Raw genomic sequence first — 243,879 nt, 5'->3', positions numbered from 1 at the left:
ATCCTGTCCAGCTGTGCCCATCAGGGTGCAGTCTGGATGGAAAGGGGATCAAAGGCTGCATTCATTTCTGTCCGTGCTCTAATTTGAATTTAACTCCAGTGTGCTTTACTTTGAGCTGCAGTCTTTCTAGGTAATGACATTTGCTGATTAACTGTTGAAATTACTAATGAATTAAAGGCAGTGGTCTGTCTTCAGGTTGCAAAAGCTGTAACAACAAGATACTAAAAATAATTTAGAACTCTATTTAAACCCACAAAAGCAAAGAAATGCAGAGTTACCCTGACAGTATTGTCCTTTGCCACCTCCAGCCCTTTAAAACATTGCAGTAAAATGTGTTATTGGCTTTCAGAATGGAGCCCATCAGCAAAATGTTTCACCTTCCCGTGCTGGTGCCTCTTCTGGTGCAGCTGCTGGTGGCATTTAACGTTTACCTGGCACATCAGCAGGTCCATGGTTAACTGCTGACTTCAGTCAGGTCATAGGAGAAAGCCTGACTTAGTGCTGATAGGCAAAAAAAAAAAAAAGTCAGCATGTGCTTTCCTTGGTATTTCATCCCGTTTTAAAATAACTGGGGATTTTGCAGGGGGTTTTTTTGTTGTTTTGGGTTTTTTTGTGTGTTTGTTTTTTTGTTTGTTTCATTTGGGGTTTTGTTTTGTTTGGGGTTTTTTTGTTTGTTTTAGTGGGATTTTGTTGGGGTTTTTTTTTGGTTTTTTTTTTATAGTTTTATTTTAGTAATATTTGGGTTTCAGATATTACAGGGCTGTTATTTAAAGGAGATTTTTTTTGAAGCGAGAACCTGTTTGTGTTAGCATAAAAATCTAGATGGGGCTATTCTTAACTTGCAAAAAGAAAGGGGTGTAAAAGCAAAGGATGCTCTGCCAACATGAAAATAATTGCGGGACCAGCTCCCATTCTCCTTATTTATGAGGTTTATTTGTTTAATAGCACAGCTCACACAAGGGAGAAGGCAAAGATGTGGTTTTTGATCCCTGCTCCCAGAGCTTTGCTGGGAAGGGAGGCAGAGGCAGGTGTGGAAGCAGGAACAGCGTCCGGAAGGATGTGATGGTGCTGCACAGGATGTGTTGGTTTAATCCTGAGCACGTCACATGTGCCAGTCTGCTGTCACAGAAGTACTTGGGATACACTTCCTTTGCAGGATCAAGAACTTCCCAGGGTGGCCTGGGAGAGACCACTTTCTCACTCAAGCACAAAGAACTCTCATGGCACAGCTACCAAAATCTGAGAGGTTTATTCATTTCAATAAATGTATTTATTGTAAAATGCCTGGAAGGTAAAATGATTTTGTTTAGCTTGTTTAATAGCCTGGACACATGTACATGGTTTAAAAACCTGAGACATACCAGGCTGGCCCCTGTTCCTCTCACAGACTCCCATGGGATGAGTTATCCGTGAGTCCCCCTTCCAGACCCCCAAGCAAAGGTTTGAGAAAGCAGATGGGCCTTCCACTGTGCCCTGAAGGTCAGTGGACGTCGGCTCTGCGAGGCCACTGGGAGAAGTAAATTCCTGAGCTGAGGATGTTTCATGGAGAAAGCAGAGCTTACACTCTCCAGATGTTCCAGTTGAGGGTGTGTCAGCAAGAGCTCTCTGGCTGGACTCAGCTGTCAAGATAGTGCTTAGAGGAGAGGAAATTCCTCAGGCAGCCTCAGTCTGCGCTGTGCTGTTACACTGGTCCAGACTGGTGGGCTTGGACTCACAGTGTCAGAATCTACGGGGGAACCACCCACCCTCCTGGAATGCACTGGCTGTGCATTTCATAGGGAGCCTCTCTGTCAACAGTGCACCTCATACACCATATTCTTGGCTAATTCTTTTGTAAATTACCTCAAAGTTTCCTACAGGATGAATTGATTTTTCACTCTGTACTGGCTTTGTTTTCCTTCCCAAAGCTTGGGGATGCACTGTGCAAAGCCTTCCTCCCACAGCTCCTTTGTTTCCCACTGTGTTTCAGTCCACAACAGAATCTCTCACCATTGTACAGTTCCCCTTCCAAAGTGCTACACCCTCAAATCCCTGCTCCTGCCTTGGGTGCTGAGCAGCAACTCCAGAAGCTGCCCTCTACTCCCTCCCCAAGCTCCCTTGGGATACTTGGCCCAAACCAGACTAGCTCAGCAATACTTGCTGCATGCTCAAAGGGATGTTTGCTCTCATTTATTTTCTGTTTCTTTCCAGGTTATTCGTCTTTCTTGCTTATTTTTCAGTCTCAGAAATATTATCAACAAGCTCAAGTCCCCTATCACATTGGTTCAAAGAGCACAAAGGAGGAGGAGCTCTGGGAGAAGTGATGGTTTAGACCATTTGCCCTTGACTCCAACTTGGAAAGGAAAGGAAAGGAAAAGGAAAAGGAAAAGGAAAAGGAAAAGGAAAAGGAGAAGGAAGAGGAAGAGGAAGAGGAAGAGGAAGAGGAAGAGGAAGAGGAAGAGGAAGAGGAAGAGGAAGAGGAAGAGGAAGAGGAAGAGGAAGAAAAGGAAAGGAGAGGAGAGGAGAGGAGAGGAGAGGAGAGGAGAGGAGAGGAGAGGAGAGGAGAGGAGAAAAAAGAAAAAAGAAAAAAGAAAAAAGAAAAAAGAAAAAAGAAAAAAGAAAAAAGAAAAAAGAAAAAAGAAAGAAAAAAGAAAAGAAAAGAAAAGAAAAGAAAAGAAAAGAAAAGAAAAGAAAAGAAAAGAAAAGAAAAGAAAAGAAAAGAAAAGAAAAGAAAAGAAAAGAAAAGAAAAGAGAAAAGAAAAAAGAAAAGAAAAAAGAAAAGAAAAAAGAAAAGAAAAAAGAGGTTGGTGAGATACTGTTTTCCACAAGATTTTGTTGCTCTTTCTCTTACTGGTGCCCTCCATACAGAGATGGATTTGTTGCCCCCAGGTCCCACTGTGGGCCCTGGTCCTAGTGATGCCAGGGGAGGATTTGCTTCAAACACTCAGGGAGAGAGAGGTTCCAGTCAATACATCCTTGTAAATCCTTCGGTGGAAAACTGGAAGACAGTTCCTGCTGGATCCAAATACAGTTTTTAAATATTTCAGTGGTAGACTTTCTAGAGAAATGGAGCAAAAAAAGGAGAAGAAAAAACCACCCAGCTAAAAATCTAGTTCTGGATTTGCATATTTACATGATTACAGAATCACTCAAAGACGTGTTTGAATATCAGGTTGATTACTACAAAACCCAGTAGGTTATTTATTTCTGCACCTGTTTCTGTAGCAAACACATACTTTCTCCCTTGAATCAGCACTGATCCACCTGGCTGATGAACACTAAGTACTGTGAAATATTTGGCAGGGATGAGGAATTACTCATGAAAACTCTGGCTTTGACAGCACTTTCAGACCCTGCTACTCCCTGTCTGCTCTGAAATGGCCAAAAGAGATAACATGAGTCAGGCACTGGGCGGGGATTTCTGTCTATCAAAAATAACATCTTAGTCCATTTAAAACAGGGCCCACATGAAGGAAAAGCAAGGAGCCCTGAAGAAAAAAGCTGCTAAACAATCGGAGTATTCCTCACTCCTGTAACCCTGGCTGCAAAACTGCACCTCCCCAGTTCAAGGAGTAAGTTGGGAAAATGAAGAAAGTTCAGAAAAGAGCTATGAGGGTTAAGAAAGACCTAAATAATACACTTTATAGTGGAGGAACTTGGTCCTTTAAAGCCTAGCAAAGGGAGGGGGGCGGCTGCTCCCATTCTGTGTGTCTGAGTATGAACATAGGCTTGCAGACAAGGCTATAATGAGATCCAGGGGTTGGGAGCTGAATCCAGACAAATTCAAGCTATAAAATACAACACATATTTTTAACAGTGAGGGTAATTAACCAGCACAGCAACCCAGCAAGGCATTATGGCAAAGTCTCCTTCTTTGGAATTCTCTAAATCAAAGTCAGATGTTTTTTCTAGAGGCCACTGTATTCCAGGCAGGAAGAAGCTTGGAGCTGGGTGTCAGGCAGGAAGGCGAGCCAGAGCATCACAGTGGCCCATCTGGCAGCACAAGCCACCAACTTGAATTATTGCCCTGTAACGAGCCAGATTCTCCTGGGAGAATCCAGAGAAAGTTTTGCTGTTGGAATTGCCCGTTTACTATCCCTAAGGTTTTTATTTCACATGGGTTTCTCACCTTTGGTGGCACATAAGGGCCCATCACACCAGTCTTCGCCCGCACTTTTATTTTCTGTCCTTGAGCATTTTTCTGCTTTCAGCAGGTGAGGACGAGCTCTTGGCACTTGGGACCTGTTTCTATCAATATTCCCTTCGGACACGCTCCCCAGTCCCAAACACAGTAGTTCAGTGGAGGCAGTGTCAGAGGGGAAAGCAGGGAGGAGAAGGCTGGTTGAAAATGGTCGTATCACCAACTGCAGCTGGCACTAATTCCTGCATATTAATTTCATATCTGGAGAAAGGGTCATGCAAATTGCTGATGGTGGTTGGTCGCATAGCAACGGCAGCACGAGTGCAGAAACCCAAGTATTGCCAGGCCAGAGAGCCACAGCCAGCTCTAAGAAGGCAAGAGAGGACATATATCATGGGTGTGCAGGGGAGCAGGAGAACCTAGAGACATGCTGCTCTGGGTAACAGGAAATTAAAACTTAAAACCCTGAAAAAGCCAAATGGCTTCTCCGCTTCCATGAATTGTGGGAATGTGGCACTGCTGAGGCACCTCGGGGGCAGTTCTGGGCCCTTCCCAACCAGAAGGACATTGAGGGGCTGATGCGTGTGCAGGGAAGGAAACAGAGCTGGGGATGAGGCTGGAGCACCAGGAGCAGCTGAGGGAGCTGGGGGGGCTCAGCCTGGAGAAAAGGAGGCTCAGGGGGGACCTTCTGGCTCTGCAAGTCCCTGTGAGGAGGTTGTAGTGAGGTGGGAATCATCAGCCTATTCTCCCAGGTAACAAGTGACAGGACAAGAGGAAACTGCCTCAAGTTTAGTCAGGGGAGTTTTAGTTGGATATCAGGGAGAATTTCTTCCCCAAAAGGGTTGTTCAGTGACTGAGCTTCAGCAACCATCAAACCATGTTCCTAACTAGACTCTTGTCTCAGCAAAGTACCTTGGCTGAATTTCAGCCACAGCAAGAGGACACCTTGGTGTGCCCTGTGACATACTGGCAGGAATTTAGGCTTTAACCAACCAGTCTGCTGCTTTTCTGCAGGAAAACACAGAGCTTCCATCTGCAGGGCTGACTGACCAGCAGCTGCATGAGCCAGCACTGACTCCACACCCACCACTGGATTTGGGGGTTGGTGTGGTGTAAGTTAAAACAACCTACAACCTGTTGATGTTCCATGTCCTCTTGTTCTGCAATGGGCTGATTAAAATCCCTTACCTGTTTCATAAACACAAATCCCCCTGGACCTCGGGGTGGGCAGTGACTTCTCCAGAGTGGTGCCACCCACCCCATCTTACAGGGGGGTTGCCATGGCCAGGCAGCAATGCCAGGATGCTGTAGGATGGCTACAAAAAGCAGCCAGGTATCTGGACTTACAGTTACACTCATATCTCAGGCTCTTGCAACACCCCTCTCTTTGTGGTACTCAAGTGTTTTATAGCAGCACGTGAAACGTACCCATCACACAACTCATTTTCTCTAAGTAAGAGAAGATTCGCAAAGGCACAGTAATGTTTATTTTGGCAGGGTCTGTTTTGCTAAATATTTATATTTGAAATGATGGTATCTGTACCTTGCAAAAAAAAATAAATAAATGAAAAACCAGACCCCAAAAAAATCCACACCACCCCCCCCCCAAGGCAAAACAAAACAAAGCAAAAAAACACAAAAAACCCCCAACAATCCCGAACCAGTGAGTTTGCAAATGAAGCATTTAACAGTTGGGTTTCATGGTCAAAGAAGGCAGAGCACTACTCGTGCTTTTAGGAGCAGCCACACTGCCAGGAGCTGCCTGAAGCCCATGACCCCTGCAGTCAGAACAGCAGCAGAAGACTTGCATCTCACTGCCAAGCACCTACAGCCGTCCAAAGAACTCCTGAGCCCTGGTTTCCACACAACCCAAAATTCAGTGAGAGCATGCACTCTGGATAACCACAGCTGAGAGCCTGTTCTGGACCATGAGCAGGGCACTGCACCCCTACGGCCCCCTCGGACACAGCCAGTCCTTCCTTAGCTCTCCTTTCACAGCTCGGGGTCTTCCATCTCCTGCCAGTGGTCAAGTGTTTGATGTTGGCATACAACTGACACTGGAGGTGTTTTCCAACTGCTTTCCCTTCACAGATAGTTGGGTCCACTGTTCACATTTCACAAGGCCTAGGAGCCCTTTGGATTTCTTAGGAACTCAGCGTTAGGGACTTTCCTTCCAGGACCTGAGGGGAGCCCACAAGAAGGATGGAGAGAGACTATTTACAAGGGCCTGGAGTGACAGGGAAGGGGGAATGGCTTCAAACTAAAGAGGGCAGAGTTTGATTGGATATTGGGAAGAAATTCTTCCCTGTGAGAGTGGTGAGGGGCTGCCAAAAGGTGCCCGGAGAAGCTGTGGCTACCCCATCCCTGGAAGTGTCCAAGGCCCGACAGGACAGTGCTTGGAAAACCTGGGATAGTGGAAGGTGTCCCTGCCCATGGTATGGGAGTAGAACCCAATGATTCTAAAGGTCCCTTTCAACCCAAGCCGTTCTATGATTTGGATGAGACTCTTCAGAGATTGGCCTGGGGTTTAATAAGTGTTAATTTGATCTTGAATCACAAAAATGATCATCAGATCCAGGGAATGAACTATCCTCTGCAAGAATCCTCCTGCATGGAATGTAGAAAATAATCTGGTTCATAGCCATGGTGCAATATGCATGTATGGGGGTGTGTAAATATATATATATATATATATATATGTCTGTACGAATAAATAATGATTTTTTTTACTAAGAAAATGAAACACGTTTTCATGTTGTTCTCACAGTTGGTTTTCTGACTGAAACAGAAATTTTGGATTCAAGCTGGCACTCTCCACTACAAGGCTTGCTGCTTTTATTGAGATCAAAGCAAAAGGTCTGAAAGTAAATCCTGAGAACAAATCAGTGATAATAAATGGTGGTGGAAAGATGTCTGTGGGCAATGGCAGGTGAAAAGGGCAGAAGGTCACAACGGGTCAGTGACTGTGGCTGTTGGTGTAAGGGACTGACACATCATCAAACCCCTGGCATACCTTGAGAAAAGGTTTATTCAAGGAGCAGGGCTATAGGGAGGGGGGATCCTGACCCTGTGAGAGCTCCACAGGCACCAGTCCAGGGATTTTCAGCAGCACTACCCCATGCCCAGCAGGCCAGACAAGCCACTCTAGTTCCTTCTCTGGTTCAGATGGGCACCGTGACCTGCACAAAAATACACTGTCAGCCTTGGGAAATAGCTGAGGGGAATTGCTGCCACCTTATCTTCTCCTCCCACAGTCTCTTAAAAGCAATGTTCAGAGCTCCACCCCTTTGGATCTGGCTACAGAGAGGAGATGTATTGTTGCAACAAGACTAGTTTAGAGTAATGTCCTTGATGTGTGACAAAATTATACAGGAAAGGTTCACATTGGGATGGCTTTTCACAAATGGGCATGGAAAGTTAGTTACACTGGAGAACAGAACAGCTCAGTCTCCATGAAGGGTATAAATACCATCATTTGGGGAGGAAGGGCAAGTAGAAGCAACGAAAAGCATAGGTGATAATGCCTTTTTCAGTGGAAAATGTCTTTACACCAGGCCTCAACATCTCAGCTGGAACAGGAAAAAAAGTGCTAGAAACTGCCTTTTAGACTATTCTCGTTTAAAAAACAAACAAACGCCGCCAACACACAGGGGTTTTGTTTGATGAATTCAGGGGCACGTCAGATCCCTCTTACTGAGTAAGGAAACAGAGTTCTTTTGTAGTACAACAAGTTCCTGGACTTTGTTCTTGAATCTGTGCCCCTCATGTGCTACGAGATCAAAGTGATCTTTTATCCTGTGAGTTCTCATTCGCCCAAGATATTTACTGACGTTACTCAAACTCACTTTCAGCGAAGACAAATCGCGTTTGCCTCGTTTGCCCCTCTTAGTGCGGACATAAGGGCCATCTCCTGGCCACAGCAGGGACTGTAAGAGGACTGATGAAAAAAAAAAGGCTTTAAATCTCAAGAGTAAAGCCTGACAGGAATTATTTGCTCCACGATACCTGGAAAGCTAAATAGAAGCCACAAGTAAGGATTTGTGCCACCAGTCCCTCTCAAGAGTACCAAGGTTTATCAATTTAGGCCTAAGAACTGTCCCTTGCACAGGATTTCCTTCACCTCCCTCAAGTATAATGCAACTAGAATTTTTTTACTGATGTATTGCAAAACCAAAAATGCTCACAAGTTAATTAGTTACATATTCCTTCTCAGGCTTAAATACTTTGTGGTTACATCTGATAGGACCCAGAATTTTATTGCCCCCTAGGACACTTAACTGCCTTAAACCCTGTCTTCTGAAGTAGTGACTGCAGGATGACTATGTGATGTTAAAAAACCAAATTAAAATCTAACTTTCTCAACAGCGGAGGAAGAAACACCAAGAAAAACCGATTTCTGAAAGTTAGGAAGCAAAAATTGCAAAACACATCTATGGTTTTTGGCAATTTTTAAGTCTCACACATTACTGGGGAAGAAAAAAGGACTGAACATGGCTTTAGAATGCCTGACGTAGGCAACATAAAATAAGGCACTTGAACACAGGTTCAACAGAACTGTAATGACAGATTATAGAATACACTGCAAACTGATTATACACACTTAGAAATCACCTCACAAACCAGAACCTGGATAATGTGGGGAGGGAAGGAAAGAGTTTGGGGCCTAAAGTGAGCTAAAGCTGAAAGCTGCTTTCACAAAGACAGCATTTTCTGCTCCTGCTGACCGGATAATCCGAGTTTTCTTCTCCTAAACAAACAAGCAAACAGAAAACAAGAAACAGAATTCCTGTCCAGTTGGACACAAACAATTTTTTGCTTCTTCTCACCTTGCTTACGGAATGGAAAAAACCCTTTGAAGTCAAATTTCCTCATGTCCAAAATGAAATACTTTGTTTTAAAATACCTAAGAAGGAAGGGGATGAAGAACTAGAACCACAAAGTTACCAGGAGGTTGTACAGGTGGTTGTACAGGTGGGGAACAGTTTCACATCTCGAATATTTTTATTGCTGTTGGCTCACACACCTAGAACTGCACTGGCACTCAGAATGGTGGTTGCCTGAGAACTGCAAATATCTACACTACAAATGTAATTTGCAATTCCTAATTGGAAAAAAAAAACCCAAACAACAACTTGCTTCCTACTGTGCAGGCTTCCTAAAGCGCTGAATAATTAATTCTGATTATGTTAATTTTAATGTTGTTAATTAATTTTAGTTGTTCTTATAAGCCCCACCAGGGTTAGATATCCATCCACAGCAGGTTTAGATGTTTACTTGTCAACAGGAGAAAAAAAAAAACAAGTATTTTTTAATGCTAAAGCCAAATCTTCAGTAGTAACAGTATAGCAGAGCCTAAAAACCTAAATGCTCCCAACAGACGAAATCACAAACTTCCCCTGCACCAATTTCCCTCAGGAAGAAGTTCCAGAGTAACCCCCTGTCCAGAAGGAAGTATTTTACAGGCTCCAGTCTTAGTGTTCATGGAGAATACAAGAGAGAGCTCCACAGCTTGGATTTCTCACAGCTCCAGCTGCACCAGAAGGCAGCTGCAGAACCACCTTGGTTTACTTTGGTCACTTGTATCACTGGATGCCAGGAAATTCTAAAAAAAATTAAAAAAAAAAAAGAAAAAGTTGCCCTGTAAGTTAATTACAGATTGACTGAATGAGTCAGAGAGGCAGACACAGATCATCAAAGAATGAGGAACACGACATTTTTATGGGTGATCACTGTCAATCACTTCCTTTGTCAAAAATGATACACAAAGTTAATAATAATGTAGGAGACAGAGCGAAATTTAGGGTTCTTAACATCTTCAAGGATCAAGACAATGTTATTGCAAGAAAAAAAGCGACAGACACATCATTCTGTGAAACTCCTTAAATGCTTGATCTAAATGAAATTCAGCTAAACTTGTGTCTCATTAAGTGTAAAATGACAAGGACTCTGCTGAATTCAAAAATATTTCAGATTTCAACCAGCCTGAGTAAGATTTGCACGTATCTTTCATCAGCTGGTACAAAGATAAAAAGAATCACTACATGCAGGGACCATAATTTGTTCCCAACAGCAATCCAGTTATCACAGAAACGTGGAATATGTTCTTCCTTTGTTGTTCCTGTTTCTCAGGTGGCAGAACAAGCCACTCTTTGAGAATTTTTGGGCAGTGACACAAACAAGATTAGTAGTGCAAGCTACACAAGAAGTTAATTTATCGTATTGAGACTGGCAAAACCCACAAAAAGCCAAGACACTGACACTGGGTAGGCAATATTATTTATTATTATTATTATTTTCCACCACTCCTCTGTAGCTTGGTAGCTTTCTTTAAAAGACCTACGAAAGCTGAAGCGATTTTTTTGAATTCCGATTCCAGCACAAGTTGGCTCATTGCTCGGAGCTGCACCGGGGGGCACACACCGGGTGCCCTCATGATCATTGATTAGCTGCAGGAATTGATTAATGATCAGCACCGGGGCACAACACTTTGCGTGGGGAGCCGCCTTCCAGTCCTGCTCCTATTTATACTTGTGCCTTGAAGAAGCATCGCCTTTTGAGTGTTTAACTTGTGGCAGGGGACCAGAAAAACACCGATTTTTGAGTGTTTAGCGTGGGATCAGAAGAACAGCGATTTTTTGAGTGTTTAACGAGGAGCTGAGAATCAGAAAGAAACATCGGTGTTTGAGCGTATAACGTGGAGCGGGAGATCAGGGAATGAGAAAAAACACCGATTTTTGAGTCTTTAGCCTGGGGAAGGGGATGAGGGAATGAGAAAAAACACCGATTTCTGAATGTTTAACGGGGGGGGGGGTCGTATCGAGGAATGAGAAAAAACACCGATTTTTGAGTGTTTAACGTGGAGCTGAGAATCAGAAAAAATACCGTGTTTAGAGTGTTTAGTGTGGGGGCACGGAATCAGAAAAGAATCGATTTTTGAGTGTTTAACGTGGGGCGGGCGCCGCTTTCACCCCGGGGCTCCGTCAGGGAACGGAGCCGAATCCAGCCGAACACTCCCGGATGGAAACGAAGAGAGCCGAGATCAGCCGAACACTCCCGGATCGAACCGAACGGAACCGAGTGTAGCCGAACACTCCCGGATCGAGCCGAAAGGAGCGAGTCCAACCGAACACTCCCGAATCGAGCCGAACGGAGCCGAGTCCAGCCGAACTGACCCGACCTGAGCCGAACTCAGCCGAGCGCAACCGAATCCAGCCGAGCCGAGCCCAGCCGCCCGCGACAGCACTAGAGCAGCCGTGAGGGGCCGAAGCGCGGTGGCGACGCGGCGGTCGCGAGCAGAGGCAGTGGCAGTGTCCGGGGGCAGTGACAGCGGCAGTGCGGTGTCAGTACACGCTCCACGCCGCCATTTCCCCCCCCCCCCCGCCCTTCCCCCGGAAGGCGGGGCCAGCGCTGACATGGCGCCGGCGCGCGCGCGCCGAGTCACGTGCCCCCGGCGGCTCTCGCGCGGGCCGCGAGCGGGGCCCGTGCGCTCCCGGCGTGCCCCGCGCTCCCCCTGCTCCCCCCCGGCCCGTCGCGCGGTCGGGCCGGGCCGCGCGCGCTGCCCGCGAGCCCCGCCATGGCCGCCGCCATCATGGCCGCGCCCTGAGGGCACCCGCCGGCACCGCCGCCCGCAGCGACAGCACCGCCCGCAGCGCCGCCCGCCTGCCCGCCCGCCAGCGCCGACATGGAGGCCGTCAACGCCTTCAACCAGGAGGTGGGAGCGCGGGGCGGGGGACACACACACACACGGCACACACGGCGGCCGCCATCGCGCACCGCCCCCCCCCTTCGGCCCCGCGCTTCCGGCAGGGCCCTGCCCGGCTCCGCCGCCTGTGAGGGGCCCGGCTCGGCCCGGCGGGGAGCGGCGCTCCGGGGGAAAATGGAGGCGAGCGCGGCCGGGCCCCGCGGCCCTGCAGGGGCCGCCCCGCGCGGGCCCGGCCCGGGGGGGAAGCGGCGTTGGAGGGATCTGTGCGGGGATCTCTGTGTCCCCTCGCTGCCCCCGCGCCTTCACTGCCACCGCCTCGCTGTCCCCCCGCTCCCGGGCTCCTCCTCGCACCGCCGGCAGCGGGAACCCTGTTCCGATCCCTGTTCCGGGATCGCTGCCGGGAGTCGTTCCCGGCCGTGCGTGTGGTTGAGGAGCTGGGGGGAAGCCGCGTTTCGGGGCTGGTGTTCCCTCGTAGTGCCTTGGCCGGTGTGACACTGGAGCGGGAGGGGGGATCCCTGGGAGCCTAGGATGTGACTGAGGGATCGACGCCAGCACTGGGCTCAGGGGAGGCTGGAAATCATTTACTCTTCTTTCGTGCCACGGTCCCTGCCTTCTGATTTTTTTTTTTCTTTTTTTTTTTTTTTTTTTTTTTTTGGTTCCTTGTTCAGCCGGTGGGAGTTGGAATCAAAGCAGAGCGTGGTGGTTTTTCGTGCAATAAACAGCAATGTAATTTAGCCCTTCCTCTATAAAGTTTTTTGACACGTGACTTAAAAACGATGGTTAGTTGTTGGTCGTACATCCCCCTCAGCTGGGTACTGAGGCTTTGCGGGTCCTCCCTAGACAGAAAAGCAGTTAAAGCTCAGCCAGAGGCTGTTCCCAAATATGCGTTGGAAGGTTGGGAGTCTGTGCATTCCTGCAGGACAGGAACGGGAGAAATGGCAGCTGCTCTTCCGTGATGGAGTCAGGGTGCAAAAAGTTCACTCTGCAGTTTCCTGGGATCCCGTGACTAATCCCTGCCTTGGAAACTGGTGTGTTTTGTTCCCTGCCTCTTCCTGTAGGAAAGGTGGGATGCTCTGGCTTGATGCAAACAGGAACGCCGAGTGAAATCCTGGTGTCTGAAAGAGAGCAAAGCATCAGATTTTTTGCTTGGATATCAGTTATGGGGGAGAAAAGTGTCCTTGCTGAAGTTCCTGTTGTGCAGTCACTGGTGTGTGTGACGGGTTCCTGGGACTGCACGTGTGTGGAGCAGCCTGGGAATGAGCTCAGGGTCTGTGTGGTTCCTGCCCTGTCCTCTCCCAGGAGGGGTGTTTGTGGTGTTGGCAGAGCACATGAAGTCCAGTTCTCAGATGGGTCTCTTTGCTTGCTGCCTGGAGCAGCACAAACCGAAATGGTCTGTGGGGGGTAAGATTTAGGGAGAGATACTGTTCTCTTTCACTGAGAAAGCCCAGAAATCTCCGTTTTACAGAGGTCTGAGTGTTGTTCCAACAGTGGTGGGAACAGCCCAGGCTGGGGAGGCTGTGAGGGCTGGTTTTGTCTGTACAGCTCGGTGTTGTGAGGCCTTCAGAGGTGCCAGTCCCAATCACTGAAGGGTTAATTATTTTATTGGGAGTGGAGTGGCTCCAGCAGTGAAGATGGGGGCAGCTACAAAGTACCCCGTAGGCGAAGAATTCCTGGACTTGCTGGCTCTACAGTACCAGGGAATTGTGGGTTTATCATGGAACTCCCAAGTGCAGCAGCCCCGGGATTGGAGCTGCACTTCCCGTTCGTGCTGGAGGTGATTCTCTCCTGGCTCTGCTTCCATGTCAGCTCTGCCTGAAGGAGGAGATGCCACTTACTGCAGGTGATCCCACCATTTGGGATTTTTTTGGGGTGGGTTTGGTGTTTGCAGCAGTTCTTTGAATGGTGGGAGGCCCAAGTTCAAAGCAGGGCTGTAAATTAGGCATGCTCGAAGCTGCTGGGTTGGTGTCTCCTCTTGGATAAAAGAGCTTGGGGAGGGAGAGGAGTGAGTTTGGCTCTGGCAGTGGGTGGGAACTCGCTGGGGTTGTGTAATTTGATCCTGTTTGATTGTGGTGCCGTTCCCTCAGTCCCGGTCTTTGAGCCTCTCTTTTGAATGCAAGTTTGCCAATAAATGTCCTCTTCAAAATCCTCCTGTTTCTACAGGAGCAAGCCCAGGTTTTGTGTTTGCTGCTCCATCTTTATCCAGCTGTAGTTTGAGCAGATTCCTCCAGCTGAACAGGAGGGATTGGACAGGGCTGTGGTGCGTTTCCTCTGAGGAATTCAGTTCCAACTGGATCCTGCACTGTTAGGTGCATATATTATGTTACATTAGTGACACAGTATAAATAAATCACCAAAGGTAACTGGATAATGGACAGAACTTTGTTATGCTTTTAGGAAAACAAGCAAACATTTTTCTAAAAACAAAACAAAAAAACCCCAAACAGAAAAAATCCCACCCCCAAAACAGAAGCAAACAAAACCCCTCACCAAAACAGCTGCCACGGTTTATAAATCCTTGGCATGTTTCAGTTTAGGGGATGTGTGTTTCCTTTTCTTTAATCTGAAAAACTTGAGGCATAGTTAAAAAAGTTAGAAAAAGAGATTTTTTTTTTTTTTTGCACAGTCTTGCTGCTGGAAATAGGAAAAAAGCGCCAACTTTCTTGTTTTGTAATCTTTTATTTGTGTTGAGTAATGCATCCTATTCCTTTAATGGTGTGTCTCAGGTTGACAGTAGTTAATCTGTACCACTGAAACATTTGATATCCCACCTAAAGGTGCCCAGAGACAATGAGGTGGCAGATCTTGTGGGCTGTTTGTTCCAAGCTGGAGCTGCAGGTTCCTTCTTTGCTGTTGGCCCTTATTCAGGGCACTGGGCAGTTGGGGTTTTGATCCAGCCTGGCTGGTTTATGCCAATGGCAAGGCTTTATTTTGCCTGTTCTATTACAGTCTTCCCCTCCCTCCCCAGGTGCTATAAATAGAGGTTGGCAGGATATCCTTCCCAGTGGTTCTCCAGCAGTTGCTGGAGCTCAGGATCCCCGGTGAGAGTCTGGATGTGCAGGGAAAAGCAGCAAGGACACAACTACCAGCATCTGGCTGGAGTCTCTTGCCTCTGCACTGAACTTGTTTCCAGGAATATTGGAAGCTGTGACATTCCAGTAGGGATTCCTGGTAAGAGAAGTGAGACAAGCAGTATTTCCAGGAGATGTGTTGGACATGAGAGCCCTGCCCTGGCCCCGAGAGCTGCATTTCCAAACCATTTCTGCAGGAAACAAAACTCTCTTCTGTGTGTACTTCCATGATGTCATTTTCAGATGAGGATCCCTTGTGAAGATGTTTCTCCCCAGTGTTTCAGGATTTGTGGAAGGCCTTTCTAGGCCACAGAAGTGGCTGAGTTGATGAAGTGCTGTTTGGCTTCATTGCCTGGGGGTCATATCTGGTCAAATCTAAATGTCACTTTATTTTCCCAAGAATACAGCCTGACAGCTGTGGGTGTTATGGTGATCTCTTACCTCCAGCAGCACCTGATGCTAGTGGTCGAGCATTTAAAACTTGCTGATCATCTGAGATAGGGAATGATCTGTTGCTAAGCTCTTTCTCCTTTCCTTAGCTGGAGGAAGAACCTGAGTAGGACAGGAAGCAGCAAGTTCTTTAGGGGAAGGAAAATGTACAGGGCCAGCAGAATTCCTTTGGATTTTCTAAAACATCTGCCCTTTTAAAGTTTTGTTAACAAAATAGTGTGGTGTCTGTGCTTGTTGGTCGTGTCTTCCATCATCCTTTTGCTTCTGTAGGCACACAAACAAGTAACTACAATTATATACCCATAAGTGTCCGGTGATTTGCCGTGTCTCGTGTTTTCTAAATGCATAAATAAAACACATTCCAAAAGCTGGTGAATGAATGCACTGACTGTGGCTGAAGCTTGCTTTGGGAAGTGTTTTTGGACACCTAAGGCTCGACTGAATCATTGAGGGCGTGTTAGACTGCTCTGGAAATTGGAGAAGGGGAGGTTGAATGAGGTGTCCTGACAGTGACCTGAGTGCTTGATACCCACTAATCACTAAACACTGTGTTTGTTTTAGTAGGTGCTTCTCTCCGTGCTGCTGCTGTGCTGGGGGGTTGATTTAATGAGTGTATAAAACAGACCCGTAGCTCTTTATTTGCAAATAAAGAGACCTTTTTATGGCAGAGGCACTTCAGCAAGAGAGCAAAGCCAGGGAAGCCAGTTCAAGCCCTAAAAGGTGTTTTTACCTTCCTACTGGGTTATCTCATGCTTAAAACAGATAAATAGACTTAAGATGGTACATCAAGCTCGGTAAATTTTAAAATAGTGGTTCTCAGGTTCCTATGTAAAATAGACCAGCAAAGGGCATTAACTGTAGAATGGCAGGAGTTAATAATCTGCTGCTCAAAAGGCTGAGAACTAAAGGCCATCATCATCCTTGTCCTGTTTCCCACCCCTCCTGGCACCTTCTGAGCTGGAGCAGGGGCACAGTTGTAGTTGAAAGGTGTCTTGGTTCACTTCTTCCATGTGTTTTCTGTGGTGCTTCTGTACTTCACATAAAGTTTTAATTTCGGGGCTCACTATGTTAGTTAGTCTCCCTTTTGCTGTCCTGCCATGGTTTAATGAGTAGCTCCCCTTTGTTATTAAATAGCATTTATCAGCCTGAAAACGAGCAGGTGAATTTTCTGCCTTTTAAGCTCTTTGCTTTACAGATACTTTAGAGTTTCCTTCCGTGCTGCTGTGAGAAGTACCCAGAAATACTCTTAAATCAATATTGTGTATGGTGGCTGGAGTTTAGTGGTCTCTTGAATACCTCCCCTTCTTTTGTGTCAACATCCTCCGATCCTGCAGTTATGGTCAGTGAAAGCAGAAGGTCAGAGCATTCCAGGGACAGGCTCTTGTTGTGAGGCAGGACATTGGAAATGCTCTCAAGCCACGGATTTTCATTGCCTGTGTTGCATCCATCACAATGATTTTTTAAATAGTGTAAACTTTTGTGTCCAGGTTGTTCCTTGGGCTGATCATGATGCCCTCTGAGGAACTGGATTTATTATTGTGAGAACAATCCTCTGAAAATAGGGGTGGTTTTTTTGGTGTATTGCTTTGGGCAATGTGTGTGGAGGAAGATCCCAGTCTAATTGAACATATGGGAATGTAAATTCATGGGTGGCTTACTGAGCAGCTCCCCCTTCTACCAGTGGAAAACCATGAGGGACTTGTAAGGGTGTTAAATTTTAGATTTACCTGTGTTTAAAACGTGGTGTAGGCACATTTAACCAATACTGAGAATTAAATAAAAATCAGCATTAAAGTAGTCATTTGATATTTGAAGATTTCAGGAAACTTGAAAAAAGTAGGAAAGTTTTGTTGTAAAATTCCAAGAGATGGTGATGGGGAGGGTGAAGAGAGGGCAAATAGATTTATTTTATATATATACACACACATGCACATGCATATATGTACTGTAGGTGTGTTTATATATGTATGTGTGCCTTTGTCCTCCCTGGCAGTTTTTCTCCTTGGACTTTTATTTTTTCCATGTTTCCCCCAATTGCAGTGTCAAACTTGGGATACTTTAAAGATACTTCTCTTTATATTTTTGCTGCCCCTTGTTTCTTGTTACCTTGGGCCCTGCTCTGAGCCCTCCCAGTTTCCTGGGGGGTCTCTCCTTGTGTTCCTGAAATACAAAGTGCTGCTTTCACACCAGCTCCTTTGTTCTTACTATATGGGACTGGATCCTGTTGCTGGAGGACCAGTTGCTTCTCCATGTGCAAAGGAAAGGATATGGAATGCCTGTCTTAATGTTGGCTGCTTTTTTCCTCCTCCGTCTGTTTTTGAGCCTTCTGGTGCTTCGTTGTGGGTGTTGGGCTTTCGATTTCTCTTCCCCTTTCATTACAGCTTAAAACAGATTTTCCTGAGTTTTAATAATATTACTGACTTAGTTCACTGAGAGTCTTTGCACTTATTTTAAAGCAATTAAGTCCCAATTTAAAACAAGATTTGTTTTTAAAACCAAGTCAGCTCACAGACCCTTCTCTCCATCTTTTATCTGACAGTTTTTATTTGTCCATGCTGTGATTTCTCATCAAGCTGAAATATGTTTAACAGTTAAAATGGCTTTAAAAGTCCAACATTCTGGCATTGGAACTGGCATTTTATGGAGATGAATAATGAGAATTCATGGTCTTGTGTTGGTGCTGGAAAAGGCATCTGGCTACCACTGTCTTGAACGACAGTTTTTCTTCTGTCACATCTCCTGGAATAGGAATTGAATTAAGAAAGTAAATACCTTGTTGCCAGCTCTCTGTGTTTTATAGGCATAAGGCCTCCCTTTGTCCTGCTGAAAGCCTTGTTAGCAAATTACTTGCCTTATTTGGCCAAATTTTTTTGTCTTCTTCATTGATTTTTTTTCCTCGACCGAGACAGTGAATAAATCTGTGGAACTTGGTCACTTCACCAGTATTTTGGAACTTAAATCAATTAAAATTAGAAGTAGAAGAAATTTTTAAATGACATCTTACTTTCCATTACAGTGACAAATGAAGACACTTGTATTCTCTTATTTTGCTTTGTGGTACATAATTGATGACACTTTTGACTAGTGTTCAAGGGCTCAATTTTTTCTTTATTGTAAAGGGCAAAATGAAATTATGTAACACAAAGCAATTTTTTTTCCTTATGATTTGTGAGGAATATTTCAAGGTAAAAACAACTGTGTGTGTAGAAGCCTTGCACATCTCAGTGTTGTTTTGCCATAAGAACACAGTGCAGTGCACGGGGTGGTTTTGGCAGCTGGTTATTTTGCAGCGAGAATTTCCAAGAGCAGCTTGTGGAGCTGATAGAATTCACTGCAGATCCAGAGAGGGATCCCAAGGGATCTGGAGAGCGGTGGAATCTGGGGTCTCTGGTGTGTGTACATGTGAGTGCCAGGCTGTTACTGACAACAAATCTCCCCAAATCCCGCAGTTCCCTGTTCTTTTAAAACATTCCACATGGATGGACTGTCATGTCACAGTGTTCAGGTGGTGCTGGGATCCTGGGGAAAGTGTATCCAGGTGTCTTCATGGATGATTCCCCAACTCTGTGTGCCAGTTTTAGTTTCCCTCATCTCTGAAATGTAAAGCTAATGCTTATTTTCAGTTATGATGTGTGTGTGTATATATATATATATATATATATATATATATATATACTCACACACATACATGTCTTCTATAAAGACCAGTAACTCCTGAAAACGTCCTTGAGGAATGAACTTTCCCCTGGGTGACCTATGAAGAATAAGGCAGCAGTTTGTAAAAGAGCAAAATAGGTTTGTAAAATAGCAAGTTCTCTCAGGGCCAGCCAGCAATGTGGCCAGCACAGAGTGTGGGATATCAAAAATCCCTCACCCACCTGAAATGTCTTTTTTTGGTGAATTCCTTAAGCTTCAGAACACATTTCTAATGTTTGTTTTCTCTGTTCAGCTCTTTTCACTGATGGAGATGAAACCTCCTATTTCCCGAGCAAAGATGATTCTCATCACAAAAGCTGCCATTAAAGCTATTAAGGTAAAGTACAACAGGCACGAACACCAAACTGTAAACAGCAGCAATGTTTTATTATTTCACTTCTGAAGTAAATATTCAGGATTTCCCAGTCTCAGGGATGGTTTATTCTGGTTGGCGTTAAGGCTGTTGTGTAGAAACAAGTGGGTGGTGAACATCATCTCTTGGTTTTGGACTGGGAGCATGATGCCAGATTGGTTTTTTGGTTTTTTTTTGGGTCATTGCTTTTTAATGCTACACCCGCTAGGGTGTTGTGATTCTTGTGAAATAAAATTTTAACTGTTGCAGGGTGCAACTGCACTTTATTAGCACGTGGAAACGCTGGTCCTGCGTAGAAAGTAACTCCAGAAAGCTTTCACTTACTCACTGACACCACACTGCTGGCAGAAAGGATGCCTTGAGTCTGGGTCTCCCCCGTGAAATCCTTTTCTCTGTGCTTTAATTAATGAATTTAGCTTGATAACATCCTGCCTTTTAGAATGTGACTGCCATATTCTGTACTTTTTCCGAAGTGGTAATAAGCACAAAGAGTAAAAAAACTTCCAGAATGATGTGCCAGTGTTCAAGTAGCTGATATGCTAATGTATGTTATTTATTTTCCAGCTCTACAAGCATGTTGTCCAGATTGTGGAGAAGTTTATCAAAAAGGTAAACAAAAATAATAAAAAAATCTATTGATAAAGTTATTGTCTGCATCCTTTATTAGATATTGCTAATAAATAACCAGAAAGGCTTATGTTACTCAAGGATTGAGGGGGGAAATCCTGGTTTGTTAGGATTTTATACATTTTGGTATCACTTTTGTATATATAACCTCATTTTAGTTTTCCATCATACATTAATGGGAGGGGAAGCAAATTGTGAAATTTTTCTCTACCCAGCAGCTGGGGAGGAAACTGGAGGTACTGAACTTAAAATTAATTGTCACTAAGTTTCAGAAATGGCAGTTTTCATGCTTGCCTGGGCATGTAGAGCAACAGGCTGGAATGCAGTGCTCCCTTTCTCCCCAAGAGCAGATTTCCTGGGAATATCCCTGCCTGATGGACAATTCTTGTTGTGTTTCAGTGCAAACCAGAGTACAAAGTCCCTGGGCTGTACGTGATTGACTCCATTGTTCGTCAGTCCCGGCACCAGTTTGGAACAGACAAAGATGTTTTTGGGCCAAGATTCTCTAAAAATATTACTGCCACATTCCAGTATTTGTATCTGTGTCCATCTGAAGACAAGGTATGACTGTCACTCCTCAAGTGTTGCTGTGCATTGGTCATGGTGTTTGCTCTCCTGGGACAGTGAACTGGGTGATTCTCTCTGTCCCTGGGAGGGACTGTTGCTGTAGGAAAGGGAAAAACAGACTGAGGAAGATGATCAAAGGTGATAGTTGAATGCAAGTTGGAGTTAAAAGATATATTTTGCCTACCCTCATCAGCTTTGCCTGTGCAGACAGTTCAGCACTGTGTGGTTACTGTGCCAAAAGCTTTTCCTCTTGAGGTTGCTTCAGGAAAACTTCCTCTGGAAGGCAGTGTCTCCCACAAAAAGGAGGTGTTGCTGTGGTTTTGTAGGCAGTGACGGTTCTGCTCACAAAAGTTTTCTAAGAAAATCATTGTGATGGTTTCATCAGTCTTTCCCAGTCCTGTACTTGAGGGTTTCATTGCTGTTCTCCATTGCCAACACTGGTTTAAGGCCTTGTTTTTCTTAGTTCTGCTGTACTTGTTGATAGAACAGAGGCTCAGAAAGTGTCCTGAATTTCTGATGGTCCTGGTTGTTACCAGCAGAAAATGACTTTTGTTCCCTGGCAGGAAAATCCAAGATAAGTATGTTTCAGAAGTTGCCAATTGGTTTCCAGAAAAACACCTCTTCGCTTTTTCTCTGTAAAATACTCCTTTTCTACCTGACTTCTTCCCCAACTTTCTAAATAAGCTTTTTGTAAAGCTTTGATGTTCATAGTTCTCTAATGTGGTACATTTAGACCTTCAGGCTTTGAATCTGATATCCTGGAGCTCCTGGGTTAATACCTTGGTGAAAAAGAGCAGTCCCTTCTCCTTTCTGTTTCTGTGCTTACCATTTTGTTTACATAAATGAATTAGGCTGTCCATCTCCTTCATGGGGCTACTTGATATAGGGAATAATATTATTTATAACATGCTTGCTTTGATGGATTTCCAGTTTCTAAACCAAAAAGCCTGATCTGCAGATACACGACAACCGTGGTTGATGTCTGAAGATAATGCTACTTTTTTTTTTTTAAACAGCCTTTCTGTAAGATTAATGTGACTGAAAACAGGACTATTAAATTTACTCATTCTTTGCCCTTCATTCTATTTTCAGGTCTTCTGGAGAGATAGCATTTTATTGCTTTGATATTCTGCTGTTTTCAAGTTTAACTGTTTTTTCAGACCAAAATCTTATTTAAAAATAGACTATTTCAGGTTTCTCTCTAACTGATGTTATTTTAGCAAACATTTTGTAAAATTCTTGAATCACTTAGCTAATGAAGGTAGAGGTGGATTTGCATGGGTGTGGATAACTGAGTCACTGTGAGACATTTGATTGTTGAAGCAAGAAGGGACAGAATCAATTCATTCCAAGTAAAAAGTATTTGAAGCTTATATGTCTGCAGGTGAGATGACTAAACCTACAAAAGGACAGCAATACAACATGTATTCTGACTTCTACCTGCCTGAATATTCCAACTGAAGCAACACAACTAGTGAGACATTGTTTTAGTGCTGGGCTAAAGAAGGAAAGGCTAATTTCCAGCTTGTTCCTGAAAGCTGCGTTGTTCTTCATGTCAAAAGAAAAAAAAGAAAAAAAAGAAATGAGCTTAAAATAACAGCTGACAATCAGAGATTCTAAATTAATCCTTCTGCAGTGATCTGTGAGGATGTTTCCCACTTGCTTTCCTGATCTTTTGAGCAATGATGGAGATGGTTTCTGGAGTCAACACAGAATTGGTTGGGTTAGGGATAAAATCAAGGAAGCAATCCTCAGCCTGGCTTTGAAGTGCTGTTCTGGTGTTTCCTGGTGTAATTGCCCCTCTCTTCCTTAGGGCTTTCCAGCTTGTCTTCCTTTTCTCTTTCTGGTCACATTGGTTGGTTGGTTCAACCCTTGGTGACCATCTGTGAAGAAATGGGGCTGAAGTGATGTCCTCGATTATTCATCAGACCTGGATTTCTGACTGGCCAGAACAGTTTTAGGAAAGTGTCACAAATTGCTTTTTATTAAAGCAGACAGTAAAATAAGTTGGCAGTTTTAATTTTAACCATGTAAAAGGTGTTGCTGCCCTGTGTCACGGCACAAGGTTTGTTAAATTGGTGTGCCTGGTTATGTTGTGTGCTGTTCAAACCTTTCTTCTCCACATACAGAAGATAAACTGGGACTTTGTGAATAAGGAGAGCTGGATTCAGCATTGGTGCTTACTTTTGTTTCAACAGAGTAAAATAGTCCGTGTCCTGAACCTTTGGCAGAAAAACGGAGTATTTAAAATTGAAATAATTCAGCCTCTTCTGGATATGGCAGCAGGAACTAGTGCCACTGCCCCAATGGCAGAGAATGCTACTAACAATGAAGGTAGGAATGAACATTTTAACTTCTGCCTTCAAAGGGCAAATGGCAATAGCTTGTTTGCTTTCACAGGAAAGCACCTGCTCTTAGTTCCAGCAGCAACATGTCCATAAACTTACCTTTGTTGTGAAAATTAAGTGAAACAGCTGAACTTATTTTGAATAAATGCTGATACTGTGCCTGGTGAGCACTTAATTGGAAAACACCTGAAATGTCTATCACAGATATTCATGTGCACATACATATGTGGACACTTACAGATGACTTCTGTGTCCCCTCTTAAACAAGTACTTTTTCTTTTGCTTTGAAATATTTGCCTGTTGTATCTCAGTTTTCCAATTCTGATGTAATTTTTTAATGTTAGAATCCAGATGAGTAAAGTGGGATCTTACATGTTAAGAGCTCTGTCTTTCTTTGGATCAGTTTAGTACCTGAAAGCAGCAGCTGTCGGTGTCTCAGTGTGAGCCCCGGGACACTTGAACTGGTGTTTCACATCCAGATTCTCGAACAGTGCAGTTCTGTCTGGGCCTTTGCACGGGCTGGAAAGCACTGACCCACAGAGCAGAGCAGGGAGGGCCTGCCCACAGTGCTGCACTGACCTATTTTGTGCCCCATGAAAAGCTGGCAGTGAGGTTATGGAGCAGTGGAGGAGAATACACATTCCACAATTCCCTCTTTCTCCAGAGGGCCTGTTTTTTGGCTCTGCGCTCTGTGTTTCACGCTGAGCTCTGGTAACCTCCTTGTTCATTGTGTACCTTGGAGTAGGACTGGGAAAAGTGGAATGGAGTGAGGGAGGGGTGGTGACAGACAACAAAACAGTGATGCACAGCAGCACAAGTGGGAGCCTCTCCAGCTGTGTTTAGGGAAGTGTATCCCATGAAATGTGGTGGCTGTGCAGTTTCATTCTGCTGGGACAGGTGAGGGGCAGTACCCTTCCAGCTGTGTGTCCTCACTGGTGGCAAACAGGTTGGCTGCCTTCTGCAGAGATTTTCAGTGAGATTATTCACATGCACCAGAGGGGATAATTTGGCCCTGAAATAAATATGCTAATGAATAATAATAAATATATTAATGCGTTATGTGAGATACAATCTGTTTAGCCCATAGAGAGAAAAATCTGAATTTTCTCCCTTGAGCAAGAAAATATCCTTCTGAATATATACAGGAAATAAGTGGGGAGTTACTTCATGCTTAAGAACAACCACATACCTTTTTGCAGTATTTTTATATTGCATTTCACTTCTGGGAAAATATTAAACACGTTTGTCTCTGCTTGCTGCTTGTCAACACTGGAGTTATTTGAAGTACAAACAGAGGAATGGCTTTAAAGGAGATGGTATTGCAAGGCAAACATGTTTGCTTAGTATTTCAAACTAAATATTTTTATCTGTGGAGTTTCTTTAACTGTCACTCCTTGTACAGCTCTATTATGTCCATTAAAACAAATTTGCTAAAGAATAGTGACTTGCTCACAGTGTGGAGGAATTGATGGTATTATTGCTAATTTACCCTGTACTGGCAAAATGTTTATTAAAATAGGCATTTTAATGTAAAGCAAAGAGAATGAGAAAGCTGCATATGTAGCCAAAGCTGTCAGCGTGTCCTAAAGTGTGATCTCAATTTCAGTAAAGCTTCTGGAAATGGGAGTATTTTCCTGGTAGAATGAGTAAAAGTAATTTTTCTGGTGGGAGGATTTCTCCATCAGCTGCAGGTGTGGCTTGTGCCTGTGCAAAAGGGGCACGTGAACAGACCTTACCAAAGAAAATGAGCTGCCTGTGAAATAACCTCTAATTATTACCAGAATTCTCAGAAAAAGTTCAGTTCCTGCTAGAAAATAGAAAATGTTAAGAGGAACTCAGTTGCTCTTCAGATGAGCCATGAGCCCAGAACCATCACACAGTGATGCTCATTGCCTCACGCTGTTGGAGTCAGAGCTGTTCTTAACTTGCACACTTACAGACAAAGGGCCATGCTCTAAAATTCCATGTGGGACCAGCTTCCAGATGGGCCTTTTTTCTTTCCTGGTGCATACAGTGTGCAGGTGTGGGCAGTGGCTGGGGCAGTTCATGGCAAAGCAAATGGAATGTGCAGTTGGGGTGGTGTAAATAAGGAATTTTGGGTTAAAGAGGGGCTTGTGGCCAGGCCCTTGTTTTGAGGAGGCAGGTGAAGAGCAGGGTGAGCGTTCTGGAGTGACACAGCCCTTCCTCTGCTCCTGTGGATCCCTCAGGTTCGCCGCCCCCTCCGGCAAAGGTCCCCTCGGAGCCCCCTCAGGTGACTGCGAACTCAGTGCCCACCGTGCCACAGCTGCCCAGCTCCGATGCCTTCGCAGCTGTAGCTCAGCTGTTCCAGACAACACAAGGACAACAGGTAACCTGCTTGTTGGTTCCCTTCTAACCCCAGCTTTTACGTGAAACGAGGGGAGAAAATGATGGAATTAATATCCCCTGTTTGAAGCAAAGCGAAGAGCCTCCTTAAGGTCTTCAGTGGAGTCAAAGAGTACTTGAATTATCTGTGACCCTTCCATCCAGTAATCGTGGTATTTGGGGAAAATGCAGTTAAATATCCCGTATTGTTAGTTGTGAATTGATGCAGTTACGAAGTTTCCAGGACAGGTGGAATATAAGAAAGAAAATGTGGAGTGCTGTTGTTCAGTCCACTAAGCACTTGCAGTGCTGAAGGGCCTGAGTCCTACAATGTTGGGATCTGCTGAATTTTGCCACTGAAGTATTTAAAAAGTGACTCTTGATCTTGCTAGAGTTCTCCCTAGTTCAGTCAAGTTATTGGTATTCATCCTGTGCCATAGTCTGGTTTGACATAAAAGTTATATCCTACAACTCTTTTGATTCTTTGTGTTAATATAAGAACATATTCTTAATACTACCTTGTGTTTTTGTAGCTTCAGCAAATCCTGCAGACTTTCCAGCAGCCTCAGAAGCCCCAGTCACCGGTCATAGACAACACTGTGATGGCTCAGGTTCAAGCTATTACTGCTCAGCTGAAAACCACAGCAGCTCAGGCACCAGAGCAAAAAGCTGCTTTCCCAGCACCTGAGCAGAAAACATCGTTTGACAAAGTAAGCCTTGGTTTGTTCTGTGTTGAACCTCCTCAGAACACAACTGTGGCATGGTACCTCAGTGTCCTCTGTTAGTTTTTAATTTTGTTTCTTCTCTTTTTCCATTTGGAGGTTGGCTTCCTGCTTTTATGGCCTGTGCATTTTCTGAAGCTGAAGAAAACTAGTTTTGGACAGTTTTTATTTTGTATTAGAACATAGGTTTTTATTTTTCCCCCATTCTAACCTTGTCTTGAATTCCAGAGCTGTTAGATATGCAGTAAAACCATGATAACAAAGATATTTTGGCTGCCAATTCTGTCAGATACAAAAAAAATAGTGGGCACAATGTGATTTCTTTCAGAAACTTCTAGATCGGTTTGACTATGATGATGAACCAGAAGCAGCGGAAGATGCAAAGAAAGAAGATTCAGCTCCTTCCCCTTCAGTGTCTCAGCCGGCTTTGTAAGTTGTGTGTCATAACAAAACTAAGACATCTTTGTTCTAAAAGATTTTTAGGTTAGAAAGTGGATTAAAATTCGAAGTTACTTCAGTGCTTAACTGTTACAGCCCAAATTTAAAACATTGTTAACAATTTCTGTTAACAATTTTTGGCGGGGTGGTTTTTATGTCTCTTCACTTTGATGATGTGGTGTGGGTTTATGTAACATCACTGATTGAGGACTGTGTTCTGTAGAGAAAAGCTTAGCTTGGATTTCAAGATGTGTTTATTGCACAACTGAGTGTGTCAGGGCATTGTTAGTGATCGGCTGGATTGCTTTGCTGGCTGGGAAAAGATGCTATTCCAAACATTTTGATGGTTTTAACTACTTAAGAAATGAAGATTGGCTTAAGGTTCTTGAACATTCAGTCCCCCCACAAACGAGCTCAGAGTCCTGTTTCCCTTTTGCTGTGCGTTATGATAAAGTCTGGAATGCCATGACCACATCCCAGTTTTCTCCACAGGACCCCTCTCTCATTCAGTGCACAGGCTGGATGGTGCTCAATGCCGGGGTTAGTCCATATTTCTTTTTTCCCTGCTTCAGTCCGTGGCCCTATGTCTTACTTTCTGTATCTGCATCCAAACCCTGCTCTCAAAACCAGAACCACTAACACTCTCATCAGCTTTCTTACTGTGTCTCTCACCTCCAGCACTTTTATGTTTCACAAGTACTAGTTAATTAAAATGCCTTTGAAGGAAATTGGTGGTATTTTCCCTAGAGTACAGGTGAACTCTGGAGTACAGAGAGATGAGGTAGGTCACACATAAGCACTGCTTGTGCCTGCCCAGCCAGAGGCTTTTGGGCATGTTTATGTTGTGTTGGCAGCACTTCAGAGCCTCTGTCTTTAGCACCTGACACTTGTGCAAGATGTCCCTGAAGGTGGAATTCCAGTATTCCCAGTATGGGCACACAAACTCAGTCATTCTCTCTATGAAAAACAGATCTGTCCAGAACTTCTGCAGAATTTTGTGGCACCCGTGTCTTCAAATAGTGCAGAGCTCCATTTCCCATCACCGTGAAATTCCTGTATCCTCCTGAAATCCGATTCAGTTTCCTGCAGGCAGGTCCTGTTACCTGCAGAGCCCTCCTGAGTTCCCTGAGCACTGTCCATGCTGTGTGTTGAATCAGGAAGGGATTGGCATTGCTGTAATCCTGCTGTGATACACATCCTGTGCCCCTCTGCCCTATTTCCTCCCAAACCAAGGTGGTTGTTAACAGCAAAAGTACAGCCAGTTTATTTTCCTTGAGGAAAAAGGTTGCTTCTTTTGTTCCCAGAAGAGGAACTGGAGAGGAAGAAGTTTAGCCTAAGGCAGACAACCTTCCTGAAACATTTCCATAGGCTGAGATCTTTGTAAGCTGGGGGGAGAGGGAGGCTCTAACCTTTGTGTAGCATTGCTTTAAGTGATAAAGGACTACTCTTAGAGTGGAAAAAAGATAAGGAGGCCACTCTTTCTCCTTTTTTTTTTTTTTGTTGGAAATGGGATCATAGTAGAGATATTTGTTCCGTTTAAAATTACAGCAAGGCTGTGTAAATGTGTATAGAAATCTGGAAAATAAAGAGATCTGTGTATGTACTGACTTGTCTCACTAAAATATTCCTGGTTTCAGTGGGTTTCCAGCAGAAGGCATGCAACAGCCAGTATTTCCTCAGCTCCCAAATATGGATCCTTTCCAGCAGCGGATGATGGGAATACAGCAGGATCCAATGCGTCACCAGGTAACTTCAGGTTCTCCCTTGTCCCTCTCTGGTGTTTTCTATCTTTTGCTTGTTTTCTTTGGTGGAGAAATAAGGAAGTGGTTTTACTATTGTGAAGAGTGAATGTGGCTTAGCCCTCAATTTTTCTAAAGAAACATATCTTTGTTCTCTGTCCCAGTCAGGCTTTGAAGAACAAGATTGTTTTCTACATCTAAATGCTTGACCTACTTCATCTTTCCCCTGTCTTTTATTGTGACTTTGGAGCACAGATACAACTTAACTTGAGCAAACTGGGAAAGCCAATGTAATTTCTTTTCCTGTCTGAATTTTTTTTTTTTTTTTTTTATTCTCTAAAGGTCCCACTTCCTCCTAATGGGCAAATGCCAGGTTTTGGTCTCCTGCCTACCCCCCAGTTCCCACCCATGGCTCAGCCTGTGATTCCACCAGCAGCACCTGTGCAGCCAACTTTCCAGTCTCCTTTTCCAGTCCAGACTGAGTCACACATGCAGAAACCCCATCAGCAGGTGAGGAGCCTTTGCAGTAAACAAAGTAACTTAAATGCTCTCAGATGTGTGTTTTTCAAATGTATATGGATTGTGCAGGAGCAGAAGTGTCAGGATATCCAGGACAAGAGCTGGCTGTGAGGGTGGCTCCACTGGGACATGGTTGGATTAAGCTGGGGGGCTCCAGGACAAGTCTGGCAAAACCAGCATGTGTGTGCTTTCTGCTTCCTCATCTTCCCTTTCCTGTCTCCATCATATTTCAGGAATATTTTGTGCCATGGAATTCTGACAATGCAATCTTCTTGTGTGAAGAAACCGTCTGGAAAAGTTAATTTGTAAGGGCCTGGTAGAATGTGAATGTAGTGGAAATGGACTCAAAATCTGTAACAACTTAAGAAAATCCAAGTAAATGCTTTGGTTCCTAAGGGTTTTCAGGATATGTAGGTTGAATAACTGGCTGTTATTAAGAAGAAATCAAAGAGCAAGTCTATTCATGAGCCTATATATGTGTGTATATATATATATATTTTAAAAAGTTTATTTGCCTCTTTTGTTCCAAGAAAAGGAAATCCTGAACTGAGAAATAGAGATGGTACCAAGCTGTGACATCACAGATTGTAGAAATCAGTTCTTGCTTTGACTTGGAATAAAAGGACAGTTCTCAAGAGTGTCTTTGTAATTAGTTTTTTTAGTGTAGAATTCTGTTGAATCAGTACATTTCGAGAGAGGGCTTTTTTAGGTGTTCCCTGCTGGGGTCATATAATGAAAACTTCAATTTATTTTAAAATTTAAATTAAAATTTAAAGTCTAGGCAGGATGCATTTATGTTTTGGAATGGGAAGCTGTGGAAGATTTGGGGTAGGAAGGAAGAGCTGTGTTGGAATTAGTTGTTTTTTTTTTTTAAGCAAGTTCTTGCATTTTATGTATTGCTTTGACTTTCTGCTTCATTTTTCAAATTTCTTACAGTGTGCTTACATACAGGGCTTAAAGTAGTTTTTAGTAATGTCTTGGAGAAGAGCTGTAGTAAACCTCACTTTGCCTGTAACTTTGACACAGCAGGATCCACCGACTGACTTTAAGGAGAATAATCGTATTCTGTGGAGATGGACTGAAATATGGAAAAAAGATAATATGCAAATTGAAAACAAGAGTTGTTCAGATTATTTCTATGCTGTGTTTTCAGTGGTTGTGTTAAGTACATGTAATACTGGACCCTCTCCCTGTCAGTGACACAGAGCAGAGGTGAGGCTTCTGAGGGAGAGCCACGTTACTCTTTAATTTCACACATTTGAATATTCAGTGTAATTTTAGTGCTGTTACATAATTTAGTCTTGGCATAAAAAGAAATAAAATACTTGTGCTGCTCACCCATAACACCAGTCAACTTCATATTTTAGGATATGGAAGTGGAGCAGCCACCTGTTCAGGAGGGCAAACGGCATGTTTCTGACAGCAGGAAGTCGAGATCTAGATCTGCATCAAGGTAAATCAGTGAAAGCTCTTTTAGTGCAGGAATGAGAGCTGGATTAGTGACTTAAGAATTATGAACCCCTGGAAGTCATCTCCCCTCTGAGGGAAGTTGGCTATCTCTGCACTTCTCTTACTGGGAGAGAGTAACTTCAAACCTGTCAATAAACTCCCATTTCAGTGGCAGAATTCACTGGAAATCTCTTTTTTAGCCATTTTTTTTTTTTGAAGAAGCAATAAACATTTCGCTCCCCAATGTGACACACGTGGCTTTGGTTCACACCAGGTCCCCTAAGAGGAAACGCTCCAGGTCTGGCTCCCGGTCCCGGCGTTCCCGTCACCGGCGCTCCCGGTCGCGCTCCCGGGACCGGCGCCGACACTCCCCAAAGTCACGCTCCCAGGAAAGGCGGGAACGGGAGCGGGAGAGGGAGCGCAGGTCCAAGGGCCTCCCCCAGATCAAGTCAGAAACTGTCAGTGGTAAGTTCATTCTTCCTTTTATTGTGGATGCAACTTTGCAAATACCAGTAACTACCACTTCTTTGAGCAATATTCTTTAAATTGTTGTGTTCCTCTTCCTTGAGTCTCCAAGATTCATCCAGACAGAAGAAAAGTAAACTGCACTGTGACTTGTTTTCTGAGCTGTAAAGCTGGTAGGACTTAAATTCACATCCCTGCACTTCCTTTACTCATATAAGACAGTTTGGCATTTTTGGAATATCTCCAAGTTGGAAATACTTTGGCTATAAATGAGAAGAAAAAGTTGCAGCTCCATGTTTTTATTTTCCTTCCTTTGAGACCTGCAAGCTAAAGCAGATTAAATAACAAGTTGAGTTAGTTGTAAATTATAACAATTTTTCTAATTATTCAGTGTTGTGTGTCTCTCAGACCTGGAGGGGGGCTTTGACCTGGAAAACACAGGCTGAAATAATCTGAAGTAATCTTGGCTTTGCCTGTGTTTATAGACCAAACATAGTAGTTGTCTTCTGAATATTTCTTTGGAATGTGGAATCTTCTCCGGGGTCAGCAAGTAAAATGAAAGCATTCTCTTATGTAAGAGACACACAAACTTGAAGAGTTTTAACAAGCCAAAACCTGGTGAGTGACAATTCCAGTAGTGTAAAAGGACTGCAGGGCCTTGGCAGCTGTTCACTGAAAGCTCCCTGGCAGTGGTGTGAGATGTGCCTCTGCCAGCACCTCTCCCAGATTGTCACTTAGTGCTGTCACAGTTTGCACTTTTGTATCACTTACTGGGCAAAACGTGGCTGAGTATTAAATGTTGCTGTGCTAAAGTGCAGCCAGTGTGATACTTTGAGCTCGGTTGCTGGTTTATTACCCTGAATTCAGCATGAAGTGAGATAAATGGGCTGCTTACTCTGTCCTGTAAGAGGAGCTTGTGTCAATAATGGCTCTCCCAACCTGAGTTAACTCTCTGTTGCAGTTTGTAGTACCACACTTTGGGTAGGACAGCTCGACAAGAGGACAACTCAGCAGGATGTTGGAAGTCTTTTGGAAGAGTTTGGCCCCATTGAGTCGATCAATGTGAGTAATAAATGCTGCAGTGTGAGTTACTTTGATAGGCTTGGTTACAAAAAGTGTTTCCAGGCTGCTCTAAGACAGCTTTATTTTTATAAATTCCAAAGAGTTGAGCTCTCACTTCCTGCATGTTGTGCTTTTTAATGTGTAGACTCAAATTAATTTGGCTGAGTTGTAGACAAAGAACAGAGTTGCTTTGGGTTTTTGCAATTTAAAAATGCAAATAAACCAGAGAAGATTATGCCATTTTCATAAAAATCCTGCCTTCTCTGGAGAATGAGGAAGAGCTAGATGCCTGCAGAATTACATCCTGTGCTGCTGAGTTCATCTGCTCCATTTTGTTTGAATACAGAAATGTGGACCCTCAGCTGGTGTTATTTTAGCCATAAACACAGAACTGTTGTTTTGTTTAGCTGTATTTAAGGATATTTTATATGTATAAATATATAAATACATACATATAAATATATAAATAATAGCTGTTAAAATTTCATTAAAACAAACAAAAAGAAGCGACTGCAATTTTCTTCCTACTCCAAATTTTGTAAAACAACGTAGGAGATTTTTCTCAAATTCATTATAAATAATAAAAATGATTCCAAAGACCCGAGTGTGGAGGTGCAGCTGCCAGCTCATGGTATATGGAATGAAGGGGGGTATTGGTGTGTCTTCCAACGAGGTAATTAATTGCCAGACCACAGCATTTAAGTGTTTAGCAGTTTGAAAAGATTAAATATACAAGAGTCAGCCATATTTTAGAGTTTAAAGCTTTCCACTTTAGAAGTTGTGGAATTTTTAGTTTATTAGAAATGTGTACTTCCTGAAGATACTGACTTTCTTGGCCTCTTAAATTACATTCCCTTCCATACTTCCATAGCCCCTTTTGGAACACCCTCTGATGTCCCAGCTTGCTGTAACTGAACACTTGTGTGTTGTTCATGGCTTTTTTATTTGCAAAACCAATTTTGTTCCTTAAACCCCAAACAGATGATCCCCCCCAGAGGATGTGCCTACATTGTCATGGTGCACAGACAAGATGCCAACAGAGCCCTCCAGAAACTGAGCCGAGGGAACTTCAAAGTCAACCAGAAATCCATCAAGGTACTGCTTGGAAAATGTCAGGATTTCTAAAGCTGCTGGAATTACTGTCATCCTTTCTCATCTGCTGTTGGATATTTGTCTCATAAGAGTTTCATTACATACGATAATCCTACAAAGATACTAATAAATAAGGAAGGATGCATTAAATTAGTGAAGTTCTTCCTTCTGTAGAACATCATATTAGAGTCCTCCAAAGGGAACTGGAATTAATCTCAGTGGCTGGGAAACATGGGAAGAAACTGGCTTTATACATTTTTACAAATAGTGAGCAAAATTCAAGCCAAGGAAAAAGAACTAAGTCTGCTTTAAGAAAAAAAACCTTACTTCAGTGTTGTAACTGTTTTAGTTACTGTCTTTGCCTTTTAGCCCCAAATGGTAGTGCTGTTTTGTGAGAAAGAAATATGAAATGCATTAAAATGGAAACATTTGCCTGACTTACATGTATTTTCTCCCCCTCCAAGATTGCATGGGCTCTGAATAAAGGAATAAAGCCAGACTACAAGCAGTACTGGGATGTGGAATTAGGTGTGACTTATATACCGTGGGACAAAGTCAAACCTGAAGATCTTGAAAGCTTCTGTGAAGGGGGAATGCTGGACAATGAAACTCTTAGTCCAGGTACAGCAGTGCTGCATGATCAGCTGTGTGCAGTTAGTGAAGCTTTTATTTCAGGGTTGGGTCATTCTGTCCAATTTTTTAAATTGTTTCTTTTTATTATTGTCAGAAATATGTATAAATGCTTCTTATCTGAGTAGTTTCAATTAGGTCCTTTTCTAAACATCAGCAAACATGTTTCACCTCTCTGCTCCCTCTGAGCTGATCCTTGTCTGTTGGGATTTTGTGTTGTACAGAGTGGAAGGGAATCCCCAAGAAGTCTGAAAATGAAGTAGCTCAGAACGGAGGCGCAGAAGCTGCACACAATGAACCAGTGTCACCTATACCCAAAGCTTTACCTGTCCCCATCCCTGTCCCCATGCCTGCACCAATAACAGTACCTCCTCCACAGGTGAGAGTTGTTCCTCATTAACTTGGGATAAAGAAACAAAAACTTACTTTAAATAATAATTCAGGGAGGAGATGCCATGAATGGTAACTGTGTTCTCTCAGTCACAGAGAAATTACTGCAGTAGAGTTTTTTTTATTGATGGGCTGAATTGCATCTTCAGTTTGGTGATTGGCTTTTTTTTGTTTGTTTTCCTAATAATTTTCCCCTAAGAAAAAGCTTTTCTATTGATAGATACACAGTTACTTTAATATCAGTCGTTTCTCGTTGCTTTTAAAATAGTAGTATCCCTTCTCCCAGATGGGAGGGAGTATGAATAAAACTGTCTTGCATCTTGAGAAAGTGTGATTTATGAACTACAATGTGGCAGGCACTCACAGAAGATCAAGAACTCAAATGATTTGAAGACATGTATAATTTAGCCAGTTATGGGATTTGAGAACATAATATGTTGAATTATGGGTTGTTTTGACACACGATTCTTGATGTGCTATAAACTATTATTTAGTAAATGAACAGTAAGTCAAACTTATAATTTCAGAAATTTTAGTAGCCATTAACTGTATTAAATAGCAGTGATTTTGTTTATTTTCCTTAAATCCATGCTGAAAAAGGAAGTGTCAAGAACGAGCTTCTGCTGCAGGATTCCCACAGCTGATTCTTTTCTCACTTCCCGACCTTCCCTTCCCTTGTGCTTTCTCCTCCCTTTCTCCATTCCAGTCTCCTCCTTAGTAAACAATTCTCCCTCTAGTTATTTTTTCCATGTTGATCCCAGTTTGCTGCATCCCTCCCCAGATTTGCTATTTCTGATATCATCATTTTGATTATCAAACTGTATTAGCACAGATTTAGTGTGCCTGGGCTGAGTAACGCTGATAAGGAACCCAAAACAGGTTCTTTCAGTCCTGAGAATAAAACAGCAAAAGCTTGTCCTTCTTTCCTCTAGAAATAAAAAGTGATGAGGGGTCTTGGTGTTCTGAAATGTTGCTGGTCATGGAGGTGGTCAGTTATGGTCACTTGGGCACACAGCTCTTCTTTGCTTTATTAAATCCATTCTAAGTGCAGAGCATGTTTTTGATTGGATTTTTTCCTTTTGATTCCCACACATTTAGTGTAGTTTCTGTAATAAGCTCATAAATATGAGACTAAGGACCAACTTAATTTAAATCAGAGCTAATTTAAATTCAGAGCTTGATATAAATCAGAATTAAAGAGAAAAAAAAAAGGAAAAAATCACTATATTATAGTGTATAAACTCAGGTAGTAAGAAGGAAACAAGCAAAGGTTTTTAGTTGCTCCAAAGTCATGTGCATTGCATTGGATCCTCCTGGATGGAAATGAATCCCAGCCACTGTGTGAAAGGTGTGTGGAGGTGAGCCACCAACATACATTAAAACCCATTTACCACAGAGAAGAATTTTTCTCTAATTATAAAGGCAAACAAGATTGGTGTTGATCTTGTGAGTGGTAGGAGTTCTTTGAGTGCTAATTAGGTCTCTTACACAAGCCTCACTTGCTGCAGAGCAATTTTAGGTTGTTTAAATGTTCCTGTTGTGCTGGGCAAAGCAGAGATCCCAGTGGGACCCGTTCAGTCTTGGGGTAACACGTTTTTCCCCTTCCTTTTTCCTTAGGTTCCACCACATCCCTCGGGGCCTCCTGTGGTTGGTGCACTCCAACCACCTGCTTTCACAGCCCCTTTAGGAATCCCCCCTCCTGGATTTGCTCCCGGGGTGCCGCCCCCGCCACCGCCCCCGTTCTTACGGCCTGGATTCAACCCTCTGCATTTACCCCCAGGTACGTGGGGGGTGGTTCATTCACCCTGTGCTCTGCTGACCCCAGAGCACAGACCCAGCTGCACTGGGGTGTTGTGCCAAAGGGGCACTCAGGGGGCATCTGTATTTTGTAGGCTTCCTTCCTCCTGGGCCGCCACCACCGATAACCCCTCCGGTGTCTGTCCCGCACACTCCGGCAGTGAACATCCCAAACTGTAAGTGTTGGAGCCCTGTGGGAGGCAGGGGTCGTGCAGCAGGAATTGCTGCTGGTGGTTAATGTGTCCATGCCTTGTTCCTCAGCTACAGCAACGGGTGGGAGTGAGGACACTACAAAGGAGTCATCTGTAGGAAATCCCATCCCAGTAGTTTCTGGAGGCAGAGGGAATGCTGAAACCACCGATAGTTCCAAAATCTATGGGACTGTTCCACCTCCTGTAGCACCTACTAATGTCCCTGCTCCTGTCACCCAGGCTGTCCCACTCCTTGGTAAGTGCTCTCTTGTGTAAGTTCTGCACTTCGTTTTTCCCTAAATTTAAAATACCATTTTGATTTAGCTGCTGACTTAGACTCCAGGGGAAAGGAAGCACGTTTTTCTCAACTTCTTGAAACTTCTGCCCTTCTGTTGGCTTTGAAATCACTTTTAGAGGCTTGATTTTGCACAGAAGAAGCAGTTTCATTTGTTATTGAAGATATTTTCTGAAGAAACAAAGCTGTAATGTTTAAGTTACAAATTAAAATGCTGTCTACTTTTAGCAAGTGGATGTTTATATAGGATAGAAAATGAACTTTAAACAACACATCTGACATATGAACCAGGTTTTAGACTCAACTATTACATGTATAAAATTAACTTCTTAATGTATTTTTTTAAATCTGTGAGGATGTGGCACATACTTTTTTTTATATATGGAATAAATTGTTTTAATAAAACAGAAAACGTAAAGCTTTTATTCAGCCCTGCAGTATTACAGGTTTGGAAACTTTTGTAGGAATATATTATTAAATTGCCAAATGGTATTTTGATTACAAAACCAAAGTAGCTTGGGTATGTTGCATAAATTACTTTTCCCTGGTCAGATTTTGAAAGGGAGTGTGAACTGTTTAATGGTACAGAGCTCTGCTAAATGTTTACTTTAGGATGGCCTTTGATGGACCAGTGTCAAGAACTGCCTCAGAAGACTTGTTACCTATGTATTTTAGTGAGATTATTGCATTTATGGGATTTCAGACCTCTAAATGACAGCTTAACAAATGAATGAAAAAGTTAGTTTTGTGTCAGTGGGTTTCTGCCCAGAACTTTACAATGTACACAGAAACTCACACCTTCATGGTGAATTGCACTTTTTGTGATGGCAGCACAGCACTACCAGAATTTTGGAGTTTTATGGGACTGTGTCTTGTACAGCAGAACCTGAATTTCTTATTCCAAGGCTGTGGAATGTATGAAGTTCCTCTGCCCTTTGCTGTAGTGGTGCTGCACATGTAATAAAAAGGTTTTACAACCTGAAGATTGAATTAAATTAGACACCCACATCGGTTCCTTGGGCAGCAGCTGCTTTTTATTCTTACAAATCCCAGGAAGCTGAATTTGAGAAATCTGGAAGTCAAGAACTTGCCTTTGTTTTTTTTGTGAACTTGTTCTCTGAGTGGTTGAGGCAAGTAAAGTGCACGTGATCAGAGTGACTTCTCTCAGTGTTCAGGCTCAGGTTTTCTGAGCTCACAGAGCAGTGCTGGAGTAGTGGCTGAGATCTGTGTGTTTGCTTAAGCAGTAGCATTGGATGTTGATGGGTGTCTTATTTCAAGAAGTTATTTATAATCAAGGGGTTACATAAAACCCTTCCATCCTGATGTTCTGGAGTTGTGGGGACTGCTCACAGTCTGATACAAGATACAAGGAAACCAGAAGAAACATTATAATGTGATGTGATTTAAGAGAAAAGATTAACATCAGCTATCTTGGCTTTTTTGAACCACTCAGTAAGTTGGCACAAATTAAACTCTCCTTAAAAGCACTTTGATTCCTCCTGCATTGAATGGATGCATGGATGACCTGCAGCAGGCCAAGCTCAAGGGATGGAGGTGGCTGGGAAGAGACTGTCAGAGAGATCTAAACTTCTCCTTGCTTGGGATCACCTTCTGTAACCTGTACAGCACACAGGAGCTCTTTAATAACTTTTGTAACTCCAGAATGCTTCTTTCTGTTCAGTTTTTATATGGAAGACATGTTACAAAGTAATTCTAAATGGATTAACATTTCATACAGTTTCTCTTATAAGTTCTGTCTCATCTCCACTGATTTCCTTTGTGCCTTCAATGTAATTCCTTCATCACTTCCAGCAAGGACATGGTTGTGCTTCAGGGGAGTGATCCCTTGTGGACATTGGGTCTGGATTTTTTGTGCCTTTTTCTAAAAAGCACCCTCAGGTTGTTGTAATTTAGTTTGTCCTTGATCACACTCGCTGCTGTTACACCTCCCTGTTGTTCATCAGAACAACACACTCCAGGCTGTGATGGCTCAGGGAGTGAGCACTCAGGGAGTTTTCAACGACCTGCAGAGCAGGTATTTTTAGGCTCCTTTTACGTGTGCCTGTTGCAGGAAACAACAGCTTTTAAATCCTTTTGGAGTGGACAACGTGTTCTTAGTGCTGAGCAAATATTTTAACTTGGGCCAGTAACAAACTGTAGATGCAGTGTTTGGAATATTCAGATTCTGTGATCCGGGAGAAATACAACCTATTGCAGTTTGTAGGGTCTTTTTACCCAAATTCCTACCAGGATAATGACATGTAATCAAAGCTTAGTTATCCTGAACTTAGTTCCCACTGAACTTGGCATTCATTTCCTGATAGTGCAAGCTCAGTCATTAAATCTTTGTTCCCTTGCTGGCTTGTTCTCAAGTGTTTTTTGTAATCTGCATTAAATCATAAAACAAATACAACATTCTCTGAGCCCCTCTGAGTGTGGCTGTTACAAAGTGTTGGGATTGATGGTGAGTTATTTCAGCTGTGACTCTGCAACCACGCTCCGGTTTGGGATGGGTTTTCCTACCTCAGTCCTGCCCCCTCCTGAGCAAACCCAGTGCAAGGCCTGAGGGCCTGTAACTGGGCAGCACCAGTGACAGTTATAAATAACGTGAGTTGTGAAGGCAGTGTGTGGTTTTACACATCCAAAACAACACAGAAGAGCAGGTAAAAGGGATGAGGTTTCTGTCTTGACTACGAGAAGCTGGTCAGTAAATCACCTCAGGGTCTGTCTCAGGGCTCAAGGAGTTCTTACCCAGTGTGGGAAACCAGTGTTATTTACTGCCTTTCTCTGCATGACACAACAAAGGGCTTTAAATCTTCTCAGACCTGTCACCATGTGTGTCTGTACCATGAATTTTCCTGAGCATTTTCAGTAAACAAGGGTGTGTTTCTGGACAGTTCTGCAAGTTTTTATTTGGTGAGGAAACTCTGGTCGTGCTTCTACAGCTGATTTAGCCTTGACATTGAAGGGGGCTGATATTTAAAGAGTGTTCAGAGTGAAAGAGGGGGAGTTCCAGGTACCATTATGCTGCTTCAGCGCTGCAGTTTGTGGAGAAATTAAATTACTTATTAAATGTGAAACTTTTCTCGCCTCATGTTCATGCTGTTGTAGCCCATGTCTGCTCTGCTGCTTCTAAGCAGAAGCATAGGCTTGTCCTCTTCAGCTCAGTAGTTCTCAGTTATTCTGTTCTGCCTTATTTTTAATCCTCTGTGGCAGATCAAAAGATTTTTTTTTTTTCAACAAGAACATCCCCAAACCTCAGAATTCCTGGGAGACATCATTAGCCCTGTGTCTTGGCTTGTCAGATCCACAGTTCTGTCATGGGAGGAGTTTCAGCTCAGTGATTACAGACCTGGTGACGAATGGGAGGAGGGAGGACTCTGCATTTTAGAGTTAAAAAGGAAGGGGGGAAAGTGCAGTTTTCACTGCTGGCACTGCCAAGTCTCTAATTCCAGCATTACTTTCCACAGCTATTCCACATTCTGGTTCTACCAGGGCAGGAGCTACAAAAGTTGGCGTAACATCTGTTTTTAACTTTCATTTTTATTCATATATGTGACAACATTACAGTCCCAACAGATTGATACAGGAACACCACACGCCCCAGGCAGGGACCGTGTTTGCAGGGCAGGAGCACATGGAGCAGGAAGGTGCAGTGTGAGGGCTCATGGGACAGTGTGTTCCTGGCTCAGCCTCAAGGAGGCTCCTGTCCACCCTGGGAAGGCCTCAGGTAGAGCTCAGAATTCCTCCCTCCTCCTCCATTCTGGCTCCTGTTGGTGTCAGTGAGCTTTGGGCTGAGCTTTCTCCAACAAGATGTCTGGAGAGGGTAATTTTTTTTTCATCTTGCGAAGAACGTGCTAAAAACAAAAGAGTCCAGGAATTAAAACAGAAAACAGTTGGTGTTGGATATGTGCTGTAAAGGATGAAGGATTGTATTTAAAAAAAAAGAATCTAGAAATTAATTACCTGCTGCATTTCCTTTTATATATTATAATATTTTGTACCAGGAAGGGGCTCTGGCTGCAGTCAGAGGAGGTGAGAGGCTGAGCTGGGGCTGAGGGGGGGCTCTGACCTGCAGCAGGGCAAAGGAGGCCTTTGGGATCAGGGATGAGTTCCTGCCATTGCCACATCTTCCCTTCAGCAGCACACAGAGGTGTGTTTGCACCTGGGCGGCGCAGGAAGCTCCGCTCCAAGTTCTCGTGCGCTCTTTTCCTGGGATAACTGCAGAGTGGGTTTGGAGCTATGGAAATGCCTTGCGTTCCCTGCTGCCAGGCTCTGACTGTCCCTTGTGTGTTCCTTGCAGGCACCCAGGGCGTGGCACCGCCCCCTCCAGCCCCCGTGGTCGGGCTCCAGACTCCATCCACTGGGCTCCTGGGCGCCCGGCCCGGGCTGATCCCGCTCCAGCGGCCGCCGGGAATGCCGCCCCCGCCACTGCCGCGCTTCCCGCTGATGCCACCGCGCCACATGCCCCCCCACATGATGCACAGGGGGCCTCCGCCGGGGCCGGGGGGCTTTGGGATGCCTCCCCCCCACGGAATGAAAACCCCCTTCCCCCCGCCGGGGCACTTTGTGAGGCCCGGGGGGGTCCCGGGCAGCGGGGGCCCGGGCGGACCCGAGGAGAACAGGGACGGGCGCCAGTTCAGGAATGACAGGCAGACGTTCACCCCCAACAGAGACCAGGAGAGGTTCGGAAGGAGGTCGTTTGGGAACCGGGTAGATAACGAGCGCGAGCGCTACGGGAACCGTGGGGACGACCGGGAGCACGAGCGCCTCGGGAACCGCGAGCGGCGCGACTGGGGCCGGCGCAGCCCCGAGCGAGACAGGCACAGGGACTCGGAGGACAGGAACAGGCGCTCCAGCGGCCACCGAGACAGGGAGAGGGATTCCAGAGACCGGGAGTCGCGCAGAGACAAGGAAGAAGGCCGCGGCAAGGAAAAGCCGGAGGTGACAGACAGGGCGGAGGGCGACAAAAACCACGAGTCCCACGGCGGCAAAGCGGCCGACGCAGACATTGTTTCAGAACTCGCGGCGGGAGAGTCCGAACCTGCGGGTGCGAAACCTGCGGAAGAGTCGGCACCCGAGGCTACCTCATCCCTGGAACAGGCGGACAAGGACACGGGCTCCGTGGCGGAGGCTCCGCGCTGAGCCCGGGCCCTGCCGAGCCTGGGTCGGAGTGTCGAGCTTTAGTTGTACAGTGCTGTAAATCCGCTGCCGCCCCCGGCCCTGCCCAGCGCAGGGGCCCCGCCAGCAATTTGATTGCTTCCCCTCCTATTTAAAAATAGCCACAGCATAACATAAATACTGAAGAGATGATTAAATATTACCCGTTTTTGCTGTAACTTTTTTAAAGTTTTGACTTTAAAAAGTTTACGAATCAGAAGTAGAAGTGCTTTCTATTTTGTTTTTAATTTAAGAAAAAGGTAACGGTGAAAGCTCCTCAAAAACAATAGGGATGTGTTTTTAATAAACTCTATTTTCGTAACAAACTTTTAACGTGTGCTATTCTTCCTACGCTGCACTGAAGTGGAAAAGGAGTGTTCAACAGCCTAAAGTTGGAACTGTTCATGCTGTACTGGAGTCTAAATTAGACTGGTTTGGTTCTGTTTGTGAAAGGAAATCCACCTGATTGTGTAGCGATTCACAGAAGCAAGTTTTTATTTGTAACAGTCCTCTGGAGTTTTAGATTGCTGCATTTTAATGAGATACTTGACCACCCTGGGTAAAAGTTAGTTTTGAGATGTTAATTGCAGAGTTAACCGTTTAGTGTTTGTTTGCAATGCAGTCCATTCTTTGCTTTATTTTTTATTTCCTCCCCCTCGATTGGTTCTGTGGTTCCTGCTGCCCTTGATTTGCCTTTTTTTAAGAAGTGACACCTTCAGGCACATCTGCTCTGCTGTTCCAAAGTGTGTGCTGGGCTTTTCTACCTGTCAGCCACTGATGCTGCTGGAAAGTGAGACCTCAGAGGCACCACAACCTGCTGTAAATTGCCAACCTGATTCTTGAAGTGGAGCTGGGACAAGGATTCTGCCGCTTCCTCTGGGATCGGGGCTCCTCGGGTGGGAACGCCGGCCCCTCCTTACCCTGCCAGAGGTAGGTTGTGCCCCCCCTGGTGCTGTGCCTCTGGGCTGGGTGTTTCCTGGTATTTCTGGAGTTCTGCCACCTCGTCTTCATAGCACTTCCATGGTTGTGTCAGATTGGATGAGGGCAGTGTCCCCGTGGCCGATCCCTTGGGCACAGACAGTTTGGGAAGTCCTGCCCCTCCAGAAGCACCATAGGAAATGTGTTTGAATCCTGTGCATATTTAATGGATTTTTTTTTTTCCTTTCTATAGGTGTGTTCTACCTTTAAAGTTGGGTTTTTCCCCAAGGAAAGGGCAGCTGCTTCCTTAGTCCTTTTTCTCAGCTGCCCTGTGGAATTGTCTCTGGGGGAGGGAGGGATGGGAGAGCCAGTGTGGAGCTCTGGATGGGGGAGAGGACATCTATTTTTATGTTCTTGCAATAGCAGAATAAAAAGAGAAAGAACCTGTTTACACATTGCAGTGAACTCAACTTCCATGTGTTAAAACTCGTGTCCTCACTGGTTGTTTCCTGCCGGGCCTGTGGGACATTCCTGTGTCCAGAGAACACCAGACACTGAGGTCTGAGCCTTGGAAAAAGCTGCCTCAGCTCTGTAAGGAGGGAGGGTTTGTCTCACTGAGTTGAAGAGCTGGAGACAAGAATGAAAGGGGCAGAGGCTGCTCTGTTCACACAAACCCCACCTCACCTTCTCTCCCTTTCCCTCAGTAGGGAGCTGAAAGCAGAGCCTAGGAAACCTGTGGAGCAATTCCTTACTGCCTTCTGCAGCAGTGCCTGTGGAATAACCTCACAGTGACCCTCTGGAAGAGGCACAGGCAGGTGAAGACTCACACAATTGTCTGGCACCAGCAGGCAATGTAAGTTTAAAGTATTTTTACAGTATTCCTGCTCTACTCCCAAGTTCCTTTTGTAACATTCCTCAGTGGAATGGGGTTATCTAGAACTGCAACCTGCTACTTCCATCAACATCCTTATGTACAAGATAAAGGCACACTGATACAAGTCCTCATTAAAATGATTCATTTTCTCTGTTAAGAGAGACTGAAACGTTTCAGAGGGACACCCAGAAATGTGATGGAAGCTGGCACTGGCACACAGTGGTTACTCCTGGCTGGTCCTGGGATACCACCTGGAAGCAACTTGCTGGGTGCACTTAAACCACCCAGGCCCCCTTTCTTTTCCAAGCAGGTGCAGGTTTGGGGGTGTTCCCTGTTTACAGACAGCCAGACCCAGGTGTATCTGCCCAGAACATTTATTACACAGGCTGAAGATCTACAAATGCTGCACCTCCACCAGGAAGCAGCCCTGACACCCCCCGGGCTGCTGCTCTTTGCCAGGGTCTGGGATGTGAGCACTGCCCCCATCCTCCCTGGCACACAGCAGGGATTTGCTCCAGTGAGGGATGCGACAGGGAATGGTGCAGGTGTGTGAGCAGAGACCACAGAGCTGTTCCATGAGGGACACTTTAATTGCCATGTACATCATACAAAACGCCGTCAGTCTCAGCAGTTTAAGCGCTGCTCGGGATGCAGAGGAGCAGGAGATTAGTGACAAATCTTGGGCTTGCACGAGGAAGGGCAAGAGCAGCAATGGAGCAGCACTGCAGGTGCCACACTTAGCTCTTGGCGATCCCAATCACTCCACAGGCCAGACGGGGCCCCGCGTTCCCCGTCAGCTTGCTCTCGTTGTCCCCCCCTCTGCCCAGGTCGTCCCGCTTCTCGTGGACCTAAAAGAGAACTTGTGTTACTGCAGATCCCAATCCCCACATTCCAGTGCTCCCAGCAGGGTCTCACACCACACACTAATTGCACAATGTCAAACCCATATCCCTGCTAAAAACTCCCAACTGGACTTTCCTTCCAGTGTCCTCAGGTGCCTGTTTCCACACCTGCCAGTGACAGCATTTGTGCCAATTCCCTCCACAGACCAGTTCCTTCAATCACCCACAGCTGGAAGGGGCAAAGCTAAAGGGAGAGGGACATCCCTGGAAGGCCAGCAGGAAACTGGGATCTCATTAACCCCCAGAGAGCCCCCTGTGCCCCTCGAGCAGCACCAGTCCCCCCACACTCACCACCATGGTGCGGCCGATGATGCAGTGAGGGCCGCTGAGGGAAATGACGGAATCCTGGATCTCCACCTCGGCCACTCCTCCCTTGGCAGTCACATTGCCCAGGTCTCCCACATGCCTGCACAAGAACACACACAGACTCAGGAAAGGGGCTTGGATTGAAAGCTCTTCCAAGGGAAGGCTGGGACTTTATATTGTTACTACACTCAGGCCACATGTGTCCAGAATCCTCCCCCTCCATGCCAATGGCATCACCCTCTGTCCACAGGCTCTCAAATTCCACAGATTAACCTTTCCTGCACAGACCAGGTTTGGTGGAACACTGCCACTGTTCCTAAGAGCTCTTAATGCCCATCACAGATCAGCTATTCCACAGGCTTTAGGTTTAAATAGGATTAGGAAGAGCAGTTTGTCAGGAAACAGGTCAAAGGGGACACAGGAGGTGCTCAGTTCCAGCCAGAAGTAGGGATGATGAATCCAGTTTGGCATTGCCCCATCACTTGGCATCCTGCTCTCCCACACAGCTTCTATCACAGCTACATCTCCGCCCGGGCTTCCTAGAGAACTGTGCCTCGAGCAGTGGAGTTTTCACAAGACTTCGGGGCATTCCAGGATGCTGTTATGTCCTGCACACCTGCCCCAAACAAAACACTCACTCAAAATAGAGCTGATCATGTTCTGCCAGACTCAGAACCTGGAATACCAACACATTCCTGAAACATTCCGTGCAGCTCAGCCAGGCAAGTGCTGAGCACCAGCTTCTTACACAGGACAAACTCCACATTTTTAACCAAGTCCTATAAAATCAGGTCAAGGGCAGCTTTCCCTTTAGGAATTTGCTTGATTTAGGCTTCCAGGAAGCTTCAGTCCAATTGTTTCAACTGGACACTGATAGAAGTCCTTGCACCCTCCTAAGGGATCCTGCCACCCACAGCTGCCCTGGTGGGAGCAGGCAGGGCACAGCAGGAGCAGGATTTGCCAAAACCAAGCCTGCCAAAGCCTCAATGTCCATGCAGTCCCAACCTTTAGCCCCGAGCAGTGGCTGCCAGGCCCTGACACACCATTTCATGCTGTGTCATGCAGGAGCTGGCCCACAGCCAGCTCCCAGCTCCGCCTGGCCGGCAGCAATCCATCGCCCAGGTGGGATTCATCAGCCACACAGGGAGCACTCACGGACAGAACCCAGGCTGGTCCCGATGCCCAGCTGGTTCTAATGCTATCCCAGACCCTCTCTGTGCAAGGCCAGGCTTTAGGTTTAACCCTGCTCCCAGCTCTGCTCCCCTGCAGCTCCTGTGCTGCCCCAGCAAGCACAGTCACACCAGCTCCTCAGGTGTCCAAGGGCTCCCAAGGGGAACTGGACTGTTGGAACTGCTCCCAGGGGAGGAACAAGGTCTTCCATCCCACTGAAGCACAGAGATACCCAGCAGGAGCACAGGCCCTCACCGTCCCCTCCTCCCAAGCCACGACAAAAAACACTGGCACATCCCGAAGATGATATCCCACGCTCAGGGAGCCCACGTGTCAAACAAACTGCTGTACAGTGAGCATAGCCCTGGTGAGGTGACCTTACACATCCTGCCGGATTGCCAGGGTGTCCCTGGGCTGTCCCCGCCCAGCCCTGCACTCACCTCTCGGCGTCGCTGGGGGCCCCGTGCTGTTTGCGCTCCGGGTTGAAGTGAGGGCCGGCACTGGTGCACCCTGGAACACAGCACGGGGATCCGTCAGGGCAAACCTGCTCCCAGGGACCCATCAGGAAGCAGCTGCTCTCCTGTTGCATGTCCCGCTAATCCTCTGGGAGTAAATCACCCACTGCAGACTTAGAAGTCCAATTAAGTACAACTGCTCATTCCAGAGCTCCCTGAGCTCACCCGGCAGCTTTCTTATTTCTTAACATCGGGGTATCCAACCCTCCAGGCTTGGGATGGCAGACCTTGACCACCAGCCTCAACACGTTCAGAGTATTACACAGGGAGCACTTCCTTGGGAAACGCCATACATTTCTTAACACAGATTTGCAGCTGCCAGACCCAAGTCCTGCTCCAACACTGCAGGAAGCTCTCTGAAGCTGAGCACCCACAGTCCAGCCGTGCATGGACACCTTACCGTTTGTGTTGTCCCCGAATTCATGGACGTGGAAGCCGTGCTCTCCATCAGCCAATCCAGTGATTTTTCCAGTAACTTTCACCGGTCCATCACCCTTGAAAGGAAAGGATTTATCGTCACCACAAGGACTTTGGCATTACACGGCTCTGTGTCAAGCCAAGGTGACAGGAAGCCCTGCAGGCTCCTCCACAAGCCCAGCACCGCCTTGCACAGAGCGTTTGAATTTGTTTATCCACCTCTAATGCATCCTTCCCGTTATTTATCACCGAGCACAAGCGGCGCCCGTTATCTGGCCGTGCCTTCCAGAACGATCCCGTGCTTCCACTGGGAAGGGCAGATGACCCCGCAGCCGCTCCCCCGCCTCCCAGAGGCGACGGCGCAGCTCCCAAGGGCCGCGGCCATTTGGAACCGCAGCTCCCGCCGGCCCACGGGGGGCGCACAGAGGCGCAGGCAGTGGCTCAGCCTCCCGGGGGGAGGCTCGGTGCCCGCGCCGTCCCTCACCTGCTGCTCGAAGTGGATGACGCCCTGCACGGGCCCCTCTCCGCGCATCACGCACACGGCCCGCGCCGCCGCCATCTTGGTCCGCTCAGCCCCCGCCCGCAGCGCCCGCGGACTGCGGGCACGCCCCCCCGCGCTCCCCTTATATAGGCTGGGCCGGCGGCGGGCGGCCAATCGCGCCGCGCGCCTCGTGCGGCCCGGCCAATCGCGGCAGGGGAACGGCGGGGGCTCGCGGCGGCGCGCGCGGGGGACGGCGGCGCCCCCTGTTGGCGAGAGGGGGAAGGTGCGGGACCGGGATCGGGACTAGGGTCGGGATCGGGAGGGACGGGGCCGAGCTGGGTGGGATGCGGAGCTCCCGTCCCAAACTGGAATTAATACGGTTGTGAAGTTGCCCCCGAACAGCTCCGTGTCTCAGAACAGCCGCCCTGCCCAGAGGATGTTTTCAACTTAAATCAGAAGCACAGAAGATTAGAGAGCATGTGGGGCTTTAGGTAATCATGGAATGGTTTGGGTAGGAACAGACCTTAAAGATCATCCACTTCCAACCCCTGCCATGGGCAGGAACACCTTCCACTAGCCCGGGTTGCTCCAACCTGGCCATGGACACTTCCAGGAACGGAGTAGCCACAGCTTTTCTGGGCAACCCCCTTGTCCTGGCACTCCAGGCCCTTGGAAATAGTCTCTCTCCATCTTTCTTGCCTTGGCTCCCTTCAGGTCCTGGAAGGCCACAATCAGGTCACCCCAAAGCTTCCCTTCTCCAGGCTGAAAACCCCAATCTCCCAGCCTTTCCTTCCAGCAGAGCTGCTCCATCCTTGGTGCCTCCTCTGGACTCTCTCCAGCAGCTCCATGTCCTCCCTGTGCTGAGCCCCCAGGGCTGGAGGCAGCTCTGCAAGGGGGTCTCACCTGAGCAGGGCAGAACCTACTCCTCCCCTCCTGCCCACGGTGCTTTTATAATTAATTAATTATTAACAATTAATTTCTTACATGACCGAGGTATAAATTACTTAAAGCCCAGGTGGTTTTAAGCCACACCTCTGGGGCCTTGTTAAGGTCAGGGGAGGATGAGCGAGGGCTGTTTCTCACCTCAGACTCACACAAAACACCTGAGTCATGGCCCAGGCGACAGTAATGAAGCAGAGATCTGTTTTCTTGAGAACACCGGTGAAAACTCCACATAAATACATGGGGATCGTTTGTCTGAGAGACAGATGTGGATTTGTAGTTTAACCCTGGAAAGATGCTACAGAAGGGTAGGAGGGCCAGGCAGCTCCCTACCTAAGAGGCACCTTGGCACTGTGGGCTAAACTCCTTGGAGTTTTATTCCCGATGTGCCTGGAGAGAAGATACTCTGCAAATGATTCGTGAGCAAACAGGTCTGTGCTCGTGGCACAACATGCAGCACTTGTTCCATCAGGAGGAGAGATTCCAGTGCCCTCCAGGTGGCTCTGGTTTGATTTAAATATTTTGTAAACTTCTTTTAAATAGCAGTGTCTCATTTTACTTCCAGTCACCCTTGGCTTCGCTTATCACTCCCTCACTTTGTCAGGGCCCTCTCACAAATGGCACAGGCCTTTCTCTTCCAGTCCCATTCCCAAAACTGCCCGTGTTTTTATCAGGCAGGTTAGTTCCTTCCTTCCTGGAATAATTTCAAGATGTGCCCTTGTTCATGCCTGGACATGAATGTAGGGCACACAGGTGGATAAGAGCCAGACGTGTCAGGTTTCTTCATAAGTGCAACAATCAAAGTAATGATTTTAATGATTGTGTTAATCATCGGTGTCAGAGGGCCTGTGAAGGTGCCCTGGGCTGCCCAAGTTGGGCAGAACTCAGCTGAGGGGCACCCAGCTGGAGAGACCAGTAACCTCACACCCTGAGAGTGTTCCCTGGGATTCTTTTCTTTCACGAGTACAACAGGAACACAAATGTGTTAATTACACGTGTGCTCCTTCACATCAAGAAGCCAGGGAAAGGTTTTTGTTCTGTTTTCTCCCACAAACTTCCTTTTAACTCACTGATTTTCTTAGATCTTGCCAGCAGGCGAGAAAACCCATCCCCAAAGCAGCTCAACGGGGTGTCTGACAGTACAAAAATCATCACTGGACCCTGTCAGGTCACATGGTGACGTGATTATTTTGTTACTTGGAGTATCAGAGTCAATTCAGGGAGGAAAGAAGAGGAAGTGCATCCTGATTATTTCCTAACTTGCCAGCTTAAAGGGCAGATGAAATAACTCCTGTGTGATGCAGGTAAATAGCAGCCTAAGCTGTGTAGACAGAGGCTAATAAACTTCCCAGCATAATGTGCAAAAGTAACAAAAAAAACCCCAAAATGTGGCCTGGATCGAGCACAGGGCCCCTGCAGCAGCAACTTCTGAGCAAAATTTACACGGATTAAAAAATTAAGAGGGAATTTTGAGGGTTCTGACTCCCTTGGCAACCATACCCCTGGTGCAAATACGTGGTGCTTTCTGCTTGTGGTGGTTCCTTGGGAAAAATACGGAGTTAGGGTGAGACTGGAGTGCACACATCGCTCGGGATTGCCGGAGTAACCCCTCCCTGAGGTGATGAGCAGTCCTTTCCCAGTGTGGTGATCCAGTTGCCGCCTGGAGCTGCTCTGTGGAAAGGTGGAAGCCGCATTTCCACGTCGGCCCCGGAGAAGAGTGCCTGGATTTGGGAGCCCCCCGAGGGCCAGGGAGGCGGCACACACGTGTTTGTTCAGGTCGCACCACGTGTGCGTTACAATGCCGTGTTTTGAGCAGTCTGGGAGGGGCTTTGGGGGGTGGATTGTTTGTTTTTCTTCCTTTAGGATCCCGCTTTCCAGAAGCTGGAATTTCCCGCTGTCTAATGCTTTGTCACTGCACTCGGTTGCCAACACAGTCTGGGACACTCCAGGCTGTCTCCTCTGGCCTTTTGCTGCTGCAGGAGGTGTCAGGGACCTGCTGTCCCCTCCCTGCCAGACCCCTGGGCATCCCCAAAGGCACTCGAAGACCACTAAATAAAAAAAACAGACCCCAAGGCTTTGTGTTGTCCTGAGCAAGGACACTGTGTGTCATGAACGTCTTCCCCTGGGATTGCAGGTGGGTAAGGACACTCTTCCCCCTCCTAGGGATGCTGGGAGAGGTAATTCCCCGAGTTTATGTTTGTGTGGCATTCTGAAGATGAAAAGTGCTGTGGAAATGATTGTTTTTTTCATTAGGACTCTGTGCTGGTGTCTCCCTGGTGGAAATCCTGCTGCTGAAATGAAGGGCAGTGCTGCTGATAACCAAGGGCTCCCTGTAATTAAAGGAGTGTCAGCTGGAAAGCCTTTGCAAGATTAGAAACAACATTCACTTTTAACAGCTCAACTGAGCTAATCTTTGTGCTGCAAGTCCCTCACCCTCCACTGCCCCACGAGCTTGAAACATGAGGCTCAGAGGAGAGGTTGTGTAAATGTGGATTAAGAACTTTGTACCCAGCACGGGGCGTGAGCTGCACCTCAGCACAGCCTGCCGGGGCACTGGGGCTGCTCAAGGTCTGCCCACTGCTTTTTTTTAATTTTAATTTTGTTTAATTTTGGTTGGTGGGTTGGGTTTTTTCCTTGTTCACATTCGCCAAGGGCTGGAATTTAGGTATTTCAAGCAGTACCAAAGTCTGGGCACGTTTCCCCATGGAAACAAACAGCCCGACAGGCTGAAACTTGGAGGACAAAGCAGCTACCAGTGACCAGCAGGACAGCCAGGATGGATGGAAATATGGATTTTGGGGATTCTGGTGTTTGCAAGGACAACAATCTGCTGAGGGCTTTATGGGAGCTGCTGCTGTGGCACAGAGGGATGAGTGCAGTCAAACCCAGCTGAAGTTTTAAATGGCTTTTGAGCTGTTAATAGAGGGTGAAAACGCCTCTGAAACTGGTCAAGGACAGAACATTGTCCAGAAAGCTCATCTGAGACATTTTATTTTTTTTAGTAAGTGGGAGACTCTCAAAATGTTTATGCTCTCAGGGATGTTATTTTGGCCACTGGAAGGCACCTAAAGGAATGCGACCAAAACAGTGTGTCTGTGTATAAGTATATATTTCCTAATATATATTGGGAAAACATATTTAAAATGTCAACTAGGCTAAAAATCAATGAAGTCTGAAGAAAGCCTGTGGCTTTTCATACTTTATCTATGTTATGTATAACAACTGAATAAAGATTTCATTCACAGTGGTGAAAAACAAAACCTTGCTTTGGATTTTTTGCTACATTTTTATTTGTAGAAGTCCTCACAGTGGTAACTAAACTAAAAACTTTGCAAATCCCAGGCTATATAAGCAAGTACCAGAGACAACTTCCATGGGGTTTCATTTGGATATCCTTTGGATTTATTTTTTCTTTGCTTAACTCAGCTGTCTCGGGTAATCCTGGAGATGCAAAGTACAAAACTACAGAGAGAAATTAGAAAATAAACTATACAACAGGGTAAACTATCCCGTTTCTGCAGTGGCAAATCAAGGAGGACTAAAGGAATATAAGTAGGCAGGCCTCCAGAGTAAGAGATGAGGTTTTATTGGGAGTTTTCACGTGGTTTCTTCCCTGGGAGCACTGGATGGTCGGGGAGTTCCTTCCCAAGCACCAGGCTGGGTTTGTACAGCTGTCAGTAAAACCGAGGCTTCGGGGTGCTGGTTTCATACAAGCAATTAATGAGGGGGAATGCAGCTGGAAAATGCATCAGCCACGTGTTTTCATACAATTTCCACAGTGCCTTGTCATTAATATTTATGTGACTGCTCTGCATCTGTTTGGAATTTTTTCCCTAGGCAGCGACGTCTCCAGCCCTGCCAAAGGGACGAAGGGCACCGCGGGGGAGCCTGCAGACCTTGCACCCAGGGCTCTTGGCTGGAGTGCTCCCTGTGAAAGGGCAGGAGAGCTGATTGTATCACCGAGAAAGGGCAGATACAAACTCAGGATCTCAGAATCCCAGGATCACTGAGGTTGGAAAAGCCCTCCCAGCCCATGGAGTCCCCCCTGTGCCTGATCCCCACCTTGTCCCCCAGCCCAGAGCACTGAGTGCCATGGCCAGGCCTTCCTGGGACACCTCCAGGGATGGGGACTCCAAACCTCCCTGGGCAGCCCCTTCCAGTGCCTGACCGCCCTTTCCAAGAAGAAACTCCTCCTGATGTCCAACATGAATCTCCCCTGGCACAGCTGGAGGCCGTTTCCCCTTGTCCTGTCCCTTGTTCCCTGGGAGCAGAGCCCGACCCCCCCCAGCTCCCCCCTCCTGTCAGGGAGTTGCAGAGAGTGAGAAGGTCCCCCCTAAACATTTTTGGGTAATACTTCACAGAGACTGTGCTGTAGGAGATACTTTCTAAAGAAAACAGAAGCAGGAAAGGAAAAAACCCGTGCTTAACACAAGCTACACAACCACAACGTGCGTGGTCTCTTATATTTGTCAGATGGGTGCAGAAAAGCTCCGTGTGAATGGCTGTAAACAGTGTGGGGGGAGAGTTTAGAGTTAGCTTGTTGAAGTTAATTCAGTTTATTAGCGCTGGCAGGTGCCCAGTGTGTGCCACTGGGTGGCATTAGTGGTCCAGGTTTGTTTGACAGACTCTTCCTTCCACGGTGCTTCTCTTCTTTTACAAAAATGCCAGAAAACTTGAAGTAGCAACAAAAAAAAAAAAAAAAAAAAAAGAAAAAGTAAGATACTTGTGTGAGTGAGGGGTTTGAGGAAGCAAAGGGAAGAAATGATTCAGGTTTATCAGCCCCACAAAAATAATTCTGTCTTTTTTCAATAAGGCTTATAATTTGGTACCTTGATGAACCTTGGGCAGTGTGACAAAATATCAATGTAAAAAGAAAAAAAACCCTCCTCCTCCCACAGGATGGCTGATAGTTTTGTGGAAGAGAGAATCTGTCCTGCAAGGGTTGAAAAGAACTAGACTGAAAAATGATCTGAAAGCCTTCAAGTTGGTACAAATGGTTGCTCTGATTCCTCTGGGGACACGGAGTGGATCTTTGCATGGCATCTTGCATAGACCGTGACAACAACGAGGGCATAAGGACTTGTTTGTGGGGGAAAAAACCCCGTCCATGAACATGGAACCAGTCTGTTGTGTTCACGTCTGGGGAAAAAGGATTTTAAAGGGAATGGCACAGAGATACTTGGTGAGTTTCTGATACTGCAATCATAGAATCATAAAATGGTTTGGGACCTTAAAGCTCATCTCGTTCCACCCTCCTGCCATTGCATGGGAATTGCAGGGGGAGGGGGGGGCCAGAGCATCTATGGCTGCCCCATCCTTGGAAGTGTCCCAGGCCAGGTTGGATGGGGCTTGGAGCAACCTGAGCTAGTGGAAGGTGTCCCTGCCCATGGCAGGGGGGTGGGATGAGATGAGTTTTAAGGTCCCTTCCCCCCCAAACCATTCTGGGACTCTATGAAATTAGCAATGACATTGAGAGAAAGACTTTATAATAATAACCTGACAACAAACAGGGACTGGAAGCCCAGGCTCCTGCCTGCCTCACGTGTGTCCCTCTGACAGGAGCAATCATATCCCTAGGAAAGCTCAGACCGTGCCATTATCCAAAGAACTCTGATTTCACAGATCACTTCCCTTGCAGCGGCAGCGAACACAGATAACAGCATTTTTCAAAAGAGAGGCTGAGGTGGACAATAATTCATCAAATGCATTTCCTCTTTTGCATAATCCTAGAGGCACGAGGGTGTGATCCCACTCTTAGCCTCGCTGCAGCCTCACAGAGAAATGCCTGCTGAAAAAAAACTGGGAAAGCATTATTGTGGTTTTTGAAGCATGTAAACGCCTGGGAGAGGCTTTTCCAAGGGATTATAATGGATACCTGCACTTAGGGAAGTGCAGACCATCCTCACTAAAATTCCTACTAAGCAGAAATACTTATTTTCTGTGTATGGAGTTCAGTGTCTGGAAAACCAGCCTGAGTTAATTTTACTTGAAAGCCAGAAAGAAACCTTCATTATTACATTGCTGCCCCTGTTTTCGAAGAAAAAAAGAAGGCAACGGTTGTGGTGAACATCTTATTTTAGCTACAGGCAAAACCCACAGGAAAATAAGTATCAGGGATGAAGTTCACCAGTACAGAACAATTCCCCAGTTCAGACCAGTTTGGACTGTGGTGGTGAGAAATCCTGCTGCTGCAGGCAGGACATAAAACATCAGCGGCACCACCTTGAAAGGGTGTGCTGGTAACATTCTACAACGATTTTTCAAAGAACAGTTTCCCTGATTTTTTTTTTTTGTTGTTTTTTTTAATCCCTTTTTCAATTTTCCCACTTGGAATGTCCCCTGCAGTTCCTGTCTCTCAGGTACAGGCGTGCACTGCTCGGGAGTGAGAGCATTCTTTTGTGTGGAGGAGAAATATCACACCGTGCATTGCAAAGAGAAAAATGCTCTGTTTACACATAATTAGTTTTACAAACGGAGGGGGAATGTCTGGAGTGCAGACAGAGCTTGGCTTTTGAGCCTTCCTCATCCATACGGATTCTTCCATGACGAATGCTGTGTTTTCAATCACGGAATTACCGCCCTTGCAGCAAGTTTCACTCTGTTCATTGAGAACTGCCAGGCTGTTTTTTTTCTGACTGAGCTACTCCTGCGTGCCCCTGTCAGAAACAACTCTGTTTTGTGCAGCTCAATAATTCAAAAACTCAGGGTCTTCACAGGAAGGTGTTTTAGTCCTGTGACATTCCCTGAAAACAAGGTTTGCTGCTGTTTGGGCAGTCGGTGTTGAGCAGGGGGAGTTTTCAGCTCAGGCCCGTGTTCTGCTTCCTTTTAAGAATTTTTTGAGGAAACGGAACTTTTTATGCACACAATCCGTGCCAGCCAAAAATAACAACTCTTAAATTAGCACAGAGTAGGTGGAGGGGGGTACAACCAGCACACCGGCTTGGCACAACAGTCTGGGTATGTAAATGAAGAGATGGGACTTGACATGCGGAATAACTGGAACTGTCAGATGACTAATGAATTTCACCCACTGAGGCCCTGGAAAAGTGGCAAATGAGGCGGGATTACTTAAAAATATGCCCATATTAGCTGCCATAAGCCCCAGGTCTGCTGGGATGCAGATACCTGCCTGTGTGTGCCCGACAGTGGGAGCAGAGGGGCTGCAGCAGGGGAGGGGGTGGCAGCACTGGGGGACACACACGGGGGTCTCCTGGGCTGCAGTTTGGTGTGTGCCACGGTAGGGAAAAGCAGACCCTGCAGGGGCTTCAGCCTTTGGCTCCTCTTTCCACTGCTGGTGCTGGCATGCTCCCAGGGCTGGAGCCCTCTGCTCTGGGACAGGCTGGGAGAGCTGGGGGGGTTCACCTGGAGAAGAGAAGGCTCCAGGGAGACCTGAGGGCCCCTTGCAGGGCCTAAAGGGGGATTAAAAAAAGGAGGGAGAGTGACTTTTTATACTGGGATATAGTGCCAGGACAAGGGGCAGTGGTTTTAAACTGCCAGAGAGCAGGGTTAGGTGGGATATTGGGAAGGAATTCTTCCCTGTGAGGGTGGTGAAGCCCTGGCACGGGTTGCCCAGAGAAGCTGTGGCTGCCCCATCCCTGGAAATTGGAGCAGCCTGGGCTAGTGGAAGGTGTCCCTGTCTATGACATAGGTTGGAACTGGATGGGCTTTAAGGTCCCTTCCAACCCAAACCATTCCATGATTCTGTGGCTTCCCTTCGTGGCCCCAGTCGTGACTGAAGGGCTGAGGAGGCCGAAGGGGACCAGGATATCCCTGGGATGCAGGGAGATTTTGACATGCCACCCACAGGCTGGGGAGAAACATGTGCTTATGTCACACCCTGAAGTCCTGGTGTGAAGTAAACTACAAACCAAAGGGGTGTGACCTGTCACTCGCTTGGGTTCATGTGATTGCTCCAAGGGGCCACCTGACTCGCTGAACCTTCTTAATCCAGGGCTGGAGCAAACCATTAAATTTTAATAAAACCTCCTGGCTGAATCAATGGGGAATTTTACCTGAAAATCAAAGCCAGGAGAGGCCCTGCATTTAATCTTGCTGATTAAAGGCTCTGACTAAAGTGCTTGGTGCGGTAATGCCATTTAAAACCTGCCATTAATTAATCAATGGCTTGATGAGGAAAACTGACATTTAATATTTGGATTTGATTTGCAAGCAACATAGTGATTAACAAATAGACAGTTGAGATTTTGCATTTCATTTTTTAACAGTAGAGCAAATACACCATATTGGAAAATAAATATTCTTTATTAGATACACATTGGGATAATTTGGATTTCCCCCATTCTGACTTTCAGAGGTGATGGGGAAGTACTTCCACCTTTTTTTTGTGTCAAAAAACACTTTGAGTTCAGACATGGCTCATGTTTATTTATTAGTGCATTATAAAATCTACTTATCCAGGCTGGAGCTGAGTCATGGCTCAACAAAACCTAAGTGTATTGGCAGCAGGGGCACTGCGACCACCAAGACTTTTCACCGTTTATACATTTCATCAAACAAAGGTGTTAATGTTCATTGGCTACAAGTTACATAGTTCTCTTATTAAGTAGCATTGTGTTCTGTTGGTTAATGATTCGTTCGTGCTAATTAGTCCCCCTTTCTCTTCCTTTGGGTTGGTGGTTCCAATTGGTGGTCCACGGGTTGATGTGTCCCTGCCGGAATCCCCTTTTCCCAGCCAGAGCTGATTTTGGTGCAGTTGCTGAGTTGTCTTTATCAGTTTCTTCCTTATCTCGGGGGTTCTGACAGATGTCCTCGTGGCCCATAAATTCTGCATTCCTTGTGTCAGTGGTACATCCCTCTAACTGAGCTTTATTAAACCTCCCTTAAGTCTGAGATCATCCGGAACACGTCGAGCCCTGAACCTTAGCACGGAATTTGCCATTCCAAAACCTGGGCATCGTTTAGGGCTTGTTTGTTCCACACTCTTTGTTCCACGGCTTAAACCTCCTTTCTCACTGATTAGTATACAAAGATCAAATATTAAGAGAACATACTTTCTTAAGGGAATTTCTGCATATTCTAGAGGCAGGGGAAAGCTCAGCACTGATCCTGGCGGCTTCGAGGCGGTCTGGGGCCGTGCGGGGACGGTGTGGCTGCATCGAACGGCGCTGCGGGACACGGAGGGGCTGGAGCCGTGAGGGGAGCACGGTGCCTCAGGCGCTCGGGCACCTTCCCCTCATCGCTCCCGGCCCTTCGCGGGGGTCGGGGACCTTCTTTCTCGGGGCGTGGGACACGGAGGGGGGTGGTGGAAGGCTGTGAAGGGACATGAGGAGCCGTGAGGGGCCACGAGGAGACACGACGGGACGTGAGGGGCGGCGAGCACAGCGAATGTCCCGCCGCCTCAGGGGCCAAAGCGGCCCCGCGGCCCCGCCCGCCCCCGCCGCGCGCCAGCCCCGCGCACCGCGCCGCGATTGGCCGGGCCCCGGCGCGCGCCGGCGCCCCCTCGCCCCGCCATTGGCTGCCCGCTGTCCGCGCGCGCGGCCGCGTGCGCCCCCATTGTCACGCGCGGGGCGCTCTCCGAACGCTCCCGCCGCGCGCGCCCGCCGCCGCCGCCTCATTGGCTCCCCGGACGGTGATTGACGGGCGCCGCGGCCAATGGGCGGCGCCCGCCCCCCCCCCGGCGGTCTCAATATGGCAGCGGCGCCTCCCGGCGGCGGCGGCGTGCGCTGAGCCGCGGGTGTCCCGCGGGCTCCGGACCCGCCACCCCCGGACACCCATCGCACACCCACCGCACACCGCCCGTCGCACGCCGCCCTGCAGGTGAGCGCCCGCCCTCTCGCTCGCGTCCCCCCCGCACGCCGGAGCCGTCGGGAGCATCTCCATGATCACCGCTCCGCCGCCGCCCCGCACCGCACGGCGGGGCGCGGGGGGTGGGAGAGCGGCGGTGCTCGGTCCCCAGCCGGCCCTGCGGCAGCGCCGGTTTGCGCTTCACGTGTCACCGCCGGCGGCTGCGGGACCCGCCGGGACCCCCGCGGTCCGGGCGTGCTGCGGGGGAGCGGCGGGGGGCGCTTGGGGGGAGCAGCGAGGGGCAGGGGAGGGTGCCCGCCGTGGGCAGCGGTCACTGGGGACAGGGCACAGCCGGGAGCTGCGGGCTCCCGAGGGATGCCCGCAGCCCTAGTGTCTATGGGAAGCGCTGCCCTGGCTGGAGATGCGGGCTGCCGAGGGATGCCCGCAGCACTGGGATCCATGGAAGCGCTGCCCTGGCTGGAGGTGCGGGCTCCCGAGGGATGCCCGCAGCCCCGTGATCCATGGGGAGCGCTGGCACCAACGCGGTCGTAACAGAGTTGCGGGAGCGAGCGCGTAATTCCCAACCGCGTTGGGTTGGGAAGCGCTGGGAGAAACTGACCTGCTGTTCCTCGGCATTGGTCATTCATTCCCACTTTGCCCGCGGCATCCAGAGGATTCTGGGCTGGTGAAAGCTGGCTGGGATTGGGGTAGCGCTTGTGACTTGTTAATCATTTTGCCGTGTATGAAATTCTGATTAAAAAATGCATCGGCATAAATTAGGGGAGGCTGAGATCCATGGAGTGATTACTCGGGTGCCTGTCATTAGAGCATCTTTCCCCCTTCCTGTGTTATTAAAATGCTCCCGCCGTTTTCAATGACACTTCAGTGCTTGTGATGTAAATTTTTGAACAAGTGCGAACGGGGACCTCCTTCACCTGTGCTGGAAGGGCCTGATCCCACAGGGAGCAACTTCTTGGCTCGGCAGTTTTCAGGACCCCTCTCCCGAGTCCTTGCTCTTGTCCCTGCCTGCCCTTCCCCGGCAAACCCACCTGGGTCAGGCAGAGTTGGATTGCACATAATTGTCCTTGCTGCTTCCTGATGATCCCCCATGGATGGGGCAGTCCTGTGGGATTCCAAAGCTGTGGCTGACCTTGGAAAGCACTGTGGTTTTCTCTCTCATCTTTTGCCTGAGTTGCCCTTGTAGGCTGTGATCTGGGGACTGATACGTGTCCGGGTCCTGGGAAGTGTCTTAGACTGGGATCATCACCCCGTGGGAGTTATTGTAACTGTTGGGTCCTGGCAGTGAATGTGCTACACTTGCACCTTGGTCCTACTTGGGGGAAAACAGGATTGAGGAGTGGCTGGGAAATGAATGGGACTGTTTCTTCCCTTCTGGGCCCTGGGAGGGGGAGGTGGAAGAGGAATGTGGCTCACCTCTGCTTTGGGTACAGGCAGATCACTGCTGCTCCCTCTTTGGCTGTGGGATTTGCCCCAGAATCATGATTCCCATGGAGGGAAAAGCTGTTTCCTTCTTCAACAGCAGAGCAACTTGAAAATGCATGTTTTTAAGGGGATTCTGCCAGCAAGAATTTAATCTGCAGCCTTGTTGTTGTTGTTATTCTTGCATTAATGATCCAGTTATGCTTCCTGGGATATTAAAGGCAATATTCTGGAGTCCTTAAACAAATGCTCGTCATCTTTAATGATAACTGACTTTGGGATCTGGCCCTACACAATCTCAGGTGGTGCTGACTGTAATTTACCTTAAGGGAGACAAGATAAACTGCTGTTTGAAATGACCTTTTCAGTGCCTCTGGTTGCTCTTGACCGAAGCAGAATCCAGTGATTTGTCTGGTCTTGCTTAGAAGAGGCAAGATAGTGGTAGTGGGGTTTTTTCCGTGAGAGGTGATTGTGCCATGTAGTCACTCAGTGGCCAGGAACACTGGAGAAGCCTTGTGAGGCCTTGTTTGAAGGGATCAGTGTGTGTAACAAGGGGGGAAAAAGCCATGTTTGCAAGTAGCAGAGCTGTGTTTCTGAGGAGAAGTTCTCGTGCTGTAGTGAGGAGCGTGGTATAAATAGCAGCGCTGGGTTTTAGGCACTGAATTCGAAGTTATGGTTTCCACAGCAACCAGCACTCAGCCTGTCGTTTGTGTATGGAATATTTCCCCCTTTTTTTAAAAAACCCCACGTGTCTGCCTTCTGGTGTTGTGCTGTGTCCATCCCTCCTCCACCGACACCTCGCGCTTGTTCCTCCTACACTGCTTTTGAGCGTCCCTCTCTCACCTTCCTTCTCTCCCAGTGGTTGTTGTCTTGCTCCATTCCCATCTCCAGGCTTCCCACTGCCTTCTCCTGGGCCAGGAGATCCTGGCCACCATGTTGCTTTGTCTTCCAAGCCTTCCTTTCAGTACTGTTTGCTTCCAGCTGTGCCTGGGACACGAGGGCAGAGCCCTGCTTGGAATCCCATATCCCTCAAATACCAACAGGTGTTTCCCATCTCTCCCTTACCCAGAGGGTTGTTATCTCAGTGGTAGGTCCACATGCCCTCCTGGCTCTTCCTCAGCCATTTCTCTTGCAGCCCAAAGGAAATGAGAGCTGTGCACTGTGTGAAGGACCTGGGGACGTGCCCTTCCCATAGGAAGATCAGGATGCAGTGCTTGTTTTTATGAATGTTTGTCATACAAATGTGCAGCGTTGCTAAAGTGGTTTCATTTATAGCCAGGGGGTTGATGTATCTGCATGGTTGTGTCCAAGTTACAGTTTCCAGAGCAACTAGAGCAGCTTTGTGTCTTGGAAGACTGTTAACTAAAGCATGAAACATCACATCGAATTTGCCTTCCTTAAATTCTGTGATTTCAGCTACTGTTAAGAACGCAGCTGTGCTTATCCAAGAGCATGTTTAAAAGCCTCGAATGACCAAGCAGATCATCTTCAGATACCTACCTCTGCCATGAGAGCAGGAACGGGATTGTCAGCCCCCAAAGTAATTATCCTTAAAGTTATAGCATGAGGCACCTTAATAGAAAAAGGAAACAAAATAACCCACAAAAAAAGCTACCAAAGGAAAAAGCCAAAAAAGAATGAAACAGGCCACCTCAAGTACGGGGGGCAGTTTTGAGCACCACAATATAAGAAGGTTATAAAGCTCTTGGAGAGCATCTAGAGGAGGAACACAGATGGTGAAGGGTTGGGAGGGGCCATACGAGGAGCAGCTGAGGGCACTTGGAATGTTCAGATGGAGGAGACTGAGGGCAGAGCTCACTGGGGGCTGCAGCTCCTCCTGAGGGGCAGCTCTGATCTCTGCTCTATGTGAGTAGGGACAGGACCAGAGGCAACAGCTGGAATTGTGTTACGAGAGGTTTAGGTTGGATCTCAGGAAAAGGTTCTTCCCCCAGAGGGTGGTTGGGCACTGAACAGGCTCCCCAGGGCAGTGGGCACGGCCCCAAGGCCCCCAGAGCTCAAGGAGTGTTAGGACAGTGCTCTGAGGGACAGGGCGGGACTCTTGGGGTGTCCTGGGCAGGGCCAGGAGTTGGACTGGATGATCCTTGTGGGTCCCTTCCAGCTCAGGATATTCTGAGGCTCTGTGATCTCGTCTCTATCTCCAACCAGAACTAATGACAGAAGTACAGTCTGGCAGGGCAGTGTAGAAAGGCTGATGTCAGCTGAAAGCAAACATCAAGTGAAGGATTCCCACTGCTGGAATATTGATCTGAAGAAGGAAGGGGAGTCGGGATCCCCTGTACCTGAGAGCAGTTGGGCAGGCTGGGGTGCCAAAGGCTGGTCTGTTACCAATATTTTTTTTTAATCTCCTTCTCTTTCCCCTCTCCTTTGGCTGCTGCTCCTTGTGAAACTGGGTCCCTCTTGCAGTGTCTCACTGGGCAGTGGCGCCAAGGACTCGGGAATCACGACAGGTCATTTTCCCATTGTAATTCAATTTGAGCCAGTGTTAATTTCAAAACAGTGGATGTATCTGCCTGGTTGGTGTCTCCTTGCTCTGTGAAGGGTTTTGTCGATAACAGGTGTGTCATTCCCTTAGAAATGGCCCTGCTGGGTCATTCCCTTAGAAATGGCCCTGCTGGGTCCTCGCACTAGTTGGAGCGATGATGCTGTAAAACGCTTGGTAGGTTACTCGGGGAATCTCAGCCAGGAGACTTTTAAATGTTGGCTTGTGTAAAAAGGAATTGCAAAGAGAACGTCTCGGGGGTTTTCCTCTCTCTTTTTGTTAGTAACCTTCCAGCTCGATGTTTTCCTTTTTATATCTTTAATATGTATGTAATGTTCCATTGATGCTGCCGCCTGTAACAGCGCTGTCAGCAGCCTATGGCTTTTGCTTAATAAAATGGAGGAATGATTCTTCTCCTGCGAGATGTTTTTGAAATGAAACTTAAACCCAAACCTTGTGATCTTTGGTGTGCTGCCCAGATTATAGAAACAAAATGATTGAAACAGCAGCTGGCAGTGGCTCGAAGTGAGCTGGAATACCTTGAACTTCTCCCCGGGTCGCTTTAGAGCCAAGGTGGGGATTTTGTTTGCTCTGTGCTCAGCCCAACCTTTGTGATTTTAGTGTGGAGGGAGTTCAGCTTGTTCCCATGGGAGCAAGGCTGCAGTGGGCTGGAGTATCTTCCAGCCTGGAGGTTTCCCATCCAGCTTGGGGAGACCCTTGGCTTTGACAAGTGAGGTAGAGGAGAAGGCTAAGACCAAGGAAGGTTACACAGAAGGTTATTTTTCATGTGTAAGTGATGAGGAGGGATGGACTGGTCCTCAGCACTGGATGTCACTTCTCAAAATACTCTGTTTTCCCCCAGACACTGGTTTTTGGGTTTGGAAAAAAAACAATTTAAAAGTTCTGCTCTTTCAAACTAGGGAAAGTACCAACTTTTGACAAGGGCTTTGTGGTTGTTGAAAACAATAATTTTTGAGGAAACATTTCTCCTGGTAGCAGCAAACCTCTGTATTTTGAGTTTTGCAGCCCAGGCTGCAAAAACAAATGCTTAGAACACCCATGGTCACAAGTTACCTTGTGTGAGGGGTGTCTCTACTGCATCACATTATTCAGTGTCTGCCTTTCCCCTTCATATGCTCTGTTCCTAAGATTAGTACAGGTTTCCTGCTCATGGATAAATAATTTAAACACCTGGACTGATTAAATGCATGCACAGGAGCTCAGAGCAGTCGTGGCTTTTCTTTTCTTTTGATTCCAAGACTGACTTTTCTGAGGAAGATTCAAAGCAACTGAAAATAGCTTCATCATAGAAACATCAAGCGCAACTTGAGCATTGTCGTGGATTCAGGCAGTGAACGTTTGCCTTCCCATTAGCGACGTCTCATTGAACACTCAAGGGCTTATTGACAACTCGTTTGCTTTGCCTAATTGTGTGCCTTGCTGGAGGGCAGGACTGTCCTTCCCTTGGCAGGGCTGGTGTGAGGGAGGTTTAGGAGCCAAGCTCGGCTCATCCGAGGGCTCCTGTGAACCCCGAGTTCTGCTGGGGGTGGAGGAGCTGCAGCGGTGCTTGCCTCTCTGAAAAAAAAAAAAATAGTCCTTCCTGCTAATTTTCTTTCCAAAATGCCGTTTCCAAGAGGAACAGTTCTCCTGCTTTCCCCAAGAGAACTGCAGCCCAAACCAACCACCTAAGGAGAGAAGTGTTTTTCCTCTCTTGTCCTGCATCAGTCAGTGCTCAGACTGGCTGACAAAAGCACTCTCAGATGACTGGAGTTTCCTCTCCTTTTGTTGTAAAAAAAAAAAAAAAATGCTCTTAGGAACTACCTTTATAGAGCAGCTGCATGTGTCTAGGCTGGAGTTAAACCACAGCTGGAAAACATCTCTCATCTCTCACTCAAAACATCTTATATCTAGAGATTTAAAACCTCGTGCCAGAAAGTTGTGGTGGAATTCTTTGCCCAAGATTTTTCCTGCTGCACCAGCACTACTCTACAAGGACATGAATACCTCGATTGCCTGTGTCTTGTCTGTCTTATTTGCAGAGAGAAATGTGCAGAAAACGGGGTAGTGGGAGGAAAGTTTCACTTGGCACTTGGATTTTTTGATTATCCCCCCTTTTTTTTTTTGAAAAAAATTTTTTTTAATATTTTACAGTAACCTGGAAGATTTGTCATGGCTTCAGTCCTCTCTCTGGCTTTCCACCCTCCTTTAGAAGCAATGCTGAGCCAGACACCAGGCTTTTTGCAAGCCAGGGCAATTCCTGCTTGGATCCAGTTCCTGCTTGTCAGTGGGATCCATCCATTACTGTAGCAGCGGGTGGGTTTTGTTGTTTCAGATGATCCCTTGCCCTAAGCCCATCACACTTTGCTTCTTCTAAGGCCAATCCTATGCCTACTTTTCCCCCTTGGCATGGTTTGGGGAAGATTGGCCTCTCCAGCTCCTCCACGTGGTCCCTTCTCTCCTCTCTGCCTGCACTTCCCTGTAACTTGCTGCTGTTCCTTGCCAGTGGAGCCTTGGGCAAAAGGCATCTCCCTCCGTGTCCCAGTGCTCCAGCACGGCTCTGTTTGGTTGCATCAGCTCCTCAGCTCAGTTTGCTTATGGAAAGCATGTCTTAAACCTTCAGAGTGCTGCTTCCTGACCACCCAGAGAGCTCCTGCGGAGTTTCAGTGCTGTCTGGAACTTGGATGAAAGCCTTAATTCATACCCTGTCTGCATTTCTGCATTCCTACCTGCAGGGCTTGCAGGAGGCCTCCATCTGTAGCTTGTTCCTTCATCATGGGCCTTTGTTGGAGTTTGGGCAGGTGCCTGTGCAACACAAGTTTAAGTGTGTTCTCCACTGACTGTGTGAAAGGTTATCTGTAGCTTCCATTTAGGTTTGGGATGATGGGATGATGCATTTTTATAGTGTTTCCACACCAGGACCTGCTGGAGCAAGTCCAGAGGAGGCACCAAGATGATCAGAGGGATGGAGCACCTCTGCTGTGAAGAAAGGCTGGGAGAATTGGGATTGTTCAGCCTGGAGAAAGAGAAGCTTTGGGGTGACCTAACTGTGGCCTTTCAGGACCTGAAGGGAGCTACAGGAAAGATGGAGAGGGAAATATTTACAAGGGCCTTGAGTGACAGAACAAGGGGGAATGGTTTCACACTGATAGAGAGTAGGTTTAGGTTGGATATTAAGAGGAAATTGTTTCTGTGAATGTGGTGAGGCCCTGGCACAGGTTGCCCAGAGAAGCTGTGGCTGCCCCTGGATCCCTGGAAGTGTCCAAGGCCAGGTTGGACAGGGCTTGGAGCAACCTGGACTAGTGAAAGGTGTCCCTGCCCATGGCAAGGGGTGGGACTGGATGGGTTTTTAAGGTTCCTTCCAACCCAAACCCTTCTGTGATTCTGTGAACATAAATCTTGCTGCCTCCGCTTGTTGCTAATGAAAGACATTTCCTGGCTTGGTCTTCAGTGTCTCCTGGGAAAGTCACACCAGTTGAGTGAGCAGATCTGCTGATGAAGTCAGCATGTTTGGGATATTGCCCCATGCCTTGGAAACCTTTGTTTGTTCTGTTTATGTGGGTTATAACAAGGGGGTTGCTCCGTGCTGTCCCTTTGCCGTGGGGGAGTTGTGAGGAAGGAAAGTGGAGCTGACAGAATTACCTGCCAGCATAATTAAATGCATAGCTAAATGGATATAAAAAGACCAGACAAGTAAATTGCTTTTCGTACAAATAGCCTTTTGTCTTCTGTTTTTTATTGAGGCTTGCCAAAGTGCGAAGATCCCTCTGTGAAAATAAGGTGAGCAATTAGTATTAATTGATTTGGGTTTTAATCCGGGTTGGGCTGAGCTTGCTGAGGCTCAGTGTGGCAATGTATGAAATTGCAGGAGGAATTGATTGCATTTTGTCTCTTCCATGTGCAGCTTTCCCTTAAACTGCTAATGAAATTCCATCACTAATGAACAGCGTGTTCCATTAAATGTGAGTTCATCTTGGAATTGTTAACAAGTGTCTTTTGGGGATCCTTTTTCCTTGCTAGGCCCCTCCTTTGCTGGGTGTACAGTCTTGAATTTCACTCTTGGTTTCTTAAAGATGTGCATGGAGATAGCAACACTTCTGTGTCCGTTCCTATATTTCTCTTTGGAGAGTATTTTTCATGGAATGGTTAGTTTGGTTTTTTTTGGTTTGCCTTTGGTAGCAATTACTGCTGCTTGCATTTGTGGCTTCCAGTCCAGAACAAAGCTGGTTTGTGTGTCTGGCCAGTGGTAATTGTTGACAGTTGATAATGTTGGAGACCCCTCATTGTGGCTGGGACCTGAATTGTACCAACTGCTGCTGAACCCAAATTATAGAGGTTTAATTTTGGCTTCAGGGCTCCTGTGCTGGAATATTTTCTTTCCCCTGGTAATAAACCAAAGAAAAAGTCAGTGTTTAAGATCTTTCCTAAACATGCCAAGTGGGACAAAGAAGCCAGTGTCTCAAAAGCTGCCTAAATTTCTATTCTTACCCTTGTCTGCTCTCAGACTTTCCTGGTGACACTGAGTTATCACATCCCATGGGGCAATTAAACTCATTCCCTGCCTGTTTAAATGTGCACTGTGTATGTTAGGTGGCATATCAACGTTGAGTAAGAGGGGAGTTCAGGGAATGAGTGGATGTGGCACTCAGTGCTCTGGACTGGTTGACAAGGTGTGGATTGGCCCCGAGTTGGAACTTGATGATCTCAGAGGTCTCGTCCAACCTTAATGATTCCATGATTTACAAATGTCTGAGAAGTGTTGTTTGCTCCTAAGTGATTAGGAGATTAAGTAGTGGATTAATTGTAGTTATTGCATTGGAACCCCCCTAATGTGTGTAGATACAAGGCCTGTGTCCTCTCTGAAAGGGTCGAGTCTTGCTCACCTGTGAGAGGGGGTGGGTGTTTGATTTTGGGGAATTATTTTGTTGGCAATTCATGTTTTCATCCTTGTTTCTCAAATGAAAACTGTTTAGCTTTCAACTTCGGTCTGAAATGTTTACTTTTCTTCTACATGTGGAGATTGTTGGTAACACATGATTTCAGGGGAATGTTCTGTTTTGCATCACAGGAAGGCTTCAGAAAGCTGCGAGATTGGCAAAACCCAGTTTTCCTTTGGCCATTTGTGCGTGTTTGGAGGTACCTGCTGGGGCATGAGGTGAAGTTGAGCTCAGCCTGGGTGAGTAACTCAGTTCTTTGTGCAGCCTCCTCTTCCCGTGGGGACTTGTGAACACATTCTCACGTCATATTTGATTTTTTCCCTACTGTGAAATACATCTGTGGAAGGCAACTAATTAGTGCCAGATCCTTCTGTCCTAGGGATGAGTGTAAGACCAGGGCAGGTGCTACTGACACTTGTCCAAAATGCTCTCCCAGCAATGTGCATTTGGGGGATTTTGCAGCCTGTTTGTATTTAGCAGCTTTTTTTTTCTTTCAGAGTAAGCCTCTCTCACTTGATTTCTGACAGTCTGCACCAGTTTTTGTGATGACTGTATGCATTTCTCTCTGGGTAATATGAACTTGAAAATCAGCAGTGTTATCATGTTTATCATCTGTCGGGTGTAAGGCTTGTGATGGGTCAAGAAAAGGCTTGGATGGTATTGACCAGCAGTCACCAATTTAGCTGATGGCCAAATCCATGCTGTGGGTGGTTTGTTTTGTGTGTGGGTTTTTTATTTGTTTGTTTGTTTGTTGTTGTTGTTGTTGCTGTTGTTGTATTTTCATTTGTTTTGCGTTTTTGGTTGTGTTTTTTTGTTTTGTTTTGTTCTTTTGGCTGTGGTTTTTTTCTCGTGCCTCAGGTGAAGGATGAATTAATGTCAGTGTTAAAAGCTCTGGCATGGCTGCAGTGGGGCATTCACAGCTCTGTGAAGACACTCACTGGAGCATGTGACTGTGGAGGTACTTAGTGGTTCACTAATTGCATTACTCACTGCAGCTTGTCTGGGCCATCTGGGGGGAACACAGAGCTGCAGGCTCTGGAGTGCAGGTTCAGGTCTGAGGGCTGCAGACAGTTCTTTACCCTGTTCATAGAATCCCAGAATGGTTTGGCTGGGAAGGGACCTTAAAGATCATCCATTTCCACCCTCTGCGATGGGCAGGGACACCTTCCACTAGCCCAGGTTGCTCCAACCTGGCCTTGGACACTTCCAGGGATGAGGCAGCCACAGCTTCTCTGGGCAACTTTGCCAGGGCCTCCCCACCCTCACAGCCAGGAATTCCTTCCCAATATCCCATCTAACCCTGTGCTTTGTCCATGTGAAGCCATTCCCCCTTGTCCTGTGCTTCCATCCCTTGTCCCCAGTCCCTCTCCAGCTCTCCTGGAGCCCCTTTAGGCCCTGCAAGGGACTCTCAGGTCTCCCTGGAGCCTTCTCTTCTCCAGGTGAACCCCCCCAGCTCTCCCAGCCTGGCTCCAGAGCAGAGGGGCTCCAGCCCTGGCAGCATCTCCGGGGCCTCCTCTGGACTCTCTCCAGCAGCTCCAGGTCCTTGTGCTGTTGTTCCCAGGGCTGGAGGCAGCTCTGCAGGGGGGTCTCACCTGAGGGGCAGAATCCCCCCTCCCTTGCTCTGGGATCAGCCCAGGACACCGGGGGGTTCTGGGCCAGGGCATGTCCAGCTTCTCATCCCCCAACACCCCCAAGTCCTTCTCCCCAGGGCTGCTCTCCATCCATTCTCCTTCCAGCCTGTGTTTGTGCCTGGGATCGCCCTGACCCAGGTGCAGGACTTCAGACACAGACTGGTCATTTACTGAGGCAACTCAATATCTTCCCTGTGTTTGTCTGCTGGCAGACAGTCACTGTCTTGTGTGCACGTGTGCCTGGACCCTGCCAGCTGTGGAAAAGCTGGGGGACTGAAGGACGGGGAACAAAATCCAGCAAAGAAACATGGGAAAGCTGCTGTGGGAGCCCTCTGGTAAAAAATGGGACTGAGCAAGTGCCATTAGTGGCAACTGGGGTGTGCATTTTGGAAGCTGTGGATGTGTCACATATAAGTGAGGGAAACATGCCTTGCTGTACCTTGGTTTCTGCCTGTGTTAAATCTGAAAACACTGCTTATAACACAGTAGACCTTGTTAAAACTAAACCTGTGAGTGTGAGTGCCCTGGATTTAAACCAAGGAGAAAAATGTACCTGTTTAGTGCTTGGATGTAGTGGTGAAGTCAAATGCTTGACTTAATGAAGAATCCCACATGTCATTCCTTTTCATTGCCTTTTCTCCCCATTGAGGGGTGGAATCTGCACTGATGTCCTTCCACCTCTGGCATTGTCAGGGGATAAAAGAGGCCAGGTGACAGCAAGGAGGCACCTGGAGGGGGCAGTGGAAGAAGTGCTTGTAGGTTTGGCCAACAGAAAGTAAGTCTCTGTATTTCTTAACTAACAATGCCTAAAGACACTCCCCTCTCCTTTCCCTTCCTGGAAAAGGAGGAAAAACATCCCCCAGAAGGCACCCCTGGGGTCTGATAGATAAGCTGTCTGCATTTTTGTGGCAGGGAGTCATCTCTTCCCCTTAGCCCCTGCCCCAGGTAGGCTTTATCTGTCCCACATCTGGCCCCCAGGACTCTCTGGTTTTACGGACTTTTGGAGAACTAAATTGTTGGTCAAGTCCCAGGAGCCTCCTGGGTTGGATGGATGTGACTGTGGCTGCTGCTGCTGGGGGGCTTCTCCTGTTCCCCCTGGCAACAGGGACTCTCTGGTTGCCCAGGATTGTTCCATCCCAGTGGAGCAGGTTACAAGTTTAGTGCCTTTTTATTTTTTTTTTGTTGGCACTTTGCCTTTTGCCTCCTGCCCTGCAGTGGGAGCAGGAGAGGCAGCAGAAAGGGGGCTGAACCTTGTGCTTAAAATCAAACTCGCAGCTTGGTGTGGCTATGGAAGCAAATCCATAATTTTTTTACGGAGAACCCAAGTTTTCTTGAAATGTGGGAGGAGAGGAAGAGAGAAATGAGGCTTCAGGTTGCTCCTTGTGCTGGGAATGTGGAAGGACATCCTTCGGCCTGGGGACAGAAAAAAAAAAAGGGATATAGATGGAGCTCTGCACAAGAAAGAGGGAAGAACATTTTTCTAGAAGGATTGGAGGTTGCTGGAAGGGTTGGCAGCAGCAGTGCAGGCACAGTTTTGCTGAGAGCCCTTAGGATCCATGCCAGCTGAAATCCTGTGGGGGAGGCAGGGGCACCCTAATGGGAATTGTAGTGTGGCGAGTTGGGAATGGCAGGACATGAAATGCCTCGGGAGATTTGCCTGCTGCAGATGCTCAGGCTCTCTGGAATCGGTGAACAACCAGTCTCAGTCCACAGGAGGGGGATTTATCTCCTGTTTTGATGGACAGGAGAGAGAAGAGCTGGTGCGTGGTGGGAGTGAGGAGGGAGCCACAGGATAATGTGAGGCTTGGGCTGGGAATCCTGCTCAGCAACTGGCATGGCCAAGGGCTGTGTCTGTGACGGCCAGGGAAAACAGCAGCCCCCGGGGGCTGCTCCTCTGTGGTGCCAGGTAGGGACCAGCACCTGCCCAGGTGGGTGGTGGGGAAGGAGGTGCTTGAGGAAGTGCACAGACCTGACCTGGGATGGGATGTCCTGATCCTGCCAGCCAGGCAGATGAAAGGGACTGACAGCCAGCTGGGGCTGCTGGTGTGGGGTCAGGGGGTGGGTGTCCCTGGGCTGTGCAGCCCCCGGGCCACCAGCAGCATGTTTGTGTCAGCAGGGTCCCACACGTCTGCAGGGGCTTTCTCTCCAGGCTGACAGGAGCAAGCATTGCTCTCTTGGATCATCCCAAATCCTTGCTGACAGGAGGAATGTGCGGGTTTCTTGCCTGGTGGCTCCTCTGCTCCAGCACACCCTGCACGCACAGGCACACGGGCACCCCGTTGTCCTGTTGGGTTTCAGTGCCTCTCTTAGACAGGGAACGCTCATTTGAAGAGGTTTGTTAGCACCCAAACCTGGGTCACTGCTGGGAGGGGGTCCTGGGAAGGCATCTGTATTCTGTGACCCTGTTTGTACACAGCCTGCAAGGATCCTACCTGCTGAGGGCACACCCGTGTTGGAACGAGGGGAAAACAATGGCAAGGATGAGGATTTAACAAAATGTCTGCGACAGACAGCAGTCTCTCCTTAGGCAGTCCTAGAAAGGAGGTATCCCTTCTCTCAAGCAGAAGCTGGAAATTGTTTTATTTTTTTGTACTTTTGAAAGTTATCCAAGGGAGCAGTAAGGGTTGTCAAGCATTTTGAGAATAACCTGAGAATGTTGCCCTAAACAGACTTGTTCTGGTTCTAGGCCTGCATTAGTCTTTGTGGAAAGGAAGAATTTAATCCCCATCACCTTCATGTTGTGAGTCAGGTTTTCAGGTGTTAAGACAACCTTGGTTTGGTGAGCCCTGCTCTGTACTTTCACTCCTACCTGCTGCTCAGTCACCTCTTTAACAAACGTGGGCACATGGAGGTGTTTGTACCATCAAAGTGCCTGATGCAAATGTACAATCTTCTCTCAACACATCCTTCCTTCCTTAGTGCTGGAGGTGGTGGGAGGAATTGGATGTGAAACACTCTTTATCTCAGTAAGAGAAGGTGTCTGAACCTGTTTGCACTTCAGAGGCAGGTACTACACCTCCTTTTATCCCTGTGAAAGATCAGCTTTTCTTCTTTTGTTTGCAGGGTGCTTTGGGCTTTCCTTTTGCTTGGTGGCTCCACAAGCCACATGGAGTAGGAAGATGCCAGAAATATGGGAAAGGAGAGGCAGCTGTGTGCATGGTGTTGTTTTCTGCTTCCCTGCAGTTGACTGTGGCAAGTAAATGAACCTCTGATCCGTAGCAGTTCTGGCCACTGAACACTTGCCTGGTGAATTTTAACCAGCAGGAAGTTTGCAGAAAACATGTTGAGAATTGTCACTTTAACAGGCTGGCACTGTGATAAGAAAGCACCAGCACACAGGGCAGGTTTTATTCACAGGGGGATGTTTTTGCTGTATTTCATCAAGCCATTCCCAATCCTGTCTTTTTCATTGGAGTCACTCTCTTCCCTCCTGAGTGTACCCCATTGGCTAATTGCTCTCCTTCCAGGGGTTCTGGGTGCATGTGCCCATCCCTCCCGATCTTTACACACCTGTTGAAGAGAACTGGTAACCTTTCTCTTCTTTCTCACAAAATGCAGAGAGCCAAATGCTGCTGGAACAGCCTCTTTTTTTAGCTATTGAAGGTGACTGTTTCTGAAGGAACTGAGAAGTGCTGGGATCTGATCTGTCTCCCAGATCAATTGGAGCATGTTTCAAGACTGGGATGGTAATTGCTGCAGGTTTGACTTGGTGGCATATTGGGATGGAAAGTCTGGAGGAGTCCACAGACTTCAGTGCCTCTGGGACAGGCTGTTCCTTGCTAATACAAGCTCAAAACTGAGGTCACTTTGTGTGGTGCCATAAAACACATCCTGGCTTTGCCTAAGTGGGTAGGACAGTTGGTATCAATGGAGTTCCTCTGGCTTGCCAACAGAACTTAATCCAGCCTTAAATCTTGTCTTTCCAGTTAGGTATGGCAGTGTCACTCCTCATGGATGTTTTCCTTTAAAATTGCCTCTGTTGTGCTCGGTGGAAGAAGATCATTTCTACCCTCCCAAGATTTGGAAAGAGGTTGAACCAATTTGTCTTTTGCTAACCTGTGCCAGTGTTTTCTGTATTTGAAATGCTGTTTCTCCTAGCTGAGATTAAAATGTTGGATTCCCCATTCTCATTTAACTTAAAAGTGTTCTGAAATTCAGGGGCTGAAAGTGTGCCAAGGTAGAGTTGTTTTGTGTCACTTCTTTTTGCAGAATAAGATGTAACTTGTAGAAATCCTCAAGAGAATTTAAACACTGATGGCTATCTGCCCACCTATACAGCTAAAGCTGCAGTGATGTCAGTGATTGTCAGAGCCTGGGTTTTTCCTTTCAGATTCATCCAAGGTTTGGTCTGGTGTTTGGGTCTGTTTTAATCTCCCTGTCTCATTATCAGAGTCCTGCTGCCCTCTCTGTACTTGGGTTGCAATGCCTGCTCCCACTCCAGAGGCCTAAAGTAAACATGCTGCTACTTTGGTTCAAGTGGTGTTTTGAGTTTTATTTGGAGGTGATTCTAACCCAGTGCAGCCCTCCATGTTTATTTGTGTTAAAGTGGTGTCCGGATACTGACCTGAAGGCTCGGTGTGCTTAAGCATTTCAATAGTGTCTGTCTCATAAAGAAAACACTAATAAAGAAAATAAATCCAAGGATCACAGGGTGCTCTGCCCCATGGCCCAGTTGCAATGATCCTGCCAGGGGCTGCAAGCTCACTGTGTAGTGTGAATAAGGAGTCACCTGCTTACGCTGGTACTTGTGTTATCTGCCAGGGTGAGCGAAACTTCTCCTGGCTCCTGGAGTGGGGCTGCTGCTCCAGGTGTGGAGCCAGTCCCAGCTAGGGCACAGGAGCCTCACCTGCAGCTGATGGGGTTTGCACAGCTCCAGGGCTGCTGAAGGGTTTTGGTGCAGATGAGAGTCTGTGTCCTGTGGTGTCCATGGGGGCTCTGCTACCGAAGGAAATGGGCTTGGGATTTTTTCCTGTGCTGTCTGTTGGAATTGCAGCTGGTGGTCCTTTCAGTTCTGGAAAGCTGGTCCTAGAAAGAGACTACTGAGCTTTCTTAAAGTAGCTAATTAATTATGCATTTAAGCTTGTCTGAGTGAGACACTGGCCAGCCGGGGTGTAATAGGATTGTTCCGGCTCGTTTTAATTGGGCTGATCTGGCTTGAGTGGATGCTTCAATGTGGGGCAGTGTTTGGGAGCAGACTACTCTGGGAAACCTGCAGCCAAACCAACCCCTTCCCAGAGTCACCCAGAATGGGTCAGGCTGGAAGGGCCCACAGTGGGGCATCTGGTCCCACCTCCCAGCCTCCAGCAGGGCCATCTCAGAGCACATGGCACAGGAGTGTGTCCAGAGGGTTCTGGAATATCTCCAGTGAGGGAGACTTCACACCCTCTCTAGGCAATCTGTTCCAGTGCTTGGTCACTGCACAGCAAAGAAGTTCTTCATGTCCAGGTGGAACTTCCTGGGCATCAGTTCCTGCCCGTTCCTCTTGTGCCATTGCTGGGCCCCCTGAGCAGAACCTGGTCTGTCCTCTGCCCCCTCCCTGCAGCCCCTGACACACACTGGGGAGGGCCCCTCTCAGGGTCTGCTCTGGAGGCTGAACAGCTCCCTCAGCCTTTCCTGCTCCCAGAGATGCTCCATCCCTTCAGCATCTCTGCAGCCTGTGCTGGCCCCACTCCAGGAGCTCCTTCTTGTCCTGAGCAGCCCAGAGCTGGGCCCAGCCCTGCAGATCCCTCCCTGACCTGCTGGGAATGTCCTTCCCAATGCACCCCAGGATCCTCCTGGTCCCCACAGCTGCTTGGTGTTGCTGTCTGACCCTGTGGCTGTGTGAACCCACCAGCAGCTCTGAGTGACCCAGGTGGCAAAGAACATTCCTGATGCTCATCCTCACTAGTCCTTGCTGCCCGTGCTGTGGTTCTGGATGTCTTTGTGCTGTGGATATGGTGGCCTTGGCACTGGGGGTGACCCACATTGGGGGTAATGATAATAGTCTTCCATAAATATTTGAAGTCAGGAGTTACTCATGCATACCTTATTCAATTTGATTTATTTATCTGAGCCAGTGTTGAGAGCAGAGGAGTTGAACACTCGGAAGGGCAGGGGAAGCCCTGCCTCCAGACTGCTTGTGTGCATGCAGCACAGAGCTCCTGAGTCAGTGGTCTGCAATTGTGTCAGGAGTTTATTTGGATTTCTTCCTAGGGCTTTCGCTCAGGATGTTTCCTTTTAACAAAGAATTAGTAGGGTTTTAGTTTTTTAAACATCCCTTATGACCTCCAGAGTATATTTTAAGCAGCAGTTTGCTTTTTTTTTTCCTCTTCTTTTTTTTTTTTTTTTACAGAAGTTGTCTATGCAGAAATAGCAGGATGTGTCTTTGATGGGTGGTTGTTGCTCTGTTTTGCACCTCTTGTGGCTTTATGGAATTGCTGTTGCTCTCCCTTCCTTGACTGTGGGAATTCCCTTTGGAAACCATTTAGATGCTGGGGGAATTTGGGCTGTGCTTTGTTGGGCCTGAGAGAAGGTTGTCCTTCCATTGATTAAATTTCTTCTCTGTAGGCAAGGAGATCAGGACTAACCCCTCGTTAAAGCAAGGAGAGTTGGTGTGAGCATCTCACTGGCAGGACTAGCTCTCAGCTTCTTCCCTGGGAAAGCAGCTTGGCTCTGTGGCTGCTGCCTGAGGGAGGGTCCAAAAATCTCCTCCTACTGCCTAAACAGTATATAAAAATACAGTAAACTAGTATTTCCCCCTTTGGGGTTTAGATCAAGCTTTAGATATAACGGTGACACAAACTAGGGAGGAAAAAAATAATGAATAAATATGTAAAAACTCCCAAAAAGCCTGCTACCTCTGAATGCTTCACTGCAAAAGTATTTGACTTTACTGGCTTTTTTCAAGCCTTGGCTTCTGAGCACCTTTCAAATCAGATATATTGCTGAAACCAGTTTGCAATAATTGTAGTGTTGCTACCAAATTTGCTGTGTGTGAGAGGGAATCCCTTTTTTTTTTTTTTTTTTTTTCCCCCACTGCAAATGAATTGCTGTCAGGTCAGTTCTCCTTTTTATAGAAGAAGGTTTGCTTCAAAAGACTAAAAGTATGAATTTTCCATCTGATATTTGACTTGAATGGGTAGCACTGCTAAAAAATTAATGGAGTGGAATAGCCTGGATGATGATTTCTCCTCTGATGTGAAGAAATTCGATGATGTTCTTTCCTTTTTAATTGCCTGGCCTGCTTTCTTCTTAACTATCCGTATATGCATCTCGTTTTTTTTCTTTTTTTCCTGTGCATCCAATTCCCTGGGATCCTGGTGCTGGTTGGCAGGTTGGCAATTTACTCTGGCGTTGCTCGTGGAGCTGTGACTGGGGCAGCTGCTGACACGCCTAATGCGGCTCCGCACGTTTGATGTTTATGCTGATAACCCCGGGTGGCTTGGGATGCTTCAGCTGTACAGAAATGGAGCTGAAATAAAAAGTTTTCATACTTGAAGACAGTTTCCTGCACTGGGGGTAGCTGTGGTTTCTGGTGGTGACCTTTGGCTGCCATGCCACGACCAGCTGTGTTGGCTTTGCTGCCGGTCCTGGTGGGAAGGGGCAGCAGAGCTGTGCTGGGTGTCCAAAGCCATCCAGAGCAGCCCTGGGTACCTCTGGGACAGGTGGCAGGGGCTGGACTGACCACTGGTTCCCAGCCACTCCCTGGGTGCCCTGGCAGTGAGGGGTGGAGAGGTGGTGCCCAGGCTGGGAAGGGGAGAAGGGGCAGCCCCTCTGCCTTCATGAGCTCACCCGCTCGTCTCCGTTCACGTGCACATGCAGATTTTTCCAGGGAGAAATGAGGACAGGGCAGAGACAGATTTTACTCTGGAACAGTGTTTTATGTCACTTTGCAGCACTGTTTAATTCCCGTGGGCAAAACCAAGTGGTGAATACCTTGTAGATTGCAAGGAAGCGTTAATTACCGTGCAATCTTCTTCTCCTTGGCTCGACTCGTGCCATTTTAAAAGCCAAGGTATGGCATTTTCCATAGCTGGATTTGTTTGTGTGGGAAGTCAGAGTTACATAATTAAAACAAATCCTATTCTACAGTTCTGTGTTTTCCAGCAAAATGTTTTGCCTCAAATAAGTACTGTCTGTAGCTGGGTAAAAATGAGGAGTGTCTTTGTTGAAGTTGTTTTTCTCTTTTGAAACGTTGTTCATATACTCTCCCTAATTGGCATTTTCAGATATTATTCTTTGTGATTGTTTTGTGGTCATTGTCTGCTATGGTTTGAAAAAGCTCATTAGGAAGAAAAGCCCTTGATGGCCAGCTGAGGGGTGGTATTTATGATGTGTGATGTGTGCTGGGTTCGGTGGGGGTGGTTTGCAGAAGGTGTCTGTGCTGCTCCAGGTCCTGCCCTTAACAAAAATGGTCCTGCTGAGGAAATTGCTGTTTTCCTGTCTGTCGTGCTCGAGGGTCTGTGTGTGTGCTGCTGGATAGTGGGGCATTGCTACCACAGCTCTTGGGAGACAGGCTGGGGTCTGCGTTTGTGCCATGTGGGCACCTGGGATGTGGCTGCAACTCTTGAGGTCTTCAGGGAGAGGTCTGAACGTAAATCATAGCAGAGCTGCCTTTGGAGGGGCCTTTTGCTCCCCTCAGCGTGGCAGGGATGTTGAAATGCAGTATGCGGTGTGAGGGGCACCTCAGCTTGCTTCTCACATGGGTCTTCTTCTTTCATAGCACCTTGATGCTGCCATCACATACATGCCATCATTTCCAACATAGGTTGGAAAAGACCTCTGGGATCAAATCCAACCTGTGACCCATCACCACCTTGTCAACTAGGCCAGAGCACTGAGTGCCACATCCAGTTGTTCCTTGGACACCTCCAGAGGTGGGGACTCCCCCACCTCCCTGGGCAGCCCCTTCCAATGTTTAACAACCTTTTCCATGGAGAAATTCCTCCTGATGTCCAACCTGAACCTTGGGTATGTCCCTGAAATACCAACTGCGCTTTGGGCATCTGCTTAACTCTTATGCTGTGTAAATAAAGGCCTTGGGTAGACAGGTAAAGCCAAGCACATGCCTGGGCCTCTGGGGGACTGAAACCATCAGCAGCAGCGTGGAAAAGTGGAAAAGCCTGAATTGAAAGGGAAAGCATCAGTTTCTAAAGGACATATTGCAAGGAACAAACCGTGGGGTTTCAAAACTGGCTGTTCCACAGCGGCTGCGTTTCTTGCGGCGCCCGGTTCCGTACCTCTGCCCGTGTGTCTGCAGGCGCTCTGGAAGTGCCAGCCTCGGAGCTGTGTGGAGCAGCTCCCCGTCAGGAACTGACCCGGGGCGCTCTGGAGCCGAAGGCAGGAGTTCTGACAGCCTGTGAGACACGGATCCCTAATTGAGGCCTCGCATCCTTTGTGCGTCAGCGGCAGAAGGGGAATTACCAGTTGGTTGGATTCACAGAGACAGCGGGTTCGTGGCGATGGGTGAGCGGGGAAGGGAGACCAGACGGAGCAGTTCTTCTTGTTCCTGCTATCCACATTCTCCATCTCTTCAGAGCCTGCTTTCTCAGCAACAAAACATGCCTGTGCTGTTCCTTGGCTTGGTGGGGTTTGTCTTGCCAAGTGAAGGGCTGATCCTGAAAGGCTCCTGAGGGGTGCTGTGAGGAGCCTCCCCCTGTTCCCTCTGTCAGGAAAACTTGTGCATGCTGTTAGCACAGCCTTCCCTGACTTCACTGAGGGCTCTGGGGGCTTGGGGGGAATCTGGTCCTGAAACTTCCCTGTAATTGGTGTGTTGTTACTTTTGGCTGTGTGGAAACCAGAAAGGTCACTTATATGAACCTTTTCTTCTTTGAATTTCAACATGGCCATTAGCCTTCCTGCAATCTGCCTGCCTGGCTGAGCATGGGAATGTCTGGGACACATCTGTTTCCTGGTCTCCTTGAGTAATTGTGTACAGACCATCTCCTTGCCATCTTCTTACCCTAAAAATCCCTTGGCAACTGGGCAAACCAGTAGCTGAATATAAGGAAAAAAGATCGTGTTACTCCTGTATTAGATTCTGATACTGAGTGCATCCATGGGCTATCAGGGATGGGAGAGAGTTGCCTTTGAAACTTGTCGTGGAATCATCCCTGTCATTGATTCTGATGCTCCTTTGCCACTGAAATGAGAAGCAAAGTAACTTTTCAGTCTTTCCCTTCTGAGTTAAGGAGAAAACGTCCGTGGCTGTGGTATTTGTTACAGCAGAGCCCTGCTGTGCCTGTATGGCTGAATTCCGTGGTGGTGTTGATCCTCAGCCTGCTCATCCCATCTCCCTCCCGGCCCCTCGAGTGAATTATGCCTCGTGTTCAGCGCAGGGCCATCTGTTTTCCTGTATGTTCTCTCTGGCAGCCTGATTCGAATGGAAAGGTGAGGCTAAATACACGTGAGGAGAAGCAGCTCTTTTGTTCTCCCAGCAGCTTGTTTTCCAGCGGAGGAGCCAGGCAACAGAAGGAATGCTGGGTCTTTAGCTGTCCTCAAAATGTGCTCCTAGTGCAAGAGTCCAGGGGATTATTAACAGCAGAGTCAAGGGGGAACCTGAGTTTTGGGGTTAATTTGGCACCTCTGACTTAAAGGTCTCTTGTGACTGGGCCTGAGCAGCTTTTCAAAGATGCTGTAATCTGTGTTTTGACCTAGTACAGATTTCACTGTGTGACTCCACAACACTGCCAGATAGTCCCCACCCCCCATGTCCTCCTGATCCATGCAGAGCTATTGCTGCTATCCAGGTTTTCCTGTGCCATCTCCTTTTGCTCTGTAAATGGTAATTTAATTTCCACATTTAGAGACCTTAATTAATTATGAATAAAATCATTTGTATGAATTTTAGAGCTGAAGGGTGACGGATTAATGGCTCTTTGGGAACGTGAGGCAGCTTTATGAGAAGGGATTCAGCACAGGAGTGGCTGTGTCAGCTCTGCCCTGTGTGCATCCCTGAGATGTGGGATGGGAGAAGAAGGAGGAGGGCTTCCATCCCCTGGCATCCTGGGGAGGTGTTTGTTTCTCTAGAGCTGAGTAGGTTGAGGCTCCCCTTGATGGTTTAATAGGTCTGATGAAGTAAGAATTTGGCTCCAAATGCGTGTTGTCATGTTTTATGCATGGTCAGCTTTTGTTCCTGTCCAGTGGAGTGGAGCACTGTGCAGTCTAGTGCTGGGTGTCTTTCTATGCCTTTTTATCATTTTTTTTTTTCTTTCTTCAGGGATCATGGAGTTCATTGAAACTTTTAGGCTTGTCCTCAGGTCTCTGCAGTGGCCAGACCTGCAGTGATCTCAGCAGTCACCTCTGCTTTTGGCGTGAGGCCGGTTGCCCGATGCCTGCAGGCATCAAACATTTAACAACTGCAACATCTGTCGGGTGCTACTCATGGCTCTCTTCCTCCAAGAAGTGTTTTGAATTTTGAAGCTCTTCAGAGTTCCTTTTTTCTTTTGTTATCCTTCTGTAGAGGCCAGTGGGTCCAAAATTACTTCTGCTGTCCGTCTCCTGACGCAGCATCGCCTGTTTGATGTCTCTGTGCACACACATTGCACTGTCCTTCTGCTCTGACCACGGATCCTTCTGATTCTTGGGGAAGGCAGAGAACAGAGCCGAGTCCAGGTTTTGTACTCCAGGCGCTTCTCGGACCAAAAGGGGTTTGTTTTCTTTTCCTGGAAGCTTTGCTCGCAGAAGGGAACACTGAGCAATCCAGCTCCCAGCAGTTTTGTTTGGCAGAGTTTCCTACTCTGCGTTGTCTCTCGCTCTTCCTCTGCAGAGCCGGTGGAAACGTCGTTGTTAATCCCAGCAGCCTTCCCGAAGCCCCTGGTTTTGTGTTCCTGGCTCATCCCCTTCCCCTGTGCTGTGGGTGTTTGTCTCCGGTCTGAATCCTGCGGGACGGTGCCTTGGCTTGGGATGCAGGTCGGGAGTTGCGCAAGGCCCGTCTGTCTGGAGGGCAGATTGCCATCAGCCATCTCCAGGATTTTTTCATGGAACAATACTTAACTCCAGGGGTCAGCTGGAGGTGATGGGATTGTGTTGCCTGCAGTGACTGACAGGGCAGGGACAGAACTTTGTGCTGCACAACTTGGTTTGGTCTCAGCACGTGGGACAAACCCACTTGGCTGCAGCAGCAGCAGTGAAGGCAAGATGGGTGAAGGTTTTCACTCCTTTAGAACAAACTACCAAAACCCAGTCCAAACAGAAATGGTCAAATTACTCAGGGGGCCCCCTGGTTTTGTATGACTTGTTCATGCTTAATCATTTCTCTTCCAAGCTAATCATTTCAGAGCAGCCTCTTGATCCTTATGCCTCTCTGCATTTTGTTTGCATATGTTGTCCCTGGCAATCATCTGGTTGTCCAAATCTTCCTCTCCCTCTTTACAATATATAGCCTACATTGTGCTTTAAGCCATGCCTGGTACTCTTAAAACATTGGTGGTGTAGCCTGGCCTGACTTTGAGGAGATTCCTGACAGGAAAAGAGAGGCACAAGCTGGAAGTCTTTGTCTGGGTGTTTTTACCCCAGTACTTTGTAGAATCAGGCAATCCCAGAATGGTTTGTGTTTGAAGGGACCTTAAAGCTCATCCAGTTCCAACTCCCTGCCATGGGCAGGGACAGCTTCCATTAGACCAAGCCCTGTCCAACCTGGCCTCAAACAAGTTAGGCTTTACTCAAAGTTTTCTTGAAGGTTTAGAGGAAAACCAAAAGAAAAGGAGATGTGTTTGCATCAATGTATTGACCTGATAACAGTTCTGAAAACAAGAAAGCATGTTCAGCTACTGGAGTTCCCACTCTGGCACAAGGCCACAGCCTCCTACTGAAGTGCTCAGCTGCTTTGGGAACCTGATCACAAATGTCTAATTTACACTGGTTGCACCAGTAACTACAGCTGGGACTGTTTAGGTCATATTTAAAAGAAGAAAAGGCAGGAAAAGCAGAACTTTGAAGTTTTCCTGCCTGCCTCGTGAATCCTGCAGCAATTGATGTGACTGCTCAGTCTTGCTTCTGTGGAACTGTAGCATTTTAACAAGTGGTTTCTATAGGACGAAAATCAAGTTTCTTTGGCTAAAAACGACATACTACAGTGGTTGTTAATGGGATGGTGATACAGGAGTGAAATAGCAAGAGAAGGAAACATTTGTCTAAGATTTATATAGGGAGTGCTGCCCTTATTTTTTACAGTGTTTTCAAAACAAAAAGAGAGGGGGAAAGTAGAGATAAATGGCACAGGGAGGACTGTGAATGCTGCCCTGTGTCCCCACGCAAGTTTGCCAGAAGGATAAAAGTCCTGGAGTTCTGAGGTCCCTTCCCACAAATCCAAAGGATCCTGGTGGGCAGGAGAGCCTCAGCCTGTTTAAGGGAGCAGCAGAAGGAATTTGGCTGCTCCAAGTGCCGCTTGCCAGGCCCACAGTTCACAGCGAAACATGGGCTTGGATAACTTCTACCCTCTACTTGATTAGGTCTACCTGATTATTTTTAACCTAGAAAATCCCTGCCCTCCCGGCTGGGAGAGGATATTCCCATTAGCTCTGGGAGAGCAGCCTGGTTTTCCCCGGGAGATGTGTGAGCTATGGGGCTGGTCTGAGGGGGTTTCAAGGTGGCACTGGGTGTTACTGCACTTTGGGCAGAGGTGTCCGTGGGTCTCACTCACTTCCCACCTCGTATCTGTCCACAATAATCTCAATCCTCACTTCGTTGACTTTTGGCCACTTCTTAACCAGAGTTTAAAAAGTATCTGGAGCAAAAACGGGTCGCTTAGCAACGTGCTGGAGCCGAGGGCGACCAGAGAATGGGTCAGTGATTAACAATTATGTATAATCAAGGTTAAAAATGCAGGGCAGTCTGAACGTCCCTGCTCTGACAGCCAGAATATTTCAGTGTTACCATGCTGGGATTTATGGTGGTGGTAAGTAAATTTATACCAACTGTAGTCTTGACCTCGTGAACGCGATGATTTGAGACTTGAACCCAGACTGAAGTCTCTTTTCTTTACTGGTGTATCACAAAAAACATGAAGTAACTTTTGGGTGTGTAACACAGGCATGGTCTACGTTTGATATGTATTTTTTTCCCCAAGGCTCAGGGCCTTCCCCATGCCGTGTGACTTCCCAACCAAACAGAAATAGATCTGCACAGGAGAGTGGAAAATGCAGTCTTGCTATGGAGCAGAAATGTGGAAGGAATATGGGTTCTGGTTTTGGTCACTGTGTGAATGTTGGTGCACTGTTCCTCCAAGCAAGAAAACAGCCAATTCCACGTGAGCTTGATGAGTATATTTTTCTGAGCCTTATTTTGGCAATGTGATCATTTTCCTAAGTCCTTGGTGGTGCTTTGGTTTCTGGATGAAGAGATCCTTGGCAGCTCTTTCTTCTCGCACAGAGTAGAAAAGGACATGGCTTGGTTATGATTTCATTTGCCCCAATAAATGTCCCACACTCCCCATTGCTGCAGGAAAATACAGTGAGAATATCAATCACTAGCACAGCTCTGCATCTCCTGGATGTTTTTATAACTCTGGCAGTGAGATCAGGGTTATTTTGCCAAGTCATTTACTTCCATTGCCATATCAATTCCTAAAGGCTCTTGCCTATTTGCCTCTTTGTTTAATTAACCCTTCTTTTCAGCCATATCCCCCCCAGTTGTCATCCCAAACTTGAGAATCAGGGATCAGCTGACAGTACCTCTTCAGCAGCCACAGGAAGTGCTGAATTCCAGGAGTCCTGACAGGAGGTGATTTATATTCCTCAGGATGAATCTTCATCGGTGTCCGAAGCTGACGATGTCACAGGCGAGCAGGCAGCTCTTTTCCTTCACTCCCCTGACCCTTTTTCCCCCACCCTTCTTTCACTGAATAGGCTTATTCCCTGCCAACTTAAATAATGCATGTTTTAAGGATCCCTTTCAGACTAATATTACTCATCACCTTCCTCACCTGCCACTGCTGGTCCAGGAGAAAAATCATCTTAATGCCCCTTTCCACAAGAGTAAGAGGATGTCTTAATGAATGCTTTCCTGGTTTTGGTCATTAAACATGCTCTGCCACTGTGGGCTCTTTATAGCTTCGCACTAAGTGGTAAAATCCATATGTGAGACTTTGCAGAGGCTTTTAGGTGTCATTAGGGATCATTAATATGCAGAGCAATGCCACGCAACAGAGGCTGCTGGGGTAGGAAATGAGATCCATCATCTGTTGTTAGAGCTGCAGGATAACTTCAGGGTCAGCAGAAATCAGGCACAGGGGCTGGACTTGGGCAAGGATTCCTCATTAGGACATGCAGTGTGTGTGTGGGTGGTATGGGGAGGGGAAAGGCAAACCTGAGCAGTTTTGGGGTTCCTCCCATCCTCATCCTGCAGTGTTGGTTTGGATCTTCTGGATCCTGTAGCTGTTACAGTCACTCCAGTGGCTCCTCAGTGCAGACAGACTATGCCCAAACTCGATAGCTTGGATTGCATTTGTATAAATTGAGTTAATACGCAGTTTCAGGCTGTCTCCTGCCTGCTTCCACAGGCCAAGGATCTTTTTTCCTTTCTTCCTGCCTTCTTGATTGGCACCTTCATTTCTGCCTTATGAGTATTTTCCTGGTTTTGGTTGGTTGTTTGCCACCAGAGACTGATTTCTACACCCACCACACCACCTAGGCAGGTGGTTGCAGGGGGGAGTGCCTGCACCTGTTTGTGGTATCACAGATTTTGGGTGATTTTGGTGCCTTTGTGGGTAGCAGCATGGGCTGCCTGGGGGTGCTTGTGAAGGAGGTCTGCTTCCCCTTTACCTGTGGGTATAGGATGTCTTCCCAGTAGCCATCAAGAGCTTTTTCTGCTTTGCTTTCCTTGCTCTGAAAGGCCTGGGAGTATCAGGAGCAGGGGTGGCAGGGAGTAGGAATGTTTCCTGTGATCTGTTGTGGATCAGCAAGGAAGGGAGACCAGCTGAGCAATGAATTATGTATCTCCTCTTTATTTAAAGAGCATTTCCATGCCTTGGAAAGTTCAAAAGATTATTCTACGTGCTGGTTTCTGATACTGGACAAGCTGGAAATGTTAGTGGGTATGTTAATGTTGCTCCTGGCCCTCACAGCATTCACTTCTGAAAAATAGAAATGGTTTTAATGTGCTTGGCCTGGGAGCTTTGATTTGAAATGAATACTGTCAGCCGTGTTAAAAAGATGATAAATTACGCTGAAAAACGTGTTTTGGTTTCCAGCAGCAGCACTGGGGTTGTGCCACAGTTACAGGAGAGGCAGAGTCATTCAGAATGCAGGTGTTTGCCCCTCCTGGCTCTTACCTTGGCATTGCTGGGCCGCCTGGGCTGGTGCAAGGTGTTCCTGCCCAGGGCAGGGAGTTGGCACTGGAGGGGTTTAAGGTCCCTTCCAACCCAGACCAGTCTGTGATTCCAGGGTTGTCCCGTGGTTGCTCTTGGCTGGGAGTTAAACCAGCTCCCTGTGCAGCGACTCCTTTTTCCTCAGGCTCAGGATCACGGAATCACAGAATAATTGAGGGTGGAAAAGCCCTCCCAGACCATGGATCACCCTGTGCCCAATGCCCACCTTGTCCCCCAGCCCAGAGCACTCACTGAGTGCCATGACCAGTCCTTCCTTGGACACCTCCAGGGGTGGGGACTCCACCACCTTCCTGGGCAGCCCCTTCCAGTGCCTGACAACCCTTTCCATGAAGAAATTTCTCCTGATGTCTTGGGGACTCCTGCTTTTTGGGATAATTTTTCCTGTTGCTGGCTGCTTTATGTGCTCATTAAAAGCAGTGGGGATTCGTGGGTAAAAGGGAAGGTAGAAAATGTAACCCAGAGTAAGCTCTAATGTGTTTGTAGATGAGAACCAACTTGACGTGTTTCTGTGTTTGAGATTTATGATCTAATCATTCCTTCCCCTGCACAGCAGGGACTGGAGCAGCGTGTAGTTATTTACATATAGGGAACATTAAACAGCCACCTCTTTAAACCATATGTGAACATAAAATCCAACAACCACTGCTGAGTAATGAGTCTTTGCGAAAGATGAGAATAAAAATAAAGTGGAAACAAGCAGAATGAAAAGGTATTATTGCAAGAAGTAGCTGTGACAGCAGCACGTTATATCCCTGTGGCAGGGTGAGAACGTGACCCTGTGAATGTGTCCTCCTGACTTCACACTGAACACGTGCACCAGCTTTGCTCTGTGCTCCTCTGGAGCTGTGATGGGCTTTGGATGCCGTGAAGAACTAGAGGATCTTTGAGTTTGGAGGTTGGCAAAGGGATTAGGGGCTGTTAGTGGTTTTTATTCCCCCCCCTTTTTCAGGAGAAAAATGCATGGAAAGAGCATGTTCTGTGGAGAATTTGCTGCTCTCTGTATCATATGAGCCCTAAAATACTGTGTTTTTATGCCTTCTTTTCACTGGTGGCTTAGTTCCTTGAAATGGACTCTCCCGTCCTTTTCCATTTCTAGTGCTAATTACGAACAGGAACTTGAAAATAATTCCCTGATAAAGGGGAAGGCATCCCCAAATGGGTACAACTGCATCCTGCAGAGGCCAGGATTATCCCAGAGGCACATGTTGTCGGTGGGTCTCAGCACACAGGTTAGATCCAGAAGCTGGTAGTTGTGACTGAGAAATGTATTTATTCCTTCCCAATGAATCTCCTCGTTGCTGGGATCACTCTGATGGTGAACCTGAGAAGAGTAACTTTGGGATTTAGAATAAAATAAGAAGCAAATTTCCATGATATGGGGGTTAAGATACTGAGTTTCTATCACAGAAATAAGACTGTTTTCTACTTCTAAAACACCCTTTCAATGGCATTTTAACAACGTAACTCTCCTTTGCATATCTCATCTTTTAACCCTCTGCACTGCTGGGCCCTGAAAGGAACACGTTAAAAAATGTGGAAGGCAGGGGGCTTAAGAAATTTTTTTGTCCTTAAATCCCCACTATTTTCAAGTAGGATTTTAGAAATATCTGCTGTATTTTAATTTGGTTTGTCAGAGTATAATTACCATGGATGAGGTAAAAAACTCATTTAAACACGGCAAGTGTGGTGAAGAATCCAATTTTCAGAAATCAGTGGAATTGTAATTGGAGTCATTAAGTGCTGACTTCGGTAATTAAGAGTTGGGTTTTGACGTTTCAGGCTTCTGTTGCTAATTGTCCGTGGAGAGGGTACAAAAATGTTGTGTTTGCCAAGGAATTGGTGGATCCCTGAACCTGTGGAGCTGCTGGCCACACTCAGACAGGTGTTGGTAGCATGGCAAACAGTGCTTCCTCTTTATTTGTGTCACAAGGTACAGAGCCAAAGCAATCCCTTTAGGATAATAATCAGGAGAAGGGTTTTTCTAAGCAAGAGATGGATGCTCAGCTCCTCAACCTATCTTGCTTTCAAACTTGGATCTTGGGTTACAGGTCCATCTTGATAAAATATCTGGATCTCTCTGCACACTGAAAGTGCTGAGAAAGTTTTGAATAAAAGAAATCAGTGGTAGAAGTGCATCCTCATCATTCCTTGTTTGCAGAATTATCTTTAGGAAGTCAGGATGTTCTGCATTTTTAACTCCTGCAGTTTGAGCAAGATGCTTTTGTTATGATAATGGAGAAACCATAAAAACTCCTGACATGCTGATAGTTATCATCATATAAAACAAGCCTTATGCTTACTTTCCTATTAAAAATTCTAATTTTTTCAGAGCAATGGCACTTATAAGGTGTTTTTCCTTTCATTTTGTTGTTTTCCCAGCACCCAGATGATGCTGTTTGGGCCTCCAGCATGGGAGCTGAGGCGAAAGGTTTTGTGCTTTTGAGCTTTTACTCCCACAAACAAATCTATCTCTTGCTCTGAGTTTGAGCCTGTAGTTATCTTCTGTCTCCTCAGAAGCCAGAGTTCAGCTAGAAAGTTACCTAAAATGTGTTTTTAGCATGTTGGCTGTGCTCATTTCTTAGATGCGGGAAAACCACGGGCAGCTTAAACACCTGTTTTACCCAGAAATCCCCTTTTTGGGATTGTGGTGTTTTTTCACAGTGCAAAAGTGTGCTTCCCTTCTCCTCCTAGAGATTCTGACCCTTGAAGCTGAATGGGTGGTTTCTCCTGGACTTGTTCATGTTAGTGTTGGATGTGGGGCATCCATGGGATACTCTTTGGAGCTGGACACCTTGAGGGAGGGCCCAGAGGAGCAGCCTGGGCCATGTTCAGAAGAAATGATCATGGAATCACAGGATATCTGGAGTTGGAAGGGGCTCTTGAGGATCACTGAGTCCCTCCCCTGGTCCCTTTGCAGCCTTGTGGTTTCTGGGTGACGCACTCCTCAGAATACCTGGCAGTGCCTGAATGTGGTATGACAGAAGCCAGGGAAGCACCTTAAGTAGCTGGAGCAGGTTGGAGTCATCATGCCAAGCTCTTCTGACCAGGCTGGTTAGGAAGGACTGTCTCTTCATTGCCTGGGCTTCCATACAGTCAGAGAGCAGCCCTGGTGCTTGATGATGATTCCAGGCTGGGCTTTCTGTAGCGTGTTGTCCCCGTCTCCCAGACACTGGACTTGCAGCTAGAGATGAGGGGAGTAATGAGGATACGCTCTGCTTTAGGCATAATTTCCTTTTCCCTTCGCTGTTTCCTTTTGTTTTATATCTTCAGACAGCCCATGTTGCTGCCTAATTGGATTACTGGGTCACTTGCTGACTGTGGGCCGTGCAGGACTGGGACCGGTCCCTGCGGCTCCGCAGTTCGGGTGCTGATGTGGGCTGGCAGCCCTGCTGAGCCACTGCAGTCCTGGGGGCCTCATGGAAAACGGCATTTCCCAACCTCCAAACCCTACAATGGCTGCATGAAGGAATGGATCCGTTCCTTCCTTTCACCTGGCTCCTTAGCTTTAGGGAGGAACAATTCCAAATGCCTTTGTTTTGTAGCCTCCAAGTCTTCTGGGGGCTGGGTGGAAATGCAAAGCCTTGAGTACAGTTCGGGTGTTTGCCTTTGAACAGCTCTCACTTAAAACGAGGGCTCTGTATCTTAAACAAACCAGCTCCTTGCAGTTTCCATGGTAAGCTCTCCTTCATAATTGAACAGGAGTCATAAACGTTGCATAAACCCAGGGAAGCTGCTGCTCTGTGGTGTCAGCCCTGTGTTTGCTCTCTGTGCAGTGCAGCTCCCCGGGGAGGCTCCTCGTGTGTCCCACGGCCGCCCCAGGACTCCTCTCCAGACCCTTCTGCTGAGGGGAAGCCAACTGGAGGAACTGTGAAGGCTGAAGTCTGTTGTCGATGGGACTGCACAGAGGGAAAACTCAGACCTTCTGCTTTCCAGGGATCCCTCTGCAGACTGTGCTGTCAAACTCTCCTTCCAGAGCTGCTGCGTTCACCTAGAAGCTGCCAGACCTTTGGAAAACAAGAGACCTTGCCAAGGTAAGTATGAATGACATATCAGATCATGCTTTTAAAAATCCATTCTTTCATTTTATTTTTTATTTTCAACCAACTTTGCTACTTCTGGGACAAGAACTTCTGTGCTGTCCCACCTCTTAGGTTTTATAGTTTAAATATGTGGATGTCTGTTACGATGCCATGGGTGTCCCACCACACGTTACCCCCCTTCCCTTTTCTCTGCCTCTTTAATTATGAGGATTTGAGCCTCACATGCTTAAAGTCTGTCACATGGACCCAACAGCACTGAAAAAACTCCAACCCACTAAAAAAGCCCCTCAGACAGCCCCAGGTGTAAAGTAGACCTCAGGGTTTTGATGCCTGAAGCTTGGCAACACTGTATTTCCAGCAGTGGAGCTACTTGAAAGGTTTCCCCTCCCAGGGAAAACAGTGACCTTGGCTGTCACAGCATGGGATGATGGTCCCCGACCCCTGCCTGTGGGCAGGATGGTGTGGGATGCTGTGCTCTGAGCTTGTCCCTGCCAGGAGCACAGCACTTCCAGGCAGGTGATGATGAGGTGTGCCCTGTGTCCTTTTCCGCTGGTCTGGAAGCATGTCCAGGGGTGTTATGTTACCCTGGAAAGACTGCTCGTGGGAGACGACTCGTGGATGTTGTTTTGCTGCTTCTCCTTGCTCGTGGCACTGTGGAGTTCCAGGCAGGGGCTGCTCCTCCATCCTGTGCTCTCGCACTTCCCGCTCACCGCACAGATGGAGCGTGAAGCTTCCTGGTGCTCTGTGGCAGCAGCACCCACAAGCACAGAGTGACAGACTGATCCCTGGATTCCCCTCCTTTCCCTTCTCCTCCAGAGCCAGCAGGAGAAAGGTTTTTGTTCTTTTCTTTGTCTGAGTTCGTGTGGTGCAGCGCGTTGGCAACGTGCCTACAGCCTGCGAGGGGAGGGGACAGGAGGGGGGTCAGGGGAGGCCACAGCAGTCATCATCATGCTTTTTTACAGAATCCCAGAGTCGCTTAGGTTGGGAAAGACCTCTGAGATTGAGTCCAACCTGTGCCTGATCCCCACAGAACACTGAGTGCCACGTCCAGTGTTGTCCCCATCCATCCTGTGGCTGTGGTGGTCTGTCTTTAGGTGTCCATGATCTGTCCAACCTGGCATGGAACACTTCCAGGGCAGCCACAGCCAGAGCTTCTCTGGGCCAGGGCCTCACCACCCTCACAGGGAAGAATTTTTTCCTAATATCCAACCTAAACCTACTCTCTGTCAGTCTGAAGCCATTCCCCCTTTTCCTGTCTCTCCAGACCCTTGTAAATAGTCTCTTTCCATGTTTCTTGTGGGCTCCCTTCAGGTACTGGAGCCTGCAATTAGGTCACCCCGAAGCTTTTTCTTCTTCATGCTGAACAATCCCAATTCTCTCAGCCTTGTAAAGGATTTAGGAAAAAAACCCAAACCCGAGGAATTTTCCCTTTAACAATGCCTTGTTGCACAGAGGCAGGATTTCTTGCCCTCTGGCATTCTCATGTCAGGAGGGCTCTGAGTGACAGAGGTCAGGATTTGGGGAGGGGGCTGTGGGTCCAGGCTGACCCTACAGAGTGACCCATGGAGTGCAATCCCTACAAAGCGAGGCTGTTCCCAGGGGGATCTGGCTGCCGTGTTCCTATTAAAATGTTCCAGAGAGGGAGGGGATAAGGAGGAAACTAAGCCCGTTTCCTATCTTAGATTTTTAGGAGACACTTAAGGGAGCGCAGTTGGATGAGTAAGGGCAAAGGCAAATTGCAGAAAGCACTTACTGGACTTGTCTGGGGATTTGAGCCGTGCAGTCTGTGGTGCGAAAGCCGGGCTTTGCTGTAGGAAACGGCAATAAAAGCCGACAAGCCTAAAGACCCAGATTAATTTAGAAACTCTGCAGCTCAGGGGAGGGAGGGTAGAAACAGAAGTGCAGCGGCTCAGACTGACCTTTCCATCAACTCCACGGCTCTTCCAAAGATGTTTGTGGTGTCTGAGCTGGGGTTGATCCGTGGGATCCCTGGGTGATGTGGGGCAGCTGGAGCTCAGGCTCCGGGGTTCCTCCTTGCTCACCAAATGGCTCTGGACCTCCAGGAGCGTGGGGCTCTTTGGCCAGCGTGGGGTGACACTGTCCATCGGTCTGTCCAGAGGGCTCGGGATGGTGCTGCCAAAGTGTCGGTGCCAGAATCTGTCCCTAAAGCTCAGGACACAGTTTGCAACATGGAGCAGCTCCTCTGTGCAACTTGGAGAGGTTGGATCTCTGTTAGATGTGCTGCCTGACATGGGTCAGTGGGTGTTATACAGGATCTAATTATCCTGATGGCCCAAGGTACAAAAGAAAGAGACCTGTTCACCTCTGGCTGTGTTGCTGACCATGGGTGCTTTGCTTCCCTCTTTCCGTCCCTTCCATCCTCTCACAAAGCTACACAGTGAAAGATAATACCAGAATTCCTCTTCCTCAGGCTGCTACAGACACTTGTTTCCATGATCTTTGTTTACATAGATCCAAGTCAGATTCAAGTGCCTTTTAAACTCAGAGGACTTGTCAGGAGGTGGGAGACTGTCATCCCCTTTAGTCTTTTCTGTACAGGTGTGTCATCATGTGACCAAATTCTATCCTGAAGTTGTTTAAAAAAGCCCTTACATTGTGATACTTGGAGATGTTCATGTTCAAATGTCACATGGGCATACATATTGTACTTTATAATGGCATCTTAGCAGCTTAGGAAGTGATTAGTTTACTTTCGTGCCAATGTTTTCGCCTGTGCAGAGTGGGAGTTCTTACTGACATGTGCTGAAGTCTTTCTCCTGCCCTCCAGGGTTTAAATAAAAACCACTTTCTTTAGGAGCATGTCAGAGAAATTCTGTTTTGAAAAGCTGTTTGGTTTCTTAGGAGCATGTGCACATATGTTTTTCTCTTTATGTTCTTAGGTTTCAATGGTAAGTAAGCCCCATTTTTCAGAACTGAGTGATTTAGAAGCGTTAGACTCTTTAACAGGACCTAAAGCAAACAAGGCTGTTTCTTAAACTGCTGACACGTGTGTACCCATGTGCATTGGTCATTGGAGGGCCACAGTTGGATCCTTGGATCACTGCAGAAGCTTGGGAGCTCCTCACTCTTTGGTAAAGCAGGGGGCCGGGGCTGTGCTGTGTCGGCCCCAGAGGGCAAGTTGATGTCTCATACACTGCCTGGTTTGTGGTTATTCCAGCAAAGAGGTGCAGCCCCTGCTGCCCAGAGGCCTGTGGAGCATGCCTGGGACTGTGGCAGAGGTGTGGCCCACACTGGGTGTCCAGCCACCACCTGTAGCAGAGGTTTCTGCTTCAGTCCTGGTGGTCACTGTGCCCTCAGTGTCACTCCCAGGGGTTGCAGCAGTGATACCTAGGTCTGGTGGCTCAGAATTTCACTGAGTTTGTGGTCTCTGCAGAGCTTAAATCTCTTCATCATTCTTTTGAACCTTTTTATTTCAGCAGTCAGAACGGGGGGAAAGAGCTGTAAATGAGTTGTAATGCCAGGCTGAGCTGGGAGTGCTGCCTGTTAGGAGTGAGGTGTGCTGGAGTTTGACTAAGCCTTAGCAGGCACTGCTCATTTCACTGCAAGGCCTAAATCAGATTATTGTCTGAGTCTCCCCTCAGCAGTTTAAATCCTTATCAAATATTCTCTGGTCTCATGCATTTGAGTTTCCCTTCTTCACTGTCTGTGGAGTAAAGGGAACATAGCTTAACCCTCACACAACTTTGTCCTCTCTTTACAGCCTTTGCCCTGTTAACTTTCTAAGGATATTTTTTGAGCTGAAAGCTCAAAAAATAGATAGAAATGGATAGAAAAACTGTCACGGTCTTTTGTAAACGACATAAGACTATCCAGATGTGTTGATGTAAACCAAGGCTCCAGTAATTCTGAAAATGAGAAGCTCTCCATGCATATACAGCTCCTAGAAAACCGATCCATCAGTTATTTGTGTTTTTTTTCGCATCTGGAACTATTCCCTAATTTTGCAGGAGACTTGGTGTGCATTTCTGCCTGCCTCATTGACTCCTTTGTGTAAAGGACCAGGAATACCGATCCCAGGGAGCTGTATGAACAAATGCTCTGGTTCAGTGGTGGTGTGCCCTGTGTCAGGTGTGTTTGGATATAGTTAATCCTGCCTGGGGAGGCAGCAGGATGCTTTGTACAACCTTTGGAAGTTTCTTCCAAGCTGGTCTAGGCTCTGTTGGCTCAGACCAACCGGGAGTGTTCCATGTAGGAGCTCAATGAGTCCTGGTGGAAGCTGTAGCTGTATTTCTCCACAGCCTGACATTTCATTTGGTTTCTCACGTTACCCAGCTTAGTCATCTCTTTAGAAATCTCAACTTCTTCCTCCTCTCCTGGCGTACAAACCAGATCCCGCTTGGTGGATGGTGCAGTGGTTTGCCCTAGCAACCACACAGATCTCCCAAAATAGCTCCTTCCATGGCTGCAGAGCCTCTCTGAACCTCAGAATGTGGACTGCACTCTCTTGTTTTGCCTCTAATGGTCAGACAGAAAATAACCAGTGCTGTGAGTGGACTTTGTGCACAGAGCGAGGCTCTTTGGGACACGAGGGAAATTCCTGCAGTGTTTATGTGCTGAGGGAAAATGCCTTTGGAGTCAAACCATTCCTTCTGTGTGCCCACGTGTATGATGTTGTTCATGGCCTGTTCCCTGCTCAGGGAGCACCTGAGCTGGGAAGGCTCCTGGTGCCAGCCTTGGCCGTGCCAGGGTTGAAATTCCCTGCTGGAGTGGCTGCTCTTGGCCCCTTTGCCCCTGGCACCACACGCCCTTCTTGAGGAATGGGACGGCCACTCCACGAGGTCTCCCCTTTCTTGGAACATGGGTGTACAAGTTTCTGCTGCTGTTTGTTTTTTGTGATAATCAGAGCAAGAAATATTTTAATACACTTTTGAAGTGTGGCCATTTTCTTTTCCCTGCCTCTCCAGCCTAAGAAAATTCCTGTGTTTGGGATATCTTTCCATAGCATTGCAGGAGGATGAGATTTATGGAGATGTGTTCAAATGCTGCTCATCTTCTGCTGAGGTGATGCTTTTTGCAATGATTATCTTTCCCTTGCTTTAGGAGGGTGTTCTACAGTCTGGTGTGTTGTTATAGTCACCTTTCCTACTTATCAGCTTCAGTTCTCCTCCAGATCCCTTCCTCCAGCCATCTCCTTTTTTGCTATATTTAAAACAATGCCTTACAACTCATAGTTTTTAAAAAATCCGATCCAAACCCCAGAAGGGAATTAAAACAGCAGCAGGTAATTCAGTTTTGTTGTGTGATGACACGCAAGATGTAGGTTTTTGAGGGCCAGAAGTTATGTAGATTGTTGGTATAAGAAGACAGAGGACAACTGAGATTAAAGTGGAGGGGGGCAGACATTGATTTGCTTGTATGTGGGAGAGAAGAGACCATCAGCTGCAATATTTACACTCAATTACCCAGGGAGGGTTCTGTCATTATTTGCGTTCTCTGGAGCATTCTGTATTCTCCAGCATACTCTTGCCATATGTATTTGGTTGCCAGAAGTTTATATACATTTTCTGCTTTTCATTCCAAACAATGTAACATTTATTACGAGTTCCATGAGTTGTTGTTTCAAGGGGAGGAAAAAATCTGCACCAAGCTGTGCTCTGGCACCATAACCACACTCAGTAAGGGCTGCCTGCGTCACAGGGAGGGTGAAGAGATGCTGTAGGAACCAAGGCACTGTGTTAGTTGTCTTAAAAGTCATTAAAATCTCTTTGGGGAGCGTTCCTGATTCCTGGCTGGTGTTTGCAAAGGTGGCTTTTAACCCCTTAGGCCCTCCCCACACTGCGGGGAGAAAATCAGGCTCGTGTTTGTAAAGCGGTGATGTGCACGTCATGACAGTGATCTTTGGGGACCTGTCCCTCCCTGCCCCTCTGGGAAAGGTGCTCTGCCACTCCACAGCCAAAGCTGGAGATGGGATTTGGCCTGGGAAGAACCTGTAGAACCAGGGTTGGGTTGTCCCTAAGCCCTGTGGCTCTGTGGGGCCCTGCAGAGCTGCACTGTCCCCCCCCTTGGCATCTTCTCCACTGCAGAGTTTCCAGGGACTCTTCCCAGCGTCCTTCCCCAAGCTGGGGGAGGGTGTCCCAAAAGGGAAATGACAAGGAACCATTCTGGGGCATGGCAGGAGGAAGCTTCTTGGTGACAAATTGCTCTGGTTATGGACTGTGTGCTCCAACAACAGGCAGGAAAACTGTGCTGGACATAATGATGGATAAAAGGAGGAACCACAGCATTGCTCTGACACTGTTTTCCATGCTCACCTTTTCTTTTTTTTTTTTTTTTCCCTGGAGTTACTTACGCTTGATTGTTGCAATTGATTGCAATTGTAAGGGCTAATTTTGGTGCATAATTTTTTTTTTTTTCTGGAAGCCTGCCAAGTGTTTGTGTAATGGAGGAAAACAACTGCACAGGGTTTGGTACAGGCTGTGCTTGTCTTCCTTTCTCCAGCCAAACCATTCCACGGGCTGATATATACAAATATATATACACACACACATATATATGTGTGTATATATATATCAATAGGCAATATCTGTATACAGCAAACTTCCTTGAAGGGGAAAACTCAGCCTCCTGAAAAAAAAAGAACAATTAACAGACCTGTGATGAGTTTTAGAAACAAACAAACTAAATTTAATGCCTGTGATAAAGTGGTCATTGCCTCAGTTTTAAGACAAATACCAAACCCAACTGAGTTCACTTTTAAACTTTGCATGATGGAATGGAGAGTAAATAGTGTTGTTCCAACCTCAAGAGACAAATCCAATATGTTTAGCTGATGGAGTTGAAGACCAGTACGTGAGTATATAGACCTGGGCCCTTGGAAAATGTCATGGCTGTTTTCCTTGCAGCCCAGTCCAATTTCCATGAAGTTTGAAGGAGAGATTTAGTTGACACAGGATAAAAATCACAGATTTATTTCTGAGTGAAATATTAACTCAGGAATAATTTTTCTATCTACATCCACATTTTCACAGGGTTCAAGGTACGGTGAAGCTGGGCTGGTTTTCAGGGTTTTCCTCTTTTCCCACCTCGTATTTGGCCAAAGAGGAGCAAGAAATTTGAAGGGGTAAAGAGGATGTGAAGGATGCAGGTCTGTTGATGGTGTTTAAAGCTTTTTGGGACGATTTTTATATGGATTGAAAATTGATACTAAAAAGAAAGCCTCATCTGATAGATGACTTATGGTACTGAAATGATGGGCTCAGTTGTAAGACAAGGTACCAGGACTCCTTGGAACTTGTGTCATCTTTCTCCTCCAGGTTTTGGTGTGTCCTCTTGCTTGGTTTTTATCCTGTCATTCCAGCTGTGATTTATCCTACATGCTTGTTTAAAAACAAGTTACCCTATCAAGCTGCCATTACACAAACATTTGTCCTGGTTATCCTTCCAGAGTTATTCACAGATGTAAGTTCTGGCAGACTCAGGGCCAAGAATGATGATAGGTGGAGGATCCACTTTCTTGAAATATCAGCTCACTCTTTTTGTGTTGTTTTGAGGTTGTTTTAGTTCAACTTGATGCCATATGGGTTTTACTTAAGGACATGGTTTGTCCCTGCAAAAGCATCTTTGAAGGCAATAGAACAGTTTAAATATGTTCAAGAGAATTAATTAAAATGCCTTTTAACTGAAGGGGAATGAGAGCTTTTTTTTTTTTTTTTTCCAAAATAAAGCTCCAGCCTTGTGAAACATTTTGTATCAGTTACAAAAGGAATTTCAGTACATTCCTCTAAAACAAGGGATGAGCCAACTGCATCTGCTGGGTGTGGGAGTGACATTTCAGATCCCACTGACAGCCGAATTGTCAAACTGAACATCATCTCTCTCTCTTGCTGGTGCTGACTGAGAACTCCACACTTTCTAGGAGCAAAACTGCTCATTTGGAGAGTGCTGGTGGAAGGCATGGACACCTTTGGGCCTGGAACAGGCTGCCAAGCCTACCTCATATACATAGCTTATCTCCATAAATCAGCCCTCCTTCCCCTGTCAGAGCACTGGAGAAAGGGAAAACACAAAGTGTTTTTTGAGCAGTGAGGACTTTCACTGGTGGTTTATATTTACAATTATTCCAGGTGGTATGACAGTGTGTCATCCTGTGGTGGTGTTCCTCAGCCCGGAGCAGGTGTAATCATCTCCTTATGTACATAACAGCTTCCATTGGTACATCCCAAGGTGTGTTACAGAAGGAGACTTTTGATGTCAGGTCTGAATAGTGAGTGATGTGAGAAGTGAAATGTCACAGAGAGGGGACACTGTGGCGCTCCAGCAGAGCTGTAAGACCTATCTGCTGTGCTGCCAAGTGAGCAGCTCTAGTCTGTAGTATTTTGTTTGCAAGGAGATGACAGAATGGTAGAATTGTGTAGGTTAGAAGAGCTCTCTGGTCCCACCTCCCTCTCAAAAAGCACTTACAAGCCTTTTTATGTGTGTGGATGTGTATAAACAGTGATCTGGTGCAGCAATACTATGCATTTTGCCACCTTCTTGGGTGCTGTTGCACATTTTCTGAGAGGATCTGTTTGCCTCGTTGGTCTGGAAGGGATGTACTCAGTCCTGTAACTCAGCTCTCAAAGCCATACCACAAAGAAAGCAACAACCTGGACTGGAAAGAAGAGTTTTCAGAGAAACAGGTGCAGAGAGTGAGTTTGGAGGAAGAGAAAGCCCAGGCAGGCACAGATAAAATAACAGTGGCAATGGAGCCAAGAGTGTAATGGAAGGCTAGAGCTGTGGACAGGACCAGGAGACAAAAGCAGCTGTAATGAAAGAGAAGCAGCACATCAGAGAGGCTGATCTGAAGGCAAAGCTGGAAATGAAAGCAGAGGGGAGGTTTCCCTCTTTGATCTGTTTGATCTGCACCTGCGGCTTTGTCCGGGAATCTCCTTTGTGAGGGGGATCTTCCAGAGGTACCTGTGAAAGCAAGTTCATGTTGCTGTGGGTGCAGAAGAGCCTGTTCAGCCAGGAGATGTTTCTGCAAGGGTTCCTTGCTTTGCAGGACAGAAACCAAAGGTGAGGACCCCGATCCGGTCTGGTTTGCAGTGTGTCCACAATCACTGATGTCTGGATTCAGGTACAAGCTCTGTTTAAAATAAGAACACTCAGCACACACTCAGCGGCTATAATTTTAATTTTTCCCTCCTGAAACTCTTATGTGTTGTTAAACTTTGCAGTTTAACTTTGCAGTGTAGTGGTGAGGAAGGGTGGGGAGAGGGCGTGGGGGTCAGAGCTGCTCAGGGGGAGAAGACAAAGGCTGTGTTTGTGGGTTGGTGGGAATGTGCCAGATGGGGGAGAGAGGGCGGGAGGGAGGAGGGTGGGAAATGGATGTCGGAAGTGGTGGGTCAGGGTTGAGGGGCTCCACTCCTCGGGGTCCGGCCATGGGGGCAGAACAGAACATCACAGCTAAAGGAGTTTGTGGTGCTGCAAGGCTGGGGAGAAGATGCTTCCCAGAAGAAACAGCTGGGATCATTTTGAGGCACCTTTAATAGCCTTTTTATTTTTTTAAGTTTTTGGTAGGGCAATGTGGTTGGTGAAACTGGCTTCATTAACGGGAATGGCTCCTGGTGGAGTTGGATGCTTGTGCTCCCAAGATCAGGTGTTTCTCACGGGTGCTGAAGCCAAAGCAGCAACTTTCCTTGGAGGCTGCTTGGGAAGACAGCAGGAAGTCTTGTGAGCAGTGTTAGTGGTGTTGGGGGAGCATGGCTGGGGCTGACTGCAACCTGCTCGCCACTTCTCTTGGTATACTTTCCAAAAAAGATTAAAAAAAAAAAAAAGGAACATTCCCAGGCCCTGTGGCTGAAAAATGCCCTGTTTCATCAGTTGTGGTTTTTGGGCAGCTTGATTTGACTGACACGTGGGTGCAGCCATTTGTCTTAATCCTCCCTTTCCTCTCTGAGTACATCCCAGCTGGTGCTGGATGAGTCCAAAATCCTCTCTTAAGTGCCACTGCTGTGCTGATAGTTGTTTCTCGAGAGCGCTGCCTGCTCCCTGGGCTCTCCCAGCCCCAGACCCTCCTGGACTAGGAAGGCCTATCTTGCTGCAAATCTGGGAATCTAGGAAGGGTATCTAGGAAGCCAGGCTGATGTTCTCACGGAGATAGGACTGTCTTGCTGACAAATCCTGCTCACCTGTGGTTTAGACCTGTGAATAGTGACTAAACCATGAGTTGTCAAGAAAGTGTTGGGAGGTGTGATGTGAGGAAAAATTGGGATGAGGTAAGAGACAGGTTTTGGGCCAAGAGCACAGAGGAGGTACCTCAGGGAAAGAGGTACCTGGCAGGTGGATGGCAAAGCAACCCTAAAACTGGGTGTCAGTGCGAGAAGGAGGAGATGGTGATTCAGGAGACGCACACGTATCTCATGGGGGTTAGACCTGTGGGAGCAGTGAGCTTGGAATAAATGAGACAGATGTGGTTTAGCTCTAATTTTTTTTTTTTTTTGATGCAGGAGGTGGGTGTGTTGCTGAGACACGGTGGTGGCTCAGTTTGCTGACAAAAGCAGGGAGCTGGCACGGAGAGTGTGGGGCACAGGAAAGGCCACGGGCAGCTGGCAGTGTCCCTGAGGTAGGGATGTATGTGGAGTTTGAGGGATCAGTGGGATGATTTCCCCAAGGTGTGCTGGGGTGGGTCTGCCCTTCCACCCCAGCCATAGGCTTTAGGGCACTGAAATGTCGATGGTGGGGTTTTCCATCCATGCACATGTCCATGTCTCTTGTCTTCTCCTCATTTTGTCCTTTTGCCATCTCTGCTGTTGGGAGCTCTGCTCTTGATGGGCTCTTTGCCCTTTAGCACTTATGAAGTGACCCTGATCCTTAGGACTGTGACAAAGGTTCCCTCTGCTCTGTACTCCTCAGGAGGAGTCTGAACAGACCCCTTGATGGTGCAAGTTGTGTTTTTGGCACAAAATGGGTTGAAATGGGATAGCTCTTTCCACTGTACTCCAGTGCTGAGCTAGGATCAGGACACGTAGTGCAGCTACGTGACCAGGGCTTTTTTCCCCAGATTTGCAGCAAGATTGGAGAAGCATTTGGATATGACCTGTTTATAGCCTGAGATAATTTCTGCCTTGGCAAACACAGAAAGAGATAAAGCAATGGAGAGCTAAGAGCTAAATCTCCCCTGTACAAATGCTAGGAGCATATGTAATAGGATTGTTGAATTGGAGTTACATGTTTTCCAGGATAAGTACTGTTTGATGATACCATGCTGCTGCAGCCATCCTTAAAACAGAAAAGAAGGACTGGGGATTTACAGCACTTGTTGGGGATGTTGGGGTTTCCCTGTGAACTTTGAGAAAGAGCAAAAGGGAAGAAAAGGCCTTTGCAGATAAGACAAAACAGATCCCTAAGAAGGCTGGAGTCCTGTGGGGAGGAAACATCAACGCTCTGACCTCAGGGTAATCAGGTATCACAGATTTTTCTCACACAAAATGCAAACTCTTTTGTAGATCTTCTAGCTGAACATAGAAAAACTGAATATTTTTTTTTTTTAGCAACATTTTCCCTTGTTTTTCTGTGCCCCTTTCAAGAGGTGCATTAAAAACAGTGCACGTCCCGACCTTGAAGGTACAGTTTTAAGCAAGCTAAACTTAGAAGATGTCAGAGCTGAGCTTGTCTACCTGATCTGGACTTGGCCTCTTTCCACCTGGGGGTTCTGATGCACTGTTTAATTACAGGACACCTCCTGCCTTGCCTGCAGCACATTTACTTCCCAGTAGTGCTGGAACTGATGGGCTGACCCTGACCCTGGTTGCAAGAGGGACTTTTATTCCAAGAGGGGCTTGAGGATGGGGAAAGAAGAGTGGGATTTTTGTTGCTATTGCTGTCTTGTTTGGGAAACCTGGAGTCTGCTTCTCCTGGGGACTTGCTGGTCTGGATGGATACAAGTCTGGCTCGTGGTCCCTGTGTCCATCACTTGTGCCCTTCGTTCCCTAACCAGGCAAGGGAGGGAATGCCCCATGTCCAGGGGAGCTGCTTTGAGGGCAGACATCTGTGCTGGGGCAGGGGCAGGATTTTTGGGGTGGGAGCAGGATTTGGGTACACGTGCTCTGTGTTTGCTGTGAGGGTGCCCATGGAGTTGGTCTGTGCTGAGCACAGGGTGACTGAACCTCTGCTACATCCCAAGTGCTGGATCAAGGCCAGCACAGCCTCTCCCTGGGGCATTCCACACCCCTCCGGGGGTGGTGGGAAAAGGGGGAAGCTCCCGCCCATCCCTCGGAATCAATGCATCAAGGCAGATTTAATCGCAGTGGAGCCACAGTTCTGCCCATCATTAGGACTCAGGCCAGCATGAATTAAGACTTCCAGGGCTGATATCCTTTGTGCACAAGTAGGAATGCAGATAAAACTTCCCAGAAATTTGGCTGATCTGCTGCTGCTCCAGCCCGAGCTACCTATAGGCACAGTCCCTCTCCTGCCAAGCCGTCCTTGCTCCACGAGGTGTGTGGGACACCCTGTTTTGGGCTGAGTTTCTCTCTGTTCCCAGGGAAAGCGTTTCTTTCCTGAAAACCTGGCTGTGCTGAGACAAAGCAACAACCAGCACAAGGTGAATCAGACCTTTTGGTAAACAGCCAAATGGATTTGTCCCAGCCCAGCGACAGGTGGGAGCTTCTCTTGGCTGACATGGAGGTGTATCAGGACCTAGGCTGAATGTTGGAATATTTGAAGCTGCTGCCTAATGCCTGATGAAGGTCCTGCTCCTGCCTCTGCTCCACCTTTCTCCTGGGGCGCTGTGGGGGCCAGCAGGCTGCCAGCTCACTTCCTTCCTGGGTCATATAACGGGATTGTCACCGTTTCTGGCTTCATGTTGTTGCAGTTGCTAATCCTGCAGGAAGCTGGTTGTGCCCATGTGCTCCTGGCTTTCGTTTTTCATAGAATCACAGAATGGTTTGGGGTGGAAGGGACTTTAAGGCCCATCTAGTTCCACCCCCCCTGCCGTGGGCAAGGACACCTTCCAATATCCCAGGTTGCTCCAAGCCCCGTCCAGCCTGGCTGCTTGGACAATCTCTCTGTGCTCCTCCCAGCCTACCTATCCCTGCTTCCACCTTCTGTAGGTGTCCTTTTTGTGTTCTTCCAAGAGCTCCTTGTTCATCCATACAGGCCTTCTGGAGTTTTGACCTGCCTTCCTCCTTGTTGGGATGCATCAGTCCTGAGCTCGGAGGAGGTCATCCTTGAATGTTAACCAGGTTTCCTGGGCCCCTTTCCCCTCCAGGGCTTTATCCCATGGGACTCTACCAGGCAGGTCTCTGAGAAAATTACTGCATCCAGTTTTTGTTTACTTTTTGATTAAAATGCCCTTTTTGTGTTGGTTTTTTGTTTTGTTCTACTTTTTTTGTTTCTTTTTTTTTTTTTTTTTTGGTTTGGTTTGGATTTTATTTTTGTTGGTTTTGTTTTTGTTTTTTGTTTGTTTTCCACTCCCCATCCCTGCCAGTGCTGAAGCAAATAAATGGGCAGATGCCTTCCTTTCCCTGCAGCATGCTGGAGCTGTACTTCACCTGCTGGATCGTGAAGGGAGATGCTGTTATTTCCATGAGTGATTTGCTGGGAGAAGGAGGGTGTAACTGTGCACTTGAGACACGGATCCAGACCCCAGATGTCCCATCAGGGTGGTTGGTGGAGCTTGCGTTGGGCTTGGTGGATCCTTGCGGAGCAACCCCAGCTCAGGAATTTCTGGCTGAGAGCTGCTGATGGGGCAGTGCTGTGGGACTGGGGCTGTTTGCTCTTGGCAGCTCCCTCCTCTCTTTTCCAGCACTTTGGCTGAGCCTTCTGTGTTGTCAACCAGCAAAAGCCCATTCCCATTGAATTATGGATGCATAAAAGGGGGGTGGGGGGGGCGTTGGGTTGGGCGGCCGTTCAGAGAGCAGGTGTTTCCTCTTTGGGGTTTAAGTTACCAAAGTCATCAGGACATTTCAGCTTCTCGCTTTTTAAATTCCCTGATCCTGGAGAACAAAGTCATTTTCTCAGCTTTGGAGCCTGACATCTGCTTGCAGGGATTACGCGTGTTCCTGCGGCAGCGGGCGCAGATTTTCTTTGTGGAAGGGGATCTGTTGGAGGGAGTATTAAAGCCCAGTACAAGTTCCTGTTCTGGAATGGAAATTGCTCTGCAGGTTTGGAGTGAGGCATGTTGGAGCTTGCTTATTTACTTGGCAGATGTCTGATGGTGTTACATCATCCCCAGCACTTGGACCTGCAAGGCTTCAGAAAGGGCTCAGTGTGTTGTGGTGGGTTGAATGGCCATGGGGAGCTCTGCTCTTCCTGCTTTCCTGTGGTGGGAAAACAACCATTTCCAGTAAGGAGCCGCCAGCCAGCTCTGCCTCCCATAGACCCACATCCTGGGGTGATGGGGAGCACTGGTTGGGGAGAAGGGCCATCAGAAATCTCCGCTGGATGGTGCTCAGGGGGTTGTCAATCCACTCATGTTTCCCATCTCTGAGCAGTGTGCAGGGATGATATTTGCTGGGAATGAGTCACCTTCTACTACTTCAGTTTGGGCAGGCGTTCCAGGGATTGGTTTTTAAAACACATTCTGTTTTGCCACCTTAAACCTCTCTCAGTGCTTCCAGGTTGTTGTTTCGTGACATCCAGACTAACCCCCAAACATGATTTTGCTGAGAGCATGCAACTGGGAGCCAAGCTTTTTATAAAGCTCCAAATCAATAATACAATTAGCTAAACCCAAGTCCAGTGGAAAAAGTTGCTTTGGAACAATTAAGTGTTACCTGCAGCCCTGAGAGCTTGGAGCTCTCGGGGAAACACTCTTAATTGGGCTTTGTGGCTCTGGCAAGATAGGAACTGCAGTAAATAGTGAGAAGCAATTTGGATTTGAATTATTTCCCCCTCTGCACTAGTAGGTCGAGGTGGTGTCAGTGATGAAGATCTGGCTGAGTGTGTTGCAGGGGCTCAGGCAGGTGAACAGCAGCTGTGTGCATCTGGCTCGATGTTTGGAGCTGACCTGTTCATCTTTCTTTTCCATTCCAGGAGCTGTGTGGGACAACCAATGTTTCCCTACCATCCTGCTTTCTACTGTGACCCCCTCATGTGAGTAGTAACCCCTGGGCTGTGTGTTTGCAGCTCCTGCCCACCCTCCTCCTGCTCTGCTCACCATCCCTTCCCTCTCTGTCCTGGGGCAGAGCTCCACAGCCTGCAGAGCAGAACGGGGGGTCTTTTAGGAATTAAAACTTTTAGACTTCTTTGAGATACACAGTGAAGTGTTTACATGAAAAACCGTGTCAGCAGCTGCATGTTTTATCCAAGCAAGTATGTTCAGACATGTTTATAGAAACATGGCAGCACTAAATCTGGACAGTTGGTCACTAATCTTTGCAAAGATACAGAAGTGATTAAATAAAAAGATTTCCCTGTGGCAAACCCTGTAAGTTGCAATGTAAGTGTGACCCAGGCTTTTAAAGGCTCCTCTCCTGCCCTTGTCCCTCCCCACACTTCCTCTGTGTGGTCACTCCAAATTGCTGCCAGCTGGCCCTTTTATCATGTGTGTGTGTGGTTGTGCTGCTTCTCATTTTTGTCCAAAGAGACAGACAAAATCTGTGGCTTATTCAAATCTTTGAATTTGTAGCCAGTCTAACAGTAGGAAGGAGAAATACAATTAAAAACTTTGAGGGAAGAGGTTCTGTCCTTTAGTGCCTCACTATTGACCACAGACCCCACTGTGCCCATAAATCTAAGTCGTCTTGCCTGTTGTGTTTGAGGTTTTCTTCCCTCTGTGTTGCCTTCTACCCTTGTTTCAGACATCAGGTTAAGTTCTTTCTGGTGTGTTTTCAGCTTGACAAATATGATCTGTTTTCTTTGTTCCAGGGTAAGGTTTTTTTTGGTTGGTTGGTTTTGTTTTTTTCAACTGAGTGGTTTTGTGGAAACAAAAACGGAACAAAAAATTTCTTTTAAAAAACATCAACATTGTAAAGAAAGAAGAATGAAACCAGAAACTGATACATCATCAAATTGAACATGCTAGTGTGCAAACACGTGGCAGAGCAGTCAGCTAACAGCAAATGATAGTGAAATTGGGTGATATTTCCAGTTTCCCTGGAGTTGAAAGTGCACATGGTTTACAATGGATAATGAAATGTTATGGGTTTTATGTCTAATATGTTAATTCTGCCAGGGCAGTAATCCCAAGGTTCCAATCCACCGCAAGGCTGACATTTTGTTGGAAAGAGATGCACAGGCATTTATGGAGGACACAGACTACAGTGCATTTAACAAAAAAATAACAGAACAATGGAATAAGTCTCCTCTCTCTTCTCTCCTCCCTTCTCTCCCACTCTGTGGTATCAAATATTGACTCAGGCCAGAGGAGCTGCTGCTTGGAGCCTGTTGCTCCTTCTGTGGCAAATGCAAAAGTTAATTCCCTTTTTTGTGTTTTGAAAGAGGAATATCACCTGTGATGTTTTTGTGCTTTTGTGTGGCTTGGGCTTTTTAAGAGCAAGTCTTGAGCACTTCCAGCTTGGAACATCCTGCCCTGTCGCACACCTGCCATGGACAGGTGTTTGTGGATCAGACCAAGGTCCTGATCCAGAGTCTAAACCATGTGTCGTGCACCTGGTTTGCTCTAAACTGGCCCTGTTTCCCTCCTGTGCTTCCCTGCCCAGTGGTGGAGACGTGGCTGTGAGCCTGAGCTATCCTTCTAATCAGGGCCTTGTGTTCCTGCTCCCTCCTTGCAGCAGCACCAGGGATTTCCTCACTGCACAGTGAGCAAGTTCAGGGAGCCAAAATGGCCAGAAAATAAAATGTGGTGTTTTGGCCAGCTGTGTTTTGTGAGCCAGGTTGCTAGAAGAAGGCTGTAGGTGGGAATACATGGGCAGGATGTGGTAGCCCTGATGTGGTCACTTTTGAGGAGAAAAGAGGGGTCTTAGAACCTGTTTAACTGTCTTGTGGTCCCAATAAACCGTGTCACTGGGATCCTTCACTCCAAAGCCCAGGGATAGATGGACACTCTTGGTAAACCCTTCCTTGCCAGCTATGGGGTTGTGCTGCTTTGCTGTGGATTTTAGAGCTTCTTCACTTGTGTCCTGCAAGATGATGTTCCAGGAAAGAGCTACTTTAGGGACCAGCCAGAGGTCCATGTGGAGATTGAGGAGGAGGAGGAGGCATCTCCCTGGAGTGGCTCTGGATAGCTCATGCTGCAGGATCACCTACTGGAAGGAGTGCAGAAGTCTTTCTGTGCTTTTTGTTCTGCTTTTGCAGAAGTCTGTCCAGGACTTTCATCTGTGGCTGATGTAGGAGGCTCTGTTTTTGGTGCATTATTGGGATGGGAGAGGATTGATGCTCACACCCTCTGTGCTGGCCCTGAGCTCAGCTGGGTTCTGCAGAACCCCGAAATGCGGAACGGGTTTGAGGAGTTCCCTTATCTCCCCAGTGTGGCTGCAGTGGGGGAAGTGGACCAAGTTTTAAAAGTCATTTCTCCAAGTGACTGCGTGCAGCCTTCTAGACTTGCTTAAGCACACCCATTTCTGCTTTTGGGCAATTAATGCAGCTGATGAAACCGAGCTGTTTTGTTGCTCAGTGGCCTATTTCTGTGTTTTCCCTGCCACCGCTCTATTTGCTGCCACTTTAATACATATCCACCACTGTTCTCCCCATGCAGCTGTCCCACGGTGTATCAGTCATATCTGTGTGTGTGTGTGGAATAGAATAAGGGAAAAATAACTTTGGTCACACAGACTTATGCAGAGGAGGATCTGCCCTGATGTGCTGATATCTCGCCGAGCTTCTTAGAGCTGGAACGGTGACAGCAGGCAGCATTGGAGTCCACCTCCCAAATGTTGTGTTTAATCCCAAATCAGGCTTTAGCATTCAAGTAACAGCCAAATACTGAAAAGCCTCATAAGAAGTAGAAGGAACAGGCAGGACTTAAAAAAAAAAAAAAAAAAAAAACAAACCAAAAAAACCCCCACACAACTAGAAATGAGGAAAAGTAATCAGCAGTTCTGGAACTATTATGGTTTTTAGAATGCGAGGCTTTTGCCAGTAAAAGAAGACCAGGTCTCTGCCTTTGAGCTTGCTTAAGCAGTTAATCTGTGTATGAACTCTTAGTCTTAGGGATCACTCAGAAATTATGAATCTCTGAGCCTTCAGAGACACATTTGGGCAGTATAAAGGCAGGGTCATGTGGCAGTGGCATTAGAAGCTCGAGGCTCAGGTCAGACCTTAATGCAGGTCTTCCAAGGGTGAGGGTGTAGCCTCATGGATATAATCCAATGTACAAGTTAACAGAAAAGGACAAAAAGGGAAGGCACTCAGACATGTGTGGTAAGTCCAGTTGTGCCAGCCCTGTCTGCCAGCTGTGGTGTTTATAACCTTGAGTGACCTTGTGAAAGTCAGTGCTGGTGGCTCTCTGGGCAGAACCTGCAATCCAGATCTCTGCTTAGTTTGGAGGGCTTTGGGTCAAGGTCTCCCAGAGAGGTGTTAACTGAACAGTGTGATTCCTGTGCCGTGCTCTGGTCTGGGGAGGTTGAAAACCAGGTCAGGGCTTCTTTTCATTGAGGTGACATTGAAGGGAAGTTTTGGATTTGTGTTTTTTGTTTGGTTTTTTTTTTACCATATGGCTGTAATAGAAGAAATAAATTGGAGCTTGTTTTCTAAAAATGAGAACATGTGCAGTCAACCAGCATCTTTTATTTTTATGCAGCACGTCCAAAATAGATGCCAGTCTGTCTCTTTGGGAACGTGCATCCGGCAGAAAGTCACAGCAGCACTTTGTGCTCCCTTCCCTGACTTTCCCGCTCTCCCACCACTTGACAGTGAGCTGTTCAGGAAGTGACTCTGTTTTGGATGTGCCAGTCACCCCCACACACGGGGGTGAAGGTGGCAGTGACATGAGGAGGGGGTGTGTGGGTGACACTGATGCTGCTCTGGTCCCCCTTCTCCAGTAGAAAGCTCAGTGTGGGAGGGAGGGAGCAAGGACACTTGTGCAGCCCTCTTGCTCTGCTGAAAGGGGGAAGCTGGAAGCACTGCCAAGACAGAGGAATTACTGGCAGGATGCTTTCTGCTGTGTCCCTGGAGTTAGACATTGATAGTCTGTGCTTGCAGCCACGTGCTGTTTGCTCAGCCTGGAAAGGAGCAGTTGCTCAGTTGTGTCCTTTGGATCTTCTGGGGGTGGAGAGCATTTCCCCTGCCAGTTCCTGCTGCCAACACATGAGGAATCACAGAATCATTTAGGTTGGAAAAAACCTCCAAGGCCATCGACCATGGGCTGGGGTCTGCACAGGCAGAGTGGGAGGGATGGATGGGGATGGTCCAGTCTCTGCCCGCTGGCCTCCCAAGGCTCTGGAGCTGAGAAGAGGTTTCTCTATGAGCTGAGAGAAGATGCCTCCCTCCTGTGGGAAGAGCTGGGGGGAGACTGAGGCACTGAGCAAACTTTGGGCTTTGCACATGGACTGTCATACTCCTCCTGAGGGCGAGGGAAGAGACGGAGACTTGGTCTTGTGCTGGTGTGAACTGGAATTTATCCCTGGAGTGAAAGGAGTTGTGCCTGTGCCAGATAATGTAGGATCAGGTGCTCAGTCAGCCCTGACTTCAGCCCCCGAATTCATGGCTGTGAGGGTATTTCATCCTGGGGACAAGGATTTGGGTGGCCTGAGCTGGGGTTTAAGAGAGAGGAGCAGTGTGACTTGTGGTCTGATGACATGGGAGATGTAACCAGTGTGCTCCCAGTTCCCTCTTCCTCTTTGATGTCCCCTCCCTGTGCTCAGGCAGCTGTACACTTGGCCAGGGCAGGGGATCAATCTGCCCAAATTCTGCCTTTTGTTTTCCATCAGGGCTGTGCAGGAGATGGGGATAATACTTGCCTCTCAGGGGCATTGTGAAAGTTAATTTGCTAATTATTTGCAAAGCACATCAGAGTGCTGCTTCAATTCTACACAAGGTTATGGTAACATCTAATTAATAATTCCTTATGATGCTTCATTTTCTTTCTGCTATAAATAATGGCCTAATGTAGGGACAACCCTGCCTGTGCTTGTCATCCCAGTGCCTCAGAGGGAATAACAAGCTGAATTTGGTTTGTAAATGGTCCTTCTTTCCCCCTGTCCTCCTCTGCCACCTTACCCATAAAACCATTGTTCCCTTTGGTGAGCTGCTTCCTGGCTGGTGTCCACTGGAGAGAGCTCATCCCTTGACTGGAAATCTCAGCCCTCCAGCAGCACTCCTTGCCTTTCCTGGGCTTTCCCATCCTCCCCAACCTCATGGCTCTGTGCCTTTTCTTGCTGGGCTGGGCAGGTGATGGATGACAAGAGGGAAATGAGGAGCTACCGTGGGAAAGTCTCTACCCTTCCTTTCCTTGAGATCCTGACCAAGAGCTGGGTAACAAGAGAGAAAATCTTCTCTGTAAGCTTTTCCCTTTCTTTCTCTCCATCTTTGCCTGTGTTTGCAGCCCATATTGTGCTGTTCTGTTTGATGGTGTGTGCAGCATCTTGTCTTTGCTTTGGCCAGTGTGGTTATGAGATCTCCTGCTGTAGTGTATTGTTTTTAATTCTCAAAATAAGTAACACTCAGAGACCTTTGCTGTCCATCACACATTTCTGTTTTTACTCCCTGGCTGTCAGTGGCTTCGGGCGCTTTTGAGAGTGTCAATATCCTGTGTGTTTAATACTTCAGTGCAGTGAGTCCAGAAGCTTGTGATGACTATTTTTAGTGTTGAAAAATGTTGACAACTGAAGTAAACCTACGTTATCCATCATTTGACAGCACCGTCATCAGCGTGCAGCTTGTCACTCTCGCTTTGAGCTGATTTTTCCAATCAAATTAAATCTATTGGCAGGGATGCAGTGTAAGTGTGTCAGAACTCTGCATGAAGATGACAGCAGCTACTGCCTAAGTTCTTTCAGAGAAGCGAGAGGAGGTGTTTGCATTAGAGGTCTTGAATAAAACGTTCCTTCTTTGAGGCTTCTCATCAAAAAAGGGAAACAGTCCCTGTTTTGTTAAACTCCGGCTTATCCTTGCACCACACGGCCGTTGCGGTAAGGACTGAGTGGGCTTGTGGGTGCTGCCCTGAGGGTTGTGCAACGTGAGGTGTGCCAGCCATAGCCACATCCCTGGGCTGGGGGAACTGGGTTGGAGCACATCCTGCTGGTGTTGGGCACCCTCTAAATCCACCCCGGTACCAGGGAGGTGCAGGAGCTCGTGGTGACTTTGGGTATGCGTGTATGTCCAGAAGAGCTTCACCACTGCAGGTGTGTTTTTGATGCTGGATGACTAGAAACAGGGTTCTTCTACAGATACTGATCCTGTATACCCAGAGGTGTGTGTTTGACCTGCACGGTCCCAGGAGAGAGAGAAGCAGCTCTGCCCTTTCATGTGAGCTGACACATGCTGAGTGACAAGACAAGCCTCAAGGCTGCCAGAGCTCAAGGAGCATTTGGACAACACTCTCAGGCACATGGTGGGATTGTTGGGGTGTCCTGTGCGGGGCCAAGAGTTGGACTGGATGATCCTTGTAGGGCCTTTCCAGCTCAGGGAATCCTGTGAGTGTCTGCAAGCGTGGTGCCCACGTTGGTGCAAGAGCTTCCAGCCACAAGCAACGCCATGAAACACAAGCCTTAAATTTTAACTTGTGCTCGAGCCAGAGGTGGCTCCTGCCTCTTGTCATTTGTCTTGGATTTGCAGGCAAGGGTGCTGGCTCATGGCCAGCATCCACTCCCTGGAGCTCATTAGAAACCTTTTTCAACTACCCTTGTAGCGTAACAACGGGGATCAGCTTTCCCGTGAGCTGATATATCTGCTGACCTCTCCAAAGGAAAAAAAAACCTCCTGTAATTCATTACCTGACTTTTGTAGAGGCTGAAAGGGAACTATTTGTGACTGAACAATACTTGCCTTTCACAACTCCCTTCCTAATCCCAAACAGAAACATGAGGCTGAGAAAATCTTTCTGATAACAGGGAATATGGATACATTCAACTCAGGATAATTTTTCATGGCATTAACGTTCTGTAATTGCCAAGGGTTGGTTTGCAGGTTTTTATTGGATGAGGGGAAGGCAGGCAGGGAGAACATCAATTTGAGGGGGTAGAAGTGATTCCGATGGTGTTGTGATGGTTTTCCACCAGTGCCCTCTTGTGAGCTGCTACATCACAGAGATCCAGTTAGAAAGCTGAGGTTTTAAAAATAAAAAATAATGGAAGTTAAGTCAGCTTTCTTCTTCAGTTTATGATTGAGTACAAGATGGCATGAGTCAAACTGTGTCCCCACCTACACAGAGACAACCCTTTGCTCCTGCCATGTGTGAGAGGCTGCACAGGCACAGCTACTGCTCCCAGGAGAGAGGGATTCCCAGGGTGAACATATGGCTTGGCCACATTAGCCACAGGGATGTGCCAGAGCTGGCTTGAACTTGGAAGCCTAGGTCACATTTGTAGGGCTGCAGTTTGCAGCATTACCTGGAAAAGGGCTGTTATGTCCCAGTAACATGTGCCCGGTGCCTGCGAGCGCTGCCAGATTAGTCTGTGCTTATGGAATATTTGGAGTAGGACCAAAACTGGGGTTGGGCATCAGCATCTTGGTGTTCCCCTGGGGTCGTTCCTTGCACATAATTAGTGGCTGCTGGGACCCAGGTCGTGTCCTGAAATGTGCTTGATCAAAGTAGGTGATGATCACATTAGAAACTCCACCAGGACTTGCAGAAAGACCAGGGTGGCTCCAGTTGTCTGGGTGATGGAGACAGGATGCTTCTCCAAGGCCACCTGCGTGCACAGGTGAAAAATAAGACAGATACAATCATGAATTTTTGAAGCACCTTGGCTTTGTAAGGTAAGCCTTAGTTAAAGAGATACGGTCTGAGATCCCTGTGGGAGCGTGGCCGATGCTCCTCATATCTCACCTTCCTGCTGTGCTCGAGGTGAGTCACTGTGCTGGAGTGACTCCCTTTTTTTCTGCCCAAAGTGATAATCCATTGTTAAAATGATATTAACTCATGTGCACTAATTAGCAGGTGTGCCAGGGTGTGAGAGGCCCAGGATGTTAATTAGAGTTGATAAACACACCTTTATGCAGGATGCAGACCTAGGCTGTGTCTGATGGGACTCCCTCTCCCTTCCTCTCACCATGGAGAAGTGTTGTGTAGTGGGACCTTTCTCCTCTGGGCTCTGTGGTGGGATCTCCACGTCTCAGCTTGGTATTTGGGAGAGCCTGTGGACTCCCGGGAAGGTTCATAGAATCATACAATATCCTGAGTTGGAAGGGACCTGCAAGAATCACTGAGTCCAACTCCTGACCCTATACAAGACACCCCAACAATCCCACCCTGTCTCTGAGAGTGTTGTCCAAATGCTCCTGGAGCTCTGTCACTGCCCTGGGGAGCCTGGTCAGTGCCCAACCACCCTCTGGGAGAAGAACCTTTCCCTGATATCCAACCTAAACCTCCCCTGACACAACTTCAGGCCATTCCCTGGGTGCTGCCAGTGCTCACAGAGAGCAGAGATCGGAGCTGCAGCCCCCGATGAGCTCTGCCCTCAGTCTCCTCCAGGCTGGTGGGATTCATCCTGCTGACACTGGAAGAAAAAGAAGCTTTTCCCAGTAGTATCATCTTTACTCAGCTGAGGAGGAGAGGGTTAATTGCTCTGTCCAGCTGCAGGGTTTAGCTGATGGCCACTTCTTCAAGCTCCTGGAGGCGACGGCCCCTCCAGTCACCTAGCGGAGGTCCTGGCCTGGTTGTCTCCAGCCCGTTCCAGGCAGAATACACTGAGTTGTCTTAAAACAGGTTTTGGTAGGTCGTCACTAATTGCTTAGTGAGGAGAGCACTGAGGTTTATATAAGCTGGCTCGTGTGCCCTCGGGAAGCCCACATCAAAAGGCGTGTATCCAACTGCGTCAGCCGGGCCGGGGTGCTGGGCCGGGCCCTGGAAATGCCTGTTCTCCCTCAGCGGGCAGGCGAGAGCTGACAAGCCACAGCACTGCCCGGGAGGGCTCTCGCCGAGGTTCTCGTTGGGTGGCTGCTCCACACATTCCCGAGTGTCCAGGGCCACCTGCTCCCAGCATCCCCGGCCCTGCTGGCTCGCTTGCCCCAGCCACGCTTCCCTGGAGGCCTGGTGTCTCGTTTCTCACGGAGTTTTGGAGGAGGGCTGAGGAGAAGGCTTCCCTTGCCTCTCCCTCTGAGCATCTCTCTCCATACTTCAGGTTTCATATTTATTGCTGGCTGGTTTTTATTCTGGTGCTGGGGAAGTCACTGCTTTGCTTTTCCCATCTCCACTGAACATTCTCGCTCTCTGAAACTCCCTGATAGGAAGAGGGAGCCGGGGGGGGCTTGGGCTCTGCTCCCAGGGAGCAAGGGACAGGATAAGAGGAAATGGCCTCAATATGTGCCAGGAGAGGGTCAGGCTGGACATCCAGAGGAGTTTCTTCTTGGAAGGGGTTGTCAGGCATTGGAAGGGGCTGCCCAGAGAGGTGGTAGAGTCCCTATCTCTGGAGGTGTCCAGGGAAGGACTGGAGGTGGCACTCAGTGCTCTGGGCTGGGGACAAGGTGGGGATCGGGCACAGCGTGGATTCAATGGTCTCAGAGGTCTTTGCCAACCTAAATGATTCCGGGATTTAAAACTCACAGGTGGTCAGACTTAGGATTCACTGAAGTTCATGTTTTCCTGGGAGTTCTGGCCATGCCAGATAGCAGGAAAAGATGCCCCAAACTGCTGTGACAGAATGCAAACGGACCTGGGACTGGCGGCAAAAGGGCGTGTGCAGCCTTTAGACCTCTGAAGCCGAAAATCTCTCCAGACAATCACTGCAATCTGCCATCCTAAGCACCTGTTGCTCCTCCAGGACGGGCTGTGACTGTGGTGTGTCTGTGGGAGCTGGTGTGCTGCACACCTGTGTGCACGTACACGCCGTGTCCGTGCCGGTGGGATCGATGGCGGGTGGGCGGCTGTGCCTGTTGGGCTGCTGGAATGGGCTGGAGGTGGCCGTGCCTGAGTGAACCCCAGGGCAGGTAGCAGCAGCCCCCGTCGCCTTGTGAGTCACTCGTGGCTCGCCAAACCTGCTTGCCTGCTCGGGGTTTGCTGGTTCCCAGCCCTGAAAACTTCCCTCCCGTTTGTTTGGCCTGCCTGGCCTGTGAGTGGGAGCTGTTGGTTTGCTCATATGGGGTTTAAATTGATAGTGCTGAGGATGGATTGTTTCAGTGCTTTCCAGTCCAAACAGTACATCTAATCCCGTCCCTCCTTCAGCCCTTTCCTGCTGTCAAGGGGCAGGACTCTGGTGCTTATCAGGTGTGCCCCTGGTCACGGGGGATCTGGTGCTCTCTGAGCGTGGGCGGGTATATCAGAAACATCTGAGATGTGAAGTTAAACCCAGCGTGCTGTTTGAAGTGGGCTCAGACTCACTGCGGTGCCAGGCAGCTCAGCCTGCACGTCTGCTCCTGATAATGGGGGTGTGAGGATGATTGTGCTGCATCAAATCGCTTCCCCGACTATCTCATCCCTGTCCCAAAATAGAATCATCTCCTCCCCTGCTCTGCTCCAGCACCCGGGCGTGTGGAGCCTCACTACAGCTGTTTAATCCAACCCTGTGTCAGAACTGGGCTCCTGCATGTACCTTTTACCATTTTGTTTTGTTCTTCTCCTAATGGTTTTGTCCTTTTCCCAACTTGTGGTCCCTGTTGGGCTGCAGAGGGTGGGACTGCAAGGGTATGGTTATTGCTCAGTACTCTGTGTTTGTGAAATATCACGCAGAGTTGTACATGTTAATTTGTTTATTAATTTGATTTCTGCTTGTAAAAAATATTTACTGTATTTTCTGCTTCATTTCCAGAGTTGTTTCATACCTGTTTTCCTTGCCCAGCATAAGTGGTGCAGAGTCAAGGTGGGGGGAGTTGGGGGAAATAAACACAGATGGTTTGGGTTTTGTGTTGGTATTTCTTATTTATAGCAACCATTAGCCAACCCTGGTCTGGAGGATGCTGCTGCTCAAATCCTAATCCAGAAACAGTTATGTGGAAGTAGTGAATTGAGTAAAACCAGATCTGCGTGTAATTTTTAATTCCCTGTAGTTCCTGATCCTGGAAACTTTTCTGCACCTGTGAGCAGCTTAGTGGGAGGCAGTTGCTGGTCCTCTACAGAAGCACCATCTGGATACAGACTAGGGGGAATCCTTGGGGATGGGAGGGAGTTGAGGGCAGCGGCAAAAGGCTCAGAGTAGGTCAGAAGTGTTTTATTTTATGTCTTGCTGGTGAGTTGTTCCCTGCAAGCAGGACAGAATCCCCAGGACAACGTGGTGCAGTCGCACCGTGGGCTGACTGGGAATTTTAGTTCCTGGCTCCTCTCGCAGCGTGTCAGGCTGGTGAGTTAAAGCCACCCCGGAGGGATGTCCTTAGGAATTCAGATTTCAGGAGCCAGCGGGGCTGAGTGGCAGCTCGTCTGAAGCCTGTGACGGGAGGAATTAATCAGGAGAGGGAGGGGAGAAGGGGAGGAGGGAGGAAGGGAGGGATGGCAAAACCCCAAACCTTCAAACACACCCAATTGACCCATCTCATTTTAGCATGAAACTTAAGGAGTTACACCCACTCTGAAGCAGAAGGGGAATGAAACGCTGGCGCTTCCTCCTTTCTCTTACCGGCGGCTGGGGCTTGGGAAGTACAGCGGGCGAAGATGTTTGTGCTGCTGATGATGAGCGGTAAGAGGAGCCCTGCCTGCCTCGTTTGTGCTGGGCCAGGGGAGTAGGAGCAGCTGGAATTTGGCCCGAGCTGGAAAACGTGTTTGGGGGTGTAGCGCTGTCGTGCTGTCTAAGGCACCGTGTGCCCAGAAAGCCCCCTAAGGCTTTCCTCTCCTAACTCCTGTCTTTCCTCAGTGTGGACAGAGGTGTTCTATTCTCTGGGTTGGGCTGTCAAGTGTTGTTTGCTTTTCCAGGGTTTGCACTGCTCCCAGGGAGCGCTTGAGTTCACTGCAGACACCCAGGGCTCGAACTGACTGAGTGGGAGCTGGGGACTCAACAGCTGAATTCCCTAGGAGAGAAAATGTAGTATCGTATTACCTACTAAAGATGTTCCCCTCTCCAGCTGTCTGGCTTTATTTTCAGTAATTACAGGTTGCCATGCTCTTTAATTGTCGAAAATGAGCCCTGTGGAAGGTTTCAACTTGAATTGAACGCTCTGTTGGGTGTCTGTGTGAGGTGGGGAGAGCTGGAAGGCAGTGCTGGGCAGTGCTGAGGGTGGGAAGGCTGGGTTGGGGGGTCCCATGCTTGCTGAAGATCTGGTAATGCTGCAGAGCAGGGACTGGGGGAACCTCCTCCGGATCCAGTTGCTCATTTTTCTCCTTGTTACTCCTGCGATCGCTTATCAAGTTATTTTATATACCAGTTGCTATCTTGAAATCTAAATTGCCTAATTCTTGGGTTGGTGACAGGAAATGTGAGCACAGAGCCCTGGCCCTGCAATTACTGTGACTAAGCATTAGGACTAATCACCAGGTGGGGAGCGTGCTGCCGTCAGGGGGGATCCTCACCATCCTCTCCTGGCTCTCCATCCTGACCTGCTGTCTCTAGGGCTGCTGTGGGAATGTCAGATATGGCTCCTGCTTCCTCAGGGACACAGGCTTGCTTTCTGATGGGCAGAGTTCAGCCCTGACTCAGCGACACACTGCAACCCATCAGACATGAGTAATCCTCCAGGGCACAGGCGAAGGATAATGTGCACCTTTTTTGGGGAATTAAGTCACCCTCTAGCTGTTGGAAGTATAGTGCTTTAATAGTTTTGTTTAATATCCCAGATCCCCATTGCCAAGGTTGCTGTTAATCCCTTTGACAAGCGTTTTAATATTGCAGGAGGGATTTAAATTTCCACACGTGATCGGTGCCGTGGAACGAAGGGAGGAGGTTTGGTGGGTGTTGGTGGGTTGCTTTTTTTCCCCCCTCATTTCAGAGTTAAAAGTGAGCTGTGCTTTACGAAAAAGGTGTGGAAAATTGGTCTGCTAAACAGAGCAAATGGAGCCAAGGGATCAAGCGTGGCAGGCCTGGTTACACTTCCTGGGGAAATGCTCTTTAAAGGGTGCGTGCCTGGTTTTAGGAGGGTTCCAACCTGTTTTGAGGCAGAAACACTTTATTTTTCCAGAATGCCGGTTGGGAAAAACTCTGCCAAACCGCAAATTTGCATCATTTAAGCGTTTGCTTGAGCTTTATGCTTTTGCTCAGGGAAATCAGTGGTAGGATTCCTGCTGGGATTGGTGTTGAGGAGAGGTATTGATTTTACACCATCACAGCAGTGGCAGTGAGTCTATTAGACATCAGTGTTTGGAGCAGACTCATTTAACTTTAAATGAAGTTACACACTAAGGCTTGAGTTGTAGGTAATGGTTGTTTGAAAATGAACCCTGAGGAAAATACAGCTAATTTTCCTGCAGAATCTGTGACCTGGACTGGCCCAGCACAGGGTCCAGGGAATGCCTGGGTATCCTCCTGCCAGCAGCTGGGGTGGGAGGATGAGGGGGCAGAAATGAGAACTCCAAGCTTGGGACGACAGGTTGGCTTGGGTCTAGAGCATGGTCCTGTGGTGAATGGCAGCAGGGAGACCTTATTGCTTCCCCTTCACTTTGGCTCTGATTAATTACCCAGTGCTGGTCTTCTGCCATGTTGTGAGCTCAAAAAAACAAAGGGTCTTTGGTGGGGGGGCAGAAAAAAGGTCTCTAGAATGAAATACTGGCTTCTAAATAATTAATGATAAAGAAAAATCCAGTGTAAAAATAACAGTGGCATCAAATCTTTACAAGAATTCATCAAGACAGAGGATGACTCTCTACCGATGTGTCTTTCTTGGTATTATTTCATTAAACTGGTGACTGCGTGGTGCATGCCAGTGAGTTTTATGGCCCAGTAATCCATTGCTGGATGAGGGGAATACATTATTTATAGATTAGAGTGTTTTAACATCCTCACATGATGTTGTTTAAGGAGGTCAGGATGCAGAGCAGTGGGAATGGGATTAGCCCAGCTGTGCCGCAAGCAGTGCAGAAGCAGGGGATGAAACGGGAAGTTACCACGCAGATATTGATGTTTTTATTGTTCCTCACAAGGCACAGGTCACGTAAGATGCAGGGGTTTCTAGAACCAGACTGTAGTTTTTATTGGTTATGACATCTCAGATTCTAAGTGAACTGGAAACAAACACGAACGTCCTTTCCCCTGGCTCAGCAGACTCACTGTGTTCTCGGTGGGGTGGTGTCAGGGGATTTGAGGAAGGGGGAGAGTGTTTGTGAGAACTACCAAGCCCCTCTTCCTTCCAGGGGGAAGCTGTTGTGCTGTTCCCATGTGTGAAGCTTCTCTCACAGCCCCATGGGCCGGTGCTGTGGGCAGACAGGTAGTTGTTGATTCACTGCACAGTGCTTTTAGTGTAATTGCTTTTTGAGACTTCCAATTAGGCTTTCCATGAGAGTTGGGATGTGATGTTCTCAGGTTGCTTAAAGTGCTCTGGTAAAGCCAAGCCAATAAATGATCCCAGCATGGTAGGGGGGTGCCCATTAGGCAGGATGTGCATCTGGGCACTTCTAGGATGAGGGGCCCCGTGTAGTTTGGTCCTGGGAAGGGGCTCTGTGCCTGGTTTGGCTCGGGAGGCTCCGTGGCCTTGCTGCTGTCTGTGCCCACAGCAGTTCCCACCCTCCTCTCACCCTCTGGTGCTCTTTCCAGGGCAAGGCCTGGGGCTGGAAGTTGGACAGTTGTTCAACTCTGGCATGCTCTAGTATTGTCTAGAACTGGTCCAGATGCCCCATGGTTTGACTAGATAGTCTTATGGGTCTTTTCCAACCTTAATGATTCTACATTTCTACATTATGAGGTAATTAAGAGCTCAGACTCACAGTGGTGTTAACGGGGTTTAATAAGTGGCCAGGCATCATGTGCCTGCTGTGGTGCTACTTCACTGGGACTGGCACAGGATAAATTGAGTTACCTTGCATTGCCAAAGGTGCACCTGAGTTACAGGCAGTGAGCAGCACCTCTGGAAGCTGATTTGGGGCTGACCACAAACCTTGCTCACGTAGGTGCTGCTGTAATGGTGTGAGTGTCTGCAAGCAGGGGTGTTGTCAAAGGATCATGCTCTGTAGGTAGGCAGTGTAGGGTGCAGCAAGTCAGAGCTGCAGCTGGAGGGACCAGGAGAGTTGCTAGACCTTTTCTGTAGCACTTTGTCCAAAGCCAGAAAGCAGTTTTTGGAAGTCTTTGAGGTAGCAGAAGTGGGAGTGAAAAGTGGGGTGAGGGGGGGCTTTGCAACCCCTATTAGCACTCAGAAAACCCAGTGCTGTGACTTTCCTAGGTGAGCAAACATCCCTCTGTGGTCCTGCAGTCAAGTCCCTCTAAGTCTCAGCTCTGAGGGAAGACAGAGAACCTTCTGCTGTCTGCTTCCCAGCTGGGAATTGCTTTGCTATTCATTTGCATTAACCTGGGTGGGGAAGGTGTACTCGGAGTGTGCCCCAGGCCCTCAGACATTGAAATAGAGACAAAAGACTCTCCATTGCGCAAGGCCACAGCTGGGAAGGGAGCTGGGAAGCTGCTGGGTGCAGCTACTTCACAGAATCACAGGATCATTCAGGTTGGAAAAGACCTCTGAGACCATCGAGTCCCCCCTGTGCCCGATGCCCACCTTGTCCCCCAGCCCAGAGCACTGAGTTCCACATCCAGTCCTTCCTTGGACACTTCCAGGGATGGGGACTCCATATCCTTGCCCGTGCCTTGTTTCTGCATGAATGCTGGGAAAACCTGGAGACCCAAAGCAGAGGTTGTGCCTGAGCCTTCTGGCTTTGCCCACTGCTGCTCAGCCATGGGGAGGCCACTCACTTCCCTTTGCCAGTCACTTCCCACTTCTCCTGGTGGGGGATCCCTCTGGTGAGGCCCATCTGACTCCGCAGGGAGGAATCTGCTCACCAAGTGCTGCAGGAATTGAAGCATTTTCTGCTCCAGGTTTCCAGGTGAGGTTGTGTGATTGCTAAGTGATCGCTGCAGGTTTATGCACTGAATTCAAGTGGTGACTGAGAACTTTTGTGAGGCATCCGATGACTTTTGGCTGTAAGTGATGTGTAATGTGTGCCAAAGGTTGTTTTGGTGAAAAATGACTCATGTGCTTTTTTTAGCAGTAACAAAGGAGCCCTTTTTTTTTTCTTTTTTTTTTAATCTTTGCACTACTGCAACAATAAAAATGTGGGGTTTTTTTCCATTAAGTGGGAGGAAAGTTGCATTTTTGTATAAGAGATGTGAGATGGGCAGTAGCAGGCACCAGAAACACACAGCCTGGGTGTAAGACTCGAGGCAGAATCCAGAAGTCAATTAAGTTGGAAGTTGCAGGATAAAATTTATGACAAAAAAAAAAGTCTGTGGGAGTCACTTCCTCACTGATTTTATTCTTTTCTTTTTTTTTTTTTTTTCAAATTAATCTTAATGCTTTAGTAACATCTGGATGATTGCTTGGCAGTCTTTTTCTGGGAAGCACTTTTGTGTGTGTGTACTTTGTTGTGGAGTGATAAATCACTGTAATTTACCAGCCTGGCTTTTAAAAATTTGAAAAGTCATACTATGTGATATGTTCCTTTGAGCTGTCATTCCTGGAGGTATCTGAATCAATGCATGACATTTCAGCTCCTGTTTACTGTTTCAAACAGGTCTTTATGCTTGACATGGTTACCTGAGTGTACCTTCAAGTTTGGAATTTATGGAGGTTTTTTTTAAGGAGAAATTAAGAGGAAGAGGCAGCAGATCCAGTCAGTTGTTTTGAGCCACCTGGAGCTGGTAAATTAATATAATGTCCAGAGCTCCACAAAGACTGAGGACTCACTAGCAGTGTCCCTGGTAGCCCCTGTCTCTCCTTGATGGGCTGTCTGTTCCCCCCCAGCTCTGCCTCTCTGCTGAATTGTGGCCTCCAGCCTTTCTGTAGCAGGAGGTTGAGGCAAGAGAAGGGCAAAATTGCACATCCACATAGGTGCTCCAACAGCTGGAGCCTGTATTTCCAAAGAACATGAAGCAATGCAGGGAATAAGCAGGACGTGGCTGTCCAGGAGCATGAGAAAACTGTGGTGCCTACCACAGTCAGCTTTTGGTCTGTGCTTCTGGGCAAACAGAAGGAGAGAAATCAAGGCTTCTTTGGGAGCATGGCTTTGAGAGGAAAGCTGTCTGCAGGGCTTGGGCTGCTGGAGCTGCATCTTTGAGAGAAGGGGACTGGATTCTTTGGAAATAGAGGCATTGGAGGGAAGGTGTACCTGAAGCTGTGATTGGGATCATGGGGTTTCACAGAATCACTGAGGTTGGAAAAGACCTCTAAGACCATCAAGTCCAACCTGTGACTGATCCCCACCTTATCACCCAGCCCAGAGCACTGAGTGCCACGTCCAGTCATTCCTTGGGCATCTCCAGGGATGGGGACTCCACCACCTTCTTGGGCAGCTCCTTCCAATGCCTGACCACCCTTTCTGTGAAGAAATTCCTCCTACCCCCAATTTGAACCTTCCCCCAAAGTTTGCACGTTTCCAGTGCATTTAACCTGAGATTGTTTTAGCCTAGAGCTGTTGTCTGCAAGAGGAACAAGAAGTCTTAGGAATTACCTTTGGAGTTAATCTGAGGTCCAGCTGACATAGACCTGCCACCCCCTGTAAATACAGTCACTGTTGGTCCTAGTCTGAGCTCCAGGGTTTCCTGGGGGTGAGGGGCTACATCCTGCTTGTCACCAGAGCCTGCTTCAGCTGTGCGGTGCTTATCCCAAAAGGTTTCAGGTTGTGTTTGAGGTGGCTGCCCAGCCTATGTTGCCTGAGATGGCACAGCGGGTTTAGGAGCAGCACAGCTCACCTGGCACTTACACAAGATTGCAGATGAGCAGCAGATACTCAGCTTTTTCAGAGCAATCTTGAACCTGCTCATCAGAGTGTGCATCTCACTTGAAGCCAGCCAGCTGTGGAGAGCTATTTCTGTACAGGAATCCTGTGAAATTTTAATGCACTTTTTGCTCATTGAACCCCAAAATGAGTCACTTAAGGGAACAGTGTCAGACTTTTGAAACCTCTGCCTACCTGTTGCTTCCACTGACTTTTCTGTAACCTGCTTAGGTCCTGGATTATTCATGGAGAGAACAAATCCAAGAGAGGACAGGTTGTCCTCAGGCACATGGTGGGATTGTTGGGGTGTCCTGTGCAGGGCCAGGAGTTGGACTGGATGATCCTTGGGGGTTCCTTCCACCTCAGGGTATTCTCTGGCTCTGTGATTCAGGATTTTAGCAGTGTGTAATACTGATGAGAAGGAATTAAGGATTAGCACACTTTCAACAGGTATATAAAATTATCCTTTTATCAAACTCTCTTTTAAAAAAAGAAATCTGTATTTGGATATGTGAAGATAGCAACTTGTAGAGGTTTTTATTCTTCCCAGAGCTACTGATTCATTGCCTAAATGGCAATAAAATGTCTTGCCTCGCTGCAATCTGCCCTGAGATGTTAGTCATGGCTCTGTGTTACTCAGAGTTGGGCACAGAAGGGAGAGACGGCAACTTCACACCTTCCTGGCAGCTCCTGCTTTTCACAACCCCACTTGCACCAAACAGCACCACACTGATGAGGCTTTTTAACAGAATTCTGCAGAGGTCTCAGAAATTAATATATTTGTGTGGAGGCCTCTCCAACCTCTTTCTCAGCTCCCCACTCAAAGAGCTTTCAAAAGCCAGGAGGGCTGGTGGGTGCTCAGGGCTGGATCCAGCCTACCTTTCCTGGAGCTCGGAGAGCTCCTGAGAGACAGAGATTTGGGAGGCTGGGAAATGAAAATCATTTTTTATTGCTCAAGCTGGACCAAATTTCATGTTTGGAGTCTCTGCTAGTAAAATCGGCAGAGCAATAAGAGGATTATCTTTGTCCAACTTCTCTTTTTTTAAACATAGGAGATGAGTGCCGGGGGCCAGGGATTCATATTCCACCATGCCTGACCTACAATTTATTGCAATATTATCTCCAAGTAATTGAGTGGGCCCCACAAGTCTGTGTATCAGCTGAATTCTGGCTGTCTCTTAAGGAGGTGCATGTGATTCCTTTCACTTCATTTTCAGAGAGGCCTTTTCCGTGAAGCAAAGTGACGTCGTGGTTTGTGATGCTCTGATGAAATTATGCCTTGTTGAGCTCAGTCCCTGCTGTCTAAGGAGATATTTGTCACCACCATGTCCCCTGCTTGAGTACCTCACCTGAATAAATGGATGATCTTTAAGGCCCCTTCCAACCCAGGCCGTTCTGCGATCCTGTAATTTATTCTGGCTCTATTTCAGTGATATATGAAAGGAATTTCTCTGTCTGTAAAAGGAGATTTGAGATGAGGGGAGATTTCAGATACTTGCCTGTGAATCCGTGAAATTAAGTTGGAGAGCAGAGCCCTAATCTAGTACCTTCTCTGTGAGATACAGCTTTTGCTTAAGCTTCACAACTGAATAAACTAATAAAGCTGTCAGGCAGCCGGGGTGCTGCCTGCTGAAATTCTTGGCTTGCAGTTGAACAGAATCCTCTAGAATTCAGAAACTCAGGGGGAAAAAAAAGGGTCCTCAGCATTAAATACACATGCCCTTCTTTGAAAAACATCCCCCCACATCTGAGCCGAGCGTTCTCCGAAAATCTCGTTGAACAACAGGAGCACGAACACGCCCCATGTAAGTGCTGCAGGTTATTCCATCAGACTAATAACAGAAAATGGCTCTTCCCCATGGGACAGCATTGTATAACATGGAATTTATTCAGCAGTGCAGAGTGGGATCTGAAATGCTACCTGTTGGCATTGGCTGTTTCACTGGGAATTGGGGATTTGAGGGCTGGGGCTTGCTGGTTTTTTCCCTGGCTGAGTGTGATTATCTCAATAGCTACACTTGCAAGCTGTTATTTAATTTCCATTGTGACACTGTAATAGTGCTCAAAGGATTACGAATAAATGTATATGAAGAGCTTGATCCCTGAGAGCGTGAGGGATACAAACCACATGCCTGGGCTGGGTTGTCGTGGTTTCCTATAAAAATTGAGTGGAGTTTTGGACTAAATGACCATTTGTTCTTCCAGTTTCTCACAGACAGCCATGTTCTGTGGGCTGTCATCAGGGAGGAGTGTGCACGTTGCACTGTGCTGTTTTTAGTAAGAAAGTGTTAAAAATACTCGAAATACAACTCTTTGTTAGTCCATTGCAAGACCATTTTAATTTAAACCCAACAAATATTTCATCTGGGCTTCCATAATGATTATTAGTTTTTAATTATTTCTTCCATTTTCCTTGATTAAAAATGGAATTAATACTCTTCTAAATCTAGTTTTATTTACTGACTTGGCATGTGGAATTGCTCCTGGTTTCTTTCATGAAAGGCAGTGTAACCTTGAAAAAGCTGGATGGCTGTTGTGTCCATGTTTCTTCACCTAAATGGATTGGGAAAATGTTGGTAGAATTTTAACATTTTAAGGCTGGTCTGACTAACAGCATATTAATGTCTTTAAGCTACTGCTGAAGGATCAAGTTAGTTTGCATGACATCAATCACAACTTCATGGTCAATCTAGTCCAAGATGTCAATGTTTGGTATCACATCAGCTAAATTAGAATTTATAGTTAGCTGTTATGATAGTAAATGGGATTAATTCTGTTTTATTCTTCTCTGTATGCAAATTCCAACCCATTCTGTGTACTCTTGTGCATCATCTTCTGGTGAGTACATCCCTAAAAATCATTCCAGCAGAGGTATGCATGAATTAGATCTTCTCTGTAGGAATTTACCGGCCTGTTACACTTGGCACAGCAAAAGAATCAACAAAATTAACAGCATTTTGGGTTTCTTGAATTTATATTGCTGTTAAGAACCATGTTCACCATTGCTCAAGTGTTTTTATTTAATGCTTGAGATAAATACAGGCTAAGTTGGAAAACATCTACAGTGGGACATGTTATTTATCTGCTCACACCATGTGGCATTCTGAATATTCCCCTCAAGCTCCCTTAATAAATTAATTGGGAAAAATCACCTATGGCAGATAAAAGACTCTTCTGTTTCATGTGGATAGATTGTGTTTAAGTGGCATATGCTAAAGGGAAATGTCCAGATAGTGTTCTTGTGGGATTGCCAGTTCATAATTCAGTTTAGTCTGAAGTCCCTGGCTGGCAGGTTAGACTGGGAGCTGTTCTCCTGTCTCCATTAATCTTCATCTGAATGTTCCCTGGAAAAAAACATGAGCCCAGGGATGGCTCCATTGCTGATAGGTGTGCTGACAACCCTTGCCCTGCATTGATCCATGCTCCAAGTTGCTCACTTGAATTATGGGCTAATTCTGCCTGAAATTCTGCATAATTTTTAAATCTTGGCTCGTTTAATAAAGTTGCTTGTCAGGGTGATGTCGGAAGTAATGACGGAACTTCAGTTACGTGAGTGCTCGGATGAAAACATCCCTGGGGTCTGGTGGGAGCCAATTTCCATTCCAGCAGTGTCAGGCTCTGCTCAGGTCTCACATTATGGCATTTCAATGTCTTCCTTGTGAGTTTTTCAGCAGATTTCTGTGGAGGAAAAGACGAATTCTGGAAATCTTGCATAAACAAATTACACTTGGCAAGCAGGACGCTGCTGTGTTGTTCCCTGCTTGCTAAAAGTTCCAGTAAAACGGGCTCTCTGATACAGGAATATCCCAGAATATAGGTTGGGTCAGGAGAAACTGGGAGCCAAAGCAGGGCTGAACCTTCTCCCTTTGAAGCACCATCCCGCCTGTGTTTGCATTTTCCACATTTTTCATGATGTATTGACAAAGAAATGTCGGGGTGAGTTTCCTGAAAACAAAGGAGTGAATGAATGCAGTCCTTTTTCTCTTTTATTCCTGAAACTGGTTATGGGCCTTTTTTTTTTTCTCCCCCCCTAAGCCTGTTATGTTGGGCTTTAAAGAACAACCCCCAAACCCCAGACAATACAGTAAAACCAAAAGTGGTGGAGCAGGTGTTGCCCACTTGTTCAAACAAGTCTAGGACTCGTTTCCTTTTCAGAACACAGTTGGAAGTCAGGCCTTAAGGAGGAATATTGAAGTGGAACTATTGAGCATAAACTCACAAAGTGGGCCCTGTGCCCCAAAATTGTGTACTTACGTGTGTCTTTGTGAGAAGAGCAGTTTATTACCCCTGCTGAGCCCCTGTGAGCAGGTACATACCCTCACACTAAACCTTCCCAGAGCTTTCCCAGTGCTTTTGCTCATTAGGAAGATTACGTGCAATCCCTTTCCCCTCCCTGTGACTGCCCCATCCCTGGAAATATCCAAGGCCAGGCTAGACGGGGCTTGGAGCAACCTGGGATAGTGGAAGGTGTCCCTGCCCATGGGAGGGGGATGAGCTTTAAGGTCCCTTCCAGCCCAATTCCAGGATTCTATGATTCTGATATTCCAGATCTCCTTATGTGCCTCACAGTTTGTTTCAGCCAGCAGAGCATTGGCACAGCTTTCCTGCCTGCCCACAACTCAACCATTCCTGGGAAGGCTTTTGCCCACCTCTGTGCTGCAGTGTTGGGCACAGCCATCTAGATGGGTTTTTGAGGCATTTCAGCAGGTTCTAAAGATGGTCACAGCAGGTTGTGTGTGTGCTTCCACCACCCAGCAGCCTGGGATGCCCCTTTGGCCATCTCCCGTGTAAACAAACACTTGTTTCTTTTAATTCCACCTCCATGTCCAGATTCCACTGGGGCATGTTTCCTAGTTGGAACAGGAGCCCTCAGCAAAGGCCTGTTCTGCCGGTGGGGCCGGGGAAGTTGTTTCCCTTGGAAAGTTGGAGGTGCCCATTGTGTAAAATGTTTCGCAAGTCACGTTGCGCTGGGAAAAGTACTTGGTGGGGCAGAGCCTGCAAGCTGGAGCAGAGAGGAGCCCCACAAATGTGATTATACATTCCTTTTCATGGGTTGTTTGGGCTTTTTTTTTTTTTAAGAGGCAGAGAATATGTTCAGGCATGTTAAAACCTGTGCTAGAAGTGATAATGGAGTGCCTCCCTCCTTTCCCACAGCTGGGCGTAGGTAGGACGTGCCAAAGCTCTGTGCCTGGCTCCTTGTGTTCACAGTCCTCTGCTTGGAGATGGAGAGGGGTGAGGGGGTTGAGGGGCCTCTTCTCCTCCACCTCTGGTCTCCACATCCCTGTGCCCACCTCTCACCTCGGTGCTTGTTGACCCCTAAATGGCCAGGCTGGGGGTGCATGGGATCCTTTCCCCTCTCCACCACCCTATCCTAGGGAATGAGGTCTGTGCCTAGAGCCACCTTCTTCCCCCTGTCCTGCTGCCCAGTGAGATCACTCAGGATCCTCAGGGTAAAGCAGAGCTCATGGTGAATTGAGGTGGTAGTAACTGGCCTCAAAGTGTGTTTCCAGCCATCGCTGTCGTAGTTTATTTGTTTCATTTCAAAGCCGTTGCAGACACAGCTGGTTTAAATTACTCCTCCCTCGTGACCTGCTGTGCTGGTAAGTGGTCAGGCTAAACAATATCCCAATATTAATTGGTGCAGTGGGATTTCGGGTGATGCTTGGAGGAGCGTCGCTCTTGTGTTTAGCTTGGTTTAGCTCTGCAAATGTTTTTATTGTCTTTAAAAGGGATTTACTGCCTGTTTACATAATTATTAATCTAATAATTAAACCTGAATTGAACCCTGAAAGTTGGTGATTCTGTGTGAAACACTGAGAACAAAGGAAGCCTGTCAAGTTTTTGTATCTTTTATAAACATCAGCCTCCAGAAAATCAAACTGACAGAAATCCCACAAAAATGTCCCAGTTAAAGGACTTTCTGTTTGCTACACTATATAAGGTTACAGAAATACTGGTAGCTAATTACAGCCTTACAAATGGCACCAGGAGGGATGGTTTTTCTCCAGCCTGTGCTGCCTTCCTTTGGCTCTCTGAAGTTTGGAGCAATGAACACTTTTTGCAGAGGAACGAGAGTGTTTGGTTGCTTTTTTGGGTACTTTGCCTGGATGTAGCTGCTGGGTGTTTCAGACGTTTCAAAAAATTATAGGTAAGTTGCTAGAAAGGGTGTTTTCAAGACTTATTGTGTTTCCTTCGAAGGACACTTTTTTTGTTTCAAATGGGAAAGGGGAGATTTGCTGCCCTGGAGTGGGGCTGGGGTGGTGCTGGGAGACAGCAGCAGGGAACTGCCTTTGCTTCCTCCTCCTTCTCCTCACTGGAGATGTCAGGTCCCCTGGGCCACAGCAGGGAGAAGGAAGGAGGAGGAGAAAGAGCCTTCCCTGCAGCCAAACCCAGGTGGGACAGCCCTGAGAGAGGGGCTCATGGATCCTGTGCCTGAGGCTCAGCCCGGCTGGTGAGGGGCCTGTGGGCCAAAGAGAAGCTGCTGGAAATGCCTGCTGAGGAAATGGTTTGTAGAGAAGCTATAGAAATAACATCTCTTTTTTTCTCTGCTATTTTTTTCCTTCTGTTCTCTGCTCCTTGTAGCCTTTTCCTTTTTGGTGTGCGAAAGCTTTGTGGGTGAGGCAAGGAAGGATTTCCCACTGTGGTTCAGGAATGCCGGGCTAAGCTTTTTGGGTTCCGTGTGCGACTCTTCAAACCTTGTTACTTCCTCCTGATCCAAAGCCTGTGGAATTAATTTTCCACTGATTTCACTGTGGCTTTTGGGCAAGGTGTTCAGGGGAGCTGTTATTTCTGCAGGCGGGATCGCTCATGTGGCAGCTTGTTCCGAGCGAGGCCGATATGCAAACATTTGACAGGTTCCTTTTGAAGAAAAGGATGGTGTCAGCACTGTGCAGGGAGGGAGACACCTTTTCTTCCCCTCACAGACCTGAGGCTTCTGCCCACTCTTGGTGCAGCCTCACAGAGGGAAGCCCTTGGCTGCAAGATCGCAGAAACCGGGACTGTTTGTGTTTCTGCAGTGCTTCTGCTGTAAGAGTTTATTTTAAGCTTCATTTTCTATGGTAATAATAAAAAAAAAAAAGTGTTACTATAAGTCATGCTGCAGTTTTGCTCCTGTAACTGTTGCTGTGGCCTCTGCAGGTACAGTCAGAGGTCATGTTCCATCAAACTAGTGGCTATAGCTGTGCTGGCAAATATTTGCAATGTAGATCTGGCCTTAATTTTTAGGCTGTGCTTAGATCCTGCACTGCACAGAGCTGTCCTTCCTCCTTCAATAAGGGGATAACTTCTTGAGAATGATTTTGTAGGAGTTGGTTGAAAACTGTAAATTATAAAGTGCGAATTATTGGGGTTTTTTACCTCCTCCTCCTCTTTTCTTGTAGGTGTGTCAACTCTTTCTGTAGGTATGTCAACCCTTTAACATAGGCATGCCAACTCTGAAAAGTGATGGAAAAAAACCCTCAAGAAAACAAGTGAAGGAGCGATTTGCATTTGAAATATTTTGATTTCACTCATGGGTGACTTGAAGGGATGTGCAGCCCATCAGTGATGTGAGATAAGGTGATGTTTTTAAGATGGCAAGACTGTCTCTGATGGCAAAACATCCAGAGGTCTGCAGAGCACCTGTAGGGCAGACTCTGTACTAGAGATCTGAAAACTTCAATGGTAAAACCCTCTGAACTGGCACAAAGGTTACTTACTGTGTTCTGAAAAGAGGTGCAAAGAGGTGCAGGGCAGAATCACAGTCCTTGTTTAGCTCAGTTGTAAAGGTGTCCTTTGCTGCTCTCTTTAAAGGGCTTCCCTTGAAAATTGCAGCAGTGTCTTCCTTGTCTCTGAGGTACATCCACTTGCTACAAAAATGAAATTACTGCTCCTGGCCTGGGTCTGTAGGATCAGTGTGGAGACGTGGCTGCTGGTGAAGTGAGTGGAAGGCACAGGAGAGTCACCTCTTCTGGTTGCTTTGGCTTGGGAGGGAGGAAATGTGTCTCTCAAGGGGACTGAAATTCAGACTCCCTGGTGCTATTTTTAACACCTGTTTGAGTAAAAATTACTTTCAACCAGTGACATAGTGGGGGCTGTGTGCACACGGACAAAAACAGTGCTGGGAAATTACTGGGAAAATCTGGGCATCCCTGCAGCTTGTGGGTCACTCAGTTTGTGGGACAGATGCTATTCAAGTGAATTCAGGAGCTGTTGAAAGCTGAAATGGGTTGAATAAATCACTTGGGCAAGGTGACTGTGGTCAGTGTGTCTGCAAATACACCGTGTGAGCATCTACTGCAAGGTTTGTTTTCATTTGGCCTGGGAATGATGCCACAGAAAATACCAGTGGCTTTCTCAGCTACTAAAAAATCATCTACTACTCTTTAAATGTGAAGAGGAAACTGGTTATTTTCTTTCAGGGCTATTCTGGGCCATGTACCAAATGATGGAATGGCACTTACTGCTGCTGAAAATATCAAGTGCTTCGTAGATTTACTGTGTCTTTGTTTGATGGTGTGGCTGATATTTCACCATCCTGGCATTTGGAGGAGGCAGAGCTGTTGTTTTATGAGAAGTTTGCATTTCGGGTGCATACTTCAGAATGCCTAAAAAAAATCCACTTTAAATCATAACGTTTCGTTAATGTGACTATACCCGGCTGTAACTGCTGCAAGTAAGAAAATATGCTTGTAATATAAAATTCTTATAATATAAAATATTCTTATAAATATTAAGGCAGAATGTTTGATTGGTGACCTTCTTTTCCAAAAAAAGAGGCATTGAACCAGAGCTGGTTTCCATCAACACTCTGTTTGTGCTTCAGCCAGGCAGCACCTGTAGCGCTCCCTCTGATGAATTGCTCTACTGGGTGACATTCCACTAACTGGGCAATCAGTTTTCCTTTTCTGGTGAATAGTTTATTCACTGAGAAGTGGTTTGGGAGTTTGGGACAGCTGAGAAGCTCTGGAGCTGGTTATAAGCTGCAGAGGGCCTCAGTGAAGTGACACTGTGTTGTCAGAGGCAGATACATGGTGGGATCTGAGGTGCTGAGCCATCACTGCAACTACAGATTTGACTTAAACTCAGTGTTTTCAGCTGAAAACTTGATTTTTTCCTGCTGAAAACGTAATTTTCCAAATAGACTAATAAAACAGAGAAACAGTGGCTTCCCCACCCTCACCCCTGCACATGTACGTGCACCCACATGCTGCTTTTCCATCCTGCACCCAAGAGGGATGTCACTCCTCCAAACCAGGCAGGTCCTGATCAAAGTCCTCTGTCTGGTGAGCCTAAAATCTCCATTTTTGACCTCTCCTGTGGGAGGCACCTTCACAGGGGGCTTTTTTTTGAGTTACTGCATTATCAGATGTTCCTGGAACAGTTGTCCTCGGTTTGTGTTGTAATTAGTTGTTTACGCTTTTCAAATATTGAGGCGCTAAAAGAAAGTGAGAGCCTGGTGCTGGAAAATTCCCTCCTAGGATTTGGAACATCTCTCCTTGCTGTTTCTCTGGCAATACCTTTTGAGTCATTTTCAGAAGCAGAATAAAACTGAAGCTGTTTTTGGCAGAACCTGCAGGATGTTGGGAGCTCACAGGTACAAGCCCCTCAGCTGGTCACCTGGCAGTGCTGGCTGTGCACTAATCACAGGCAGCTTCTGTGTGCCAGCAACATTTCCCTGTTATTGAGCACAGATTGCAAAGCCAGAGGAGAACTTGAACCAACTACTGCGCTGCCAGACTGGGGAGGATTAGTCCAGCAGCATCAACTCATTGCTTTTTTCATACTGCTCAGGAACAGCTTGAGTTTTGGAGAGATGAGCTCTCTCCCTGGGTGCAGCTGTGATCCATGGATGTCACTGAGTTGGTAAGTTCATAGAATCCAGGGCAATGTTCACCTCCTGAACAAGCCAGCTGGATCCACTGGGCTTGACAAAGCTGCCTCTCTGCTTGTGTCCCATTTGACAAGAGCTTTGTTGTTCCCGACTCCTCTTGGACTGAAAATCTCTGCTTCTCCTGAAGGTAGTCTGGCCTGTATTAACCTTGGCCATGGGTGATGAGGGTTGCACATGTTATTTCAGATGAGGTCAACGTCTTCTGCAGCATCATTCGCTCCTGTTTCCTGCTGGGCAAGTCTTGCTTTTCTTGTGACTTCTATCACTGCTTGTGGTCCCCTGGGATCAATATGAGAAAAAAAGGTCTGTGCTGTGACTCTTTCCAGCTTTGTGTCATCAGCACAAAGTCACTGGCACATTTCATTTTTATGTGTCGTCATTAAAAACATTAAAAACCTTGGTCCCTTGAGCCATATAATTCTCCTTTCAGCACAACCTCTGTGCAAAGTTTCCTTATGCAGATCATAATTCCTGTGCCAGTTTTTTGTCATCTTCAGCTCCACTAGTAGTTTCCTGGGAAGCTGTATCCTGCCCTTTCCTCCCCTGGAAAATGGCCAGATGGCTATGTCACTGCTGGGATCACTTATTCTCCAGTCCCAGGCAGGATCCTGATCTGCAGGTTTTAATATAAAGATTCCTGTCCCTATCCCTGTGATTGCTTGCACTGCTTCTCTCACAGCTTTGGGATGCAGAGGGAAAACTGCTGCCGAGTGGCACATTTCAAACTCTCTGAATTTTGCTCCTGATGCCTCAGATGTGGTGATTCACATGCCTTGCTCCCCTCTGCCTTCACTGGAAGAGCAGGCAAAGCCTTCATTTTATTTGGAGGCCATGTTCAGAGCTCATGGGTGTCAGCTTTCCATCACCACTGCCTCAGCCTGACTTGGTAATTCCGGCTTTTTCTCTCCAAACCATTTGCTGATCCATCCTTTTTCCCTCTCCACAGTCGGGCTCTGCTCTCTGCCCGCCTCTTCCCGGGGTGGGGGCTCATCCCTGAGGCCCCAAGGGCGTCTTCTCCTGGAATTCCCATCCCTCGTAGGTTTTGTCCTGAAGAAGCAACACCCAGTGGGTGGCTGTGGTGGTGTGTGCTGCTCCCAAGGGGAAGAGCTCTGGGCAGGAGCCGTATCAGGAGATGGGATGGACGAGTCGGGACTGAAACCGGTCGGCCCAGACGAGCTGAACCTCGGTGTGGATACGTCGTGATCGGGTTCTGTCAGGACGTGCAGGATAAAATCTGAATGCTTAATTTAACTTTGGCAGAGCCAAGCTGGTGCAGACCAGACCAAGCTTTGCATTAATGAAAACATGAATGTTTCCTTCTTTCCTGCGTGCTGGGGAAATGGGGTCACATGGTGGTAATGCCGGGCTGAGGAACCAGCTCTGCTGTGGCTCATATCGTCCCACCAGGGGAAAACAGCACCATTTGGGCTCATCTGCGTCCTCCCAGGCTCTGGATAAGCAGGAGTTGAGATTCCCAATGTTGGTTTTCGTGAAGCTTGGCTGCCCCTTCACCTCAGGCTCCTTTTTGTTTCTCCCACCCTCCCCGGCAGGCACTCGGTGCAGCTGGGGCTGGTAGCCCTGTGGCTAGTCCTGGTATTGGGCCTGGGTGAATAGCTGTCCCAAGCATCCTCCCTTGTCCATGTCCCACTAGAGCGACCCCTCCATGGTGTCCCTGACACGTGAGGCAGTAAACTCTCTTGTTTTTGGGAAGTGCAGGATGTTCAGTGCGTGCTTTCTGCTGGCTAAACACGGCTTTCCTCCTTGGAGTCCTCGTTCAGTTGGGGATATGGCCATGCTGGGCCTTCCTGCAGTTGATGAGAGCTCTATATTCATACTTGGCAGAGCTATGGGGAGTCTCCCTGGCTTGCTCAGGCTGCCAGGCAGGAATCCAGCCCTGCCCTGCAGTGCTGCAGCTGCTGGTCTCTCTGTCCTGGCCCAGCACAGCCTGGCAAACAATTTCAGTGAAGGCTGAGTATGGGAGGTACTGACTTAAAAGCAAGAGCTCACAGAGAGAGATACTGTGCCAAAAGTTCTGCCAGGTATGCTGTAATCTTAAAAGGACATCCTTTGCTTCAATACTTTTCCTTATTATGCCTCCCTTGTGGCCCCAGCACGGAAGTTGTTGCTTTGAGGTCCTTCCTACTAATTCTGTAGCAATAATTGAGGTGTTTTGTACTGCTTTGGTACTCAGTGAGGTTCCTCATGCTCCCTCAGAGAGTGTGTGACCCAAATGTGAGAGCTGCTGTGGTTGTGTATTTGCCTGAGTTTTATTTGACACCAGCTTTTCCTTTTCTGTAGACCAGTGGAATTCCTCCCCAACACTTAAGTCAGGGGATCTAAAATTAGATACTTCATATCTCAGGCACCATCTTAATGATCTGTGTGAGGTCTTTGGCATTGCTTGAAAATCAGATTACTTACCTCAGTGCTTAAATGAGGATATACACCAAACATTTCCTCTCCAATTCCCCCTACCCCAATTATTGTCCTCAGGTTTTTTTCCACAACGTTTTAATCCTTCACATCCCATCTCAGCAGCTCCTGGGTCATTCAAGCCAAGGGTTGCAGTTTTAATTGCTGGAGTCTGTGGTACTGGGTGGTTCTTCTGTGCATGCAGGGTCAGCCATGTCCTGCTCTGCTTCTCCCTCCTCCAGCTGCCCATCCTTGGCTGTGCAGTGAGTGCTCTCATGGATCCATCTGGAGCTCCGTCTCCTGGTCTGAACATTTTCTTGTTCCTCCTCAGTAGAGTTCCTGAGTTCCTTTTAGTGCATTTGGCAAGTGCTGTCCTCGCTGTGTATCAGCAGTTTTCCAGCTCCTTTTGGCACAACCAGAAAGTCCTTTTGAAGCAAAGTGTAATAACAATAACGTAGAAGCTAAAGGTAAATAAACAAACCACACCTTACTTTTTATTTCAGCTGCATTTGGGGAACTATTTTTATTTTTTTAAGCAACATATAAATGCACATGCAGTCTTTGTAGCCACCTCTCTCCTTCTTGTCCTCCATGGAGGCCAAATGGGCTCCTTCTTCCCTGCAGCTCCCTCGTGGCTGGGCTTTGTCTGCCCCACAGGCTCCAGGGAGTTGCCCTCGTGGCTTCCCATAGATTTGCTTATGTCTGATGATCTGAAATTAGAATCCTTCCCCTTCTCTGCCCTTTGCTGTAAACGTGTAAAACCTTGCAGATTTCCCTTAGGGAAGAAAGGGGGATTTTCCCACCATTAAAAATGAAAGGCAAGGGAAGGAGAAAGAGTTAAAACATGCTCAGATACTTGTAAAAATGATTAAAAAACAAACAATCCCACAACAGTGCCAATTATTCACATCCCCTCGTATAAATATAGAAACCCTGGAGAGGGGGCTTTCCCTTGGGCTAACTGCTCTGCTCTTCCATTAATTTATTACCAAGGCCCCTCATTGCTCTGTCAGTGCTCCTGGTTTTCTTTTAGCTGGGATTTGGGGATGGTTGATTTTCGGCTACACGGAGGTTTTAGGTCTCTTGACAAACCTTCCTCCCTCCCTCTCCTTTTCCCTTTTCTTCCCTCCCTTAGAAATTCTCACCGGGGTGGTGCTCCAGTTGGAGGAGAGCAAGGCTTCCTACACCTTCCCTTTAGGAGTTCTTCACAAAGGGAATGTGGGTTTATTTTTCTTTCCCCTCCTCTTCATCTGGAGCAATCACCAGCATTGTTCTCCCGGCTGTGACAGACACGGAGGTTGCGTGTTAGCGAGACGCTTGCAAAGAGGTTTTGCAATTCCAGCTCTGTGGGCCAGTTCTTGGGGGTGTGCAGATGGTCCCCCCAGCCTTGTCTGGATGGTCATTGTCATCAGACTCTGGTCTCAGGAGCAGCCATTCTCCTCAACAGGTAGTATAAGCCGTGGTTGGTTTAAAACAGATTTTTCTCACAGACGAAAATGACATTTTATATGGCGTAGAAAGAAAACACGAAGAGGAGCATGTTTGTCATTTATTTTCACTGGTTTAAAAGTCAGCTTCTGCAATCCACTGAAGCTGGTCTTGGAGCTCAGTGTCATACATAGGTTCAGTGGCCCCAAGGCTGACCGAGCTCAAGGAGCGTTTGGACAATGCCCTCAGGGACAGGGTGGGATTGTTGGGGTGTCCTGGGCAGGGCCAGGAGTTGGACTGGATGGTCCTTGTGGGTCCCTTCCAGCTCAGGATATTCCATGATCCATTTCCTGTGGGTTTTATTTTGTGGAGGGCAGCCCAGGGGTATAGGATGGGGAGAGCCAGAGCTGTCAGGCCACCAGAACCCTGGAGCACTTGGGAGCGTTTACCTTTGTCTCGGGGAGGTGATGGGACAGATTGATTTCAGCAGCCATTCATATTAACTAGAGGTAATAAAGGCCAACAAAATGTGGCCTCCAGTTACAAATAAAGGGCCTGACTCTCCATTTCAGGAGATGGGATCGAACACTGGAGTTACAGTGGCGTGGGACTGGGAGTGTGGGTGGGGAATACAGCCCAGAGCCACTGATGAATAGTAAGTAGCTTCTGTATGGAATGACTCCTGTTTTCTGTCTCTGTATATGCATCCTGATGGGTTATGGTGGAGTTACTACAGGATGAAAATTTGCTTAATGGCCAGCTGATCTCACATCTGTAGTTGCATTTGGAATCTGACAAAAATGATGCATCATAAAATGAAAAAGTAAAACTAGAAAGTGAGCTGTCGTCCTTCCCACCAGCTGTTCCTGTTCACTGGGCAAGAGGATATACCTGCACACTGAATTTTTCTTGCTGGAAAGGAAAGGCTCTGCTTTGAAAAAGAGGCTTTTAGAAAACTACAGCTTCCATATTTTTCATCTATTGATGTTCTTGTTGAATTTCCACAAGCAAAAGGTGTGCTGGATTTTTTGCTGCCCTCTTGGCATTGCAAACTGCCCCCAGCACGTGACAGTCAGGGCTCTTTTTGCTGTCCCTGGAATCACAGGTAGCAGATGTGAGTAACAAGGTGCTCCTTTAATATATTCTGCTTCCTTACTGTGCATTTAACCCATCCCTGGTGGTTTGCTCCGCGCTCCCTGGGCTGGGATTGACTTCAGTTGCTGGGCGATGAGCCCTGTGGGAACTCCTTGGCCTGGTTTTCCAAGGCGCTGTTTTGTGGCTGTGGAATAAATACAGCTGTGCTGCTTCCAGACCTTCAAAGGACATGAGGAGCTTGCACTGCTGTGTGTAAGGTTGGCAAACACACCATGGATGTGCGGGTGTGTGTTTAAGATGGAATATTTTGTCTTGAGCATGGAAGTTAGCAAATCTTTATTTGATTGTTTGTTTTTATAATGAGATGAGTTGTTGTTCCACCTGTGAGTGTTTCCAACTGTCCATCTCCCCTGAGAACAGTTCCTGGTGTGTTACTGGTCAGCCTCTCCCTCAGCCAGGCCCTCTGGCAGAGCAAATGTGTCCAGGGCTCTGTGCTGGGAAGAAATCTGTGAGGCTGTGTTTGCTTCAGCCCTTCCTCCTGGTGGAGGAGCACAGCCATCCCTGTTTGCCAAGACTTTGTTGGAGAGAAGGCCTTGTCTGAGGCTGCTTCAGAGCTCCAGAATTTGTGCTGCAGCAGAGCCTGGGCTGTTGGAGTGAACTGGGAAGCAACAGAACAAGGACCCATCCAGTGCATATTGGACAAAGAGGAAAATGAAAAACTGATGTTCTTCTTGAAAAGCATGACCTGTGTTCATTCAGGAAAGACTGTCTGAGTCATAAAAGTTGATAGGAGCAAAACTTTCCAGGAAAGGGTCCATGGGTAATGATAAAGCCTTCTCTTCTGGGGGAGCTGTGTGTGCATGGTGCTCATCTGCTTGTGGCAGAGGGTGTTGCCAGCCCTTCAAGTGTACCTGGAGGGGAGCAAGGATTTGGATAATGCAGCATCCAGCTGTAAACATCCACTTTTTAACAAAGGACTGCAAGGAGAGAAGGATTTTTGCTGAAGGAGCACAGGTGGTGTGGGAAGTGACCAGAGTTTGCATAAAAACAAACTCCTCAAAAGCTGCTTCAGGATGGAAAATCTGATAAAATCTGTCTTGTTCTTCTTTTGGTCAAGTTTTCTGGGGCAATAGCAGGTGGATCTGAACAAAGGTGGTCACAATTCCTTTTCTTTTGGAGGTGAGGAGTGCTCATGGCAGGGTTGCTCTCCATGTGGTGGATGCAGGTGGGGAGCCTCTTGCCTGTAGGACCTTGTTTGTCAGCAAGATTCCCCTCCTGCAAATTATTGGCAGCTGGCATGGTAATGAGTCCATTTCAATATAAATGAGCTTCATTTTATTAATTTCTGCCAGCTCCTGAGCAATTCATGAACTGCTTTTCAGATCTCAACCAACAGCTTGGGGGAAGAGAGGGAGGTGGGGAGCAAAGAGGAGAATGTGAAGGAGGAAAAAGAAAATGAGAATATTTTTAGTTTAAAAAGGTGCCAGTGACTCTCATCTCTTCTGAGAATCCAGCCAAGAGCGAGGATCCCCCTTTGCCCACCAAGCAACTCTAATGACATGAAGGGCATCAGTAATCTCTCCCAAGGTTTTTGTTCCTTGGGACTTTAGGAGAAGTTTATAACTCTCACCACTCTGTGTGCAGTGTTGAGTTGGTGTTTTGCTGCTGGTGCTTGGCTGGGAGAAGGGGGAGTTGATGGGAGATGGATTGAGATGGTGAGATGGAACTCACCAGCCCTCTGGTGAGTTCGTATCTCCAGGCCTGGACCTGGAGCTGGAGCACCTGCAAGGAAGCTCAGCAGTGATATGAGGCCAAGAAAGGGCTGGAATTCGGTACCCACAGGAGTGCACACGTGTGTCTAACCTAAGAGAAGTCGTAAGGACAGTCCTTAGGTCTAAATAAGCACAGACTGGTCTCTTGTATCCGTGCCTTAGTGAGTGCAATTAACCCAACAATCCTTTCACCACACACAAAACACATGTAAATGCTCTGCCCTGATTGTCTGATTCGCCCTTGAAAAATGTTAATGAAATCCCTGCTTGGAAAACCGCCCTTTCTGTAAATTAGACAGTCTGCACAGAGAAATCTCCTGGGAGGCCTCCCAGTTCCTCCCCAGTCTCCTGGGCTCCCCTTTGCTGCCAGTTCAGTCCTGGTTTATTGGAAGGTGCCTCTCCAGGTGTGTTTTTGGTACCTGAGGTTTTCTAGCCCTGCCTGAGACAGACCATCCCCAGCAAGGGCACACTGGTGTCTTGTGGGGATTTTGATTGTGGGAAGAGGAGTCCTCCACGTTCTGTTGTTGGGACCGATGGTGCCTGGCTGGGTTTTTCATTTATTCTGCCACCATCAGATTTCATCACTGGAATTTGAGCACAGCATTCTCGTGCTGTACTGCCCAGTGTTTCTTAGGTAAGTGATGGTGACAGGCCCTGGCAGAAGATCCTCCTGTACAGCCCTCCCTGCTGACCCTTTGTCTGATTTGTTTTTCTCCCCTCTTTCTCCCCAGGTTTTTGGCATGTAGTCATAGACTCTGACGAGGGAGTAATGGAGTCGCTGAGTGGCAGGTGCTGACAGCTTCTGCAGTCCCAGTAACTGCTCATTTTGGTGTCATTTGCAATTCTGTACCTCTAAATGCCACAGCTCTCTGGGGGAAGGTTGCGCTGGATACCGGTACTGCCTCGGAAGGTACATGTGTGTCCCTGTGTTTTTCTTTAGGAGTTTGCTGTGCTGTGTGATGTTCATGGGAGGGCAAAATGTGGTTACAATGGCTATCGAGCAGCTCCTGGTGACATCCCTTCCTCCCTCTCTCCTCCTCTTACTGGATTTGCCTGCAGGGCCTTTTTGGAGTCCATCCCGTGCTTTAACATGTGTGAGAGCGACTTACAAAGAAGAAATGGCTGCTTAAAAGGTTCTGATGTGAAAACAATGGAATATGCTGCTGGAGTTTCCGAGAAACTCAAAGGCTTTCTGTGGAATTCCAGCCCCGCTCTTGCCCTCTTGAAAAAGCACATTTTAATTACAATAAAATGTGTGTGTTCACACTTGGTTATTAGTGTTGTACATTTTTCTATGTGGTTCTGGTGAGTTCAGTAAAAAAATCTTTGTTGTTGGCTGGCAGATTTTAGCAGAAGTTTATTTCTGTAGGCTCCTTGCCCGCTGTGGATTTGATCATTGTTCTGGTTCTCACAGCCTTCAAGCTCCGCTCCAGGAGAAAAATACAGATTTGTCACCAGGGCCTCCCACTAGAATCTAATTTTGAATTTGCAATCTGTTGTCTTGTGAGGTTCTTCAAATTTGGTTGGAAATTTAATATATTTCAGATAAATTCTTCTGGAACCTGGTGGTCCAGCCTTTTGCAAGTGTAATAGTTAGTAACTTGGGTTTAATTGAAACGAGTGTTCAATTATTTGTGTTTGTAATTATTTTAAGAAATATTTAATATCGGAGGTAAGGGAAGAGAAGGCAAAATGACTGTTTTTAAAGAAAATTGTGTTCTTTGAGGGGGCCATCATCAGTGGTTATTTGGAATGTGATAGTCTTTATGTGTAACCATGTAAGACTCATCCAGCAAAACCTCAGCAGTTCAGCCAGAGGTCAGTATGCTTTTCTAGGGTACCTGGTGCAGGGAACACAGCTTTTCCCAAAGCTTTCCTGCAGAATTTGTGTTCTCCCTGCTGACAGCCTAATGTTGGGTTTTCAAAAAACACATCTCAAACCCCTGTACCCCTCTTGATGTGCAAGCTTGGCTGCAAGATGACTTTCCCAGCCCCTTGAAGACTTGCACATATTTGACATTTCCCCTGCTCTGAAGCAGGAAGGAGCAGATTTTCTGGGAAAGAGAGCCCTTTCCCAGCACAGCCAGAGCTGGATGGTCAGGCCACCTCTTTGAGGACCTGAAGGAACAAGTTGCCACCCCTCATTTGTCTGACTTGGGCTGCAGATACAAATCTGAATCTCCTTCAGTGAGCAACTGAGTCACTGAGCTGGTGCCTCTTCCAGGAGATGTGTCTGTCTCCCTGCTCTGGTTTTCAAACCCCTCCCTCTCAGAGCCCTTAGTCAAAGGCAGCGTATTCCCACAAAAAGTTTGGGTTTTGATGAATCAACATTTTCTGCTGAGAAGTGTCCAAGCAGTCGTGCCTGTGTGATGTCTGGGAGCCTCTGAGTAATTCACAGCAGATTTCTGACACGTCCCAACCCTCGGCTGAGAGAGACAGACCTGTTTTAAAGCATCAAGATGTGTCACACTTGATTTATGTTGTATCCTGGTGGTACCCTTGATAGGTCTTTAATGGTCACCTCTGGGTTTGGTGGGTGAGGTAACAAGGGGAGCCTTTGTCCTCCCAGCACTTGCGTGCAGCTCCCATTAATATTACTCATTTTCTTAATTTGATACAGATTTTTTTCACTGAGTATGCTAAATGCAGTTAAGCCACAGACAGGCAGCATCTGGCAGTCGTAGCTGGAGCAGTTTAAGATGCTTTTGCCTCAGGGTGTCTGCTGTGGCCCGTGGGAGGGGGAGGCTGAGGCTCCCCTCCCCTGCCCAGCTCCTGCCAGCTGAGGACTCCGGCACCTGCTCCAGTGCCAATTCATGTTTCAGGGCTGGCTTTCCACATCTGATTGGGCTCACCTAAGAGCTCACTGCTGCCAGAAAATGCAGGGGTGCCATCCACTGTCCCCTCTTCCCTGGCCCCTCTGACTGGTGCTGCCCCTTCCTCTCCCTGCTGTGTCCCCACATGGGCACCCTTGTGTTGCCCCTGGCACGTGCCAGGTCAGCTCATTAGCTCAGCAAAAACTAACCAATAAACATTTTTTTTTAACCTTGGATTTATTTTCTGCTATTTTAGTGGACTCTGCTGCATGAACCACTTGAATTGGTTCAAGGTAACTGGTGGAAATGTGGAGGGGAGGCAGAAATGGGGGTGAGAAAGTAGGGTGGGGGTCCCTTTCAGAGGACCCCACAAACAGTCCCTCTCAGCTTGACCTGATGGGGTTGACTGTCCTTACCCAGGGTGTGTTCTGCATCTCCCAGGGCAGATGGGCTCTGCCAGGGGATGGTGACAAGCCTCAGGGATGGCACTGTCTTGTATTGCTGCAGCTGGATCAGTGCACCACGTCTGCCTGCAGCCCTCTGGCACCCACCCACCGCCCAGCATTCCTACCAACCTGCAGTGTAATGCCAGGGAAGTCAGTGGGATTAGGGCAGGAGTGAGGTCTGGGTTTATCTCTGGACAGATCCACCCGAAGTGCCAATCCCTGGAATTAAAAAGGGACAGCTCTTTTACTTTGAAGTCTGACACTTCTTGCAATTACTTAGCAGGTACTTCTCATTGTGTGAAATCACTCCCTAAACATTCCTGCTGCTGTCTGCAGGGGTTCCTGAGCTGCTGTTCCCTTCTTTGCTGGTCATTTGTGGTTCTGTTGCTTTTTGGCTGGGTGAGGTGTTGCCTGGTGTGGATGGAGACTGTGTCAGGGTGGTGGCACAGGGCAGCTTTCCAGAGCCGCTTCCATCAGCCGGGGGATGCTCCTGCCCTTCTGCAGCTTTGGTTTGGAAGGTAAAGAGTCACTCTTCAATCTCTCTGGGTTTCAAGAGGACTTTAAAAACTGCTTTTTCTCTGTAGGTAGAGAAGTGATGGTGTGGCTGGAGACGGGGGATAAATGTCTGCAGGCTCTGCTAGACTGTGCAGCCCGTGGAAATCCTGCCAACTGGAAGTGTGGGTAGCAGGGAGCTCAGAACTGAGGCAGCTAGAAGCATTGCCCCAAGGGTTCCTTTTGCAACATGGCGAGTGTTGAGGCCTGGTTTTAGATATCTGTGGAAGAAAAAATGCAAGTTTTGTGCTTTAAAGTGTTCTAGAAGCAAAAGCTGGTTGAGTTTTTGTTTCGTTCTGGCCTGTATTAAAGGGCTGTAGCTTTTAAAGGTTAAACCATGTTTAGGGGTTGATAATGCTGTCTTTTCTTTTAAACTTTCTCTCTCTTCAGTGCATTTATTTTTCTAAACAATGTGTGATAACCAAGTCATGGCAGCCAAAGGGAGTTCTGCCATTCATTTCAGTAGACGTGGGGAATTTCCTGGTGGAGTTTACTTCAAATGAGATTTTATTTATTTTAGATACAGAAATATCCAGATATTTATGGAGGTGTCTGTTGCTTCAGCACTGAACAGACTTTTAGCCTCAGCCATGACCCATTTCCCTGGTTAGAGGAGCAGAAGCAGAGTCCTCTGGCTGTAGTCAGAAGTGTCACTGCAGAGTTCAGTCCTGCTGTACACCTCTAGGGCAGAAGTGCTGTCCCTGTGTTTAATACTATTGATTCCTCACTTTCCATGGAATTTATGTAGGGCTAATTCAGTGCTGTGCAGTAGCAATGGTGTGTATTTAGATATTTAGAGGGAAAATGCATGGTCACGTTCATTCTGCCAGCATGTGGGTCAGAACCCATCAGGCATCCTGGCAAAGGAGAGGAAAATGCCCCAAGAAATTAAAAACTCCATTGTTTTACTCTTGGGGCAGCTTTTTTCTCTTCAGCCAAGACAAATGGAAATACCTCAAAACAAAGATGTTTTGCCTTGGAATTTCTGTTCAAGATTGATAGACTGTTTATATAGTTGTCTCGTGTAATTCGGGATCTCCTGTTTAATTCTGAATGGCCGTGAACTTTAACATTTACTTTTCTTATTCTTCTTCTTGCCCTTTGGCCAGAAGGACCCAGTACTACTTATAAAATATTTCTGACATTTGTTGAGTGAGATCACAGACCTCAAAGTGTTTTCCAAAGGTTGAACCAGATCATCACTCCCACCTTCTGGATGGGAAACCTGTTTCCTGGCGGGATGTGCACGGGTGAATAATGCAGGAGGATGGGGATGGGGACAGAAACCCAGTCCCTGCATTCCAGCTCAGATCAAAGCACTTGGATCTAGCTATCTGCTTCAGAGGGAGTGGGAAGGAAAGGTTATTTTTGTATAGTCTGAGTCACTCATGCTAATTTATTTTTCATAATATGGCTTTCTTTTGTGGGGCTTTCTGTACCTGCTTAATGTTGCACTGTTTTTTTGTTCCAGAAATCAAACCTGTCATTAGCTTGCTGCCAAATGGTAGGATTTGTAGTTTGCTCTTTGGTGCTTTAGCTTGCTGTTCCTGGCCAAAAAAAAAGTGAAATCTCAGATAAAGGTGTACATCCCTCTACTTTTCGGCATCTTGTTACATGCAGATGAGCAAGAGCTGTTGATTTTTTTGAGTTTGTTGGCTGGAATGACAAAGCTGACGCTGAGAGTCGAGTGAATGTGTGCAGAGCTGAGATTGCACTTTGGTGCTAAGCTGGTTCCAGTTCACACCAGGCTTCAAGGCTCAATCCTTCCCTCTAGAATTCTACACTCTTCATTTACACCAGCAGGGCTGTTTCCTACATTCTCATTTAACAGAGTTGTATTTCTAAGTTTGCTGGTACAGCCGCTTAATTAATTCTGTGGGATTAGCTGCTGTAGTTACAGCAGGTCCTGTGAGACCCGGTGGACTCTGTGGTGCAGGGTTTGGGACAGGTTCAGTAATTAAGAAGAAAAAGGCTGGTTTTGGTGTCGTGGGTGTTTCTATGTGTCTCCTTCCTGCGCGTGTTTGGCCACAGCCCGTAACGGTGCCGCTCTCTCCCCTCGCAGACTGTGACGCCATGGGGAACGCGGAGAGCCAGAGCGTGGAGCACGCCTTCTACGGGGACAAGCACACCAGCCTGGGCCGCAAGCACACCTCCCGCTCCCTGCGCCTCTCCAACAAAGCCTCCCGCCGCTCCCGCCACGCCTCCTCCGGCAAAATCATCCACCGCAACTCGGAGGTGAGCACCCGCTCCAGCAGCACGCCCAGCATCCCCCAGTCCCTGGCGGAGAACGGCCTGGAGCCCTTCGCCCCAGAGGCCAACCTGGAGGACTTTGGGAGCCCCATGTGGGTGGACCGTGTGGACATGGGCCTGCGGCCCGTGTCCTACCACACCGACTCGTCGGTGACGCCCAGCGTGGACAGCAGCACCGTCCTCACGGCCGCCTCCGTGCAGAGCATGCCCGGCTCGGAGGAGAGCAGGCTCTACGGCGACGAGCCGCCCTTCCTGGCGGAGGGTGACGGCAGGGGACACCGGTACGCGGCCAACGGGACCGGCTTCATGGACACAACCAGCTTCAAGAAGAAGCGCTCCAAGTCCGCCGACATCTGGCGCGAGGACAGCCTGGAGTTCTCGCTCTCCGACCTCAGCCAGGAGCACTTGACGAGCAACGAGGAGATCCTGGGCTTGGCTGAGGAGAAGGACCCCGAGGCTGCCCCAGGCACGGAGGCCGGGGGCAGCCCCCAGCCCCTGGTCGCCTGCCAACGTGCCAACTCCATGAGTGACTTGTATTCCCCCAAAACCCCGGGCGCTGCCATGAACGGGGGCCCGCGGAACGCCTTCGGAGGGTACTGCCGGAACCTGGTGTCCGACATCCCGGATATCGGGAGCCATAAGATGGCCTCGGTCACCGCCGAGGATGCGCCTTCTTCCTACAGCAACTACAACACGCTGCCCTGCAGGAAGTCACACTGCCTCTCTGAAGGGGCCACCAACCCCCAGATCAACCACAGCAGCAGCATGCAGGGCAGGAGGGCCAAAACCACTCAGGTAAGACACTTTTCTCCTATGATGTGGCATTTGCTGAGCTGGGTCTGTAGATAGAAGGTTTTCCAGGTTCTCCCAGGCTCTGTTTTCCTTCAACATCCTTTTTCCAAGAAGAGGGATGTTTCCAGGACTAGCCGATCTCCAGAGCTGTCTTGATCCCATCACTGCTTCCTTCCTTATTTGCAGCTCTCTTTGGGCCTTTTCCACTCTCTGCTGCCTCTGGAAAAGATAAATCTGCATTTGCCAGCTAAAGAATTTCCTGCATGCTTTGCAGTGCTGACAGTGCCTTTTTTCCCAGGGTAGCTGCCAAATTGCATCACTCCACTGCGGAGCTTGTGCGTGTTGTGTCCCCCCTGTCTGCCCTCTCTGCCCTGTCACCCTCCCCTGCCTGCACCCTGTGAGCACTTGTGGCTGGAGGCAAAGAAACCCGTGAGTGTTTCCCCTCCCCTCTGTAGTAAACACTGGCTGGGCTGAAATTTCACTCTTCCAGTTAGCTGACATTCACATCTGTGCAAAACGTCACCCTGCAGCAGTGCTGTCCCCGCACAGAGGGCTGCTGTAAACTGAGAAATGGTGGGGGATGGAGATGAAGGGGGAAGAGGCTGCTTCTCCGAGCCAGGGAGGACTTGTGCCCTCATCCTTCCAACAGACAGCACAGAGCCAAGAGGAGCTTTGCTGTTGGGTGCCCCTCCAAACACCACTCCTGCAATCCTGCTGCTGGGATTTTACTCTTAGTTGCCCTGCTTTTCTTGGCCTGGTGCAGTTACATAGCACCACAAACAGTGGTTCTGCTGTCAGATCAGTTGCAGAGAGGGAGAGAAAGGAGGTACCAGGAGAGAGGAGCCTGTGCCCCCACCTCAGCTGCACTGACTCGTGGGAGCTGCTGGGATGGGGTCGCTGAGTGACTTCCTAGCTGTGTTTGACCTGTAGTGATGCTCTGCTTCCAAATACAAAAATGACATGCTGGGACAGATGTTGCAGCATCCCACAACAGCAGCTTTTGTGCTTCAAAATCAGCTCTTGGTTTTTGGAGGTAAAGCCCCTTGGTGCACCAGCAGGATAAAAACCAAGACAACAACAACAAGCAAAAAAAAAAAAAAAAAAGATGTTACTTGGCAGCCTTGGAGGTAACAGCTTTTGTGGAGATTGTTAGGTGCAACTGCTGCCTCCAGCCTGCTTTCAAGAAAAGGAGAACAGTGTTGGTGGTGAACAGCAAAGCATTTGTTTTTCATCGTCTTGGTGCCTGTCCTGGCATTCAGAAAATTCCTTTGAGGCAGGTAGTGAAAGTTATGAATTTAAGTAGTATTTTGTGAGGCCTCAACCATGCCCAGGGAAATAATTTTGTGGGGCTGGTTTCACTAGATGTATCTCTCCTGAGACTGCAGACGGTGGCTATAAGGAGTCTCAGCAGTGATTATTACCACGGATAAATTCAACAAAATTAAAGCTTTGGAAAGGTCAAAATTCCTCCTCCCAAGTCTTTAATCCCAGCAGCATCCAGTAAGTATAAGATTCTTGTCAGCAGTGAAGTCATGTTAGCCCAAGCCTCCCTTTAGCAAGCTTAGGGAAATGACTGTCATTATGTGTTTGATAGAGCGAAAAGGAAGTCCAAATTTGCACACAAAGTGAAAGGAGTAGTTCCTTGGTGAACCTGATGAGGTGGCTTTGGAGGGAAGTGACCAAGCTGTGTCTGTGCCAGGTCCCCAGTCCAACAGTGTCTCAGCACTTTCCTCCTCTTTACTCATCACCCCTGTGTGAAGTGGAGAGTGATGGTGGTGGGAGCTGAGGTGCAGAGCTGAAGGCCTTGCTGCTTTGCTGTTAATGTGCTCCTTGGCACTGTGTTGGCACCTTTTATCTCTCTCTGCCCTCCCAGAGTTTCAACACTTTCTACACGAGCTTCACGCTCTCTCTGACCACGCTAAGCGGTGCCCCAGAGCCTGCGTGTGTGTCATCAGGCTGTGGAGCAGTTCATGCTACAAAAACAATTCAGTGCACTGAGGCAAAAACTTGGTGTTTTTACCAGCCTTTTGAACTGCCTCCCCCATCCCAATGTCACAAAATAGGAATTACATCTTAGGGCCACAGGGGCACCACACAAAGGTGACCCAGGGCCAAGTATAATGTGGTGTTGGACACAGTTTTCCCTCTTGGCCTCCAGGCCAGTGACCTGTCACTCCTCTCTGGTGTTTCAGTGCAGAGGTAGCTCCCTTTTTCAGAGTCACCTCATGGAGCCTCAAAGCCAGGGGTGAGGTTTCTGCCCAGATCTCTGTTGCCAGTCCTCACAAGAATTTGGGGTTGTGTTAGTCAGTGGGGTGTTTTTTCAGTTTTTGGAAAGTCGTAGCTTGGATATTTGCCTAGTTTTTTAGTCCCAGCTGCCCTGGAAGGTCCTGATAGTCACTTGTATGTGTCTTTTGACTAGTCTAGTTCTGTGCATCACCATGGTTTCTATATGTTAAATTCACTAGAAGTTGTGACTAGCTGTATTTTTTGTGCTGTGCTCACCACTGGAAAAATTCATCCTGGAATGTGTCACAGAAACAAGGTGCCAGAATCATGGCTGTACATGTTTTGTTCTAATGCCTTATCCATGGGTTCTTTGCAAGTACATGGCTTACATTAAAAGGGGAAAAAAACCCCAAAACACAGCAGAAAATCTCTCCCTTCCAAATTTAAACCTTAAATTGAATGGTGGGAGTCACTCTCTACTAATTGAGGAGAGCTTTATGGAGAGATAATTACATTCAATGTGCACAAGCGATTAGTGCTCACAGGGTGGCTCTGGGGCACCCACGCAGCAGCTCTGCTTCCTAACATTTTAACATTAAGGATTCGGATCTGCTGAGCGAGACTTCCCGGAGAGCTCTGCTGGGATCATGTTGGGCTTTTGGAGCTGGTGTGATGTAGGTGGAAAGGGCTTAATTGGCTGACATTTTCACCCATTTTTGCTTGAAGGGAGACAAACACTGTTTGGATACAGCTTGTTCTGTCTGTGGGCTGTGAGATCCCCAGGATCCTACAGCCTGTTTGTTGGGATCCAGATTTTGTGAAATGGCCCTGTTGTCTCCTGTTTGTAGCTAAACATCTGCCTGCAGGAGACTCCTTCCTCCTCCTCCTGCTCCTCCTGATAGATATTCAGGGACAAATGTAACCCACTGTTTCCCTGCTGTTACGAGCCCTAATTGAAGTTTCAAGAAGGGAATTTGCCCAGAGAAGCTGTGGCTGCCCCATCCCTAGAAATGTTCCAGGCCTAGTTGGATGGGGTTTGGAGCAACCTGGTCCAGTGGAAAGTGTCCCTGCCTATGGCAGGGAGTGGAAGTGGATGGTCTTAAAGGTCTCTTCCAACCCAAACCCTTCTATGATTCCTTGAATTAGAGGATGGGAACACTGAGATATGGTTTTGTGCCACTTCCAAGCCTGTCTTGCCACCTCCTTATTCCATTCCATGTCTGCAGGGGACTGATGGTGTTTTACAAGCATTTTTAGAGCATGGTGAGGACCCTGTGTGCTGTAAAATCCAGGGGGACACAGTGGCCAAAGTGTTTCCCCGTGGTCCCCTCTCACAAGGAGGATGGCTCCTTCCCTTGTTCCTCCCTGAGCTTTTTGATTTCCTCTGGAAAACTCAATTCCAGTGTTCCCATGGGGCACTCCAGTTTGTTTACAGGACTTTTGAGAAGGAGCAACAGCTCTGCAGGGAAAGCAAAGGATTTTTTACCGTGTCCAGTGCAGTGTTAGTTGTGAAACAGAGAAGGGAGAAAGGGAACAAACTTCCTGCCCGACTGACCTGGAAACTGCACCGGCTTCAGCGCCAGCCCCAGGCTGCATCCTTGGCGTGTTAAATCCCCTTTTGTCCAATTTTCTTCAAATTTATTACTATTTTTAGGCCTCTCTAGGTAGCCTGAAGGAATTTGGGATCCTCAAACCTTAAAAAAAAAATGAAATCCTACGTAAAAAAATTTTTGCAGAATATGCAGGAAATGAAACCAAGGGGTTTTGTAGGAATTAGATCAGGGCATACAGAGAAGCCAGTCTAAAATTAGATAGTCTTTCCAGTCGATATTATTTTATTTCACTATCTCAGGGAATTTTGTAACAGGTTATAGTGTCCCATTATGCTCCATAGGATGGCTGAACTCCAGAGAGCTGATACTTGGGTTTCAGTTGTGTGAAACTTTTTCACGAAATGGTTTTGTGGCATAGAGGATGTCACCTCAACATGTACAAGGACCACACTGGGTCAGTTCCATGAAAGCAGCATCCAGCCTAATACCTTGATCCCCCACTACCAGCTTCCCAGGAAAAGAAGAAAGAAACTGGGAGAGTACGGGGTGAACTTTCCTTTAGGGCAGAAGATTGGAGATTTGAGCTTCCTGTGCAAGGAATGCATCCAAGGCTGTTGGGTTGACCTGTCCCCCATGAATTCTCTTTTATGAAATAATTTTCTGCTCCTGGCTTCCCCTGCATCCTGTTCACTCTCTGCAGAGCACTTGTGACCTTCCAGCCTACTCTTATAGCCCTCCTTGGCCATGGCTTTTCCAGGCAGAGCATCTCCAGCAGCTGAAGCTCTGCTCCTATTAAAGCAACCCTGTCTGTAGTCTGGAAAACAGGGCTGTTTTCAACCTAAGTGTGATTCCTAATCAGACTGACACAGACCTTTAATCTTAGTTGTTTGACTCCAGATGGAATCAAGGAAAGAAATACAGACAAAGTCGTGCATCGTTAAATGGTAATTAATGACACGTAGGTTAGTAAGTAGCTAAAATCAAGCTGTTCCTGGTTTGCAGCTGCAGTGTGGATGTCACTGATTCCAGCCCTGGTTCCCGCAGTGCCTTTTAGACAGAGGTTGTTCCCAAGGTCTCGGATGCAGCCTGAGCCAAATCTCCCAGAAGCTGGAGATCTGTGAGCAGGAAGGTTTGGCTCAGGTGGCTCATGGAGCTGAATCCCCCTGGGGAGCACAGGTCACTGTGCTGAGCCTCCAGGCAAACAGCCCTGTTAAACCCAAATGTCTCTGCCTCCAGCCACCAGCCACAGGGCTCCCAGGGGAAGGAAGGGCTGGGAATGGGCTGGGGGAAGGGGAAACCACACGCTTTTGTGGCAGCCTGAGCTTGCACCCGTGTGAACTCCTTGTGAATCCACATCTTGGGTGCTGGTGTGGTGGGTGTGAATGACCAGCCCCATTTAAAGTCTAGACCAAATAGCCTGGCTGACTGGAAGTGGATTCAGAGTGAGCCTGGAGGAAGGTCTTCCCTGCTCTGTCACTGGGCTGCCCTTCCCACACGGAGGAGATTAGATCAGGTATTTCCTCTTCAAGGTATTTTAAAGCAAATAGTCACTCCCTTCAGAGCACACAACTCTGCCCCAATATTTTCAGGGAAAGGAGCATGTGAAAATTGGTGTTTTGGTCTTCACTGGCAAATATTTTGATACTCCCTCAAAGATCTTAATTTGTTTTTCTTCCTTCGCTCTTGGTCGAAAGCCAAGGGAAAGCAAGTCACCACTCCTGATATTTGATCTAGCTCCATTCAGGCATGGGTTGTTTCTAAACAGTAATACTTTGTCATTTATACGTCTGAAGTGCTTGTGCCAGTGGCAATAATTGTATTCTCAGTACAGTTATACACGCTGCATGTTTTCAGTTTTAATTATTTTGCACTCAAAAATCACAGACAGGTTGTCCCAGCTGCTTGTTTGCTGGGCTGTGCTTACTTAGATGGATGCAGTTTGCAGGAGTGATCCTTTCCAGTGAAGTGCTCCATCGAAATGTTTCTTCCCAGAGAGCTTCAGCATGTGATCCTGTGACTAGTTATCATCCCAGATGACAGGCATTTCCCTGCTCCCTTAAATTGGGTGGTTGTTCAGGTGAACTCCTCCCAGATACGTTTTCATTTCAAGCTGCTGTTCTAGTAGCCCCTTTCCCATATCTGCCCTCTCTGTTGCATTTCTCAGGAAGATTTGCCTCTTCTTGGCTTCAGTGAACAAAAATAACCTAACCCTGTTAGAGCTTGATTCTCCTTCATGGAATTATCTACTTTGGATCTCCACCTTGGAGAGAAGGGTGAAGCTGTCACATGCATTTCCCTGCAGCTTTGTGGGGGACAGTTCCATTTTCAACCCTTTCTATCTCACGACTCCAGGGCTGTACTTTCCTGACTGCTGCAGGAGTCCCTGTGGGTCCATAATTTGCTTTTTAGGGCATCTAAGTCAGGTAAGAAAACCAGGGTCCTTGGAGGGGAATGGATACTCCCATATTTGAGTATCTTCTGGGTGCCTGGCACCTTGTCTGTCCTTCCGTGGTGCCAAATTACTCTGTACAGCACTCACCAAGGCAAGTTCATGAAGGAATCCTGGAACCAAATCCACTGAAATCCATGCCTTAAGATTTTCCCAGCAATTATTGCCCAGAAACCTGTGACTGTGATTCATCCTTTTGTAATAAGACTGAAGCTCATTGCTAGGAGAAGTATCCAGAAGTATCCAAAGGCTAGGACCTTTTCTGTAGGGAGCAAACTTGCTTTCAGAGAACCATGACCCAAACCTGCTTGCTTATTAAACCCCTCTGAGCAGCTGTGAGGACACATTCAAGAGTTTGTTTGTTTATTTTGTTTCTTTTCTTTATATCTTGATCTAAAGAGCTGTTGCCCAGTGCAGTGAGTGCACAGAAGTAGGAACCAAAGCTGCTTGTCCATATCAGTATCCCATCTCTTTGAATTCCCAAACAAACCCACCATCTCAGCCTGGTGTCCACATACAAATTGGAGTTGGCTTGTAGCTGTACCTCACTCAACTTGGGAGCCCTCCTGGGAGGTGTAAACAAGACCTGACCAATCCAACAGCAAACTGAGCTGTGGAACTGCTTTTGTGTTTCTCCACCACAGCTTTAAAACCCACTCGGGTTTCAATTCAACCCATTTCTCCCACTCAGGTTTCAGTTGCATTTTATGATTTATTTTTGCTTCTTGCTATCTTTTACATCTTTTCAAGACAGATCAATCTCCTCATGCATTACCAGGTGCTCATGTGACTGTGGAGAAAGGATTTAATTTGGATTTTCAGCAAGCCATTCCTTGACCAGCAAATGATGGTGGAGTCAGTACTGAAAAGAAAGGAAAAACACTTATCAGGCCAATCTTTTTGTACATGGGAGCTTCAAAGGGACACAGTCACATAAAAGCATGCAAACCATCAGGCTGCTCACCCGTTTGAAATGTATCCTGTGATTCTTGCCTAAGGAGCAGCCAGACAGGTTGTGTGCAATCTCAGGCTCTTGCTGAGCCGTGAGCACCTGATTGCTCTGTTGCTAAACAGGACGGGGAACAAAGGATATGCATTCTCTTGGAGGGACCCCCTTCCAAGGAAAAAACCCACTCAGTCATACTTTTAATCTAATGATTAATTTAGAGAGAAGCATTAGCCACATAAGGAGCTGTTTATATCAGGGAAGTAAGATTTTTTTCCCTGCTAAATCAGCCCCCAAGTGGCCATGAATCACTGCTGTGAGTGGGGCAGGAGAAGGTGATTCACCAAGGCATTTCAGTAGTGTCTGTAGCAGGGCTGCTGATGGAAGTTTGGGAAGTGAACTGGTGTATTGCAAGTGCTCTGTGTCCAGTTATGAGCCAGAGAGTTTGGCAAGGCTTATCCCATCCAGTGGTCTCTTGCTAGCAGAGGCCAGCACCAAATATGTTCAACAAGGGGACATGCCCCAAAACTTTTCTCCTGGTTTTTGCTAGCTGAAAGTAGGCATTTTTTCTAAAGCAAAAGGTTTTTCCCCCCCTGTATATCTTCTAAATCTAGCAAAAAATATTTAACAAATGTTATGTAGCAGTTGGACTCAATGATCCTGATGGGTCCCTTCCAACTCAGCATATTTTATGGTTCTATACAGTGTATGAGTGTCACGTGAGTATGCAAAAGGTACAACACCAAGGACATTAGCCTGATGTAGCTTGCATTACAGCTTCGTTGCCTACTGGCTTGTTTTGCCTGAAACCCAGTGTTTATGTGGAGAAAACACATATATTTAAGTGGGTTGCTAATTCTTCCACTAGCATTTTACCCAGTTGGTTCATCGGTTGAATTGTTCTGTGCAGTTTGATGGGGCTGTGATAACTCGTTCCAGTTCATTTCACTCGGATGCTCCGGGGGCTGTGGTAGCTGCCCTGGCACGTGGCCTGATTGCTGGGCCTCACTGTGCCCTTGTTGGTAACAATGGCACCATTCAGATTCTCGCTGGCATCAGTTATTCCACCTTTCCCTTCATCCCTGTCTGCTGAGCCTGCTTTCATAAACCCTGGGCACCTACAGCCGATACGGTGGCACTGCCAGTGTAAGGAGTGGTGCTGCTCTGTCTCCTTCAGCAGCATAGGGGATCCCAGATACTGGTGGGAACTGTGCTTCCCGATCTCCCCATCACATCACAGTCCCAGGGCCTGGTTAGTTCCCTCCTCCAACCAGTGGTCTCGACGTGCCTCTCTCCCTGCTCTCCACAGAGCAATCTTCAGTCGGAGCAACAAAGCCCCTGTTTATTCCGTCTGTTTTCCCCATGGACTGAGACCTGCTGTGTCTGCAAAATGCCAAGACCTGCTGTTCCCACGGCTTCCCCCATCTCTGTGTCTTGGAGGAAGTGTGCTTTCTTTTCTTTGCTGCATGCTTTCTGCTTGGTGTGACCAATGGAATGATCTTCACCTCCCCCCTTGCTTTGCCCTCTTGTCCTCCCGGGGCCGACACTGAGGAAACACCAGTGGGAAGGACAAGCAGGGCAGCACAGGTTTTAGTTCCAACCTGGAATGATCCCTCTGGACAAAAAGACTCCTCTGTGTGGAGACAGCTGCTTGCCAGCCTGACAGTACAAAACAAGATCCCTGTCAAATATCAGGGGCAGTGTCCTCGCTGGGGTTTTAAACCAGTGGAATGAAGCAGAGCTCCTTGATGGCAGCAGTGCCAGTGCTGATGATTTGTTATAATGTGGGTACAATGCCCCAAACCATGGGTGTCAGGAATGTGCATTCTGCTCTCTTCAGCTGTCTCCCAGCTCCTGTGATGTGCCTGGCACATGCCATTGTGCTGGAGAGTCGCAGGGACACTGGACAGGGGTCAGGGTGAGCAGTGAAGGCTGAGCTGTGGCTGTAGTTCAACCTCAGCAAGTCTTTGCCTAGAAACTCCTTCTGCAGAGCAGTGAAAAGCCTGTTGGGTTAGCAAGCCCTTGTGGTGCATCCCATCCTGGACCTGGAATAAGTCTTCCTTGGAGGAGAGAGGTGTTGTTGTTGCCCGTGGGGCTCTTTGAGAACCCGAGCAGGAAACGTGAGTAATTTTTAAATACCTCTCATTAAGGTCACACAATCTTGGCTTTGCTTCCAGGCAGTGGCCTGTGGTGGCATTGTCAGCAGGTACTTGGAAGCTGGACATCAAAGCTTTTGTGTCCACCCTGTGCTGGCGCTGCTGAGGCACCTCGAGTGCTGTGTCCACTTTGGGGACCATCAGGACAAGAAGGACATTGAGGGGCTGGAGCATGTCCAGGGAAGGGAATGGAGCTGGGGAAGGGGCTGGAGCACCAGGAGCAGCTGAGGGAGCTGGGGGGGCTCAGCCTGGAGAAAAGGAGGCTCAGTGGGGACCTTCTGGCTCTGTAACTCCCTGACAGAAGGGGGGAGCTGGGAGGGGGTTCGGGCTCTGCTCCCAGGGAAAAGGGACAGGAGGAGAGGAAACAGCCTCAGGCTGTGCCAGGGAAGGTCCAGGTTGGACATCAGGAGGAATTTCTTCACGGAAAGGGTGGTCAAGCATTGGCAGGGGCTGCTCAGGGAGGTGGTAGAGTCCCCATCCCTGGAGGTGTCCAGGGAAGGACTGGATGTGGCACTCAGTGCTCTGGGCTGGGGGACAAGGTGGGGATGGGGCACAGGGGGGACTCGATGATCTCAGAGGCCTTTTTCCCACCCAAATTAGATGATTCTGTGAAATGATTCTGTGATTCCTCAGCCACCTCACCAGCACAGAGCCATCCTGCCAATGGTAGGAGCTGGGATGCTCAACTTCCAGCATCCTTGTTTGCCAGTGTACAGGAGTGGTTCTGTGCCCCCAGTGATGTGTTTGTCAAACCCTGCTACGGTTTGCTCTTGGCTTGGGACTGTTACCCCCTCAAATCCCTGTGGAAGCACAAGACTGAACCTCTGTGCTTTCTGCTGAACTGTCTGTTCTCAGTGTAGCACTGCGAGGCCGGGGCAGATGAGAAGGAGCTGACGCTGCAGCAGGAGCTCAGCAGCCAGAGAGCTGTGCAGTGAACACTCTTAACCCCCCTGACCCCAGGCCCGACCTCGTGCCACACACACTTCCGAAGGCACTGAGCTCCCTCAGTGCTGTGCCTCATAACTCACGAGCCCGAACAATATTGGCTCCAAACTGTGGGGTTTGAACTGTTCTGACCTTTGTGTGCTCAGACCCTCCTCCTACCGCAGGCCTTGAATGGGTTGTCCCGAAGTCTTTGATATGGGATATTTAGGAGTGGAAGAGGGAGTGCAGGGAGCAGAGGGAGATTGGGAGCAGGGCTGCAGCATTACACTGAAAGGATCTTTTGACCCATCCTGCCATCATTGTGGTAAAGATTATCAAGATGTTCGCAAAATATGCTACAGTGTAAGCTCGTGAGCAAATATAACAGTCACTCTGAGTCTTCCATCCTTGAGTTTTTTATAAATAGTGAACTGTTATGGCCATATATTAGTTACAGAGTGTAATCCCCCTTTGTGGACAGGGAAACTGAGGCAACTAATGCAGTGTCTCACCAAGGTTACATGGGAAGGCTGTGGCACACGGGGAACCTGCATTGCAGAACTGGGCCTAAATAGCTCGAGGGAACTTCAGTTTTTGGAAAAATACTCTCTCTGCTAAAAAGCACCAAGAAAGTTTCATGCATGCACTGGCTGACGAGATCACAAATCGTATCTCCCTCAGGTTGGTCATCTGTTTTAGTAGCTTTTTGTTTTTTTAAATCAACTAATTTTAATTAAAGCATGAGATACGCTTCCTAAAAGTTACATCAGCTGAGATTGTAGAATTAACTCTTTACTTTTTGTATGGCATAGAATCACAGAATGGTTTGGGGTAGAAGGGACCTTAAAGCTCGTCTCGTTCCAACCCTTTGCCATGGACAGGGACACCTTCCACTAGACCAGGCTGCTTGGACTCGGATAGCTGTGCTCACTGAGCAGGGAAGGAAGTGCTTATTTTTCCAGCTGGACTCCAAGTCTCCCTTGAGAGGTGGCTCTTAGGAAGAACGGGCTCATCCATTACAAATTAATGCCTTAAAAGTTGGTCATCCTCTCCTCTCCCCTAAGTTTTCCTCATCCAGCTCTTGCTCCACAGGAGGATGGTTTCAAACAGAGCTGGTGGAGGGTTTATTTTTTTTCACAGGGCTGCTCTCGGATACATAGAAAACTGGTGCTTGAACCAACATCTGGAAGCTTGTTTTCTCTCAAAATAAATACTTCATTCTGCTACCTCTTCTCAGACTCCTCTTTTTTAACTTATAAATCAAGCACCAGCTTACGGGAGAGATAGAGGCTGAAATCCCTGTTGTTTTGGCCTTATTTCTCACCTCTTTGCGTCTTCTTCCCTGGCTCTCTCTTCTCCTGAGTACCTGACTTGTTTCTTTCCACTTACAGGGCTTGGCCTTTATTTGTTCTCCTTCAAAATTTGCCACAAATGTCTGTAGATACTGAGATGCTGGTGGTGATCCTCCTTGGGGCTGTAGCCTTGTAGCAGGGGTCAGGCTGAGTCACTGAGCCTTCAAAACCCCAATTCAGTTGTGTATTTTCCTGTCTTGCTCAAACTGACTGTATTCTTTCTCTTTTGATCCTTAAACTGCATGTTCTTGGGGACCAGGAAGGCTCGGGTCTGTCACCAGGGGATTTGGCAGGGGATATCACATGGCCCACCGTTAGGGTTTGCGATGTACAAGTGATGCAAAACAGAAATAATCTCTAAATACATTAACCTGTCAGGATAAAAAAAAAAAGTGCCTTTTTAGTTACGTAACTTGCAAAGGGCAGTCCTGGGATGTCTAAAATGTGTCTTCAGCTGTAGGTGTGAGTGCACAATATCAATGTTTTCTTCTCAAAATGCGTAGGCTGGTCGCTGCTTTTCTCGACACTGCCAGTTTTTGCTGCCATATGTTCTTCTTTTGCAAAACCTTTAGCACTGTTAACTTGGCTTGATGTAAACAGATGATGCTGCATCTTATGTTCCAAATTGCTAAGGCTGCAGAGGCACCACCTGGAATTGTGCATGTGTGACTGGTCTGTCCTAAACTGAAAGCTCTGCCTACCCCACCTTTTCTTCCAGTGGTTTGTCTCCAGAAGGAGATGAGGGATTTCCAGTGCCAGACAGAACGGGGGTGTGAAGAGCTGTGGTGCCACCTCAGTCTGGGGTTCGGTTGGTGTCTCCAGAAGGGGTTTGTCTCACCCTGTGTCTCTCCTGCAAACAGGACGTCAACGCTGGCGAGGGGAGCGAGTTCACCGACAGCGGCATCGAGGGAGCGGCCACCGACACCGACCTGCTGTCCCGGCGCTCCAATGCCACCACCTCCAGCTACTCCCCGACAGCCAGCCGGGCCTTCATCGGCAGCGACAGCGGGAGCAGCTCCACGGGCGATGGGCTCCGCCAGGGCGTGTACGAGAACTTCCGCCGGGAGCTGGAGATGAGCACGGCCAACAGCGGGGAGCTGGAGGAGGCCGGCTCTGCCCTCAGCGACGAGCAGAGCAGCGGCACCCTCAGCTCCCCCGGCCAGTCCGACATCCTGCTCACGGCCGCCCAGGGCACCGTGAGGAAAGCGGGAGCCCTGGCCGTGAAGAACTTCCTGGTGCACAAGAAGAACAAGAAAGTGGAGTCGGCCACGCGCAGGAAGTGGAAGCACTACTGGGTTTCCCTGAAAGGTACAGGGAAGGCGTCCTGTGGGTTGGGAATTGCTACCGATGGTGAAACCAGTGGCCTTACAAAAGCTGCTGTGAGCTTCAGGGGAGTTAACATAAATTCTGAGGAATGGTCCCGCTGCCTTGCAGAGGAGGTTGTGTTTGATGGCTGTGGATGTGCTCCCACCTGTGCCGTGTGTGCAGCCCGAGGCACGTGGCTGTGCTGCACAGCACTGGGATTCATGCCCTGCTGGCACCACCCAAGGTGGCTTCCCTGAGTGTTTCCTTTAGGAGGTTTGTCCATGGCTTGCTGACAAACTAAATATCCATGTGCAGCTGTGGGCATGTGATGGTGGGAGTTCGTTGGTGGTGTCAGTGGCCTGTGTTCAGACAGGGGCTCTGCCGTGGCGTGCCTTCCTCTTGCACCTCTTGGGCTTCACAGAATAGACAAAAAGCCATGGTTTGGTCACTGAGGCTGGAGTGTGGCTTGGTGGACGTTTGCTCTGGCTGTGTCACCCATCCTGAGTATCCCTCCTCAGCTGCCTGGGACACAGACCCTTTTCTCCCAGAATTTCTGCAGTTCCTGCAAGGCACGTGCTCATAAATGCACAGAGGTGTTAATGGAGCAGTGGAGCTCAGGAGCTGACCTCCTGGTGTGACCTCTAATTAATCTTCATGTGGTTCATCAGCAGGAAACCAGTTTGGGGACTGGCCTCGCTCTCTTCCACCACAACTCGAGACAGGGGAGGCAGAGCCGTGTTTCCTGCTGTTGGTGGGATCACCCAGAAAGCTCAGCATGGTTAAACCCTGTCCTCCCCACACTTAGAGCACTTGTTTGTTTTTAATTTGCAGCACTATTTTAAAAGCAACAGCAAAGTTAGGAGCCAGCTTTTCCTTGGGGTGGGTAGAGGGATGGGGAAATGGAAGAGGAGAAGGGGAGGTGAGGGGCAGGGGACAGCTCTAATCCCCTGGGAGGGGGGCCCTGTGGCAGGAAGGTCTTGCTGTGAGGAGCAGGCAAACAAAGGGCCATCTGGGAGGAAAAAGGGGAAAGATGAGCAGGGAGTAGATGTTGTTTTGAAGTGCTTTGACTCAAGTGGAGTGTTAGCGCCTTGGATTGCTGTGCCTTAATACTGCCAGTGTTTAACCCAGGCTTTGAAGTGAACAGCTGCCATTGTTTGGCTGCAAATACTTCTCTGAGAGGCTGGGTACCCGGCCATCCCTTTGCACTGAGACGGCTGATTCCAGTGGCACAGAAAGTGTGTGCCAGCATAAAACCAACTGGAGATAATGTGGGAAGGTTGGAGAGGAGACCCTTTATCTTCTTCTTCTTTTTTTTTTTTTAATGGAATATCCCAAATTTTAGACTTGCTGTATACTTTTTTTTTCCTTCCCTGAGAGGATTGTAAAGATTATTTTGGAACACCAAGCAGGTTGGTTGCTGTCCCCAGCTAACATGTGTTCCTCTTTGAGCTTTTTGTCTGTCAGTCAGTGAGGACAGCTCATTCCAGCCCGTTTTAATTCCAGTTACTGTCTGCATCCAGTAATTAAATCACTTGATCTTTGCCTTGCAGGGACTGTAGCCGCAGCTGCAGAGGCTGAGGCTGGGCTGTGCCTGGAGGCCTGTCTGCTCCCAGGGCTGGCTCACAGCTGGCTGTCACCCTCAGGGGACACACGGGGTGGCAGTGGACGACCCCCACTTTGGGATTTGTTATGAAGTTTCTCATCTGGGGCTGTATTTTACTGCCCATGACTTTCTCAGCTCTGTTTTGACAATCCTAGGGAGAGCAAAATGACCTGCTGGGTCAGGGCTTGGTGTCCCCGTGTCATGGAAACCCCACCTCGTGGGGCTGAAAACTGGGCAGTTGCTGGTGCTCTCCACTGTGAGGCTGAAAACCTGGACAGACCCTGGCAAATCTTCCCTGTGCCAGTTTATTTACAGTCCTGAGTCTCAGCGCTGAATAGATGCAGGGTGGCATTTAAACATCTTACTTGCTAACACAGGATGGTCTCTTGCAGGGTGCACGTTATTCTTCTATGAGACTGATGGCAGGTCTGGCATTGACCACAACAGCATCCCAAAACACGCTGTCTGGGTGGAGAACAGCATCGTACAGGCTGTGCCTGAGCACCCCAAGAAGGACTTCGTCTTCTGTCTCAGCAACTCCCTTGGGGATGCTTTCCTCTTCCAGGTGGGTCCGGTTCAAGGGGCTTACAAAGTTGTTCTCTTGCTCTGTCTCTGATGAAGAAGCTTGTCTGTGGTAGGATGTGCCCCCATGGCATCACTCCCCAGAGCAAAAAATATAATTGCACTGTCCTGTAGGTCCTTGCAGCTCACATAAACAAAGGGCTGCGTTCTCAAACTGGTGCAAAACTAAAAAGCCCTTCTGACCCAAATGGAGTGGTGCTGGCTTACATCTTGAAGAGACTGAGTATCTGAGGGCATGCTGAAAAAAAAATCATGTTTTTGCAGACCAGCTTCTCTGCCACCTCAGTGGGATTTTTCCTAAGCTTCTCTTGTAGTATTGCCCTGCCACATGGTTCCTTCCTGGGAAGGGGACATGTATTTTGCCACCTGGAGAGCTTCCTCAAGGTGATGATCTACTGATTTGGAGTCATGGATTCACAGAATGGTTTGGGATGGAAGGGACCTTAAAGATCATCCAGTTCCTCCCCCTGCCATGGGCTGGGACACCTTCCACTGTCCCAACTTGCTCCAAGCACTGTCCAACCCAGCCTTGGACACTTCCAGGGATGGGGCAGCCACAGCTTCTCTGGGCAACCTGTGCCAGGGCCTCACCACCCTCAGAGGGAAGGATTTCTTCCTAATATCCAGTCTAAACCTACACTCTGTCAGTTTGAAGCCATTCCCCCTTGTCCCTTCACTCCAGGCCCTTGTAAGAAGTCTCTCTCTGTCTTTCCTGAAGACTCCCTGTAGGTCCTGGAAGGCCACAATTAGGTCACCCCAAAGCTTCTCTTCTCCAGGCTGAACAATCCCAATCTCTTAGCCTTTCCTCCCAGCAGAGCTGCTCCATCCCTCTGATCCTCTTGGTGCCTCCCCTGGACTCTCTCCAGCAGCTCCATGTCCTTGCTGTGCTGTTCCCCAGGGCTGGAGGCAGCTCTGCAGGGGGGTCTCACCTGAGGGGGCAGAGGGGCAGAATCCCCCCTCCCCTGCTGCCCAGGCTCTGGGATCAGCCCAAGATCTTTTCCATGCAGTTTTCTAAGGAAAACCCTTCATTCTCATAGGATTAATGCCAGTGGATGTGAAGTACTGAAAAGGTCACAGTTTAAGGCACGTGGGGCCTTACCCATTAAAAGCCCCGTGTTGTCATGCCATGGGTAGGTTTTCTTGTTGGGAAAAAGCAAAAACCAGCCTTTTCAAATGAAAACCAGTCATTTATATTGCCTTGCAGAAATGTTTCACGATGTATCCCTTCTGCCATGGAAGCCATGCATGGCTAGTGAAGCAGAAGGGAAGGAAGGGCTGAGTTGGGGCGCAGGGAAGGGGATCAGCTGCAGTGGTGGGAACGGCGTGAGGGATGTGCTGGCCCTGCTGCCCTCACAGCAGTGGTACTTCCTTCTCATGTCCCACACACCACCCACACACAGCACAGTGCTGTAGTAGCGGGTTTGACCTGCAGAAGACTATTTCTGTCCCGTGGAGAATGTGTACATAGGGAGAAAAACAGAGCTGCTTTGTGATGCCCACAGATATTGGACATCTTGTAACAAGCCTTCCCACTGCATTGCACCTAGAGACATCACATTCCTCCTACACAACCATGCCTTGCTCAGTCACTTCTGATTGTGCCTACACAGATCCAGTACTTGCAGATGTCACATGAATTTTCCAGGAGCTCAGAGCAACTTGTGATACCACGTATTTATGTGTCAGGTGTTTGCAGCTTGTTTGTGTGGTCCTTTCCGTTGGGAAGGGCAGTGATTCCTCTTGCCTGCTGATCTGCCAGAAGAGTCTTCAGCTCCTAAAATCCACTCCAGATTCTTTTTTTTCCCTCCCTCCCCAGGAAACCAAAAAGAAAACTGAATCTAATGGTATACAGATAATATTTTGAAATTCATTAAGCTAAAAAATACGACCCCTTCCTGTTAGAATTTTGTTAGGAATTAGTAAAACCGTCTCACTGTACGTCCAGTGCTGCTCTCTTCTCTGCTAGGGATGATGTTTCACCAACTGGCTGTAGGCAAGGTGCCTCCCATTCTGCAAATAATTCCTCTATTTCCAGCAGAAATTGCTCATCAAGGAGGGCCCAGTGATGGGGATAAGACATTGTAAGCCCCTGTCTGTGAATGAGAGTTTGTTAATGGTATTGTCTGGGCAGGGAGCCTGACAAATTTAAGCAATATCCAGTGCCAACTGAAGACAAGGAAATTGGGAGTAAGAAGTCAGTCATTCCTGTGTAGGCCCTGTGTGCTGCTTAGGACTTCCAACCTGAGTTAAGGAAAGTGGTGCCATTCTGGGACATTTGTGTCTTACTTGCTTCAGTCCCCAAAAGTTTTGGGAACAGCAGCCTGAAGTCCAGCCTGTGCATATGTGATTTCCAGAGCAGGCTTCTCTGGGGATCTCTCCCTGGCTTCAGTGAGCCTCGTCCTTTGCTGTTGGTTGTGACCGCAGCGAGGATGACCTTCCTCATCTATGCCAGCAACTGGAGAAGTCATGCTGTGCTCTCTATTAATAGATCAGGTGTCATCAGGAAGTTTAATTAGAACAAGGTGGTTTGGCACCTTGATACTTTTCCAGCCAGGAGCCAAATACCAGTGTGACTATTGCTACAGGCTGACACTCAGAGAGAGTCCTCTGCAACGCCGAGTTTGTTTTACAACCTACTGTACAAAGGAATGGAGTTTAGTAAGAAGCCTAAAGGGATTGAGTTTTTATTTGGAAGGTCTGGAAAAGGAATACTTTGAAATATTCTTCTTTCTGTGTCAAAAGCCTCTAATCAGAGTAGTCCTCTTCCAAAAATATGTACTGATGTCCCTGGTATCTCATGGAACGGTTTGAGTTGGAAGGGACCTTAGAGATCAGCCAGTCCCACCCCCTGCCATGGGCAGGGACACCTTCCACTAGCCCAGGTTGCTCCAAGCCCTGTCCAACCTGGCCTTGGACACTTCTAGGGAGGGGAAGTGTTCCCTTTTCCCAAGCTGTCACATGCATGCTTGGAAGGGAAGTACCAGAGCTGTAAAAATTAGGATGAGCCTGCTCTTAATGATAATAGCATTGTCCTCAGAGGGCTTTGGGACTTTCAGAAGTTGAAAGCTCTATGCACCATATTAAAGCTGCTCATAGTTATCATGGTCACATTTTATGCCATTGATTTATTACTTACTAACTATTGTGTGCCAGAAAAGCTCTCTGTTCCTAGGAAGAACACAGAGGCTGGTGCATTCACTGCATTAAGGAACTGGGAGTTTAGAAAACATCATTAAATGCTGAGCTACAAATTATGGCAGCATGGCATTGAACAAGGAAGGCGATTCCTGAGACCTTGCTGGGAAGCCGCAAGGCACAGATATAGGTGTAATTCCAAGTGCTGAGGGCCTGGTGCCGAGTTAAAAATGGCCTCCTTAAGGATGAGGGGGCGTATATTACTGCCACAGAAATAAGATTTAAGGCTTTGAATCTTGAGATCAAAGGGAGAGGAAACTCCTCGGAATTGCATTTGTTAATCTCCAATCGATTTTAAAGAGGATCCTGACTTCTTTTCCCCCTGTTTTGCTCTCCTCAGACCTGCAGCCAGACGGAGCTGGAGAACTGGATCACAGCGATCCACTCGGCCTGCGCGACCGCGGTGGCGCGGCAGCACCACAAGGAGGACACCGTGAAGCTCCTCAAGACTGAGATAAAAAAGCTGGAGCAGAAGATCGACATGGACGAGAAGATGAAGAAAATGGGTGAAATGCAGCTGTCCTCTGTCACAGACTCCAAGAAGAAGAAGACCATCCTGGATCAAGTAATCTCTCTTGCTCACGTTGAATTAAGTCCCCAGCAAGTGTTTAAGGCCTCCCTGGGATCAGTGGTAGCTCTGTCCTGCCCTGCTGTGCCTGAAGCAGGTGGGGTGTGTTGGCAGGAGAGATGGGCTGGCTGCCTTAGTTGCACCATTTCTACAAGCAGTGTGCACTGAGGTACAGCATGGGCTGTCTTCTCCTGGCCTCTACCCACGGGATGTGGATAGCAGGCGGAGAGCGAAGGTCATGGCAGCAGAATTCCTTAGGGAACAGCTGCTCACAAATGTTGCTACTGTTGTTTAAGGTGTGCCAGAGGCTGGTTCCTTGGCTGGCACATGGGGTGAAGAAGCCATCCTTGGTCACAAGGGCCTGCCTTGACCTCGTGGCTGCAGCCCTGCCTTCCCCTTGGGCCCTGCTCCTTCTGACTTCCAAGTGGACAACATAGCTGGATTTCAGGAGCAGGGAGCCTCGAGCAGATGTCTCTCCCGCTGCCGCAGCAGCACCTTATTTTAGGAAACTAAACATATGGCTCCTGCCTCACTCATTTGTAGCTCTTTTACCAGAGCTGCCAAATGTGCCTGTAATGCAAAGCATGGGAAGTGGCCAGGGCTAAGCTGAAGAGATTTTGTATCCCCTGGAAGCCCGTGAGAAGGGGGGATGGAGGGGGAAAAGGGGGGAAGATGCTCATGGCTGTTGAAAGGGCTCCACTCAAAGGCTGTCAGTCACAGCCTCTCTCTTTATGTAACTGAGTTTTTCTGGGTGCTTTGAAACTGTTTCCTATCAGCTGTTTGAATTATTTAGATAAATCCTTCCATGGGCTGATTGCAGTGCTCTTCCAATGATCAGATTAATTATCCCCAGTGCTTGGCACTCTGTTGGTGCTCACAGCAATGCTGCTGCTGCTGATTTGGGATGCTCTGTGTATGGAGTTTGGTGGGGTTTGGTCTTCTTGTTTCTCAGATGCTCTTGATGCATGAAAGAAGCCTCTTAAGGGACTGCTGAAAAGAGAATCCTGGAATACAAGGAAAATGAAAAATGAAATTTTAATCCTATTAATTAGCATTGTATCAAAGGAGCAGTTGTCCCAGGAGAAGGCTTCTACCATGAATGTAGAAAAAGTTGTTTTCCATCTAATGAAAACTCTTATTATTTGTATCCTTTGAGGGGTTGGAAGAGTGGGGGGCTGTGGGAAAAATGAGGAATCGGGGTTTCTTGGGTGAGACCAGCAGCGGTGAAAAAAGGTGTGCTACTGGGAAAAGCATAAATTTTTTCAAGGCATTCACCACTCTTTTCTCCCTCCTCTCCCCTTCTCTTCTCATGCTCATCACTCCTCAATCTTCCCCTTGCACAGATCTTCGTTTGGGAGCAGAATCTGGAGCAGTTCCAGATGGACCTGTTCCGGTACCGCTGTTACCTGGCGAGTCTCCAGGGAGGGGAGCTCCCCAACCCCAAAAGGCTCCTGGCTTTCGCCAGCCGGCCCACCAAGGTCGCCATGGGCCGCCTTGGGATTTTCTCGGTCTCGTCCTTCCATGCACTGGTGAGTGTGGACAGAGGGCAGGGCTCACCTCTGCCAGCCTGCACGGCGCGGAGGTCACGTCGACCAGCAGCAGTGAGGGGTGAGCCCTCACCTCAGGGTGCAGGATATTCTGGTCCCTGAAAGGGGTCTGTGTTCCTAGATGACCATTAAAAAGTAGATGCTTGCAGGCCATGGCCTTGTGGAAGTGGAACAACCATGTTTCTCCTAAGGCTGGGATTCTGGATGTCCAGACCTGCACTATAAACAGATTTTCTGGTTAATGTCTGTGTACATGGGCTTGATCCAAAAGTCCCATGAAGTCAATGGGAGCCCTTCTTAGGCCCTCAGCATGTGTTGGCTTAGACCTTCTTGGGCATGGCTCACTTTGTGCCATATGGCTGAAACTACTGACCAATTAGTCTAATATCCGGTCTCCGCTGATCGACACCCGATGGTCCACAAAGGAGGGGGAACGTCATTCCCTCCTGCTCACAGTGTGGCAAATGATGTTTCAAGTGGTTGCTTAAACTTAAATGCTGTAACAACCCAGCTCATGAAAGTACAGGGAAATGCATTGCAAAGTGCTGGGGTTCTAATGAATTTAAATCAAGTTCTTGCAGTTTCGGCTTGGACTCCTGGAGGTTCACAGAAATAGCTGAGCTCCACTGTTGTCTTGTAGCTGTCAGCTGTACCCTTCAATTGAATGCAGAGCTGTAATTCAGGCAGGGGTGTTTTTATTCTCTCCTCTATGAAAAGATTAGCGTCATCATCCTGCTAATTGCTGGTGGATTTATTATATTTTTTAAGTGGCGGGCTGTAATTAGCATTTATGCTTATTTTTTTTGCATCTAGCAAAGCACTGAGCGTTAGCCTGAAAAACAGTCTGCCTCTTCATGCTGCTGTCTCTTGAGAGCCAAGGGAAAAAAAAATTATGTTTTGAGTATGTTGTGCTGGAAAAGACACGTGCTTTCTTCTCCTCTCAGCAAACTCTTGTGTCCTCCTTTGCCCTCAATAACATGGAGAAATGTAACTCCACGCTCCTCTGCTGCTGCGAGCCCTAATTGAAACTTCAGGAAGGGAATTTGCCAGAGAAGCTGTGGCTACCTCATCCCTGGAAGTGTTCAAGGCCAGGATTGGTCTTGGAGCAATCTGGGATAGTGGAACGTGTCCCTGCTCGTGGTAGGGGGAGGAACTGGATGATCTTTAAGGTCCCTTCCAACGCAAACCAGTCTGTGGTTCTGTGACTCGAGTGGGTGCTGCGTGGTGGTAGTGTGGCATCCCTAACTCTCCTGAGGACTGTACTCCGAGGATGTGCCGAGTTATCCCGGGTGCCTGTGCACAGATGTCCCAGGTACAGCTAGAGAACATCTCACAAGTCCAGGCTGTGGAAATGGAGACACCTACAGTAGTGTTTAAGTTCTTTCGCTTGATTTCTCCAAGTTTCCCAAGGAGAACCACCATTCCTCACGCAGTTCCCTGGATACACCAGCCAACCTTCTGTCCTTCCCAGCTTTGGATGAGGCCTTGGGTCTGCTGCACCCAAACAACCAGTTCCTCAGCTCCGTAGCTCGGGGCATCGCTGAGATTTGGGTGTTCCCTCTGGGGCTGCCAAATGTTTGACAGTCCCATTGTGCTGGTTTCGGCTGTGGGAACCCAGTCCCAAGGTGTTCCAGGAAGCTATGGCCGAGTCGGCAGGGCGGGTCTGTCTGTCTGGCTGGCTTTGCCTTGCCTCACATTCACACCTGCCATCCCCTACCACTCCCTTTTTGGCAGGAGAGGAGCTCTCTCTCCTGAGGCCACCTCCAGGTGGGAAATCTGCTTCCAGCTGGGCCCAAACACTTCCCCTCTGACTAATGTCACACTGATTCCCACCAGAGTTTCCTCACCACCCCTCAGAGAGTTGGGCTCAGCAAAGGCAAATGTCTTTTTGCTCCGAAGGGGTTGCCACTGGCCATTTTTGAAGCACCCCAGCAGTTAACACGGCTCTGATTGAAAGGGTCATTTTGTCCCTTCCTGTGTTTTGCTCACTCCTTCAGATGTGACTGTCTTTTAAGGAAGTGCAGGTTTTTAAATGCCACGACCTCCTTGCAAGCTTTTATCTGGCCTTGCTGCAGTTATGAGTCAGTTCCAGGATGCCCAGAGTGTTTCCACAGGAAAGAGCAGAGAGGAAGACTGAGTTTTTGGGAAGCAACAGATAAGTTTGGATATCTCAGATTTCATGTGTCCAGCTTTGAAACCTTGTCAGGAAAAGAAGAAAAGAACAAAAGAAAAAAAGAAAACAACCCACAAATGAAAAACCAAACCCCTTCACTGGTGCTGAGGCTTTGCTCTGTGATGATTAGGCTGCTTTAAAATATCTCAGATTAAATGCCAAAAAATGGGGGGGGGGTGTACTGTCCATGTCAGTTTTTGATGTTTGATGTTGGGAGATATAAGTTAAATTGCAAGAAGAAGGCAGTGGCCTGGCAGCATCACCACTGTGCCTGGAGTGAATACACTCTTTTGCCATAGGATTTACCTTTTTTTCCCAACCAGATTCTACTGTTTGGCAGAGGTAGGATGCTGTAACCTCTGATTTTAAAAGCATGTGGCATTGACAGGTGGCGGCTCGCACAGGGGAGTCGGGAGTGAGGAGAAGGACACAGGCCATGTCCAGATCTGCCAGCAAACGGAGAAGCAGGTTTTCTTCTCTTTGGGGGCTGGATACTACCTCGAAGAAAAAGCAAGGGAGGCCAAGCATTAATCAGGTAAGGGTGGGGAAGCCTGTGATACTGATATTTTCAAGGCTGTTTGTTAGTGTGCAGAATGCAGCTCGCACAGAGTCACTTGCATCAAGCACTTCCACACCCAGCCTTAGCCTTGCCTGGTTAATCTTTCACGGTGTGTAGTCATCTCATTCCTCATCCTCTTCAGAAATCAGGACTGTAATTGCAGATCAGTGTAGAGCAGCTCCTGTCAAAGGTTTGGAGTTTGCCCTTTCTTTAGCTGATTTGGTTGTATTCTTCCTGTTGTTGCATTTTCGCTGCCTCTGCTTTTGCTGGAGGTGCTGTCCCTAATCTCAGGAGCAACAAAGCTTCATGTGTAAAACAGGTGCAACTTTGAAAGGAAAATAATAATGCAGACTTATTTGGTTATTTTTAATTTAAAACTACAAGTTTGTACAATACTTTAAATGTAGCTGAGCTGGGTGAAAACTTCCTAAAGTGACAAAAAGCTTTACATTTAGTAGGGACAGCCCTTGTTTTGCCTCAGATTTATAAAAAAAGCAAAAGTTGCAATGTTTCCACCCAGTCACTGCCCAGATCTTTCTCTAGAAAACATGTTTCAGTGTGGTAGGAAGGTGCTTCCCTGTTATTCTTCCCAAACATCCCTAATTATAGCTTTCAATTTTTGAGAGCCATACCTCATCTAATTGCAGGAAATGTAGGCTCTGCTGTTCTTTCTTTTCTCTCAGTTTTTGTGGGGAGAGAGGCTCGGGACACACGTTCTGTTCCCCGTGATTTCTTCTGCCGTTTGTTAAGGCAGCAGTGGGTGTTTGTTTTGCTCAGCAGAGGATGGATGCTGTGGAATTGTTGAGCTTGTTTTCAGCCAGACATTAAAAGTTCACCTAATATTTAGTGGCTGAGCAGAAGCTCAGGGTTTTATCTGGAATGCAGCAGATGATTCCCATGAGTGCGTTCCCAATTCCTTGTTTTGATGCTGCAGCATCCCTGTTGCTTTGTATTTACTTGCCCCAAATCAAACACAAGCCCCTTGTCCTGAACTAAGATCCTGCCCATGCTGTGTGTGCAAGCCTGTTTTTTTCCCCCTGATCTCACCCTTTTGTTTTTCCTTTCAGGGGGGATAATTGCATTCTTCACGCTGCCTCCCCCACCCCTGCCCCCCTCGCTCCTCACTAAGCACAGGCATGGAAAGGGTTCTGTTCCAGGTTAAAGGAAAGTCATACTTGAGAGAGTTGTAGAAAATGTAAAATTCTGGGGAAGTGGCAGAATGTCTAAATGCAGTGCCTGCACACATTTCCTTTGCATCCTGCGAAGTGTTGCCCATTGGAAGGAGCAAACTGTAAATCCCTGAAGGGCAGAGACCGTCTCCCATCCTGCATGGCCCTGCTTCGTTTTAGCCATGGAATAGTTAACAGCCAAACCAGCAACTTGATCCTCAAGCAGTGGTGATGTGGAGCTGTAAAACTTAACTTTTCAGTTTTAATTACAAGCTTCTGCTGCAGTAAGAACCCTGCTTGCCCATCTGATGGAGTCCTGTGCTGATTTGGGGTGGAACCCGTAAATATTCCCGTTCAACCGTTCCTCCTGCATGGAGTCCTGTTGATTTTGGCTCTGTGGCTCGTGCTGGGTTACCAGCTCTTATTTCATTAGAGAAGGGTTACACTGACTTGTGGTGCTTGAATGTTTGCTAAGTACGTTTTGGCAGCTGGGTTATTACAAAGCCAGCCAGAAGCAGAGCCCTTCTGATTTCTCAGCCTTAGCAGAAGTGGGAAAGTGTTCATTCCCACACTTTACAGGTGGGGAAACTGAGCACAAAAGGAGATAAAATCAGTCCAGCTTCACCAAGGAAGTCGGAGACAGACCTCTAAGCAGAAATGGGCTCTAATCTTCCAGCACGATGCCCCATCACCAGCTTGTCTTTCACCTCCCCTTCTCTTTTATCAAGCTGCTGTTTTCCTTCGCTGTGTTTGGAGATGAGTGTTTTTCAGTTTGATTTCTCTGTGAGGTGTCAGACAGACTGTTCTCCCCTTAGCCTGTGCTGCAGACGTTTGTGTTTCAAAGCACATTCACTCTTTTCCCTCAGGTGTTTGGTGAAGGAGTCGACTCAGTAAAGAAATCCCTGGAAGGGATCTTTGACGACACAGTCCCGGATGGCAAGGTAACCCCAGCTCTCCAGCTGCCTCCTTTGCAGCCAGTCTCCATGCAAGGATTGACTCTGGGATGAGAGAGGAGAGGACCCTCTGTGCTCTGGAGGGCTTGGAGCTTCTCTGGGAGGGTTTGAGCTGGTTGCCCACGACCAAAAGGGCAGCTGGAGGTGCCAGACCCAGAGGTCTGTTAGCCAGGGAAATGCCTGCCCACAGGAGGACCTGGATGTCTCTGGCTCTGGAAGATGGCTCCTTTTGGTGGCCATATGGGGTTTTCATAATTAAGGGTTGGTACAACTATGAAGCACAGGGCTTTCTCTGTTGAGTGCTTCCCTGAGCTTTTGCATTTGCTTCCGTGAGTTCCTGCATTTGCAGCCCCAATTGCAGCTACTTTCTCTTTCCCCAGAGAAAGTCAGCTGTAAAACAACCTTAACACAGTGCTGAGGCACATTCTTCATGTAGTGGATATTGGGTTTAGCCACATGAGCCCACTTGCTGTAAACAGGGATTCTGTAGCTCCTATCACTTCCTGGGGATTTATAGCTTGGAGTGCAACTCAGGTGTATAAAAGGCAGTAAATTCAAAATAAATGCTAAGACTTGCTATTTTTGCCATTGCCAGGTATAGGAACTGCAGTACCTACAACAGTTTTGTTGGCCTCGGATTGGTTTACCCAGAAACACAGTGCATTTCAGTTTTCAATTTAAATATGTTTTTATCCCTATTATTTTTTGTTGCATTCCTAGCATTCCCAGCAGCCATAGGGTGAAATCCCAGGAGAAGCACATTGCACCAGTGTAGCTGTGTGGGTGGCATGGGAAGGCACACTTTCTTCTGCTCAGGGAAAACTCCAGGTTCCTGCCCAGACAAGCCTTCAACCTGGGCTTATGAACAAAACATCTTCTCTCTAAGAGGGCTCTTTGATACAGCACATAATGCTCCTCCTCACACTTGTTATTGATGAAGAGGGAGTTGTGTTTGGCTGGGAGAGTCATCGTGGACTTTGTCTGTAATTTAGAGGGAGAAAGAAGTGGCACTGAGCAGTGTCCATCAGCACAACCCCGACTGTGACATTTGGGTTCACGAGTACTTCACGCCCTCGTGGTTCTGCCTGCCCAACAACCAGCCTGCCCTGACCGTCATCCGTCCTGGGGACACCACGAGGGACGTACTGGAGATGATCTGCAAGGTAAAGGCTGCCAGTGTGACCTGGAGTGGGGTGAGATACCTGTGACCCTGAGCCCTTTCTGTGGAGCTTCAGCACTGCTCTGTGTTGGGAGATCAGTTCGGTGTTGGATGAAGAACATGAATTATACTGAAATGTCTGTGCTGGGACCGCAGCAGAGAATTTCCTGCAGCTGGAGCTGAGCTTGGCACGGGTGCAGGGACAGGCAGACTCAGTTTTGCCTTTCCCACTCTGACTGCTGTGCAAGAGCCTCTGAGTGCCTTCACACCCTGGCTGCTGCCTGTCAAGGGCCACCCACCTCTCCAGTGGAGACCAAGCTGTGTGTGGGACCCTCAACACCCTGGCTCCCAGCCCGCTGGACACCCCACACCGTGGTAGTGTAGCCACCTGGCCACCTTGGTGTCCCCACCCCTGCCACCCCTCCCACGGCCCGTTCCCTCCTCTGCCAGGCGAGTGAGGTGATCTCACCCCTTCCCAGGTGCCAGGGTGGCCTGTTCCCACGTGCCATTCCCCCTTCCTTCCCCTCTGACTGGCACTGGGGAAAGCAGCAGCACCAGGAGTAGGAGAAGAGGCCTGTGTTTGCTGCCTGCACTGCAGTCAGACTTGCCTCGTGTGGGTGGCAGGAGGGGAGAGAGGAAGGCTTTTATCTGCTTTTGAGTCGGGGGGGGGGGGGGGGGGGGGGGGGAAGAAAAACCACCTGGATTTCTCTGCCAGATGAAGTATCAGAGACATTTGGCCATTAAAAAGAGTTACATCTCTAAAGAGTTGGAAACTTTGACAAATTAAATACAGGCTTTCAGATCTGGCAGCTACATAATGTGTGTTTTCTGCTCTGCCTGGGAGCGAGACCCGACTCGTCTCACGTGCTGCTCTGAAAAGTGAGGCTGCTTTGTACAGCAACAACAGCAAAAGAAAAGAAAATATTTATTACTATTGAGAACTTAACTTTGGGAGCTTTTAGAACATGTTGCATGTGCTTCCAAAGAGAGGGAAGGTGAGAGAAAGGCGTTTGTTTCCAGTAATTACACAGTGCGCTCATCTCTCTGCCAGGTGTGCTGTTCAAGAGTTTGTGAAAGCTCTGCTTTGTGTTCAGGAAAAGATGACATTTTTGGAGAGAGACATAACAGGGAAGCTGGATGACACATTGTTAGTAATGATTTATTTTTAGGATTTATGTTTTCCCTTGGGTAAGAGCAATTAGCTCGGGGGGAGCAGATCCTCAGCTGGAGTAAGCTGGTGTAGTTCCACTCCTTCCAGCAGGTGCCTGCTGAGGATCTGGTATCTTACTGTGTGTTTGTTGTGGTGGGTGGGGGGTGTATAAGGAGAAGGGGAGGGGGGTGAGTGTTTTTGAAGAGCTGTTATCTGTTTCTTTCCTTTCTATAAGAGTTTTCAGCCTGGAAAACACTGATGGATGCCTTCTTTTCTGTAGCATTTAATAATCAATCTCTTTCTTCTGTCTCTTGCATTCAGCTCATTTTTTCCCCTTTAATATCTGATCCACATCATTTCACATCAGTTTGCCATCTGCCATCTGAGAACCAGTCAAGTTCTGGTACAGTAAACATTTCAAGCTCTACATTTCATATAAACCTCTTCATGTTTGTGGATGTGGTTAAGTCTATCTGTGCTGTTAAACTGAGCTTGATTATTCTGTTGGAGAACATTAAGTGCACTCAAGTCATTGTAGAAAATGTGTTCTTATGCTAACATTGCTGCTTGTTATTGTACAGCGAGTTAGGCTTTGGAGGATGCTTTGTGACACTTTCATGATTTCAAGATTGGTGGGGAGGAGTGTTTAAAGCATATTTTAGAGTGGTATCTCAAAGATTTCTCCTAATATTTAACTAATAGCATCACTTGGCAGGCAGGGAAAGTCAGTGTATGTGAGTTAAATTGCTTTTCTATGGATGATAGGAAATAGTTGGTCCCTCCCAACCTTAAGCATCCTGTGATTCTGTGATAATACAGTGTGAACGTGTGTATATGTGTTACTAACATTTGCATAAAAGTATGTCTTAAAATTGAGTGGAAACTCACACACTGTGTATGGATTTAGGCAGAGCCAGTATGGAGATAATAACACCAAAAACTAGTATGGAGATAATAACACCAAAAATCAAGAACAGAAGACTACATGGCATTTAGTCCTTTGACTGCATAAAAAATTGAGAGGCAAGAAAGGGTTTTTTTTCCCCTCACAGTTTACATGTTCCAGTAGACCTGTGTGAGGGGCAAGAAGCAGATTCCCCCAAGGTCTCTGGATTTGTGCTCAAAGTCTCTGAGAAGTTACTTGAGCCTGCTGCTCTGTGGGCTTACTTTGATTTTGAGCTGGTGTTTTCCTGCTGGGAAAGCTTGGGCTGGAATGTGATGCCAGAGTAATACAGTGGGGTGGCTGTTGTGTTTCTGTGATGCTGAAAGAACATTCCTGTCCCTCTCTTTGACTAGAAAGGAGCCCAAATGGGGGAGCAGTTGGGCTTTGTGTGCCAGCCCATGACAGCACTTGATCCTTTTGAATCTGATCAAACCCCTGGCTGGAAATTCTTATGCAAGAGCACCTTGGTTAAGCTGTGGAGTTGTGTTTTAAATTGGGTTTGCTGCTTAATTTAGTCCAGACATAGCCAGAGTTATTAGGAGAGAAATAAATAAACCAAGCAGCTTATTTGGACTGCTAAAAGGTATTTTGGGTGGTCTCAAAAGGATATTCATATCATTAAAGCTGCCCTGTTTCTACTCCCACCTTCCCACATATGGATGCAGCTCCTAGCAACAAAAAAGTGGGTTAATGGTTTGGCTTTTAGGGCAGACTGCCTGTGTCCACTTACAGAGACCTTTTCCTTTCACTTCAGTAGAAAATCGTGCCCCTATTTGAGACACTTTAATGTCAAATTCTGAGGTAGACAAAAGCCTTGGGGCAGCTGTGGGAATGTCAATTAACTAAATGGGGTGGCCCATGGGCTGCACCATCACAGCTTTAGTGGTGATGGTTCTCATTCCTGACTTGGGTGGGATTGCAGTGTAGTGCATTGATGGCATCCACCTCAGCTGATGGTGTTTCTTGGAAGAAATGAGTGGCTCAAAATATGTATGTTTTATCCCGTGGCCTCTCTAGCAGATGCTGTGCTCTGCCTGGGGTGGCTGAGCTAAGGCAACTCCTGGCCTGTACCCAGTGCCTGGAGGCTCCAGACTGGATAAATTCCTGTCCCTCTACAGCAGGTGGTGATTTCTGCCAGCCTGGGGCAGGCTGGAAAGCATCCCTTTGGGTCTCCTCTGCAAGGGAAGGACGTTCAGAGTCGCTGTTGGATGTGACGTGAATACCTGACTGTGGGTGGGGGTCTCTGCCCACCCTGGGCTTTGCTCAGTGCCATGGAGGGGTTGGCACAGCTCTGCCTGACCAGCCTGGCCTGATGGGCTCATCCCCACAGCCTGGGCAGCAGGGAAGGGGGGGATTCTGCCCCTCTGCCCCCTCAGGTGAGACCCCCCTGCAGAGCTGCCTCCAGCCCTGGGGAACAGCACAGGAAGGACATGGAGCTGCTGGAGAGAGTCCAGGGGAGGCACCAAGAGGATCAGAGGGATGGAGCAGCTCTGCTGGGAGGAAAGGCTGGGATAGTTGGGATTGTTCAGCCTGGAGAAGAGAAGGCTTTGGGGTAACCTAATTGTGGCCTTCCAGGACCTGAAGGGAGCCAACAAAACCGGTGGAGAGAGACTATTCAGAAGGGCCTGGAGTGACAGGACAAGGGGGAATGGCTTCAAACTGCCAGGGGGCAGGGATAGATGGGATATTGGGATGAAATTCTTCCCTATGAGGGTGGTGAGGTGCTGGCCCAGAGAAGCTGCGGCTACCCCATCCCTAGAAGTGTCCAAGGCCAGGTTGGACAGGGCCTGGAGCAATCTGGGATAGTGGAAGGTGTCCCTGCCCACAGCAGGGGAATGGAATGAGATGATCTTTAAGGTCCCTCCCAACCCAAACCAGTCTGTGATTCCCTGATTCTGTGAAATGCAGCAAATGTACAAGAGCTTTGGCACAGGAGACCCCGAAAAGATGCCCCATGGTGGCAGCAGGAGCTGCCAGGTTGCCTGGCTCCTTCCTCTGCTACTGTGGTTTTTCCACAGAGCATTTTTCCCCGCTGGTGTTGCTGTAAATGGCTGAAGCATTTCATGGACTTTCAGAGAGGCTTACCAGAGACTTCTCCCCCCAGATGTGGGTGTGCAGTCAGTGGTGTGCAAGGCACTCCTCAGTTTGTATCTAAGCTGATCAGAAAAGAATCTAGGACTCCTCTGTGTAATTTCTGAACCCTTAAAGCCAATTCTCCTTCCTTTTAATTTCTGGGGTGCTTGTACATGTGTCGGAAAGAGAGGAAACTAGTGAAAACAGCATTAATCAATGAGCAAAGCACTCAAAATGCTTTCCAGAAAGAAAAAAAAAAAAAGAAAAGGAGAGAGAGTAAGGGTCTCCTACATTCAGCTGTTTTTCTTTTGGCCCTTGATAGATTTCAGATTCTTTATTTAATTAACTAGGAATTTGCCTGGATTACGGAGGTTATTCCATTTCAGATACTCAATTTCATACAAGGATAATTTGATCTTTGAATAGGAAATACTTGAATGTAGCACTGTAGAGTGCAGCAATAGGTCTGCTTTTTTTTTTTTTTAAATTATTAGTATTGGTAGCTGTTTTTATTCCTGGGCTAATCTAGACTTTCCAAAGCATTCACCATCCTCTGTTTGCTGAAGGGTCACTCTGGGATCTTTTCCACAGGCCCCTTGGAGTACATTACTCATCACCTGTGATCAGTCAGCTGAGTGCTGGTGTATCATCATCTTGCCTTGAACTGGATAAGCCAGGCTTTAAAAAACATGATAAACAGGCAATAACGAAGTTCTTGCATGAATTTTCAGATGAGCCATTGTTTTTAGCACAACCTGGGAAAGGTTGGCAATTTCTTGGTATAAAATGAGAAGGCTGATGTATGAAAGCATTTAATAATGGGATTTCAGAAGTGACAGTGAGGAGAATTTGCCTCCTGTATGGGTGAATCACTTTGGGGTTTCTCATTAGGTGTAACCAACAGTTTATGAACTTTGAAAGTAACTTCTGAATGACATCCTTTGTGTTTATCATAATTCTAATGTGTTTTGATTACACACTGCATTAACCTCTGCTTAAATCAAGCTTATTAATCATGCTGAGAAAAGGTCGTTAACATCTCCCAGACCAAATGCTCTATCCTCAGCTAATTATAACTAATTCATTAAAATGGTGTGACCTGTTTCCACTGGGATGTAATCCAGGATGCAACTCTTGGCTTCTTTTGGCCTTATAAAGCCAGTGTATCCTGGGCTGGTTTGAATTTAGAGGACATGCAGATTTTCTGTTTTTTATTAACCTTGCTTGAAATCTGCCACATCCTACTTATACACTATATTATAAAGACACTAAAAACCCAAACCAAAGAGAAAACAGCTTTCCTGCTACATTTTTCTCTGTTAGCAGAACATTTATTTACCTCCTTGTGATTTGAAATATCCTTTTACAGTTTGCTTTTATTCAAAGGTGTGCTCTGAGGCTTCTGATTATTTCTGGAGTACCCTGGGAGAGAGCAGAACTGCCAGGTCAGCAGGGGCTGCTCAGAGTGCCCTCAGCACCCTGCTCAGTTGGTAAATAAATGAATGGATGCTCATTCATGAGGAAGAGGAGGAGGTCCAGGGTCTTATTCAGGTCGTGGTGGAAGGTGGTGCTGGGGCAGTTCTGTGCCTGTGAGGGTCAGGCCACTCTCTGAGTAGGTGATTAAGGCATTTTTTTTTCCCCTCTGAAGCCTGTTCCCTGTCTCTTGCAGACCCACCAACTGGATGTCTCTGCTCACTACCTGCGGCTCAAATTCCTCGTGGAGAACCAGCTCCAGTTCTATGTACCAAAGCCAGAGGAGGAGATCTATGAACTGGTAATGCAACCCACTGGGCAAAATTAAATGGCACTTGGTAGGACGCTGTTAATTAGTGTTTATCTGGCATTGTGTAACACAGAGTTATGCTTTTTAGCTTGCAATTGTGGTGCTTTGCAGACCATAGCAAATTGGCCTACAGTAATCTCTGCAAACATTTCATCTTGCCTTGGTGTTAGTTTATGTTTGTGCTGTTATATGTCTGTGTGGAGGAGAGAGAGGAGGAACAGCCACAGGTAATGTGTGAAAGTCACTTTAATGTTACTTTTAAGCTTAACTTCCCTCAAGGTTGTCTTTTCCTGTTGCTCATATTGTCCATGGGGGTTTTAAAGACATAGTGTTGAGGCCTGAGCACTTGTTGTCACAGTCACTTTGATTTTTAAAGAGGGGGAAAATACACAAGCTGTTGTTTTTTTTTCTTTTGGTGAGTTTTTGGTGTTCTTTTTTTTGTTTTATTTTTCTTAATGGGAAGATAAACACCGAGGTTAAAAAGCTCAGGAGCTATGTGTGAGAATATACTTTCTTAATTGCTTCAGTCGGCTGTTTTCATCTCATTCATCTCAAAAGCAGACTTCAAAGGAATTTTGCCATGAGAGATTAAAAAAAAAGACCAAACAGGATTAGTGTCATGCTTAACTCTGTGATTTTTACACATGCACGCTGTAAAGCTTTTTAAACTCCTTTTCACTGGTGGCTGTTTTACTTATAAAAAAGTAAAACTTTGCTAGTTATGGGGGCTTTTGTTCATTTAGCAAAGAAGTTCTGGGATTTTCCATTAACACTGTCAACAACAACAACAAAAAAAAAAGTGTGAGAAAGTGCTAGTGGAGTGCTAAGACTGGGAAGTGAAATAGAGTTGGGAAAAATTAAAACTCAGAGGAGACAGATTTTAGCTTTCCTTGCCTGGGAGGTGACTTGTCTTGTGTTGAGAGGATGTAGGATTGACATAGTCACCACTTATTGTTTGTTTTGGTAAAATGAAATTAACCCCAAAATCAGTCATTGGGACTGTGTAAGTGCTGATAGATGAGTGCTGCAGGAATATGTCTAATGTACTAATATTAAAGCAACACACACTTGTATGTGTGTGCTTGTTTCATGAGAAAGTTGGAGTTACTTCCATGAGCTGTTCTGTAACACCTGACTTTTGCAGCTGAACAGATGTGGAAGTGCTGATAGAAGAAGGAAATAAAATAAAATTGTATTTTTATTAGGGAAACTTAGGTTCCTCTTCTTTTTAAAGGAATGGTTTACATACTTCAGTCCAAGCGCTGACGTCACTTAGTTTCAAGATGTTAATTATTGTGAATTGCTTTTTTCCACACTCCTAGCAGTGTGGAAGCAGAATTAATATTCACCTGTGGGCTCTCATTCACCTGGGGTATGGTTTTTTCTGAAGACAAAGGGGTGGTTTGGTACCTAAGTGCTGAAAGGCAGAGGGAACTGCACCTGGGTGGAGGGGCTTCTGGGCTCTTACCTAAGTGTGAATTTGTGCTGGGCTCCCAGGAAGGATGTTAATGACCATTTCAAAGACTTGGGGGCTTCGTTTGGTTATAAATAAACACTGAGGTGTTAAAGGTGAAATGTCATGCTAAGACATAGTAAATTGTCCTCTGACAATGAGGAAATGTATTTAAGAAACAAAATCCCTCCTTGTGAGTTTAATGCTCTTTCATAATTGAATTCCTGCAATGTCTTCATTAAAATAATAGAAAAATATTAAATTATCACTACCCATAAATTGGGAAATTGCACTCAAAATGTTACTGACTGAGGGAATTAGATGTACCCTTGCTGTTATGATGATGGTAGTAAAGCACTGCTTCCCTTTCTTTAGCTGTGTTCTAACAGCAAAGCTTAGTGATGCTACTGATGCACCTCACACAGGTGGAGAAAAACTGTTTGATAAATAATGACCATGGTGCCTTTTTTCCATCTGTAATTAAAAACCAAAAAGCCGTTCCAAATGATTTCAATTGACATGTCCTCCCACAGTAACATACTTTTGTGTGTGCTTTTTTGTTTTTCTTCTGTTCAGCTGTACAAAGAGATAGAAATCTGTCAGAAAATCACACAGCACATTCAGATCGAGAAGTCTGATGCATCCTCCGATATTTATGGTGAGTTTCTCCTTGGCTCGTTTTTCTTTTTCTCCCAAGTCAGTTCCAGTGCTATTCACTGATACACCTGAAAGGTCTGCTGAGCACAGAAGGAAGAGCACATCTGATTCCTGAGCCTGCACAGAAAGCATCCACCTGCCCCAGAGCAGGGCAGTTTTATTCGTGGTGCATGGAGCGCGGCTTTTCCCAGTGCTGGATCTGGAGGATGTGCAGCTCTCCAACGAGAGCTATGGTGGCAGAAAGGACAAATGTTTGCTTGTTCTTGTAGTTTCTCCAAAACACCACCCACAGAAGGTGTAGGTGGCAAACGGCATCCTCTGCCAGCTGCCACCTCTCACGGGAGTGCCTTCAGGGGGGCCCTGCCGTGGGCTTGGCGCTGGGGCTTTGAGCAGTGCCAGCAGGGTGGAGGGCTTCCCACTCCCTCGGTCCTGCCACCCTTCCCACCTCCTCACCCTTCACTTTTTCATCCCTTTACTCCTTCCACCTTTTCCACCCCTTCACTTCTTCCACCTTTTCCACCCCTTCACTTCTTCCACCTTTTCCATCCCCTCACTCCTTTCCCTCTTCCCACCTTCTTACTCCTTCTACCTTTCCCACCCCTTCACTCCTTCCGCCTTTCCCACCCCCTCACTCCCTCCACCCAGCATCATGACAAGGACACGGCTGGGAGCATCCCTGTGGGTAGGGGGCATCTCGAGGTCTGTGGCTGTCCCAAGACAGGCTTTCCACCTCTTTCCCCACCTGCCAAGGTGGGTTCCTGCCTCACCCCAACATTCCCAAGGCTGGGGGAGCCTGGCCCCAGCCCTCAAGGATGTCCCGTGGACACCTGGAGCCGGAACCTGACACATCCGACCAATCTGTGCACAAAACATAAAGCAGAGGAAGTCTTCCCTGTGTAATTTCAGCAAAATCTCTCATCTTTATGTAGGCTGTTCATACTCCTTTTAGCTTTCAAGTATTTCAGGTTACAGACCTCCAGCCTGGTGAGTTTGCCCTTTGGTCTGGCAATTACAGTTCTGGGGTGTGTTTTAAAGTTATCTGTGCAGCCTACCCTGCAGGAAGCCAATCTGCATCTTTCTGCTGTTTATCTAAATACTCTGTTTCAATGACTAGAATAATTCTGAGTCCCCAAACTGCTTATTATACAGCTGCAGGCCATTTGAACACTGAGCTCTGCTACAAAGCAGTGGCTCTGACTGTGGCTTGAATATTGAAGGCCTAAGAAAGAAGTATTAACCAGTTGGAGGGATGGCCCCCAGGTTTGATAATTATGTTGTGCCTGAAAGCACTGTGAGTGTTGGGGGTGTTGTAGCATTTCCTGTTTATTTCTTTTTCTTCTTTTTTTTCCAAGTGATAAATGGGAAAGACCGTGAAATGCACTGTCATGTCCTGTAAAATGAGATCAGCTCTGTGAGATGTGGGACGTGGCTGTGCAGTGGCTCTGACCCTGGGGGGAGGGAATGCTAAAAGCACCCTAAAAACCTGGATTTTCTCTCATTGGAAGAAAATAGCGAAACTTACTTTGCCTCTAAATGGCAGAGGAATTTCTGTAATCTGTTTCTCATAGAAGCAGTGCTGTGTGTCCATACAGTGACAAGCTTGTGCTGAAATCACGCAATCCTGGAACAGTTTGGGTTGGAAGGGACCTTAAAGATCGTCTTGTTCCAACACCACATCACAGGGCAAGCCCACCTGGGAATGTTTTGTAGTGTTTCTACTCCCACCAGTGTGCCTGTGTCCTGGAGTGTGTGGCCAGTGTTTTGGACCTTGCCAGTGTTGGATCTCTCAGTGGGATGCTGTTGCTGATGCCTGGGCATGTATGTTCTTGCCTCTTTTGCTGGTACTTTTTCCCTCTTTGCCAAGACTGTACAGGCAGAAATCAGGGTGCACCAGCAGTAAGAACCAGTGGTTTCCAGCCCCTCTAAGTCCCAGGAAGGTGCTGGCATGTTTATCAGCAGCTGGCTCTCACAGGGGGCTGAGGGGATTATCTGGAGGTGGATTTGTTCAGGTATTGTGCTGGTTCAGTGAGGCCACGAGCACTCAGAGCTGCAGACTTTTGTTCTCCTGTCATCAAAACTTTGCAGTGAAGAGAAGGCTCTGTCTGGGTCACCACCCATCTCTTCCCACCTGTGTTTCAGAGTCCATGCACAGTTTGATAATAATGTTTTTGGCAGGAATGCCAGCTTATGCAATCGCTGTTGCTTCCACCCACTCCTGCCCTTCCTCCCCTGTGATGCCAGTACACGTGTTTGTGTGGAGCCCCTGTGGAATTGAGCCAGATGGAAACTCTGCATTCCTACTATACATGTGTATATACAAACTGCACACACATATATACACACACACACACACACTCGGCTGAGGTGTTTCTCATCTGGGTGGCAGCAAAAGCACTGGCACTGCTGTGAGACAGACGTGCTGCTGCTGCAAATTGTGTTTGAGACCCAGACACTGCCACAGCTGTGGAAATAAAACAGTTTATCCTTGCCCATCTCTCATCCCTTAAAGCTGAGCACAACATGTTTAATTGCTCCTTACACCCTTTCTGCCAGGAATAACTGCTCAGGATTTATGGGTAGGACTGGGAGATGAATTAAGAAGCAACTACATGTGCATTTAAACCTGATGGATTGAAGGAGGCAGAGGTCTGATCACAGAGGAATCATAGAATCACAGAATGGTTTGGGTTGGAAGGGTCCTTTACAGCTTATCCAGTCCCACCCCCTACCAAGGGCAGGGGCACCTTCCACTATCCCAGGTTGCTCCAAGCCCTCCAAGTCCAACCTGACCTCGAACATTCCAGGGATGGGGCAGCCACAGCTTCTCTGGGCAACCTGTGCCAGGACCTCACCACCCTCAGAGGGAAGAATTTCTTCCTAATATCCCATCTAACCCTGCTGTCTGTCAGTTTGAAGCCATTCCCCCTTGTCCTGTCTCTCCAGGCCCTTGGAAATAGTCTCTTTCCATCTTTCTTGTGGGCTCCCTTCAGGTCCTTGAAGGCTGCAATTAGGTCACCTTCTCTTTCTCCAGGCTGAACAATCCCAACTCCCTCAGCCTTTCCCCATAGGAGAGGTAGAGCTTGGGACTGCTTGGGCATTCTGGTCTCCTCACAGTTAAGCCCCAGTGAGCTGCAGCTCAACCTGGTTTTAACTGTGTGGTGTTTGGCTCCACACCGGCATTTCAGTGGCAGAAGGGTGGTGGTATTGGGAACTGATCATTTGAGCTGACTCAAACTGCTGTCTTGGGCATGCTCTGCTATGCTTCTGGATAAGGATTTTCCAGGTAGGCTTTGTGGTGATGACAGCCAGTAACTACTATATTTTACAGCTGCTCTTTTAGTTGAGGGGTTTTCTCTCTGCCAAGGCTGGAGTGCTGAGTGAGCTTCACAAATTTCATTTGATTCAGCCCAAGGAGCTCACATGCAGGTTCCAAGTAGCTCAGTAAGTCATGGAAGGCCATATGCTTCTCACTTCTAGGCTGCCACGTTCTTCCCCCTCTTTTCTTCTTCCCTTTTTTTTTTTAAATCATGGATAAAAAAATAACTCTCAGCCATAAGAATCAACTTGAAGAGAATCCTAAGGTCAGAATAGGCTCCCAGTACATCTGCACCTCTTGGCTGGTGGCTGATTCCATGTCAGACAAGGGACTCCCCCCAGAGGTTTGTAAATGTTTTTCTAGTCAGAACAACAGAGAGCAAATGGTTGCCTGCACTCATTCAGGGAGCAATGAAGTTTCAGAAAGGCAAGTGTTCTGCTTTAGATAACTCTGAACAGTAAATAAACAACCCACATTTAACCAGGCTCCTTGTATTTCCTTTACACATTGTTATCTTACAGTGTCACACACAAATGGCAGGAAAGTCACCCAAACAGAACGTAACAGTACCATTTGCTCTGTTTAAATTCAGGCTGTGTCAGTACTTTCACTATAAGGCTGTTCTCTGGGTCTCTTGTGTAGCACAAAACGTGCACTGAGTTGAGACTTGGCAAAAAACAGCTTGTGCCATAAGCAGCTGAAAATAAAGGGGAAAAGAGAAAGTAGCATTTTTACCAACTTGTCCAGCCCAGGAATCTGAAAAAGTAGAAGTCAGCCCTGTGCTTTAGCAGGAGGTGGTGTGCCTTGTCTGAGTTCAGGGTGGCACATCAGCCAGAGCTCTCCCATTCCCAGCTGCTGTCGGTGTGTGTCCCAAACCACAGCTCTGTGCAGCTTTTGTCTGCAGACACCAAAACTTCCTGAAGAGACCTTTTGTGGCGACAGAATTGGAAGTCTGTTCCAATGTTTTGCAGCTGTGGTATCCTCAAATGAGGCTGTAGTTGATTTATATATAAACTCAGAAATTCAGTTCAGGTTTTTTGTTCAAGCCGCTTTCATTGTTTGACTTTCCCGTAATGTCTGCAAAGGTTTAAGGGAAAGGGGAAGGGAGGGATTCCCGACTGCTCACTGCAGGGAAGCACAGCCTGTGCTGTAGTGTCTCTGGTTGTTAGGACAGGCTTTTTCTGACCAGCTCTCTGGGTATCTCCCCAGGTTTCTCTCTGTCCTCTGTGGAAGAAGAAGGGATTCGTCGGCTTTATGTGAACGGCGTCAAGGAGACAGGCCTAGCTTTCAAAAAAGGTAAAACACTTTCCAAAGTGGTTTAATCCTGGTATTGACCATGAGCTTGTAGGAATGGGAGCTTTACAAACACACCAAGGGTCCCAGTCCAAAAGCAAATAGGGACTTCTGGGAAGAACCTTTGGTGCTGGATACAGGGCTGTCCTGCTCTTGGGATCAGCTGTGCTGCACGGTCACCCTCTCAGTTTGGAGTTACTGTGTGTGTAGCATGGTCAGTGTGTCCCTTCCAGCCAAAAAGAGGAGCAGAGGCCCTCTCAAGTGAGTCACTGCAGCATGAACAAATACAGTAGAAGCATCACAGTGCTCCCAGTGATTGGGATTGCTGCCTCTGGTTCTGCTTCCAGCCTTTGCAGTAAGCATGGCCGCACTTGGACCAGAAGCCAGCAGGGACAACTAGGCTGCCAGCTCATCCTGGGGCAGAGCAGGATATGGTTTAACTGCATTTTATCCAAGCTGAGGCCAGCCCTGACACTGCCATACCCTCACTGCTTTTCCCATTCATTGCCATTCCTGATGTGCCAGTGCTGCTGCATGGGCTGGGCTGCTCAGGGAGCTGGGCAGCTGAAAAGTAACCAGATTTTGAAGTAGAACATGGGCGGAATGAGGAGTGAGAAGACGCAGAGTCCTCAGAAACACCTTCAGGGTTTTCTTGGCGAGAGGTTATATGGTCTCACAGTGCTTATTCAGCAGTTGGCTGTTGCCAAAAGCTGTTCCAAAAGCTGGTCTGCTCCATCCCTTGGCCTTGTGCTGACTCCGGCACTCTGAGCCAGCTCAGCTCCCCGGCTTGGTAGAAAACTGCTGTGGCAGTTTTTGTGACCCTCTGGCAGGTGGAGCTGGTTTGTGTGGCAGGGAGTGAGGGGCAGAAGTGGCACAGTGCAGGGACTGCAGAAATGGGGAAGGAAGAAGCTGTGGTCAGGGGATGGGGAACAGCCTGGAGTTTCACCCAGCTGTGGTCTCTAACCCCAACTTCAGAAAACCACATAGGTGGTTCTGGAGGCTGCTGTGTGTGTTTGTTAAGCTTGACAAGACCATCTTTCTCTTTCCTGTCCCTCATCACCCTGGGTTGGCCTCGTACAATTCCCTGCCTAACAGGATGAATATCCTGCCAAAAGCCCTGAGCAGGGGGTTGAGGGGCTCTCTGCCAGCCTGCCACAGGGAAATGAAACCCTGGGGGCTTCCTGTGGGGAGCAAAACAAATGTGAGGGTGAGGGTGGAGGGGGTTTCAGTAGGGCTTCCCTGTTCTGCTTTTAGTTACTGTTTGAAGAACAGTTTGAATGGATGTGTGAACACAGACTGCCTCCTGTGGGGCTGGAGCGCTAAAACATCTGATGAAAACTCAGGATTATGTTGCTCTTCAGAATTGATCTGAAAAGCCACCTCTGTATGAACAGCACGTGGCAGGATATTGTGACAAGATACCCCGAGTTCACTGAAAGCAGGGGGGGAAACTCCCTCTGCCTCCCATTATTTACATGCATGTCTATATTTGACTGCACTTCCTACAGTAACTCTCACCAGATGAGATACAGCATTTCATTCCCAATCTTTTCTCCAATTAGAAAACTTTACTTTCTCCTGGTAATTTTTATGATCTATCTTTTTATTTCTACTGTTGGTCTGTGTTAGCGAGACATTCAGTTGTTGGAGTTTGAGGTCCTCAACTGTACTGAGACAGACATGATGCTTATCCCAGATAATTCAAAACAAGGTTTACAGAGGGTAAATGAAGCCCCAGATACAATATTTATGGTTGCAGACCTATTAGTGTGCTACTATTGTGCCACAGAATCACTAAGTAGAATAAATGAAATAATGCGAAATGCTTGACTTGCCTTGTTTGGTCCTTCTTTCAAATATGATTTTACAGTCCATTTACTTTGTAGCTATTCTATCTAGTTCACTCTATTCTCTCCAAAACCACACTCCACACTACAGTTTCTGGGCACAATTACACCTATTTAGAAAGGTCTCCATTTTCCTAGAGAAGGCTGAAGCTCTTTAGCCTCCTCTCTTCCACATTTTTCCATGAATGTGGGTAGGTACCGTGTTTCCTGGAGGATGCAGCTGAGGCCTCTGCTCACAGCACAGGCTCATCGAGTCTGGCCTTTCATCCAGGCTTTAATGGTGGCCAGACTCATCCTTTGCATGGCTGTCCTGCCAGAGGACTGGGTGGCACAAGGGCAGCTCACCTTGGACCCTGTGAATTCCAGCTCTCATCCCTGTAAATGCCAGGATGGTGACCAGGATGATCCAACATCCAGGGCTGTCAGCACTTGTGTACCCTGACTTGCTGCTGCCTTCCTGACCCTAAAGTTTATTTGGGATTAAACCCTGGTGCAGCGTGTTTGGTCAGAGAGTGGGCCCAGGTGGCCGTGGGGAAGGTCAGGTTTCCCGTGTCCCCTCAGAGGGCTGCACATTGTCCATCAGCATCGCTGCCTTGCCCCTGGATGTGCAGGAGTCAGCTGTTTCCTCAGCAGATGCCCTTTTCCCTTGGGTGCCGCTGCTGCTATAAATAACTCCTGAAATCAGGCTGGAAAAAAACCATGACTAACTTACCAAGAGCTCAGACTTGCCTTTTGAAGATCCATGTGCTGGGATGGGATTCAAGAAGGGCCAGGGGGACACCCTGGTAGGACTGGTAGGCCTGGAGGTGCAAAGTCCTACACCTTGGCAGAGCGGGACATGTTTTCCCTTCTCCTCAGTGATGACTTCAAATAAAAGCTTATATAGAAAGTTAAAAGCAAGAATCAAGCCAGCCCAGTTGCTCCAACCTTCCCCCATCCTGTGTGCAGTACCTCACAAGTCTGACTGTCCTTCTGTATCTCTTCATTTAGCAGTGATGTGTGGTGTAGGGAGGTGTGTGGCACAACAGCTGTTCCCTTGCAGAGTGAAGACAAAGGGGGTCTTGTTGCTGGTACGTTGTGAGGGACTTCCTACGGGAGGGATCAGACAACAGATCTCACAAAAGTCCATCAAATTCTACTACATTTGCAGTCATAAATTATTTCTTTTTGTCTAGACAGGCACTGGCACTTCACACACACCCAGCTGAGCTCCTTGATGTCTGTGGGGAGCGTTGCCGTGCAAGTCTTACCTGTTCCTCTCTGTCACAGGCCTGAAAGCTGGTGATGAAATTGTGGAGATCAACAAGAGAGCTGCTGAGGAGCTGGACTCGGCCCTGCTTAAGGACGCCCTGGTGCAGCCTGCGCTGTGTCTCACCGTGCGCACCCACCCCGAGATAGAGGAAGGGCAGAAGCTGCTGCAGCCGCCCCCACGTCGCCTGGAGAACCCCCCTGAGCTGGGTGACAGCACCCTGGTGTTTGCTGGGGGCAGCCAAGGTACTGGGCTCAGTGCAGAAATCACTGGGAGGAGGATTCACATTTGCTACGTGCTGGTGTAGCCCCGTTGATCCCTGTGTGTGAATTCCGTGGTGGGAGGGAGGGGAACTGCACTCTGAGTGCACTGGGCAGATAATGCAGGGGGGCTCTGGAAGCTGTAAGGTGTCAGCAGTGGTACCAATGAAGGATGGCTGTGTTCGTGGTCAGGTTGTGACACATCTGCCATCACCAAATGCGTGTCACATCCTCCAGCTGTGCCCACAGAGAACTAATGGCTCACTTCTGAGCAGCTCAGGAGGTGCCTTTACCTCTGGATTTGCCCACAGGAAAATCCCTTGCCCATGGCAAGGAAAGGAAGAGGGTATAAGCATTCTGTGTGCAGTTTTGGGAACCACAGTGTGAGAAAGATCAAACGCTATTGGAGAGTGTCCAGAGCAGGGACATGAGGATGGTGAAGGGTCTGGAGGGGCCACACGAGGAGCAGCAGAGGACACTCAGAATGTTCAGCTGGAGAAGAAGAGCCTGGGGTCAGAGCTCAGTGGGATCTTCAGCTTCCTCCTGAGCGGCAGCTCCAATCTCTGCTCTCTGTGACCAGGGACAGGACCTGAGGGAAAGGCTGGATAAAAGAAATGGTTGAGGAAGAGCAGGACTGCCTCCTAGGTGGTTGCTAGCCATTAGCACGTAAGGCATCAGTGTTGGGAATTGCAGTGGGATAACTGGAAAGCTCCTCTTACCTGCCTGCTTAGTCAAGTCTTACTTGCCCAGCTTCTAAATGTCCCCCTGTACCTGAAAACAGAAGAGGACTCCTTGCTTCGGTTTTTTTGGAATAATTTAAAAAGCAGGAAAAATTAATGGAATGACCAAAATGAAGTTGTTTCTAACTAATTAAAGCTATTCTGAGCTGAGGTAAATTCTGACTTTCAGCCAAAACTAAATGGCATCTGGATATGTCAAAATAATTGTGGTGGTTTTTTCCTCCCTCAAGCCAAAGGTTTCATAAATGTCAAAATAATTGTCTTGACAACTATGAAACTTTTTGGAATAAAAAGCTGGAGCAGGCACAGGGCTGTTGATGCACTTCACTGGAGTTAAGTCAGCTTTCTCCCAGGACATGTCCAACCTGGTGTAGGGGCTTCTGGGATGAGTCCAGGTGCAAACTGGAGCTAACCCAGGATGCTGTGATGGCATTAACATGATGCTGAGCCTGAGTGAAGGACCCACAGGGAAAGACAGTTTGCTTGGGCTCAGGACCAAGCTGAGTCATGTCTGCAGGCAAAGGGTCAGGGAGGTACAGCCTGCTGCAACATTTCAGGATGCTGCTCTGGTTTTCCTTAAAAACCTATTGTTCGAATCCTGTTATTTGACAGGACAAGAGGAAATGACCTCAAGCCACACTAGGGGAGGTTCAGTTTGATATCAGGACGAATTTCTTCATGGAAAGGATGGTTAGGCATTGGAATGGGCTGCCCAGGGAGGTGGTGGAGTCCCCATCCCTAGAAGTGTTCAAGGAAGGACTGGACGTGGCACTCTGGGCTGGGGGACAAGGTAGGGATCAGACAAAATTTGGATTCAAGGATCTCAGGGGTCTTTTCCAACCTAAATGATTCTGGGATTCTGTAATATTTCCTGAAAGTGACCTAGCAAAAATGTTTAGCTAGTGGGAGCATGTAGTGGGGAAAGGGAAAGCTGGAAGCTAGGCTGGCTTTGGGAGTGGGATATTCATAGCAAGTGGAATAGCGGGAACAAGAAAGCTTCAAAAACAGTTTATTGCAAATCCCTCTGAGGGGACTGATAAAAGCAACCTCACGTAAGAATGTGGGCTAAACCCCCAAAGGCGGTTAAAATTAAACATTTTCAGGACATTTTCCCCTTTTAACTTCTATGGAAGTTTTCCCAGTTAGGCTTTTGTGCTGAAAAAATTGAGGTAGTTGTGTACATTTTTATAGACGGCCACAAGATGCCCCCATTCACTACTTAACAGCAGCTCCTCACAGGCCCCATCCTCTTGTCCTTGCCTGGGCTTTTTCACTGTAACTCTGAGCGTTGAGTCCTCACACCTTAACTTTTCACTGAGTGTCTGCCCCGGGTGCAAAGAATGGGGAATTAGGACTGTTGTATTTACGGGATGTAGTGATTCCTGAGGCAGAGCAGTGACACTCCAGAACACAGGGGCTCAACAGCAGGTCTCAACAAGCAGTTTCTCTGCCACTGTCAGTTCTCTGCAGCATTATTTGGAGGGTCTTTGAGGGTCCTTTCCCTTGCTGAGGGTGAGATAGTTCAGGGTTTGCCAAATGTGTCCGAGCATCCCAGCGTGTGCCTTTGGAACAGCAATATCCCTGCGTGCCCCATGCGAAATGAAGATGTAGGCCATGACTGATGGGAATTTCATGGCAAAACCAGACCTCCCACCTCTGCTGCTTTGCAGACACACTCCTTTTGTGCTGCCCTCAACTTGAGTCATGCCTGTCCTCCTTTGTGACTTTCTCCCGAGCTGGGTTGTGCAGTTGTCGCAGTGGTGTGGAACAGCTCCTTGTTTTCCCATGTCCTGCTGTGACCATGTGAATTTTCTGGTGGGCCAAACCACCTCCTTCCTGAATAGCTCCCCAGGAACAGGGCTAAGCCTCAGGGCTTCCTTTTCCCTTCTATTTCTCTGGCTGCAGCTGCCCTTCACTTGTGCTGTCCTCAGCCAGCTCCTTCGCTCTCCCTTCGAGGCCATGGGCGGCACAGAAGCTGGAGCTCTCCTGACATTTGCTTTCCTTCAAAACACAGCAGATATTGAGGTGGGATTCACCTTTGTTGCTCCTCAAAGGGAGAGGGATATTTCTTCAACCAGCAGTAGCTCATCAGCAGGTGTGGGGTGTCTCTGGCAGCTTCTGGAAGCACCTGTAGTTTCCATATGAAATAGGCCTCTGAGGACCATGTTCAAGTGGTGCTTAAAGCTAAACTGCACCAGTGCTCTGGTTTGGGATGACTTAACCTGAGGTGAGAGTGAAATCAAGGATCTGCACCCAAGTGTGCAGTTGTGAGGCAGGTGTTTTTGATCTTCCCCATCCATTTCCCTCTACTGAGGTGTTTGTAGAACACAGTGATTTATTGAAGCCTTTCTTCTTCTGTCCCTCTGCTTTGCCAGGGATTTGTTACCACACAAAATCTTAAAAAGAGGACTTAAAAAATGCTTTTATTTGAGACATCGTGGCTGTGTCTTAGGTTTTTGGTCTCAGCTACACAGCTTCTTGCAGAGAGCAGTCAAGTATGAAATACCCACTGACCTATTTATTTGTGTCCCTGTCGATTCCAGCAGTTTGGCTGGCCAGGCAGATCTGCTCTGTGATTTCTCTTGAATGCTTTATTTATAGTACGCAGATTCTGTCTTTGGTCCTCAAGCAGTGTAGCCTCCCTTTCATCAGGGGGGTGAAACACTGATAGGCTAGAGTGCCAGCAGATACACATCACCTATAGGCACATCCATTCCCCAGAAATCCAGGATCTAGTCAACTGATCGTGCTGTCTTATCGTTATCTTCCTCACTAGCAATTCTTCATCAGCTGTGAAGGCAGCAAAGGGCATGAGGCAGATCATATTGTGTATTTTCAATAGAAAGATGCTATTGAAATGCTGTACATTTTTTTTTAAGGAATCTTTCCCGTTGCCTTGCTACTCAGTGTGAGATCTTCAGGAGCAAAGCGGGGCTGTGTTTCTGGGAGTCGACCTCCCTGAAGTGGCTGCTGGTGCTCCTGTTAAATCCAATATCTCTTGCAGCTCTTTCATCCTCTGAAGCTCCCTTGTATATGCAGAGGTTGGGGCTAGAGCTGCAAATCAGCTCTGTGGCAAGCAATTACTTCACTGTGACTTTACTTAACAGGTTATTCTTGAGATGACCTTGGGTTTTTTACCTCTCGTTGATGTGAAAAGTATTGTCTTGGGTATGATTTGTACTTCCCCCATGGAATTTGTGCTGCATCGGGCTTGCAGAGCCACAGGTTTTATTCCTTTCATCTCTTACTGCTTTTCCTGGCTCTCAGTCTTCCCTCCTGCATAAATTTGGCTGAGGAGGATTAGCTCTCATTCTGTCTGGAGCCCTGCAGCATCTTTTCCCTATTGCCTAAAAGGCACAGTGAGATCTGTCTCCCCTTCCCATGAGGAGTGTTTTGTCTCCCCACTCTGTTCCCCTCAGTCCAGGGAGTGAGAGGAAGCTGGAAGCTGGAAATACAGCAAATCTGCCTCAAATCATCAAGATGATATTTTGCTATTAGAAGGGGATTTGGGAATAGGAGTAGTATCCATATGTGTTTGTGGTCTCCCCGCAGTTCACTCTCTTTTTTTTAAATCTGGGGTAGAATTTCTGTGGTTTAGGCTTTGCATGCTCCTGTATTTTGGAGACTGTTTGGCATGAGGGATAACTCTGCAGGGATAACTGTGAAGTGTATAAATCACCGTGCAGAATGGATAAAGGCTAAAAAAGAAAGTGCCCCCTGTTTGGAATGGCTCTATTTAAGATAGGAAGCACCCAGGTGTTTCTGAGGATCTGTTATTTTGTTGTTTACAAAGCACCCAGAGGCTGAAGTTACACGCTCTAAAGTCTGTGGTATAAAGCTGAAACAAACTTTTTTTGCACTGTAAAGATGGCCACTATTTTTTATTCCATCCTTGTTCTGTCACAGGTCCCCTTGGGATAAGTAATTTGGATTTCAGAATGAGCTGAGGCCAACAATAACCTTGATTTCTTCATGGTTATTTTCATAAGGAAGACGGATAATTTCAGGAAAAAGTACTGTTCTCATTCAGGGCTTGATTTAACAGTTCCAGGAGCATTTCCTGCCGCAGCCATCGGAGGGTTTGGGGATTAGAATTACATTTTTCATCCCAAATTCCCAAAATTCCTGCGGTGCTGCTGCGCCCCCTGCCGGAGTGAGGATGGTGTTACTGAATTCCTGATGTCCCAAGGTCTCTGAGCACACACTTCATTTGTATGCCTATGGAAACTCCTGTTTATTCCCAACGGACTCCTCAAGCACTGACTCAGCTCCTGGCCTGGGGAGGGTGGAAAGTGGCCACAGTACAGTTGGTACAGGGCAAGTTTCAATGAATCTGCATTTTTCCCAAGGAGAGGGATTGAACTGAATGACATTCACTGTAGATTTTTCTGTATTTGACAATTTATTACCGTTGGAATGGAAAGAGAAGCAAGAGAGTTCCTTCACTTCAAGAAAGACAGTGAGGGGCTGGAGACAGTGTCCAGAGAAGGGAACAGAGCTGGGGAAGGGGCTGGAGCAGCAGGAGTGGCTGAGGGAGCTGGGGGGTCTCAGCCTGGAGAAAAGGAGGCTCAGGGGGGACCTTCTGGCTCTGCAACCCCCTGACAGGAGGGAGGAGCCGGGGGGGTCAGACTCTGCTCCCAGGGAACAAGGAACAGGAGGAGAGGGAATGGCCTCAGGCTGTGCCAGGGAAGGTCCAGGTTGAACATGAGGAGGAATTTCTTGCTGAAAAGGGTGGCCAGGCACTGGAAGGGGCTGCCCAGGGAGGTGGTGGAGTCCCCACCCCTAGAGGTATCCAAGGAAGGCCTGGCTGTGGCACTCAGTGCTCTGGGCTGGGGGACAAGGTGGGCATTGGGCACAGGGGACACTCGATGATCTCAGAGGTCTTTTCCAACCTAAATGATTCTGTGATTCAAAATGTAAAGAGATTTATGGGGCTTGTTCTGTAGCTCTCTGTGAATTGCAGAGTTTCCCAGTTAGTTCCTGGTAGCTTGGTTGACTGAAACTATGGCAGCTGTAGCTCAGTTTTCCAGGTCTTTGGAGAAGTTATCAGTTCTGTGGGACTTCCCAGTGGGACAGAATGCCCCAGTGTAAAAATGATATTTCCTTCTTTCATGTTTCAGTGTTTCAGAGCTAACTAGAATTCTTTTGCATGAAAGAAAAAAATGTACACTCACCTTTTTTATTGTGGATTTATAGCAAAATGTCACCTTAAATAAAAATTTAATCTGAGCGACAGTTCCCTAACAATTTGTATTAAAATGTTCTGTTTAATGGCAGAGAGAATCCCAGAATAGTCAGGGTTGGAAGGGACCTCTGGAGATCACCCAGTCCAACCCCCCTGTCAAGGCAGGGTCACCCTGGTGACACAGGAACTCATCCAGGTGGGTCTGGAATGTCTCCAGACAGGGAGACTCCACATCCTTCCTGGGCAGCTGTTCCTGTGCTCTGCCACTCTCCATGAAAAGAAGTTCTTCCTCATGGTGAGGGAGAACTTGTTGTGGTTTAGCTTATGGCCAGAGCTCTGCCTAGGTGTTGTGTGGGGCTCTGAGCTGTGTAAAACAACCTGCTCAAGAGACCGAGGCACCTTAAAGGTACAAACCAAAGCTTTCAACCCTCCGAGCCGTTACTTCTGGCATTGCTGGCATTGCCCCTGCCAGCACATCCTCATTGATGCCACTGGGAGGGCTAAATCCAGCGTTGCCCATTCCACACCCTTGGGAATTAGGTGCAGGGTTCCTGATTTGTGGGCTGCCTTTTGGGTTAGTAGAGCTCACGCTTCTGAGCCTTGCACCACAGCTGGCAGAGCTTGCCTCGGGGTTTTCATTTCCACTGTGTTGAAAAAAAAAAAGTAGTCTGGCACCAAGAAGCAGGCTGGCTTTAAGAGTGGTACCAAGTATCACAGAGGTCTTGTTAAAATCTCCAACCCTGCAAACTGGAAGCAGCAGCTGTGGAAAATTTTAGCCAGGTGTTGGCCTGGTGCTTAAGCTTTCCATGATTCTCCAAGCCTTTAAGCCCCAGCACCTTTACTCCAGTGATATAAGACTTCCTTTTATTTTGCTAGTTCTGGCTATAAGTGGGAGTTATTTAATGGGCATTATTCACAATGTCATGGATATTACACTGCTGAGGCAACTTGGGAGCTTGTGTGACCTCCATCTGTGCTGGTGGCTGCATGGATTTGACCCCCTTTTCCTGCAGCTTTTTGGATTTCCCTTTCTAATTCCTTAATGTCAAGTGAAGGCAGCGAATGGCAGTGGTCAGGCAGCACTCAGGGGCTGCTGAAGGAAACGAGCACGTTCTCCTCAGAGCTCCTGGCAAAGCTAAATAAAGATTTACAGGGCAAAAAGAAGGTGATGTAATGAACCTGACAGAAGTGGGACGGTAACTGGGAGGTATTAACAGGCAGGAACATGCAGCATTATTGATCTGATTGCATTTAACAACCAGCAGATAAAGCTGCTAAAGTCGAGTTGGCTTTGGCAGCTGGGGACAGTAGAAGTAGCCTGAGCACACGTGCTGTGTGACTGCTAGAGTGAGAGATTGCTGTCTGCTGGGTAAAAGTGTTTATACTGCAGGAAACAGATTAAGTGGTGTTTTAACATTCAGGAAGAGAAAAAGTGGTCGCTTAAAAGCAGAAAGCAGCCACCTCCCCAAAATAATTGCCTTGGTTTGGGCTGAGAAACCACTGTGCAGTGTATTTCACACAGCTTGTAATGGGAAACTAATTGCAATGAAGAAAAACAGACTGCCCCACAGAGATTATGACACACAGCACTTCTTTTCTCTTATTTTTGAAATGGACAGCTCAATGGGTTTAAGAATTCTTTTTCACACATTAATAGGGAGAACAGAAAGCTGATAGTGCGAGTTGATAAAATCTGGGCAAGGCTCAGAAAAACAAACTTCTTACAGAAAAAACTCCACTTCTTCAGGTAAATTTTGTGTTGCCAAACAACCCCTACAGGCGCATCTTTTTCAATAGTAAACCCTGCCTTTTCAGAAGAGAAGCCTGTCTTCCAGAAGCTCAGCTCTGAACTACCTTTTATGTCCTTTTCATTTCACTGATGTCCAGTTTAGCTCCATCCCAGTGTGCAGAATATGTTCTGAATTTATTTCTCAGTTTCTGAATTTCAATTTTTCCAAATTATTTCTAGACACAAAAAAAGTGGAAATCTTGCACAGTCATGCAAATCATTTTTCATAATGGGGTTTAAAAGGGACACTTTCCACTATCCCAGGTTGCTCCAAACTCTGTCCAACCTGACCTCAAACATTCCAGGGATGGGGCATCCACACCTTCTCTGGGCAACCTGTGCCAGGGCCTCACCTTCCTCACAGGGAAGAATTTCTTCCAATATCCCATCTAACCCTGCCCTCTGTCAGTTTGAAGCCATTCCCCCTTGTCCTGTCCCTCCTGGCCGTTGTAAATAGTCTCTTTCCATCTTTCTGGATAAAAGGAATTAGTGCGTCGACTCAGCTGCTGTAAAATATCTTTATGTTGGCTTGAGGCGCACAGGAGATTTCTGGCAGAGTTCAGTCCATCACTGGTCAGTGTGGTTTGCCATAGCTGGGAGCTGGATGGATATAAAATTTGTTTTTATGTGAAAAGTGGCAAAGATGTAGTAACACTGCCACTTACAGCTACCTGAGCCAGAGAAAAAGTCAGAAAAAAGTTACTTGTGCACAGAGCTCTGGGGCTGGGATTAGTTCTCTTTTTTAGTCACTTGGTGACAAGAAGTCACAAAGGAGTTACCAGCTGTATCAATAACACAGTCTCCAGGAGAGTGCTCAGGGGTGCAGAGGTATTGCCATGTATTCCAGTGATGGAAATGACATCTAGTGTTCAGTTAATGTAATGGGCTCCTAAAATTGCTAAAACTGGGTTTGCTTCCTTAAAAATCAACACAGAGACTCAGAAGTGGGTGTCTTAGGCCAAAGCTGCAAGCCATTTAGAGTCATCATGTCTGACTTTAACCCAGGGGAAGGGCTGACCAAGGCTTGCACTGCATACCAGAGTTTCCATTCGAAACCACTGAGGTATAAAGGTCCTTGGCAACTGCTCACCAGCCAAGAAACAAATGCTGAATGTAAGAATTTCAATGTGACATTTTAGCCTTATCTCTGAACTGGCTTTTGTAGTTTCTGACTAAATAGTGTGTCTGGCCATAACCTGTTTATTTTTACACCTGTTGTTAAATCTGGTGCTGTAAACCCTCCGTTGAGGTCAGTGAGTGCCTCCAGCACAACGTCCTGTTGGAATGTGCTTGTGTGTGGGATGAGGCCTGGCCTTCCACGGGAGCTCTGTGGTTGCACCCAGATTTTTTGGGGTTTCTGGCTGTGTTTTCACACATCTCCATTTTGGCAGGGCACTCCCTTTGTGGTGACCCAGACAGCTCTGCTGACACAGCTCCAGAGGAGGCGGAAACACAGGACCTGGAGTCGTCGGACGAGGCTGATAAGATGAGCAAGGTGAGAAACTTTCATTTTCACATGGAAGCTCAGTGCAGCCACAGCCCAGGTGCTGGTTAGAGCACCTCTCCTGGGAAGATTGATCTTACTTTCAAGGTGTTTACGGATGAGCTTGAATGGAACAAATTACAGCTTTGATTATGGCACATCACTTGCTCCCTCTTAAGCAAGACTTGTGCCCTGTTTCCAGGGTCAGTTCACGTCTCCAGTATCTTGTGATAATGTTCCCACATAGTTTTTACACGGGCTGGTTCATCACCTCCTTCACCAGGGCAGCTCTGCTAAGCCAAAAGACCACTTGGATTATTACGATTTCTTACTCTTCCTTGATTTCTAGGCATAGGAGGAATGTAAGTTAAACTGTATCTCCTTAAAGCACACATGCTGGTTTTTAAATGCAAACTAATCATCTACCTTAAACTGAAGCAAAACCCTGCAATTATAACTAAGAGCTTGTGCAAATGGGTTTCTAATTGCCATCGATTATGGGATGGTTTCGCAGTGGTTGGTAGTTCACACTCTGGGGTGAACTCCTGGGGTCCTTCACAGGACAGTAGTGGCTTTTGAGGCAGAATCGAGTGAGATTGTCTTGAAGGTGCTGATTGCTTTTAGGTGTTTGTTGCAGGTGATGGTGAGAGTTTACAGCCATTTTTCTACATAATTAATGATTTAATGAGAATCAGATCTCAGTTTGTGGATGTTTTCTCTTATTTTAACTAAGATGTGTTCTAGTGAGCTCTGAGTTGGTCCCTGTGCTACTCTACGGTAGAGAAAGGAAGGAAAAGACCTTGGCCTCTTGTTTCCTGATCCCGTCTGTCCTCCAGCCTGTGGTTTTGTCTTTGATAGCCAGACAGTGGAAGTCAGATAAGGGAAAACATTCCAGTGCGTGAAATGCGTGCAGAGAAGGTGATTACTCCTGCAGTTTGTTACCAGGGTTTATTACAGATCTTTTTCTTGTAAGTACAAATAATTTCTTCTTCAGTGAGCGGAAGTGTTTGTTGATACTTCAGGATTTTTAACTGTAAACATTTGGGATTTTCATATGCTCTGAGCAGAGCCTTTTCTGTCAAATGCCGGAGCTGTGGCAGAGCACTGAGCATAACACATGGCTGCTCGGGGGATAAATGTTCTCGCTGTGTTTCCCATGGCTTTCTATTTCTGAGCTGCTCGACAGGCTGTGGGGTTCCATTTTGCATCCTGCCTCCTGCATCCTCGGAGCTGTAGTTGCCTGAAGGAAGGCGTAAGGATTACACGATTAGCTCTGCAGCTCAGCAGATTTAGTTAAACTGAGAAATTCACGTTAGCAGCTTTAATGCTTAATATTCACAGACTGGAAAAGTAACTCCTGGCTCTGAGGAGCCTTGGTTTCCAACAGGGGGAACTTCTGCCTGCATGTAAATGAAATGTTGACATCACTACATGTTTTCTTTTGAAATGCAGATACATGTACTATATTTGTGTGATGTAGAGGGGAGTGAGGCATTTTACTGAGTGTTCCGGTTTTTGTAGGACAAGCTGCTTGAAACGGTCTCTCATAAAAAAAAGGACACATGTACATATAGTATATATACAATGTACTCAGTTTGGCAAAGTCATGGATGCTGCTGTCCCTGCTCACACAGAAGAGCTCTGTACTCAGTGGGCTTCCTTGCTGGTTCCTTTCTAATGAAAACTGCAGAACCCCTCAAATTATTCTGCAGTGCCTATAGATAATTCCAGTATATAGTAGAGGGGGGGGGGGAAAGGCCCAATCAGCAGGAGGGTTTTCCTAATCCTTTTGCTTTTCTGTGTGCTTGGGAAAGCTGATCTGCATGGGAAGCAAGTATTCTTGCAGTTGGTGTTTTTCCATGGGAAGCCACCACTGGGCTGGTGCAAGTGAGGAGAAAAACAAAGGTGTTTTCCTGTCCGTGCACTCCCACACCTTTCCATGCTCCTGGGATTATGGCACAGCAGATTAAGCTGATGTCCTCAGCGCTGTTTTACAGGGGTTATTTTTGTACGTGGGAAGGGAAAGGCTCTGCCCTCGTCCCCCCAGGAAGAGCACGTTCCCCCTTATCACCATCCCGGCCACAGTTTCCAGGCTCCCTCGGATGGTGGTGTTTGGGGGAGGCTCCCTTTGTATTTCTGCCCTTCTTGGCTAAAGCAGGGCAGGAGCTCTCACCCATTCACTGCTGGGCAGCAGAGGAAATCCATTTTACCTGCGTTGGAGCCTCCCAGCCAAATGCAGAGCTTCCCTTCTTTCAGGGCAGAACCAGCATTAAAGAGCCGAAAATAGCCTTTGGGGTGTCCTTTGCCGTGTGATAACATGGTCCTGGGGCAGGGCTGCATCCTGCCAACCCCACGGCTGCAGAGGAGGACGGCTCCCAGCTTCCCCCAGCGATCCTAGGGGAGCATTAATAATTCATGGAAAAAGGAGAGGAAGGCAGCGCCGCAGCTCTCCTCCATCCGCTCTCCTAGCACGGGCTTTGTGTGAAGGTAAGCGCTGGGAAATCCTACAAAAAGATGGGTTTGGGACTTTTTGGTACGTTTCTCATGCAGGTGACAGGTAGATGGATGTGTCTTCGAATTCGTCTTCCCTTCTTCTCCTCCTTTTCCTCCCCCTCCTCCTCCTCCCTCCGGCTGTCTCTGTCCCTTCCCCCAGCCCAGCATGTGTGCACGTGGGTGTGTGTTTCCTTAGTAGTGGGTGCATTTGTTTCTTAATCTGCAAAAGCTTCCAAGCTGTTGGTGTGGTGGTGAAGGATTTGGAGGGTGCAGCAGTAGCTCCGAGGATTCCTCCATTTTCTGCAAAGCTTGGTTTGGGTACATCTGAAAGGGCTGGTAACGTAGAATTTGCTTCTCCATCACTATTGCCAAAGTAATAATTACATATATATATTATATATAATAAGGAAAAATGAGGTGTCTGTAGAACTGTTCTGATAAAATGCTAGAAACCCGTTTCCAAGGTGTCAGTGGTGTGGGATAGCTGTTGCTCTCTGGACTCACCCCCTATCTAATTTCGCCCTCTTATCTCAGGTTGAAATCTCTGTGAATCCTAGCAAGTAGCTTTCTGGGTGCAACCCTTTTTCTTTAAGTCATGGCAGTGACTTAAAGTCAACTGGCAGTGGCCTTCAGTTTTTCTACAAGTTGCTTTGCTCTGGGGTGGGCTTCTGGCTTTCTTTTCTCTCCCTATTTCATGTGGGAGCCAAGGAGGAGAGAGCTGGGAGGGAGGAGAGTGGGGGAAAGGAAAATCTGCTCTCTGCCACCTCTTCAGGCCTGTTTTCATCTAACATGTGAACTGGAATTTCAGGCTGTTTATGACAGGGGATGCTTCTCTGTCAATCTCTATTCAACACAATACCAGGAACATTTCATACCAGCCTAATTTCTTCAATGGTTACTTTCCTCTGTGGTGACCTGATTGTTTGGTCTTTTCAATATTGTAGAATAAACTGAGGTTCAAACGAGGCGCCCTGAAAACTGTGCATATGTGCAAGTTCTTAACATTGCATGTTACCAAAGGCTAAGACAGGTGTTGTGTTTCATCTCAAAAATCAGTCTTTCTGTGTATTTTTTCATGCAATGGCGCTTTGAACTTACCAGGGATGTGTTTTAAAAGGCATCCCCAGTCAAAATACTGCAGGACACTCATTTCTTCCCGTTTCTAATTAAAGACATCTGCCTCTTGCATTAAAGGCTAATTACCTCGCAGCACTTGTGCTTGGGGGAGCTGTTGTGATGGGCTGTGTGAGCACATGCTTACACCATTCAGAGGTATTTCTTTTCCAAGAAAGTAGGTCGTCTGCTCTCTGCAGCATTATTTGAGACCAGAATTAAGTCTCCAAACCTTCAATGTGTTGCAAAATAGATGTGAAAGGATTAAAACAGGGATTTGAGGGGTCGGTCTTGCAGCAGCATAACTGGCTCTTTTAAGTTCTTTTAATTCTGTCCCTTCAGATGTTTAATATTCCTCAGCAGTGCTGTTTGGAGCCAATCGGCTCCTGCTCAGCCACAGGCAACACACATTGATATTCCCAGGCTGCCTTTGCTGCTTTGCTGCATTTCAGCCTCTCTGCTGAAGTTTCCCTCTGAAAACAGCCCCGAGGTCTCAGCTTTTCCTGGTGCCTGACTCTGAATTCCCACCGATGTGGTGAGCGGGCGGCAAGTGACACCCACGGGGAGGCTTTGCTGGGAGAAGGATGGGCACTGCCCTTCCCCGCTGAGCTGCGGCAGAGATCCCAGCTGCACGCCCAAGGAGGGAGCACAAGGGCTCTGTCTGGAGTGGGAAAGCCCTTTGGATCAGCTGAGTGTGTGCAGCACTGGGGTTTTCCTGCTGGATGAGTGACAGCCCTGGCAGTCCTGCCTTCCCAGCGATGTCGGCTCCTTGGAGGCTGAACCGTAAGCTCAGGACTGAGGGCGCTGGGAGAGACGGGGACTCCCTGTACCGTTTGCTGTACCTGGTGAGCAGACCTGCTGTGCTTTGGGATGGGCTCAGGAGTTAGCAGTTAAATGGGTTATTGTGATGTGTTAATTTGGGGGTTACTATGAGGCTGAGCTGTAATGTGTGTGCCCTGCTGAGGCTTCTTCTTACCATGCAGTGCCTGAAGAGATGCAGTTTGCCTGAGTTTTGTTTGGGAGGTCAGTGCTGCTTAGAGCTTGCTGTCCCTGGTGGAAGAGAGGGTACTCTGTGCCATTCAGGGGGGCAGGTGCCTGATGCCCAGGCACCTGTACATCTTTAAACATGAGAAATGGTGCTCAGATTTCAAAACTACAGGGCAGGCAGCCAAACTCCCAGCCCCATGCTTGGTGAGTGTAAGGACTTGATCCTCCTGCATGGGAAGGATGTGAGCTTAGTCCCTCTGCTGAGCCCCCTGCAGAGGAAGGGTTACTCCACTTCACAGCCCAGTTGTGCCAGCCCTCAGTCTCATTTTAGGGTTGCTAGAAGAGATTGCTTGCAGAATTGTCCTTGAAGTGTGATGCTGTAATTCTCCTGGAGAAATCCTGCTTTAGTGCTGTCATTGTTGCAGCTGGCAAACAGAGCTGGTGTAGGGAGATAAAAGGATCTGCTTCTGCTCCAGACCTTCCCTACTCTATCCACTTTCTCCAGGAAAATGGGGACAGAGAGGCTTTTGTAAAATGTGTTTGAGAGTTTTCTTCAAAATAGCTGTGTCCTGAAGCACCCTGTGTGCAATGTTCACCTGCTTTCTATCTGGAAATTGATTTTTTAAAGGAAATACAAGGTAGGCAGGATTATGTTCAGGAACGAAACACAGCAGTTGTGGATTTGTGCACTTCAGTTGTAACAGAGAAGCAATAATTTACTTTATTGATACAAACTGGTAAGTTAGCAAAGTTGGTTGGTCAATGTGACAGTGGTTTAACAAGACTTGATGGCAAGGTACACTTGGTTATTTACTGCATAGAGGGCAGGGTCAGATGAAGTGGTTGGGGGGCCTCCCTTTGAGTCATGAAGTTCAGAAAGGATCCTGTTGCTTTCTAAGCTCCTTCTCGGAGAGGGGTTTAGGTGCAGCTGGATCCACTCCTAGTCCCAGGCTTGGTCAAGGGTTTATGTCTAAAGCCAATCCTGTAGATCTCTTGGCTAAGAATTCCAAGTCTAGCATGCTGCTGATCACTAACCGGGAATCTGTTTCGGCAAGGAATCCCCCAGGAGGAACCTTGAGATATGTCCCTGCCCTCCCTACCCAAGGGCAGATCCTGGTGTGCAGCTCACTGCCCTGCAAGGCAGCTCAACAGGCCCTGCAATGTCCACTGTTTATGGACTAAGGTGGTTGATTTATAGTCACATTTGCACAGCAGCAAGACATCTGGGTCAGTGTTCCAGACAGCCCTTGACTGTTGTGTAGCTGTGCAGCCCCCAAAATCTGGGGGAAGCTGGATGGAGCCATCACAGCCCCCACTGGTGGCTGTGGCTTAAGTGGGGAAGGGGGAGGTGTCACACACCACAATTGCAAGAGTTTGTGAATTATTGTGCTGGAGACTTTTTGTCTGTCCAGAGAGTGTGGGGTGAGTGATAGGTGGGCACTTCTTCAGGAGAGGCAACATTCAGCTGGTGCTGGAGCTGGACGTGGCTGGATCCCAGGGGTGGCTTATTACGTGTGCAAGTGGAGATAAGGCTTTGAGAAGTCTTCTATGCTTCCTTTTTGGCATATGGGTGTAATGCTCCTTCTGGGGCAGACCACGTGCCTGTGTGAGTTATCCAATTTTCAACTTCACTGCTTAGCTGGTGTTTCACACCCTAAGTAGATTTTCGCTCTCTCTTTCTGGGTGACCCATCTTTCCCTGGAACTTACTGCAAGTGCATGCACAGCATGGTGAGAAGTCTGTGGGGTATCAAGCATGAACTGCTTGAAACACTTGGTTTATTTCTGGAGCTTGATTCCATATTGTGTTTTATACATTACAACTAGTTTTATCTGTACGTTTGGACCTTAAAGCAAAACACCACTGCATATGTGTTCCTCAAATATTTGTTTACAAAATAGTTTTCAAGCTAAACATTTCTGAGCAAACCCTTGTGTATCCTGGGTCTCTGCGGGCTCAGATTAACATGTGTGAACTGTCAGTTCTGTGTCCCTTTTCAGCAGATCAGGGAACTTGGGAGGGTTTTTTTGCCTGCACTGGAGCCAGGCTTTCACCTACTGCCTTTTGGGAGTTCGGGGCTGTTGGGATCCAAATCACACCTGTGGAAATGCATATGTAATGTAAAAGTTTGTGTATGCTTTATACTTAAAGTACAGTGAGTATAGGTGGAACCTTGCTGAGAAATAACAGGAATTATATTGACTAATAAATCTTAATTCCGTGACATGTGGCATTACCAGGAGCAGAGTTAGTTGCAAGTAGACTGGTTTTAACTCACTGCTTCCTCCTGTCCTCAATTTGCAATATTTTTCCTTTCTTCTACATCTGAGTTAAACCTCAGAAACCGAAGGTGCATATTTTCCCTGTAAAAAAGTGTGTCCAGGAGGCATTTTTTGTATAGACAGTCAGCCACAGTTAGTTCCTTGCTTACGCTTGTGTCCTGAAGAAAATGATCCTTTGCATAATAACTCTGTACTCATATGCTGTGAAGTGGTACCTCTTGTGAGCATTTGTAGCCATAAGAGACCTCTAAGGAAAGCCACTGTGTAAGGGCAGGAAATCCTTACTTGTCCCTAGCATGGATTGTGGGTGGATGGAGAGGGAATTAGCTGTGTAGCTTAAAAAAGGCGGAGTTTTTTTGGCACTACCAGCTGGTGGGAGTGAAGGGCTCTGACTCCAAACTGCAAGGTGGTGATGTGCTTTATTCTGTCTCTTTTCTTTATTTTGTTAGTTTTTCCTCCTCCCTTGTATATCTCTGTTTGAACAGGCTAATTTTGGGTCAGTTGTTTTACAGAATCACAGAGAAAAGCCCTCTGAGACCCTTGACTCCCCCCTGTGCCCGATGCCCACCTTGTCCCCCAGCCCAGAGCACTGAGTGCCATGCCCAGTCCTTCCTTGGACACCTCCAGGGATGGGGACCCCACCACCTCCCTGGGCAGCCCCTTCCAATGTTTAACAACCCTTTCCATTAAGAAATTCCTCCTGATGTCCAACCTGACCCTCCCCTGGCACGGCTGGAGGCTGTTCCCTCTCCTCCTTGTTCCCTGGGAGCAGAGCCCGACCTCCCTGGCTCCCCCCTCCTGTCAGGGAGATGCAGAGCCAGAAGGTCCCCCCTGAGTCTCCTTTTCTCCAGCTCCCTCAGCCTGCTCCTCACAGGACTTTTAGTATGAACTGGAGGGCTGTAGAGGCAGTGCTGGGAAATCACTGCATCTGGATCAAGATCCCATGGTAGGATTAGAGAGGTGTGATCCAGTGGAGCAGCTCCTTTCCCTCCAGGTCTCTGGGAGGGATGGAGACAGAGCACACTACTGCTTTGGCAACCCCAGGAGCCTGGGGCTGTGGTCACTGACACCAGAGGTCCTGCATGCTCCAAACTTTTCAGTGTAATGAAAGATGTGAGAATATGATCTAACAAAGGAGGTGAGGCAAGGATAACTGGCTTTAATATTTAATCAGATGTCTATATATAAAGAAATTAGCTTGATGTAGCAGCTCTGCAAAACGTGACTTCTGGGGAAGAAATTCACCCTACAAGGTATGTTTCCAGGCACAAATCAAGTGTACAGTTACTTTCCCAAAGAACTTGTGTTTGGAGCCTGGAGAGGCTTTGGCTCCCTGGATGGCTTTGCTTCCCCCAAAACAGCTTGAATGGGTTCTGCCTCAGTGTTGTCTCCTCGGATGTGTTGACACAGCTATTCCCAGGACTGTAGCAAACAATTAGGAAACTGGTAGAGGGCTGGGGTGTGTGTTTTGTTTGCATGGTCATTTTTTGTTCCCAATTCTTGGGCCTCTTTGTTAGTTTGTCAGTCTTGATTGCTGGATGAGCCTATTTTAATTAAAATTCTTGTATGTCTGAAACCAGGAATGCTATTGAACAGCACTTCAATTAATTTGAATTGTGCAACTGTTTTGTTTTTTGGGTTCCCCCCTGCTTTCCCCCCTTATCCTCAGTCACTGAGAGACAGGACAGACACTTCTGGACTTTGGTGCCCGTTAGAAAGTCCCCAAACTGCAACTGCTAAACTGCAAACGCTTCTCAGCTCCATCATTCCTGTGACTCTTACTTAAAATATTACCGCCGGTCTTTCCTCTTCCTTCTTTTTCAAGAGCACAGAGCAGGTCGCTGCTTTCTGTCGCAGTCTGCATGAAATGAACCCTTCTGACTGCAGTGCTCACCCTCAGGAATTTGCAGGACCCCAGCTGGCCACCATGAGACAACTCACAGATGCAGACAAGCTGCGGAAGGTCATCTGTGAGCTCCTGGAGACAGAACGCACCTACGTCAAGGTAAGGGGGCTCCATGTCTTGCTTCAGTCTGTTATTTCTTGTAAAATTGTGTTGGTTCTTCTCTAATACTTCAAATTCTGCTTCGTGCATGTATCTCTTAGTGAACTTGCATTCAGTTCTGCAGTCTGACCCTAAAATAGTAACTTAAAACTCTGAAATGAGCAGGCTTTCCAAATTCTAAGGCTGCTGTTGTGAAGCTACTTAGCTGGCATGCAGAGGGACACTGCTCAATGATTTTGGAAGTAAAACTGTGTAAATGTTTCCTTTTGCTGTCCTTCAACTGTGTGAAATCCAACTGTTTTGTCCTCTGTGTGAAAAGGAAAAATTCTCAGTAATTTTGCACTGGGTAAGCAGTGATCTTTGCCACTTCAATAAATGTCCACAGAAGCACTTTGAGGGACCAACGTGGGCATCTTTTTCTGATTTTTTAGGACTTAAATTGTCTAATGGAGAGATACCTGAAGCCTCTACAAAAAGAAACGTTCCTCACACCAGATGAGGTATGTTGACTGTTGACTGTCTTTTTGCCTGAGAGCTTTCACCTGCCCCTCTTCTCTGCCCACCCCCAGCTGGACTTGCTTGCCTGAAATTTTTAAGTCCATTTTTTTTTCAAATAGTGAATTTAGGAGGGTATAAAAGTAGTGCTCAATAATGTACAGTGTGTAGGTTGTTTTTTCCTGACATCACCCTGATTATACAACTGAGAATTACTGAAGCTCTAGAAAATATGGTTTAGCTACCAAGTGATATTTTCAGCATTTTGTCTTTTTTTTCTTCTCTCATTAGCTGGATGTTCTCTTTGGGAATCTGACTGAAATGGTAGCATTCCAAGTAGAGTTCTTGAAAACTTTAGAAGATGGAGTAAGGCTGGTTCCAGACCTGGAAAAGCTTGAAAAAGTTGAGCAATTTAAGGTAATCTCATGGTTTACACTTTGAGGAGTCCTTTGACACTCTTCATCATATTTTTCTGACTATTGTCACTGTTCATGTAAAAACATGCATCTGGTCCCAGTCAGGATTAATTTTCAGCTAATACTGGTGCTGTTCAAAAATTATCCTGCTACACTTGAATTTTATGCTACATTTAGCCATATAGAGCACTAGAAACCTGTAACACCATGTGCTTCTGGGTGCTATTCTTGCCCTTCTGCCAGATTTCCTGCCTTGAGCTGTCAGGAAAAGCTAGAAATGGAAAGTTACATAAAATCTTTGCTCTGACAAGTCTAATGTACAGAAGCCCACTGGGGCTGCAGATCAGAACAGCAGATTGAATTCTGTATTTGGACTTTTGATCCATAGTGAAACTACATGGCAAATACTTTCAGCTCTCAGCAGATGTGCATCATCACAGGTAGAAATGTAAACTGCAGATATGTAAACTTCATATAAAACCCAGGAAAATTTGGGAACAAATTTTGTTTTCTTTCTAATGCAGTTGTACTGGTACTGGAGATATGGCAAGTAGCTGAGTGTTCTCTCTGGGGAATTTTGCTCTGGCTTTGAGCACTCACCTTGGTAAAGGACAGGATGTCTTGATGAATAATAGTGATTCCACTGGGGTTCTCTTCAGCTAGCATACAGCCCTGGAAGAACTACTTGAAAGAATTTGTCTTTTTGTCCATGTGTGTCTTTGCCATTGGGAATTTGTTTAAAATGAGCCTCAATCATGAACACTGCTCTCATGGAACTAGAACACAGCTCTTGTAGGAAATGTGCACTTCATGGAGAGCACAGAGAAGACTCTGTGATCCCTGTGTGCTCTGAGCTTTGAGAGAGGAGTGCCAGAGAAGCCTCCTTATGGAGAGAACTCTGCCCTCTAAGTGCTGCTGCTCCCACCTCTTTCCATAAAAAGTGCACCAACCTCACTTTCAGTTCTGCCCTGTGGGCACTGTCTGGAAGCAGTGTGTGAAATATGGGGCTATGGGCTCCTTGGTTTCAGTTCTGCAGTTTGGTTCCCTCTCCTGCCCACGTGTTGTCTCAGCCCCCCCCCCCACGTGTTGTCTGGTTCCTAAGTGGGTAACAGAGCAAACACTGAGGAAAAGATAAGACATCTTAGGGGAGAACTGTGTTTGACCCCTAACACAAACTCAGTCCAAAGAAGTGAAGGCCTGGGTGTGTTTGTACAGAGGGATGAGTGTTGCTTGCACATCTCCTTAGTGTCTTGATCCATTGATGTCAGATCCATCCAGCCTTCTCGGTGGCCTCTGGCCATTACTGAGCTCAGTAAGGCTTTTAAACACATCTCTGGAGCTGTGAGCCCAGTCCCTCTGGAGTTAGTGGTGTCTTCAGACTGGGACTTGGCTAATGATGTTAATTATTATTATAATTGTTAATTAATGTGTTAATCCACGCACCAAGGCTGAGCCTGTTTCTTGGTGAATGAATCACAGAATCACAGAATGGTTTAGGGTGAAAAGGACCTTCAAGATCATCCAGTTCCACCCACTGACATGGGCAGGGACACCTTCCACTAGCCCAGGTTGCTCCAACCTGGCCTTGGACACTTCCAGGGATGGGGCAGCCACAGTTTCTCTGGGCAACCTGTGCCAGGGCCTCCCCACCCTCACAGGGAAGAATTTCTTCCCAATATCTCACCTAACCCTGCTCTCTGTCAGTGGGAAACCATTCCCCCTTATCCTGTCACCCCAGGCCCTTGAAAATAGTCTCTCTCCATCTTTATTGTAGCTCCCTTCAGGTCCTGGAAGGCCACAATTAGGTCACCCTGGAACCTTCTCTTCTCCAGGCTGAGCAATCCCATTCTCTCAGCCCTTCCTCACAACAGAGCTGCTCCATCTCTCTGACCAACTTGGCCTCTTCTGGACTTGATTCAACAGGTCAATGTCCTGATGTGAAAACACTCTAAAAATGCATTGTCCTGTCATCCCAAAGCTCAGTGGAAGCTTCAGATGAGGGAAAAGAGCTAAACACTTTCATGTGCTTTAATTAGTAATGCCTTTTTTTTAATTTTAAATCCTAGAAAGTGTTGTTTTCCTTGGGTGGATCCTTCCTGTACTACGCTGACCGGTTCAAGCTGTACAGTGCCTTCTGTGCCAGCCACACGAAAGTCCCCAAAGTCCTGGTGAAAGGTGAGAGCCACGTGCTGGACAAAGACAGGGAGAGCCATCGCAGCCACACCTCGGTTTGGGCTGGCACAGCTTGGCCTTGTGGATGGAGAGAGGTGACCACTGCACCCCAAACCATGTTGTGGGGCAGCAGTGGGGGCACACACATGCCTGGGTGCTTTTCCAGGAGGGAAGTAAGTCCATCTGGCCCGAGAGGCTCACGGAGAGCTCTGTGTCGTGGGTGTTCTGGGACCACCCTCAATGGGATGATACCCGAGGAGCTGATCTCAAGAGGTGGTTAACCTTGCGTGGAGGTTTTCTCTCCATTCTAATTTATTCTCCCCTGACACTTTTCAGTCATGTGGGAAAGGTTTCCTAAAAGGCCAGTGTGGCTTTTGCTAATGGATCATTGTGTACTTTGGAACCAGGAGTGGTGGTGCTTGTAATGACCCCTGCATCCTCCTGGGATTGTTTGTGCCATGAATCCTTGCCAGTAGCAATCCCACTGAATCCTCAGCCAATGTGGTTGAATGTTGGCAGCCACTAGGAAAGGATCAGCCTGGGAGAATGTTTTGTGGAAGCTGCCTAAATATTTTAACTTCACCATGCTCCCTCTCCCCTTGCTTCTTCCTCTTGCCTTCCTTCCAGCTTGCCTGAGGAGTTTCCATGTCTCAATTCCTAGCAGAGCTTGGCTTGCTGAGATGGAGATAAATGAACTGTGCTCTGGATTATAAATGCTCATGGGCCAACTTGCCTCAGAGTGATGTTTTGCCCCTGTGAAAGTGTTACTCTCTTAAGAGTTACCAGTGCTTCATGCAATTCCTTTTTGGCCAAGACACTGAATAAACAAATGGTTCCAGTTGTAGGAGCGATGCCAACAGGGAGGAGCTCATATTTTTCAAAGAACATCTGATGTCTGACAATCAAAGTTTTGGGGTTTTTGTTTCTTGGTTGGTTTGGCTTTTTTTGTTGTATTTTTTTTTTTGCACACTTTTTCCTTTTTCATTTCTACTTGTAAACTTTTATTCCCCATGCTGCAAAGAGTATTTGGCAGCTCTGTGGGATATATAAATGAATGACTTGTTGCTAGTCACATCCATGCTTTCTTTTGGAATCATTTTGTTGGGCCTTAATTTTAAACCTGTAGACTAGGTAGATCTGGTTATTTTGCTTTTATTTTTCTTTGCTGACTGTATTTATAAATGAGAAATGGTTGTGCTTGAATTGTGGCATAAGCAGAACATAAAATTTCACACCAGAGATAAATCTCTTAAAAAGCTGGGAGTGTATTTCAGGTGTAATTTGGTGTCCTCAGCTGAGGTGCAGGTGGCTTTTGGGTTTGAAACTGAAGTTGCTTTATTGCTATCAGGTGACTGTCTGCAAAAAAACCACCCAGCCTTGGCAGGGGACATGACTCTAATAAAAGCAATTGTGTGGAATTGTTCCTACACTGAATAACTTGTGTGTCTAAAAATACCACCTCCTCCTTGCTTCCTTCCTTATGTTCTAGTAGGGGGAGCAACAGAGAAAATGACATTTTTACAAATTCAGTAGCAGTCAGGTAGCAAGATGATGGCAATCAGGTGTCCAGGCTGCCTGTGCTCCCAAAATCTGGTGTCCTAGCATAAGTGTACTGCTCTTCTGCCTCCTTACTGGCTCCTAATGGTTGTTCAGAGCTGCATTTTAAGGTTTAATGAGGTAACAAGAACCAGGCTTGTCAATATTGTAGGTACACCTGTCAGACTGGGCTTAGGAGCAGCGACTTTTCATAAATACCTAATTTGAGCCTTTGCTTAAAGGAAACAGATGATTAAAACAATTTGAGCTGCTCTAAAATAGTTGCAAGGCCAAAAGTGCTTGTTACTGAGTGCTGCTTCCTCTGAGGGGCAACTTCGACCTCTGCTCCCTGTGATCAGAGACAGGGTCCAGGGAATGGCTGGAGCTGTGTCACAGAGGGTTAGGCTGGATATCAGGACAAGATTCTTCCCCCAGAGGGTGGTTGGGCACTGAACAGGTTCCCCAAGGCTGACAAAGATCAAGGAGAGTTTATACAATGCTCTCAGGGACAGGGTGGGATTGTTGGGGTGTCCTGAGCAGGGCCAGAAGTTGGACTGGATGATCTTTTTGGATCCCTTCCAACTCAGGATATTCTGTTCTACCATGGACAGTGAAATTAAAACCTGCCTGTATTGGTGTGGAGGTGGGTGCCTGTTGTGAAATCCTAAATACCATGTCCAAGGCAAGTGTCAATGACTCAAAACCTGGAGGGCATAAATCTAATTCCGTGGACCCGATAAATCTACAGTTCCTTGCAAAATGGCTCTGGATAAATGAATTTAAAGCTGGAAAAGTGACTTTATGCTTTTTTTGATTTATCCAATGGCTTCATTTTAATCTTCCAGCCAAGACAGACACTGCTTTCAAGGCATTCCTGGATGCCCAGAACCCCCGAAGGCAGCACTCCTCCACGCTGGAGTCTTACCTCATCAAACCCATCCAGCGGATCCTGAAATACCCCCTCCTGCTGAAGGAGCTCTTTGCTCTCACTGACGTGGACAGTGAAGAACATTATCACCTTGATGGTAAGGGGTTAACCCCATGTGCTTTGCCCTGCTTAATTTCTGACCTGGAATCCTTCTTCTCAAAGGCTTAAAATTCCTTTTCTTCTCATCCTGTCTCTCTTCTAGTGGCCATCAAAACGATGAACAAGGTTGCCAGCCACATTAATGAAATGCAGAAGATCCATGAGGAATATGGGGCAGTGTTTGACCAGCTCATAGCAGAACAAACAGGAGAGAAAAAAGAGGTAACAGACGACCAGATTTGGAGAGGAAGAGGCTGTTATTGTGGTGCCTGGAGCGTGCATGTTAAACTGTATCCAATATTTACCTTTCCTGTTGTTCCATTGAAGTGGATCCTAGTGCAAACAGATAAATCCCTATTCAATTCTAGAACTGCTTTTCCATGTATGGTTCAGTGAGTGAGACCAATGTAAAGAAGTAGTGGATGATCGACCTTCAGTGTTGTGCTTGGGTCAAAATCTCATCCCAACCTGCCCTTCACTATTTTGATATCCTTGTCTTGACTCTCACATCAGTCATCTGGCCCCACTAGTTTGAGTGGACTTGCTGAGGCAAGGCTGTCCTTGGCATTTTAATGGCTTGGAAGAGATGAAATTGCGAGGTGTGGTGTGTGAAAAACTGCTGATTCTCTTTTACAAAGCATTTTAGGGGGCTTGGTGCATGAGAGAGAGCCTGGGGCTGTGGGCTGGAGGTCTCATGTGGTGCGCACGAAGATCTGGTGTGGCTCAGTCTTGGCTGACTGTCTGAGATCTCTGGAAGGGGTCTTAAAGTCCCAGACCCCTGGACTGGGGTAGCACTCAGTTTATCACTCTGGGGGGCCCATAAAGAAAGAGAAAGACCTCTAAACTTTGCCCCAAACTGAGTATGTACATTAGGGGCTGTGCTTACATTTTCAAACCATCTTCCTGGGAGGAAGATGGACAAAGGAGGAATGAAAAGGCAAAGAAAACATCTGTTTTTTTGCCCTAACTTCCCACCAAATTGCAAGAGCTGTTCTGTGAGTTTAACTTATCCTAATTTATGCTGACCAATTAAGGATCTACACGGATCTGTTGCTAAGTGTCACAATCTGTTTGCACATGCTTGTGGCCATCTGATAAAATATTCCAAAGGTTTACTTGTGGGGTATTTTTTGTTTGTTCAGGACTAAACTTCAAGCAAGTTTCTTGAACTGGAAATTCCCATAAGATTCCTTGAACTCATTAAACACTGTGTCTCTGCGCTTGTGTTCTTCATGCTGGCAGGTCGCCGACCTTTCCATGGGGGATTTGCTCCTGCATAATACAGTGATATGGCTGAATCCTCCTGCTTCACTGGGGAAGTGGAAGAAGGAACCTGAGCTGGCAGCATTTGGTTTGTATCCTACCACTTTCATTTCAGATGTCACGTGTGCCTTAGCAGATATTTACTGAAGGTAGCTGAGCATTGCCTTCTGCAAGGTTGGCTGGAAATTATAACTGTGTTAGTCTCTTTGCTGCAAAGGTCAGTTCTGTTCTGTGGTGATCTAAAACTGGGGAGGAATTTGGAGATTGCTGTATAGTGCAAGAGTTTCTTAAACTCATGTCCAAGGCTATAGTGAGCTTTGTATTAATATTAATATATTTGTCTCTGGAAAGATATGGTTTGATAGTCCAGTCGATGCCAAGTAACTCTGCTTCACAACTCAGCCTCTCTCTTTAAAAATTACATCAAGTACTCCAGAATATGCTAAGTTCTATTTGTTCCTAAATTTCTTCTCACATAACTGGTTTTTTACCTTGTTTCCAGAAAGTGGTGCTGGTTAGGAAGCCGGTGATGATGATGATAACGATGATGATTATAGTTATTATTATTTTTTTAACATACCAAAAAGATAACAAATGAAGACTCTTTCAGCTTTGCTCTGGAAGAGCATATAAAAATTTACTGCTTTCCTGTAAGTTGGGAAAGCACCTGGTCATACCGTTCATGAAAGCTGCTAGGAATGTGCAGCAACTCTTAATTACTCCCAAAATCTTTAAATTGGTTTCATAAAATGTCCAAAATTAAGTGTCCCTGCAGTTCAGTCTGAAAACAAAGGGGGTGTGCTTGAGGACTGAGGAAAGAGATCACTAGGAAAACTGGAGTCTTGAAAGGCAAATTCCAGCTCCATGTGGATTTGGTGTGGCAAAAAGAAACTGGGATTACATCTCTGCCAGCCAGTGGTGCTCACTTTTTAATTCACATCCTGTCCCTGTGCAGCCTCTCCTGCTGACTCACCGCGTGTAGCTGGATGCTGCTTATTAGTCTGAGGTGAAATTAGCCAGGGGGAATTAAGTTTTACAAATATTTGTACAGAACTGTTGCTGTTTGAGTAGTTGTTCCTATAACTGGTAACATAAACTCTTTAAGTTTCAAGTGAGTTTGAAGTAGCCTGGTTTCGTGTGGTAAAAGCTGTTTAGTTTGGGTTTTTTTGGAGAAGAATATACAAGAGGGCTGGTGGTTTCTCCAAGCCCTCCTTCCCTGGCTCAGGTGAGGGCTGAGGAGCTGAAAGGCCTGTGTGCTTGGGGCATTCAGGAGACCCATTCCCAGCCTTATGGACTCTCTTGGGGAGAGACTGTGAGAGCTGAGCCTGGTTAGTCTGGAGAAGAGAAGGCTGAGAGGGATCTCATCAATCCACACAAATATCTCCAAGGGCTGTCAGAGGATGGTACCAGACTCTGCTCAGTGGTGCCAGTGACAGGATGAGGAGCAGTGGCCATGAACTAAACCACAAGTTCCACCTCACCATGAGGAAGAACTTCTTTCCATGGAGGGTGGCAGAGCACAGGAACAGCTGCCAGGGGAGGGTGTGGAGTCTCCCTGTCTGGAGACATTCCAAACCCACCTGGATGTGTACCTGTGTCACCTGCTCCAGGTGACCCTGCCTTGGCAGGGGGGTTGGACTGAGTGATCTCCCCGGGTCCGTTCCAAACCAGGCATTCTGTGATTTTGTGATTCTGTGACAACATGGCTTTTGTCTCTAACTTTCTCCTCTAGTGTTCAAAACTGCCGTGGTCCTCGTATACAAGGATGGCTCCAAACAGAAGAAGAAACTTGTAAGTTGAATGGACTGCTTAGGTGATGCTGGGGGCATTTGTGGGACTGTGACTGGGATCTGCTTTCCATACAGCTGTGGAGCTGGAGTGTTCTTTTCCATGTGTGATCCTTGGTGTGTGCTGAGCAATGTGCTGTTCATCCTGAATGCAGCAAACATTCCTTTACTTTATCCTCAGCTCTCTGCTGGACTAGTTATTCATGTCCCTGCCACATCCATTCCACGCTGGGGAGTGGATTGTCATGAATCAAGATACTGTGAACATCTCTCTTGTGTTTGATTCTTTGGTCAGTGTATGTGAAGCAAATATTTAATGTCTGTCATCTTGCTCAGTGAAACACAGTGCCCTGGGTGTTTCGTGCCACCAAACAACTGCTGGCTCTTCTCAGCTGAATTAGGTGTACTTGCAGTATGGCTCAGGGATCCCACTGGAGTTTGGGACTCTGTGGCATAGACCAAGGTGTGATTTGAAATGCTCACGTGGGTAAAGCCAGCTGGCCACAGGATGACTTCAGAGGGGCCAAAGCAAAACTAAAATGTGTTCCTGGGTGTATGTGCACCTGGAGGAGAGAATGCAGCACTGGTCTCACTGACTTTGGAAGGCTGATGGGGTGCTTCAGTCTAGATTTTAGCATGATCTTCACAGAGAGGAACCTCAGTCAGGTGTTGCAGTGAGAAAATCAGAATGGCAGCAGGAAGCTCTCAGTGCAGAGCACAGGAGATTCTTGTGTCTGACTGTCCCAGGGTGTCTGGTTTCCTAATGGTGTTTTGAAATTCTTCCAGGGCGGATCACATAGAGCTTCAATTTATGAAGACTGGGATCCGTTCCGATTTCGCCACATGATACCTTTGGAAGCCCTGCAGGTTCGGGCCTTGGCCAGTGCAGGTAATGTTCCCACTGCATTCTGGAAAAACAAGGCAAAGTAGTTGCTGACTCTGGTTCACTCTATTCCTCTTCTGGAGATTAGAAGGCAGTTTGCAGCTGTGAGACAACAGAACTGGTGGGTTTTTGTTCTCATGGTTGCCAGCTTCATGGGGAGCTTAGAGTATGAAAAATTTCACAAATTTATACAGTTTTCTCACTTTCTAATGCATAAGTGGAAAGAACATTGGAGGTAGTTGTAAAATCATAGAATCGTGGAATGGTTTGGATTGGAAGGGATCTTAAAGCCCATTCAGTCCCACCCCCTGCCATGGGCAGGGACACCTTCCACCATCCCAGGTTGCTCCAAGCCCTGTCCAACCTGGCCTTGGACACTTCCAGGGGTGGGGCAGCCACAGCTTCTCTGGGCAACCTGTGCCAGGGCGTCACCACCCAAAATGTGACAGTACTTCATGGAACACCTGAATAGCTAGATTGTTTTTTGCTCATTTGTTTCGGGGGTTTTGTTGGTTTTTGTTTAATTGTTTGGTTTCCTTTTTTTTATTTGGTGGGTTTTGTTTGTTTGTTTGGGTTGGGGTTTTAAAATATTTTTATGGGAACTGAGTGGGTGCATATAAAATACTGCCAGTTTAAGAGCCTGTTCTTCCATTAGTCACTTGCCCACTGCTGCCTTTCAGCTGTGAGTTAATATTATTTGCAGCGTATTGTCTGTTGTCCTGGGTGGTCTTAAACCATTTCTTCAGGATTATGGAATAAATACTTCCAAGTTAAACATGAGAAGCTGTTACATGAAGTTCTGCTTGCTTTTCCCTTTAGATGCAGAGACCAATTCTGTGTGTGAGATTGTCCACGTTAAATCTGAGTCTGAGGGCAGGCCAGAAAGGACATTTCACCTTTGCTGTAGGTAAGCGTGTGTTTCCCTATTTTCTATGGCACCTCTGGATCCCAGCTTGCCTATGTCTTTCCTTTAAGGCAGTCTGGGAACAACCAGTAGGGGAAGTGGGGAGAGGGTATAAAAATCTTCCTTCTGGCTGGCGGAATTCTGTAAAATCTCTGAAAATAAAGGCATGTGTTTGATCAGCCATGTACCTTTATGGGAATATCCTTATTACAATTTTCCATTCACATCCAGTTAAACTCCAGCATTGGATCCTGCTGGTGTGTTGTGTTGAGCTGGTATGTTTCATGCCACCAGGTTCCAAAATCTGCCAGTCTGGGGCATTGCCCTTTCCTTAAGGAAACATCCATTATTGTTGTTGTGGTTGCCCTGACGTGGCTTAAGAATTCCAAGTAAGAACTTGGAACACACGTTCATCAGGATCCAGCAGAGCTGATGCCAAGCCAGTCCCTACTGTGAGGTAGTAGGGATTTGCAGGACTTGTGCTTGGTGTGTGTTCCCAGGAGCCAGACAGATTTAATGAGCCCCCACAGGTCAGCTCGGTGTGTATCAGGCACAGGAAAGTGCTTGCTTGGCACTGGAGGAAAAGGACACCTCGGGAAGGGTGAAAGGCTAAATGTTTTGTTAATGAACTGTGTATTGGTTTCCTTGGATGCCCCTTGCAATGACCAAAGATTTAGCTTTGCTTTGAAAACACCGTGTTAAATGGAGTCTTCTCTGGGGGAAGCGCCTGCCAGTCGATTTGCACTGTCTTAAATCACAGAACTGCTCATTATTTATCTCATTTACTGGCGAGCTTTTAGCAGTTCCCAGGGGATAACGCTGCCTTTTTTGTATTCTCACCTGTTTTTCAGCTCACCAGAACACAGGAAGGACTTTCTGAAGGCAGTGCACTCCATCCTGCGGGACAAACACAGGAGACAGCTTCTTAAAACCGAAAGCTTGCCCTCCTCCCAACAATATGTTCCTTTTGGTGGAAAAAGATTGTGTGCTCTAAAAGGTGCAAGGCCAGCCATGAACAGGGCAGGTACTGTAGGGCTACAGACTTTCAAGATCCCAGTAACCCCAGCACTGTTGTAGGACATGTGGTGGTGTCTGTTACTTGTACATTAGGATTAGCATTCTCTCCTGTGTATGTAAAAACTGCTGGTTTTCCATGCTTCACCTCCTTGAGAGCCTTAAATTGCCTCTATTTCCCTTGCTTTGCACTCGAGGCTCAGCTTCAGAGCAGCCCTTCTGGCATGGAAGGGAGAAATGGGGTTCCTGTCCGTACCGATTGGCTGTGCACTTTAATCTGCAACTGGGTTTCAGCTGGACAAAGCAGAAGCCCTGCTGCCTGTTCCTTAAAAGCATGTACAGAATTTTGAGGTGACCCTAGCACTTTTAAACTAAAATGCACAAAAAAAAAAAAAAATCAGCTCCCCTGAGTGAGTGGCTTGGTTTGAAGGGACAACTTTGGATGTCCTCCCTTTTAACCTTTTCAGCTCTACTGCTGAAGGGCTCGTGCTCCCACTTCTCACATTTGGAGAAACATGCACTTGATACTATTATTTTTGTAATGGCCTGTCCTAAACCGTGGATTTTCCTTTTCAGTTTACTTCAGGCAAAAGCAATGAGAAAATCCCAGGGGGAAGCAGGTTTTCATTTTCATGACACTAGATGATGGAGGGAAGAAAACATTTGCTTCCAAGTGAACAGCACACGGCACCGCTGCGTGTTTTGTTCTGGTCTGTTGTTTACTTTTTGTTCTGCTCATTAGATCCAGCAATGTAGGCAACCAGGCTTTCTGTTCCTCTTCTGTACTGGGCAGGCCAGACCAACACCATCCTCAGCATGGCTTCTCACTCGGGGTGCTGCTGGGAATCTGCCTCACAGGCACTTCAGATCCTAAGCAGGGAGAGTCAGAGGAGGGCCAAAAACCACAGCGCTGCTTCCTGGGCCTGTGGGGCCACCCTGCTGTAGATGCCAAACCTCCTTTCACTTTCATCATTTGCATGATGAGTTCTGCAGAGATTAAAACCTGCCCTCAAAGTCCAGACCTCTCCCTACAGATAAAATTTGCAACTGCTGAGCTTTGTCGTACTTAATGCACCTTGTGAGGCTCAGGGACGTTAAAAGGTAACCCCACCCCCAAGGCAGAGTTGGATAAATACATCCTGCCAAGTGCTAAGGTGCTGTTTGGTGGAGGGGGAGAAACTCCAGCCTGAGAGTTCACTGCTGGCCATGGAGCTATGTGTGTGTGCACATAAACAGCTGCAGGATTCATCCCCTGCTTTGCCTCACAAGCCTCTTGTGAAGATGTTCCAGCACAGGAGATGTGAATTTGCTAACTGGGCCAGTTGCAAAAGCTAGTAGAGTAGATGCTCAGTAAGGAACTTCTGATAGATTTTCTGGTTTTGGGGTTTGGTTTCTCCTCCAGTAGGGAGGGAGTGGGGGGAGGCAGTAGCAGAGCCTGGACAAGGAATGTAGTTCCCTGTAAATAACACAGCAATTGCAGCATCTTCAGCACTGAGGCAGCCACTTGGAAACCCGTGGTGTTGCTCTCACCCCAGACAAAGCAATTTCCCTTTACCGAGGTGTGAGCCTGCTGGTTTCTGTGGTGTGCTGGCAGCAGGCACTGCGTGTGAGAAGCTGAGCTGAACAGATGCACTTGGTGCTGGCTGCCTGCCCACCGCTCAGGAGGAACAGTCCTTGTGGGCCATTATCCCAAACCGTGGATCTGAGTAGCAGAAACTCCGTGTTTTCAGCCGGAGAGAGACCTGTGCTGAGGAGCCGAGCGGAGCGTGACTCGCCCGCAGGGAGTGACCAGGTCATCCGTGGGAGTCTGCCTGCTCTGTGCCCAGCGGTGCTAAATAAAGGGCCCCTGGAAGAGTAACTTTCCCTAAGGAGTTGTACCGTGTGTAAAAAGCCTGTGGGGTTTTATCTTTGTGTGTGCGCAGTGTCAGCCCCAAGCAAGTCTCTTGGGAGGAGGAGGCGGCGGCTGGCCCGAAACAGGTTTACCATTGACTCAGACGCCGTCTACACGAGCAGCCCCGAAAAAGAGCCCCAGCAGCCCACGCACGGGGGGGACACTGACCGCTGGGTCGAGGAACAGTTTGACCTCGCTCAGTACGAGGAGCAGGAGGACATCAAGGAGACGGACATCCTCAGCGACGACGACGAGTACTGCGAGGCCGTGCGGGGCGGCGCGGCCGAGCGGGACCTGCGGGAGCGGCTGCAGGCGGCCTCTATCGCGGGCCAGCCCTGCCGGGGGGACGCCCACGCCGCCAGGATGACCCAGCTCAAGAAGCAGGCGGCCCTGTCCGGCATCAACGGCGACGTGGAGGGCGGACACGGCGAGGAGGTCATCTGGGTCAGGCGCGAAGACTTTGTCCCCGGCAGGAAACTCAACACGGAGCTCTAAGCCCCCCTTGCCCCATCTGGATGCGTAGGTCTCCCCGTCCACCCCTCCCTCCCTCCCTTCCCCGCTCCCACGGAGAGCTGATCCCGATAGATTGCACACTTGCACACACCATTTCGGCAGCTGAACCGGTCCGAAGCCATGCGGCCACACTTTAGGCGACTGTAAAACGCTCAAAACCGGGAACGGGTTAAGCTTAAGGTCCTGTCTTACGTTATCAAGGGCTTTCACACTATTTTATTTATTCTGAAGTAATCAGGGGCTGAAATTAAAATACGGGGAGAAAACATAATCACTGGAAAACAAATTACTCTGGATGTCTTAACCTACGTGCAGCGAACTAGCTTAAAACAAGAGCACAAGGACAGAGGGGTTTATAGCCGTAAAAGCCGTCGGTCGTAGGTTCATCTCCTTCATGAGCAAACTGCCTTTTTAACCTGTACAGTTGCAGTATTCTTATTACTTTTTCCCTCTTTAAATGTAAGAGAAATATACATGTATTTTAGGAATGTGTGAGGAAAGGTTTGGGATTTATGTTGTGTTAAGTCTTCTCGGTCTGTGGCTGGTCTAATTTAATGTCAATGTTGGAAGCTCTAGTTTTACATACTGTTATAAAGATGCCAAACTCTCTTGAAAGAGATCCAAATTTAACACTTGAAGAAATATTTTTTTGTATTTTACCTGAGATGCAGGGGCACAAAGGGATAAAAGTCTTACGGCGTTAGCGTAGCTCCACGTCTAGGATACAGGACTAGCTTTTTGCAGAGGGTTAGGAACGGTGGTTTTATATTAAAATATGAACTGGAAACTCTTATTTAGGTATAACTTTCTTGAGGAAAAGGATTATTGTATATGTTTGAGACTGGAGTTTAGTTAGATAATAAAAAGAATAATAAATAAAATGACATGACTGAATTGTGGTGGACCAAGCTGATCCGTAGTGGGACCTCTCTGGAGCCACAGATCCGTCTGGTCCACTCTCTCCGTCAGAGTTTGGGCGTAGGGGACAGGGAATTCATGGCCAAAAAACTGACCTCATCCACTCTCCTACTGTGGGTGAAACTAGTGTATTTTAATTCCTTTATAAAAGCTTTTCCACTGCAATAGAGTACAAACAAGCTCTACACAAGCAAACCTTTAACATTTGAAATCTTTTATTTAAACATCTAAAACAGGGTAAAATGTGACTTAAATCTCGTGGTTTTTAAGTAGACTTCCAAATGCAAAACACAAAATAGCACTTTTTTTTTTTAAGATTTATATAGCTTTTCCCACTGCAGTTTCACCTATAGGAAAAAAAAAAGGAAGATTATATGAAATTCTCTTTTGTTTTGTTTTGTTTTGATGGTATCTATTGATGTTTGACACATTAGTAGGTACTTTGAAAACCTGAAATTTTATAATAGCTTTAGGATTATATTTTATAAAATCCACTCTGACTATATTTTAAAACATAACAAAAACTATCCCCCCAAAATATCCATCACTTGTCTGTGTGTCCCACTTAGCATTCTCCCCTTGCCCCCTTCCCTTCCCTGGTTTCTGGTGCACTATACTTGACCTTATGAAAGCTTTCTCTATCAACTTTTTTGCTATCTCCTCATTTCTTTTCCTAAAAGCTTTAGAAGAGTTTCTATACCCTTTGTATGATCACAGCATTGTTTTATATCATCCACCTGTCAGTTGTGTCCCAGCGTGCTGGAGGAGCGGCGGTTTTTGCCCTGGGCTGTTCCCAGTGGATACAGTCAGAGCTCACATACTGGAAGGCTGGTACTGGGAAGGTACCGTGGCTCTTGTACATAATGTCATGACATGTCTATGTCAAAGGTTCTTATATATTTCTTTTATAAGCTGAAAGAAGGTCTATTTTTATGTTTTTAGTTCTATGAATGGAACGTTGTAAATGCCTGTCAGAAATAAAATACTGGAAAAAAAAATTACAGGTATTTGCAGCTCATTTATCACATACCAGGCCTTACACAGAAGGTGGGACAGGGAGGAGTTCCTGCATCCTCACCTGCCAGGTGCTGTAGCTCAGGAAGGAGCCCTCAGGTAAGGCTGAGCTCGTGTTTTTCCAAGGGCAGTGTTGCCATTTTCCTTATGACATCCATAACTAGTCATGCCTGGTTCTTCTTCTGGGCTGGTCACGAGGAACCTTCAGTGTGCATTTTAAAATGCAAGATAAAAAGCAGCAAATTCCGGAAGGAATTCCAGTTACACCAGCAGAGCTCTCTCCATGGCCAGTTCTTTGACCAGCCCCTCTTCTCTCGGGGTGCTGAATTTTAGCCCAGACACAAGGAGTGTGCTGTGGGTTGGTGTTTTGTGCAGCCTGAGCAGGAGCTTCCTGGGCCCCCAGCTGAGACCCTGACTCCCACCTTAGGGGAACTCCTTAGGGGAACTAGGACTGCTGGTGTACAGGCAGGTGGGTTCTGTGCTTGGCTTCTGGCAGGCTGTCCCTAAAAGGTGGGCTGGTGGGCGTTTGGGAACTGGTTTTTTAGAAGACAAGGCATTGCCAGAGCTGTGAGAAGAGCCTTGCACAGCGCCTGGGTCTTGCTTGCAGTAGAACAACAGTGGGAGAGCACTGGCACCCTGTACCATGGAGGTCTGGGAGGTGCTTTAACTCTCATTTTACCAGCCAGTTGCTTTTGTTGTCTCCTCCAGCAGACTTGCTCTCCTTGCACCGGCTGCAGGAGAGCACAGCGAGGACTTTGTTTCTGAGATATTGTCTCTGCAAAGAACAGGTCAAAGATGTGACCCTGCCACAGCTCGTGTTCCTGCTCCCAGCCACTCAGGCAACTTGCTTTCCTTTTAATTTTATCCTCAGCAGTTGCTGAGGTGTTTCTACTGAACACTGGACTTGTCTTTTTGAATCCTTTCCCTCACCAGACCTGCCCTGCATGTTAATTGAAGACTGTCAGCGTGTCAGCACTGCCGAATGAATGTGACCCAGCCTTTTGGAAGCTTGCTCTGACTCTGCCTTATTCTGGGAGAGAAGCAGGGTGAAAGAAAGCCTTCAAAAATTGTTTTTTCTCCGGCCACATCTTGTTAATAACATGTAGCAGCTCCATGTAGTTGTACATGGGTGTGAGCCTGAGGGTTTTGCAAGGATGAAATAAGGATGAAATCCTAGAGCAGCCATAGGGCCTGGGTAAGTTGTTCCCATTTTAAGCTTGGCAAATAAAGGAGGCGTACACTCAGGGTCCTGTAGCAGGCCTGGGGTGCTGGTGGAGGGCTCACATGTTCAGTCATGAGTCTGGTTGATGTTTCCTCCTCATTAATTTAAAGGAATAATTAGTTGTGGTAAGGGATCGTTTCTTGTAAAGGGGGCAGAAAAGTCACAGCAGCTGGGATCTCTGTGTCCAGGACGTGCAGCTGTGGTGTCCAGCTTGCTTTCTCCTTTCAATTCTGTGTTTCCAATCATTAAGAGGGGGAGGGAATAATTGTTACCATTAAAATGGGGTACGGTGTATGGAGCAGTTCCTACAGCAGTGGCACTTCCTGCAGCCATTTAATATTTGCTACTTAGGGTAGGATTATTTTCAGCTTGTAATACTGCCAGACTAATCCAAAATCTTCAGGAAGCCAGTGAAGTGGTGAAATGAAGACAGGGAGTGAGGGCATAAATCAGAAAAGAGCACACAGCTACAAGAGAAGGCACACAAGAGGTGACAAAGTGACATGTGTATTCCAGCTTCAGATCTGAAATCCTTCCCACTGCTTTGGCTTTCAAGCTCTGCTACCACCAGCAGGAAACAGAGGAAGACAGAGGGAAACTTCCTCCTGCATGTGCTCCTGCAATTCCATGCACAGTTTGGAGAGAGAAATACCAATATCTTGTTCGGAGGGAAAATTGTTTGAAACAAGTGACATAAGGAAATTGGGAATAATTAGAAATAGCATTTTGAAGGAAAAAAAAGGGAGCAAGAGGGCCTGAAATTAATTAATGTTTCAGGAACTAGATCAAAGCAGGAAACTGAGATTCATAAATCTGCAGAGGGGTGTGAATAGAATATTAAATATGTGCTAGGCTGCCTGTGGAAGGAGAGCGGGCTCCCAATCCACACCTGGGGTGCTCAGTGTGGAAAGGAGGAAGCCAAACTCTTCTCCACACAGCTCCATGTTCCTAAATAAGTGCTGGATGAACCTTTGCACTCCCTGTGCCTGCAAGAATCGCGAGCACCAGGTGCTCTCCTGCTGCTCAGACCGCCCAGGCTGCCCCCTGTGAATTCGGAGCGTGGCCACAGGAACACTTTGCCCACGGACACAGCGCTGGGGACACTGAGGGTCAGCACAGACACACGGGCTGTCCAGGATCAGCTGCTGCCAGGGCCAGAGAGTAGCCTCTGGCACTGCATTTTAAACCCAATTCCAGCAACTTTCCCTTCTGTTCCCAGAGAAAACTCCCGATGCCTTGTGCAGCCACGGGGGAGGTCCCGGGCGGGTCGTGGCTCCTCAGGTTTCCTCCATGGAAGCTCCGTGAGCCTTGAAGGTCTCCTTTGGCTGCCCTGTGTGCTTCCCCCAGACGAGCTGAAGGCTTTGCCCCGCTCACCCAGGGCAGCACAGGCAGTACAGCCCCCCTGCCCGGGCCTCCAGCTCGCCGTGGCTCTCCCTGCCCCTCCTGATGCGCCCCTGCCCTCCGGTCACGGGCTCCCCGGGCAGGGGGCCGAGGAGCTCTTTCAGCAGCTCCTGCCCCCCAGGTGCTTTCCCCGGGTCGATCTGGGCCAAAACCCCGGGGCTGCATCTCCGTTCCAGCCGCGGCCAGCGGGGGTCCCTCTTCTCCCGCAAATCCCGCCGCGCTCCCGGGCTTCGGCTCCCTTGAAAACCGGGGATTTCCGCTGTGATGGAGCAAATAAAGAGAAAATGAATCCCAGGCGGGCGCGCTCCGGAGGCAGCATCCTCATCCTCTGGAGGCATCCCATCCCGTCCGAGCTGGGGTTTGCGTCATTCCATTAGGGAAAGTAATTTCCAGGGATAGACTCAGATTCACTTCGTCTCAGCAGAGATTAAACCCCTTTAATTAACTCCTCGAGAGATATTAGGGAGCCGAGTAACTTTGTGGTCGTTTAAGCCCTACTGAGACTGGGAGTGATGCTCCTGACCAGAAGGTTCTCCTCTGGTGGAGGAAGAAGGATTCTCCCTCAGTCTTTTCTGCTATTTTGTGCTCCAAGGGGATCCAAGGATCGCATCAAGGATTTAGGAAGGAGGGACAGGATAGGGATAACACCTCCTAACAGGTAAAAGGGTCAAGGCCATCCAGCTGCTCTGCGCCATCACCTGTGCCAGTGCTTCAGACAGCAGGCAAACACTGTACAAAGAAGAAACGGATTTTGTACTTGCAAATCTTGAAAGATTTCCACCTTGATCTCCACCTCCCCTATTGCTTTTGCAGGATCTGCAGGGCAGTGTGGGATCCAGCAGCCTCTCACCAAGACCATTTACAGATTTCTGCTGAGTCTTCCCGGCAAGCCCTGGCTGGGCAGTGGCTGGGTGGGTCACGACAAGGGCACTGAAGTTTGTTTAAAAATGGCCATGGGGAGCATTCTGCAGTTCTCCATGATACCAGAGAGTTTGGGGAAAAACTTGACTGCTGGAGAAGGCAGAGGGATGTGAAAGCAAGCTTTGCTAGAAATGCAGTTGAGTGAATCCACTTCGTCCTCTGCCACAAGTTCCTGGTACAGCACTAAAAATGGCCTTTAGATCCTCAGTAAGAAACTAAAAGACTCAACCAGAGGAAGAGCATCAGCTTTCTTCGAGGTCACTGCAGTACCAGACTATTAGTTGAATTATGCACTGGAATACTCCAGGAAAAGGAGATAAAGACAGAAAAAAAAAAGAAAAAAGGTTACTTGAAAAGATAAGAAAATCCAATCCTCTGCCCCCTGTAAACATCACAAAGCATGAGAAAGCCAGGGGCTGGTAATGAAAAGGTTTTTTAATGACCCTTGTTTGCCTGCCTCCTGTCTAAAAAGCAGAGAAAGAGCTGTTGTTAAAGGTAAAATAGCACTGATTGTGTGGGGCTAAAGTTGCACATTTGCACAGCAAATGCATTTTGAAAGCAGCAGCTGGGTCTGGGAAGCTTCCGAGTTGGAGCTGTGGGCTCAGCTTTCTGCATTTCCCCAGGGAGCTACAGGAGTGGATTTCTAGGCAGTGCAGGGACATGGTAATAATTGGCATTATTTCTGTAGGTGGCCCCAAAAGATGTTCCAGTGTGTTGGGGCAGGAGCAGGGGTTGGAAGGTCACGAGCATCACTGTGGAGACTTAAGATCAGAGTGGGAGGGTGGGCAGTGTGGTTGGGAGCTGGAGAGAGAAATGGAAAGGAAACATTTAAGTGCAGTCTTATTCAGTTGTGGGGTAGTTAGTGCAGGGCAGGGCTACTTTATTTGGGATATTTAGGCTGAATAGCCCCGCTGTCCTGCAGCAGGGAGGGCTGTGGGTCATGGCAGCACAGACACCCCCCCCATTACGGAGCCAGTTTGTCCTGGCACGGGTCCTCACCTGCTCCAGAGGGGGTTTTCCATTTTGCTACTGCTGTGCCAGGTTCCCACAGTCACACGTGTTAACCCTGCATTGGGCTGGATCTGCAGCACAGAGCGAGTTCTCTGCTTGTTCTGGTGTGGGAAATCCACAGGGATGCAAATGGTTTGTGTTACAAGTGTAACTTAATGTTGCTGTTTAGGAAGAATGCATAGTTTGTCTACAGCAGATTTAATATACCGGGCAAATAAGTGGAAAAACAAAAAAAAGGGACACTAGATAAATAAGACTATTTCTTTTTAAGGAAGCCTCTGTACAAATAGTACAGCAATACCTCAGACAGACTGGCTTTGACTATTGAATGATTTCAAGTTTTAGCAAGATTTTACAGCTGATTTCAGTGAGTTTCAGAAACACTCCAAAACCTCAGAGTATTGAAGCATTCCAGGTAATACCAGAAACGTTTCCAACTGGAGATGGAAAATCCCTGGCCAGTCACTTCAGTTCAGCTCTGTGAGCCAGGACAGCTTCCCAGGGCCATTCCTAAGTGCTTTGAGTGGAATATTCCCCAAAGGCAGTAATTCTGTTTCCAGAGATCCTGGTTCCTCTCCGTGCCTGTGTGTACAGGCAACATCTGTCTCACGCTGGAAAAGCATCTCATTAACCAGATCAGCAAAATAGCTTTCACATAATTTGAGGCTGCTGACAACTTCTGTGCTACTCCTAAAATCCAGAAAAGGGACTGACTTCCTGAGCTGATCCAACAGGGGAGGTCTGTGGGAGCGTGGAGACAACAACTCCAAAAAATGCCACGGCCAATATGCTGGGAGGACAGCAGTCACTAATAAATGAGAAAGCCTTGGCTGTTAAATTAAAACTGCAACAAAATCGAAGAGATTTCAGAACTTACCCACCAGGAATTCAGCTTTGGAGGTTCTGCACACTTTGGCCTCAGCCCAGCAGAGCCCCTGAGCACGGAGTTAAACACAGAGTTATTGATCTTGCAGGGATCACTTGCCATCCTAAAGGTAAGCACGTGCATGAGATGAATTAGAAATTCAGCTCACAGCTGTGGCTCACAAGCTCCTCTGAAACAATGCTTGGCCACAGCAGAGGGCCAAATCACAGACCAACCAAGACACTTCCTTTTCCAGCAGAAGAGGGGGGAAAAAAAGTTTTTCTAAAAAATGAACAAAACAGCTGGATATTGCTTAATCACTGCAGGCATAAAGGGAAGAAAAATTGCTAATCAGGAGTCTATTGATAGGCACACAATTCACAATCATTCCATCTGCATCGTGTGGAGCTGCACTGGTGCCTTTTAGACAGTGTAAGGAGAAAAAACTCACTTCTGGGGGTTTGGAAAGGAAACGTAGGCATGCTCTCTGAAGGAGGGTTAGATATGATGGAGTACAATTTGAGGACTTCCCTTGAATGTTTATTGTAAGCACCTTTTTAATTCTATTTTTTTCTTTTAAAATGACACTCTTAAATCTGCTGCCAAATATTAGTCCCATGGATAAGGCAGGTGTAGCTGGGGTGACTCTCACGTGGCCCTGGCCTGTGTTTGAAGTCCTGTGTGTGGGACCCACAGTAGTCCAAAGGCTGTGGTGTCCTGCTCCTTTCAGGATACACAGGGAAGCTGGAGTGGATGCCAAGTGACCACTGTGAAATGTCCATCTTCTAGAAGTATATTTGTGCTCAGTTCTAACTCAAGTTCCTGCACTTCACAGCCCTTTTCACCCTCAAGAGATCTCTATTCTCACAGAGAGGAAAAGAAGTGCCACTGTGGCCATTTCCAGAGGGACACTGAAGAGAAGGAAACCTGGGACACACACCCTGGCAGACCAGGGGTTTAGCTTTGACCTGATAAATCCCAGATTTGATAAATCTCAGCCAGAATCCTTTCCATGACAACCTTTCCATTCATCAAAAAAGACAAAGCTGACCTGCTTGTGTGCAAAATAAAATGGGCAGCTTTAGGGGAACCTTCCTCAGAGGAGACAATGAGCAGCCTCTGATTTTATTCGGCCAAATGAGGTGCTGGAGATGCTGCACAAACCCTGTCCCAGTGCCAGAGCTGAGGGAAACTCAGTCCTGGAGGCAGGACTGACTGCTTCACTGGTTTAAAAACTCCTAACATAATTCACCTCTTCTGAGGAGAAAGGGGAAAAAAAAGAACATCACCGCAGTGTAAAACTCCCTTTCTCTGTGCATATGCAGTCCACTGCTAAGAGTTTCAGTGAAACCTGAGGTCTCTTTGTAATGAAGTAATTCCCTGAGGAAATATTGTGAAATTTGAGCTTCTAATTTTCAATGGCTGTAGGAAAAACATGTAAGAAAAGGAGGACTTTCCTTAAGGCACATGGAGACACGCATGGATAGCTGATCTCATTTAGTCGCCTGGAGCCCCAAAAGCCCTTGTGCTCATCAATGGCTTTAAAAGTGATTTTGGGCTATAATGACATTAAGTGGTACCAAGAGAAATCAAGCACTTACTGCTGGTGCTGCAAGAGCAGAGGGGGGAACCCTTTCCTTTCCTTTTGTGTTATAAAAATAAACACAGAGACAAATGGTGGTCCCCGGCCCAGGGGACAGACCAGCCTGGTACAAGCACAGAATTATAAAGATTTCTCTGCAGAAGCCTCAGTCCAGACAGACAGAAGGAAATACAGGGACAGGCAGATGCAGTGACTGTCCCTGTGCCACTCAGCAGAGCCCTGCTAAAGCCCCTGTGTCCTGACTGCTCACAAAGTGATGACAAAATGGGATGTCGACAGACAGAAAGGATTTTCCTTGGCGTAAACCACAATGACATCAAAGACTCTGAACTAATTTGCTTTTTGTCAACTAGATAAAGATATTAAGCTAATGCCTTTTGTTCCTCGACAGAATGTTTTAGTCAGTGAACAGAATTAATTGTGTTGACATAATGGATTTATTGTTTCAGCAAAATGCCTGTCTGTTTTCACGCAGTGGATAAGGGATTTGACAAAACTAATGCTGATATCAGGGGATTCTCATACAGCTGAATTATCAGCCTGATAAAATGCCACTAGCGTAAAAGGCAACATGAAGGAAAACAGAGAGTCTATGACCCAGAGGTGTGAGTGGTCACCAGAAATACACAAAGAATGCATTAAATTTCAGAGTTCCTGCGGGATTTTGTGATGAGCAAGGTGCCACTGGTACAGAGCATATGCTCCCACAGACCCCTGCATGGAAAGGTGAAAAGCCTCCTCCCAGAAACCTGTCAGACCTGCCTACAGTCAGGATTTGAGAGCAGGAAAAGGCTGTGGATGTGCCAACCCAGACCTCAGGAAAGCTTTGACACTGTTTCCCACGCTGGCTGCTCGTGTGGGGGACCCAACTTTCATGACCTTCATTCATTTTACTTACATAAAGCACAACCTTCCTCATCCAATGTTTGGTTTGGCTTTAGGTGTTTTTTTTTTTTTTTTATGCTCTGGAATTGGTGGTGTTTGCTGTTGCAAACAGCTGAAGTGAGGCAGTGAGCTGCTGGAGTCCTTCAAACACAGCTTCCAGCACTTTCCCCAGAGCCTGCTTGCCTGTTTGATGCTCTGGTTTGTGCTGCTGTGGTTGCATAGAGGTCACTCAGGAGGGGACCTGCCTTCCACAGATCACCCTGAGCTCACGGGGGGCTTTGGCAAGGAAAACCTGCCCAGCATGCCAAACAAGGGATGTTTGCTGGCACTGGGAGTCCCTGGGGATCAGGCAGCCCTGACCCAGCATGGTCAGAGCCAGAAACAGCATTAGGCTCAATTTGAGGGGGAAAATTATTAGATCCAGGGAGGTGAAAAATTGACATTATCGCTGAGCCTGGATGGGCCAGCTGGGCTGATGGAACCTGGGGGGAGGCTCACTCATGAGGTGGGTGCCCTTCTGGTCCCCTGGTGTCTCACAGGTCCCTGGTGAGGATTTTGGGTTGACCAGGGATGCAGGGCTTTGCTGCTTCCCAGGTTAATTTGGAATTGTGAGGTCGACTGAATTTTTGAGACACTGCACTAAGTTTATTTTTGCTTCCTCCCCTTTTTCTCAAATATAAGGTACTTTTCTTGTCAAAAGCACTTAGTGCCCATGAGAGGGAGGGGAAATCATGCCTGCTAAGGTGACAGGACAGATTTATTTTCATTTACTGGAGCCAGAAATAGACCAAGTGTGATAAAAGCTACCTATTCTACCCCACATGATAACAGTTTTGGAACAGGCACACGGTCAGTTCACTCTGCTCGTCACATCCACAGGGATGAGGGAGCAATAATGTCAGCCATTCACTCTGGATCAGCAGCTGCACGAACTCCAGACACAGATTTCACTTCATTTCCCAGCACTGAGCAAATCAGGCCCTCCGAAGATGTAGCCAGTGGTGCACCCAGAGGGGATACAAAATAAATGCAGCGGCATAGCCACAGCTACTAATCTGACTCCAGACCTTACACTAGCAACAATTTGGCTTCTTCACATATTTTTTACATGTGTTTCCCCTCTCCATACTCTATATTATCTTTATTCCACAATATGTTACCTTTTTTGCTGGAGTTTTCTTGACACACAATCAGGAGAGAGAAACTGCCATAAGAATGACTGAAGCTTTGGCAGGGAGAAGAAGAGACTGTCTTTGCATTCTGCATTTGTACATTCTGCATGTTGTGGGTGCTATAAAATAATAAGGCATTTGAGATAATATTTTTATACCCATACGGTGGAAAGCTTCGATTTTTTTCTCCATAAAGGAGCAAGAATATTGTAGGACAAACTGTCAGGAAGTGAATTAACAGGAATACGATTTGTCACGGTAAGTTCTTTACTCAGGGATGAACCAAAGAAATCTGTAACAGTGGCTACACAGCAGAGAGTTAAACTCTGCCTGGAGTATCCTTAACTCTGCTCTCAGTTACATCCTGCAGAACCCATTAACCATGCTGAGATGCTGAGCACAGGAAGAGTCCAGCCTAGGTTATCTGACCCAACAAACCTTATTGATTCCTCAGCTAGGGATAGAAGGGAGGTGAGCTGGAAAAGATTTACAAATGTTACAGATTCTGACGATTTTCCTGAAGTATTTTATGGAGCTCTGCACCAAGGAAAGCCATTCAAAGCTTCCACTATTTTCTGTGAACTGTAGAATCAGCACAGTGTCACCTCCAAACCCCAAAGTATTACTAGAGAGAGACTTCTTGAAAACAACTGAATCAAAGGGAAAAATTCCAGAATTTCATCACATTTTGGAGCAGACAGAGTTTTCTGAGCAGGGACCCCATGAAAGAGGAGATGTATGCAACAGAATTGTTTCACCAACACCCTCCTTTGTCATAAAGAAAGAGGATTTCCACTATGCTGGAACTTCAGTTACCTCTTAATGGCTTGTTTTTTTTTCAAGAGGAAGACAATTTCCATCTCTAACTCACGTTTCACCAAGATTTCCATTGATTTTGTCCAAGAGGAGTTGGTTTACACTTTCAGGGTGCAACCTTTTCCCTGACAGTCTGTCACAGAAAGATCCACAGCTTCTTGGGAAGAACTCAGAGAGGTACCCCAGCCTACTCACTCAGCCCATTCCACCCTGTTGCTTTAACAAGCAAGTATGGGTAACAACTCTGAGTCTGAAACTCTCACAAACTGGAACACTTTTTAAAAAACTTTCAGAATTCTTGAAGTCCAGATAGGTTTCGTTCTTTATTGCCAAAAGGTGACTCATTAAAGGCCATTTTTCCATCTCTCTGCAGAAAAAATTTTGGTGCCTTCTGAAAGGTGTAGGGTCACTGCAATAATGAGTTTCTCTCTTACTAATAGGACCCTGATTGCATATGATTGCTCTCTTTTTTCAGCCTTAATGAAGTTACTCTATGCATTTGGCAGCAGTAAGTGATTTGATGGAAGTCCTCACAATTTCCAAAGCATGACTTTCCTGGCTCTCACTGACAGTGGATGCAGGGACTGAAATGAATTTTTAACATGATCTTGTACCCACTTAGAGGCAAAGCTCTGTAAAGGCAGAGTACAGTACAATTCACTGGACTCAATCCAGTTTGGAAACAGCCTGGACTTCCTTTGGAAATACTGTTCACTGTGAGCAGAATGGTCTCGTCTCTCGGAGAGAGTGTAACATCTCCCAGAGCTTAACACACCAGTGATATCAAGGCACAGAAGGGAGAGCTCAGTTTGGAGAGATAAGGAGATTTCTGTATTGGAAACAGATCCATGAATAGCTAAAAATAAACCTTCCAACTCCTTTCTGGGATGATCTAAAGTTCCTGTGTACCTGTGGCTTTCCCAGTGGGCACTGGGTGTTCAGGAGAAAGATGGTGAAAGACCTGTGGCTGTTTCACAGCCCTGTCTGTGCCAGTGATTTGTGAGTGAAGGGACTGTGTAGGAACCAGCTCGGGGTTCCTGAGTCCCAGAGGGAGGATAATGTGGCTGAACAGCTTGGATTATCATGCTGGTGCTTTTGTCTCCATCAGCAAGTGTTGTGGTCCAGTGGGAACAGATGTGCAGCTGAAAACACTCGGTGCTGGGGGTTTGATATTCACACAACGTGAATTTGGAAGGACTGCATGGGTTTAGTACCAGCCTGGCCCCATGAACTGAACACTATTAGCAGGACTGTGTCACCAACACCATTCAGTCACATCGGCCCTCTCTTAACAACCAGGAACAGAAAGAGTTCCCTGACTCATGGAAGAAGCTACATTTACACCCCTGTGGTTGGCTTGTCACAGAAAGCAGGTCCTAAAACAATAATTATTTTATCAGCACAGAGAAAGAAAAGTGCAGGGGATTAAGCAAAGCATCAGTGACGACCAAGCAGAGTAGATCCCAGTGGGAGGAGAGAAGGGACACAGGACAAGCAGCTGCCTCGGGCTGGTGCTGCAGGAATCTGCCATTTCTGTGCTCTGTGGTGTCTCCTAATGCATTTTATGTCTCAGTGCTACTTGTTATCCCACATAAGCAAACAGGAAAAAATGTGTGACTGTAAAATGCTGCCTTATAAATATGTATTGCACGGCACTAAATTTCTTTAGAGTGCCTTCCATGACCACAATACGCTGATTAGGGTTTTTGTTCCCTTTTCTTTCTGGGGACCTTGCATCTCTCAAATCTAATTTAATCTTCCATGAGTTAGGGTTTTACATTGTTGTGGAGCTGTGCAGCATGAAGAGAGAAAGTGCCTGAGAATCTACATGCAGTCCTCTTAATAAAATAAAAAGGCAGTGCAAATAAGCCATCATTAGTGGCTCATGGAGAAAGCAACTTCAGAAACCCACAACCATCATTTTTTCTTAGCTGGGTCATAACCAGAAGTGAAAGCAACTGGGGCATGCCCTGAGCAATAGCTAGGGTTGTGAGGAGTGGTAAAATCACTGGGTCCTCCATCCCAATAGTGTTTGCCAGTCAGGGTTTGAGGGAAACAGCAGTTCTTTGCAGGTGTATTTAAATGAGGGGTTTTTTTGGGGTTTTTGCTGTGTCCTTTGCCTGAATTTAACTTGCAACAAACATCTGGCACCAATCTCAACATGCTCTGGCTTCGTGCCTTTAATGAACATCTCTATTAAACTTGTTTCCTGGCAAGCAAAAAAAACCCAAAACAAAACAGCCCCACAACTGCCCTCCAATCCAGTTAAAATACGGTGCTATTTATTGGGAATGCACAATAATCAGTGTAACGGAGCTCCAGAAGGCTTGTAAATAGCACTGCCCTGTTTTGAATGCACCCAGTGGAAAGAGTATTCGCAAACCCTACACTGAAGGCACAAACCAAACGTACCACAAGCATGAATTAACAGATGCAACACCTACACACTTTAAACTGTGTAATTCAAGTATCTTTATTCACTAACAAAGCCTCTATTCAGACCCAGCAGAAACATGTGTTTTGAGGAAAACTGTGTGTGCACAGGAGGCAACAGAAACCCACCCAGAACTCACACACAAATTGGTAACTTGGGATGGATAAAAGGAAAGCAAGAAGTGGGATCCATTTTGCTGGGATTAGGATTTCAGAATCACAGAATCATTTGGGTTGGAAATGACCTCTGAGACCATCAAGTCCAAGCTGTGACTGATCCCCACCTTGTCCCCCAGCCCAGAGCACTGAGTTCCGCATCCAGTCCTTCCTTGGACATCGCCAGGGATGGGGACTCCACCACCTGCCCCCGTGGGCAAGGGGCTACCAAACCTCATGGGATTGGTGTGGAGGTCTTCCAGAAGAGACACTCATTCCAGATGGGCTGTAACCTCTGCTGCTCACAGCCACTGGATGTGAATGCAAACAAGAGAACACATAAATATTACAAACCATGAGCCATTACTAGACAGAAATGTAGTTAACAGAAACATGCATCTGGTAGTTGTCTTGTGTGAAGTGTCCTCTGTGCCTCAAAAGTGTTTAATTATATATGGGTAAACCCCCTTTAGCTGCTTCCCTGTGTAGATGTAGCACAGGAAATCTTTGTGGAATACAGTCCCATCTGAAGGATTTGTAGGTACTTTTAAAATCTCTCCTTGTTGTTCTCTGCAGAAAGTGCTCAGCAAAAAAAAAAAAAAAAAAATTAAAAAAAAAAAAAAAAAAAAATCAGTGTCTGCATCAAACCATCCTGTCCTGAAGTTCTTCCAGTTCAGTGAGTTAAAATCTGAACTGCAAAAGTGAGACTTGAAGAGTCAGCATCCATGAAAATGCTAAGGGTGCAAATCCTTTGTGGGAGTCCACAGGCGACTTCCTTCCCTAGTCAACTGTCTCGATGCTGTGCTGCCACTGCTTCTTTTAGAAGAAACTTTGAAGGATAAACAGAAATAAATACGTCCATTGGCAATGGTGGAACTGCAAAGTTGAAATCTCTGAAATCTGGTGTAACTGGGGCACGACAGCATTGAGTAGATCATGAAGAATTATGCTTTATAATATTCTTGTACACGCTCTAAGTATGGGGAAAAGCGGATTTTTGTACAGTAAATTCTCTCAAACCTGGGAATGTTATAGTCTTGCAAAGCTAAAGTAGATTTGCCTGCATCACATAAAAACTCTTAAATTAATCCTTAGCCCAAACCTAAGCTTCTCTGTGGATAGCTAATGTAGGTTTTTCCATAGGTTGCCATGTAATCAATACAGCAAATGGTTCATCAGGAAATCTGTAGTGAAGTGCTGGGCTGGTTCATTAGGATGTGAGCTCTTTCCTGGCATTCAGGAGGCCCCAAATTTAGGCTGTGTACTACTGCCATTGATTTGAGGCACTTTCTTAGCAAACAGACATATGGGATGTGTGTACAAGTACATAAATTACAAAAAAAAAATAGGTTTGCAGAAGTAGGTTCCTTTACTGTTTCCTCACAAAGACCTGCAGACCAAACAACCTATTACAGGCATTGCCACTGTGCTCCCTCCATCCCTCCTATGGCATTCCTGGAGTGTAATTCCCAAAAAAGGGACAAAAAACAAGGGCAAAGTTCCTTACATTTGTCCTTCAAGGGAGAGAATGACCTTATTTCTCTTGAACAGGAACTAAAACTGATATTGAGTTTCTGAGCCTCATATTTTTTAATCTGTTTCTCAGGCCAAATGTGCTCTTGGGGAAGAGGGTTTTTTTGGAAAGCCATTAGTTTCATTGTTGCAATAATATTTCAGTTACCTCTTCCTGCTTCAGCAGAAAGATTCAGATATTTCAGGAAATCTCTGGAAATCTGCTTTCCCAACAACATCTGCAGTGCAGTTACATTTTATTAATGCTCTGAGACAGAAGAGCTTTATGCCACATTGAAAGAGAGTTAAATGTTATGTGAGTAATAGGTCTTGTTTTTCTATAATGGTAATAGAAAGGGAGCTTTTTCATTATTACTGCTTAGATATCACAGAGTCACATAATTATTTCTGTCTCCTCTGGATACTTAAGCATTTATGTTACCTGGGGTGCCGTGGGCAGAAACCAAATAAAAAGTGCTCCTGTTGGGGGCTAATCCCTGAAACACATATAGGGAATTGAATTTCACATTCAGTAAAACTTTTTGCTTTCTCTTTTGAAAAACTGGTGGCCTTTGGAAGAGCCCTGGAGGGCTAAACCCTGTGGACTTCAGGATTCACCAGCTGCCTTGAGGCATCTTCCCAGAATCTATTTAACGGTGGAGGGGTTCGGACTGAAATGCACACAAATCAATATGATTGGCAAAAATGTCCGCTTTATTAGAGGAAAAGCAGCTTATATGCTGCTTGTGATGCAGAGACGTGATTCTTTTTCAGGTTACACTGGATACATAAGGTAAACACACTGAGCTGTACATTACTAATTGGACCACACCAGGTGTCCATAAAACTTGTTTTCCTGCCAGCATAACTCCTCCTTCACCCTGGCACAGGACCTGCAGTCATATTAGTGGCGCAGTATTTTTTTTACTGTCTGCACCCAGCCATGCCAAGGTGAAGGTCGCAGAAATGCAATGGAAACTGTTCACACAGTTTCTGTCCTCCGACATCTATTAGAACAAATTACAATTTTTTTTTTTAAAAAAACACCCACTTTATTTTTCCAGTTAAAACTTTGCACCTCTCTGGAAGCCACTGGAACTGCTGGAGGATACTGAGATCTAATTCTTTTTAATTTAAGGTGACAGGATGAAAGCTCAAAATAGTAATAATAAATAATAATAATAACACTTCTAAAGTGCTCAGGGTGCCTTGTATTTTTCCTCCACCTTTTCCCATTTATGGTCTGATTTGCTTCTCTGTTCCCTCTGGGCCGTGCACTTCATATTAACTGGGCATTATCCCAGACCATCCTTACTTTGGGATTTATTTGAAGGCAAACTGTGTTAAATTATGGTGCTGCATTATTAACAGGCCATATGGGCATCAGGCTTCAGAGAGAGAAGCTTAACAAGAACACAGGAAAACAATCTTCCAGATCCTTCCTTCTCCTAATACATAATCCTGAGTGCAGGGAAGAGATAAAACATTTAAATACTGCACTGGAGGAGTGTAAGGGACAGTGTGTCAAACTCATCTGAGAGGGCTCCATGTCTGCTCATCACCTCTGCTGGTCTTGCCCAGAACTTGTATAAAGCAAGAATAATTTTTTAAGTGTTGTCTGGTCTGAAATAAGCACTGAAAAGAATTTTTTCCTCTGTTTTCTGTGAAGTTTATTCACCTGTCTGCTGCTGCTCACTGCAACAACTGGGTGCAGGTTTGGGCACCACAATATCAGAAAGATCTAAAGCTATTGGAGAGTGTCCGAAGGGGGGACATGAGGCTGGAGAAGGGTCTGGAGGGGCCACAAGAGGGCACTGGGTTTGCTCAGCTGGAGAAGAAGAGCCTGAGGTGAGACCTCACCAGGGTGGCTCGATGATCCTCGTGGGTCCCTTCCAACTCAGCGTATTCCACGATTCTAATTCCACGACTCTGCGATTCTGATTGAAAAATCAGTGGCAAGGTAAAGCTTAAGGAACGCTTTAAACGCTTATTTCACGATGCCAGACCAGATTTTAAGGTGATGATACAAAGCAGCACATTTTTGGTGCCGAGGTTTTAGGCCAAAGGCAGGCAGCTGAGCCGGGGGGTGGCTGAGGTTCCAAATAACCTGCTGAGGTTCCAAATAATCCCTGTCAAGAGGAGTCTTTTACAACAGTAGAGGGATTATTTTTTTCATTTTAGTTTATTCAGCTAGTTCAGGCCAATGTCTGGTTCACTCCCAACGTGGCAGCCAGTTGGTATTGGAAGAAGCAGAAAATCTTGTTTTCCACTCTTTAAGTAAAGGGTAGGAGCTGGACCCCAGCAGTTGTGATGCCTTGCCTTTAAAATCCCCAGAGTGCTGGCACCACAAATCACCAGCTCAGATCCCCTTCTTATGTACTTTAGAGAACTGATGTGTTACTTTTACTTGCTATTTTCCAAAAGCTGGATAAAAAGAGGCAGCTGATTAAATTACACTAACCCAGACTTTACAGGAGTTTTATTGAACTGACAAAAAAAAATCAGTTAATTAAAACATGAATAAACTGCCCTCGGTGCAGTAAGAAGGTTGTGATATATGTATCTTTAAATAGTTGCAAAGAGACAATGCTTTGGCAAAGGGGAATGCCAAACCAAAACTGAAATACCAAATATCAAATTTGGCATAAAATTTTGTTTTCTTTGCAGGTTTCAACACCCATTCAGTTATTTCACAGTTTATTCTTGCATTTCTTGTGAAAGCAGCTCTTTGGAAGTGCCCAGACCAGCATAAGCTGTGCTGAAGGTCAGGGATTCACTCTGCAATTACAGAATTATTCAGCTGTAAAGCTTCACACGTGGGGACAGGGAGAACTTCACTGTTGACATGTGGTGAATCACTGCTGGAAACTTCCCTGCCTTGGGATGTGGCTTTGGAAGACTAAAAAAATGTATCTACTTACACACTTCTATTTACAAGCACGTAGGTAAGGGGTGATTCTTTGAATTGATAACATTCTAAGGTTGTTTTTACAAGGTCCCTCACCTTCAGCTGTTGCAGCACTGAACAGCCAAGGGTCAGGAGGAAGGTCTGTGCGTGGATTCATTGAAGGGAAACAGAAAGCAAAAATTAATGGTCAGCTTTGACAGTGGAAGAAGGTCATGAGTGCAGTCCTGCAGGGATGTGTGTGGGGAGTTGGTGCTGTTCAGTGTGCTCCTAATTAACCCAAAAATGGGGAAAACGAGGTGACAATATTCACTGATCACACAAAGTCATTCAGAGCAGTGAATGCAAGGCTGATTGTGAGAACTGCAGGACATCATCAGAGTGAAGGTGTGACCATGAAGTGGTCAGTGAAATTCATTGCAGGGAAACGTGGAGTGGTGTCCCTGGGAGAAACAATCCTAATTTCATATATGAAATGATGGCCTCTAAATGATTGCTACCCCACAAGATTGGGCTCTTAGGTTTCTAATAATTTGCTGCATGAAAGCTTCATCACAATGCTTGTTGTTGATCACACTGACACAGTGAAAACCAAGGATTACTGGGAAAGGCAGAAGGATTAAAACACAGAGCAGAATGTTGCTGTCACCCAAACTCATGCTGTGCCTGCATCCCAAATGTGTTGTCACATCTAGCCCTCTCACTTTGGAGGGGATGCACTGACACAGAAACAATACCAAGAAGGACAACAAGGATAATCAGACACATGGGATAGTTTCTGTATGAGCAATGATTTCCCAGGTTGAGAAAGAAATGACAGCAGAGGGGTATGGGAGAAGTGTGTTAAATCACTAGTGACAAGGAAAGGGGGAACAGGGAATGGTGGTTTACAGAAAAACGAGCTAAGAGGAGTCAAATGAGAGATCCATCCCTGGAGCTAATTGAAGGGGGAATGAACCATTCATCCATCCATCCCTGGAGCTGACTGAAGGAGGAATGAACCATTCATCCATCCCTGGAGCTGGCTGAAGGAGGAATGAACCATTCATCCATCCATCCCTGGAGCTGACTGAAGGAGGAATGAACCATTCATCCATCCCTGGAGCTGGCTGAAGGAGGAATGAACCATTCATCCATCCCTGGAGCTGGCTGAAGAAGGAGCCAGTCCTTCACCCAGGTGCAGCTCAGGTGTAGGGCTCGGAGCTGCACCACATTACAGCTGGTTAACACTGGCTCATAGCGGTTTTGGACAAATGACTGGGAGCAAAATCCATTGAGGGCTATTAAATACAATAATACTGAAATGCTCTAAGCTGAAAATTGCACGAGGGGGGGCTTTTGGGAATATCCCAGGGAAGGATATCAGTTGGCACAGCATTACACTACTACATCACTTAGGCACTGGCTGCTTTGGAAACAGGGCAGTTGATCAGGTGGATATGTGGTCTGGTGGGTTATGCCTATACTTATACATGCAGAAGAATGTATTGCATCTGGCAAGGACCTTTCCAGGAGAGATGTAAGAGATATGTGTCCCTGGCAAGCTACTTTCCCTTCTCCACCTTCCCTTGTAGGAACCCCGGCATGGAAGTGCAGTGAGAATCAGTGTTAAACTTTGAAGTTCACAGCCACTGTTTTTGTGTGTGAAGCAGCTGGTGGCACTACGGAAAAATCAAATCAGCTCGGAATGAAAGCGATGAGATATTGGAAGCACTTTGGGGAAATGCAGTGAAATATTTGGATGGAAGTGCGAGTTCTGCTGCTGCCCACGGCTCAGCTGCAGCAGGGGAAGTCACTCTTCCTCATCAGCAGCTCCCACATCCATATTGCAGTGGGCCTTGAACCACACAGGTGTCCCTTTGCAGCTGAGGGATGACTCCTCATTTCCCCTTTCCTTGGATACTCTCCAGCCTGCAATAACCCCGTGTCACACACCCCTGGCTCCACAGTGACATCCCCCTCTCCTTTTTAGTACTCAGCCAGATTGATACTTCATAAGGTTCTCTCTTTATATTATTAAGGCTGATCCCTCCTCCTCAGCTATTAATTGCAATTTTGGCCTTAATGTCAGTTTATGCTGGGAAGAAGGAGGAGAAATTATGGCTTCCTGGGACTTGTTTGTATTGGGAGAAACAGGTTCAGAAACCCCTCAGCGTTGCCTAACATGAATTAAAACACCACTTGACACCTTGTTTAGACACAGTTTAGGACCTTCTGCCTGGTCTCATTTCTCACCTCTCTGCTGTCCTATTTATAGGTGAGGACAAGAACATGACAAATCTCCCCGAGAAGGCTGGTGTTGGGATTAATGTTTCTGCAGGTGCTCAGGGATGAGATATGGCTGATAAGCATTAACAGACAGGTGGATCAAGTCCAAAAATCTCAGAGCAAGACTAATTCACATTGCTGGGATTTTGGAACACGTGAGAGCACCACCCTCCTCCTCCCACTCAGTGGGACTCTGTTTTTTTCTGCTTTCTACTTTTCTCTTCCCCTGAAGATTTAACCCTCTCCTCCCTTTCTGCCAAACCTTACCTTCTTCTTGCTCATATCCTGGCCTCCCCTCACCATCCCTTTTCCCTGCTTGCCTTAGAATTTCCCTGCTTTTCCAGTATATAGACAAGTAATTTCTTTTTGTTTGGACTTCCTGGGTAAGTGGACTGAATAGGTTTTGATTTGGAGGCACCATGCAGTCTGGAGAAACACAGTGACTAACTTCTAGCCTATACTTTGGCTTCATTCTTTCCTTTATTGGTATTTTAATACATGTGTTTTATATTCCACTGCTCTGACTGGAGCGGACCATGACCCCTGACCCCCCCAGGCTGATTAAATTGCTCTCTGTACATCCACTCTGGAGTTCTCTATTCATTACAAACTCCCATTAACCTCTAAAGCCAGGCCTCCCTGGTAATCACTATTTGTTATGAAAGAAACTTTCATTTCCATTCTCTGCTAATTATTATATTTAAGCTGGATATTTCCATAATTCAGAGAACAGATTGTCCATCTTTTGTGAGAGGAGTGGTCATTCTACCCACCTCTGCTGTCATTCTTTCCCTCTTCTTGCACAATAAACTGTGCCTTCCTTAACCACAATTTGGGAACAGCCTGTAGCTCTGCCATGGCTGTTTACCCTGGTTGTCTGCATAACACCAACACAAAAAGAAAAAAAGGAGTTGGAAATGGACTGTGCTTCCCCAGGGAGATGTGGAGGTTTCATTTGGCTTTGCCTCTCTATTGTTGCCACGTTGTAATGAATTTGTGATGAGGAAAACCTTGTCTGCAGAACCAAAATTAGCGAGGGGAGCAACACATAGCTTGTACCTTTTGTTTCTGGGACGTGTCAACAACAAGCAGTGGAGTTGTTTGTTTGGCTGATTTGGTCCCTGAGACCACAGCAGGGTTTAACAATCTTTTGACTGACTTTGCTGTGGACAGGGGGTGATAATCAAGCAGTGAACACGTTCAGCACGCTCCTCCTGCTTCCACATCACCACTAAACACTCATTAGGCTCGGAATTGTCTGTCTCCTCTTAAAACTTGGGTCACAACTGCAGCACTGCACACTCAGCAGGGCTCAGTCTGTGCAGCTTTTGGCTAATTAAACCCCACAGCCTGCACTGGTTGGAAGCAAACGCCCTGAGTGGGTTTGTTTGTTTGTTTTACGAGAGGAAATGAAGAAATAGCCGGGCAGAATTCATTAGAGCAGATTTTTCTTCTCTCCCAGCTATGCCTGACCCCAGTGTCTTCATCTTCTCTCTGGGTTTAGACAACTTCAGGGAGCCTGGTGTGAGGGTGGCTTAGTGGGAGGAGGTCTCTGATTAATTATGAAACCTGAGGCCAAGATCCTGGAAATAAAAGCCCGAGGACTCATCATTCACAGTAAATATTTTGCAAAGCTTTTGCAGATATTTCTGTACAATAATTGCCACTTCTGCTCAAAGAGAAACACGATGAAAGCACCAGGACACATCCTAATTTTTCACTTAGCCAGCAAAAGTAATGGCCCATCAGTGGCTTGGGCTTCAGGATGAGCTCCCAAACTAAACCCGAGCTCCCTACACATCCCACACACATCCCAAACCCGTGCTTGCAGTCTTGCTGTTACGTGTGGCAGCCAGGTTGAACAAAGCCTGGCTTTCCCTACATGCTCTGCAGCTGTAGCTCTGTCCAGTGGAGCTGTGTTCTGAGTCCAGCTTGGCTTTGTGCAGCGTGATAAGCTCAGAGTAAATACACAGTTGCTAAAGAAAATGTGTTCTTGTGTTTGTATTTATTTATCCCACTCCCTGCTCTGATTAACATGAGGAAAAGGACAGTTTGGCACACAGGCTGTCTTGGCCTTCCAGCAGAGAAGGGCCACCACAAACCCCAGGGTTTTGCCTCTGCTCTGCAAGGCACAGAGGTGAGTTACCTCCAGTTACAGACTCAGCTCTGAGAAGGAGCTCCTCCTCCACCAAAACAAACTCAAGTGGCTATGGGAAATCACACAATGGTTTGGGTTGGAAGGGACCTTCAAGATCATCCAGCACCTTCCACTAGCCCAGGTTGCTCCAAGCCCCATCCAACCTGGCCTTGGACACTTCCAGGGATGGGGCAGCCACAGCTTCCCTGGGCAACCTGTGCCAGGGCCTCCCCATCCTCACAGGGAACAATTTCTTCCTAATATCCCATCTAACCCTACTCTCTTTCATTTTGAAGCCATTCCCCCTTGCCCTGTCCCTCCAGGCACTTGTAAATAATCTCTCTCCATCCTGTAGCTCCTTCGTGTCCTGGAAGGCCACAAATCTGATTGTCTTTATGAGGAATTCATGATTGAGTGCACATTCTGTGGTATTTTGGGATAATGAGAATTAATATTCATCAGCAGTCTTAAATGAGAATTTGTAACAACCACAAAAAAAGCGTGTTTGAGATCTGTAATGATAATGTTCTTGCACAGCTGCTTTTGTGAGGGGGGAATAATTTAGCAGCACTAAAGCTGATGTTGACTCTCCAGTTTGTGGTGAAATTATAAAGTAAATGTTTCCTCCAGAGAACTCCAGAGCTGTTTATGGGGGGCTAGAGGCACACTCTGGAGGAAGGAGGCTGGAATCTGATGCGTTGCAATATTGTAAATTGGTGTAATTTCCCTGCACTGCCTTCATCCTGCCTTCATCCCATGGAAAATGGCATTATAAGAAAGATAAATTGTATTACTTGTCTTTAAGTTTTAGGACAATGAATTAATGCTAAAATGTCCCTATCTTTTATTTCCCCCCCCCCCAAGTGTAACCTTATATCTTCTGTGATTATTTACCCACAGAAATGTTTTTTGTTTCCCCCTACTCCTAATGGAAAATTTCTGCAGACAGAAAATCCTTAAATGTGAAAAGGCCAGAGGCTGGTACGAGCTAAATAGAAGATTAAGATCAAATACAAAAACATGGTGTAATGAGATAAGAGGCAACATCGTCTCAGAATAAAATATTTAGATAAGGATTATTTGGGACACTGTAGAGGAGGGAAGAGAAGGGGTTAGAGCTAAAGAAGGCCCATTCAGTGGGTCAGATTAACTGCTGTGCTAAAGAAACCATTCTTCCCCTTCAGTCTGGTTCTAACTCAGCACAGATTTTGAATTTCTGGGTTTGCTTGGCTGAGTCCCCCTTTCATTCCTTCCCCTTCAATTACTAGAACTTAACTGCAGATTTACTGTTATGCCTCAAAAATGCCAGACTATTTCTACAATATAAACCACAATGATCTTATTACAGCAAAAGATTAAACATTGTTAATTGAATTGAAAACAGCCCTTATCTCCTCTGAGCATTTTCTCTGCTAAACTCTTAATGTAGGTTCTAGGCAAGCAGGTAAAACTGAAGTTTTGCTTTAATTCCAACCTATGAAATCCTGCTGGAGTAATTTAGGCACCTGGGGTATAACAGAAGACAATTATTGCCTGGTTGTTCTTATCTTTAATGAACTATCATGTCACCTTTGTGAAAGTCTTATGATTCAGGATGGGCAGTCCTTCACAGCAGGAATGTCAGGAATGCTAAAAATAAAAGCCTGGGGACT

General features: G+C 47.1%; 3 protein-coding genes across 12 annotated transcripts; 2 read left to right on the top strand and 1 right to left on the bottom strand.

Moving 5' to 3' along the window:
• Nucleotides 1-11,669: 11,669 nt before the first annotated feature.
• Nucleotides 11,670-41,569, top strand: SCAF4 (SR-related CTD associated factor 4). 3 transcript variants are annotated; one of them, XM_064643909.1, is made up of 21 exons: nt 11,670-11,831; nt 19,290-19,373; nt 19,974-20,018; nt 20,436-20,597; nt 22,802-22,937; nt 25,159-25,298; nt 25,828-26,004; nt 26,345-26,445; nt 26,947-26,994; nt 28,092-28,200; nt 28,536-28,703; nt 30,080-30,165; nt 30,436-30,626; nt 31,588-31,688; nt 32,670-32,783; nt 33,245-33,401; nt 33,635-33,789; nt 35,418-35,580; nt 35,693-35,773; nt 35,859-36,044; nt 40,387-41,569. In XM_064643909.1, exons 1-21 carry the CDS (start codon nt 11,802-11,804, stop codon nt 41,226-41,228), a joined length of 3,276 nt encoding a protein of 1,091 aa, XP_064499979.1. In that variant the 5' UTR covers nt 11,670-11,801; the 3' UTR covers nt 41,229-41,569. The 3 variants fall into 3 exon arrangements, with proteins under 3 accessions (XP_064499979.1, XP_064499981.1, XP_064499980.1); XM_064643910.1 differs by lacking the exon at nt 11,670-11,831 and adding an exon at nt 19,118-19,135; XM_064643911.1 differs by lacking the exon at nt 26,947-26,994.
• Nucleotides 41,570-43,393: 1,824 nt separating this feature from the next.
• Nucleotides 43,394-46,961, bottom strand: SOD1 (superoxide dismutase 1). Its single transcript, XM_064643913.1, has 5 exons — nt 46,830-46,961; nt 46,329-46,422; nt 45,854-45,923; nt 44,229-44,343; nt 43,394-43,883 (listed from the first exon to the last, which is right to left on the bottom strand). Exons 1-5 carry the CDS (start codon nt 46,902-46,904, stop codon nt 43,773-43,775), a joined length of 465 nt encoding a protein of 154 aa, XP_064499983.1. The 5' UTR covers nt 46,905-46,961; the 3' UTR covers nt 43,394-43,772.
• A 10,537-nt stretch (nt 46,962-57,498) lies between these two features.
• Nucleotides 57,499-220,904, top strand: TIAM1 (TIAM Rac1 associated GEF 1). 8 transcript variants are annotated; one of them, XM_064643899.1, is made up of 33 exons: nt 57,499-57,545; nt 65,193-65,229; nt 65,354-65,411; nt 66,518-66,625; nt 88,097-88,354; nt 98,812-98,927; nt 103,340-103,399; nt 138,446-138,624; nt 143,588-144,570; nt 157,034-157,481; nt 159,474-159,646; nt 163,199-163,423; nt 164,770-164,955; nt 167,535-167,681; nt 169,741-169,815; nt 170,820-170,990; nt 176,822-176,926; nt 178,965-179,046; nt 183,571-183,657; nt 186,771-186,995; nt 196,116-196,219; nt 204,908-205,087; nt 205,519-205,587; nt 205,874-205,999; nt 208,065-208,173; nt 210,552-210,731; nt 210,837-210,955; nt 211,976-212,084; nt 213,729-213,787; nt 214,570-214,672; nt 215,486-215,573; nt 216,422-216,594; nt 218,507-220,904. In XM_064643899.1, the coding sequence occupies exons 9-33, from the start codon at nt 143,599-143,601 to the stop codon at nt 218,968-218,970; spliced, it is 4,779 nt and encodes a 1,592-aa protein (XP_064499969.1). In that variant the 5' UTR covers nt 57,499-57,545; nt 65,193-65,229; nt 65,354-65,411; nt 66,518-66,625; nt 88,097-88,354; nt 98,812-98,927; nt 103,340-103,399; nt 138,446-138,624; nt 143,588-143,598; the 3' UTR covers nt 218,971-220,904. The 8 variants fall into 8 exon arrangements, with proteins under 8 accessions (XP_064499969.1, XP_064499970.1, XP_064499974.1 ...); XM_064643900.1 differs by lacking the exons at nt 98,812-98,927; nt 103,340-103,399; XM_064643904.1 differs by lacking the exons at nt 98,812-98,927; nt 103,340-103,399; nt 138,446-138,624.
• The last annotated feature ends 22,975 nt before the right edge of the window (nt 220,905-243,879 follow it).

Source organism: Pseudopipra pipra, chromosome 2, assembly GCF_036250125.1.
Source record: "Pseudopipra pipra isolate bDixPip1 chromosome 2, bDixPip1.hap1, whole genome shotgun sequence".
Classification (NCBI taxonomy): domain Eukaryota; kingdom Metazoa; phylum Chordata; class Aves; order Passeriformes; family Pipridae; genus Pseudopipra; species Pseudopipra pipra.
This window is presented reverse-complemented; position numbering and strand designations above follow the sequence as displayed.

What these genes read in the sequence shown, in the direction of transcription:
- SOD1 (XM_064643913.1), bottom strand. Translation starts at nt 46,904, where the DNA reads ATGGCGGCGGCGCGGGCCGTGTGCGTGATGCGCGGAGAGGGGCCCGTG. An exon ending in ATTCGGGGACAACACAAACG is followed by an intron (nt 45,924 to 46,328) that starts GTAAGGTGTCCA and finishes GCTGTGTTCCAG; the next exon opens with GGTGCACCAGTGCCGGCCCT. An exon ending in GCCCCCAGCGACGCCGAGAG is followed by an intron (nt 44,344 to 45,853) that starts GTGAGTGCAGGG and finishes GTTCTTGTGCAG; the next exon opens with GCATGTGGGAGACCTGGGCA.
- SCAF4 (XM_064643909.1), top strand. Translation starts at nt 11,802, where the DNA reads ATGGAGGCCGTCAACGCCTTCAACCAGGAG. An exon ending in GAATGCTACTAACAATGAAG is followed by an intron (nt 22,938 to 25,158) that starts GTAGGAATGAAC and finishes TGGATCCCTCAG; the next exon opens with GTTCGCCGCCCCCTCCGGCA. An exon ending in AGGATCCAATGCGTCACCAG is followed by an intron (nt 28,201 to 28,535) that starts GTAACTTCAGGT and finishes TATTCTCTAAAG; the next exon opens with GTCCCACTTCCTCCTAATGG.
- TIAM1 (XM_064643904.1), top strand. Translation starts at nt 143,599, where the DNA reads ATGGGGAACGCGGAGAGCCAGAGCGTGGAGCACGCCTTCTACGGGGAC. An exon ending in TCTCGTCCTTCCATGCACTG is followed by an intron (nt 164,956 to 167,534) that starts GTGAGTGTGGAC and finishes TGGCATTGACAG; the next exon opens with GTGGCGGCTCGCACAGGGGA. An exon ending in AGGCCTAGCTTTCAAAAAAG is followed by an intron (nt 183,658 to 186,770) that starts GTAAAACACTTT and finishes TCTCTGTCACAG; the next exon opens with GCCTGAAAGCTGGTGATGAA.